Source organism: Schistocerca piceifrons, chromosome 6 (genome assembly GCF_021461385.2).
Source record: "Schistocerca piceifrons isolate TAMUIC-IGC-003096 chromosome 6, iqSchPice1.1, whole genome shotgun sequence".
NCBI classification, from domain to species: Eukaryota; Metazoa; Arthropoda; class Insecta; order Orthoptera; family Acrididae; genus Schistocerca; species Schistocerca piceifrons.
In genome coordinates this window covers 571721255-572009612 of record NC_060143.1, presented here as the reverse complement: position 1 = coordinate 572009612, position 288358 = coordinate 571721255, and the positions used below count along the sequence as shown (strand labels likewise).

The window sequence follows — 288358 nt, the reverse complement described above, 5'->3', positions numbered from 1 at the left end:
CGAGAGGGCAGTACGGTTGCGAGAGAGCGTTGCTATACATGCGCGGGCGGAGCGCACGGAGACTGCCGCCATACTCGCCGTGCAGGCGTTGGGAGTAACAGTTAGCTACACGTATCGCGAAATGGCTGCGATGGGTTTGATATATTGTGCGTCCAACTGCAATGGACGAGAAGCCGTGCGGTTGTTTTGTGCCGTGGCAGACATTATTCGCCACCCACCATGTGAAACCGCCCGTTATTTGTGCACAGGCCGGCTGCTGGCTGCAAATGAACAACACGGCAGTTGCGGCGGAAGAAAGCGTTCTCCGAAGGGTGCAGCGTACGCCACCAACGAGTACACGAGGTTTATCCTGCGCCACTGATGTCCTCCAACCCTCCGTGTGGCGCACTTACACGACCAAGGACCGCATCTCTTTCTTCTCCAACGCATCCCGGCATTGCAACCGGGGGAACAGAACAAGAACACGGGATTTTCGCGGTTGTTTCGTCAGGAGTCCTCTGCAGACCGAAGCTTTACACCTGGTGTCTTCTTCACTGATGAGGCTGCGTTGTCACATGGGAGGATGTGAACCCACATACTACACGGACGCATGCCTCACAATGCAAATTTAACCTTAAGGTGTGGGCTGGCATTGTCGGAGACTGTTTACTTGCGCCGCAGCTCTCCCGGACCGACTTAATGGTTTCACTTGTCTTGTATTCCTGCGAGTGGTTCTGCCGGACATGCTAAACGATGTTCCCGTGCCTATTCGTCACCGCATTCGATTTCAGCGCGACGGATCCCCGTGCTTTCCGGCGGACAGGTGGAGGCACATCTGTAGGCAACATTTCCCGGTCGCTGCATCGGTCGTGGTAAGAGACATGGCCACCCCGATCGCCCAATCTGTCCTCGGTCAGTTTTTTCCTGTGGGGTATCTGAAGGGACTTGTGTGTGAAACATCTGTTACATCGCCGGAGGACCCAGAGGACAGAGTTGTTGCGGCAGCAGAATGTCTTCGGGATACACCAACATCTATGAGAGGGCACACCGTTCAATGCAGTGTCTATGTCAGGCGTGTCTCGATGCACATGCACAAAATGTTGAGCATCTTCTGTAGTGGACGCCCATTTTTAGCATGTGATTAAATAAATGAAACGCCATTTAGTAGCCCCAGATGCCTTTGCGACTACCGGTTCCTACTCTGGTGAGTGAAAGGAACTGGTACACCTGCGTAATATCGTTCAGGGCCCCCGCGAGCAAGCTGAAGTGCCGAAACACGACGTGGTATGGAATCGACTAATGTCTGAAGTAGTGCTGGAGGCAACTGACACCCATGAATTCTGCACGGGTATCCATAAATCCTTAAAAGTACGAGGGGTGACGTTCTCTTGTGAACAGTACGTTGCAAGGCATCCCTGATATGCTTCATGTCTGGGGAGTTTGGTGGCCAGCGGAAGTGTTTAAACTCAGAAGAGTATTCCTGGAGCCACTGTGCAGAAATTCTTGACGTGTGGGGTGTCGCATTCTCCCGCTGGAATTGCCCCGTCGTAATGCACAATGCACATGAACGGATGCAGATGATCACACCGGATGCTTACGTACGTGTCACGTGTCAGACTCGTATCTAAACATATAAGGGGTCCCATATCCCTCCAACTGCACACACACCACACCTTTACGGAGCTTCCACCAGCTTGAACAGTCCCCTGCGGACATGCAGGCTCCATGGATTCATGAGGTTGTCTCCATACCCGTACACGTCCATCCGCTCGATACAGTTTGAAACGAAACTAGTGCGTCCGACCAGGCAACATGTTTCCAGTCATCAACATTCCAGTGTTGGTGCTGACGGGCCCAGTTGAGGCGTAAGGCTTTGTGTCGTGCAGTGTACACAAGTGGGCCTTTGGCTCCGAAAGCCCATATGGATGATGTTTCGTTGACTGGTTCGCACGCTGACACTTGTTGATGGCCCAGCATTGAAATCTGCAGCAATTTGCGCAAGGATTGCATTCTGTCACGTTGAACGATTCTATTCAGCCGTCGGTGGTCCTGCTCTTACAGGGTCCTTTTCCGGCAGCAGTGATGTCGAAGATTTGATGTTTTACCGGATTCCTGATATTCACGGTACATTCGTCAAATGGTAGTACGGGAAAATCCCCACTTCATCGCTACCCCTGAGATGCTGTGTCCCATCGCTTTTGCGCCGATTATAGCACCATGTTCAAGCTCACTTAAATCTTGATAACCTGCCATTGTAGCACCAGTAACCGATCTAACAACTGCGCCAGGCACTTGTTGTCGTATATAGGCGTTGCCGATAGCAGCGCCGTATTCTCCCTGTTTATATATCTCTGTATTTGAATATGCATGCCTATACTATTTTCTTTGGCGCTTCAGTATTTGATTACTGATCGGTCTTTTAGCGCCGATGTGCCACGTCAGTTTGTCCATGTTTTCTTGAGCCGCCCTGTGTGTACTCTGTGGTCCGTGTCCGGTGAAGCTTCTGCCCCTCGACCGCAGGCGGCGCGCTGCTCTGTGATAATCCGGCAGGCAGGACGCCAGAAGAGTGTAGCCGACCTCTGTGTTGACGTGGCCCGGCTGCTTGACAATTTCAGTCGGCTCTCGAATTTTGCGTTGTCGCGTCCACGACTCTTTCGCCAGCACGAGGGCTTCCTGGAACAAGACAGGCTGTCCACAGCCACGGTGGCGTTGCGCTGTCGCTGATTTATTATTCTGTGCTATTCGCACATAGCGATTATGTTACGCTATTCGTGTGCCAACTGGACTACCTGTTTCCCCTATGTAGCTCCGCACTCACAACGTATTCATGTACTCCTTCAGTATTTAGCTTGTTGACCCTTGCTTGTGGAACCTTTCATATTATAGATCCTGTGGCTGCTGCGGAAAATCGGTTTCAAACCTTGGAGGACGATGACTAGACGTTCGCTGACGGCCTTAACATACGGTAAGCGCACTAGTGGAACCTTCTATTCCTTGTCCTCTTGTTGCCCCTGGACGCCTACTCCACCACTCCAGACGCAACCATCTGTGTTGTGGTGTTAACAGTAGCCCAAACGTCGGACCGTAATTCCACTGTCCAGCTGCTGTTAGACTCCAACCAATAGCGCAGGATGAGGCAGATGCTGATATGACGGTGCCGCGATGTGTGTGCTGCACAGTATCTTGATCCTCCCTTGTGGTCGTCACATATGGTCAACCAGAACATTACCGACGAGTACGTGTGTCCTCGAGTCAATATGCAGTCTAACATCGGGCCACTGCTACATTCGAATGCCCCACAAATCTGGATACTGATGATCTGACCGGTCGGCCAAATGAAGATCCACAATGAGGTCGCTTTCAAACTCTACCAGGACAATGTCGAATGGTGCAAAGTGTTCGAAATTCTGAGAAAAATAGGGCTAAGCTATAGACAAAGGCGCCAACGGCATTGCCGCAGTGGTAACACCGGTTCCCGTCAGATCACCGAAGTTAATCGCTGTCGGGCTGGGCTAGCACTTGGACGGGTAACCGCTGACCGCTGTTGGCAAGCGGGGAGCACTCAGCCTTTGTGAGGCAAACTGCGGAGCTACTTGATCGAAAAGTAGCGGCTCCGGTCTCCGAAACCGACGTACGGCAGGGAGAGTGGTGTGCTGACCACATGTCCCTCCGTATCCGCATCCAGTGACGCCTATGATCTGAGGATGACACGGCGGCCGGTCAGTACCGTTGGACCTTTATGGCCTGTTCGGGAGGAGTTTAGTTTTTTAATATACAAAGAGGGGTAAAATATAATATGTACAAGAACCGAGGGGGATCAATAAGTTTGGAAGACGAAGAACAAAGAGGCCGATTAAAAAGGATATAAGATCTGGATGCAGTCTTTCGCCCATACTGTTCTGTCTACACATCGAAGAAGAAGTGACAGAAATTAAAAAAAGGTTCAAGAATGGGATTAAAATTCAGTGTTAAAGAATATCTATGATAAGATCCGCTGATTATATTGCTATCCTCAGTGAAAGTCAAGAAGAGTTCAAATTATTAACATTATAGCATGATATGTGTAGTGGAGAATCTTCTACGTTGAGAATGCATGTTTTCTGCTTGCTTATTGTTTTGGCTGTGCCTAATGGCATATTAAAGTTAAGGTATATAATACTAGACGAAAATCTAGAAATTAATTAAATTCCTTTTATAATTTTATGTGTAATAATGTGAAGTAATGATTTCCATGTTTTCCATGTTTTATAGAACTTGATAACGGCAGCCGGCCGTAGTGGCCGTGCGGTTCTAGGCGCTACAGTCTGGAGCCGAGCGACCGCTACGGTCGCAGGTTCGAATCCTGCCTCGGGCATGGATGTGTGTGATGTCCTTAGGTTAGTTAGGTTTAATTAGTTCTAAGTTCTAGGCGACTGATGACCTCAGAAGTTAAGTCGCATAGTGCTCAGAGCCATTTGAACCATATTTTGATAACGGCTGCATGTCGTCGCGAAACATCTTCTGTCAGACAACCTACATGTTTGGACAACTGGTGGGTATTACCGATCTCGTGATACTGTCTGCTGCGGCTATGTGGGATAAAGCACTACGCAGTTCTTCACAAGGTGTCCTTCGTGATTCAGTAACATTGTACCACGGTCTAATACACAAAAATAAGTGGAATTTGGGTTCCTCTCTTATTATGTATGTACCTTGAAGTGAAGATTTTATTACAGTCAGGGCTGATTTATCAGATATTCGTTTCTCGTCAGCTACCGTACGCATTCCTGTTCGGGAGTAATAGGAAAATGCTTCTATTTTATTTCATCACCTCGCCCCATAAGAGCGGGGATCGAGTTGTTGGCCGTAGAAACATCCTGTTCTTCACTCACACATTTTTAAAATATGTGAAAATGGTGTAACACAATTTAAAATCAGGAACAGATTACATGTGGTTCTAAATTTATTAAAAGTGTTTGCTTGACTGAGGTCTTTGAAATGAAGTAGAGCGCATTCACTAAAAAATAAAACGAGAAGCTGCATTCCGAACAGCGTTAGGTTAGGGGAGGAAAGGTCGTAGATTCTTTAGGACCTTAAAGTATGAAATGGGGTGTAACGTAAATAAAATGAGAGTAGATAGTGAAAGCTGGCTGTTTTATGACTTCTGGTTCCTGATGTCATTCATACAACCACACTTGGGAGCCACTCTGGTGTGTAGTTATCGAGGGATGAGTCGTCTGGGAGAAACTGAAGAACTGTCTCTGCAAACTACACAGCCCAGACTGCCCGTCCATCATTGACTTGGTCTGTATGCCAGAACTGGCCCATAAAATAAGGTAATTTCAGTATTTATCACACACAACAGACAATGCGTATGATTAAGATTAACGTCTCGACATGCATGTGAAGAGATGGAACGCTGACATACAAGTGGCACGTGACTAGTGAGTATACTAAATTGGTTTGAATCATTTACTTTCTTTCTTAATACTACCAATTTACTGGGTTTTGCATGTATTTAAGGTGTCTAAATACTCTATATGCTGGCTTGGGATTAAGGAGGTACACCTTGGGGGTACTTTAGAACACCAGTTTATTCAAAAATCAAGTATAGATCTATTACCTGACAAAGATGATTCGCTGTTATACGTATTTCCACAAGGCATTCATAGGGTTCAGAAAGTACATCATTTCATAAGCGTCTGTACTTGATAATCGATTGTGTCATGAACAGTTCTTATCATGAACCCTTGTGTAAATAAACTGAAGGTTTAGTTATAAATTTTTGGATTCGAAAGACTACGATAAGGAAGTGGCAGGAGGTAATCAAATTACTCGTATATGTCTCTTAAGCAATGCACATTGCAATCTATTCTTATTCCAGAGGTCACAGAGCAGTCGATAGTGCCCGAGACATGCAAGGGCTTGTTGGAGAAGCCCCACAATCAACACCCAATTGGGAATAAGGATCTCGGAATAAGGATCTCTAAATCGGGCACCGAGCAAATTTCCCATGCGTACAGATGACAGATTCCCGCAGTGTAGCACGCCAGTTAAACGGACTGAATGCATATCTCCGATATGCTGGCACTCAGGACACATGGAGGAGTCGCAGGCGAAAAATGCACTAACTCAAATCAATTCAAAAATATGAAAATTACTTAAAATCTGTATGCATGTAGTTAGTCATTCAGTTCAGCGCTTCACGATCTACACTTTGAACAAGTTGGTTTGGCTCCAGCATTGTATCGAGGGGAATGTGGTGGGCTGAAGACCAAATTCCCCGAAAATCCGAAAAAAACAGGGAACTAACGGCAATGTATCCCTAGCGCAGGTAATCATCTAACTTCACACGTTACAATATCTGTTTTCAATAACACAGTTTTGCTCTAATAACAGATCGAGAGATGCACGATAGGCTGAAGGCTAATTTCCTCAAGAAAAGTCCAAACAGGAAACTAATGGAAATTTCTGCACTGCGCAGGCATACGTATGAATCTACACACTATGATCTTTCTTTTGACCAACATAGCCTCGCTATAGCAAGCAGTTCCTGAATAAGTGAAGTGGCACGACGATGAACACGAAGACAAGTCATTAAAAATACCCGAAAAACACGGTTCTCAAACTAAGAGCCAGAGTTTAGGGGAGGAGGTGCATGATCAACCGATATACTGTGGGTACCACAATCCTCTACAGCAAAACTGATACATGAGTTGAAGCTGCTACCAACACAAACGATCTAAGTTCATCAATACAAAATCAAGCACAAGCAGGGGGAATTACTTAAACTCGCACTGCAGATATTGCTGAAAAGGTAAGTGCTATTGAAGTGCGGTTTTCACAGAATGGATTAGTAGTCAGGGGCTCGTATTGCTAGCCAATACACAGATAGTAACAACACTTAGAAGTGTATTTACTGTGCGAACATTAATTTTTTTAATTGCAACAGTGCCTATTGGCATTAACAAAGTAAAAGTAGGGCAAATTAGATTGTCAGTGGTGTTCATAGCAGGATTCTAGTACGAGTCGGATAGGTAAACATCGGGCGACTCATCACTTACGATGCGTCGCGTTACTTCGCGTTCAGTGAGCACCCCTTCCAAAACGCACTGACAGAAATCGAGTGAAGTTGCAGGATCTAGGCAGTCCACGGCCGTGTTATCAACTTGTGATATGATACTCTACTGCTGATAAGCATTAGAACGGCAAGAAGAGTTCCAGATGCAGTGGGAATTGCTCATAAAGACACACAGTGTCAGGCTACACACTTGCGTGCCTTATATTTAAGGTCACCCCCATTCCCTCTGCACTGGGGAAAGATCAATAATTGATCAAGGTTACCTACGGATACTCCCAGCCCCTCTTCTCCTCCTCTTTTCCCCTTCCTCTCAGCGAGGGAGATGGCGCAGTGGTTACCACACTGACTCGCATTCGGGAGGCCGACGGTTCAAATCCACGTCCGACCATCCTGATTTAGGTTTTCCGTGATTTCCCTAAATCGCTTCAGGCAAATCCTGGAATTGTTCCTTTGAAAGGGCAGGCCGATTTCCTTCCCCATCCTACCTTAATCCGATGGGATCGATGACCCTGCTGTTTGGTCCCCTCCCCCAAAGCAACAAACCAAACCACCCCTTCCCACCCTTCCCTTCTGGGCCAAATGAGGGTCATGCATCCCATCCTCCTCCTGCGCTACAAAATACTCAGAGATAGAGTAGATGAGTAACTAGGATCACCCTTCGTGAAAAGCCTGCACGACATCCAACCCCTCGAAGTTAAACATGTGGGGTGTAACTGCAAACACGCCGCTAGCAATGGCCTAGAGAAGACCCGTAATTATACGTGTTATTATATCCGTTGTGGTGGCCGACAATGCTCCTATATCAGTTCTGGCCGAGGGATCTCCTGCCTTGAGTAACAACGGCAAATAGATCCTAACATGTTGGTTGTAATGTGAAATACTACTACATGTACACACCTAGATCACGAGGAACTCACACCAGTATTCGCAGGACGAGTGAGCCAAGTGAGGTGCTGACTCAACACTAACCAGAACTTCTTCCGAGACATGGTAGAGGAATGTGCACAATTTATGCGTAGTCACCTCCAGTCTCGTGGTGGCGCGAATGAATCTCAGTTATTAAGGGAGGCGGCACCACCACCTAGGCAAGCCAGTCGTAACTCGCAGACAGGTACGCGCTCGCCAGAGGAAAACTGTGGACCCATTCACGGATAGGCGTTTCTAGCGGATTATGTGTCCAGCATTTCTCTCCTCTCCACTCTTCATCTCTAAACCAATCAGATGAAAGATCACCCTCCTCTCCCAACTATCTTGCATTCCAGAGTTGGCATGGGTGACCCCACTTTCAACCAGGCAGCACTGGCAGATGTAATGAAGACATGTAATTATAATTCCAATATCTAAACAAAATAAACCCTGCAGTATTATTAATGTCTATCAATGCTATAAGACTTGTAGGTACAATTTGCTAGAACACTGACTGTCGACAAGTGTAACTCAAGGAACAGTAATGTGCAACGTCATTATGACTCGTCAACAGGTGTGGAGCTACTCCTAAACATGTACGCCCTCGCCACACACAGACGAGGGTGAGCAGTGGTCACAGTGCAGCAAAAATAAACTCTTATCTACATACAAATGATGGGTGTCACTACACCAATCTCTCTACGCTATGAAAAATACGATCTTGGAGATTCAGCACTGTCCGTTGACAAACACATTCTCCAAAGACCAATTAACCTTCCACCAACGTGATTGAAATTCGGAACAACACACGAACAATGACTGTTGGAAAAACATACTGCACATGGCTGATAACAGTACAACAGTACAATCATCAATGACGAAATGCTGTGCGTCTTTGTCGACGCTACCGACACCGGACCGCAGGCGGTGATTCCTGGAGTGCAAACCGACAGCGACGTCCATCACCCCTCCTGCTTGTCAAAATGGCTCAAATGGCTCTAAGCACTAATGGGACTTAACATCTGAGGTCATCAGAACTACTTAAACCTAACTAACTTAAGGACATAACACACACCCATGCCCAAGGCAGAATTCGAACCTGCGACCGTAGCAGCCGCCTGGTTCCGGACTGAAGCACCTAGAACCGCTCGACCACAGCGGCCGGATCCTGCTTGTCCCAGGAGAAGAGCCTTATTAGCTCCAAGTATCCACGGGAAAATCACCCAACGGAAACTGAGGGGAATCACCGGCCAGCTAATTTCTCTTCTCACCTGTGGTCAGGGCGTCCAGAATACTGAGGCTGCAAGGTGTCCATAAAGAGGCGATATCTGAGCAGCGCCCCACTCTAGCGTCGGCGCCTGCTGTCGCCAGAGACCGTTTGGATGAGGCTACCACAGTGTCACGAGGTGAAACCTGTAAGGATAGAAGCATTCTAATATTAACCTTGTTACACGTCTTTGAATTTCTGGATTTATCCATGCAGCCTTATTAAAAAAAGGCATTACTTAGTAGCAAAAACACATGATACTTGTACTGGTTACAATATTATCACCACGTGTATAGTGCCGCAACTAGATTTTACGAGTCCACTTCTCCCCCGGTTACCATGCATTGTTACAGCTACGACATCATGCCGTCTGTATTGTCGTCGAATATAAATCGCAAAATCAGGTAATATCGGAGTTAAATTCACTGTTTCGTGCTTGTGAGAGAGGAGCAGAATATGAAATGTATTTTCCGTTCTCTTCTATGACGGTAAATGCGGCATCTCATTTGAAGAAATGCTCATAAGCCTTGCTTGTAATGTATTCCTCAGTTACGACTCTGCTGGATAATTTGTTCGTGCATCATACATTAAACATATAGTGCATGTTGTTGTTGTTGTGGTCTTCAGTCCTGAGACTGGTTTGATGCAGCTCTCCATGCTATTCTATCCTGTGCAAGCTTCTTCATCTCCCAGTACCTACTGCAACCTACATCCTTCTGAATCTGCTTAGTGTATTCATCTCTTGGTCTCCCTCTACGATTTTTACCCTGCATGACATATGATAGATTCCACACCTACCAAGCCAGCCTGGTAGGGGTCTCAGACTAACGAGCAAATCCCGTAATGTGGTCTTATAACTTGCTCATCACACTTCACAGCAACGAATCGTTTGTCTCTGTAACACACAACTTACTAACTAGAAGACTTTTTCCAAAATAAATAAATAAATAAATAAAAGCCAAAAAAACGTAACGCTGGACTTGGTACCAGTGCTTCAATCAATACACTAGCATTAAGTAACTCTTCGCGAAAAACACTGTTGGGAAGTGACTTTTGCAGCCACTGTAAATTTCGCATACGATTAGAGAAATTAGGACTCGGTGGACGTGTTCCTTTCTAGCCTTTTTTTTATTATTTTTTTTCAGTGGCATAAGATACCATACCATGAGCCTTGTGAAGAGAGAAGTCATGTTCACGTGATCCTCTGATAAGCAATAAGCGACCTAGAGTTCAGATAAGCAGTTAAAAAACATGATGAATCTGCGTCTAACATTTGTTCAGAATTATACGTTTGCAAGCACTCAACCATCAATAAAATAGGCTTGTACAGCAGTAATTCTTGCGATAATTATAGCTGCTAACTGTCCCAGACTATCGATCATATGTCGTATTCTGTCGTAACAAACCACGAAAATGCTAAACATATTACGTATATGGTAAATAATTTTTGATTCGAAGACCACTCGTAGGTATTTATTTATAATACCATATTGATAATAGCATGGCTTATTGGACCCATGACACATCTGGAAAAACAATTTTTCTGCCATAATAGTAGAGCTATTTTGCGAGTCTTGCTTCTGTAGGAAGTAACGTGCGCAGACGAGATGATTTCAGCCCTCAGGCGAAGTAACTCTGAATTCCACCATCAGATTACGTACAAAATAGCTACCAGTATCGTTGTATTTGTGTAACTGATTTCCACGTTAAAATTATAGGCGTAAGGCACATAGTTTTATAAACCATTATAGGTCCTGATTGTCTCTTTTTAAGTGTAGTATCGAGGTATTACGTCCTGTCATTACAGAATAATCCATTCAAACTACAGTCTTCCACAGCCCGTACACATCCAAGTAAAAATATAACACTTATGTTTTCCAATTTGATCTGTAAAAAGATGTCACGATCAACAACATCTAATACAGTGTTAATATCTCAGTAGACAAGATCCTGAACGGCCTTAGGATTATACACACGAAACCTTTTATAGGTAACAGTCTAAGTCTGCCAAAAGCACGCTCCATCCTTTACGTATCAGAAAGGCATAATTTATTCCATACCTCTACCAGCAAAACAGTCAGACACTATCGAGATGTATTGTTGGCCTGTCCATTCTTATATTTATGATCACTAGAATTTTCCATGTTCTTAACGCAAAAAAAAAGAACTCTGGGAAGATATTTATTTATTTTTATTTATTTGTTTATTGTTCCGTGGGACCAAATTAAGGAGAAGTCTCCATGATCATGGAACGAGTCAATACATGAAATTATAGCACGATAGTAGAAACAGATAAAATGAAATATAAGTAACATATTCAGGCGGCAATTCGTAAGATTAAATAAAGAAAATCAAGAATGTAACACTGTAATTTGCTTAATTTTTCAGCTCTTCCAGGAGCTCCTCGACAGAATAGAAGGACTGAGCCATGAGGAAACTCTTCAGTTTAGACTTAAAAGTGTTTGGGCTACTGCTAAGATTTTTGAGTTCTTGTGGTAGCTTATTGAAAATGGATGCGGCAGAATACTGCACTCCTTTCTGCACAAGAGTCAAGGAAGTGCATTCCACATGCAGATTTCATTTCTGCCTAGTATTAACTGAGTGAAAGCTACTAACTCTTGGGAATAAGCTAATATTGCTAACAGCAAACGACATTAAAGAAAATATATACTGTGAGGACAATGTCAGAATTCCCAGACTATTGAATAGGGGTCGACAAGAGGTTCTCGAACTTACACCACACATAGCTCGAACAGCCCGTTTTTGAGCCAAAAATACCCTCTTATTGAATCAGAAGAATTACCCCAAAAAATAATACCATATGACATAAGCGTATGAAAATATGCGAAGTAGACTACTTTTCGTGTTGAACTGTCACTTATTTCAAATACTGTTCTAATGGTAAATAAAGCAGCATTTAGTTTCTGAACAAGATCCTGAACATGAGCTTTCCACAACAGCTTACTATGTATCCGAACGCCTAGGAACTTGAACTGTTCCGTCTCGCTTATAATATGCCCATTCTGTCTGATCAAAATATCGGTACTTGTTGAATTGTGAGTTAGAAACTGTAAAAACTGAGTCTTACTGTGATTTAGCATCAAATTATTTTCCACAAGTCACGAACTTATTTCATAAACTACATTATTTGATACGGTTTCAATATTACACACAAGATCCTTCACTACCAAGCTGGTGTCATCAGCAAACAGAAATATTTTTAATCACCTGTAATACTAGAAGGCATATAATTTATAGAAATAAGAAACAGCAGTGGCCCCAGCACCGACCCTTGGGGAACGCCCCACTTAACAGTGCCTCATTGGGACTGAACATCACTACCACTCTCAGTATTGCGGGGAATTACCTTCTGCTTTCTGTTCTTAAAGTAAGAGACTAACCAATTGTAAGCTACTCCCCTTACTCCATAATGGTCCAACTTCTGCAGTAATATTTTGTGGTCAACACAGTTAAAAGCCTTCGTTAAATCAAAGAAAACATCTAGCGTTCGCAACCTTTTATTTAATCCGTCCAAAACCTCACAGAGAAAATAGAATATAGCATTTTCAGTTGTTAAACCATTTCTAAAACCAAACTGTACATTTGACAGCAAATTATGTGAATTTAAATGCTCCAGTAACCTTGTATATACAACCCTCTCGATAACTTTAGCAAACACCGATGGCATAGAAATAGGTCTATAATTGTCAACATTATCCTCGTCTCCTTTTTTATAAAGTGGCTTCACTACTGAGTACTTTAATCGGTCAGGAAGCCGACCACTCCTAAAGGAAAAGTTACAGATATGGCTAAGTACTGGGCTAACATACATAGAACAATACTTCAGTATTCTGCTAGACATCCCGTCATATCCATGAGAGTTCTTGGCCTTTAGTGATTTAATTATTAACTCAATCTCCCTCTTGTCAGTATCATGGAGGAGCATTTCAGGTAACAGTCTCGGAACACTTTTTTCTACGAGCGCTATATGATTCCCCGTTGGGACTAGGTTTCTATTTAGTTCACCTGTTATATTCAGAAAGTGATTATTAAATACTGTACATATCGTACGCCATATTGGTTTGCTTATGACGAATGAATCCAGCCTACATACAGACCATAGCAGAACTGTAAGCATCACTGTTTGTTGGCTCATGTAATAAGTTTCCAGGTTAAATAATTATAGAAATACAGAGCGTAGGTTTAAAATCGATTATCGGACCTCATTACATGGGATGTGTGCGCAACCACACAAGTCCACAGTATTTACTTTAATTTTCCTGGAGATGCCGGATTAGACCTCACGTCAGTTTACTTTAGCATTCGTAAAAGTGTAGTACAAACACTGGAGTGCGTCATAGCATGACAGTGTGAACACGAACGGGAAATGCTGTATGATTGTTGACTGCAGTAGCAAAAAATAATCGTGGGGTAAAGAGCATGATGGCAACACTTCCAGTCACGTGATTGAACTTTCGCTATACTGTATGTGCCGTGATGTGGATACGCCGCCAGAGCCATATGGTGGGGAGCGCGAAGTCCAGCAACGACAAGCAACATACGAGGAGCTTTCAACAAGTAATGCAACATTTTTTTTCCTCGGCCAATTTCGGTTGAAAATATGCGGGATTTGTTGTGTGACATCGAGGAACATTCCCGTTTCAGCTCCTATACTTTCTTGAAGTCCCGATAGGTGTCGGCGTAATACGTAGCCAGCCTTCAAAACGGCGTCTGTAATGGGGGTGGGTTCCAAGCAGAGTGCTGTTATTGAGTTTCTTTTGGCGGAAACCCTGAGCATCGCAGTTATTCATAGGCGCTTCCACAATGCCTACGGAGATCTGGCAGTGAACAGAAGCATGGCGAGTCGTTGGGCGAGGTGTCTGCCATCATCGCAACAATGTTGCGCAACCCTGTCCGGTCTGCCGCATGCCGGCAGGCCGCGCGAGGTTGTGACTCCTACAGCGTTGGAACTGCGGACACTCCCATTCGAGGTGATCGACGGATCACAATCAAATACCTCAGTGCCCAACTGGACATCTTTGTTGGTAGTGCTGACACACTCGTCCACCAGCTGGTGTACTCCAATGAGTGTACCCGCTGGGTTCCTCGCCGTCAAACAGAAGACCGTAAAGAGCAACGAAGGAGTTGGATGCGCGTTACGAGGCTATTAGTTTATTGCCGAACATTGTCACGGGCGATGAAATCTGCGTTCATCTCTTCGAACCGGAAACAAAACAGCCATCCATGGAGTGGCATCTCCGGCGAAAAAAAAGTTCAAACATTCAGCCTCAACTGGTAATGTCATGGCGACGGTCTTCGGGGTTGTTATGTTTGATGTCCTACCTCACGATGCAATGATCAACTCTGAAGTGTACTGTGCTACCGCTCACGAAACTGAAGAAAAGACTTAAAGTGTGTTCGTCACCACAAAAATGCAAAGCAACTTTTCATTCTCCATCACAACGTAAGGCGTCACAGAAGTCTGCGCACCCGAGTACAGCTCACAAAACTTCGTTGTAATGTTCTTCCTTATCCCCCTACAGCGAGGATATCTCACTTTCTGACTTCCACCGTGTGGTCCAACGAAGGATTCGCCTTGTGACAAGTACTACATGGATGACGGGGAGATTATAGGTGCAGCAAAACGTTGTCTCCGACGTAGACGAGTAATACCATGCGGCCTTACGGCCCCTCCCAGTGAGGTGGTGTAACATTTACCGGAGATTATGTTGAAAAATAGGGTTTTGTAGCCAAAAGCATGACGAGTAGTGTGGTTATTGGAATCATGAATAAAACCAACCTGCTTTCAGAGAAAAAATGTGTTGCCATAGTTAATGATCGCTCCTCGCACATAGTTCAAATGGTTCAAGTGGCTCTGAGCGCTATGGGACTTAACTTCTGAGGTCATCAGTCCCCTAGAACTTAGAACTACTTAAACCTAACTAACCTAAGGACATCACCCACATCCATGCCCGAGGCACGATTCGAACCTGCGACCGTAGCGGTCGCGCGGTTCCAGATTGTAGCGCCTAGAACCTCTCGGCCACCCGCGCCGGCTCGCACATACTGCTACTCTGCACACCAAAATCAAACACTTAGCGGTGTAGATTTATTAAAGTAGTGGCCCGATGTCAATAAGGAAAGACACATATTTTGATAAAGTAATGTGCATTTCTATACGAAAGTGCACCAACATCACGAATTTGCATAACTAATTACGAGCACATGCCAACAGCATGATTTTACGCAATCGCTTTCCACGGTAAACATATAAAAATTATAAACAGCTACATAATATTTTGCGTTAGATCCTCACTGGTCAAACAAAGTTAAGTCGATGATCAGCATAAAACATAAGGGTACAGGCACAACATGACAAAACTTTCGGGTCGTACCTTTCAAATGCGGCTGTATTTATACTATTTTATGCTCATGGCGAGAGATGGATTCTGTAGCGTTGCTCATGGGGGACGAAAATGAAAAGAATTGTTTTTTTTTTAATGTCGAAAAAGTGGATATTTTGGTGGGCCACTTGGCAACAGAATCAGGGATTGATTACACTATTATAATAACATACGTTGAGCATTAAATACCTGAATAAGAGAAACATTATCATTTCTGTTCATTTTTGTATTCGCGATGTAGTCATACCCGGAACAACACTAAGGGACCAGAAGATTTATGGACTTTAAAAGAAATGCAACACTACACAATTTACAAAAAAATTGGCTCAGAAATAATAGGAAAACGAAAATGTTCCTTCTGCCTCATGCTGCGTTCGGCCCATCACCGTGATCGTAATTTCTGGTGATGAACTTTTCATATTAAATTACAATAGATGACCATTGTGGTTAAATACTTTATACATAACACTCAAAATGTCCTCTTGATACTGTCTGTTCGTAATCAGTTACAAGAAACTACATGTTTTCTGATTGAAAAAAAAAAATAACATTTAGCATATTCACTCAATATTTTCACATAAAATATAAAATACAGTTGCGGAACGCAGCGAGTCCGCGTCCGCCTTTCATAGAATACAAACAATAAAAGGTGAGTCGCCAAAAGCCTCATTTGTGTTGAAACAACAGAATTCTTTTTTTTTATACCGTTAATCGATACATGTACATAGAGATATACAGGCACCTCGCAAGAACGGCAAAGATAAAGAATAATAGACTCTGTCGGTGCTATTCGATGGTTCATTTCTTTTACTTTACAATTGTTCGATAACTTTAGGCCATCAGGCGTTTACTATTGAGCGTATATTAATGTTTGTGAAGCGAAAATTACTAATATTACAATTCCCAGTAAAATCTTAACGTCCAGTACTATACACCTGATGATATTATTGTAATCAGTATGAGTAGAGCGCGTTGTTATTACCAAGTATTGCACTTTTTAATAAGACTGTATGGACAAATCCAGCAATTCAAAGACGTGTAACAAGGTTAGTACTAGAATGCTTTTATCGTTACAGGTTCGGACTCGTGACACTGTGGTAGCCTCATCCAAACGGTCTCTGGCGACAGCAGGCGCCGACGCCAGTGTCGGCCGCTGCTCAGGTATCGCTTCTTTACGGACACCTTGCAGCCTCAGTATTCTGGACGGCCTGGCCACAGGTGACAAGAGAAATTAGCTGGCTGGACCCACAGGTCGGTGATTCCCCTCATTTATCAGTTCCCTTTGAGTGATTTTCCCGTGGATACTTGAAGTCAAAAAGGCTCTTCCCCTGGGACAAGCGGGAGCCGGCCGCTGTGGTCGAGCGGTTCTAGGTGCTTCAGTCCGGAACCACGTAGCTGCTACGGTCGCAAGTTCGAATCCTGCCTCGGGCATGGATGTGTGTGATGTGCTTAGGTTAGTTAGGTTTAAGTAGTTCTGATGACCTCAGATGTTAAGTACCTTTAGTGCTTAGAGTCATTTGAGCCATTTTGACAAGCAGGAGAGGTGATGGACGTCGCTGTCGGTTTCCACTCCAGGAGTCACCGCCTGCGGTCCGGTGTCGGTAGCGTCGACAAAGACGCACAGCATTTCGTCATTGATGATTGTACTGTTGTACTGTTATCAGGCATGTGCAGTATGTTTTTCCAACAGTCATTGTTCGTGTGTTGTTCCGAATTTCAATTACGTTGGTGGAAGGTTAATTGGTCTTTGGAGAATGTGTTTATCAACGGACACTGCTGAATGTCTAAGATCGCATTTTTCATAGCGTAGCGAGATTGGTGTAGTGACACCCATCATTTGTATGTAGATAGAGTTTATTTTTGCTGCACTGTGACCACTGCTCACCCTCGTCTGTGTGTGGCGAGGGCGTACATGTTTAGGAGTAGCTCCACACCTGTTGACGAGTCTTATAGTGACGTTGTACGTTAATGTTCCTTGAGTTACACGTCTCTCTATTCTGCCTGGAAATCCTTAAGGATCTCGTCGACAGTCAGTGTTCTAGCAAATTGTACTTACAATTCTTACAGCATTGACATACACTAATAATATTGCAGGGTTTACTTTGTTTAGATATCGGAATTATAATTACATGTCTTCATTCCATCTGCAAATGTTTTTCTTTCCCATCATCTTGTACAGGATTTTGGATGTAAATCGCCCTAGTGTGATGGCGACCGTAATTATTTCCTTTTCGTTCATTAGTGTAACTTTTGGATTCATGTTCAGTGGTACCCCTTTTCCGTCCGGAGTTGTTCGTGAGTGAATGCACAAAAACTTTCATTTTTCCAAATTGTAGCCCTGTTCGGTTTAATTACTTTTTAATTTTAGTAGACTTTTCCCCCTACTTGTCGGTATTACTTCTTCGGGAAAGATAGCCTTATCTAATTAGAAAAATTCCAGTAGGTATACACGCGATCCACGGTCATATTTTATATCTCAAGCAGGATAGGCCGATTAGTAAGGGGGAGGTTACACGTGGCGACGCAGGTGACAGGACAATATCAGTTTGGTATTGTTCTGGGCACGAATTTGCATTGTGCAGTTTTGTAGCGAATAATAACTTGTTGCTACAAACAAAGTCGCTCAAACACAGTAACAGTAAGTGGCAGAAATAAGCCGCACATTTAAATTTCACAGTAATCAGCAAACTGGGCAACATGAATAAATTAGGCGAAGCGAGTAATTTGTTTGTACCAAATGCGGAACAATCGGTCGACCAATGAACGACCCAGGAAGCGGGACCCATTCAAAATTTGGTGGCTAGCATCACAGACGCTGCTGCTGAAAATCGACGGATGACAGATACGAGGAATCTATTAAGACAGAACCGGAGTTTCAACCTGTGATTTCCGGAAATGTAAAAGATTTGTTCAGTTTGTTAATCAGTAGAATGGATGACCAGAATAAAGCAATTAAAACTGTTAACGGTAATATTGGAATTGTTGACACAAAGGTAGATAAAATTGGAGCAGAAGTATTAACATTCAGTACCGAAATTGGTAATCTGAAGCATGATATGGAGGAAGCCCAAACAAAGTTAGGAGACATAAATAAGCACAAACAAAGTTAGGAGACATAAATAGTCGTTTCGAAACTGAAGTAGGGAGGATCGAACAGAACTGGTAGAGACTGTTGATCCCACAATAGAACAAAGTAGCTGAAAAAGTGAAACTAGCTCGAGAAGAGGATGTAGGGAAAATAACGAGTTCACAGACTTTAGTATCAGACATAGGTGCTAAAGTAAACAGAAAATCGGGTGTGTGTAATGAAAAGAAGCAGTATTGAATTAGTTAAAATAGGTGTACCACAGGGATCTGTACTGGGGCCTTTTATGTTTCTAATAATGATTAATGATCTGCCATCATTCATCAAGTCCATGACTCTACTATATGCAGAACATAAAACTTTCCTTCATTGTAGTAATGATTTCAGTAGCCTAAAATCTTGTGTTAAAGAGATGATGGCTCAAATATCCTATTAGTTTAAAGGAAATAGCTTCGTACTGAACGATAACAAAATGCAGCAGATGGTGTTTAGTCTAAAAGACTTGCATTCCACTGTATCGCTACCGTCGGTTTTCTTGAATGATCCCTCTAGATATCTGAAACTCTTGCATGGAAGTGTGAGTGCATCTTGGTGCTGGATGACAATCCTAATGTCATCGTTCTCGTTAAATGTGGTTGAAGCATAAGGTTTATGAGAGAAGTATTCCTGACGTATAATTCTCTCATCATACTCTACCGGACTGGTTATATTGAGTAAGGATGTCATTGCACGATTTCAAGCCAACTGATTTAAGAAACTCATAGTTCACACGTTATCTCTTTGATGTTCTGTAGTGAACTGATATGCTGTGGTTTGCGTGCACTTGTTTTATTCTGTACACCCCTCCTGCCTTAGATGTAATTGTATGTAAGTGTATTGGTATGTTGAATTTGTTTCTAACAAACTTAAGAAGATCAGTATTTGTGAGTGGTGGGTCTGGTATTACCGCTAATGGCCTTTTTTTTATTTGTGAATAGACAAAGCCCTTTCCTGTACATTTTCAAGTATAGTCCTTTTCCAATGGCTGCGGCTTCCATCATATGGCTATGTCTTCTTACCTTTTCCAACTGCGCTTGGGACTTTTGCGAGTTGACCGTTCGAACGATAACTGCAGCACCACCAGCGAGGGAACCTACCGCCGAGAGCGCGGAGAAGGTCGGGATGAGAAATGGAAGAAAACCGCCAGACGTCTTGGGTATTGGTAGAGCTCGAGGTGCTTTAACCGATCCTCCTCCTCCTCTTCCTCTTCTTCTTCTTCCCGCATCTTTCTTCTTCAGTGCGTTTTTAGCTGCATACATCACTTTCAGGATACAGTTCTTCAAACAGCTCTGCTTCCCACCCATGCCCTCCTTGCTTAGTGCACAACGTGCAGCATTCATAATTCGCTTGAAATTCATCACTCCTAAGCCCAACTTAATTTTTCCTCGCATGGTTTTATCAACTGCAAATGCTGCGATGCGTTGACTTCCAAGACACATGTATATTAACAGACATAAAGAAAACTGAGAAAACGCTCCCCAAATGCGAAGGTGACTGGATACAATTGAGCACAGTGCTATACTACGCCTCCAGATCAGTGAATTTGGACTGAACTACACTGGCTATACGTACTATTACTGCCCCTTTAAGTGTATCTTTCTATATATGCCACCTACTTGTCAGTACCTGGCGTAGTTAGTATCATGGCAGGATGAGTGAAACATCCTCGTCACAAGGACTTTGTTGTCGGTGACTGGTCGTGTGAAGATGCAAAAGAAGACCTGAAGAAGAACAAGAATGGAATTCTGATAATATACGAGCCATTATTGTAGGTCCATCCAATTGCGGAAAGACTGATGTCCTTATGACGCTGGTAACACATGTAGATGGAGTCCGATTTGAACATGTTTTGTATTCTCAAAAACACTGTTTTAACCCAAGTAACAGCTATTGAAATATTGTGCGGTGTAGATGGTGTTACATACACGACATTCGGTGAAAGCGGTAATATCCCTCCACCTAGAAAGGCAAAGCCAAACACTGTCTTCATATTTGATGATGTTGCTGTGGAAAACCAAGACCAAATTCTAAAATATTTCTGTTTCGGTTGTCATGTGGGTACTGATGTATTTTATCTAAGCCAAACATAGTCAAAAATCCCGAAACAGTTGGTTAGGGTTAATGCAAACCTGATTATAGCCTTCAAGCAAGACAATCTGAATTTAAAACACATTTACTAGGCACATGTCGGAACTGACATGTCGTTCAATGATTACATGTTCAATGATTTTGTAAAGATATGTGCTGATTGCTGGAATCATTCACAGTATGGGGTTCTGGTTATTGATAAAACTAGAAAACTGAGTGATGGTAGGTACAGGCGAAACTTTCAAGAGTTTCTGCATATATAGCACGGTAAGAGAGGATAGTACATCAGTATACACTGCACCATGAACAGATTCGAGCGTATGTCTAGCTCTCAACCCGCGAGAATGGGTGTACACAGACAGAACATTCGCCTGTACACGGATTCGAAAATTCAGGCTATTGTGCATAAAGTTGGAGGTATGCGCAGGGAACTAAAGACGTATTTCCAGACTCTTCTGAGAATGATGAATGCGTTAAAAGAGTTAGTTAATAAAGTCGGTAAGAAAGTAGCCGACTTAACTGAAAAGGTCGAGGCTGTTGTTGTTGTTGTTCTGGTCTTCAGTTCTGAGACTGGTTTGATGCAGCTCTCCATGCTACTCCTGTGCAAGCTTCTTCATCTCCCAGTACCTACTGCAACCTACATTCTGATGCTAAAATGTAGACTTTCACGGCCGGAAATATCATGTCCATTATAATTATCCGGGCTGTTATGCCGTGGTCGGCTGATGAATTCTGTGTCCATTCCCAACGTTTCGTCTCCGACTGTGGGAACATCTTCAAGGGGGTCCGTAGCTCGATGGAAGGTCCAACGCACCCACTGGCTCGCTACTGACTGTCAGTCTTCGGAAACCTTGTGAGCTGTGGATGTGCCCGCTTCCTTGGAGGGACACGCTGTTACGGTCTTGCGAAGTGATGGTCTGGTATCTTCGCAGAATCGCTCCGGCATCAAGACACCCAGTCAAGTACTCTAATTACTAAGAGAGCTTAGTTAACTGTGATTGCGACCGCTCTTAGTACAGTAAGATGTTGCCGGACACGTGATGTTATGTGTATTTGATTTCATTTGATGCCTCTTCAATATCTAAAGAAGAGGCATCAAATGAAATCAAATACACACAACATCATATTACACTCCTGGAAATTGAAATAAGAACATTGTGAATTCATTGTCCCAGGAAGGGGAAACTTTATTGACACATTCCTGGGGTCAGATACATCACATGATCACACTGACAGAACCACAGGCACATAGACACAGGCAACAGAGCATGCACAATGTCGGCACTAGTACAGTGTATATCCACCTTTCGCAGCAATGCAGGCTGCTATTCTCCCATGGAGACGATCGTAGAGATGCTGGATGTAGTCCTGTGGAACGGCTTGCCATGCCATTTCCACCTGGCGCCTCAGTTGGACCAGCGTTCGTGCTGGACGTGCAGACCGCATGAGACGACGCTTCATCCAGTCCCAAACATGCTCAATGGGGGACAGATCCGGAGATCTTGCTGGAAAGGGTAGTTGACTTACACCTTCTAGAGCACGTTGGATGGCACGGGATACATGCAGACGTGCATTGTCCTGTTGGCACAGCAAGTTCCCTTGCCGGTCTAGGAATGGTAGAACGATGGGTTCGATGACGGTTTGGATGTACCGTGCACTATTCAGTGTCCCCTCGACGATCACCAGTAGTGTACGGCCAGTGTAGGAGATCGCTCCCCACACCATGATGCCGGGTGTTGGCCCTGTGTGCGTCGGTCGTATGCAGTCCTGATTGTGGCGCTCACCTGCACGGCGCCAAACATGCATACGACCATCATTGGCACCAAGGCAGAAGCGACTCTCGTCGCTGAAGACGACACGTCTCCATTCGTCCCTCCATTCACGCCTGTCGCGACACCACTGGAGGCGCGCTGCACGATGTTGGGGCGTGAGCGGAAGACGGCCTAACGGTGTGCGGGACCGTAGCCCAGCTTCATGGAGACGGTTGCGAATGGTCCTCGCCGATACCCCAGGAGCAACAGTGTCCCTAATTTGCTGGGAAGTGGCGGTGCGGTCCCCTACGGCACTGCGTAGGATCCTACGGTCTTGGCGTGCATCCGTGCGTCGCTGCGGTCCGGTCCCAGGTCGACGGGCACGTGCACCTTCCGCCGACCACTGGCGACAACATCGATGTACTGTGGAGACCTCACGCCCCACGTGTTGAGCAATTCGGCGGTACGTCCACCCGGCCTCCCGCATGCCCACTATACGCCCTCGCTCAAAGTCCGTCAACTGCACATACGATTCACGTCCACGCTGTCGCGGCATGCTACCAGTGTTAAAGACTGCGATGGAGCTCCGTATGCCACGGCAAACTGGCTGACACTGACGGCGGCGGTGCACAAATGCTGCGCAGCTAGCGCCATTCGACGGCCAACACCGCGGTTCCTGGTGTGTCCGCTGTGCCGTGCGTGTGATCATTGCTTGTACAGCCCTCTCGCAGTGTCCGGAGCAAGTATGGTGGGTCTGACACACCGGTGTCAATGTGTTCTTTTTTCCATTTCCAGGAGTGTAGATATTGAGAAGGCGTATGACAGTATCTATAGGGACAAGCTCTGGGATGTGCTGAACGCAAAAGGGATAGATGAAGAGATAACACGAAAAGTCAGAAAAATGTATGAGGGAAGTGAGAGTTGTGTGAAAGTGGGGAGGGAACGTACTGCATGGTTCAAGCTGGAAAATGGGCTGCGACAGGGAAGTGCACTTTCGCCTTTATTGTTTATTATTGTTATGGATGAAATCCTACAGCAATTATCAGATGCAATTGGAGATCATAAAATGAAAGCAGTGATTTTTGCCGATGACCTGATGTTATGGGGAAATTGCGAGAAGGAGGTGCAAGAGCAGTTAGATGTATGGGAGGCAACGGCAGCACAATATGGAATGCATTTCTCTGCAAAGAAAAGTGAAATAATTGTCACAACAAGGAAGAAGAATAGGCCAAATGTGGATATAACTTGTGGAGGGGAAAAACTACAAGTGGTAGAGAACTTCAAGTACGTGGGAAGCATGATTGAAAGTAAGGGGGGAAACGCAATGGAAATAAATGAAAGGTGCAGAAAAGCAGGGCAGTTCTTCAAATGCATTAGGGGGCTTATTTGGAGCAAGGAGGTGCCACAGAAATCCAAGGGAATTATATACCGAACCTACTTTGTCCCCATATTGGCATACGGAAGTGAGACATGGGTAATGCACAAAAGCGACAAAAGTAGAATACAAGCTAGTGAAATGAAGTTCCAGAGGAGCAGGTTGAGTGTAACAAGACGAGACAGATTGCGAAATGTGTATGTGAGGGAAAGACTAAAGGAGGAACCAGTACAGGACAGGATAGAAAAATCAAGACTGCAGTGGTATGGACACATGAAGAGAATGGATGAGGGAAGAATTCCAAAGAGGATGTTTGATCTGCAACTGGAGGGGAAGAAGCCCAGGGGAAGACCAAGAGATAGATGGGTGAAGGGAGTGAAGGAATGTGTGACGAGAAGAGGAGAGAACTGGACGAAGGTGGAAGAGGGGGAATGGTGGAAAGACAGAACACGATGGAGAGGCTTGTGTTCCCGACAGACCCAGCCAGTGGCTGGAAACTGTCCAAGATGATGATGATTGATGCCTCTTATTCAGCGTGTGCTCTGCTTCCGCATAATATTGATGTATTTGCAGAATTTTATTCCATTGGCTATTATTAGCAAGTGTTTAATTTGCTTACGATATCAGTTAATCCATGTCAATATGTCCTCTGCGGGCAATCTGAGTTTTTATTTCTAAAGGTTACCGTGTTGAGCTTTGCAGGCCCACTTAAGGTCGCCAATATGTGTGTCATTAAGTTCTCGTGAGCCACTTCATTTCCCAATCTTAGCGTTTATCAGGTACTGTTTCAATTTAAGAAAGCATTTGCGAGTGAAGTTAGTGTTATTGAGCCTTGATTTTATAGTGTTAATTTACTGGTCAATCTTGAAAAAAGTATTTTTGGCTTCCTATTGTCGGGTGTTGTCTGTGTTTCAGTGAGCTGAGGCAGTGGGCAATCTAAGCTCAGGGCTTCCCTTTAGATTACAAGTTTGGCTTACGGGCGGTGGACTTCAACTGAGTTCGTGTGTTCCTCTTCGGTAGCGTTTGCATGGTTCACACTTCGGTGGCCTACTCGACGTGGGGTTGCAAACGGAGCCACGTCTTGGTTCGAAGTTAAGTATTACGTCCCTCAGTCGGTTCCACTGTTCTTGGTTAAACTTCGGCCTTACAAACTTGGGCCTTACTTCTGTTATTACACATTTATGATTATACAAAGTTGTAACATTATATGCCCTAAAAGCCCATCTTACAAGCCAATGGGTATTTGAATAATTTCGTGGTTCGCTCTTCAAGGTTCTCTAGTCTAGCAATTTGCAAGATTGCCCAAGTTACATTTTAATAAATATGTTCTAAGTATTCATGTTAAAACTGAAGCTGTGTGTACACTATTATTTTACATGTAATATTAAAGTATTGGAATTGAAAGGGTCTTAAATAACGTGTCTTAACTAGAGTTGTTTTGTTAAAGTTATGGTCAAATTCAGCCTTAGTGGCTTCTGTCAATATTTATATGAGATCGTTGCTAATGGTTTATTACTTTATTAATGATTTTATGCAATGGAAGTTTCTTAAATGTTTTGCCTGAGTGGCGTTTCTCAATGTTTATGGGAGATCGTTGGCTAATGATTTATTAACTCGCTTATGATTTTATGTGATGAGTGTTTCGTAAATAATCTTACCTGAGTGGCGTCTGTCAATTTTTATGTGAGATTGTTTTTGATAGTTAATAAACACATTGGAATTGAAATTTTCCCTTATTGGGTCAGCCCTTCCACTCTCTTTAGATTGGAAGGTTAAACAAAGCAGGCGTTAAGTAGAAACGTTCGATTGGGTACGCATCCTACAACTGTAACTGAGAACACAATACAGATTGGTGATAAGCGATTTGAGAGAACACCTTAATGAATCTTATTTTCCTAACCTCCAAAAACCTATAAATTATTGAGTTAATGATGGGGAACATACTGTGAAATGCTGCACATGACTGATGTACATAAGATCGCGAAAAGCCTGAGCGACAAGAAATGTAAAACCATTATAAAACCAATACTTGAAGACGAAAACGGCCACAACAGCAGCAGCAGCGGTGATGGTACTGACATTGAGCATAAAGCAGTGAACAATCGAATCCCTCGGTATATATATTATGGCGACCACAACGAACTAATAGATCGACTACGGCTGTTCATGGCATCAGCTGCTGCAGGTAATACAGCCCACTCGAATGAGGTTGTTTCAGTAAACTCGGAGGTTAGAGAGAGAGGTATCATCGAATAAGTATGGAGACAGTAGTTCGAGAACTGCACAAACTAGCACACAAAACATACCTTCGTAGGCATGTTATGTTTAAAGGTTTGGATGACTTATGGCAAGCTGATCTTGTAGATATGAGGGAATATTCACATGAGAATAACGGATTCAAATATATTTTAATGGTTTTTGATACATACTTCAAATTTACCTGTTAAAACAAAAACGGGTAGAAATGTCGCGGACGTTTTTGAACGTTTGTTACAGACAGGGACGAATCGATGCCCAGACAACCTCCAAACCGAACACAGCGGAGAGTTTAAAATAGGTATTTCAAGACAGTGATGCAGCGGTATGGAATATATCACTATTCAACATCACTCACCTGAAGGCAAGTATCGTGGAGCGTCTGAGGTCGAATGTGGATGCATTTTAACCTTCATGGCTCATACGAATGGACAGATATCCTCCCAGAAATAATTGCTCAGTATAATCGAACCAAACATACCACAATAAAAATGAGACCATTCGATGTTCGTGATAATGGACTCATGGATATGGTGCACTATCGCATTCTGGATCCACGCAGACAGAAATTTAATGTAGGCGATTTGGTACGTATCTCAAAATACAATACGGCATTTGAGAAATCATACCTAGCGAAATGGTCAACAGAAATATTTACAGTTTCAAAGGTGCAGAGAACGAATTCTAGAATTTAAATATTGAAGGATAGTAAAGGTGAAGAAATTTCAGGCTGCTTCTACACCGAGAAGTTGCAGAAAAAGTCTGAACTGGACGTTTTCCTCCTGGAGAGAGTCATAAGACGTCGTGGAAATAAAGCACTAGTCAAATGGCTTCGTTTTCCAGCTAGACAAAACAGTTGGATTGATGCCGACAATTTGCTATATAATGGGGACGCATAGTTCACAACCACCGCAGTAGCATAACATGCATACTAGGAGTCGCATTAGAGGAGGTGGTGGTATTCTAGACTAACTGCCAGTGGAATTATACATCCCTTGGTATAACTACTACGGACCTGGGACAAAGCTTCAGAAATGCTTGGCACGGGGTGATAAGGGAGTTAATCCGCTCGATGAAGAGTGTATGGAACACGACACTGCATACACTGCAAATAAAGATCTATCAAGTCGTTACATTGCGATAGAATTTTAGCTGATAAGGCTAAGACGATACAGAGAAGAAAGGATATTGCTATAGGTCAACGCAGCGAAGCATATGCAGTTGATAAAACCACGCGAGGAAAAATTAAGTTGGGTTTAGGAGTGATGAATTTCAAGCGAGTTGTGAATGGTGCACGTTGTGCACTAAATGAGAAGGACAAGGGCGGGAAGCAGAGCTGTTTGAAGAACTGTATCCTGACAGCGGTGTTGTTGTTGTTGTGGTGGTCTTCAGTCCTGAGACTGGTCTGATGCAGCTCTCTATGCTACTCTATCCTGTGGGAGCTTCTTCATCTCCCAGTACCTACTGCAACCTACATCCTTCTGAATCTGTTTAGTGTATTCATCTCTTGGTCTCCCTCTACGATTTTTACCCTCCACACTGCCGTCCAGTACTAAATTGGTGATCCTTTGATGCCTCAGAATATGTTCTACCAACCGATCCCTTCTTCTAGTCAATTTGTGCCACAAACTCCTCTTCTCCCCAATTCTGTTCAATACCTCCTCATTAGTTATGTGATCTACCCATCTAATCTTCAGTATTCTTTTGCAGCACCACATTTCGAAACCATCTATTCTCTTCTTGTCCAAACTATTTATATCTTCACTACTTCGACCATCATCAGTTATTTTGCTCCCCAAATAGCAAAACTCCTATGCTACTCTAAGTGTCTCATTTCCTAATCTAATTCCCACTGCATCACCCGACTTAATTCGACTACATTCCATTATCCTCGTTTTGCTTTTGTTGATGTTCATCTCATATCCTCCTTTCAAGACACTGTCCATTCCGTTCAACTGCTCTGAGAAGTCCTTTGCTGTCTCTGACAGAATTACAATGTCATCGTCGAACCTCAAAGTTTTTATTTCTTCTCCACGGATTTTAATACCTACTCCGAATATTTTTTTGTTTCCTTTACTGCTTGCTCAATATACAAATTGAATAACATCGGGGAGAGGCTACAACCCTGTTTCACACCCTTCCCAACCACTGCTTCGCTTTCATGTCCCTCGACTCTTATAACTGCTTTCTGGTTTCTGTACAAATTGTAAATAGCCTTTCGCTCCCTGTGTTTCACCCCTTCCACCTTTAGAATTCGAAAGACAGTATTCCAGTCAACATTGTCAAAAGCTTTCTCTAAGTCTACAAATGCTAGAAACGTAGGTTTTCCTTTCCTTAATCTACATTCTAAGAAAGTCGGAGAGTCAGTATTGCCTTATGTGTTCCAATATTTTTACGGAATCCAAACCGATTTTCCCTGAGGTCGGCTTCTACCAGTTTTTCCATTCATCTGTAAAGAATTCGCGTTAGTATTTTGCAGCCGTGACTTATTAAACTGATAGTTCGGTAATTTTCACATCTGTCAACAGCTGCTTTCTTTGGGATTGGAATTATTATATTCTTCTTTAAGTCTGAGGGTATTTCGCCTGTCTCATACATCTTGCTCACCAGATGGTAGAGTTTTGTCAGGACTGGTTCTCCCAAGGCTGTCAGTAGTTCTAATGGAATGTTGCCTACTACCGGGGCCTTGTTCAGACTCAGATCTTTCTGTGCTCTGTCAGACTCCTCACGCAGTATCATATCTCCCATTTCATCTTTTTCTACATCCTATTCCATTTCCATAATATTGTCCTCAAATACATCGCCCTTGTATAGACCCTCTATATACTCCTTCCACCTTTCTGCTTTCCCCTCTTTGCTTAGAAATGGGTTTCCATCTGAGCTCTTGATATTCATACAAGTGGTTCTCTTTTCTCAAAAGGTCTCTTTAATTTTCCTGTAGGCAGTATCTGTCTTACCCCTAGTGATGTATGCCGCTACATCATTACAGTTGTCCTTGAGCCATCCCTGCTTAGCCATTTTGCACTTCCTGTCGATCTCATTTTTGAGACGTTTGTATTCCTTTTTGGCTGCTTCATTTACTGCATTTCTGTGTTTTCTCCTTTCATCAATTAAATTCAATATTTCTTCTGTTACCCAAGGATTTCTATTAGCCCTCGTCTTTTTACCTATTTGATCATCTGGAATACAATAAAAACAAACTTTTTGGCATTAACAGTCACCCCATAAAATATTAGGATAGATGGGGAAATGCCAACACCCTGTCAATATTGCCCCATAATGGGATGTTGGCATTACCCCGGAGGGACAAGATGGCGGATATCTAACCCTACAGACTACTACACACTTTGAAATGTTGCAACTACTGTACCAACATGTTTGTTAAAATATGTAATATCTGGCTGTATATGTGAGACAAATGATCGTAGTATTACCTTAACTTGTTCAGAAGTCCTTCTTTAGACTGAAAACTAAAAAAGTTTAAGATGAAATATCACAAAACTACTGGCATGTGTAGAAGACAGAAACACACTGAGTGCTAGTTGTGGTGTCGTCCACAAGGGCGCAGCACTATGCAGCGAATCAAAATACAACTAAAACCTATCGTGTCGATATTGCCCCAGGTGTCAGCATTGCCCTGGTCTAGCCTACTAACTTCACTTGTATGTTGGATGCAGTGTTATTCTATATTACAGAATATGTAAACATTTGGGGAAATTATATGGACTGTGATATGTCATTGTACTGTATTTGGAAACAGGATGCCACCAAAGGAATAACACAAAGTGCTACAATGCAGAGCAGAAAGTTTATACGCAGGTGTATCAGAGTAACTGTTGCTAGTTTTCTGAAGTCGTAGAGGACAAGGATGTAAACATTACATATAAACCATAAAGTGTCTGGAAATGCTTCGTTTGCTATATAAAACCACTGCTTATCACTCTGAGTTTAGATGCTTTTGTTTCAGTAGTTATTCTTACCACAGAATCAATTAGCTTGTTACCACAGGGCATAGAATATCTTCTATGAAGTCTGTAGTTTTGGGTATTAAAATACATAACATTGTTTTTCTATGAAAGCGGCAAAACAGAAATATCCTAACTACAGAACTGACACAAAACATTAAATTTACTGTCGATGGTACGTAATTTTTTCTGAGCATATAATGTTTATAAACAGTGTTTGCAATTGCTTTAATTGTAGGAATCTGTTAACCAGAGGATGTAAAGCACTTCTCTCACTGCAGACAATAAGCCATATTTTGTCATTGCTGGATGAAGCTGAAAAATATGTAAGGAAATTAAGCCTGGGTGTAAATACTCCTCTGTCTTCTAAACAAACTGGAAAGACTCATTTTCTAAGTTTTAATGTGTAAATTCTGAGTCTAAGGAGATTATAAGTTTCTCTAATAAACAGCTCTACTCCAAAACTTAAGTTCTTTCTGGCACATTATTTGATACAAGACCACATTGAGATCTTTTCCAGTTTTATCAGGACGTATGATGGTGACAACAACAGACCCACTGCTAATCAGTTCAAAGCTGCCTACAAAATATTACTCTTTCATCAGCAGTTAAGAGATTCAGATTTTGCAACTCATTTGGGCACCAAAGAGTATTTTATTCTGAATGTATCTTCAGCACTAAGTGTAGAACAGACAAACCCATTTTTTTCGTGTATTAATTTTAATCTTGAAGTTACAGATGTTAAAACAGTGTCTTATGGTAACTGTTATAGTATTCTTTCTGCCCGGATTAAAACCGTGTGCCAGATGGAGACAGGAACTTGGGAATTTGAGGCTCAATATGGCACACAGTTTTAATTTGCCAGTAAGTTCCATATCAGCTTGCACTGCACTGCAGAGTGAAAATTCATTATATAAGGAATGTAGCTATGTACAAAGACACAGCCATTTCTATCATTAGGCATTACCAGGCGGTCGCCTATGGTGGCAAAATTTTAGGGGTGGCAAAGTATGGAAAGAAATAATTTCGTATAAAACAGCGAAAAAAATGAGCAAATGAGGAGAAAAAATGAAAAAGAGGAGAAATTAAAAGACCGATTTTTTTTTCAAATGCACACTGAACAATTACTTAATAAGTCATTACTTACTTTGCCAAAAGTAAACACACAGCCTCAACCTACATCAAAACTAAATCAGTACCCACTGAATATGAAATGCAAACAAACATGACCTAGATTCACCACTGTCGAGCACTTGAGTGGGGCATAATTGCTGCCTTGCAATCATGTTGTAACTTGATGTCATGCCTCCCTCAGCACCTCTCTTTGTTTTTGTCTCAGCAGATCAATTGTCAAACATCAGTTGTATTGAGTAATTCTGCTGGCATTAATAGTAGAACTATAAGCATCAACAGAACCACTCAATACGACTACTATTATTTTCTGTGGATAATTGATTGCCTATTCACAAGCTAGGTTTTATACTTCTCTTTCAACATATCTAAAAGGAGTAAAAGACAAGTGCATTTCATCATACTCATACATAAAAATGAATTGATGTCACTCTGTAAGTTATTTCTAAATTCAAGGAAAAATTCAGTCACACCAGAAAATAGTTACACACCCTTATTAGTCCATTTTCTTGAAATAAAATGAAATAAGTAATTGCTACAAAATTTGGTTGCACTGGTATATTCAGTAGAGGTCCAGTTTAAAATGTTCAGTACATTCTTCCTATTTCAGTTATCTTGGGAAATTTCAAAAACTGAGGGCAAAAAATAAGAAACCGAGGGCATTTGTTATCCTCAATCAGTTTTAAAGGAACTGAGAACAAAGCATGAGAATTGAGTAATGTTCCCATAAAGTGAGAGTGCCAGGTCATCTTAATTTAATGAATAAAATTATAATAGGAGATTTGCATTGTTGTGTCATTGGACACAGGTGGAGGAGGAAGTGGGGGCGGATATAGTGGAGACTGATGGTAGTAAAACAGAGGGGGCACCATTTTTCAATTGCAGCCTAAGGCTGCAATACAGCCTAGGGCTGCAATACACCTAGAAACAACCCTGTCCATAGTAGAGTTCATTACATGTAAGTTGCAGAAAATCATTACAAATGTGCATATTCTTTATATGTTAGAATGTGAATATCAACAGCTGACTAGGAGTATGGGAGATATAAAGGTGCCTTCCATGGATATTGTTAAACTATATGAAGTAATGGAGCAAACTTATTGCCTGCAGGAGGGAAATGGCATGCTGAAAAAAATAGAAAAGTAATGCTAGTGCTCTTTTCATGTGCTATGGCAGAAACTGATAACAATATTTTTGCGTCTATTAATGAATATATTATGAACATTGAACTTACAGAAAATCATCACTCCACTCTTAAAAAACCTATATTTTTGAGCATTTCAAGATCATAAATCACTATTTGGGAAGATTGTGACAGAAGCATTCACAAAATGATGTGTAAGAGGCTTGCTTACATAAGCAATGATTTATTAATTGCTGAAATTCTTGTAAATACTGTTTTATGTTGAAAAATAAAGTATTTAGACAACTTTAAGTGAATGTATATTATGCGCAACCCTTTGTTTTCGTAATTTGTTTACAGATTGCCTTCAGCAATTATTTCGTATGAGGAGGGAGCACCTAACTGTTTATGATTCTAATGTCCTTCTGGGCTGTACCAGTTAAATCGAGCTGAGCAACAGTTACAACTGAAATTTTACTGCAAATACTTCAGTCATAATTTATAGCTTGTGGTTCATGGTGTAGGTTCCTGTTGTCATGTCCTAGTTCATGAACCTTGGGCAATGTATGAGTGGCCAAGTAAGTGGTCTTGACAGTCAGAATACCAGTTACTTTGGAATGAGGCTGGGCACCTCGGACATATTCTGAGTCGTGGTCACCTTTGTGCTCAGACGGCGAAGACTATCAAATCCACCGGTTAGTCCTTCAACCGTTAGGGGTAAAACCCAATGGGACCCAGGGCAAGTAAGGCTAGCAACCTGCTTCCCTGGTACTTTAAATATGATGCTGGCAACAATCAGAGCAAAATGCCTCGGACCTTTGGAGGTGACGGAGCCCCACCTCCAATTGACAAACCAGGGACTCCTAAGACATGACTCGGCAAACGAATGGTAATGAGATGGGGAGCTATTAATATCAATGGCGGCTTCTCTGGAAAGAAGGTAGAGTTGGCAGAGGTTGCAAGTAAGATGGGATTGGAAGTTTTAGCTGTTAGTGACATTCAGGTAAGGGGTGAGAAAGAAGAGGAAGTGGGAGAATACAAGTTTTACCTGTCAGGAGTCAAAGCAGGAATAGCACAATGGTGTGTAGGGCTTTACATCAGAAAAGAAATGGAATCCAGCGTAGTTGCAGTAAGATACGTAAACGAACAACTGATGTGGATAGATTTGACAGTGTCTAACAAGAAAATTAGGATTGTGTCAGTATATTCACATTGTGAAGGTACAGATCAAGATAAGATGGATAGTTTTTATGACGCACTCAGTGACATAGTTGTTAGAATAAAGGACAAGGACAGTGTTCTGCTCATGGGTGATTTTAATGCCAGGATTGGAAATCGAACAGGAGGGTATGAAATGGTTATGGGTAAATTTGGAGAGGATACGGGGTTCAAGAGGAACGGGAAACAACTCTTAGATTTCTGTGCCAGTATGGGCTTAGTAATCACAAACTCATTTCTTAAACATAAGAACATTCACCGGTATACTTGGGAAGGTGGGGGAACCAGATCTGTCATTGACAATATAATAACAGATCAGGAATTCACGAAGGCTGTGAGGGACACACGTGTATTCAGGGGATTCTTTGATGACACTGATCACTATTTAATCTGCAGTGAAATTGGTATTGTGAGGCCGAAAGTGCAGCAGGTCAGGTACATATGTGGGAGGATAAGTGTGGAGAAACTTCAGGATAAGTAAATCAGGCATGAGTACATAACAGTAATCTCAGAAAGGTACCAGTTAGTTGAATGTAGGCGACTACAGTCATTGGAAAAGGAATGGACAAGGTACAGGGACACAGTACTAGAAGTGGCTAAAGAATGTCTTGGAACAGTAGTGTGTAAAAGTAGGAGGAAGCAAACAGCTTGGTGGAATGACACAGTCAAGGCAGCCTGTAAAAGGAAAAAGATGGCATATCAAAAATGGCTACATGCTAGAACTCAGGCAGACAGAGAAAGGTATGTTGAAGAAAGAAACAAAGCCAAACAGATAATTGCAGCATCCAAGAAGAAATCTTGGGAAGACTTAGGAAACAGGTTGGAGACTTTGGGTCAAGCTGCTGGAAAACCATTCTGGAGTGTAATTAGCAGTCTTCGAAAGGGAGGTAAGAAGGAAATGACAAGTTTTATGGACAGGTCAGGAAAACTGCTGGTGAATCCTGTTGATGCCTTGGGCAGATGGAGGGAATATTTTGAAGAGTTGCTCAATGTAGGTGAAAATTCGATGAGTAATGTTTCAGATTTCGATGTACAATGGGATAAGAATGATGATGGAAATAGGATCACATTTGAGTTAAGTGGAGAAAATGGTCAATATATTGCAGTGCAATAAAGTGGCTGGGGTGGATGAAATTAAGTCGGAACTCATCAAATACAGTGGAATGTCAGATCTTAAATGGCTACACAGGATAATTGAAATGGCGTGGGAGTCGGGACAGGTTCCATCAGACTGGACGAAAGCAGTAATCACGCCAATCTTTAAACATGGAAACAGAAAAGATTGTAACAACTACAGAGGTATCTCTCTAATCAGCGTTGTGGGTAAAATCTTCTCAGGTATTGTTGAAAGGAAAGTGTGAGTATTAGTTGAGGACAAATTGGATGAAAATCAGTGTGGGTTTAGGCATCTTAGAGGTTGTCAGGACCAGATCTTTAGCTTATGGCAAATAATGGAGAAGTGTTACGAGTGGAACAGAGACTTGTATCTATGCTTTATAGATCTAGAAAAGCCATATGACCGGGTTCCTAGAAGGAAGTTATTGTCTGTTCTACGAGATTATAGAATAGGAGGCAAACTTTTGCAAGCAATTAAAGGTCTTTACATAGATAGTCAGGCAGCAGTTAGAGTTGACGGTAAATTGAGTTCATGGTTCAGCGTAGTTTCAGGGGTAAGACAAGGCTGCAATCTGTCTCCACTGTTGTTCATATTATTTATGGATCATATGTTGAAAACAATAAACTGGCTGTGTGAGATTAAGATATGTGAACACAAAATAAGCAGTCTCTCATATGCAGATGACTTAGTTGTGATGGCAGATTCGATTGAAAGTTTGCAAAGTAATACTTCAGAGCTAGATCAGAAATGTAAGGACTATGGTATGAAGATTAACATCTCCAAAACGAAAGTAATGGCAGTGGGAAAGAGATATAAACGGATTGAGTGCCAAATAGGAGCAACAAAGTTAGAACAGGTGGACGGTTTCAAGTACTTAGGATGCATATTCTCACAGGATGGCAGCATAGTGAAAGAACTGGAAGCGAGCTGTAGCAAAGCTAATGCAGTGAGTGCTCAGCTATGATCTACTCTCTTCTGCAAGAAGGAAGTCAGTACCAAGACTAAGTTATCTGTGCACCGTTCAATCCTTTGACCAACTTTGTTGTATGGGAGCAATAGCTGGGTGGATTCAGGTTACCTTATCAATAAGGTTGAGGTTACGGATATGAAAGTAGCTAGGATGATTGCAGGTACTAGTAGATGGGAACAATGGCAGAAGGGTGTCCACAATGAGGGAATCAAAGAAAAACTGGGAATGAACTCTATAGATGTAGCAGTCAGGGCGAACAGGCTTAGATGGTATGGTTATGTTACACGTATGGGAGAAGCAAGGTTACCCAAGAGACTCATGGGTTCAGCAATAGAGGGTAGGAGGAGTTGGGGTAGACCAAGGAGAAGATACCTGGATTCGGTTAAGAATGATTTTGAAGTAATAGGCGTAACATCAGAAGAGGCATCAATGTTAGCACTGAATAGGGGATCATGGAGGAATTTTATAAGAGGGACTATGCTCCAGACTGAACGCCGAAAGGCATAATCAGTCTTAAATGATGATGATGATGATGTAGTACAAAGTGTTGACTTAGAAATTCTATTGCATATGATATCCTCCATACACAAACTATTTAAACTATAAAAAAACTTTCAGTTAAAAATGCTACAGATATCGTCAGAAAAGAGAGCAGCTGAATTCATGACGTGTGGTGAGACCAGGTGTGTTTACATTATTGGTTTCAGTATTTACGCCAGTTAATATGGCCATGAAATTTGAGTTCTGTATGCAGATTATAAAAGATTATTTTCTCCAACCAAGGCTCTACTCGTACATAACATAATTTTATACTGTGTACAACACTTGTCTGTAGTGGAGCTTGCATTTCATAATTGCTAATGCAAGAATACTGATGCTTTATTGTTAAGGAAACAAGAACTAGCTGAACACTGAACGTGCTTCAGCATTTTGCATAGTTCATTGAGAAGTAACTACCATAAAACTAAATCTGAACACTGTTTGAACAATAATTTTTCACTACTAGTTGTGTCTAAACAAACCACATTTAATGTAGTGATGTGGCAGGAAATCCATTGAAAAATAGCAGAAAAGAAACCAGAAGAGAAAGTCACGTGATTCTATGTTGGAGCTACACAAAGTTCCTCGCCCAGCAAGGGCAATATACACTAGTACAAAACCTTCCTGACACAGCGCTCAGAAAAAATGTTACAGATATTGAATCACATATGAATTAACTGTGAACTATTAGGTGATAGGACAACTCAGCTTGTGATATCTATACTCAAGCCACATAAAGAAGACGAGAAAGCTGTGTCATACAGACCTATTTTCCTTTCTTCCAGCATCAGCAAAATTATATAATGTTTTAGTCAAAAATCGTTTAGATCGGTAGTTGTGACCAAATAAGACCCTGCAGTTTGGGTTTAGAAAAAAAACAGGGGATCAATCAATAATTTAAATATCTTAACCTCTGAAAACTATGATGCAGCAACAATTGAAGAGAATGTTACAGCCGTCCTCCTTGATGTTTTTGGGGCCTATTATAATGTTCACACGACTGTTTTGCTTTGTTGGAGCCTATGGTAATTTTCACATACCTGTATTGCTAAGAAAGTGGGAATCTGTTGGAATACCACCATATCTGATTTACAGAAGTGATATTTTTCTCGAAAAAAGAGGCATATAGGTTCACTTCTGAAATAAATTAATTGCACTATGTATACCTACAGTAGGTCTCCCAGAAGGAGCTTTTGCCAGCCCAGTGCTTTTTGAATTCTATGAGGAGTATTTTTTAAGTAAGTACCATTTAGAAATTTAAAAAAAAAACGTGCTAAGGTATCTCAATAATTTTATTTTTGCATGAAAGCCTGTACCTTAATCTACACACTGACGCCATTACAGTCTGATTCTTCTTTGTTTACGTCGTGTACTGAGTGTTTAAGATGCCTCTGATAATCGTGAGTCCCACCGACTGTGAAGTGCGGGCTGTTATAAGAATTCTTAGCGCTAAAGGCCTAAAAGCTATCGGTGTTCATCGTGGGATCTGTGCAGTTTACGGAGAAAACATTATGAATGATGGAATGGTAAGAAAGTGGGTGAGAGCATTTAAAGATGGCCACACAAATGTGCATGATGAGCAACGGAGTGGGCGTCCTTCGGTCGCCAATGAAAGTTTGGTGCAGGATGTGGACAATAAGGTGAGAGAAAACAGACGCTTTACGATTTCCTCCTCGCGGGATGACTTTCCTAATGTTTCTCGTAGTGAAGAAACACCTGGGCGGTCAGCGTCTTCAAGATGATGACGAAGTCAAAACAGTGGTGCTTCAGTGGTTAACAAGTCAGGTGGCAGACTTCTATGACGAGGTACTCAAAAACTGGTACAATGTTATGACAAGTGCCTCAATATTGACGGAAATTATGTAGAAAAGTAGATTAAGGTACAGGCTTTCATTTAAAAATAAAATTATTGAGATATCTTAGCACGTCTTTTTTTAAATTTCAAAACGGTGCTTACTTAAAAAAAAACATGCCTCGTTCACTGCCGAGTGGCATAGAACTGTCCCTCCCCAGGTGAAATTCTTCCAGTATGCAGATGATATTTGTATTTATGTGTCAACCAATGGTCTGGATTAGGCTGTATGTGAACTGTCAAAGGCAGTGTCAAGAGGAAAGTTCAAATATTCAGCGACAGCCATGGGAAAGGTGTCTCAAACATTCTACATAACAGCACGGACTTCAAGGTTAGTGCCACTGTAAAAGGCAGTGCAAAACTCAAAAATGTTTTAGAAGATGTAGATAAGTGTAACAATAAACTCTCTAAAAACGTATATTGTTGTTATTATTGCTGGTTCAAAAGACATTTACTGCAATTAATCATATAACATGCTAACTCAGCTAGGTATAAAAATGCAACAGTTAAGAAACTCCAAAGTAACAGTTGCAAGCTTCCCAAAAAGATACGATCTCCCTGACTGGTCATGTGTAAACGTGGAGATCAGAAAAACTAACTTCAGATTGTTTAGTATTTGTAAGAAGTAAATAATGCCAGTGTACTAGATATTAGTAATTATGACAGAGACTTCTTCACAACTCACAGTTAGCATTTGAACAGAATGGGTAAACAGAAATTTACAAATGAGCTTATAAACTTGCTAAGCTCTAAATCAGACGCAAACTCTATAGGCACAATAGCACTCAGCTGGCCAGATCAGGGAAACTTGTAAAGTGCCCAAAAGGGGCCATCCAAATTATACATGGGTACCCACCTAATTTACAAAATTCAGCTTGTACCTTGAGATGTGAAGCAAAATATCCCAAACTTGACAAAGATAATTGTGAAAGTGAACATCTTGAGTACTTACCAAATAATGCAGAATCTGATTTAGGTTTACCAGAGATGAATACTAAACACCTTTGTTTCTTTCATATAAATATACAATCAATACCAAACAAATTGCCTGAATTAGAACTAATTTTAGAAGAGTTACATTGTGGTGTTGTGTGTCTTAATGATAACTGGCTCACAAAAAATGAAAGCCAGTTGTACCTTCCTGCTGGCTACAAAATAGCATCTGTTTATTTTAGATCCATTACGAGGAAGGGAGGTGTAGGTATACTTGTAAGAGATTGTGTAAAACTTAAATTCAGTGTAATAGATATTAAGCATTTAACTCAAGAAGGAGAATTTGAAGATGCTGCTGTTAAGTTCTCAGAATGCTTGGTTATTGTGATTTCCATATACTGCACTCCCAGTACTGACTCAAAAGTTACAGTGGGCCATATAGAAAAATTGTTATTGTTTCTATTCAGATATAAGACATATAAAAATTCTTATCTTTGGAGATATTAATATAGACGTGAATGTGTATAGCTCTCAAACTAGCCTCCTGTTAGATACATTGAGATCATATAATTTCTTCTGTCTCAACAGTAAACCCACAAGACAAAATGCATGCCTAGATAATGTTATCTCAAATGTCTGCAGAAATGTTATCTTGGATGTTGCAAGACCCATGCTGTCTGACCATGATGGCATATTTCTAAAATTAATTGAACTTGGCAAAGGTCAAGAGCAAACAAAGAACCTCTGACAGTGAGACAGCTAAATCATACAAACATAATAAATATGACACATAGAATTATGAGTGGAGCTGGAATTCCATTATGATTCAAACTGACTCATTTACTGGAGCATTTGATTTCGTCCTATACACAGTTGTAAATATCTTTAATGAGTGCTGCCCACCGAAACAAAATCAAATTGGTTACATACCAAGAAACAGAACAGAAGTTCCAGCAACTGGTATATGACTTATCTCCATAAATTAACGATCTTACTAAGAGTGTACTATGAAAAATCACACAGAGACAATCACTCTAAACACACTTATGATAAACTAAAAAAAGATACACAGGAAGGAGATTGTTGAAGCTAAAAAAAAGGTCAATGGTGATCACATTCTTAATTCCAGCAATAAATGCAAAGCAGTGTGGAATGTAATTAAAACAGGAACTAAGAGAATCACAGAAAAATTACCCATTCCCTTAAGTGCTGAAGAGCTTAACAATTACTTCACAAATGTTGGAAAATTTTCCATGACAGATGAAGTCAAGGCAAGTAATAATCACATAAATGCAGATAGACTGCCCATTTTATGGAAAGATGGATCTAATGCTGGTTTAGAAACTTTTCAGTGGAAAACTGTTGACTCTAAGGAAATAATAGATGCTGTCTCCAAGATGAGTAACTCTAGAACAGAGGATTTTACGGTCTGTCCAATTTTGTCCTCAAAAAATTGTAAATACAATCTGTCGCCCTATGAGTGTCCTTATAAATCGTATGTTCACAAAAGGAGTATTTCCGGACAGCTTGAAGTTAACCACCATATTGCCTGTGCATAAAAATGGAGACAGAAACACACCTAAAACTACAGGCCTATTGGTATAGTCGCAATAATATCAAAAACAATTGAAACTATAGTAAATAACCAACTGAATGAATTTTTTTAAAAGTATTAACCTCTTAAACAAGGCTCGGTATGGATTTCGAAATTAGCTGTCTACAATTAAGTCCCTTCAAAATGTTGTGTTATCTGCTCTACATGCCTTTGAAGATAGATAACATATCTATGCCACTCTGTTGGATCTTAGCAAGGTCTTTGACACTGTTTTACATAACATTTTAATAAACAATACAGAACATTATGGAATAAAAGGCAATGAACTGGCATTTTTGAGATCATATTTAGCTAACATAAAACAAATGGTGATCATAAATCCAGACAAAAACATCTGATTTTCAGAATGTTATGTATGGGGGTCCCACAAGGTTCAGTGCTGGGACCCTTCCTTTTTGTTATATATGTAAATGACTTGCCAAGTCTGGTGCCATGTAAAGTAGTGATGTACGCAGGTGACACCCATTTCATCACATCTCATACAGATGAAAAGCTTGTGATACAAATGAATGAACTAATGATGGAAGAGGCTAGTGAGTGGTTCAGAGGCAACAGATTAAAGCTAAATGATGATAAAGCAGTACACATACTTTTCTCCCCCAGGAACCGTGATACTGACCTGCAAAAACTCAAGGAAAAGTCAGTGAAATTGTTAGGCATCCATCTTGACTGTAAGTTATGTTGGAATACCCAGACAGAAAAAGTTTGTAATAAATTATCAAGAGTAGTGTACCTGATAAGAAAATTAAAAAGCTGTGTCAATCAAGACCTCCTCCTTATGGCCTATTATACATTTTTCACACACATTTGAACTATGCGATAATACTCTGGGGAATGATGCTGGGGCTAAGAATGTCTTCCTGTGGCAGAAGAAAGTAGTAAGGTGCATTTTTGGTCTACAAAACACAACTTCCTGCAAAGAATACTTCACCAAATAGAAGATACTTACTGTTCCCAGCTTGTAAATACTGAGAGTTCTTGTCTATGCCAAAGAGAATGCTGTTATATATTAAACTAGGGTAAATGTCCATACTTATGAAATCAGGAACAGAAACTTGATAAATGTCCTCTGAACTAGACTATCCAAGATCAAAAACAATTTTACACACATTGGCAAGGTGTTTCTGAACAAAATACCACTAAGTATTAATGAACTGCCACACAATAAATTTAAAATGGTGATGAAATCATGGCTAAAAAGAAAGGCTTTCTATAATGTTCAGGAATTTTTATGATTTAACTCTCATGTGAACTATACTATGTGTATTATGAACTGGGTAATACAAATGTGTAAATTAAAATTTATGTAAGTTTAATATTTAACATTGTATTCTGTCGCCCACAAAGAAATAACTTATACAAGTATAAATTAAAATTTATGTAAGTTATATATAACATTATATTCTGTTGTCCACAAAGAAATAACTTGTACTTGACAATGTCTGATGCAATGTGAATGTTGTCTTCAGACAAATAAAAGGAAATGATTAATTGATTGATATTGGATCAGACATTACACAGCTGAGGATTGAAGATTTTGCCAGAATAATGTACAATTGTTCCTCTCACCAAACAAACTCTACCAAACTGTTTGAACAATGAACAACTCTCAGCTCATACAATACAAATAAAATCCGATGCTAGGTTTCTTGGTGTTCTATTTGATTCAGGAATGAGTTGGGGACCTCATTTCAAAACTGTTATCAGTACACACAAAAAGTGAGTTGAACCTTATCAGACGACAAAATATGGTGGAGAACTCATTTGAACATTCAGCATACATTATAGCATAGAGTGATACATTCCTGTATAGATTACAGATGTACAGCCTATCACAACACTGCTAAAAAGTACCTAGCATTCCCAGATAAAGTGCAGTACAAAATCCTACACATCTTCCCTATATGACTATCACAGTTATTATCAAAATATTCCTGTAACATGTCCATTGTTCCAGCAAAGGAAAAGGATGTGGACAGTTTTCACCTGCATTTGCCTGACAGATATACTCAAATATGTATAGATGGCTTAAAAATGTGTCCAGAAAATCATACAGGATGTGTTTCCATAAACTGTGGAAGAAAGGAAGTTTCATTTACCAGGTGGTGCTTCCATATTTGTATCTGAAATATTCACTGTTATGCAGGAAGTACAATATGCAAAACCCCTCAAAATTCTCAAAGCAGTAACAATCACCATCTCACAAAGCAGGATCTAGTAGGTCAATGTCATCAAGCAAAGAAGTGTGGTCAAATCATAGAATTCATGTAGATAATGTTAGTATTAAATATAATGACAAAGCAGACTGACCAGCAAGACATGCAGTTAGTAGAGAAAGACATTTGAATGTAAAACTCACTTAAACAGGTTGCCTCCTGAACCTAAAGCCAGGTTCCCATACACAACACACGTGACACAACAATTAGGGGCACACTGCTGTTGCAATGTATTTTTCTGAGGTGCAATTTATGATACAGAACTTTTGTCATGCCATAAAAAGTTCCACTTGGTTGTACTTTGTTACACCACTTTCCCTTCACAATTATGTCACAGTTATTGTGGAGTAATTGCTGCTGCATTTCATTTGATTTCATTGTGTTTTCATATTCTTACTGAAAAAAGTCAAAATAGTGGGTGGTAGGTATGCTTTCACAGCTTATGGAACTACAAGAGCTTATGATTAATTTTCTCTCTCTCTCTCTCTGTCTGTGTGTGTGTGTGTGTGTGTGTGTGTGTGTGTGTGTGTGTGAGAGCATGCATATGCACATGCTTGCATGCATGCATATTCACACACTTGTGCAGGCATGCAATGTTTGCAAATAAACCAGTGATGGGTCCCACAATCTTGGAAGATCTCTGGATGAATAACTAAATAAACTTAATATATAACCAAAATAGGAAATCATACAAACTTCGTGATTTGTGAGGTACTGGTACCAAATAAATTGTGTATTATGTGTGGGAAATAGCCTACAAGTGTGATGTGACAGTTCTTAAACTAAATATTAGTTTTTTCAAAATGACTATATTAATAAATACAAAAGCAGAAGCTCTGAGTATTGTCAGGCAGTTTGAAGGCACTGCTGTTCAACTGCATGGGAAGCTTGGTAACATAATAATTATGGCAGTTTATAGAGCACCTAGAGGGAACTCAGACACATTCATGAATAAATTTGAGCCTCTGCTGGATATTATGTTTACTGAAAAAGCCACTATAATTGTCTGTGGTGTCTTCAATATAGATCTTATGCATAACTCTGGAACTAGGAAGCTGTTTCTTAATGTACAACACAGCTTCAGCATGTTTCCTTTTATAAATAATCCCACAAGAATAACAAATAGAATGGAAAGTCTTATAGACAACACACTTTCAAATATTGATACCACAGGTAGAAATTATTAATACTGACTTAGGGCTGTCCAGTCATAATGCTCTCATCGTTACAATTCTAGCTACATCTGTGAAAGAAAGGAAGGTACTTCATTCTTATTTAAGAAATGTTTCTGAAAAAAATTGGGCTGAATTTGTTGGTAGTCTAAGTAATGACCCCTACTCAGATTCACTTTCAGTCAAATATTACAAATACTTATGATGTTTTCTCTGCAATATTCATATCCAATTTTGAAATGTGTTCCTAAGAAGTTGGCCAAAGTCCATTCCTGTAGGGTCACTAAATCTAGTTCTTGGATTGCATCAGGTGTTAAGATTTTCTGCGGGACTTTAAAAATGCTCGGCCTCAAATGAGAAGATCCACAGATCCCCAGTTTGAAGAATACTATCTTAGCGCCAGCTGCTTCGCTCTTATAGACTGTATGGAAATGGAAGACGATGTAGATGAAGATGAAATGGGAGATATGATACTATGTGAAGAGTTTGACAAGGCCTCCGGAGTAGACAACATTCCATTAGAACTACTGACAGCCTTGGGAGAGCCAGTCCTGACAAAACTCTACCATCTGGTGAGCAAGATGTATGAGACAGGCGAAATTCCCTCAGACTTAAAGAAGAATATAATAATTCCAATCCCAAAGAAAGCAGGTGTTGACAGATGTGAAAATTACCGGACTATCAGTTTAATAAGTCACAGCTGCAAAGTACTAACACGAATTATTTACAGACGAATGGAAAAACTGGTAGAAGCCAACCTCAGGGAAGATCAGTTTGGATTCCGTAGATATGTTGGAACACGTGAGGCAATACTGACCCTACAACTTATCTTAGAAGAAAGATTAAGGAATGGCAAAGCTACGTTTCTAGCATTTGTAGACTTAGAGAAAGCTTTTGACAATGTTGGCTGGAATACTCTCTTTCAAATTCTAAAGGTGGCAGTGGTAAAATACAGGGAGCGAAAGGCAATTTACAATTTGTACAGAAACCAGAAAGCAGTTAGAAGAGTCGAGGGACATGAAAGGGAAGCAGTGGTTGGGAAGGGAGTGAGACAGGGTTGTAGCCTATCCCCGTTGCTATTCAATCTGTATATTGAGCAAGCAGTAAAGGAAACAAAAGAAATATTCGGAGTAGGTATTAAAATCCATGCAGAAGAAATAAAAACTTTGAGGTTCGCCGATGACATTGTAATTCTGTCAGAGACAGCAAAGGACTTGTCAGAGCAGTTGAACGGAATGGACAGTGTCTTGAAATGAGGGTATAAGATGAACATCAACAAAAGCAAAACGAGGATAATGGAATGTAGTCGAATTAAGTCAGGTGATGCTGAGGGAATTAGATTAGGAAATTAGACACTTAAACTAATAAAGGAGTTTTGCTATTTGGGGAGCAAAATAATTGATGATGGTCGAAGTAGAGAGGATATAAAATGTAGACTGGCAATGGCAAGGAAAGCGCTTCTGGAGAAGAGAAATTTGTTAACATCGAGTATTGGTTTAAGTGTCAGGAAGTCGTTTCTGAAAGTATTTGCATGGAGTGTAGCCATGTATGGAAGTGAAACATGGACGATAAATAGTTTAGACAAGAAGAGAATAGAAGCTTTCGAAATGTGGTGCTACAGAAGAATGCTGAAGATTAGATGGGTAAATCACATAACTAATGAGGGGGCATTGAATAGAATTGTGGAGAAGAGGAGTTTGTGGCACAACTTGACTAGAAGAAGGGATCGGTTGGTAGGACATGTTCTGAGGCATCAATGGATCACCAGTTTAGTACTGGAGGGCTGGGTGGAGGGTAAAAATCGTAGAGGGAGACCAAGAGATGAATAAACTAAGCAGATTCAGAAGGATGTAGGTTGCAACAGGTACTGGGAGATGAAGAAGCTTGCACAGGATATAGTAGTGTGGAGAGCTGCATCAGACCAGTCTCAGGACTGAAGACCACAACAACAACAAGAATGGTCTGTGCAAACTTTTTTGTTTGTATTTTCTTAATTGCATTTTTATGTTGTTCACAAACTGCAACACCTTCTACACTTTTCTTGCTAATTAAAACCAGAAAGCGGGATCTTCCCCAAATGTACATCAGGCCAAAAAGCAATTCTGGTAGCTTGAATACAAGGTTTCTGTTAATCATGCCTCTTGCATCCTTGCAGTGATATTTCCATTGCAACTTCCATTCCCTTACACACATTTCTTGATATAGCTTCAAACTTTTTTAATATAGCAACATAATTTCTTAATAATGTTCATCCACTATTTCAACCCTTAGGGATTAAATTTCCAAAACAGTGAAAAACTTTTTTTAAAAAAAATGTCTAACAGAGAAGCCAAATACAAATTTTCGTAGATTTATCTTTGAAAATACTTTCATACTAAAATAATTTCATAAAACGTTTCATTCCCTAGTGGGCTGAATTTCCAAAACCAGCGAAACACATATGTCTTAATTTCTAATGGAGAATCCAAATACCAGTTTCCAAAGACTTAGCTTTAAAAATGTTTTCACTAGAACCATTTTCATAAAATTTTTCACCCCCTATTTCAGCTCCTTAGTTGATGAATTTTAAAAAGCAGTGAAATACATTTTTTTTGTTTCTAACAGGGAAGCCAAATACAAATATTCATAGCTTTAGCTTCAAAATTGGTTATATAATGAAATGTTACCATAAAAACTTTCATCCCCTATTTCACCCCCAAAGAGGTTAAATTTTCACAAAACAGTGTACACATATTTTTTACTTCTAACTGAGAAGCCAAATTCAAATGTTCAGATTTAACTTTAAAAATGCTTTCATAATGAAACATTTTATTCCCTTTTGCATCCCTTAGGGGTTGAATTTCCAAAAATACTGAAACATGCATTTTTTTTATTTGTAACTGAGAAGTCAAATACCAGTGTTCATAGATGTAGCTTTAAAAACACTGTAGTAATTCTTTGATAATGATATATGTCCAAAAAAAGCTTTCGACCATTATTTCATCCCCATAGGGGTTAAATTCCAAAAATGCTGAAACAAGTATTTCTTTATTTTTCATCGACAAACTTAAAAATGGTTTGGGGGTCTAGTTTCAAATAGTTTCAAAATTGCCTTAATAGTGACTACTTTTCAGAAAACCTTTCATCCTTTATTTTACTCCAGGGTGAAATTTTGAAAAATCCCTTCTTAAACAACACCTGCAGTGTAAAACAAATGCCATTTGTAAATTTCAAGTTTCAATCCTTAGCAGTTTGGGCTGGACAATGATGAGTCATTGAGTGAGTCAATCAGTCAGAACATTGCCTTTTATATGTAGTGGAAATGTATGGACAGGTAATTGCAAAGACAAACCTGCTTAGAAATGATAACATAATAAGGATGCCAGGCAACAAATCGAAATCTGCGTGGGCTATTGTAAAAATTGAAACAGAGTTGACACTTGAATAGCAGGAAATTTCTCTTACAAATGTTGTTGATATCAATATTGGCAAAAAAAGACCTGCCATATTACATAAAGGATTACATTATAATGGCTTTCCAGAAACTTAGCTTAAATTTCGCCAAACAGGATAAATTTAGGTTTTACACACCAGCATACAGCATGAGGTTAGGTTCAGCTAGAGAGCATGAAGTAGTAAAAATTATTAAAAGCCTTACACAATATTCCTGTGTCATTTATAATACAATACATGCTGCTCCATAAATTGCAAAGCTCTTAACTCATATTGTAAATTTATTGTTCACTGAGGGTGTGCTCCCCAAAAGATTAAAAATATTAAAAGTGATACCTTTATATACACAGGAATAAAGCTGAAAATTACCAGCCCATTTCAGTCCTCTTGGCATCTCTAAAGTAACTGAGAGATGAATGAAACAACATGTTTCCATGTACTTAGATAACCAGAGCCTACAGAATAACAGCAAGCATAGCTTCTGAATTCGCACCAGTAGAGAAACAAAGATAAATGATTACACCAACAAAATAGTCAGAAATTTGGATAACAACAACAGTGTTGCCAGAGTTAATTTAGATCTTTATAAAGCTTTCAATACTGTTAGTCACGAAATCCTTTTAGATAAGTTGGATGCAACAGGGATAAAGGAATAGTAAACAAGTTGGTCCAATCACACATATTTGGAAAGTAAGTTACACGTGTTGCAACTCACATCAGCTCATGCTAATCATCTGATGTATGAAGAGTTGAGATGGGTGCACCCCAGGGTAATGTGTTATGCCACTACTGTTTCTTACTTATAAAAAGATATATACACCTCTGATACTGCTGCCAAGATAGGCGGACCCTAAATGTGAAGATTATATACAGTTTGGGAAAACAAGTCTAATCCTAGGCCTGGGCAGAAATGAGTTAAAAATGGTACTTTTAGGAGTGCATGTCAACTAAGACTTAAACTGGAAAGACCATGTAACTAATCTCTGCTAGGAACTCAGTTCTGCTTATTTTTGCCTGGGAATTATTTCTAAAGTTTGGTCCCCCAGTGTTGCTAGAGTGACTATTTGTCTTTACTTCCAGTCCCTTGTACCTTATGGAATAGTTTTCTAGAGTAAAATTAATAATCAATTAAATGAATTTTTTACGTTACAGAAAAGAGCTATTCAGATTTGTTACAGACTCAGCTATGGCTCACTGCAAGCCCATATTTAAAAAGTTGTGTTTGCCTACAGTCCCCTTCTTGTACATGTACAAATGTATGTTGATGACAACCAACTCTGGCACCACAGTTATAACCGTGCAACAGTTATTCCCTCCATACTGAATAAGTTAGGATAGCCTGAACCCAAAAACATGTGAGCTACTTTAGTGCTATTCTTTGTAATGTGCTGCCAACATACATAAAGATGTTGGAGAGGGAAAGGTTTTTAGAGTTCAGTTAAAACCATTTATTATTGAGAAGTGTTTTTACAACATAAATGAATAAGTTAGCTTACAGGACTACAAGATCCTCATTCATTCTTGGGTTCTTTTGATTCTGTTAACTGATGAAACATCGGTTCTACATTTGTCTTTGCAAAGAATGTTTGTGCTCTTTCAATTAAAACTTTGTAACGTTCCCTGGCAGCACACACATTATTAATCAAAGGAAATGACATTTCATTGGACTATGTACGCTATGAAGCAATTCATATGTACTGTAATTGTTTAACAAAATAAATATTATTTAATTTTGTATAAAGGACATTCGTTATTATTGTAATATTTTCTGTAATAATATTCTCGATGTATTTATGATTGTAATATTTCTATACTCATAATGTAATTACGAAATATGTCAATATCTGCGATAAGAAAAATGTAAAATACAGCCACAGAGGGGAGTAATGTTATAAGATTGCAAAGAGACATTAACGGTCGGCAGTGGTATAAATAGGAATACATAATGTGCATTCTTTGTCGTCTTCCTCGAGAGCTGAGAGAGAGAGAGGAACCTGTGACGTAGCATTTTATGAATGAGTAGACTTCTTGTGTCTGTATCTATCTTTAGCCGCCATTAGAGGAGAAATTACAAACTAATGTAAGTTGAATTATTGTTGTGGTCTAAATATGTTATAATTTATCAAAATTGTGTATTACTAATGTAAATTAGCTTGCCCATGTCATCTATAATATTTCTTTAAAGAATTTTCAGCATTTTTAGCGATTATCTTTGGTGTTGCTGAGCTGTGCCGCGACCGAACGATTTGCAGCGGCAGCACATTTAAAAAATTGTTCCGCTAAGAAAAATTAACCAAACCTGTAAATCGGGAGCAGATAAAATTAGCAGTGAACTACGAAAATATTTTTCTTTTACAGCGATCCTGAGACTGATCGAATTTATTACTGGTTTCACATTTGCGCAATCATAGGCGGATAGTTAACGTTGAAGTTTAACAATCTGTTGGTTCTTTCAATTTCTAAAGCAAATAACTTAAACGTATAGTGAAGTGTGTTTTATCAATGATAATTAAACGTTCAGGTCAGCTTGGCAATATTTAACCATTTTCTGCTAACAGAGACAGTCTTGTGTTCCATAGCTAACGTCAGGAAAGAATTCAGTAACTATTTAAAAAACCACTGCATTTAGAAAATGTGTGACAAGGCCGAGATACGTAAAAAATTTAATGTATACAATTTTCAACTAAATGTTCTTAATCAGTTAATATGAATTTATCAGCATGAGAGGGTTGACTAAGGTTCACGTAATTTTAAATGTGCTTAATTCTGTCTAAATGAATTTTTATTACCACACGTAAATAAGGGGTTCTACAACAAAGTTCGTACTGAAAGAAAAAATAACAAAAAATATATAAAGCAACATTTCCATCCCCAACATTTTCAAATCAATTCTTTCATTTTATTTTTTTTATTTCATTAAAACTTCCACGCTGAGAGACTGTGGTAGAAGTATAAAACTGCTTCCTGACATTTCATTTCCAGCTGCAGGTGATATTTCCCAAAGTAAAACAGCTACTGCCACAGAAGATGTTCTTGCAGTTGGAGACAAAACATCGGGAAGCAGTTTTATACATTCACCATGGCCTCTTAGCCCTGAAGTTTTAACTGAAAAAGACACTAGCCATGAAAGCCTACATTGAATGTTCCTTCCATTAGTCAGATGCACTGTGACACACCTCTGCTGAGGAAGGATCCAATGCTAAACCCATCATAATGGTTACAGTTTTGGCAGATTTTTGCGTGCTTGTACTTCATATGTTTCAGCAGTGCTATGTAATGTGCTCTTGTGTTTTATTTTATGATGGGTATTTTTAATTAGTTCCATGTTTCACCCACATAATTGACTGAATTATTGTCCACATTGTATTTTTATGCAGTTTCATGGACACACATCAAAAATAGTTTTGCATAACCCCGGTTCCCAGAACTCCTGAAGATAGATGTTGACTGTGGATATTGTATCACAGACACAGTTCCTTTGCTTGCTCAGAGATGTCACTAAACCCGCCCAAAGATGTAAACAACCATGCATGAGCAGTGCCTATTAGAAGAAGCAGGTACACGGCTCGTGTTGTCTATAGTTCAGCCATTCCTAGATGGTCAATACTGTGGTTCGATCGCGTCCGCATTGTTACTTTGCTCCAGGAAGGGCTCTCAGCATGGGAAGTGTCCAAGCATTTTGGAGTGAATCAAAGCGTTGTTGTTTGGACGTGGAGGAGATAGGAGAGAGAGGAACTGACAATGACATGCTTGCAGTGGATGACCACTACCAACGGATTATGGCTCGGAGGAACACTGACAGCAAAGCAACCATGTTGAATAATGCCTTTTGTGCAGCCACAGGACGTCATGTTACGACTCAAACTGTGTTTAGAGGCAACCCGGTCAGGCTGAGCGCCTTAGACCCACTGTCCAGCGAGTGCAGCAGTGTGGATGTTCCCTGCTGTTTTGGGGTGGCATTATGTGGGGCCAACATACGCCGCTGGTGCTCACGGAAGGTGCAGTAATGGCCCTACGATACCTGAATGCCATCCTCCGACCGATAGTGCAACCATATCGGCAGCATATTGGGGAGGCATTCGCCTTCATGGACGACAATTCGCGCCTCCGTCGTGCACATCTTTTGAATGGCTTTCTTCAATATACTGACATTGCTCAACTAGTTCTGCAGACATGAAACCTATAGAACAAGCCTGGGATAGATTGAAAAGGGCTGTTTATGGACGACGCGACCCAGCAACGACTCTGAGGGATCTATGCTGAATCCCGTTGAGGAGTGGGACAATCTGGAACAGCAGTGCCTTGATGAACTTGTGGACAGTATGCCACAGCGAATACAGGCATGCATCAATGCAAGAGGACATGCTGCTGGGAATTAGAGGTACCTGTGTGTACAGCAATCTGGACCATCACCTCTGAAGATCTCACTGTATGGTGGTACAACATGAAATGTGTGGTTTTCATGTGTAATAAAACTGTTGGAAATGATGTTTATGTTGATCTCTATTCCAATTACATGTACAGGTTCTGGAACTCTCGGAACCGAAGCGATCCAAGAATTTTTTGATTTGTGTAATTTAGTCATGTGTTTTCACTTTTTCAGTGGTGTTATTATTTTTCATTTATTTACTTATTGTTTATGTTGCATTCACAATGTAGATGATGTATTTTGTTATTCCCCTTATAATCATATATGAGCAAGTTGACTACTCCAGTCTTAATATAGTGGACTCGTCTTTTGAAGATTTTTGCGTAGGTAAATTCTGTGATGGTTCCTTTCTTTCGGCCATGGCCGATTTTCTGCTCTATCCTCACCTTATCATGTCCTATTTTTGAAATGTTTTTTACTTTATTTTTATTTATTGATCAGCTTATGATGTACACCTATGAAGCATGTCCAAATACATATTTGCATTGTCAGTTTTACATTACAAAACATTACTTCTACTGAATCAAACTGCTTTGCTTAGATAACTTATAAATTTTAGCCACAATACTTCTGTAATAGCCACAATACTTCTGTAAATTTACATAATTGTTGCGCAATTTTAGATGAAGTAAGAAAAATAGATTTTATGAGGCAGGCATATTTTCAGTACATAAATGAATGAACATTTAATAGCAATAATTTGATACCCTATCATTTTATAGATAATTCACAAGACAATCACATAGCCATACATATTCTAGCTCCAGTTTTGCTTACATTAATACAAAAATTTAAAAGCAATACCGGTAATACTTGTGCTGAAGTTACAATTAGATACTATAATGTTGTTAAGAGGTTATCTCTTTTTACTTTTCTTTTTTCTCTCTCCCTGCATACATTTGTTATACTTCGTCTGTTTACTTCAGTTATTTTCGTGCGAAAGAAATTCTGTGACTGAATATAAAGGAGTTTCTAACAGCAGCTGTTTGATCAAATCTTTAAGCTTAACTCTCGATTTGACATTAGTGATATGTGTTGGTAAAAAGTTGTACAACTGTACTGTCGTGTAATCAATGCTTCTCTCAGTTTGAGTTGTGTTATGTTGTGGAATTCTTAATTTCATGCATTTTCTAGTGTGGTACTGGCGTATATCCTCATTTTCGTTGAACTGGTCTTCATGATCCCAAGCAAGGAGCTGTAATTTGTACTCGTGCAAACTGTAGAAAGTTATAAACTTATATTTTAGATGTTGTCTTCTTTGTTTATCGGCCTTCTTTTTTAGCAGTTGCGGGTATACAAGCTGTGTAGGTTAATTAACTTATACTTTTCTGAATAGAGGATTGCAGCTGTCTCTGTATATATTATACCTGTATGTTTCTGTCAAGTCCGATGCTATTGTAACAAATGGTACAGGGATGAATAAATAAATAAATACGCCTAATATATAAATAAATTAATCAGTCATGGTATCGATGGTCGAATGACTGACATGATATGTAGAGAAACTTTCACATTCGCTTACATTAGTAGAGTCTTGAGTGTGGAAAGACTTTGGAATGCGCGGGAAATAGAGTTTGTTTTCTTTCTTGGATAATGACAAACTACTAATGGCTTTCCAAAACGCGTTTTTGAAGTCGTTACTTCCGAAACTCGGAATAGAAGACGATAAAGTTCTTAAGTAAGTAGCGAATTATTTATGAGTAGTTGGCATCGCAAGAAGAGTAATTCATGGCAAAAAGAAACCTGATGTCAAACTAGAGCGACGTGGTCCATCGATTTTTAGTGATTTTCCAAAATGATCCTAACCCCAGAAACTGTTTTCTTCATGTATACGGAAAAGCCATATAGAAACCCAGATAATCGTGAATGTTTTTTTATGTTAGTGTGTCAATATCAAGTGAAAGGAAACTTTACGTACCCCATTTAGCAACTCATTGTAGTAGGTCATCCAAGCAAGAACGAAATCAGGTGTAACGAATGTGTGTGCCATGATGTTTTAAATGTTGATAATTGTATGGCGGATTTAGTTCGCAGACAACGGAAACTGAAAACTGGGTTCTGTGATACCGTACTACAATGTGCTGCACGAAATGAATTTTTAGCAATATAAACTGTTATTGCCACGACACTCTTGCCGAGGAATAATTAGATAATTTTTTTTACTTGATCCTTATTTAATCAGAATTGTTTAAGTTCCTTACTGAAATAGTCCAGTCAGTGTAATTTTTTTTATAAATATTCAGTAAATAATTTTCTTGATTTTTGTGGCACCATTTTTTATGCTTCTGTGTTTATGTAGCCATCGATGTAGTGTTTTGCTCAAGAGTTAAATTTGTTCGCTGAATGAATAATGGACCGTTATAATTAGCGATATTGTCTTGGTTACTAAAAGTGTATTACCAAAATATGAGATCGTTTTCTTAGCAACCCCTTTCTTTCATATACCTTGTACATTGCGCTGTAAAGCAATAGGCTGCTGTAATCAAGAAAATCCACTCTTTTATTTCAAACTGAAGTACAATGAAAATTATAAAAAAGTATGTCATATGCTTTACAAATATTTTTGTATATTTCAGGAAGGCTTCAGAGCTGCAGCGTATATTAGACTTGAAAATATCATCTGGAGGTGCCAAAAATTTAAAACTAAGTGAAAGTGCAAAGGCAGTGATGTGTGCTGATCTAGCAGCTGTACATTTTGGCATAACTTGTGAAAGGGTATAGTATTTCTGAGACATTTCCTCAATAGGCATGTGTTAGTACTCCTTTAGAGCATACTGGTGTACTCTGAGCTGTAACCAACTGTTCTTAATGTTCATTCTTATTTTATTAGCATTATTGGAACATTGGTTTATTATTATTTTACTGCGAGTTGAACAGTCAGATGTCAGCTTTGACCTGTGATGGAATGATGATACGGTGTGTTGTAGTATACATGCACATACAGTTACAGAACAGAAAACTGACAACATAATTGGTGATTCTGTATTACTTTTGGGAATGAAGATTTCAGGGTTTTGTTGAGAGATTTGTTTGTAGTGTAGCTCATGGTCTATTTTAAGCTGGTGATGCTGTTGAAAATATGTAAGAAATATTAATTGTGGTGATACATTGATCTGTAATTTAGTGTGAGGTCTACATGTGGTAGGATATGACAGTTTAGTTGTGCATTGGTAAACCAACAAAAGTGATAGGCCTATCAGAAGAATAAATATAATTCATTTTATGGTGGGATTTTACTTAGATTTATTTAACTGCATCGGATTCAACATTCTCTTACATTTGTTTATCTATCTATGTGTTTATTCATATATGTGCCATCCATGTAACTATAAGTTTTTGGACATTGATATAAGTAAAACACACACACACACACACACACACACACACACACACACACACACACACAAACTAGTTGGTCTCCCGCTGCTTCACTCGCATACACTGTATGGCCTGCAGAAATTTTTTTTTTGTTTATTTTTAATTGATTTTTATGTTGTTCACAAATTTCAACACCTTCTAAGCTTGTAGTGCTAACTAAAACCAAATAAGCATGGTCTTTTCTGAATGTACTTCTGACCATAAAGCCGTTCTGTGGTCCAAAGTTTTTATTAATCATGTCTTTTGCGTTCTTGTGGAGATATTTCCATAGCAACTTTCATCCCCTAACAACTATTTCTTTATATCTAACTGAGAAGTGAAATACCAACTTTCATAATTTTCCTTTAAATTTTCTATAATTTAACAAAATATTTTCTTAAAAATTTTCATCCCCTATTCCATTCCCTCTTGGGTTGAATTTTCAGAAACAAAGAAACATATATTCTTTTTTATTTCTGACTGAGAAGTCAAATACCAAGGTGTAGCCTTAAAATTCCTTTAGTACTTTTTATTTTCGAAAAAACTTTAACCCTTTAGTTTTTACCACTTAGTGGTTGAATTTCCAAAAATGCTGAAACACGTATGTTTCATTTTGTGACTTAGAAACCAACTACCAGTTTGTGTAGTTCTAGCTTGAAAATGCCTTTAATAGTGACGTACTTTCAAAAAACCTTTCATTCACTATTTCACCCCGTGAGGCAATACTGACCTTACGACTTATCTTAGAAGAAAGATTAAGGAAAGGCAAACCTACGTTTCTAGCATTTGTAGACTTAGAGAAAGCTTTTGACAATGTTGACTGGAATACTCTCTTTCAAATTCTAAAGGTGGCAGGGGTAAAATACAGGGAGCGAAAGGCTATTTACAATTTGTACAGAAACCAGATGGCAGTTATAAGAGTCGAGGGACATGAAAGGGAAGCAGTGGTTGGGAAGGGAGTAAGACAGGGTTGTAGCCTCTCCCCGATGTTGTTCAATCTGTATATTGAGCAAGCAGTAAAGGAAACAAAAGAAAAATTCGGAGTAGGTATTAAAATTCATGGAGAAGAAATAAAAACTTTGAGGTTCGCCGATGACATTGTAATTCTGTCAGAGACAGCAAAGGACTTGGAAGAGCAGTTGAATGGAATGGACAGTGTCTTGAAAGGAGGATATAAGATGAACATCAACAAAAGCAAAACAAGGATAATGGAATGTAGTCTAATTAAGTCGGGTGATGCTGAGGGAATTAGATTAGGAAATGAGGCACTTAAAGTAGTAAAGAAGTTTTGCTATTTGGGGAGCAAAATAACTGATGATGGTCGAAGTAGAGAGGATATAAAATGTAGACTGGCAATGGCAAGGAAAGCGTTTCTGAAGAAGAGAAATTTGTTAACATCCAGTATTGATTTAAGTGTCGGGAAGTCATTTCTGAAAGTATTCGTATGGAGTGTAGCCATGTATGGAAGTGAAACATGGACGATAAATAGTTTGGACAAGAAGAGAATAGAAGCTTTCGAAATGTGGTGCTACAGAAGAATGCTGAAGATTAGATGGGTAGATCACATAACTAATGAGGAAGTATTGAATAGGATTGGGGAGAAGAGAAGTTTGTGGCACAACTTGACCAGAAGAAGGGATCGGTTGGTAGGACATGTTCTGAGGCATCAAGGGATCACCAATTTAGTATTGGAGGGCAGCGTGGAGGGTAAAAATCGTAGAGGGAGACCAAGAGATGAATACACTAAGCAGATTCAGAAGGATGTAGGTTGCAGTAGGTACTGGGAGATGAAAAAGCTTGCACAGGATAGAGTAGCATGGAGAGCTGCATCAAACCAGTCTCAGGACTGAAGACCACAACAACAACAACAGGAGCAGAATTTCATCCAGTCTCTTCTTCAATGATGCCTACAGTATAAGATCCACACCCTCTCCAAACTTAAAGTTTATTTCCATAGCGGTTTGGGCTGGGCGATAATAAGTCTGTGATTCTGTCAGTCTGACCCTTTAGGGGTTGAATTTCCTAAAATAGTGAAAGACATATTTTTTGTTTCTAACTGAGAAGCCATATTTAAATTTTCATAGATTTAGATTTAAAAATGTTTTCATAATAAAATATTTCCATAAAAAAAAATGACATCCCGTTTTTCACCGCATAGGGGTTCAATTTCCAAAAACACTGAAACATTGATTTTTTAAATTTGTAACTGAGAAGTCAAATACCAATTTTCATACATGTAGCTTTAAAAAACTTCAGTAGTAAACTTCATCCTCTATTTCACACTGTAGGATTAAATTTCCAAAAATGCCGCAGCACATAGCGGCCATTTCCCAATCATGTAAACATACCGCTGCCACAGCATGACCCCGCGAGCAGTCCAATATCAGGGTGTATACGACCCGGGACAACATGGAGATCCGGGAAAAGCCCAGGAATTTTTTCATCTGGGAGAAAACCAGGAAAAACTCGGGAATTTTTTAGAATTCCAGGAATTTTTCATTATTTTAGTTTTTTGTTACATTTTTGTAACTTTGACTAGTAAGAATTAATACTCTAACAAAGAATATTACTGTATCTCGCTACTGCAGCAATAAAACACGAATGAGAGAAATAAACGAAAATAAAACCTAAGTTGCAAAGGAAATGCGCCATATACAGGAACAAAACACAGTGCTCATGCAAGCGTCTGCCAACAGCAAAATGTGTCAAAGGCATTTAGGAAGACTACGCAATGTTTCATAACAACAAATTGCCTTCGATCAGCGTAACATCACAACTCCTTACATTAGATTCATTTGAGCAGTTGCGAGCGAGCTTATGTGCATGTGCAGTTACGTCGCGTAGTAGTAGTACCTTCTCCCGCTTCTGGCTACAGAAGTGTGGCAGTTAGCTGTACAAGCAACAGCAGCAAGCAGCCAGATGCTATCCGGAGAAATTTTACTGGTGCACTTAAGCTGGCAGATTCACGTATGCGCAAGAGGCCTGGAACTGGAAGGGGGGTCACCAAATTCAAATTGAGGAAATACACTTTGTTTCATAAAGCACCTAACATCCAGCGCACATTGGTCTATCGATTACTCATATGATTTTGAACGCATCCCTGTTGGTTTTTGAACATTTTTTATCAGATTCTAAGTTGATTTCTGAATGAATCGTAAGTTTATTTTTGAATGCGTGCATAGTGTACGTGATGTCTCTGACAGGGGAATCCTCGTTGCAACTAGAGATAAACTTTCCTGCAGAGAAAAGGGGATGGGTCTACACAAGCTGAGCGAATATCGCCGAAAGGGTGAATGACAATCACTGTTTATGTGGTTGACTGGGTTTGCAAATGATCAGCATTGTTATAATTGCTAGCGAATTCCATAGATTCAGACTACCAGAGTGGAAATAAACAACTTACAGGAATAGCAGGCAACTAAGATTATGTATCGTCTTCTCCGTGTATCCAAGAAAATGAAATTTTTGGTCAGACCGATACACTACTCAGGGCCAGTTATACAGTCCCCGACTAGCAGCCGCTATTCTGGGAGTAGTGCGGAAAACGCGTTGTACGAACACGTAATAACGCCTAACCGGAGAACAAATGCAGGATAACTAAACCGATGATTGTGGCAGGGTTAGTGAAGTTAATCAGGGAATAAATTTTGACACTGGCAGGAATAGTTACTGAATTAGTGATGACAAGATTGTTTGTTAGAACGAGGAAGGAGAAGAAATGGAGACTCTCACAAATTACGGAAGAATATGACGATTCCAAATTTATATAAAAATTTCGTATTACTACTTTTCGATCTCATACTTCAGAAGCTACAGTGTATGAATGAAATGTGAAACTATTTCCTAACATACAACCTTTTGCTTGTAGTAGGCCTAATAGACATTTGATATTGGTACCTCATGAATTATATTCTGTCATGTTATGAAAATGACCATTTGTGCCAAAACAGTCTTGTTTATTTGGTGTGTGTAACAATTGCTGTAATATTAGGCAGGCCTATTTCGTTTTATCTAGCAGACAGTGACAAAATACATGTAATCAGATCAAGAAACCATGCCAGTCTTGGGTACTATTTGTATTAACGGCTTTTCTGTGTTTTTTCATGTAGCGAAACGTTGACGAACTTTGGTGGCGTAATAGATTCTTTCCCAGAAAGGAAAGAACGCCATATAAACTGTGACAAGATTAGAGAGAAATAAAAGCTAGGATTTAAGGATTGAAGAAGTGTGTACTGTCTTGCTTGTCTCTTGTCTTCACTCATTTTATGTCTCCTATATTTAATTTTGCGTCACACAGAACAGCAAGTTATTAGCTAATAGGCAGTAAAGACTGAAAATTTTCTGTAGAGTTCTTGTATTCCTGATTACAAATAATCCCATACGATTTAATTGCGAGATTTTTTAAAGAGGTGCATGATGCCAGAGCGGCCGACTGGGAGCAGGAGAGGCACCACAGGACATTTTAATTTTCACTGGCCTGAATATAGTTTGATGGCACACATTACAATATATTACACGTTTGAATTCCACAGAGCGGCAGAGACGTGCGATGGAAGAATTCTGTGAAGAGGCACACTTAAGACCAAATAACACGTCTTACGTTCCCTCGATCATATATGTTTTATGTATCAGACCCTTCAGATAGATGTGCGCTACAATATGAAGATATTTTTGAAAAGTAGATTTTTAAAATTTTTGGTGTCCTACATCAAACGCTCGAGGGAGGGGGCCGCCACTATCTAATATTGGCCCAGTTTGGAAATCTCGTAGATCCGGACCTGATGCACAGAGCAGTCTGAGTTGTAGTGGGATGGTGGTAGTCTCCACGTGACCCGTGTTTACGTTAAGTGATTTTGCTGTGTCCTCTTCATTTATTGCTCTCACGTCAAATGAAAACAAAACGTGTTTCTGTGATCGGGAGCTATCAAGTGAATTAAAATACATTCAGATAATTACGGAAGGCTAAAATAAGTTATTAGTTTCAGATTTTATTTTGTTTCTACCTTTCTGACAGTCAAGTGTTAATCGTCTTGCAGAACAATGACGTTATCTTTGCACTTTATTAAAGAAATTTGACTTTATTAATCTTTTCTGCTGGGACAGTCAATTTATTTGAAACGAAGTGTTTAATTCCACACTACTGCCTAGTTTCAACTGTTCGCTACATTTGAATTTCACGTTTTCGTCATCTAGCATGTATATCATTATGCCGTAATAAAGAACCAAACATGAGATAATGCGGTACTGGTACTCCAAGAAAATTTACATCTGAATCTGGACATACGAATGTGCGCTTTAAGTCAAATTATGCATTTTAGTAGGGTTCACAAAATTACCATGCTCTTGGAGTATCCTCTAATGTCTTGTTTCTTTTATGACATAATGTAAGATCTTTTAATGTTTTACACGTACGAACTTATAGGCTTCCTGCGTCATCGTAGCTGCGCAAGCGCGGCAACGCCTGTCATCTGGTGCAACTGCTGAAAGGAATCTATTTCTAACAGACCATGGGAAAATATTCTGAATGGTTGTTTGAAAAGGGTTACTTTCAAGTAAAGTAATTTTCCTTTTACACAAGATGAACTCTGTCTGCCAATGTCCGATGACTTTCTTAAATCACAGAGCGTTTGACTCTCATTCAAAATTCAAATCTTTGGGAACGACCATTTAGAATATTTTCGAGCCCAGAAGATCAGACATTTATGTCATCGTTAAAAATTTTACTGGCACATTTGTGTGATGTATCTTAAAGTGCAACATGTGCAAAAAAGATCAACACTATGTGTGAAAGCTTAGCTTCTCTTGCAGCTTATTAATGTTAGAGACCAATTTTATACGTGAAAGCTTTTCTTTTCTTGTAGCAACACTATGTATATTAATTTAAACCATTGCCTTTCACTATTTGTGTGTTCGTGCTACTTAACAGTAATGTTGCTATTGGCTGACTACATCACGTGTCCTATGCTCTGAATATCCACTGTCATCGGCTGGCAAGATCGTTTGACACGAGCTACGACTGGCTTACAAAAGCGCATCGCAATTTCAATCTCAATCCTTCGGAAAGTAACATGCGGTGTTTGGTGGAATTCGAATTTATACTTTCATAGTACGAAATATGCAGTGTACATGTTGCTGCACATCTTTCTAAAGTGCTGGGAAATTCTACACCGGTGTATAAAACCACAACTATTGAAAGGATTGATAAGTTTTACAGTTCCAAGGAAAAGTATACTGTTACTTAATTTGGAAAAAGTGTATTTTCATCCGGGGGAAAGTGTATTTTTAATCGGGAAATCCGGGAAAAATCTGGGAATTTTCTTTCCTCGTCCACATATATACTCAGAGTATCAACAACTGCTTAACTCAGTTTGCATTCAGCACTGCGGTAACATGCCGCATAGAGGCATGCAACACTTTGATAGTCAGATAGTGGCTTTACTTTCAGCAGGTCATACACAGTAAGATTTTGCCAGTCGGTTACATTTCACTCAAAGTGGTGTGTCTAAGGTGTGGAGGCAGTACAGAGTGTCAGTATAAGTGAATGATAGACCTTGCAGTGGTTGTCCTTGTATGACAATACCAATGCAGGATCATTTCCTCCAACATCTACTGTCATTAATATTGGAAATGACTTCTCCCAGGCAACAGGGATTTGTGTTCAGGCCAAGCAGTGCATAGAAGATTGCATCAGGGTGACCTTCATTCCAGAAGGCCACTGAACCAGCCAAACCTATGCAATCAGAGGACCTGGACTCTTACACATCAACATTGGACCATTGCAGAATGGAGCAATGTCATGTTTGCTGATGAGACAAGGATTGGTTTGCAACCAGACACTAGACATGTTGGGTTTGGAGAAGCGCTAGATGACACCAGGAATGCCAATACGTTCAGGAAGTCCATCCATTTGCAGGTGGAAGTGTAATATCCTTGGCAGCAATATTGATGGGCCAGTGGACTCCTCTAATTCCCAACCATGGCAATCTGACTGGTCCCCAGTATCTGTGGGGCCCTGCAGACATGAAGTTGGCAACAATTTCATACTAGTTGATGACAATGCAAGACCGCTCAGTACTCTAGCAGTGTCTTGGTAACTTCAAAGATGCAACATCAACCAAATGCATTGGCCACCAGCATCCGAATCCATCTGACAATCTTCAGGACCTCAGTGAAGCTGCCATTGATGAGTGGGACCTCATACCGCAAGATAAACTTCATGGTCTCATCCAGAGCATGCCTCACAGTATGGAAGAACTCATCCAACTGCAGGGAAGACGTACTACTAAAGGCATGACAATGATCATCATGAGATAAAGATTTTCATTGTTTTTGTTTTCAAAATGTACGCTTACGAGAGAGCCTGCTTTGTTTCGTAATGATTTTTTGTAACTAAACAAATTAATTCTTGTTTTCAGAAGCTATTATGTTTATTTCATTAATAAGGTCTTACAAACCTCAACGTGTGTGCTATAAGAAATCATTGTAAATTCTATGATATTCCAAACTTTTGTTGAAGTGTACACACACACACACACACACACACACACACACACACACACAAACACACATTTGGCGAAATACATATCAGGTCAAAAAAAGTGGTAATAAACATTGTTCATCTCGAAGAGGGGCATTCATTAACATGATGCTCGGCCCCTGTGCAGCACCCCTGGGAGTGGGAGGGGAGGTGACTTTGAAATCTTAAATAGGATCACCTATTTTTTCTTGCAGATTTGGATTCTCTGTGAAAAAACTTTTGTAGGAAACATTTCTTTTGTTTCATGATGGGTGGCACTGTAATCCGCAGACATGGAAGTGAAGTGACAGTTCTTGCAAAATGGTACAATCTCAAATGAATACACATCCGATAAAGACATTTGAATTACTTTTTTGATATTTTTGGTGATGCTGTCATGTGACACCTCCCACAGTCAAATGAAGCACAGACCACGATCATTTACTCAGTCCACGGTCAGACTGTGAATGTTGCTTCAATCATGACTAGCTCAAGAAGTTTTGAATCGAAACTGTCCGGGCTGATGGATTGGACGAGGAGAGGAGGTGGTCCTCAAACGTGGCCCACACGAGAGTTTATGTGGATGTATGGCAACGAATTTGCAATGATGTGCAAATGTTATTGCAGAGACACTAATCCATGTCGTATTGTCATTCAGACACAGAGTTGCAATGTGCATTACAAACAACTGACAGCATTTCGAACATTTGCTGCAGTGAAACACTTTTGAGAGACAAGGGGACTCACAGTAATCAAGCACCCTAGCATAGTGAGAGGCAAGAGGACTCCCAAAATCAAGCACGCTGAAGGGAACGCGTTACTACTACGTCCACGTCATCGTTCTTTGGTAACACTAAATGTAGTCTAAGAATGCATTGCAGGAGCGTAAATATCAAATAATGTACTTCGATTTTCCTATTCGGCTGTGTATTTTTGTGAGATATTACCGTTTTACAACAATTGTCATCCCATATTAATGTGTATCAATTACAGCACCTTCTGTCATGAAACTAAAGAAGTGTTTCATATAAAAGTTACATGTTTTTTCGCGGAGGTAATCTGCAATAAAAATAGGGGTTTCTATTTAAGATTTTAAAGTCACCCGCCTCCGTGGTGGTGCAGGGGGATTGAGCATTATGTTAATGGATATCCCACTTCAAGGTGAACATCATTTGCTATCATTTTTTTTAATCCGATGTGTATTTTGCCAAATATTCCAACAAACAGTTTTAAATGCGCCACCCTATATAGGCGTTGCCAACCGCAGTGCTGCATTCTGTCTGTTTACATATATCTGTATTTGAACATGCATACCTATACCAGTTTCTTTGGCACTTCAGTGTGCAATATTGTATATTTTTATGTGCTGCACTTGTTTTTATCAGAAATTATGTATTTTACATTTTTGACTAAAAGTTGAATAAGGTATGTTTGAGAATGATGTATTGATTAGCAAATAGTGTAAATGGGTAAATAAAATCATTAGTGTGAACAGTTACATTCTTAAAAAAATGTGGATCACCTTGTATAAGAGATATGTTATTGAATGATTCAATATGTGCTTTTTGATCTGTTACATTGTCTCCATGATGTTCTGCCTTCAGGGAATCATAACTCTTTTGTGAGTATGCACATGGGGAGCATGGGCCCCCTAGCCATTGCAGTACTTCTTCCTTTCCTGTGCTGCAGTTTTTCTCCATCATATCTTTTTTGTGACTTATTCTCTAGAACAGATTCCTTGCTGACAACATAGCTCACCAATCGGATGTTGATTCTCACCCACTTCGTTCTCTTCTTTTACATCACATATTTCTGTTAACTTATTTCAGTCCCCCCATCTGGCTTGGAATTTCACTTTTGCCCAAATTTCTATAAATTTTGTAGGCCATGTGGGAAAGTTCGCCCGATACCCAATATAGTAGCCAGTCCATATTGGGGAGGGGGTGGGGGGTGCTAGTGAGATACCCATACCCATATGGTAGTAGGCCCCTCACCATGCAGGGATTGCGCTATTAATGCTTGAACTGTCATCTCCCCATGGATGCTAAGGATTCAGAGCCTCTCCATAAGGGGCATCTGGACCCTGGGCACTGGCTATCACATCAGATGGTCTTTCCTCTGGCTGTGTAGCACCCAGAGCCTTCGTTTGGAGTAGGTGGCTTCGTGGTGGATATTTAGTACCATGAAATGACCAAAGTTATTATATTGTGGCTATGAGGTCCCGAAAGGGCTCTTCAGACACACAGCAATTTGCTCCCAATCACAATGACCCATGCAGTTATTTCCCTCAGTTCCTGGTTTGCAACCAAACAGATGGCATGTCCTTTCTCTATACTAAACCAATAGTTTTTTTTTTTTTTTTTAAAGAATATTGGAAACACACGAACTCTTCCCTTTCTTCCCTGCTCATCTTAACTAAGATGGCATATTCTATCCACTCCTGGTTGTTACTCTCTTGCAAATTACTTGGTGGTGTACCTGTTACCATCACACTTCAACATCCTACAGTAATTAATTTTTCACTGTGACTTAATGCTTCAGATGAAGAACTATGCGAACTTGTGGAGGGGCAAAAGATCCACTTTGTATGTCATTTATGCTATGGACCACCAAACAAGAATGTAGACACTGGTATATTTGCTTCCAGAAAAGGAAGCTATGTGATGTGTTTCTCACACCCTAGCGATGTTTTAAATGCCAGCACTTGTGGCATATCTGTTCACAGGTTCACAGTGTACATGTGGATCGATTTGTGGAGGTGCTGGCCATCTCAAATAAAAATCTGCTTTGTGTGCTACTCGTATCTGTATCAACTGCAGGAATGACCACCCTCCCCAAAGTGTGCTAACCTACTCACGGATTACAAAATCCACGAGCTGAAAGTTGTGAATTGCCTCTCATGTTTTGAAACTCAGGAAGAAATGCGATTGTTTGTATCGTCTGAATGATATTGACCTTCGCCACTCCTGTGGGCAGGTCCTAAGTAGCACCTAATGCATAAGGGGCATTCAAATGAAACCTTGTCGCTAGTGAAAAGTAACGGTAACGATTTTATTAACTCAAAAATGTAGTTATACGCAGTACACATACTCAAAAATAGCCACCAAAATTGTTGGCACATTTATTCCATTGCGACACTAGCCGGTCGATTCCATCCTCGAAAAAGCTAGTAGGCTGCTGTCGGATCCAGGCCTAAACCAGTCACATACTTCGTCATCTCTTGCGAATCGATGTCTGTGAATAGCTTGTTTTAGAGGTCCAAACATGAGAGTCGCGTGATGAAAGGTCGGGCCTGCACGGTGGATGTTCCAGTGTTTCCCGCCGAAACTGCTGAAATGTCGTCTTCACCACATTGGCTGTGTGTGGGCAGGCATTATCATGCAGGAGGATAACGCCATTGTACAACATGCCTCAGGGTTTCAACTTGATGGCTCATCTGTAAAGTGGTTTGATAATGCTGAGCATTGATGGTGGTTCCCTGTTCCAGGAACTCAATAAGCAGTGGGCCTTTGTGGTCAAAAAAGGAAGATATTGTGACCTTAACAGAATTGATGTGCACGGCCTTTGATTTCTTTGGAGGTGGTGAAGTTGCATGTTTCCACTGCTTGCTCTGACGCTTGCTTTCCGGTTCAAAATGGTGACACCATGTTTCGTCTACTGTAACAATACGCGACAGAAAGCCATATTCTTCCTCATGATAATGTTGCAGGTGACTCAAAGACAGTGCCATTAGAGTATTGCACTGGTCGGCGGTGATCAGTTGGTGGGGAACCAACTGTGCACAGATTTTACGAAAGTTCAAGTGTTGATGCATTATGGTGTGTGGGTGCCCATGCTAGTACCCAGTAACCAACGGATCTCGTCCATGGTGATTCTGCGGCTGTCCAAGACTAAAGCATTCACTTCCACAACCATTTTCGGTGTGATGACACAATGAGCATGTCTAGGATGAACATCGTCTTCCAGTGACTCGCAACCCTCAAGGAATTGTTTGTGCCATTACACAACACTTGAACGACTCAAACAGTAATCACCATACACAGCCTTCATCCATCGATACATTTCATGGCCTCCAACTCCTTCGGCCGCCAAAGATCAAATCACTCCTCGTTGTTCCTACTTACTCGCCTGCATGTTCAGTAGTGGACAATAACTTGTGTGGCCATCTTCTCTTCGGCGTGAAATCACTCAGGCACTACGCAACATTAAACAGTGTGCACATGTCAGCCTCTCTACCAATAGATGGCGCCACCAAACCCGCAGAAGTTGTGCAAACAGACTTGTCCGTGGAGTCGATAGGTCTTCTGTTCTCGTAGTTCCTGTGGCACTATCTTTGGGAACCACTCTCTGCACCTTGTTGGAGGGACTGATGACCTCGCTGTTTGGTCCCCTCCCCAGAATTAAGCAACCAACCATCGTGAACAGAGAAACAGTGTCGTCCCATGTTGTGTATCAGTGACAAGGTTTCTTCTCAAGAACCCTCTCCCTGAAAATCCACCATCAGAGACCTGACACCAGCCAGTGGCTGGAGGAGTCATGGACTGTGAGTGCATGGGCTGCCTGTTGTTCTGTTCCTACACCAACAGCAGATAAGTCCTCATAAGAATCTTGGCCACCAAAGTTTGTGAATGGAAAGAAGAAGAAATCTCAGAAAGTGTCTACTGTGGTGACCACAGAGGTGCCAGATCTCACCTTGCCATTGGACTCTGAACTAATGTTTGTTAATGATGTTCCACCCTTCTGGTGACAGTGATCCTGAGGCATGATCTGTCCCCCTGGACCTGCGTACTGAACTGGGACATGCTCAATGTGATGATCCAGTAAAACTGCACTGGACATTACTGCCACATGCCAGGACATCAACAAATTTCCTCTTGTTCTCAAGTCTGTGTTGTTCTCCAAGAAACACACTTCACTGGTAATCATTCCCCAACCCTTTGAAGTTACTATGTTTTTTGTCAGAGCTGTATTGCTCCAAGAGAGCATCAGAAGGGATCTGTACATTGATCTGCACACATATCATCAGTGAGTGGATTCCTCTTCATACCACTTTGGAAGCAACAGCAGTGTAAGTGCAAATGGCCCCAGAGATGTTGGTAATGTTCGTTTACCTTCAGGCTGTGCACTTACTTATGTTGAGATGGCCAGCTTAATCCAATAACTCAGACCCTTCTTCCTACTTGGGGATCTGAGTGCACACCACCCACTTTGGTGACATACCATTTTGTCTGGTAGGGGCCTTCTGATTGACCAGCTTCTTTCCAATCATGCTCAGTCTCCCTCAGTGATGTTATTCTTACCCACTTCAGTGCTGCTCGTAGCATCTTTTTTGCTACAGATCTTAGTCTCTTCCTCCAATCTTGCAGCTTCAATGCAGTGGTCACTACACAATAATCTTTGTGACATGGGACACTTTTAACTTAGATTAGATTTGGTTTTCATTCCACAGACCAAAAAGTGAGATGATTCAGAAAGTGTAACATAAAAAACATAGAACATTTGAGTATAATACTCACTTCGAGATTGTCTAGATACGTGAATATATTACAGTAAACTGGAAAAGCTAATATTTACGCAATTAATACACTGCCAGAATGAAACATATTTATGTCATTTTAATAAATTTATGATACACAGAATACCTAATCTTGACTGTTGTGACCAAATGCTGCCAAAACCGAAATTTAACGTATATTTTTACTTAAGCTTGTCTAACAGTCCCTGCTAAGATATTCATTCATCTATAGAGTAGAAGGAGTTACTTACCTTAAAGTCTTTCGAACTATGTTTAAACTGTGCTTTATCTAAAACCAAGTTTTTAATGGTGATACTGTCACTTCCTTGTCACCATCTGACATGCTACTTGCCATGTTGGGCTCTTTGAGAAACCAACCGGCAGTTGGGGGATACCTCTGTTGTCAACTGCACCCTGTGTCATATTGCATCTATGAGGTTGTGGAAGTTGTCTTCAACACCATCATCCATGCCATTGAAACTCCTGCCCCCCTTTCTACAGACCCCCTTCGTCTCCTAGTGGTGCCAGGGTGGACAAAAGACATTACAACATTTATTCAGGATCATTGAAGATCTGTGCAATGTCCCAAGTGACACCCATTCACAGTCCTTCCCCCCTTCCACTTTTAGGTGGTTTGGTGCTAAGGCTCACTGTCTAATTAACACAGTAAGGAATGCTGGAGCACTATATCTCCCCTTGGGAACATGTGCCTCTTCATCTCAGATGTGGGCCAAGCTCTGTAGTCTTCTGGGCCACCAAAGATCAACCACCATTCCTGGTATGTTCCTTCATGGTGGTGTTTGTTCCCAGTCCCAGTTCTTGCTGAACACCTTGCGACCTACTTTGTGACAGTGTCGGCTTCTTCTTCTTCTTGTTGCTGTGCTACCTTTTGAACATAAAAACCAAGTTGAAGAGCTCTGCCTATTGTCCATCACCTGTTGCCAAATTACGTGATGAATCTTATGCTGACTGGGAACTGCTTCAGGCTCTTCACTTGGCACACTACACAGCTCCAGGACCTGATTCAGTTTATGATCCAATGATCCAACATGCGACTGTTAACTCAGAGGTGCCATATCCTTAAAGTCTTCAACTATTTTGGCTTTTCAATATTACCATCATCCTAATCCTTAAACCAGGCAAAAATCCTATGTCCCTCTGCAACTGCTGACAGATTAGTCTTGCCAACATGCTCTACAAACTGCTTGAAAGGATGATAACGTGATGATTATGTCGTTGAATCATGAGCCTTTTGTCCGCCCTGTCAGTTCGGTTTCTGGGATGGGCGATCCTCAACAAGCTATCTGTTGAGGCTGGAAATAGCAATCTGACAGGCTTCTTCATGACATTTTACTTACCCTCTATGACTGCGGCTTTTGAGGCTCTCAACAGATTTTTGTTTGTCAGTTTCTACCCCACCAGTTGTTTAGGGTTAGAATTGGTACATGACTCAGCTTTCCAAGAGAACAGTATCGTGCAATCCTGATTATAAGTGTTACTTCCTCATCAGCATCAATGGGCTCATGATCTCTGTTGGACTGCTGCTCACTCCTGCAGTATATGTCAATGACTTTTGGTATAGTGCCCAAACTGTGACATTGGGTGAATGCCAGCACCAAGGTGCCATCCAAAGGGCCTCCATGTGGACCCTTTTCCATGGCTTCTGATTCTCTCTCATGAAAATGCGAATTGTGCATTTCTGTCATCATATGACAGTCCATCCTGACCTAGAATTCTACTTGTGTACCCTGCACTTGGATGTTGTCGCACAGTCTCAGATTTTGGGTTCCCTTTTGAAAAAAAGCTTATTTGGCTGTCCCATCTTTGTCAACTGAAGATTAGGTGCATGCGGAAGTGTAATGCTCTCTGCTTCTTTTCCCATGTCTTGGAGTGCAGATCATTCTACTATATTCCACATGTACTGGGCTCTGGTATAATCTTGACTGGGCTGTGGTTGTCAGGTTTATGGATCAGCAGCACCAGTCCGTCATTATGAGGCTGACAACTGGAACCTTCTGGACTAGAGCTGTAGATTGTCTCCTCGTTGAAGTGTTGATATTCCCTCTTCAGTTCACTGGTATCATAGATTGATTCCATGCTCATGGGCATCTCACTTTTGGCAATGCAAACACATGCCGTAGGGGTCGCGCGGGGTCCCGGCAGATCCAGTGATGTACGCTTGCTAGGCCACACCTTCAGTTGCTACAACTATGAGCGCCCTCTGCCACTGCAGTGTAGGATGGCCGGCAGCAGCTACACACAGCCCAGTCTCAGTCGCAGTCTGTGACAGTCTTCATTCTTAGTCAACAATTGATAGTTTGCTCGTGTACGACTGGCAGTAGCCTCACACTGTATGATGCTTTAGTTTGCTTCTTGTAATAGCTGGACTTGATTGCTGTTTGTTCTGTTGTAAAGTTTCTTCTCAATGCTGGAAGAAAGCTACAAGTCAAGTAAAACTTCTCTTTACTGTATTTGTGTGTTTGCTAATCATTCTTGCTCTTGTCCAGCTTCTGTATGACGACGACTGTTGCACGCCTCTCTAGCCCACACCTCCTTATCATTGTGTATAAAGTAGTACACAACAAGTCCTTATGGCACCAACCTTTACTCGCTTGCGAAATCATTCTCTGAAAATTTCCTGATCTTCCAACTTATAAAATTCTTCTTGCATACCATGGCCATTGATCCCGACACCCACCCTCATGTGGGATTATCAGCTGAGTGCACCTTGAAGCCCTCTGCCAGGAGCTCCACTGAACCTCCGTAGTATGTGCTCCCCGTTTCCCTGCACGCTTTCCCCTCAGATAATACCAAGATCATGAGTTAGGACTTACCTATTTCGAGACCTGCAGTTTTAGTCGTACCCATGTTGTCAGTGTCTGTTCCTCTTAGCTCTTCAGGAGCACCAGGGTGCTGTCATCATTTACACTGACAGCTCTAAAACCATAGATAAGATGCACACAGAGTTGTCGTAGCAAGATTGAATATTAAAATCCCCAAATCAGTGAAAAATATACCTATTCAAAAAAAGCAGATAAAAATTCACTTGACGCCTTCCTAAGAGACAATCTCCACTCATTCCAAATTAATAATATAAGTGTAGACCAGATGTGGCTAAAATTCAAAGAAATAGTATTGGCAGCAATTGAGAGATTTATACCAATAAATTAACAAATGATGGAGCTGAACCTCCTTGGTACACAAAACGGGCTAGAACACTGTTGCAGAAACAACAAAACAAAAAATGCCAAATTTTTTAACAGACTCAAAATCCCCAAGATTGGCAATCTTTTACAGAAGCTCAAAATTTAGTGTGGACTTAAATGTGAGATGCCTATAACAGTTTTCGCAACGAAACTTTGTCTAGAAACCTGGCAGAAAATCCAAAGAGATTCTGGTCATATGTGAAATGTGTTAGCGGCAAGAAACAATCAATGCCTTCTCTGTGCAATAATAATGGAGGTACTATTGAAGACAGTGCTGCCAAAGCAGAGTGACTAAACACAGCCTTCCGAAATGCCTTCACAAAAGAAGACGAAGTAAATATTCCAGAATTTGAATCGAGAACAGCTGCCAATATGAGTAACGTAGAAGTAAATATCCTCGGAGTAGTGAAGCAACTTAAATCAATGAAAGCAAGTCTTCTGGTCCAGACTGTATACCAATTAGGTTCCTTTTGGAGTATGCTGATGCGTTAGCTCCATACTTAACAATCATATAGAACCGTTTGCTCGACGAAAGATATGTACCCAAAGACTGGAAAGTTGCACAGGTCACACCAATATTCAAGAAAGGTAGTAGGAGTAATGCACTAAATTACAGGTCCATATTGTTAACGTCGATATGCAGCAGGATTTTAGAACATATATTCTGTTCAAACATTATGAATTACCTCGAAGAAAACAGTCTATTGGCACACAGTCAGCATGGGTTTAGAAAACATCATTCCTGTGAAACACAACTAGCTCTTTATTCACATGAAGTGTTGAGTGCTGTTGACAAGGGATATCAGATCGATTGCATATTTCTGGATTTCCGGGAGGCTTTTGTTACTGTACCACATAAGCAGCCCGTAGTGAAATTACGTGCTTATGGAATATCATCTCAGTTATGTGACTGGATTTGTCATTTCCTGTCAGAGAGGTTACAGTTCACAGTAACTGACCGAAAGTAATCAAGTAAAACAGAAGTGATTTCTAGCATTCCACAAGGTAGTGTTATAGGCCCTTTGCTGTTCCTTATCTATATAAACGATTTTGGAGACAATCTGAGCAGCCGTCTTCGGTTGTTAGCAGATGACGCTGTCGTTTATCGACTAATAAAGCCATCAGAAGATCAGAACAAACTGCAAAATGATTTAGAAAAGATATCGGAATGGTGCAAAAAGTGGCAGTTGACCCTAAATAACGAGAAGTGTGATGTCATCCACATGAGTGCCAAAAAGGAACTCGTTAAACTTTGGTTACACAATAAATCAGTCTAATCTAAAAGCCATAAATTAAACTAAATACCTAGGTATTACAATTACGAACAACTTAAATTGGAAGGAACACACAGAAAATGTTTTGGGTAAGGCTAATCAAAGACTGCGTTTTATTGGCAGACTCATAGAAAATGTAACAGACTTACTAAGGACACTGCCTACACTACACTTGTCCGTCCTCTTTTAGAATGCTGCTGCACGGTGTGAGATCCTTACCAGATAGGACTGACGGAGTACATCGAAAAAGTGCAAAGAAAGGCAGCACGTTTTGTATTATCGCAAAATATGGGAGAGAGTGTCACAGAAATGATACAGGATTTGGGCTGGAAATTATTAAAAGAAAGGTGTTTTTTGTTGCGACGGAATCTTTTCACAAAATTCCTATCACCAATTTTCTCCTCCGAATGCAAAAATATTTTGTTGACACTGTCCTACATAAGGAGGAACAATCACCATGATAAAATAAGGGAAATCAGAGCTCGTACGGAAAGATATAGATGTTCATTCTTTCCGCACGCTATACAAGATTGGAATAATAGAGAATTGTGAAGGTGGTTCGATGAACCCTCTGCCAGGCACTTGAATGTGATTTTTGGAGTATCCGTGTAGACGTAGATGTAGATGGGATAAACTTTTACATCCCCTGCCTGTCAAGAACAACATTTGTTGCCAATAACATGTAGTGTGTTGCAGCAGAGATCAGAGCCACTAACAGAACCCCACATTTTATGAAACACACCTCCCTTGACTGTGTTTTAATTTGTAGTGACTCCATGAGCAGTCTCCCAGTTATTGATTGATGTGACTCTAGTCACTCTGTGATACTCGTATCTGCTATTTGTGACCTTTTCTCTGACCTGAGCTGTAGTGCATGCTCCGTCGTCTTTCTCTGGGTCCCAAGTTGCATGCATATGTTGGGAAATGAAATGGCTGACTATTTAACAAGAGATGAAGTTACATGTCCAACATTCACTTCATGATCTCAAGTGCATTTTCGTGGGCTGAAATAAGACTTCTCATCACTCGGAGAGCAACATCTGGTGGACTACTACCTCATCTAATAAAATCCGCTCTGTTGAAGAGACTTCTATTGGATGGTGCTGTTCCTTTCATTCCTCCCAGTAGGAATCCAATGCCCTATGTTACTTCTACATCAGTCATACCAGATTATTCCATAGTTCTAGTTTATTTAATGAGCAACACATCCCGGCCCCCCTCCCTCCCACACATCCTGGTGTAATGTTGGCCCCTGACTCTCCATGCTGAACATGGTCTTTCAAATTCTTTGCCTCTATTGTTGGCAGATGACTTGTAGACCCTTGGACTGGTTCTCCATCTCTTCTGTGAAAGGGAACAGTTGATTTGATTCTCTATTTTCTCCATGAAAGATATAAAGTTTTAAGCAATTTTGAGGCTGATGCTGGGGTGAGTGGTTGGGGTTGGGGCATCTCCTGCCACATGCTGGGTCTGGAGGACCCTTGTCCTTGCCTCCTTCACCAACTGCCTTGGCCATCCTTTTTTTAACCTGTTACAAAACAGTCATTTGCTAGCTGTTGACAACTGAATACAAGTAAGTTGTAGTCATCAGATTATGTATTGCAGACAAAATGACAGAAAAAGTGGAACAACATTATTGCATCAAATTTTGTTTTAAGCTTGGCATTCCCATGTTTAAACAAACAATATGCAAGATTCAACAAGTGTTCGGGGTTGGAGTAGTGGGTACCAGACAGATAAAGGATTGGTACAGCTGTTTCAAAGGTGACTATTCGTAAGTGAAGCTTAAGCATAGTCAGATAGGCTCTTAACATCTGCAAATGAGGTTGTTATTGATCTTGTAAGTACCCCGGTGATGCAGGATAGATGAATGATGATCAGAGAACTTGCAGATCAGATTAAAATGAGTATTGGGTCCATTCATTCCATTTCAACAGAACATTTAGACCGCAGGAGGATCTCAGCAAAATTTGTGCCGAAGTTGCTAACAACTGAGCAGAAGCAAATTTGTTCGGAGATCATACAGGATGTGCTGAATATTGTGAATACTAATCTCAGCATTCTTAGCACAGTGATCACTGGTGATGAGTGCTCAGCTTATGGATATTACCCAGAAACAAAGTTCCATTTATTGCAGTGGAAACGTTCATGATGCCCAACACCCAAAAAAGTAAGGCTGGACTGCAGCAGTGTTAAAGTTATATTGACTGCCCAATGGTATGGTCTGTTTCAAGGACACCACAGAAGGTACTAACATTAAAGAGGAATTCTGTCAAGAAGGTCTGTGTCGTCTTTGTGAAACAGTGACATACAAACAACCAGATGCTGAGCAGCAGGCAGCTGGCATCTCCACCACAATAATGCACCCGCCCATTACTCACAATTAATTCAGCATTTTGTGGCCAAACACAACACTGTTGTGGTTTGTCTTCCTACCTATTCCCCTCGTGTAGCACTAAGTGACTTCTGAGGTTTCCCAAGTCTCTAAAACGGACCAGATTTCAGAGCGGGGAAGACATTATGCAGAATCCAATGGAGCAGCTGTGCGCCATATCAAAAGAGGCTTTCCAGCGATGCTTCCAGCAGTAGCAGCACATTGGAAGGCTGTGGAGAAGCTGAAGGGGACTACTTTGAAAGCGATTAGTGTCAAACAATTGTATCTGAGTAAATCAAACAATGGAAAACCCAGGATGGCATGTAACGAGTAGCTACTCACCATATAGCAGAGGTACTGAGTTGCAGATAGGCACAACAAAAAGACAGTCTTTTTGTTGTGCCTATCTGCAACTCAGCATCTCTGCTATATAGTGAGCAGCAACTTTTCTTTTCACAATATTGTATATGAATAAAGATTAACTGTATAAAGAAAAGTCAGATACTCTTTGAACAACCTTCGTATTAATATTGTCTGCAAAATTATTAACATATGGCATCAACAGCAAGGGTTGAGAAATTAAGGAAATAGAATGGCTTGCCATTAAACCTTACAATGATAAGGTGAAATTCCAGCACTACTCATAGACCCTGTTAAAACTGAAAATGTTTATACATGGTTTGCCTCCCAAGAGTTGTTAGGCACTTGTTCTCTGGTGTTTGAGTAGATATTTGCAATTTTGTTTTCAGATTGTGTAGCTGTAGTAAGCCCAAACAAACAGTTCTCATCACATACTTCAAGTGATGCTCATTGTTGACAGAAAATGTTGGTTTGTTTCCAGGTACAAGCAAAATGATTTTTAAAGTGGAATTTTGCATGCCCATTCCATTAAGTGACCCCGATTAGTCTAGTAGAATATTTATTTTATTGATATGTATAAAAAGGGACAGTGGAACGCGAAGAAGAAACAGAAATTTTGCCTCATTTGCCAGAGAGGAAAGAAGGAAAGGTGGAAGGTTAGGAATGAAAGGCAGGTCACTGAGACTCCAAGATGAGAGAGACCGTTTCTTGAGAGAACAAGGAGGAACCTCAAAGGAATCATCTTTCTGATAAAATTAGTAAAATATACAAAAATGTAGGAGGAAGCAGACACATTAAGGAAGATGGTAAAGGGATGGAACATTACAAATTTCCAAAATTCAAACTAATACAAGTAGAGAACTGATTCAGGGTGTTACGACCCGGGACAACCGGGAGATCCGGGAAAAACCCAGAACCCAGGTATTTTTTCATCCGGGAGAAAACAGGGAAAAACCCGGGATATTTTTCGAATTTTGGGAATTTTTCATTGTTTTAGTTTTCAGTTAAATTTTTGTAATTTGGACTGGTAAGAACCTATACTCCAACAAAGGATATTACTGTATCCCGCTACTGCAGAATAATACTTCAACAATAAAACATAAACAAGAGAAAAAAACGAAAATAAATTGCAGAGGAAATTCGCCATATACAACAATGACGCACAGTGCTCATGCAAGCGTCTCCCAACAGCAAGATGTGTCTAAGGCTTTAGGAAGACTATGCCTTGCTTCATAACAACAAATTGCCTCCGATGAGCGTGAAGTCACAACTATTTACATTAGATTCGTTTTAGCATTTACGAACGGGCTCATGCGCATGCGCAGTTCAGTCGGGTTTGAGTAGTAGATTCCCCCGCTTCTGGCTACAGGAATGTGGCTGTTGGCTGTGCAAGCAGTCGCAGCAAGCAGCTACGTAGATGCTACCGGGAAAAGGGGACTCCAAATTCATATTCTCGAGGAAAAAAACTTGTTTCACAAAGCGCCTAGCATCCAGCACACGTTTGTCTATCGATTATTCATATGATTTTGAAACGCTTCCCTGTTGGTTTTTGAACATTTTTTAACACATTTTAAGTTGATTTCTGAATGACTCATAAGTTGACTTTCGAATGCATGCATAGTGTACGTGATGTCTCTGTCAGGAGAATCCTCGTCGCATCTAGAAATAAACTTTCCGCAGACGAAAAGGGATCGGGGCTATACGAGCTGAGGGAGTAAAGCCGAAAAGGATGGATGCCAATCGCTGTCTGATTAAGTGCTTGATTGGGTTTGAGAATGATCGGCATTGTTATAATATTTGCTAGCGAAATCCATAGATTCAGACTACCAGAATGGAAATAAATGACTGGCAGGAATAACAGCTGAGAAAGATTCTGTATTATCTTCTTGGTGTATCCCAGAAAATGAAATTTTGACAGAAAATTTTTGGCCAGATCGTGGAATAACTAAACCTGTGATTCTGGCAGGGTTAGTGAAGTTAATCGGCGAACAAATTTTGACAGTGGCAGTAATAGCTACAGAATTGGTGATGACAAGACTTTGTTAGAACGAGGAAGGAGAAGAAACGGGGACATCACACAAATTATGGAAGAATAAGACGATTCCAAATTTATATAAAAATTTCGTAATACTACTTTTCGATCTGATGCTTGAGAAACTGGTGCGCATGAATGAAGTGTGAAACTATTGCCTAACATAAAGCTTTTTGCCTGTAGTAGGCCTAATAGGCATTTGATATTGGTACTTCGTGGATTATATTCTGTCGTGTTATAAAATGGCCATTTGTCTCGTTTATTTGGTGTGTTACAAAATTGCTGCCATATTAGAAAGACCTATTTTGATTTATGTAGCAGACAGTGACATAGACGTAATGAGATCGAGAAACCACACCAGTCTTGGGTATTATTTGTATTAATAGCTTTTTCAGTATTAGATAACGACATTTCGATTTTTCATGTTGCAAAACGTTTGATGAGGTAAAAGATTCTTTCGCAGAAAGGAAAGCACGCCATGTAAAGCTGCAGCAAGATTAGAGAAAAAAATGCTAGGAGCTAAGGTTTGAAGAAATGTGTAATTTCTTGCTTGTCTCTTGTCAGTATTGGTTTTATATATCCTATATTTGATTTTATGTCACACAAAACAGCAAGTTATTAACTAATAGGCAATAAAGATTTCAGATTTTCTGAAGAGTTCTTTTTTTCTCGATTACAAATAACCCAATCCGCTATTAATTGCGAGATTTATTTTAAGAGGGGCAGGCTGTCAAACCGGCCAACTGGGAGCAGGAGAGGCACCGCAGGACATTTCAATTTCCACTCTCCTGAATATAGTTTGGACGTGCGGTAGAAAAATGCTTTATGAAGAGGCGTGGCACTGCACTTTGGCATAAGGCCAAATAATAGGTCTTACATTTCCTCAAGTACATATGTTTTATGTTTCAGACTTTTCAGAAAGATGTGCGCTACAAGATGAACATATTTGAAAATTTGATTTTTTTAGTATTGACCCGGTTCGCAAATGTAGATCCGGGGCTGATGTGCAGAGCAGTCTGAGATATAGTGGGTAGTCTCCACGTGACCCGTGTTTACATTTAGTGATTTTGCTGTTTCCGCTTCGTTTACTCTCACGTCAAATGAAAACAAAACAGATATCTGTGGTCAGGAGCTATCAAGTGAATTAAAACACATTAACATAATTACGGGAGGTAGAAATATGTCATTAGTTTCAGATTTGATTTTATTTCCACCTTTTTGGCAGTCAAGCATTAATCGCCTTGTGGAACTATGACATTATTTTTGTCTGCTAAAGAAATTTGACTTTCGTTAACCTTTTCCGCAGAGGCAGTCAATGTATTTGAAACGAAATGTTTAATTCCACAGTACTGGCTAGTTTCAACTGTTCGCTGCATTTCAAGTGCACATTTTCATTTTCTAGCACGTATAGCATTATGCCATAATAAAGAACCAGTACTGGTGCTACAAGAAAATTCACATCCCGAAAACCATACTGAAAAGCTTAGTATCAGGTCGAGGTCTACTTCATTAGGTTCCAATGGCTCTGAGCACTATGGGACTTAACTTCTGAGGTCATCAGTCCCCTAGAACTTAGAACTACTTAAACCCAACTGACCTAAGGACATCACACACATCCATGCCCGTGGCTGGGTTCGAACCTGCGACCATAGCGGTCGTGCGATTCCAGACTGTAGCGCCTAGAACCGCTCGGCCAACCAGACCGGCTACTTCATTGGGAATCTGGACATACGAATGTGCCCTTTAAGTACGCACTTTAAATGTGCACATTTTAGTGTGGTCCACGTAATTCCGATGCTCTTGGAGTATCCTCTGATGTCTTGTTTCTTTTATGACATAATGTATGATCTTTCAATTTTTTACACGTACGTACATAGGGGCTTCCTAAGTCATGATAGCTACCCAAGCGCGGTGTCGCCTGTTATCTGCACTCTCTGGTAACTGCTGAAACGAACCTATTTCTAACAGATCGCGGGAAAGTATTGCGAATAGTGGCTTGAAAAGTGTTACTTTCAAAGCAAATATCCTTTTACGTAAGTTGAACTATGTGCAAGAATGTACCATGAATTTATTAAATCACAGAGCATTTGACTCTCATTTAAAAACCAACTCTTTGATGATGAGCCATTTAGAGAAGGAACCCTGAAGATCGGAAATTTATGTCATTATTAAAAATTTCACTGGCACATTTGTGTGATATATGTGAAAGTGTAACACGCGCAAAAAAGATCAACAGTATGTGCGAAAGCTTAGTTTCTCTTGCAGTTTGAGACCAATATTATACAGGGTGAGTCACCTAACGTTACCGCTGGATATATTTCGTGAACGACATCAAATACTGACGAATCAATTCCACAGACCGAACGTGTGGAGAGGGGCTAGTGTAATTGGTTAATACAAACCATTAAAAAATGCATGGAAATATGTTTTTTAACACAAACCTACGTTTTTTTAAATGGAACCCTGTTAGTTTTGTTAGCACATCTGAACATATAAACAAATATGTAATCAGTGCCGTTTGTTGCATTGTAAAATGTTAATTACATCCGGTTGCGTGTTGTAACAAACACGGGCCACGGTCGGCGAGCAGCATCTGCAGGGACATGTTTACGATGATGACCGCGTTTACGAGTGTGGCTGTAGTACACTGTTGTGGTTTGGTCTAGCTGTCGCAGTGTCCGCATGTAGCGCTTGCTGCTATTGTTATTGTGCATTCGTCTCCGCACGCAGACCAACTGTAGTACACCGTGTTACCAGACGTCTGTGATAGTGTAGTGTTGTAGAAACTGTGACCATGGTGTATTCGAACTCTGAAAAGGCGGAGATGACACTCATCTATGGCGAGTGTCGACGAAATGCAGCTGAAGCCTGCAGGGTGTATGCAGAACGGTACCCGGACAGAGAGCATCCAACGTGCCGCACATTGCAAAACATCTACCGCCAACTGTATGCAATAGGTATGGTCGTAGCACACAAACGGGTCCGTAACAGGCCCGTCACAGGAGAAGCGGGTGCAGTTGGTGTGTTAGCTGCTGTTGCCATGAATCCACACATGAGTACACGGGACATTGCGAGAGCCGGTGGACTGAGTCAAAGTAGTGTCATGCGCATACTGCATCGTCACCGCTTTCACCCGTTTCATGTGTCGCTACATCAGCAATTACATGATGATGACTTTAATCATCGAGTGCAATTCTGTCAATGGGCATTAACAGAGAATGCGTTGCAGTTCTACCTGTTTACCGATGAAGCGGGTTTCACAAACCACGGGGCAGTGAATCTACGGAACGTGCATTACTGGTCCGTGGACAATCCTCGCTGGCTCAGACAGGTACAGCGACAGCGACCGTGGACTGTAAATGTATGGTGCGGAATCATTGGCGACCACCTCATTGGTCCTCACTTCATTGCAGGGGCCCAAACAGCTGCAACATACATCGCGTTTCTACAGAATGATCTGCCAACGTTGCTCGAAAACGTCCCACTGGAAACGCGTCGACGTATGTGGTATCAGCATGATGGTGCACCTGCACACTCCGCAATTAACACTAGGCTGACCCTTGACAGGATGTTCGACGGGCGTTTCATAGGACGTGGAGGACGCATGAATTCGCCAGCCCGTTCTCCTGATCTTACACCTCTGGACTTCTTTCTGTGGGGTACGTTAAAGCAGAATGTGTGTCGTGATGTGCCTACAACCCCAGAGGATATGAAACAATGTATTGTGGCAGCCTGCGGCGACATTACACCAGATGTACTGCGGCGTGTACGACATTCATTACACCAGAGATTGCAATTGTGTGCAGCAAATGATGGCCACCACATTGAACATCTATTGGCCTGACATGTCGAGACACACTCTATTCCACTCCGTAATTGAAAACGGAAACCACGTGTGTACGTGTACCTCAACCCTCATGGTAATGTATATGCGTGTCAGTGAAAAAGACCAATAAAAAGGTGTTAGCATGTGGACGTAATGTGCTGTTCCAGTCTCTTCTGTACCTAAGGTCCATCACCGTTCCCTTTGGATCCCTACGTAATTCGGTGCTCTCTGATACACACGATCGAACAGCGGAGGAGTGGTACTGAAGCGTCAACTTTAGGTTACAATATCTCCGGATGTAATTAACATTTTACAATGCAACAAACTGCACTGATTACGTATTTGTTTATATGTTCAGATGTGCTAACAAAACTAACAGGGTTACATTTAAAAAAACGTAGGTTTGTGTTAAAAAACATACTTCCGTGCATTTTTTTAATGGTTTGTATTAACCAATTACACTAGCCCCTCTCCTCACGTTCGGTCTGTGGAATTGATTCGTCAGTATTTGATGTGGTTTACGAAATATATCCAGCGGTAATGTTAGGTGACTCACCCTGTATGTGAAAGCTTTGCTTTTGTTGTAGCAACACTATGTATATTAATTTAAGCTATTAACTTTCCCTGTTTGTCTGTTCGTGCTACTTAACAGTGATGTTGCTGTTGGCTGACTACATCACATGTCCTATGCTCTGAATATCCGCTGTAATCGGCTGGCGAGATCTCGTGACATGAGCTACGAACGTCTTACAAAAGCACATCGAAATCTCGATTTCAGTGATTCGGAAAGTAACATGCGGTGTTTGGTGGAATTCCAATGTATACTTTCATAATACGAAAATACGCAGCGTACATGTTGCTGCACATCAAAGATATTTCCAAAACGTGTCTTTTTCCCTGAGTTTCGTTTTCTAAACTGCTGGGAAATTGTACGGCCGTGTATAAAACCATAATCATTCAAAGGATTGATAAGGGGAAATATACTGTCACCCGGGAGAAACTGTATTTTTAACTGGGAAATCTGAGAAGAATCTGGGAATTTTTTTTCCTTGTCCACATATATACACCTTGTGATTGCACACACAATTCTTAGGAGTTTAGAATTTCAGTTGCAACAGTAATATTATAATTTTTAACGTGGCCTGCTTTGGTTTACAGAGCGGATTGGCATTCTGTAGTCAGTTCCATCTCATAGCCTTTCCACAGTGTGATGCTGCTGGTTGCATTAATACTCAGGGGTGTTGAGGATCTGTGCTTTAGGAATATAAACCCAGTACTTAATTAAATCCAAAAGAAGCAGCTGAGCTATGTGAAATGAGGTGACCATGTCAGGGTCTATCTTGTCCCCTATACCGCCTTGGAAATTTTTCTTTGTGAGTATTCTGTTATGTGGATATTCTGAAACCCATATCCAGAAGTTAAACGTATTTCTTGTTCCTGTAATATGACATTTAGATTACACACTGTGTTCATTTGACATGGAAAATTTTAAGATACTGCAAGGCCTTTGTTGTGCCAAATTACAATGCTATGTTGGGCATTGCATCGTAATTCAGAATAACACAAGCACTGCAGTACCGTATTTATCCGCTGACACCGGGCAAGCAACTTTCAAGTAAAATGTCTGCCCTGTATGGGAATATACATGGTGGATGTATACATACAGGTTAAGAACACGTGGTTAACAACATATGGAAGTTAGGGTCTGGCCATGAGTCATGCTCGGATAGCCAAATGGTAAGGCGGCTACTTGCAATAAACAGTAAGTCCGGGATTGTGTCCTGGTCCGGCACAAATTTTCATTGTCATCGTTCTGTTATACAGCTGATGGCTGTCCATGTTCGGAATTGTGAATACTTTTAATGTATTTCAGAAAATTATTGCCTGGAAGTATGATTTAAAATGTTGCATGTGGAGCGGCATTGTTGAAGCTTATGTATTGGCAGTGACCTCTGTAGGATCTGAGCTTTCTATGTATACAGTCTCAGTTGCTTTTTGGGGATGTTGTGCACAATTGTTTCAGATATCTGAAGTTACTGTGCAGTCCGTGAAATTTACTTCCATTCCCTGCACAGTAACTTATGGCAAATATCCTTTACTAGTTCATTAGAAATGTGCTGTCATTCGTCACAAATTTTCCATGTGTTTCTTTTATTATGTGATGTGTGTTATTGATTTGTAGAGTACACAATGAAAAACTATATATGCAATTATGATAGAAGAAAACTTGACCTACCACAGCATGACTAGTGCATTCACACAAGCAGGCATTGTATTAGTACTTTCAGCACCTGAACTTACCCTACTCAGTAGAAATGAAGCAACTAAAGTGGAAAACACAATTAAATCTTCTTTGAGTTACATGTGCAAATTGAAAATCTTTTTAGTGTTATACAACTATTAATTAGGTCTGTTTAACATTAGGTAAGTAATTTTCATTGATGATTTAGACATTGTATTATATGTAACGTGCAGGATGCTAGAAATGTCCAGTAACAAAGAACATTTTCTTTTGATTGATGGTAATATGTAGCTCCTCTGATTTAAATTATTTGAATGTCGTCTATTTCCAGGATGACTTTGTAAGAATTTCTGGAATGAAGAATAGATTATACATAACAAATCGCAGCATAATAGAAAAGCTTGTAGGAATGGAGGAGACACTAGATGTGAATAAAATTTGTGTACAACTTGGCATTTCTGAAATAAGCAACTTTGCTCAGACAATTTTGGATCAGTAAGTGAACTTTAAAATCTCATTAATATTTGTTTAAAATTTTTCATAGTGGCAACAGTGCTATCATCCACAGCAAATTTTCCATGTGTTTGTATATCCATAAATTACCTGCTTAATGTGTAATATGAGTTATAACCATATGTGTGATGTGTTATAACCATAAACATTACATTTTGATTGTTAGTTTAGTTTTGTATTGTTTCCTTGTTCCATGGTTCTTATTAGTGACAACTTACCATGATGTGGAACATATCGGCAGGTTACATTTTATCACTGTAAGCACTGCTATGCTAGCCATTTACGCAATTCAATCTTTTCCTTAAGATCTCAGTCAGTGACAAAATTTGATGAATGTAGCCCAACCATGTTCATACTGCCTACTCAGAAAGTAATCTGTGGAGTAGTAGTTGTCAGGGAGAAATCATTTCAGTTTGTTTTTGAAACTTAAACTATCTGCCGTCACCTTTTATTCACAAGGTAGTTGTCATAGATTTTTCTGGCTGCTTACTTTATGTGACTAAGGTTAAGTCGCGAATAGTGGAGGCTATTTTTGTTTGATGTGTTATATTTATGAACCTAAAATTATTTTCAAATAGTGCCAGATTGTTAACAACAAACTTCAAAAAAGAATAAATGTATTGTGAAGCAGTTGCTAGTAGTACTGCCTGTTTTTTGTGAAACCGTTGGTGACATATAAGTTCAGGATTGTAACTAGATATTATCCTCATGGCACATTGCTGTAGAATGAATTCTTTGTGTTTCTATGTAGAATTGCTCCAGAAAATTATTCTGTATTATATCAGTGAATTGACATATACATATTAAGCTAATTTTGTATCTTTTCATCACAAAGTCAGCAATCAGACATGAGAAAATGTTACTATAGTCAAGCATTTGGCAGGATCTATAATGTGTGAATTCCATGCTCTGAAAACTGCTGTGAAGTGTAGGTAGAGAGTACTTAGCATGGTAGCAAATGTTAGGGTTTCTTCTCATTCCAGTTACATATGAAACATGCGAAGAATGACTACGTAAATGCCTCTGCATACCACAGTTAGTCTAATTTTGTCATCACAGGCTCTACAGGAACGATGTCTAGGGGTCTGGGAGTGGTGCTGAAGACGTTGTTGTGCACCCAGCCTAAGATATCATTATCGTTGTCATGTATGGGTGTGAAGTATATCTCTAGATTTTTCACTTAATACTGGTTCTTGAAAGTTTGTGAGTAGATTTTTGCAGGATAATTTATGTCTATCTTTCTGAGTCTGCCAATTCAGGTTTTTTTACATATGTTCCATGTGTCCAATCTGACATAGATTCCACACTCGAGAGCAATTTTATAAGATAGGACACACAAATAATTCATAAGCTGTCTCCTTTGTAGACTGCATTTCCCCAGTATCCTGTTGATCGAGCCAAGTCTGCCAATACTGTACTCCCAATTGATATTATGGGACTACTCCGTTTCATATCCCGAAAACAGTCACATCCAGATATCTGTGGAAGTTGACTGATTCTAACTGTGAATCATTGATACTGTAACAATAGGATATTAAGCTTTTATGTATTGCAAAGTGCATAATTTCTGTTTATTTAAAGCTAGTTATCAGTTTGTACACTACTTTCAAACCTTATCCAAGACAGATAGACTATTTACACAGCTATTTCAGACAGTACCTCATTGTAGGTAACTGCATCGTTTCAAAATGTCTGAGGTTGCTATTAATATTATATGTCTAGTCTTTACAAAGATGATGAGACTTACCAAACAAAAGTGCTGGCAGGTCGATAGACACACAAACATACACACAAAATTCAAGCTTTCGCAACAAACGGTTGCTTCATCAGGAAAGAGGGAAGGAGAGGGAAAGACGAAAGGATTTGGGTTTTAAGGGAGAGGGTAAGGAGTCATTCCAATTCCGGGAGCGGAAAGAGTTACCTTAGGGGGAAAAAAGGACAGGTATACACACACACACACACACACACACACACACACACACACACACACACACACATATATCCATCCGCACATACACAGACACAAATGTGTGTGTGTGTGTGTGTGTGTGTGTGTGCGCGCGCGCGCAAAACCCGCATCCTTTCGTCTTTCCCTCTCCTTCCCTCTTTCCTGATGAAGCAACCGTTTGTTGCGAAAGCTTGAATTTTGTGTGTATGTTCGTGTTTGTGTGTCTATCGACCTGCCAACGCTTTTGTTTGGTAAGTCTCATCATCTTTGTTTTTAGATATATTTTTCCCACGTGGAATGTTTCCTTCTATTATATTTATATGTCTAGTCTGTAATACACAACATGAACAGGAAGGGCCCGAACACACTAACCTGTTACTTCTACTTTTTTTATGGCTCTCCATATGAGTCTCTACAAAATATAGCATGCTGCATCCTCCCTAGCAAGAAACCCTCAACCTAGTCATAAATTTTGTTAGATACTGTGTATAATTGTACTTACATTAATATACATTGCTATGTTACCAAGTCATATGCCTTTTCTCAGGATGCCATAAGAAAAAAGCCCATGTTGGGTCTTGTACGATCAGTATTTTTGGAATCCGTGATGGTCAGTGTGAAGGAGGTTATTTTTTCTGGATCACTTCTGTTACCCTTTTTGAAGACTGAGGTGACCTATGGTTTTTTTTCCAAACTCTGTGCACAATTTTTTGTTCAAGGGATCTGTGAGTTGTTATGGTTTAAATAGGAACTAACTTTGCTGCAAATTCTATATCAAATCTGACAGGGTTTCCATTGGACCCTGGAGCCTACTTTAATTATACCTATTTTGGGTGTTTCTCAACGCTGCCGACACTAACATCTATGTCACTCATCTTTGCATTGGCAATGGGGCTGTACATCTGTGACTTACCTAGTAAAAGAACATTTGAAAACTGATTTCAGTATTTCTGCTTTTGTTTTACTACCCTCCATCTCAGTTTCTGTGTCATCCTTCAGTGTCTGGACACTTACAAAATTTGCATATGAGCAGAATTTCTTTGGGTTTCGACATTTTGTGAGAGATCTTTCCGTAAGATTCTGCTATCGTAGTCATTTAATGTTTCATGTTTTGTCCTCTTCACAGCTAAAAGCATTTCATTCACCATCTCTCCACAGCTCTGCACTTTGTCTTTCACATATCGTGCAGAGGTCATTGTTTCTTTAGAAGTGACTGAATACCCTGGAGGGTCCCACCCGTCATTAGCTATGTACTGTGTAAAAACTGTCCAGTGTTTGGTCAACAATTCTTTTAAACTTTAGCCACAGTTCTTCCATATGTTCTCGCCCCTGGGTAAATGTTTTGAGTGTCTATTTGAGGTGTGGCACTACTGCATGTTTATCTAACTTCCCAAACACGTAAATCTTCCTACTTGTTTCAGCTGCCTTTTTGCTTTAGTGCTAATCATTATGCACAAATGAGAATTTTGAAAAATCAGTTTTACATATTTTCTTCCTCACGTGCTGTGTCGTTGTTGATTATGGTATACCTTGCCTTGCTTAGAATTGAATGGACTGTGTACTCTTGATTATGATGATTTTATAATCAGCAAAGAGCACAATTTCTGCTTTATCAGTGTAAGGTGGAATGTTATTCATATGTAGCAAGAACAACAGTGGTCCAGTATAACGTAACACTTGGCTTTCTATCAGTGATCCACTTACTCATTATATCTCAAAAGCTATAGTGTTGTAAGTTTCTCCAAACTAACATTTGATTTGCACTGTCAGATGCCTCAGACAAAAAATTGCAGTAGGTGAAATCTTGTCATTCACGTATTTTAATGCACTATCAATGAAGTAGTAAATATCATGTTCAGTGGAGAAGCCCTTCTACAATTCAAATTGTGACTGACCCAGAATTTTCTGTTTGCAGGTATGCTCAATGATTAAATGCATTATCTCTTCCAAAACTTTTGAGAAGGAGATTAACAGTCAAACAATTAGGTACTTACTAATACTTTTCCTAATGCTTGCTGAAATAAAGTTCTAAAAATGTGTTACTTTTATCTGTCTAGAAAGATACATTATTATGTGTAAAAAGTACAGCTGAGCACAATAGCTATATCAGAATAATACAACTTTAGTATTCTGCTTGAAATGTTCTTAATCCTTGAGAATTTTTGTTCTTAAGGGACTTAATTATTTTTCTGGCTTAATTGGAAGTGATCTCAAATTGATTGAATGCTTGTGGTGCTGACTATCACGTATACTTCAATGCTTTTTTTTCCCTTTTTTTTTTTTGCTGACTGTCCCCAGTTTCTCGTTTACATTTAGAAAGTGATTGTTAAAGAGGTTTGTTATATGTTTGGCATCATGTGTTGTTTGGTCATTATCTTTAATTACTAAGATAATTTTGTCTCTTGATCTACCATTCTTGAGTTGTTGTTTATTAATACTTTCTCTTTACTTTTTTACTATTTCACCGATACTACAGTCCATTGTTATGAATATATTACTTTTAGCTGTTGAATTAGTCTGTGTAATTTTTGTAGCCAGTAAAGAGAAAGAATCTGCTACTAAATATGCGGACAGTATTTATGTTAGAAAACTAGAGTGTAATTAGTTACAGCTGTGAAATTTGTGTGAAACGTGTTTTATCTTACATCATAATTATTACATGTGTCACTTCGATGAAGTCAAATTTTTGTGCATTAAGTTATATGATGGCTATAGCAAGAGTAAGGTAGTGCACTTCACCCTACATTTACTTGTCTTATGAATCTTTGATTTTCTTGCCAGATATTTGGAACAAAATGCTGTTGCAGACAGAAATGACAAGATGTATGGTATAATTGCAGTATATGTGGCTTGCAGGTAAGCCTCATCACAAAACTGTTTTTGCTATTTCAGATTTGTTGTTAAGTTAATTCTGTTATACAATAACACGAATTTTCTTTTCATTGGAACCTCACATTTTCAAAATTATTCATATTACAAAAATCCTGTTACAGGTATACATTATTTGAAGTCATATTCCACTTTTGTCTCTTCATGTTTGTAGCTTTCACATAAAGACTTCTTCCTTGAAATCTATCACTTTCTAGAACTATATTGTAGTTTGCATTTTGATATGTCTGAAATAAGAATTATCATTAATTAAATTTAGACTTTAGCGAGCAGGATTCAGTAATGCCACACGGAGTACGTTGTTGGATCACACAGCTCTGCAGTTCAGTTTTAGCGTAGGCTTGCTGCACCATTTTCCTAATTTTGTCAGTTTTTAGCTTTCTCATTCCTATCTTATGCATTCATTGCTACCAGATACTTTATAACATCATGTAAACATTTTCATTTTGGTCTATTCCTTTTTCTGTTATAATATACCCATTTCCATAATATCTTATACCCATTTCCATAATTTCTTTTAAAAGTCACATATCATTCCTTATTTATATACTAGCCATCTTAGTCTGTGTGATGTTATAAATGTGGCAGTGTCCTCATTTTCTAAAATATTTATTTATTCATTTATATGCACAGATGCCGAATGGGCTATAGTTTTTCCATTTATTTTCCTTTAGAAAATTTGTAAGCATCATTTCGTGCATAGGTAAGAATTGATCTGATGAGTATCTTACATATACTACATTTCATCCAACTAATAATTATTTTGCTCTTTAACCATTTGCCTGATGTTGACAAGTTAAATTGTAATGAAACGCCAGTCTACAGGTGCTGTTGATGAGTTGAAGCACTCCCTCTGTGTTTTCCTTGGTCACTGTTGATGAATTAACTCGTGCCACCTTGCTGTACTCTGAGTGCTAATGACGAGTATAGTTGCACCACTCCTCGGATACCTGTGTGTTGTTGACGAGTTTATCCATACAGTGGATTTTCTTCCCCTTACCTCAGTAGCTTTTCACTCTTTTGGCTGATAAGTTGTGTTTAGCTGCATTCCCATTTTTGTGCATTCAGTTTCACACGGTGTGTTGCTGTTTACCAAGATAGGTATCACAATGTTTTGGTCATCAGCTATTTTCATAGGAACAGATAACAGAGATACAAAGAGCAACAGTGGGGATAAATTATTCAATGTCAGTGTAACTGATAACTCCTCTACAGATTTTGAAAGCACACGCTTAATCTGTCAACATAGAAGGTCCCAACAAGGAATATAATTGATAGTGAAATGCTTGTGATAAAAGCGTGGTATGGTGTCAGATTTGATTGGAAAGGATTATCCACTTAGTTGTGCATTTGGTGATTTGCCTTTGGGGCAAAACAGTCAACTAGAGAATCCAAGCAGTTTTGTTATTTTTCATTTTATCCTTGACAGAAGATACTATACTAACAAATACACAGACTTGAGGTGTGAAGTACTGTAATATCTATTTTGTATGTCAAGTGCATAAAAGTAAATATTTTGCACACAATGCTTCAGGAAGACAAGAATAATAACCAGTCATCTGTTTATATACTGAAGCACACATATATAAATAAAAATACTGATACGCTGAGATTTGTGTTGCCTTGAAAATTTTGTTGTAGATTCCGATACAAAGGTACCATTTTTGCACATTTCCATTAACTGTTTGGGTCCAAACACAACTGGTCCTTTGTGACTGTCCACAGATGAATTATTTTGCCAGAAAACACACAGGAAAAGGTGAACATTTTGGACTATGTACACTTGATTTCCAGAGTTACACTAAAGTTACAAAATATTTCTATCTATCTGACATTTCTGATCAGCAAGAAATCATTGGAAATTTCAGAAACAAATTGCCAAATCTCCTAATGGGGTGAAAGCTGTGCAGTAGATGCTCTGTTTCCGTAGTGTATGTAGTACAGAAAGGCAGTTTGTCCTCCTCCAATGATTAACCTATTGGCTTATACAGCAGGCTCACAGGTTTCAAGTCCATTATTATCTCGCTGACTGAGAGGCAGGCCAAGCCACTATAGCTTCTTCTTACTGTTTCGTCTTTGTTAATAGATTGCATGACATGTTATATACCATTGGTAAGCTGAGAAATGCAGTGAAACTGCTGTTTCACGATTTCGTGTGGTCTGGACTTAAAAAATGTAAAATTGAAGAAAATTCAGGCTCGAGGAAAACATTAAAACCTCCAAAATATGAGCAAAAATATTTGTGAATAGCATATGTGATTAAAAATCGCAATCCTCTCCAATACATGGCAATAAATCTGTAGAAGTCAAGGAAATTAAATCTACAATACAATAGTTATACAATAATTTGTGGTAATGAATTTCATCAGTTCTTAAAAAATCACAGGTATATAACAGCAAGCGAAAATTCGTCAGAAAATTGAAATTGGTATCTGGGTACAAGGTAATCAAGCTATTTTCCAACCTGCTATGACCACAAATTATATGTCAAAACACGTGTGTTTGAGAGATCTTTCCTTTGTGCTCACTCAGAAAGAAGCAAAAATTGATGAACATGGTGAATTAAACTGAAAACTGTGAAATACAGTGAAAGATGTTGGAATTAACATGTGGGTGTGTGTGTGTGTGTTCCTTCTGTAGCTAATGGCAGTGCAGCATATTCTGGTGATGCGAGCACAGTGACCTCTAGTGTATTGCTTGTAAACATCCAGAAGGCGAGCTCATTTTATGTCTGTGGATTGAGTAATTTTCACACTGCTTTTTGCATGACCTGACATAATCCTGATGTAGTGATGCTATAAAGGTGATGAGAAACGAGGCTTTTGATATGTTGATTGGTATAGTGCAAAGTTGATGTTTATGAATGTGTAAGTGACAGGAGGATCTCAGTTGTAGTGAGGACTCTTCACAGGAATGTGTTTGTAGTTGTGCAGCATGCTAAGTATTTATGACAAGGGAGAATATGAATGTTACTGCTCATCGTTTCACTTGCAGCAATTAAGGTGTCCTCCTTAGTTCCTGCCTAACCACACACTTGGAAATCATCACATATTTGGAAACAAAGAGCCAAATATTTGTGAGAAGGAAGAATATGAATTTTATCACTACTTGTTTGTCTCAGCGATTAAAGCTGTCCTCTTTGGCTCTTGCCTAACCACTCACTCTGAAATGGCCACATATTTGGGAAATAAACAGTGAGGTATTTGTGAAAAGGAAGATGTTCTCTTAGGTTCCTGCCTAGCTAAACACTCGGAAATCATCTCATATTTGGAAATGGACAGCCAAAGATTTATTTCATCCTTTGTTCTCTAGTCAGATGGAAATGTTTCAAGAATGAATTTTGCGGAACATACATGTATTACATTCATAACGAAGTCCCAGAATGTGTTAACAATGCTAATATGGACAAAATATGTTAGCATATAGCAAGATGTGAATTTGTCACATCTAAATCTCTAAACCACAATTTTATTCATTACACTACGGATAAGTCATATGAGTTTTGTCTCTTGACAGTTCGAGTTGGCACAGTGGTTAGCACTCTGGACTCGTATTTAGGTGGACAACAGTTCAAACTGTTACGGTGACGATGAACGAGTCGTCGCCATGTTGACTGGTGGCCAACGTTAAATAGAAACACATAAGTAACAGTAGGTTTGTCAGTAATGTCGATAAGGTGTTGGCTGCGTGGTCTGGATCTGCAACGACTAAAATAATTAGGAAGCCGTTGGTAAAAAATAATATATATTGTATTTAACTGGTTGTACAGGATTCTTATTGGCTGCGTACATATAATTATAAACAGATAGCTAGTGAGGCCTCACTTAGGCCATACATTACTAAGTGCCTTGTTAGAGGTTGCTTCCTATCAACAAGTTGCACAAATGCATGCTGCACATGCACATTGACTGGTAGGGCATATGTGTGCAACCCAGTGTCCTCGTAATAACTAGGCATTAGTGTGGTGCGGTGAGTGCACTGGCTGTTGGGTGACGTAACAAGATGTCAGCCAATAAGCGCTCACTAGCTGGAAATGGCCGATGTTTCCTTGATTCTGACCGGCATATTCTCCTAAACTCAGTGTTTGAATTTGAAGGTTAACAATCGATATTGCTGAATACAGTACATCGGAAATGCAGCCAAAAAGACGAGACTGAGTTATGAGAAAAGGTGGCGGCTGGGTCCCTTCATCACATTTTGCGTTGGTCCAGAATACTTCATGCCGACTGTCCTGTTTTTCCATTGCTGCCACAGTGTAGCAGTAGTTGTCACAAGTGCGCGGTGAAGCTGAACATTGCAAGTTGGTTTGGCAATGCTGATCGTGGAGTACGTCAGCATTTCCTCTCTCACATCTCCCCTCTCTGCACCGGCTTAAAATGTTCCCTTAACTCTGGAACCACCAGTGGTGTAAACTGTCTGTTTTTAGTGCCACTAAAGTCTTGTTCAGACACGTCAAGTGTCAATGGGAAGAAAACAGTATGAATTGAAGCAAAACATCGTGTAAGAATGTAGAATGGAGTTAAACCTGACTATGAAGAAAAATAAAATCAGATAATTTTTAGCATTGATGTTATGTGTTTTTCACAGGGGCTATGAATTCATGGCATAGAACTGGGGAAAATGTAAGATAGGAGAACTTAAAAAAAATCAAAGTTTGATTGTAGATCTATTTAATGACATAGAACGTACTTGATTGCTTTCGATATTTTGTGAGCTATAAGCAATCGTTTTCAGGTTTTGTTAGGTTTATCCCTCCCAATCCCATCGAGAAAGGACCCTCCAGGAATTGTGTAGCATGCAAAGCAGGGAAGAAGAAAAGTGATACACAGTATCAGAGCTTTTAAAACAGTATTGTCGTCACTCTCATCGCTTCAGTAAATAGTGAATATAGATGTATAAAGAATTCCGGTAAAAATTATATGATTTTGTGAAAAATGTGTAAGACAAAATATGCTGGTTTTCATGAATTGAAATAATAAATATAGTGTCAACTATGGGAAAAAATTTTAGGAAGTCAGTGCGATAACCATTCAAGTAGTCCATCAAAAGTCATTGATGATGCTGCCAAGTAAGTTTTGTGATACAGTTCCTCAGGATCAAGCTATCTCCGTACCAAATTTCATCGAAATCAATTTTGTGATTTAGGCATGAAAACATAACAGACAGAGTTACTTTCCCATTTATAATATTAGTATGTGAATATAAATTAAACAATTTGAGGATCGTATAAGCATTGTATCCATTATGTTAAATTGTATTATCTAGAACATATCTACTAATAAAAACGTTTTCACAAATATAAAGTTCGAAAGTCAAAGAGTGAGTAGCTCTTTCAAAGAGTAAATATTCCCCAATTCACATAATATTGTTCAAATCAATAAATATCTTGTACTACACACATTCTAAAGTAGCTTATGCTCTTTTCCAGTGTTTGAACTATCTCCATATCAGATTTCATCTACAAAATCTGTTCAGCGGTTCAGTCATGAAAATGTAAGACAGAGTTACTTTTGCTTTTATAATATGAGTATGACTTTAGTATATTGAAGATTACGTACAGTGCAGTAGGTATTACTGGCTTATAACTATGGAGGACCACTGAACTACTGGTGTGTATTGAAAGCAACACTAAATTATTGGAATTGGTAAGCAAAATTGTATCAGAAAACATTTAAGAAAAAGCCATGTTTAAAGCTTTGTGGATTTGTAATAACAGTTAATTCAGTCAGGCATCAATTCTTACATCTACAGTAATGTGCCTTTCAGCAGTAACAGATTCTAGAACAACAGAAGGAGACATTATAGAAAGCACTTCCGAAATATTCAGCACAAAGTGAGACAGGCCGCTTGGGTAGCCTCAGCCCAGGTTGAAGCCCCGATGTGGACAGTTAGACAATGACATGGTGCTTAGCTCTGTGTTAAACAACCATGTCTGCAGCAGCCAAAAGGTTAATGTTTTAGAAATTTCTATAGTATGCTCCAGTTCGAGCTTGGGTTCTTTCTTTAATTATATTTGTTGTATTATTCTGCATTGTCCCTTACTGGATCCAAATATTGAAATATATTTACATGTTCTAGTTTTTCTTTTGTCACCACTTAATACATTAGCTATCTGTGTGTGTGTGTGTGTGTGTGTGTGTGTGTGTGTGTGTGTGTGTGTGTGTGTGTGTGAGAGAGAGAGAGAGAGAGAGAGAGAGTGAGCACACGCACGGGGGCTTGGGGGGGGGGGGGGGGGGTTGGGATGAGTCTTGCTATATCCATGTCATTCAATAAGAAACCACAAGTGCCTTCTGGGTCATGCCAAAAGAACTGCACCCTGGTTTGGTTTGGTACAGGTTTGGCTAACCTGAGATTCCTAAGTTCAGGTTTTGACCAATGCGAACAGTCTTGTGGAACTGTAAGGCCCTGGTGTTCATCAGTGATTCCCATTTGTCATGATGATGCATTGTTGTATTATAGACTGATTAAGGATAGAGCCATTCACTACCTTGATTACGAAAGATGCGCAAAGTAATTTTAAAGTTATCGACATTACAAAAAGTCCTGTATCGCAGACTGTTTTTATGTCAGCGTTTTGTAGCATTTTATCTGAGCACAACAACAATGCAACAGTGTTGTCGTATGTATATGTGGATACTCCATCAGCTGTTCTGTGATATTCTCTGAATCAGTCCTCATGATTTTCCTACCAATGAATTCATAGTTCTCAGTATAGAGATACATGTGATGTAAAGGATATTACGTCAATGAGACACATTCAAAGCTATGGTAGCCTTCATCTAAATTTGTTCATGCCCAAGATCCCTTTCTTTACCTACAGACAAAAGAAAGGTTGTGTCATATTACTGGGAGTTACAAAAAGTCAGAATCCAGGAAATGGGGCTGCAGAGTTGTTTGCCGAGGATGAATAAATGGTACACACAATGAAAAAATTGCTGTCCTTGCACGTAATCACTTAGCTAATGATATTAACATACCTCCAAACAGTCAGTTGTGCCATGTGTGGGCTTCTCCTCCAGTGAGAGCACTTACCATTGTGCGGTGGTGGAGGTGAACAAATGTCTGTACACAACATTTTAGCTGAATTTGTTTTTGTTTTTCTATGTTAGCGTTCAGCGAATCACAATATCCTGAGTTATTCTTTCAGATTTTTCTGTGTTTGTTTTGGTGTTTTAGTAACATATTTTAAGTACTTTAGTGCTCCTTCATAGTAACAACTCAGTAATACCTACTGTACTGTATGTAATCTATGATATACTAAATCCATGCTCATAAATGAAAAAGTAACTCTGTCATATGTTTTCATGACAAAAACTGCTGAACCAATTTACAAGGTGTCTGACAAGTTTGTAGTTGTAGGTTGTATGCACGTGTTAATGTATACATATATGTGGGAAATGAGTGATTGATATTTTAAGGAAGATTTTATGGAATCTGTTTCTCAGTTTTAAACTCTTTAGCCACACTTTCCTTGGAATATTTTAGTTTGGGTACTGATACAGCTACATGCACATCTACAGCCTCCACAGGCCACCGTACAGAGTATCGCAGAGGGCACACTGTACCACTACTAGTCATTTCCTTTGTTGTTCCACTCACAAATAAGCAAGGAAAAAATCAGTCTATTTGGCTTCATTTGAGCCCTAATTTCTTGCGTATTATCTTTGTCGTCCTTATGTGAAATGTATGTTGGTAGGATTAGAATCATTTCAGTTGTTTCTCAATGCCAGGGATGATAATTATTATGTCGTTCATACAGGACTGTGTGTGTTGGTCAAATGACCGTATGTTTGTACTATACTCCTGCATGAACGATTACTTAAATGTGAAATTTTAAATTTCAGCTTTTGTTTTGCTATCTTCCACTGCCACACCAAATGTGTCAATGAGTGACAGAATGGACCTGCTTTGGAATTTTACTAAGAAGCAGAATTTTCTCAGGTTGTCAGCCAGGTCTTTTGCTAATGTTTCACACATGGATCATTCCAGAGATGCACGAATCTCTGCTAACCTATGCCTGTCATCATTTGTGCGTTCTCTTTTGAACTGAGAGTGCAACGGTGTTTACTTTGTCAGCATTTTCTAAATTCTGTTGTTAAACCACAGTACCGTATTTACTCGAATCTAAGCCGCACTCGAATCTAAGCTGCACCTGAAAAATGAGACTCGAAATAAAGGAAAAAAAATTCTTGAATCTAAGCCGCACCTGAAATCTGAGACTCGAAATTCAAGGGGAGAAAAAAGTTTCAGGCCGCACCTCCAAATCGAAACAAAGTTGGTCCATTGTAATATGAGAGACAATTTAGGTCGAATGAATGACAATACAGCTACAGTAGTTTGGTTCGAGTCGTAAGCTTAGCAGTTAAGCTTTACCAGGTAGCCATTGCTATGCGTCAGGCGCTCCATCCGTATTTATACGGGTACCCTTCCTTTTTCACGCGCTTCGTCTGGTTTGAATCGATTGCTTATTTTGCTTTGATCTGATAAGTGCCGTTTTCTTTGTTATAGGTGTTAACGTCACTCTAAGCTGAAAATGCATTACTGTACTGCGTCATGCATTGTTTGTCGCATTCTGATAGTTCGTGTTTACGGCCTGTCGCCGCTCGCGGCACAGCTTGCTTTTGTGCATGCTACCGCCGCTTACAATAATAAAAAAGGGAGGAATTGAGGAATTGTCTCATAACCGAAACAATGGCAAGAGACTGCTATTTGTTGTTACTTACACTGCTGCTTTCTTTGATAATGATCAACAAGAACTAAATAATAGACTGTGTATGATAGAACATAGTTCTGAACGAGAGATAGTCGAAAATTTTTCTCCGTTTGAAAATCTTTGCGGCCACTTCTTTAGTACATCAAATTCTGTACAGAAATTAAGAGTCACCTTAGATTTAAAAATCTAGTCAGTTGCCGTGCTTCATTTCTGACTGTATCACTATTAGGCATGAGAATAAAACGAATATAAACATGAAACGATACGTATATTCTTCCGCGTTTGCTGTTGTCTCACTCTAGTTTCGTAGTTTATTAGGCAGACAGGATTTAAATGAGATAGCAGCAAACACGAAAGAATAAATGGAAAAATGTTTATATTTGTATTATTCTTATAGTGAAGAGAGTACTGCATGTGATTCACATTTCATCAGGTTCCTATTAGCAACCATCTCTTCTCACAGGTAGGAAAAAATTCAGAACGTAGAGTTGGCCATATTGACAAACGTCCCAAATAGTCTTGCCAGTCGGATTTTCGTATTACATTGAAATTCTGCTACATTCGAAGATGAACAATACGGAATTTGTATTTACTTCGTTGAATAATGTACGAAAATGCAGTGGTCGAAACTCGGGGCTGAGAAAAAAGCTCGTCCTACACCTTTTCTTTTTAAAAAATTTATTTACTGACGCAGAGGTTTTGGCGCCAGTATTTATCTTCGTGCCTACAAAGCATGCCTGTGCAGCGCTACATATATTCGACGGCAGAAGTTAGCTGTGGCGGCACCTACCAACATTTTTCAGAACTTCCGCTTGCTTTGCACTCGATTCTAAGCCGCAGGCGGTTTTTTGGATTACAAAAACTGGAAAACAAGTGCGGCTTAGATTCGAGTAAATACGGTAGGTCTTCTCCAACCAGAATCCACTTAGTGGGCACATTCTTGTTCAGTGCACAATTTACCATCTGTTTAAAGTTTGTTTGCAATTCCTGTATTTCTATCATACTGGAACTAAATGATGTCAGTTCATTGTCTAAATGAGATGCTAACAACTGCTTATCTGCATTTTCTAGCAGGAACACTCTCCTAGCCTTCTTAACTGATTTATTAACTTTCATAACAATAGTAGCTATGACGACTGTCACCAACTTCCGTCTCTATGCTGACACTGTTGATAAGGTCTAGCCTGTTTGTCACTGCAAGGTCTAAGATATTTCGATTGTATATGCAATGCTGAATTAGCTGCTCAAGACAGTTTTCGGAAAACGTTTTCAAAAGTACTTCACAAAACTATCTTCCTGTATCCATGCAATGAATCCATAGACATCTCTGTCTATACACGGTAGGTTAAAGTCGCTTCTAACTAGAATTGCATGACCTGGGTATTTACTCGCTACTGGCCATAGATTTTCTTTGAATGACTATAACTGTCACAACACCAATTAATTCGCTTCACCTAAACCTGTTATATGTGACTTGATAACTTTACTGTCACATTTAATTTCGACCTCAGCAGAGACAATATTTTGGTCAACTGCAATGGACACTCCCCATGCTTGGTGTCTAACCTGTCTTTCTGTGTATGTTCCATTACTCACCAAGTATCTCAGAGCTTTCAACATCGGGTTTCAGCCAGCTGTCAGTCCTAAGAATAATTTGAGTGCAAGAACTTTCCTGGCGTGTAATAAAATTCGAGAACTTTGTCACAAATACTTTGACAATTTACTGATAAAATTTTGACAGTCTTAACTCTACAGTGTGAATTCGCTATCTGTGCATCAACTGGCAAGTGTTCACCAGAGTACCTCAAACTACTGTCGAGCCTTAAAAAAAAAAAAAAAAAAAAAAAAAAAAAAAAAAAAAAAAAATTGCACTCCACAAGTACTCTGCTACCCAAGTAGATGCTTCCATTGTGTTGTGCATCTCTACAGTGGGAATCCTACAATTCTGTATTTTATAATGCAGGTATAGAAATCTGCAGCCAAGACCATCACAGAGTCGATGAAGGCTTTTGTTGGTACCCTCGACACAGCTCCAAACTGTACAACCCTGATAAAAGCTGGGAACAATGTTGCAAATTGTGAGCTCTATTTGCACCCCATGCAGAGCCCCTATTTTAATCTCCTATACGCCCGTTTAAAGCTGTCGCCTGATATATCTTCCATTTTAGCAGATGACACGCACTCAGTCGGTCGCGTCCTCGAGTTTATCAGTGTCAGTGAGATGACATCAGTCATTTGAAGCTCATTTTTTGGGAAAAACAACCCCCCTCCCCCTTTCTATTGTAGTTTTCTAAGATTTCCTTCTGTTTTTAGTTTCCCCCCTGTTTGAGTTTCACTCCCATTGCTGCTGATTTCCCATTCAGTTTTTTACCCTTTCATAAGCTGCAGAACGTATGACCGTAGCAGTTCCGCCTACCAAACTCCTGCCCATGTGAGCCTGCTCAAACCCTGCTTTGAAGGAGTGTCCATCTGTTCACTCACAGGGTGAATGGGCAAGGCCAGATGGGCAGTCTTCACATTGGCCCTCCACCTCAAGCGACATGACTGCATTACCACCCGCCACTCGTCCGACTGTGAAGGCAGTTCCACCGCTTTGTGTGCACTTGGGAGGTGCCTCAGGAGTTGAGCCTGTGGATGAAACAAGTGACACCTGAGGTGCCCCATGCGACTTTCCAGGTTCTCTGCCACCACCAATACATCCCCAGGCAACAGCCATGAAGGGGACAGATCATAGACAAAAATGCATTGCACTGTTTGTGAACTAAGGCCAGCTCCTCCTGTGTCTGCACATGTCCTACCCATCCTAGCAAGACTGCGTGAGGAAGTAAATGTAAAAGAAGAAAGAAAGGTAGATGTGCAACTTGCTACTGTGCTGACATGTCACCAACGCCTTAACGAGCTGTGTAGCTGGCTATTCAGAAGAAATGGAAACTGCAGTACAGACTGCCTGAATTTACACTTATGGTTAAAAACGCAAGATGATACCTCTCAAATAGAAAAACACGCATGATATTGAGGAAATATACTACTAATAAAATACAGGAAAAGCTAGATATGTAACTTGCTGCTGTGGAGATGTGTGTGAGGTGACAACTGGGGCATGTCTGACTACCGTACAAAGCAAACAGATGGTTGTCTTCAAAACAAAAGAAATGAGCTGTTAATGTGCTAGAGAGTGAATGAATTTGTATGGATAGTTACAAAATGTGAGAATGAACCTCCTAAATAGAGAAACACACTCATTATATTTAAGAAATATAATACTGCGAAAACACAGGAAAAGCTAAATACTTACCTTACCACTGTGGAGATTTAAAAAGGTGACAGCTGGGACCTGACTGTCATGTTGGACATTCTAAACTAACATTCATCATGTTTTCTGTGTTTTAGGTGTTACACTCAAACATGTTTTCCTTCTGTGTTATATGGAGTCTGAGCTATTAATTTCTTCTTCTAGGCTTTTTTGTTCTTGGTGCTATGGCTATGTCGTACATATATCCTCAGATTTGTCGCAGATAACCCATCCTGTTGTTTGTTTTCTTTACTATAACATAACTCTTCCCAATCAGTTGCTCTGGGTTTATTTTATTGGCAGTTTAGTGGGATGTGGAAACTAACAATTTATTTTTTGCAGTCCAGATTATCTTAATGTTTGTGTCAGCTACTCCCAGGTAATGCTACATGATTGTTGCTTGTTATAAATAAACAGTACATCTTTGTGTTGAAGTGTTCCTCAGTTATCTGTCTCATTAAAAATAACTGATCTACAGCACTTCTCTCTCTTCAGAATCTGTGTTGTAATTCACTGATTATTTTCTCTGCATAACCTTTGATTTATTTGTTGATTGTTCTCACTAACCCTCAAGTCTCTCAGGCCAGTAGTGTTTTTTGTCTTGTGATATTCCACATAATCCTGTAAACCATAGTGGACTCATCCGTGTACCTTCCTATTAGACGGCAAGCTACACGTGCCTAACTCTTGCACTGTTACTACACTTTATTTCTTCTTTTTGGATGTTGAGAAGTCTTACAGATATACCACATTGTTTGTGTCTCCTGTTGTTCAGTGTTACTGTATCTCCATAACAGGGAAAATTGGACCTTCTATGCAACATGTTTAACGTGAGACAGAGCTGGATCTTCAAGAATGACACAGTATATTCTCAGGTGAAGACTTATGACAGTGATAATGACTCAAATTTCGAGATATTTAGTGTTCATGACATTAGTTTGGAACAGAAAAGGAAAAGTGATGAAGTTGTGACACCTGGTAATGATGAAGAAACTTACTTCTTTGGTATTAACATATGTTTTCAATGGAGAAAACATGAGCTACCAACTAACCTAAAATAAGACAGCGCAGCATTGTCTTCCAGCTGCCTAGGTTGCGACAGATGTCAAAAAGTCTCAGGGGAAAAAAAGGTTTGCTGTTTTGGAGGTATTTAATCTGTTCTTTAGTCAACATATGCTAGAAGAAATCATTCTATGGACAAAGCTGAAAATATGTTGTCTTAGAGAACAGTGCACTAATGATCTCTTATTCTTATCTACAAGATGATGAGATTATTGAATTGAAGGCAATAATTTTCAAATCTGTGAATGAAAAGGGGTGCGCATTCCCCCCTACCCCAGTCTGTGGAACAGGCAGAGATGTTTTCAGATGCACTGTTAGTAAAGTAAGATTTCTGTTTTTATTATCTGCGCCTGATTTGGCAACCCAGTTGTTGGGCAGGAAAGAAGGAATGTAGACATGTCAGATGCAATTTCACAAATTTTTCTGCATTCTACTGGTACTAGTCACCTTCGCTACTCTATAAGTACAACCGCATGTGTGTCGAAATGCTTGTACCTTTGTGTGGAAGGTGTGAGCTTAGAATGTATATGCCTCACAAACTGGCAAAATATGACTCGAAGCCTCAGTACGTGACTGAAGCACAAAAGAATTATTCGTGCAATACACAAATTTATTCTGACAAAAACAGTGATGGTCACATATCAGACCAAGAGAAGATGACAGTGCTCCCACACTGGCTCTTCTTCAGTTGGTGAAACCTCTACTGGAAACATATGCAGCAACTGGTTATCAGGAGACCTAGTCAAAGAACTTTCAAAAAGAGGTCTCAGATATGTTGCTATGCTGAAAAAAAGCAAAAAAAGAAGTTCTAGAGTAGTTTCTAACGAATAAGAATTGAGGCGTGAAAACGACTGTTTATGGTTTTACTGAAGACATGACACTGGTTTTCTTTGTGCCCAAAAAGCTGAAAGCTGCAATACTACTCTTCTATGCACCACTCAGTTAACAATGATCCTGATTCGGATAAACCCTGAATTATCATTTTTTTTAACATGACAGGAGATGGAGACTGTCTTGACTAGAGGTGGGCCAAACGGTTATTCTGGAGTAACCGTCATCACAGTTCCAGTTATTCTTTGATAACTGTTATTTTTAACGGTTATTAATAACCGTCAAGTTATTTGCTTGCGAATATTGAATACTCCGACAGGGCTACAGTTAAATAACGACATAGTTGGAATCCATCAGTTTAGTTATCAGTATAACTGCGAGTAGTGTGAAATGGCAGGAATGTCGTATGAATCGTGTCATAGCCATACCTAATTAACTCTGGGTACATTTTAGCTGATGTTAGAACGATTATTAGTGTTTCATATCATATGTATGTAGGTTATCGTTCGCTGTTAGAAATATTATCTTCGCAGCTGCAACAGAAAGTACGTGGAACTTTGCCACAGCACTGTTTAAGTAAAATGTTAACAACATGCGTTTTTAAGTATGAAGTAATATGTAAACTGAATACTGTAGGTTAAATTCGAAGCTTAATTTCCTGTGCTGCTCATTTAATAGAATAAGTGTACAGCCTTGTAATACAACAAAAAATATACATAATGTGACGAATTTGTTTACTCCTGTCCTTTACAAGATAGTCCTATTGGGGAAAATGTGAGTACGCTAATCCAAGTTTTATGTGAGAGTTGGAAATGGCTCGATTTCTCCAGCTACAGCATGTTTACAACATATGAACACATGCAGATCGAAAAGATTGACAGTGTTACATTTCTGGGACTACAACTAGATAATAAATTCAGTTGGGAAGGGCGTACCACAGAATTGATGAAGCACCTAAACAAGTCGGTATTTACAGTGAGAATGATGTTAGATGTAGGAGACATAAATATAGAAAAGCATTCCGCTACACCAACAAAATCTGCAGGAATCGGACACTTCCCTTGAACAATATAGGTCAACCATATACCAAAACACCAGTACCCATAACTAAAAGTACGAAAATGGGAATCGGTCATTTCCGGTGACCTATATAGGTCCACCACAACTACTGATAAAAAAAAAAAAAACACACCAACACCTACAACTGCGAAAAATAAAACCAAAACCACAACCCCAAAAATCCACAAATCAAACATCCCTATATAAATTAAATCACGTTCAATACTCCATAAATACACAAAACATCACAACTAGGAAAAAAAGTAATTAGCACCAGCAAATCCCGGCACTGCATACTAGATCGGGCAGCCCCCCCCCCCCCCCCCCACACACACACACAAAAAAAACAACTCATAAACACCGTGCCGTAATGTCATTCACACACCACATCTTAACATCAAAGCAGACGGGTGGAATCGGATGCTTCCATTGACCCCTCCTTCTACTCTTTAGATGAATATCTTAACAGAGACTGATCAGCTTAAGTAAAAATTCTGCTATATTTCAGTTTTGACAGCACTTGGTCGCAACAGTCATGATCGGATATTCTGTGAATGATAAATTTACTACGCAAGTGCGTAACTGTGTTTTATTTTTGAAGTGTATCAATTCTGTAAATATTAGCAGTTACTGTAATATATTCACATATTTTGACAATCTCCTGACAAATGATGAGGATAATAATTATTATATTCAAATGTATTATGTTATACTTTCTGACATCATTTGCGATGGCCAGCGGCTACTTCCGAAGAAGTATGAAAATATTTGTTCGCTCCAGTAACTATCCTTTCTGGAAACATCACTGAGGTCTAAGACTGGAGTCACTGTGTCAGGAACACAGACACACAGTTATTCCGTTACCAACTTCCAGGTTACCTGTAGTGGTAGCCCGATAACTGCCAGAGAACGAGAACTGTGAACCAATAACTATAACTGCCAGAGGAGAATATCAATCTCTGACAGTTATTTCCATAGTCGCTCGAATTCCTTATAGTAACTCTCCTTGTACTGCCTGTCCAAGCTAAATTAACACATAAGGCGGTGGCTCAAGGGATTGACTGTACTTGTTAATGCCAGTACTGCAGCTCCTATCATCCACCGCTCGGGTATTAACTTTATTTAATTGTTTGTGCTAAAAGTAACGAAGGCCCACAAAATAATACACAGTTCTTATCAACAGATGGCGCGCAGTCTCACATTTATTCCCATGGCCTATAGAACGCCCTCCAAATGCGCAGCGATCTTCGGTCAACAGATGGTGCGAGGCACTGTTGACACTAGACAGTCATTGAAATAACTGCCAGAATCAGAGGAACAGTTATCGCAGTAACCGTTACTTCTCAGTAACTGGTTATTTCTATCAGTTACGTTATTTTTTGCCACCTCTACTCTTGACCAAAAGTGTGTAAGTTATTCGTCAGGTCACAAGACAAGTTGACAACATTTCCCCATTTTCTTTACATTGGTGGGTGTTGCTTGTGGTGTAAACCTTGTTGAGTGTCATATGAAGCGCAAACTTTCTACTGGGTGCGTACCATGAGATTTGACACCATCAGAAGAATACTAAATATTCAAGATGAACATCAAATAGAAAAAGAATAGTTTGAAAATGAAGGATTTATGCCTTTTGCGCAGCATGTTTGATGTGAAAAACAAGATATCTGCATCAACAGTGTCGTATTTCGGTTTGTTTGGAGTGTTTTAGGAAGGTCTACTAGGAATTTGTGCAGCCTGAAAGTGATTAAAATATGATTCAGTGTCTCATAAGTACACACAGTTCATATTTATGGACAAGTAAACCATTATTATTATTATTATTATTGTTATTATTATTTTAAAATTAAAATATGGCAAAGTTCCTCCATTCATTGAATTATGGAGTGTAACAGTTGCTCTACATTGATACGATAAGTGGTAAACACAAAGTTGATTTCAAACATAAGTTCTCATAACTGTAATTATTTTTCCAAGTTGTAATGTTGCAATTTGATAATATTGTTTCCCTTATGTTAATCTGTGAGTGAGTAGAGAGGTTACCAGCTATTGTTATTTTAGTAATGTATAAAATAAAAGTATACTGCAAATTTTGTTGTATTTTAGTTGGCTAAGTGTTTTAAATCATGCATTGTTTAAAAACCATTCGATTTCCCTCAAGGACTATGTTGAGAAGTGTAATGAACAAGAAGTCATGAAAACTTATGTATTCACCAAATATTTTATATATAAAAAATAAAAAGGAGGCCGAGAGACCCGTCCATGGTAATTGTATTCCTATAACATGCAAAGTACTTAAGGGTTGACATTTTGTAGACTGCTTTCAGAAGCACATCCCAGTAATTTGTAAAATTTGTCTTGTGTCCTTGTTTGTGCAGTGAGTATAGTCTTCACATTCTTCATTCTGAAGGTATTTTGACTCCACTCCACATTAGTTTAATTAAGTTATATATTTTTTGTTTCAGTTTCCACATGTTTTACACATCTCCTTCTAAACCATTGGACCTATTTCAACTGAACTTGCTGCACGTATCACTTATTGACTGGGAAGTATCACTCTGGTGATGAGAACCACATACCTGCAAAGGGATGAGAATGGGGGTGGGGGCAAAAAAAACAGTGTAGCCAATGATGCGTGCATACCCATACTTAGAATGAGAGCACTTAGTGATTTGGAGCAAACGTTACACATAATTTCAAACCTTTACGGAACTTTTTCACATTGGCAGCTCTCATAAAATACTGAAAGGAAGAAAGTTTATTGATTACTGCATTTTCGCTGTTCGTGCAGGAAAACTTCCACATGAAGCATGACATTTTAATTTATTAGTTACCGTATTTACTCGAATCTAAGCCGCACTTTTTTTCCGGTTTTTGTAATCCAAAAAACCGCCTGCGGCTTAGAATCGAGTGCAAAGCAAGCAGAAGTTACCGTATTTACTCGAATCTAAGCCGCACTTTTTTTCCGGTTTTTGTAATCCAAAAAACCGCCTGCGGCTTAGAATCGAGTGCAAAGCAAGCGGAAGTTCTGAAAAATGTTGGTAGGTGCCACCACAACTAACTTCTGCCGTCGAATATATGTAGCGCTACACATGCTTTGTAGGCACAAAGGTAAATATTGGTGCCAAAACCAATGCGTCAGTAAATAAATTAAAAAAAAAAGAAAGAAGATGGAAGACGAGCTTTTTTTCTCCGCCCCGAGTTTCGACCACTACATTTTCATACATTATCCAATGAAACAATACAAATTCCGAATTGTTCATCTTCGAATGTAGCAGAATTTCAATGTACTACGAAAATCCGACTGGCAAGACTGTTTGAGATGTTTGTCAATATGGCCAACTCTAAGTTCGGAATTTTTTCCTACCTGTGAGAAGAGATGGTTGCTAATAGGAACCTGATGAAATGTGAATCACATGCAGTATTCTCTTCACCATAAGAGTAATACGAATATAAACATTTTACCATGTATTCTTTCGTGTTTCCTGCTATCTCATTTAAATCCTGTATCCCTAATAAATTACGAAACTAGAGACAACAGCAAACGCGTAAGAGTATACGTATCATGTCATGTTTATATATTATTCTTATGCCTAATAGTGATACAGTCAGAAATGAAGCACGGCAACTGACTAGATTTTTAAATCTAAGACGTGTGCAGAATTTGACGTACTAAAGAAGCGGCCGCAAAGAGTTTCAAACGGGGAAAAATTTTCGCCTAACTCTCGTTCAGAACATGTTCTATCATACGCAGTCTATTATTTGGTTCTTGTTGATCATTATCAAAGAAAGCAGCAGTGTAAGTAACAACAAATAGCAGTCTCTTGCCATTGTTTCGCTAATGAGACGATTCCTCTCTCTTGTTTTTAATTGTAAGCGGCGGTAGCGCGCACAAAAGTAAGCCATGCCGAGAGCGGCGACAGGCCGTAAACACGCACTATCAGAATAACACAGCGCAGTAATGCATTTTCAGCTTAGAGTGACGTAAACACCTATAACAAAGAAAACGGCACTTATAAGATCAAAGCAAAATAAGCAATAGATCCAAACCAGACGAAGCACGTGAAAAAGGAAGAGTACCCGTATAAATACGGACGGAGCGCCTGACACATAGCAATGGCTACGTGGTAAAGCTTAACTGCTAAGCTTACGACTCGAACCAAACTACTGTAGCTGTATCGTCATTCATTATACCTAAATTGTGTCTCATATTAGAATGGACCAACTTTGTTTCGATTTGGAGGTGCGACCTAAAACTTTTCTCTCCCCTTGAATTTCGAGTCTCATTTTTCAGGTGCGGCTTAGATTCGAGTAAATACGGTATTTACAACTAACCCTATTCACAACACTTTTCACTTACAGTAGCCACATATGTTGTTAACGTAGCTACAAAATTATGTCATTGTATGACACACAGTTCAGGAGATATGATGTCAAATACTGAGATGCTTGGGGAAAAAAAGGGGGCAGTGAAACAGCTGAGAATGTTGCACGAAAGTGATAGAGACTGCCTAGAAAGTTCCTTCTAGGATGTTCAATAATGTTCCATTATCCTGTTGTGGGAATACATTGCAGCTCAGAGGAGTATGTATAAGCAATGGTGAGACACATGTTTCAGTGTACTTTCAGAACTCGATTAGAGTAGATGAAGGAAAAATGGAAGTGATAGGAAGTTAAATAAATATAAGTGAGAGTGAATTGCTTAAGCTAGTGGACAGGGTATTAAGTGGAATTTTGTTATATTAAGTAACAAAGAAATCTTGCCAATGGTGAAATTAAAAGAAGGCAACAGAAAGAACAGCAAAGAAATGAATAGATGAGGTATGAGAAGCATGTTTAATTTCACAACAGAACAACATGAATAGGCTGAGAGAAAACTCTAACAGATGAAAAACGAGATGAGTTTGAGAAGATGACTGAATGAGACACTCAGTAAGCAGACAGAGAGAAATTGCTGAAGAAACAAGATTACAAAATAAATCAATTAGAGAACAATTAGTGAACTTAATGAAAGAATACAATCACAAGCACATGAACAAAACATTAGTATATGAGAAGTGCAAAGCTGAAGTAGTAGAAATTACAGTTTCACAGGAGAAGCATTCCGTTATGATCGCAATAAAGACTAGAACAAACACAAACATGTTGTCTCTGGCAAAATGGATCATGTGCGCCAGTTTTGTGGTGCCAAGAGATTCAGTAGAGAAACACCAGGAATGTGTTGCATGAGCGGAAAAATTTGATTGGCACTACTGGAAATTTCTCCACCAGAATTATTTAACTACATGAGTGGAAAAACTCTGGAATCAAAACTTTTCTAGAAAATATCAGACCATACAATACTTATTTTCAAATGACCAAATTTGTTGCTACTTCCATGTGCTGTGAAGAACATCAGTTCAGTCCTGTGTTTTCAATAAAAGAGCGGATATAGAATTGAATCAGTGTCACCATTTCCAAACAAGTCTTATAAATGTTTGCAGGTTTATTTTGGTGGTAATGAACAAATGACAGTTAATTAACATCATGCAAATACAAATATAGAGCTCTGGATCAAATGGTGTAAGTGTGAAACTGTGATTTGAGCCAACAAAAGACTAGTTGGAGAACATGATCAGCAATTCAGTGCAGATCAAGAAATGAAAGAGGACTACATTTCAAATTAGGGTGCTGTTGAATAGGTAGTGTTGAATACTTAAATGTATATGAGAGTATTTTTGAGCATTCAAGAGTATTTCTGAGTGTCAAACACTAACACTTTTATGAGTTATTTAAGTATTTATTTGTACAGTGTTCTTGAGTGATCTGGTATGTTGTACAGTGTTCTTGAGTGATCTGGTATGTTGTACAGTGTTCTTGAGTGATCTGGTATGTTGTACAGTGTTCTTGAGTGATCTGGTATGTTGTACAGTGTTCTTGAGTGATCTGGAATGTTCTTAGAAAACAAATGAAGACTAAGTGAAGCGGATCTTTTTCAGCTAGTTCAGTTACAATTCCTTCTTCTCATGAAGCTTTTTTCAGTCTTTAATCCTTGTATACTTTTTGCCATTTCTTCTTTAGATAGAATTTTTTCTGTATATTTGTATATATCGTCTTATATCTCTTGTTTCACATGGAATTTAAAACATTTATTAAAAAAATGTTTCCATAAATGGGTGCAGCTTAATTGGGTACTTGAGCAGTGTTTACACATTCTGGCTGGCCTGGCATACTATTTAAATGCTGCAATGTGTCCAGATAGTCACTGCTGCTTTCACTAATGCTACGTATTCCACATAGGATGTATCGCATGGATTTAAAAAGCTCTGATGAGTAACTTGTAGCAATGCTTCCGCTTAGCATAGTACTCTTGGCTTCATTACAGACATCTATTGTTTTTCTCCACATTGCTATCGAGATACCAATTTAGTAATTTCCTCGTCACTTAATTTTCAACGCTTCTATTGCCAGATTAGCATTCATGCTTGTGTATATAACTGCTGTCATGCCCCCCCCCTCCCCCTCCCCAATTCCATGTCTACCCCCAGCATTCAACTTGGTATTAGACAAAAGCAAGTCATTTACCTCTTGGGGGAACCCAAACTAGGAAAAAAACACTCTTTGCTTGAAAAAGTCAATAAAAAAACTCAACTGTATTCTCACCCCTTCAGTCTGAATTGTTGACTACCCTCCATGCTGCTTGTGGCTTCCCAGGTGTTCAAAACCTATTTGTGGCTTACATTTCATTGTTGATTTCCTTCTTGCACTATCGATAAGAAATGGTGGGTGACTTCAAACATTATCTAACAATCTCCCTATTTCGTGCATGATTTTTCAGTAAGAAGGAATCTTTGGTCTTGAAAGCTAATGTCGATGCCTTGCCTTCTGCTATTTTGTGAAGTATAGTTTTGCACCTTTACTGTAATTTAGTTTCTGAAATAATTATAGATGTACAACTTTCATGGCAGTGGCACTGTTTGATCCATTAGTATTGCACAGCAGTCCTGCTTTTCTCATGACATTCAGTCTTAATCTTTTCAGGGAAAGAAAAGTAAAGCTTCAGATGCGTAAATTCATGGAAATGTGTAATCTAAAAAAAAGTGGGTTTGTTAAGTTAGTTGCTGATTTTGACAAATCTGTTGCATCTATGAGAAGACAAAAAGAAGAACCTGCAGAACATGCACCATTATCAAAAGAAGTCAATCTGAATGGTAAGGAACTGAGTCTGATTGTTACTTTTTGTCATAAGTGGAGTTTAAATCATTGAGTCTCAATTTTTTATTATGTAATTTTGTTTATAAATTGTCATTAGTGAACATCTGAAGTGTTAAATCAGGGGCTCTGTATAACTTGCCTTCATCTTATAGTAATATCTTGAGAAATCCAGTAAGAGATTTTTGTGGAATTTAAAGGAATTGTGTTTATGGAAAAGAAATGTTGGCAGCTGCTTTATTGATTACCGTATTTACTCGAATCTAAGCCGCACTTTATTTCCTGTTTTTGTAATCCAAAAAACCGCCTGCGGCTTAGAATCGAGTGCAAAGCAAGCGGAAGTTCTGAAAAATGTTGGTAGGTGCCACCACTAACTTCTGCCGTCGAATATATGTAGCACTACACAGGCATACTTTGTAGGCACAAAGATAAATACTGGCGCCAAAACCTCTGCGTCAGTAAATAAATTTTAAAAAAGGTGGTAAACGAGCTTTTTTTCCTCTGCTCCAAGTTTCGACCACTGAATTTTCGTACATTATCCAACGAAGTAAATACAAACTCCGTATTGTTGATCTTCTGATGTAGCAGAAATTCAATGTACTACGAAAATCCGACTGGCAAGACTGTTCGGGATGTTTGTCAATATGGCCAACTCTATGTTCTGAATTTTTTCCTACCTGTGAGAAGACATGGTTGCTAATAGGAACCTGATGAAATGTGAATCACATGCAGTATTCTCTTCACCGTAATAATAATATGAATATAAACATTTTGCCATGTATTCTTTCGTGTTTGCTGCTATGTCATTTAAATCCTGTCTGCCTAATAAACTACGAAACTAGAGTGAGACAACAGCAAACGCGGAAGAATATACGTATCGTGCCATGTTTATATTTGTATAATTCTTTTGCCTAATAGTGATACAGTCAGAAATGAAGCACGGCAACTGACTAGATTTTTAAATCTAAGATTACTCTAATTTCTGTGTAGAATTTGATGTACTAAAGAAGCGGCCGCAAAGATTTTCAAACGGAGAAAAATTTTCGCCTAACTCTCGTTCAGAACATGTTGCATCATAAACAGTCTATTATTTGGTTCTTGTTGATCATTATCAAAGAAAGCAGCAGTGTAAGTAACAACAAATAGCAGTCTCTTGCCATTGTTTCGCTAATGAGACGATTCCTCTCTTTTTTTTTTCTTAATTGTAAGCGGCGGTAGCGTGCACAAAAGCAAGCCATGCCGCGAGCGGCGACAGGCCGTAAACACGCACTATCAGAATGCGACAAACAATGCATGACACAGTACAGTAATGCATTTTCAGCTTAGAATGACGTAAACTCCTATTACAAAGAAAATGGCACTTATCAGATCAAAGCAAAATAAGCAATCGATTCAAACCAGATGAAGCACGTGAAAAAGGAAGGGTACGCGTATAAATACGAATGGAGCGCCTGATGCATAGCAATGGCTACCTGGTAAAGCTTAACTGCTAAGCTTACGACTCGAACCAAACTACTGTAGGTGTATCGTCATTCATTTGACCTAAATTGTGTCTCATATTAGAATGGACCAACTTTGTTTTGATTTGGAGGTGTGGCCTAAAACTTTTCTCTCCCCTTGAATTTCGAGTCTCAAATTTCAGGTGTGGCTTAGATTCGGGAAAATTTTTTTTCCTTTATTTCAGGTCTCATTTTTCAGGTGCGGCTTATATTCGAGTAAATACGGTAGTAGTAATGTTTTGGAACATAAATCTTGATGTGATATGCCAATTAATTCCAGGTAGACATCCTGAGACAGCCTTCATCAGTAAGAGAGAGACTCATATGCACTATGCACACACGTGCATACACATACAAGCACACGCATACACACGTGCACACGCACACACGCACACACACACACACACACACACACACACACACACACACACACACACAAAATCAAGCACACTTCCTGCAAACACGACCACCAACTCCAACATCTCAGGCCAGAATGCCATTAGCCACGAAGGCTTTGGCCGAAAGCTATATGTAAGCATCTTTTAAGTGTGCCTGAATGGTTCGCCCTTGATGATACACACTCGAGTGACCACTTTCCATGTGTTCTTAGACTGCAGCCTCAGCTGCCATATATGCGCTCGCGATGCTGGAAGTTTGCCCAAGCCGATTGGACACTTTTTTCGTCTCTAGCGACATTCGATGACCGTCGCTTTCCCAGCGTCGACGATGCGGTCACACATATTACCGACGTTATTCTCACATCTGTGGAACGTTCAATACCACGCACCTCCGAATTGCCCCGGTGCCCCCCAGTTCCTTGGTGGAACGAGGCATGCCATGACGCAATACGTGAGCGGCGACGTGCTCTTCGCATTTTCCGTCACCATCCAACTTTGGCAAACTGTATCCGATATAAGCAGCTCCGTGCGCGATGCCGTCGCGTCATCCGTGATAGCAAGAAGGCAAGCTGGAAATTCTTTATTAGCTCATTTAACACCTTCACTCCCTCCTCGGAAGTTTGGAGTCGGCTTCGACGGTTCTCAGGCGCGCCTAGTTTCTCCCCGGTCTCTGGGCTCACTGTCGCGCATGATACCTTAGTGGACCCCGTCGCAATTTCTAACTCATTGGGTCAGCACTTTGCTGAGATTTCGAGCTCTTCAAATTACCCGCCAGCGTTTCTCCCGAAGAAACGTGCAGCGGAAGTGCGACATCTTGCTTTCTCCTCTCAAAATCGCGAAAGCTACAATACTGTTTTCTCCATGCGGGAACTCCAACATGCCCTCTCTTCTTCTCGCTCCTCCGCCCCAGGACCGGATGGTATCCATGTCCAAATGTTGGTGCATTTATCAACCCATAGCCTGCGTTACCTCCTTCGCCTTTACAATCGAATTTGGACCGTCAGTACCTTTCCCAGGCGATGGCGGGAAGCTATTGTCGTTCCCGTTCCGAAACCTGGAAAGGACAAACATCTCCCCTCTAGCTATCGCCCCATTTCTCTCACGAGTAGTGTCTGTAAGGTTTTGGAGCGTATGGTGAATTACCGTTTAGCTTGGTGGCTGGAATCCCGCAGTCTTTTAACACCAGCCCAATGCGGATTCCGAAAGCATCGTTCTGCCGTTGACCATCTTGTTGCTCTCTCCACTTATATCATGAACAATTTTCTCCGGAAACGCCAAACGGTAGCAATATTTTTTGATCTGGAGAGAGCATACGATACCTGTTGGAGGACAGGCATCCTCCGCACACTGTTCTCTTGGGGCTTTCGAGGCCGGCTGCCCCTTTTTCTTCGCGAATTTATGGCGGAGCGCACATTTAGGGTGCGGGTGAACACTACTCTCTCCCGTACTTTCTCCCAAGAAAACGGGGTACCCCAGGGCTCCGTGCTGAGTGTTGTACTGTTTGCCATCGCCATTAATCCAATTATGGATTGTCTCCTTCCTGATGTCTCGGGCTCCCTCTTTGTGGACGATTTTGCGATCTACTACAGCTCTCAACGGACCAGCCTGCTTGAAAGACGTCTTCAAGGATGTCTCAATCGCCTCCACTCGTGGAGCATCGAAACCGGCTTCCATTTCTCACCCAGTAAGGCCGTTTGTGTTAATTTTTGGCAACGTAAGGAGTTTCTTCCGCCCTCCTTACATCTAGGTCCTGTCAACCTTCCGTTTTCCGACGTCGCTAAATTCTTGGGTCTTATGTTTGACAGAAAACTGTGCTGGTCCTCCCACGTTTCCTATCTTTCGGCTCGCTGTCTGCGTTCCCTTAACACCCTCCGTGTCCTGAATGGTACCTCCTGGGGAGCGGACCGAGTGGTCCTTCTCCGCCTCTATCGCGCCTTAGTGCGCTCGAAATTGGATTATGGAAGCATCGTCTACTCCTCTGCTCGGCCGTCTATTCTTCGGCGTCTCGACTCTATCCACCACCGTGGATTACGTTTAGTGTCTGGAGCTTTTTACACCAGCCCTGTGGAAAGCCTTTATGCTGAGACTGCTGAACCTCCGCTGTCCAATCGGCGGGCAGTCCTTCTGAGTCGTTATGCTAGCCATCTGTCTTCCATGCCTGCTAATCCAGCCCATGACCTTTTTTTCGACACCTCCTTTGATGTCGGGTATGCAGGCCGCTCCTCCTCCCTACTACCCCCGGGAGTCCGCTTCCGTCAACTGCTCCATTCTCTCTCCTTCCGCTTTCCTAAAACCTTCTTGACAACTTGGGGTAAAGCACCACCTTGGCTCCGTCCCCGGATCGACTTGCTCAGAGACCTATGTCAATTTCCCAAGGATGGTACCCCTCCACTTGTTTACCGTCGGGCATTTGCTGCTCTATGTGCACAAATGACGGAAGCCACATTTATTTACACCGACGGCTCGAAAACATCGTTAGGTGTAGGGAGTGCCTATATTGTTGGCGACACCCCAAATCACTTTCGGCTTCCCGACCAGTGTTCGGTTTATACTGCGGAGCTTTACGCTGTTCTCCAGGCTGTCCACTACATCCGCCGCCATCAGCGGATACAGTACGTAATCTGCTCAGATTCTCTCAGCTCTCTCCTAAGTCTCCAAGCTCTTTACCCTGTGCACCCTCTGGTCCACCGGATTCAGGACTGTCTGCGCTTGCTCCACCTGGGGGGCGTCTCAGTGGCGTTCCTCTGGCTCCCGGGACACGCTGGTATCTGTGGGAATGAGGCGGCCGATATAGCGGCCAAGGCTGCAGTCTCTCTTCCTCGGCCAGCTATTCAGTCTCTTCCGTTTACCGATCTACGGAGCGGTTTATGTCGCCAAGTTGCTCATTTATGGCATGCGCATTGGTCAACACTTCCCCATAATAAATTGCGGGAAGTGAAAGCCCTTCCTTGCGCTTGGACCTCTTCCTCCCGAACGCGTCGTCGGGAGGCGGTAATTTTAGCTAGACTCCGGATAGGGCACTGTCTTTTTAGCCATCGACATCTTTCAAGCGGTGATCCTCCCCCACTCTGTCCCCACTGCTCTCAGCTGTGGACGGTCAGACACCTTTTAATTGAATGCCCCTATTTTAATCCGTTACGCTCCCGTCTACAGCTATCGCCTGATCTATCGTTGATTTTAGTAGATGACACGCGCTCAGCTGACCGCGTTCTACAGTTTATTAGTGACAGTGAAATGACGTCAGTCATTTGATTTTTTTTTTTTTTTTTTTTTTTTTTGGGACGACCAACCCCTTTCTATAGTGGATTTTTAAGCATTCCTTCTGCCTTTAGTTTCTCAAATTTTATGACCTTGTTCCCCTTGCTGCTGATTTTAAGTTTCGTTTTTTTCCTGTTTCCTACGTCACGGGCTGGGCGCTAATGACCATAGAAGTTTTGCGCCCTAAAACCACAAACAAAAAAAAAAACAAAAAAAATTTAAGTGTGCCTGACTGCAACTTGATGCATCTTCTTCATGGTAAGAAGCAGTCTGTCTTTCCGTACATTGTTGATTCATTATTTTCATAGCTTTTCCTAAGTCATTACTGGAGTATGTCGAGATTTTCGTGGGTGGGAAAGAGCAAATTCAAACATCTCCACAACATTTTAAAAGCTGCATGTGTTCTGTGTGTGATGCCAAAGGCAAACATGTCATGCAGTTTGGCCAGCCTTGACTGTGTGTTTGTTTGGCAGAACTGGGATGCTTGAACTGGGGGCTGGACAGTGGTAACAATTCTCTGTAAACATATGCTCTTTGCATACCCTGGTGAAGACCACTGAGTGCCATAATGGAATACACTTTTTCACAGGAAATTGGGATCTTAGTTCAACTCTAGACAATAACGATGTTACAAACCCTATATAAAGCCCCCCCCCCCCCCCCCCCCCCCCCCCCCCCCCGCGTTCAGTCTCAGTGTTGGGTACATGCTGAAGGGGTGGTGGCTATTGAAAGATTTGTTATCAATGCAACTTCTTTAAAACAAGCTACATTTCAGTTGTTTTAGGCTTTCTCAGATTTACGAGACAGGGACAGGATTCACTTTAAATTTCACTGCTGCTTGGGGGAGCACACTGTTTACCATTGTATCAAGTGAAAACACTCCTTACAAGTAATTGTGCCATCTGCGACCAGTAACAGCAACCGGTGAAAGAGGCCTTTTGATAATTAATAGAGCTCAGCTCAGAATGTATTTCTAACAGTTACAAAGAAACAGGTGTTGTCAATAATGTTTTTACAACCATAAAAATAGTACAGGATTTCATTTGAATAGGTTTTATTCCTTCTGTGTAGAAAAAAAGGACTTCCAGTGCATGGCCAATAGTCTGTAGTTGGTGAATTTTCTAAGAACTAGAACACTGCTTGGGAAGATAGTTCCTTCCCATTGGACTTCACAAAGCCTGAACATAAAACGCCAAGTGCGCTGCTGCAGTGGTTAGCACTCTTGACTTGCATTCTGGAGGATGGCACTTCATATATTCATCCAGCTGTTTAGATTGTCCATTGTTTTTGTAAATCACGTAAAGGTTCCAGGGTGATACCTTTGAAAAGGACACAACTCATTTTCTTCCCTACCCTTCCTCCTACTTGTGTGTGTACTTCTGTGTAGTGCTCTCATCAGTTACAGGATGCTAAACCACCACCACCACCTCCACCTCCTCCTCCTCCTCCTCCTCCTCCTCCTCCTGCCACAGCACAGAGTAATACATGAGTATCCAGCATTGATGAAGCTTCATCAAAAAGAATGGCTACATTTGTGTGGCTGGTTTCACACAATTTATGATGAAGCTGTCCATTCCAAGTCCAACACACTACTTCAAATGCTAGCACCAAGGAGAGATAGCATTATCATTTCAAGGGTAGGCCACCTGTGGGAAATACAAACTAATCGCCAACTAGTCAACTATCCCTTGCACATGACCAAACAAGAGCATAATATTTTTGGTTGGACACTCAATCTGGAGTCTAATCTGTGTAACAACATAACAACATTTGAAGAAACAAAAATACCAAAAAGACATTTATGAAGCGAATTATATATTCAGACGTAGTGACTGGTTATCATATTAAAATGTCCTCTCTGTGTTTTGCTACATATTTTGCTTCCGTGATAAACACATCTTACGGGAAAGGTTCCTCAACTCAGACCCTGTCAACACAAACTAGTATGAACACGTATACCTGAAATTTTTCATGCAAATGTGGATCTTAGCTACCGTATTTACTCGAATCTAAGCCGCACTCGAATCTAAGCCGCACCTGAAAAAAGAGACTCGAAATCGAGGAAAAAAATTTTTCCCGAATCTAAGCCGCACCTGAAATTTGAGACTCGACATTCAAGGGGAGAGAAAAGTTTTAGGTCGCACCTCCAAATCGAAACAAAGTTCGCCTAATTGTAATATGAGACACAATTTAGGTCGAATGAATGACGATACAGCTACAGTAGTTTGGTTCGAGTCGTAAGCTTAGCAGTTACGGTTTACCAGGTAGCCATTGCTACGCGTCACGCGCTCCGTCCGTATTTATACGGATATCCTTCCTTTTTCACGAGCTTCGTCTGTTTTGAACTGATTGCTTATTTTTCTTTGATCTGATAAGTGCCGTTCTCTTTGTTATAGGTGTTTACGTCACTCTAAGCTGAAAATGCATTACTGTACTGTGTCATGCGTTGTTTGTCGCATTCTGATAGTGCATGTTTACGGCCTGTCGCCGTTTGCGGCGTGGCTTGCTTTTGTGCATGCTACCGCCGCTTACAAATAAAAAATAGAGAGGAGTCGTCTCATTAGCGAAACATTTGTTGTTACTTACACTACTTCTTTCTTTGATAATGATCAACAAGAACCAAATAATAGACTGCGTATGAAGGTGATGTTCTGAACGAAATTTTAGCGAAAATTTTTCTCCATTTGAAAATCTTTGCAGGCGCCTCTTTAGTTCATTACATTCTGCACAGAAATTAGAGTCATCTTAGATTTAAAAATATAGTCAGTTGCCGTGCTTCATTTCTGACTGTATCACTATCAGGCATAAGAATAATACGAATATAAACATGACATGATTTGTATATTCTTCTGCGTTAGCTGTTGTCTCACTCTAGTTTCGTAGTTTATTAGGCAGACAGGATTTAAATGAGATAGTAGCAAACACGAAACAATACATGGCAAAATGTTTATATTCGTATTAATCTTATGGCGAAGAGAATACTACATGTGATTCACAATTCATAAAAGCTCCTATTAGCAACCATCTCTTCTCACAGGTAGGAAAAAATTCAGAATGTAGAGTTGGCCATATTGACAAACATCCCAAACAGTCTTGCCAGTCGGATTTTCGTAGTACATTGAAATGCTGCTACATTCGAAGATCAACAATACAGAATTTGTATTTACTTCGTTGGATAATGTACCAAATCGCAGTGGTCGAAACTCTGGGCGGAGGAAAAAGGCTCGTCTGCCACTTTTTTTTTTTTTTTTTAATTTATCTACTGATGCAGAGATTTTGGTGCCAGTATTTATCTTTGTGCCTACAAAGCATACCTGTGTGGCGCTACATATATTCGACGGCAGAAGTTAGTTGTGGGGGCACCCATCAACATTTTTCAGAACTCCCGCTTGCTTTGCACTCGATTCTAAGCTGCAGGCGGTTTTTTGGATTACAAAAACCGGAAAAAAAGTGCGGCTTAGATTCGAGTAAATACGGTAATCTCTGCAGTCTCCTTCACTCCATCTTCAAAAGTGATAGTCATAGCTTCAATAGGACTCATTGTCTCAGCCATATAGGCTTACTGAGAGCAAATGAGCCTACTTCAACCATCTCAAAAGACCCCTCGTTTCAATCACGGAAATATCAGATGAAAGCGACAGAACACAAATATTGCCAGGCCCAATGGCATGAGACCATAGTTTTCTTTTTTTCTTTTTGAGTAAAAAAATAGAGCACCTTACAGATAATATTGACACTGAAGTCAGCTAGAGAGAACCAGTAAGTTCCTCTGCGAGCTCTCCAACCATCACATTGTCCCCTCTTCAACAAATAGCAAGAGAGGAGAAAAATTGCTGACACCCACTAGGAAGCTCCTATCCTTCAGTTGAATATAAATTAAGGACACAAATGGAGAAATTGAAGTTACTAGAAAAGCTAACAAGAATAAAAGGGTTTGGAAATGGGACAGCCTGTCGCCCATGTTATTTGATCTTAATGTGAATGATTTAGGAGTAAGGGGGACCACTTACCAAATTATAGAAATGTTGAGTCATCGACGTTCTCACAAAAAAGAACAGAAAACTTTGCTGGATTTTGGACAAATACTAGAGTATGGAAGGGTTGATGGACTTCCCCCCCCCCCCCCCCCCCTCCACACACACACACACACACACGCGCGCGCAGCTACAGTGTGTCATCTGAACACACTATGTTGCGATGGTTGCAGTTCATTGTGTGGACTGGGATGGAATGCGGGAGGGAGAGGCAGCGAGGTGCAAGGGTTAGGAATGCGACACACTGTCACTGTAGTCAGTGAGTTCGTGTGACACAAGATGACAGTAATGATATGGTGGTATGGATTGGGATGGGGTAAAAGGACAGAGGAAGGGGGGACTGGACTGCTCTGTAGAAGATGTGGGTGCAGTGGATTAGCAGAGATTGTGACCAGGAGGTTTACAGGAGTGAAGGATGTGTTGCAATAAAAGCTGGTATTGTGCCATTCAGATGGTGCAGTTTGTAGTGCAACTGTTGAACGTGTTGCGGTGAGCAGCATGTTCCACTACCGTATGATCAGCTCTTTTCTTGGCTATATTTTGGCAATGCCTATTCATCTTGGTGGACAGCTGGCTGGTGGTCATGCTGACATACAGTGCTGTGCAGAAACTGCAGCTAAGGTGGCGTATGACATAACTGCTTTCAGAGGTGGTTCTCCCTCTTATGGGATAGGATAAGCCTTTGAAGAGATGGGCTGGGTGAACCAGGCAGATCTCTCATTTGGGCCTTCCACAAGGTAAGGTTGTGGGAGAGGCATATGGACCAGGATGTTGTATAGGTTGGATGGATGGTGGAATACCACTTTAAGGAAGGGTGGAAAGGACCTTGATGGGATGGTCCTCTTTCTTGGCCATGATGATCGGTAGTCGAAGCCCTGGCAAAGGACATGATTGAGTTACTGTAGTCCAGGATGATGATGTGTGGCGGCAACACAACTACCTAACCTTTGTGCACATCGTTGTCTACCAACCCAAGTCCAACGTAGCCTGGCTGTAACCGACACCTTTTCGCCTTTTTTCATTCCAGATCTCCAGTTACTTTCCAGTTCACATTTATCTCCCCCCATATATTTTTATTTTCATTTTCATTTAAGCCACATGTTACACTTTCCACCTTCTAATACAATGTCACCCTCACACCATCCCCACAATGACCCCATTAAGTTTTATTTACATTCCCTCCGCAAACATGCCTTCGCCCTAGCCAGATTACGCTCCCATATTCTATTTTCTCAGGCTTGTCTGACATTTGGCATTACCCCCAAAGGCCTCACACTTAAATTTCCCATCTCTGGCTGCAACCCTTCTTTCCATCAGTCCCTATACCAGTTCCAAACTGAACAATCCATTGCCCTGACCCACCTAATCCTTCACCTACACATCAACTCAGCCAATGAACACACCTGTCAACTCCTATCCTTAATAAAAGTCCTTAATCTTTCCTCTCCCACATCCACACCGGCTGTTCAGAGCATCCTCCTACAGGCCAACCGTAAATTAGAACAGCATGCCACCCTCCACCTCAAAAAACTATCCAATCTCCTGGTTTCCCACCTCCGGAAAGGCAACTCACTCACCCTTCACAACCTTTCCAGCAAACCTCAACCACCTCTCATTGCACACAAACCCAGTCTCTCCCATCTACTCAATCTCCCACTTCCAGCTCCACTCCCTCCAAAACCTCAAAATTCCAATCAACACAATCTGGTTCCACAACACCCTAATTCAGTAGTTAACCTTTCCTCCAAACCTCTCTCCCAATCCGAAACCTCTGTCCTATCCAAAGGCCTCACCTTCAGCCCCACTCCCAGATTCAACCAAACAACCCCCGTCAAAGATTTACTGTCCTACACTCGTACTCTCTGCTGGAAGTATCACTTTGCCACGAAGAAAAATGATCCTAATCCTACCCCTAATGATCCAACTCCCCAAAACACTATCCAAATTGAACCCTGCCTGGAACAGTTCCGTCCTCCGTCACAGCGGGACCCACCTCCTCTTCCTCAAAATCACCCCCTCCAAACCTTCCAGGAATTTCTGACTTCCAGCCTTGCCTCTCAGTCCTTCTTAAAAAACCTTAATCCTACTTCCAACATCACCACTGCTGAAGCCCAGGCTATACGTGATCTGAAGGCTGACCGATCCATACAAAGTTTGCCAAGATAATCCCATTCCTGATGTCCAGGCGGAGCTTCAAGGAATCCTCAGAACCTTAGGCTCCCTACAAAACCTTTCACCTGACTCCATCAACCTCCTGACCCCACCGACACCCCGCACCCCTACCTTCTTACTAAAATCCACAAACCCAATCATCCCGGCCGCCCCATTGTAGCTGGTTACCAAGCCCCCACAGAACGTATCTCTGCCTACGTAGATCAACACCTTCAACCCATTACATGCAGTCTCCCATCCTTCATCAAAGACACCAACCACTTTCTCCAACGCCTGGAATCCTTACCCAATCTGTTACCCCCGGAAACCATCCTTGTAACCATTGATGCCAATTCCTTATACACAAATATTCCGCACGTCCAGGGCCTCGCTGCGATGGAGCATTTCCTTTCACGCCGATCACCTGCCACCCTACCTGAAACCTCTTTCCTCATCACCTTAGCCAGCTTCATCCTGACCCACAACTTCTTCACTTTTGAAGGCCAGACATACCAACAATTAAAGGGAACAGCCATGGGTACCAGGATGGCCCCCTTGTACACCAACCTATTCATGGGTCACTTAGAGGAAGCCTTCTTGGTTACCCAGGCCTGCCAACCCAAAGTTTGGTACAGATTTATTCATGACATCTTCATGATCTGGACTCACAGTGAAGAAGAACTCCAGAATTTCCTCTCCAACCTCAACTCCTTTGGTTCCATCAGATTCACCTGGTCCTACTCCAAATCCCATGCCACTTTCCTTGACGTTGACCTCCACCTGTCCAATGGCCAGCTTCACACGTCCGTCCACATCAAACCCACCAACAAGCAACAGTACCTCCATTATGACAGCTGCCACCCATTCCACATCAAACGGTCCCTTCCCTACAGCCTAGGTCTTCGTGGCAAACGAATCTGCTCCAGTCCGGAATCCCTGAACCATTACACCAACAACCTGACAACAGCTTTCGCATCCCGCAACTACCCTCCCGACCTGGTACAGAAGCAAATAACCAGAGCCACTTCCTCATCCCCTCAAACCCAGAATCCCCACAGAAGAACCACGAAAGTGCCCCACTTGTGACAGGATACTTTCCGGGACTGGACCAGGCTCTGAATGTGGCTCTCCAGCAGGGATACGACTTCCTCAAATCCTGCCCTGAAATGAGATCCATCCTTCATGAAATCCTCCCCACTCCACCAAGAGTGTCTTTCCGCCGTCCACCTAACCTTCGTAACCTGTTAGTTCATCTCTATAAAATCCCCAAACCACCTTCCCTACCCTCTGGCTCCTATCCTTGTAACCGCCCCCGGTGTAAAACCTGTCCCATGCACCCTCCCACCACCACCTACTCCAGTCCTGTAACCCGGAAGGTATACACGATCAAAGGCAGAGCCATATGTGAAAGCACCCACGTGATTTACCAACTGACCTGCCTACACTGTGATGCATTCTATGTGGGAATGACCAGCAACAAACTGTCCATTCGCATGAATGGACACAGGCAGACAGTGTTTGTTGGTAATGAGGATCACCCTGTGGCTAAACATGCCTTGGTGCACGGCCAGCACATCTTGGCACAGTGTTACACCGTCTGGTTATCCCGATACTTCCCACTAACACCAGCCTATCCGAACTCCGGAGATGGGAACTTGCTCTTCAATATATCCTCTCTTCCCGTTACCCACCAGGCCTCAATCTCCGCTAATTTCAAGTTCCACCACTCATACCTCACCTGTCATTCAACATCATCTTTGCCTCTGCACTTCCGCCTCGACTGACATCTCTGCCCAAACTCTTTGTCTTTAAATATGTCTGCTTGTGTCTGTATATGTGTGAATGGATGTGTGTGTGTGTGTGTGTGTGTGTGTGTGTGTGTGTGTGTGTGTGTGTGCAAGTGTATACCTGTCCTTTTTTCCCCCTAAGGTAAGTCTTTCCGCTCCCGGGATTAGAATGACTCCTTACCCTCTCCCTTAAAACCCACTTCCTTTCTTCTTTCCCTCTCCTTCCCTCTTTCCTGACGAAGCACCCGTTTGTTGCGAAAGCTAGAATTTTGTATGTATGTTTGTTTGTGTGTGTATCGACCTGCCAGCGCTTTCGTTCGGTAAGTCACATCATCTTTGTTTTTAGATATATGTCCATAATGTAGGTTTTTTATGTCGATAAATCCCCTTCCTCCTTTCTTTCTGCTTAATGTAAATCTTTCTGTTGTTGAATGTATGTGATGTATTCTATACTTGTGGCATTGTGATCCTGTAAGTGTATTGAGCGCTTCGAGGTCTGTGTTACTCCATTTCACTACTCCAAATGAGTAGGTCAGTATTGGTATAGCATAAGTATTTATAGCTTTTGTCTTGTTTCTTGCTGTTAGTTCTGTTTTCAGTATTTTTGTTAGTCTTTGTCTATATTTTTCTTTTAGTTCTTCTTTAATATTTGTATTATCTATTCCTATTTTTTGTCTGAATCCTAGATATTTATAGGCATCTGTTTTTTCCATCACTTCTATGCAGTCCCTGTGGTTATCCAATATGTAATAATCTTGTTTAGTGTGTTTTTCCTTGACTATGCTATTTTTCTTACATTTGTCTGTTCCAAAAGCCATATCATTGCTGAATAATTCTGTTATCTTTAGTAATTGGTTGAGTTGTTGATTTGTTGCTGCCAGTAGTTTTAGATCATCCATGTATAGCAAATGTGTTATTTTGTGTGGGTATGTTCCAGTAATATTATATCCATCATTTGTATTATTTAGCATGTTGGATAGTGGGTTCAGAGCAAGGCATAACCAGAAAGGACTTAATGAGTCTCCTTGGTATATTCCACGCTTAATCTGTATTGACTGTGATGTGATATTATTTGAATTTGCTTGGATATTAAATGTGGTTTTCCAATTTTTCGTTGCTGTGTTTAGGAACTGTATCAATTCAGGATCTACTTTGTATATTTCCAATATTTGTAGTAACCATGAGGAGGGTACACTATCAAAAGCTTTTTGGTAATCAATGTATGTGTAGTGTAGCGACCTTTGTTTAGTTTTAGCTTGATATGTCACCTCTGCATCTATTATCAGTTGCTCTTTACATCCTCGTGCTCCTTTGCAACAGCCTTTCTGTTCTTCATTTATAATTTTGTTGTGTGTTGTGTGTGTCATTAATTTCTGTGTAATGACTGAAGTTACTATTTTGTATATTGTTGGTAGGCATATTATGGGGCGATATTTAGCTGGGTTTGCTGTGTCTGCTTGATCTTTAGGTTTCAGATAAGGTATTCCATGTGTAAGTGTATCAGGGAATGTGTATGGGTTTGCAATGTAACTGTTAAATAATTTATATCTAAAAACAAAGATGATGTGACTTACCAAATGAAAGCCCTGGCACGTCGATAGACACACAAACATACACACAAAATTCTAGCTTTTGCAACCAACGGTTGCTTCGTCAGGAAAGAGGGAAGGAGAGGGAAAGATGAAAGGATGTGGGTTTTAAGGGAGAGGGTAAGGAGTCATTCCAATCCCGGGAACGGAAAGACTTACCTTTGGGGGAAAAAAGGACGGGTATACACTCGCACATACACATATATCTCCATCCACATATATATGTGTAGAGAGTAATTCACTTTAGACATCTTTCACAGAATGAGTGGGAACAGGTTAATAAAGGTTATGTGCGCAGAATTCTGGTAACATCCCCTAGGCTGTGGGTCAGCCATGTCTCCACAATATCCTTTCTTTCAGGAGTGCTAGTTCTGCAAGGTTCGCAGGATAGCTTCTGTTAAGTTTGGAAGGTAGGAGACGAGGTACTGGCAGAAGTAAAGCTGTGAGGACGGGGCCTGAGACGTGCTTGGGTAGCTCAGTTGGTAGAGCACTTGCCCGCAAAAGGCAAAGGTCCCGAGTTCGAATCTCGGTCCGGCACATGGTTTTAATCTGCCAGGAATTTTCAAAGGTTATGTGCGTTTTAATCTGATAAAAGAAATAAACTATAGTCCAGAGCAAAGGAGCAAAAAAGATCTGGAAAGAAATAATATTCGTTAGTCACAAATAAAGAAAAAAAATCCTTAAAGGAGGTGGTAAACTTAGAATAAACAATAGAAACTACGGGTTGCAATATCAGACCAGAATTCTGCTCTGAGCTGCTGGAGTTGGCGATCTCGTGCATGAGGTGTGCTTGTTCGTGTGAATGAGTGGTGTGTGTTTCTCCTTCTTTTATAGACTGAGACTGTGGCCGAAAGCTTATGTGTAAGTGTCTTTTAATTGTCGCTGTATGCAGCTTAACATTTCATCTGTCTTTTCCTACAGTGTTGTTATTAAAATTAGAATAGTTTCAACATAGGAAAACCAATATAACAGGAGTTATATGGACATCAGAAAGAAAACAATGTGCAGAGATGATGAGAGAATAGTGAAAGAGCCAGAACCAACAAAGAAAGAAAGTGAATTGACAGTATTCGATTGAAAGTACTCTTTAAATGTAGAACCGAGTTTAAAAGTCTTGTCTGTAATTTTCCTTGATCATGAACGTTTAATTTTCTACCACCTACATCTATGATATTTGTGCTCCTTGTCTTTACACCCACACCCTCACGTATCCTTTTATCTTCTCACTCTGTTGTGGTATTAATGTGTGTTTTTAATAGAGGTCAGTAGGAAACTGCATATGCCTGTTCTATTTTGCAAAACTGGTACTCTTTTAGCAGTCAATTCACTTCTTTCAGATTTGCAGAAAGCAGTGAAAAGAAGAAGTCAGTCACCTCCAAAAGAGGAGGAAAGCTATTCTGACTGGAAGAGAAGAATGCTGCAGGAAATAAATGAATCATCAGAAGACTGCTGATGTGTTCATAGGAAGAACAAGGAAGATTAACATATTGTCAGTTGCTTGCTTGTGTTCAGAAAGGTATTTGTGCATGCAGTTAATAACAAGCTAATTTCCTTTGTTCTTTGTATATTTTTTATGTACAGTGATTTCATGTGCAACTAATGTATTTTATTATTGTTTTTGTCCTGAAATTATGATAAATAGAGCACTTTCCTTGTTATTTCTTTAGTTACTTTCTTCTCAACCTGATATCCAGTTTATTTTCTTGGGATGTTCTGTATGATTTCCTCTAATACAAACAGTTGTTGTACCACCTGTACTTCTCTGATTCATACCCATGCACCTCCTGTTTCTAACGTGTTGTGATATTGTTCATTACCATACGAAAGGTCCACATGCAAGACTTAAAAAAAAGCACTCATCCACCATATCTTTGTACAGTCCTTTCGCTTAGTATCAGTATTCTTGTGAATGTTTTTGCAGTGTTTTTTGTATGTGTTGTTCTGGTCATATGTAATCCGGTCAGGCTAAATAAGCAATAAACAAACATCCTACGCCATCTGTGTCAACTGTGAAAATAGCCATGGCATATGAGGTTTCACCCCTTCCCCTCCACCTCCCCCAAGAGAGGAGGGGAGGACTTCCCCCTCCCCCCCGCACCCCATCAGGCTTATGGCTGGTATGTTGTGGCCTGCGACAGCTTCCCCTTCTGTGTCTGTGTCTGCATCTCAGAGTTGCATTTACTTCCAGCGTCCTTGATTATTTGTTGGATCTACGTCTACATCTATACCTTGCAGACCACCATGAGGTGTATGGCAGAGGATACATCCAAATGTACCAGTTATTTGGGTTTCTTGGTGTTTCATTCATGTATGGAGCATGGGAAGAATGATTGTTTGAATGCCTCTGTGTGTGCTGTAATTATTCTAATCTTGTCCTCGTGATCCCTATGTGAGCGATACGTAGAGGATTGTGGTATATCCCTAGAGTCATTTAAAGCCAGTTCTTGAAACTTTGTTGGTAGACTTTCTTGGGATAGTTTATGTCTATCTTCTAGAGAGTACCAGTTCAGTTTCTTCAGTATCTGTTGACACTTTCCTATGGGTCAAAAAACCTGTGACCATTCATGCGGCCCTTCTCTGTATACATTCAATATCCCCTGTTAGTTCTATTTGATGTGTGTCCCATTCATGCGGCCCTTCTTTGTATACATTCAATATCCCCTGTTCTATTTGATGTGTGTCCCACACATTTGAGCAATATTTTAGAACTGGTTGCATAAGTAATTTGTAAGCAGTCTCCTTTGTAAACGATTGCACTTCCCCAGTATTCTATCAATAAACCAAAATCTACTACCTGCTTTACCTACAACTGAGCCTATGTGATCATTCCGTTTCATGTCCCTAAAAAGTGTTACACCCATGTATGATTGCATCAGTGACTCTGTGATATTGTAGTAATAGGATACTATGTTTTTTCATTGTGTGATGTGCACAATTTTATGTTTTTGAATATTTAAAGCAAGTTGACAATCTTTGCATCACTTTGAAATATTATCACAATCTGACTTAATACTTGAAGAACCAACGGGAAAAATGGTGGGTGTCACTTTTTTGTCGAAAATGAGTTAGGAGTGGCAATGCAGAACTGAAGACACAAAATTCACACACAGTGTTATACAGCAAGGACACTGATAGTGATTGTGTAGTAATGATCTGAAAATTATCTATGAATGGAAACAATGCTAGATCAATTGTGGCATAGGGAAAAATGATGACTGTCATTCCAGCATGTTTCAGAATCTGTTTCTTTTATTCTGTATTCCTTGCAAACTCTGCTGGCAGCCCCACTGTTATTGGTCTCAGTCTTTTGTTTTTATACCTATTACCCTATGGACGTTATTTATTTGCAGGACGATAACATGGGTAATGTAGAAGATGACATAGATGACTCTCAAAATGTACGTAACACAGAGAAGTCTTTTAAGAAGAGAAGAAGCTATGGCAGAATGTTCAAGCTAATGATGACACTGTGTTTATCGTCTCATGACTCCGACCAAGACTATAAGTGTAAGACATTAAAATGTTTTGAAAATGTGTGTGTTGAACAGATATCACAAATTCTTAAAGAATTTTATCAAATGAGGTGTTACAATGAGCAAAATTTTTGCTTATTTGGACTGATGTGTATAAACCCAATAAAACAGCGTAGCCTCGACAAGATTTGCATCACTTCTCAGATCTTGGACCTGCTTTTTATCACTTCTGTTCAAGGAGAAGTGCTCTTTTGAATTCAGTCAGTGAAGGAGCTGTTGTTACAACAAGAGATGAGAACTCTTTTTTTAATTCCAAAGGTATTACAATGGTGCATGGGAGAGTTCACCAGTAAAGCAACCTCTCCATGGCCCATGTCGCCATGAAGTTGAGGATACAGCTAATGAGCTAAATCTTGGCGAATTCTTTCCTTCTGGATTACGAGGGTGGTTTGAAAAGTTCTCGGAATAACCACGGGAGGTCAGCGCTAATGAAATCAGTGATATTCATTGGGCTGTTACCTGTAAACATATGCCACATCAGTGCTCTTGGAGGAGAGCTGTGGCAATGACATGGTTCTGTTGTTGTTCCTGCGTAGTGATTTGCAAAGATGGAAAAAAACCTAGATTCGAGCAGTGATTAAGTACTTCGTAAAGAAAGGTATGAAAGCAAAGGACATTCATGCTGATTTCCAGAATACACTGGGGGACTCTGCTCCTTCATATTCAGCTGTTGCCAAGTGGACAAGTGAATTTAAATTTGGTCGGGAGAGCTTAGATAATGATCTGCGCAGTGGTCGGCCAAGATGTGTCATTACTCCAGAAATCATTGCAAAAGTGTACAAAATGGTCATGGAGGATCGCCGATTGAAAGTGCGTGAAATTGCTCACTCTTGCCAGATGTCATCTGAAGGGTATATCACATTTTAACTGAAGAATTAGTAATGAAAAAAATTATCTGCATGATGAGTGTTGCGACTCTTGATGCGCGCTCGCAAACATGTGCGTCACCGTGCCAAAATTACACGAACTAAGGTATGAATTGTTGCCACACCTGCCATGTTCACCTGATATGGCACTGTCAGACTTCCATCTCTTCCCAAAACTGAAAATTTTTCTTGATGGATAAAGATTCAGCTTCAAACGAAGAATTGATAGCTGGAGTTGACAACTATTTTGCAGTCCTGGAGGAAAAAATATAAAAAGTTTCAGTGATGTAAGTACTCTTTTACTATTGTGTTCCGAGAACTTTTCAAATCACCCTCGTATTTGTACAACTGTAAGATGGTTACTCTCATTTCATGTTCTTAAAATAAAACAAAATATCTGGCACTGTGGTTTTAGTATTAATCTTTCATTACAAGAAATCAATTTCTGCAGTTATGAAGGAAAATAATATCCTTTACGCTCTGTTGCAGATCTCATCCCACTCTTACTTGAAAAGTTTAGGGACCTCCAACACTTGACACAGTTTTGCAGCCCAGCAGCAAGGGCTTGCTACATGAAAACAGCCATTTTATGAGACGAAAAAAATGAAAGAGCAAGTGTCAGAAAAAAGCAAAGTATTCGGTGCAGCAGTGACAACTAAAGACTTCGCCTTAAATGTATTATTTCAGTGTCACATATCTGACTGTTGTTTCTGATAATAGTGTGTAGTAAAATTTCAAAATTGGATGTAGTGACTGTAATATTAAAATAAAAATTATAAAATTTATTAACAGCATGAGACAATGAAGTACTCCCAAGTATTAGTGCACATAGCTTCACCCTACACACCCAAGCTTTGATCATAAAGTGTTTCAAACTTTAAATTGCATTTCCTGAAAAGCTGATTCCAAATGACATCCATTATTTTTCCCATTGCCTCTTCTTTCAGACAGCACTTCATTACAGATAACTGCATCATCTGCAAAAAGTCTATGGTTACTGTTAATATTCTCTGTAAAGTCATTAATATACAGCATGAACAGCAAGGGTCCCAACACCGTTCTCCGGGACACATTCGTTCTACATCTCATGGGGACTTTCCATACAAGATAACATGTTGCATTTTCTTCTTACCAAAAAGTCCTCAGTCCAGTCACAAATTTCACTTGATACCCAATTTGATCATACTTTTGACTATCTGCATAGGTGTGGTACTGAGTCAAATGCTTTTCGGAAATCAAGAAATACCACATCCACCTGCCTGCCTTCATCCAAATCTTCAGTATGTCATGTGAGAAAAGTGTGAGTTGGGTTTCACATCATTGATGTTTATGGAATCCATGCTGGTTGGCAAGGAGGTGGTCATTCTGTTCAAGCTACCTCATTATGTCTGACGTCAGAATATGTTCTACGATTCTACAGCAAATCGATGTCAAGGATACTGGATGGTAGTTTTGTGGATCACTTATGCTATCCGTCTTGTAGACAGGTATGACCTGTGCTTTTTGCCAAGAACTGTGCTTGATGTTTTGATTGAGGGATCTACAATAAATTATAGATAGAAGAGGAGCTAATTCAGCTACAAAGCCATTATATAATCTGATAGGGATTCCAGAATGAGATTTTCACCCTGCAGCGGAGTGTGCGCTGATATGAAACTTCCTGGCAGATTAACACTGTGTGCCCGACTGAGACTCGAACTCGGGACCTTTGCCTTTCGCGGGCAAGTGCTCTACCATCTGAGCTACCGAAGCACGACTCACGCCCGGTACTCACAGCTTTACTTCTGCCAGTACCTCGTCTCCTACCTTCCAAACTTTACAGAAGCTCTCCTGCTTCTGTAAAGTTTGGAAGGTAGGAGACGAGGTACTGGCAGAAGTAAAGCTGTGAGTACCGGGCGTGAGTCGTGCTTCAGTAGCTCAGATGGTAGAGCACTTGCCCGCGAAAGGCAAAGGTCCCGAGTTCGAGTCTCGGTCGGGCACACAGTTTTAATCTGCCAGGAAGTTTGATAGGGATTCGATTGTGTCCTGGAGCTCTGTTCAGTTTTAACAATTCCAGCTGTTTCTCGACATTACTGACACTAATACTTATTTCAGTCATCTTTTCAGGGGTACAAGGATTAAATTGGGGGCAATTCTCATGGATTTTCCTTTGCAAAGGAACATTTGAAAATTGAATTAGGTATTTCAGCTGTTGCTTTGCTACCCTCAGTTTCAATTCCTGTCTCATTCACTAGGGACTGGACACTTTACTGTGGTGCCACTAACAGCCTTTACATACGACCAGAATTTGTTTGGGTTTTGTGAAAGGTCATTTGACAGTATTCAGCTATGGTAGTCATTGAAGGCTTCGTTCTCTTGATGGCCAAACACGTTTCATTTAGCTTCTCCGTATCTAGAGCCTTATGGTTTGTTTTACACCTATTATGCAGTAATCTCTGTTTCTTTAGAAGTTTCCTTAAAGTGACTGTTTACCATGGAAGGTCCCTCCCACTATGAATTGTTCTACTGGGTACATATCTATCCAGTGTATGGTCAGTTATTCTTTTAAACCTGAGCCATAGTTTCTCTAAATGCTCCTGACCTGTGCTGAAAGTTTCAAGCTCCTCATCGAGATATGACACTACTGATTCTTTATCTGGTTTACTGAACATCTTTCTGCTTGTTAACATGTTTCTGTTTGTTGTAGTTTTCCTTTGTACTGTGGTAATCATTGTTGCCACAACCGCATCATGGTCACTGATACCAGTTTTGACGCAGACATCCTCAAGGAGGTAAAGTCTATTTCTTGGCATTAGATCCAATATGTTTCCATCATGAGTGGGGTTCTGAACTATCTGTTCCAGGTAGTTTTCAGAGAAGACATTTCTTAATGTTTCACAGGGTGTCTTTATGACACCTAACACTAACAAAACTGTAATTTCCTCACTTGATTGTTGGATGTTTAAAGTCTCCACTGATGATTACAGTGTGACTGGGGAACTTGCGTACAAGTGAACTGAGGTTTTCTGTAAGCATTGGGTTACATCAAGAGATAAGTTTGGCGGGTGATAGAAGAATCCAATTATCATTTTATGCCCAAGACTGATACAGTGTGTGCCCATCAATCTCCCATGCAGCTTCAGTTTCTATCTTGATGGATATGAGTTTCATGTCTGCTGCGACAGATACATCATCTCCATTTCCCATTTGCCTAGCTTTTTGTTTACCCATAAAATTTCCCCCCAAATCTCACTGCTATCAGTTTGATTTCAACCAGCTTTCTGTATCTAGTATTGTGTGAGCTTCACTGCTTTTCAGGAGCACTTCAAACTCTGGCACTTTGTTGTGAATGTTTTGGCAATTAACAACCTGTATGAGACTTTTCTTTCAATCCTACACTAATACTTCTGGGTTTCCTACAGCTATTGTTATCTGAACTGGATGGAAGGTTTCCTAATCTTAAAAAAAAAGAAAAAAAACACCCTTTTCTCTACCCCCACACACAGTCAGCTACCTGAGTAGCAGCCTCTGATGCGTAGTGCTCACCTCACTCATTTAGTGAGACCCTACAGTTCTCAATCCTATGGTGCAAAGACCAGGAAGTCACAGAACCTTCGAAGTTCTGGTTCAGTTCTTCCACTTGACTCAGAACCAAAGGACCACAGTCAGTTCCGGGCAATATGCTGCAAATTGTGAGTCCATTAAAACTCCATGCACGAGGCTGGTCTTATCATCATCTTTGCCAGTCACTGGAATGGCACAAGTACGACCTCTGAGCCCAGATGACAGGCCTCATTTGTTCCAATGTGTGCCACAGTCTGCAGTTGGATGCAGCCTTTTCCCTCAGTGGTTGCAGGTATAGCCTCTTCAACATGCTGTATGAGGCCACCAGGCTACACACTGAGTGCACCAGGTGTCCTTTCATGTCCCTTGCATCCATTTCCATAAGGCATTTGTCATACATTTGAACTGCCAACAATTAATCCATGTAGTCCTTGTCCTTTTGTGTTTGCCTCCTCTTGATATTGGACAAACAGATTTCCCGAAAACAGGTGAAGCAAGTCCCACAGGCTCAGTTTCAGTGAAAGACAGCACCTGACATTCGTTGATTAGGGGGATCAGTGCAACACTGTGAGTCCTTCTTGGTACCTGTCCACCCTGTACAGGAGGCCCAGCTCTCCCGTTGAGATGCCTCTGGTAGTCAATTGGATGAGTAATGACAGATCCCACACTTGCTGCAGAGGACACGGGATCCACAGGAGCGTATAGTACTTGAGGTACCCCTGGTACTGGTACCACAGGTACATGACTTTCGGAAGCTCCTGCAATGTGACGACTCACAGCAGCTGCCAGTCATTTGACAGTGGTAGAGAGATTTCCAGCTCCTTGCAAATGTCAGCCAACTCACTCCGTTTTTGAGAACAGCGTACACAGTGGGGCTGCATTTTATCTGGTGTGATGTATTACAGGACAGTGAATAAATAACTTTAAATTAAGCTTGCTGATTATCTTTTAATCTGTTGAGCTAAATAGTTGCTAATTCCCTGTAAGAATTGAAGCAAATACACAAAACAAGATTTCTATTTAGGCAACAGAAGAGTGTATGGTAAAAATTACTAGGTTCCCAAAACATTATGAGGTTAGTTATAGCTGTCACCAAACTTGAAAATAGAGTTAATATATGGTAAATGTATAAACACTCCTGGAAATTGAAATAAGAACACCATGAATTCATTGTCCCAGGAAGGGGAAACTTTATTGACACATTCCTGGGGTCAGATACATCACATGATCACACTGACAGAACCACAGGCACATAGACACAGGCAACAGAGCATGCACAATGTCGGCACTAGTACAGTGTATATCCACCTTTCGCAGCAATGCAGGCTGCTATTCTCCCATGGAGACGATCGTAGAGATGTTGGATCTAGTCCTGTGGAACGGCTTGCCATGCCATTTCCAACTGGCACCTCAGTTGGACCAGCGTTCGTGCTGGACGTGCAGACCGCGTGAGATGACGCTTCATCCAGTCCCAAACATGCTCAATGGGGGACAGATCCGGAGATCTTGCTGGCCAGGGTAGTTGACTTACACCTTCTAGAGCACGTTGGGTGGCACGGGATACATGCGGACGTGCATTGTCCTGTTGGAACAGCAAGTTCCCTTGCCGGTCTAGGAATGGTAGAACGATGGGTTCGATGACGGTTTGGATGTACTGTGCACTATTCAGTGTCCCCTCGACGATCACCAGTGGTGTACGGCCAGTGTAGGAGATCGCTCCCCACACCATGATGCCGGGTGTTGGCCCTGTGTGCCTCGGTCGTATGCAGTCCTGATTGTGGCGCTCACCTGCACGGCGCCAAACACGCATACGACCATCATTGGCACCAAGGCAGAAGCGACTCTCATCGCTGAAGACGACACGTCTCCATTCGTCCCTCCATTCACGCCTGTCGCGACACCACTGGAGGCGGGCTGCACGATGTTGGGGCGTGAGCGGAAGACGGCCTAACGGTGTGCGGGACCGTAGCCCAGCTTCATGGAGACGGTTGCGAATGGTCCTCGCCGATACCCCAGGAGCAACAGTGTCCCTAATTTGCTGGGAAGTGGCGGTGCAGTCCCCTACGGCACTGCATAGGATCCTACGGTCTTGGCGTGCGTCCGTGCGTCGCTGCGGTCCGGTCCCAGGTCGACGGGCACGTGCACCATCCGCCGACCACTGACGACAACATCGATGTACTGTGAAGACCTCACGCCCCACGTGTTGAGCAATTCGGCGGTACGTCCACCCGGCCTCCCGCATGCCCACTATACGCCCTCGCTCAAAGTCCGTCAACTGCACATACGGTTCACGTCCACGCTGTCGCGGCATGCTACCAGTGTTAAAGACTGCGATGGAGCTCCGTATGCCACGGCAAACTGGCTGACACTGACGGCGGCGGTGCACAAATGCTGCGCAGCTAGCGCCATTCGACGGCCAACACCGCGGTTCCTGGTGTGCCCGCTGTGCCATGCGTGTGATCATTGCTTGTACAGCCCTCTCGCAGTGTCCGGAGCAAGTATGGTGGGTCTGACACACCGGTGTCAATGTGTTCTTTTTTCCATTTCCAGGAGTGTATTATATTACTCCTCTATTTGAGGAGAACTAGATCCAACACAATATGTCAGGATATCTGCTACAGTAACAAAATCACAAGCACTGATTTACTACAAATTAGATTATGCATAGAACAATGGTAGCTTCCAAAAATTCTCAAAAATGCTCATTTGTTTGCATTTATATGCAGCGAAATTCAGGGGAGATCTAGTCTTTGGCAGCAATTGTGAATCACAAACGCTAATTTGCTGTGAAACATATTACATATACAAAACACTGATACCAGCAACTTTGAAAATATAGTTTTGTAAGTGTCCGAAAATTCTTAGATATTACCTGTTTCTCATGTAATTATACAATGAAATTAGAGAATGATTGTTTTGAATGAGGATAGGGCTACTAAATTTGAGTCTACAATTGACAATAACAGTATAAGTTTATCGTGACACTCACAAATGCTTGATATTTCAAAATATATTAATAAAAATTGATATTGATACAGTCATTGAAAGACTATGCAGAAGTGACATGAACAGTAAAATACACAAACGCAGAATTTCAAATCGGCCCATGAATCCTATACACGCGGTATCACACAAGGAAAATTCCAAAATTTGGATATATATATGTGTGCAAATTGCACAGATGTTTCACATAGCTGTTTCTATGCCGACTTGTTCAACAGTGTGTGAAGAAGAACAATGCAGTGTACGTTTATCTCTGCCAGAATCACTAAAATGTGCAGCACCAGCAAAGCACGTCTTCTGCCTGTTGCAGCTAATCTGTCTCTTTTCATATAGTTTTTGCTCTTTACAGCACTGTGTAGTGATGTGTGTCTTAACATATGTTATCTTTATGTCTCCTCTTCCAGTCAGTTTTGTTCACACATTATTTTCCTCATAAATTACGCCAGAACCTTTTCATTTCTTATCTTATTGATATGCTTAATTACCAACACCCCTGTATAAAACCATATCTCAAACACTTTGGATGTCTTCTTCAAGGGTTTTGCACTGTGCATGATACACTTAGAGCCCAAAAAGTTTTGAGACTGCATTAATATAAAGTAGGGAAACATTGAGATGCTGATTTTAATGCTTGAGGTGCCTTCTGTATAGCTTACTCTCACTTGAGTACAATGCTCAGAATGTTCGTACAATCTTATGAAACGGTGACAGACTTCCTTCTTTAGGATGTGCAACTCCATGGCCACACTGACTTAATGTATGTTATTTCACCAAAACATTGACGCCCTCATTTGACCTTCTGCACTTTGTTGTTTTGTGGTAGGTTTGTACTGATAACCCTATCGTCACCTGTCATGATTTGTCCCAGAAAAAAATTGTCTGCGTTTTGCATTTCAGTGAAGTTGAGGAAGGTATCCATGTGTCATCGTGTTCGGTCAGTAGCTGAGATGTGCAAGCATCTTTTTCTTCTTCAAAACATTCCAAAGAATGTCTTGAGCACACGATGTAGAGATGTCGCTCCATTGTAATTTGTGACACAATAGTGTTGACACACTGTGGCCGCATGCCCACTGCTGCAGCTGGTCACATCTGGCTTGTCAAATGCACGTCTGTTGTTTACAGTTGTCCAACCTGCACCATAGTTACTGTACTTTTTGGGCTGATGGTGTACATTCTCAAACAACAGAAACTCCAGATAGGAATATCAACAATGTAGAAAAAGACAGATTGCTGCATACTGTAAAGAAGACATATCAAATTGCAGACAGGCACAATGAAAATACAATTACATAAAGCTTTCAGCCCCAGCCTTCCTCAGTAAAAACACACACACACACACACACACACACACACACACACACACACACACACACACACACACGCGCGCGCGCGATCATGACCTCCAGCTCTGGGGCCAGAATGTATGGAGTGTGCAGGTACTAGATTGCCAATAGGCGCAGCGTCAGGTGGCTGCGGGGAAGGATAGTTGGGGAAAAAAGGAGAGGTGTGGGGAAAGATAGACGGATGTGTTGGCAGAGGACTGCAAATAAACAGGGTGGGACATGAGAGCGGGGAGGAAATGATAGGACAGAGGGGGTGGATGGTGTGTGGACAGTATGTTACTTTAGGTTGAGGCCGGGATAATTACAGGAGTGGAGAATGTGTTGTAAGGATAATTCCCATCTGTACAGTTCAGAAAAGCTGATGGTGGAAGGAAGGATCCAGAAGACTCGGGTAGTGAAGCAGCCACTGAAATCAGCCTTGTTATATTCAGCTGCATGTTGTGCCACAGAGTGGTCTACTTTGCTCTTGCCCACAGTTTGGCCGTGGCTGTTCATCTGGACAGCTGGTTGGTTGTCATACCAATATAAAAAGCTGCACAATGATTGCAATAGTGCTGGTAAATGACACGGCTGCTTTTGCAGGTTGCCTGGCCGCTGATGGGGTAGGATAAACCTGTGACAGGACTGGAATAGAAAGTTCTGGGTGAGTGAACTGGGCAGGATTTGCACTTGGGTCTTCCACAGGGATATGATCCTTGTGGCAAGGGGTTGGGATCGGGAGTGGCATAAGGGACGGACTAGGATGTTGCGGAGGTTAGGATGGCTAGGAAGTATCTTGAATAGGATGTCCCTCATTTCAGAGCACAATGGTAGGTAATCAAAGCTCTGGCGGAGGATATGGTTCAGTTGTTCCAGTCTGGGGTGGTCCTGGTTGATGAAAGGCACACTCCTTTATGGCTGGTTTTTGGGTGTGGTGGGAGGATTGGGGTTGTGAGGGTAAATGGCATGGGAGATCTGTTCACGGACTAGGTTTTGGAGTAGTCCCTGTCGGTGAAGGCCTTGGTGAGACCCTCAGCATACTGAGCAAGGGGGTTTTTGTTACTGCTGATATGCCATACCATGGTGGCCAGGCTTTATGGGAGGGATTTTTTGGTGTGAATGGATGGCAGCTGTCAAAATGCAGGTACTGTTTGTGGTTGGGGGGTTTAATGTGGACTGAGGTGCAGATGGAGCTATCAGAGAGGTGAAGGTCAACATCTAGGAAGGTGGCATGCTAGGTTAATGAGGACCATGTGAAGTGGATGGGGGAGAAGAGGTTGTGAAGGAACAGTTTTCTCCTACCGTCAGGTGCCAGGCCTCCTCTAAAATAGCCATCACATTTATCAGCTCTGTTGCAATTATTTCGCAGCTTCTTATGTTGGTATGACGACCAGCCAACCAGCTGTCCATCAGGATGAACGGCCACTGCTAAACTGCGACCAAGAGCAAAGTAGATCGCCCTGTGACACAATGTGCGGCTGAACATGACACACTTGATTTCAATGGCTGCTTCACTACCCGAGCCGTCTGGATCCTACCCTCCACCATCGGCTTTTCTGAACTGGACATATGGGAGTTACCCTTACAACACATTCTCCGCTACTGTAATTATATCAGCCTCAATGTACAGTGACATACTGTCTCCACACCCTCCACCCAACAGTTTCTGCCCCTTCTGTCCTATTGTCTCCTTCCCATTCTCATCTCCCACTTTGTTTATTTGCAGCCCTCTGCCAATGCAACTGCCTGTCTTTCCCCATGCCTCTCCTTTTTTGCTCCTGCTTTTCTCCACCTCCCTGCCCTAGAACATCCTGACACAGCACCTCTAGGCAGTCTAGTCCCTGCACACTTCACCAGACAGCATCGTCTCTCTCTCCACCCGTACACTACTAGCCCTTCCCCTCCCTCGCCCCATCCAGATTGCTGCTTGCATCCCACACGATGGTAGCATTCCGACCCAAGATGCTGGAGTTGACAGTCGTGTGTGCGTGAAGTGTGCTTGCTTGTGTGTGTGAATGGAGTATATCTCTCTTTTATTGATTTGGCTCTGACAGAAAGGTTTATGTAACTGTATTTTCATTGTGCCTGTCTGCAATTTGACGTGTCTTCTTTGCAGTAAGTAGCAATCTGTCTTTAACTACATTGTTGGTGTACAGTCGTGCTCAAAAGTACCCGAACGACCTGAATTGCATTTCGCCTGATTCACATGCAACCCACATAACGCAGCTGCCTAGCAGGTCATCTAATCGCTCCTCGGTATAGTCGTTGGACTATTGAAAATCGTTCCAACAAGTCACCACTAGAAAACACTGCTCTGAATCGCAATAACTCAAGATGTAAAAGATGTATTTAACACAAAATGACATTAAAAATTTAAGTTATTCACGAGCAGCTAATTGAGAATGTGTATGAACTTCAAATGACACGACGAACCATCTCGTTCTGCACATGCATTCAAACCCAGGTCATGAAGACTAAGCAAAGATTTCGTGACTGACGGAAACTAACAGTCATTCCTGACTGGGCATACAGAGGGTGATATACGTCAATTTTAGACAGTATCAGTTAGGAAATATCAACTTTAAATTACATAACGTAAACATTTTTAACGTACGTGAATTGCTACCCAGCATCTACTGTCCCTGTTACCGAATTACGAGAGATGTTAAATGTTGCTTCTTCACAAGTGACTTACTTGAAATGCCATGAGGTAAAGTTCTGTGTTGGACAGGGATTCGAATGCAGAACCTATTCGGATTGTTATCAAAGCATAATCAACTGTGACATATCGGATTTTCTCGGCAGTAGCTAGATGTTTTAACTGAAATGACGAGATCAAACATTAATATTTCCTTCCCAGGACTCCAACCCGGCACCCACCACTGTCATATTCTAGAGGAAACGAACGATTAATACGGGTTTGTTACACCAGCAGCTACATGTTTGCATGTTTGAACTACAAATAATATGACGAAGAGTTCAGTGCTGACTGGTAACCGAACCCCACACATATGGTTGTTAACTACACACAAAGAGACGTCAGCTATCGAATTTTTCTCCACCAGCAGCTTGGAATAACATCCTTGAACTTACAATGAACTCGAAAATAGATCTGTGTCTCACTGGGAGTCAAAAACGTCAGATATCGTTAGTGTTGACAACGAATGCAAATACATTAAGAATCAAAATTATTATCCACCAGCAGATAGGTGTTCTCATTTTAGAGCTTGATAATACATAATGAAAACTTTATTGCCGGTCCAGGATTCGAACCCATTCACGCGCGATATGTGGAGATGCTGAAAAATCTGCAGTTTTCAAAAAGAACAAATTGTAGTCGAGCTGTATTGTCACGAAGAGGTCAATTTCCGCATTAAAGGCGGTCAGAGATGCATTCCCAGTTCAGAGCCAATTTTATCGACGTACAGAAGCTCAAATAAAAGATGTTCAACATAACGTCTACTCGGTAGAGAATGAATGTCATGTTTAATGTGAATTTCAGACCACAATGCCATTATACCTTCTTTACTTGGCGTAGCCAGAACAGAATAGAATATGTCTCCCCCTATCAAAAATCACTGGCAGAAGTTGGAATTAAACCCAGACCATAAGTATATGAATGTATCATCAATCCAACAGACCACCAAATCCTCTTTTCAGTGACTTATTTTTCTATCATAACGCCATTGCGCCACCCTGGATTAGGATTCTGACACACAGGCTCCCTGTAGTTGTTTGCAGCATGTTCAGTACATTCATTTACTTGGTTGACTGAATCGCCATGAACTAGCTGCCTCGGCTACCCGGTGCATACATTCGACTCTATCTTGTAATCGCCGAAATAAAACCACGTAACTGTCACCTACAAAGAACTACCAACACTGGAGGATGCAGAAATTTAAATGAGAAGTGTTCTTTTCCATTTGAGCTACTCTATTACGTTATGTGTATGTTGAAAACGTTGTGCAGTGCAAAAGAAAAGGTGTAACTGTCCGTCTCTCAGAAGTCTAGATCCGTCCATATGCATTATCTCACAGCACTGGGGAATGCAGAAGTTTTGTTGTTGACTTCTGGAGCTGCTGTAGCTATGTGTCAGCTGGTAGCATCATGGTAAGTGTCGCGAGTTCGAATACATTCACTGCTGCATTTTTTAAAACGCAACTCTGCTGTCTGCTGAAGTTATCAATCTAATGGAACTTTTAACAGAATTTCCCTTCACTTATAAACCCAAAATAGCCGCATGTGGATAAAGGGATAACTTCTGTAACATTTTGTTCTTTTCAGGTTTAATAGACGAACAGGCAGCAGATAAATCTTGAAACTTTTGTATTATGTATGGGGAGAGCGCATCGTGCCAAAATACGTCAGGAAAGTATTTCCTGCATTAGCTGTCATGTGGTAGTGGCATTTTATTCTTCTTCAAACCTTGTTTACAGCTTTAACTCGGAGCAAGTTTTCTACATGCATGTAATCAATAAACTGCATGTGCATTGTCAGACTGTTATAGATAACATCAGAGAAATCGCATATATCGTTGATGATTAATTTGTCTCTCATGTTTACTATTGTTTTAACAACACTAAAGGAACCTTACGAAAACTGTTGACTGTGGCATTTCATAAACAACCCAAAATTTGCTTGTCAGTAGCGGGAAGAGACGTTACCTGTTGTGCAGCATTGTAAGTTTTTCACCATTGCACTATGAGCCAAAAGTATTTCCGTAAGATTTCCTTATCGATGTTTGATCTGACTGCTTGTAGATCTTTCACGGAAGGGGTAAAAACTTCACAGTGTGACTAGAACCGGGAACCATAACAGAAAATTTTTCGCACTTCAGTACGTTACCACAGAGCTGGCGAAGACGCATATGTCTCAACTTCCTCTTACGAGGCCAGTACTGTCTAGAACTTGTATTTAAAAGACGAGATAAGTTGCTATTTCAGAGTGCAGCGACTTTAGTGGACTGAAAACCGTAAATTTACAATCTTTTGTTACACCTCAAGCAATAATATGACAGGAAAAATCAAGTGAAATTTGAGGCTTAATTCCGTGCACACCAGGAAGTAACTCTTCGATCACAGAGTCGCCCAACATACCTTGCCGTGTTGCCAAATCTCAGTTATAGTACCAGCACGAAGAGGACGAACAGATGTGTTCCTACAGCGGGCTGGGAAGTGACCATAGCCGGCGTCTCAAAGATGTGGCTGTCGTGGGCTGGAATACGTAATGCATCTGATTCGCATTTCTGTAACTAGTTTTAGGGACTGGAGTAGAGTTACTAATAACACTCAGGACTGACTGCAAACTAAGCATCATAAATCAGTAACACTCAGAGATATTTTTATATTTCTTTCATAAGTGAACTCAAAACTAGGAGATTCATTCATTGTCGTCTTCCGGCCTGGCCGATAGTCGAGCACAACAAACAAATAAATAAAAAAAAGAATGTGTGTGTGTGTGTGTGTGTGTGTGTGTGTGTGTGTGTGTGTGTGTGTGTGTGAGAGATGAGAGAGAGAGAGAGAGAGAGAGAAATATAAAAAAGAATGAGAGAGAGAGAGTAATAAATAGTTGTAAAGAAATTGAATCATGGTATGTAAAGAAACCTTTCATTAAAATGACACGTTCCACATCATTACAAAATGTCGTATTCATGATCTGTGGAACAAGTGTTAATCTAATCAGAATTAATCTAATTTAATCATATCATACTGCTGGCTAGCCATGAAGAGTCAGGAATTACTGAAATTTTCGCCAATATCAGTAACCAAATCTAAGTTTGAAAATAAAAGACGACAGTTTTTGTAATAAAACGGGACTCGTATCAACTCTTTCGTCTCAGTTAACTAACCATGAAAGATGTCTGATGTATTTCCATTCAGAAGTAACGAAGTGTGCATGCTTTTAAGATGGAGCACATGATGAGAAGTTCTGTGATGGAGATGCGAACCCAACTCATAATCGGATTGTTAAATAAGTAAAATGAAATGTTATGTATTGGTTTTTCTTACCGGCTGCTAGGTGTTTGAATCTAAAATAAGGATACAAATTTTTGTGCCTGAGCGACAATCGAACCGCACGCCTACCGTCCTTCTTTATCATCCACGAATACAGCTTAAGTATCAATTGCTTAGTTACCAACAGTAAGATGTGTGAGTGTTTGACCAGTAATAACGACTCCTACTGCGATTATTGACGACACATGAACAGACATTAAAAAAGCACGTTAGTTTTCACTAGCAGTCTGGTTTGCATGTGAAAATGAAATTATGAATAATTTTGTACTGGCTCAGGATTCGGACCCACATACTTACCTTTGAAGGAGACGTATAGAAGACTGCAGTCTTGGGAAAAGGAACTGTTCCGAGAGATTCAGTTCCTCAAAAGAGGAGATATGAATTCGAATCACAGTCCAGCACCAAATTTTTCAACGTCTCTACTTCAATCAAGTACAAATAAAATAAGAGCCCTGGTCCTTTAAATGGCTATCGGTTCATCAAATAAAATGAAATTTTCTGATGTAAGTAAGTTTAGTGGCGACAGTATTTCTGTTTACCATTACTTCCGCCAATGTCATTTCCCAACACAAACTGGCTCTGCCCAGTTGGTAATGAAGGAACGTGATGTTTAATGCGGATTCTGGATTATAACGTCTTTCTCTTGAGGTTACCAGAGGTAAGGTAAATCTCTTTGTGTGTCTCAAAAGTAAAAGCTTGAACCCATGCATTGCACCTGTGGTAGTTCGTTCCACCAGACCATTGTGGCCACATTTCCCAGCCCCAGGAGTGTGCTATAATGGATGATGTGCTTAGCTTACAAAATTAGTCACGGGGGAAAAAATGCGAGCCTATTAAATGGTTAAGCAGAAGCAAGATTCTAACGCAGAGATTATGCTACTCTCATGTCAGCAGGTTGTAAAGACTCTTCTAGGCATCATAGCCTTGATGTGAAGCCATTTTGAAATTTTCACTAATTTAGCAAATTTCTTAGTTCGAGAAAATCCACTGTGACGTGTGAAATTACCAGGTAATTCAATTATTACCGTCTTTATTAGTATCATTTTCTTCATACTGCTGCTGAAACACATGTGGTTGAAGATCATTTAATGGATTTTGGTGATTATAGAAGCAGTTGACCAAGAACAGGTTCTTTCCATGTCTACGGAATCCTTTTCATGTTAATATCAAACATCAGCAACTACTCGTAGATTACATTAAAACTAAAGTAATTGATGAAGACGTTACTTGATAACAAAACTCGCTCCCTTTCTTCATTTACTTGTGCCTAGAAATGGCAGTCAAATACTGCCAAACCAAAAGCCAAGGGATCTTACTGCCTTCCGATATACGTTGCTGTCAGTTCTGCCATATGATTTGGTCGACGTGACCTGTTTCAAGTTGTGTATGACAGAGAATGTTTTAGAAAATCAATTGTTTTCCTTTGCAATAAACAGAAAGATTTTCATTCTAAGCTACCCGAGTTATAACTTTTAGCAATATTAGTTCAAATTTAATATTCGCTTCTATAATGTAGGAAAGTATTTCACAGTTGCAAAGCCCGCATTTGACTCATTGACCTTACACTTAGTCGCTGACCATAAATTCTAGCTCAGAGTGACACCAGTTTAAGTTACCTAATCTAGTGAATAGTGTTTACCAGTGCTCTTTCTCACTGGCAGTTCACTCATTGGGCCCCATAAGTAAGCTGTACCAGTAATTTCTATGTGTATGCAATGCATACAGATTGTAGAATTTAGTGGTGCTCTCTCTTCTACTTCTCTATACAATATGCCTGACCTAAACGGGCCGTTTCTCATTCCAGGCCCTGGGCAGCACAACATCATACTGAAAACAGTAATGTGCTCATACTGACAACCTCACTGTTCGTTTCACACGATTTTGTAATTCTAGTACCTTCCGCCGCGGAAGTCGAACACGCGGCAGAACAAATGGACGGTGTCAGCCCATAGAGAGCTCCGCCTCCGCAGCGGCTATTCCACGCAGCGGCTCTCGCACACCAAGGGTGCCACCGCTAAGCCACGTGCAGACATCGGCCAATAGCCGCTCCCTCTGGTTTCGTATATAGGGACCCGCTCTGCCCTAGTCCAGCCAGTCTGGTACTCACTCTGGATTTCGTTTCTATCGGCGGTACTGCGTTCTAGTCGTTCCTCGTTGTTGACATTTGCCTGGCTCTGGTTCCGAGTGGATTTACGTTTGGTGTTGTGGCTTCCACCAGCCTCCGTTGTTTATCTCTTCCCTGTTGTGTCGCTCATAGTCGGTCGTGGTCGGTTGTTGTCAGTTGTCGTTGGTCTGTCGTTCGACTCGTCCTGTGTTTACCCGGTGGTGTGTGCTCCACCGCCGGCGGCTTTCCCGCCTGGTGGCTCCGATCCGCAGCCCAAAGCGTTCCCGCTGTTGGTTGTGGTTACTACATTTTGGCGACGTGGTAAACAGAACATAGGAGTATGGAAGAGAAATTACTCACTCTCTTAGAGCAACAGCAGCAGCTCATGCGACAGCAGCAGCAGCAGCAGCAGTTGGAGGTCTTACATACCTCACTGCAGTTGCTCTCGGACAGGGTCAATAAACGGGATTCCCTCCCACCTCTTTCCCCAGGTGCCCCGCTTTCAGACACATTCCCACATCTGCCGTCGTTCCCACCGTTCAACAACGCAAAAGAGAATTGGGAAACGTACCTGCATAGTCTGAAGCAACATTTCATGGCCTTTCAGGTATCGAATGACTTTCTGCAGCGGTCGTTGTTCTTGTCTTGGGCCTCACTGGACACGTTTTTCTTGCTCCGCAAGTTGGCACCGTTGGCTGACCCCGTGGCTCTCTCCTTTCACGAGATCTGTGTGTTGCTAACTAACTATTATTCCCAGCGATACCACGTGGTTGCGTCTCACTTGGAATTCCATCAATACCACAAGCAGCCGGGTCAGTCCTACCGTTCCTGGGTGACAGATTTGCAAGGCCTCGGCCGCAAATGCAACTTCACATGCACCAATCAGCAGTGCAAGGCGTCATATGGTTCTGCGTATTGCCCATTCCTTCGAAATTGCTCAAGCGGTGAACGAACATCTCATGGCGTGGCCCCAGGTGGCAGCGGTCAAGTCCACTTCCCACTCCACTCCTTATCGCCGTCGACGGGGCACAGTCTCCAGAGGGCACAGCTGTCGAGACTTCTCGCTGCCTGACGTCTCTATGGCGTCCGAACCGCCGGTCGCCCCTCGACGTCGGCCGCGTGGCCCCCTCCCGTCGTGCTCCCAGTGCTTCTTGGCCCACACTCTAGATGACTGTCCCCATCGCTGGAAGACCTGTTCGCTCTGTGAGATAGAGGGCCACCTTCGATCTGTCCGTCGTAGCCGCTTGACCCGCCCCCGTCTCGCCCCTGCGGGCCAACAGGAGGCCGTCCATGCTTCACACGCAGTCGCCCCTCGGACCGACACATTGGCTCAAAAGTTATTCCTCACCCTACGCATCTTTAACGAGGACGTCAGTTTCCAGGTCGATATGGGGGCCACAGTTTCTTTGGTCAATCTGATGACGTATGCACGTCTCGGGTCTCCAGAATTGTCCCCACCCTCTCGGAAGTTGGTCACCTACGGCGACGGTTCCATCCCTTTCCGTGGACAGTTTTCTGTTATGGCCATCTACAAAAATGTTCCCCGGCCCCTTACCCTATTTGTGGTGGACCACCTGTCGGCTTCGGACATTTTTGGACTAGATGCGTTTACACGGTTTGGCTTTTCCATTCAAGATAGAGTGCAGTTCGTTTCAACTACGGTTCCATTTCAGGACCTAGACGATCTGTGCACGTCCTTTTCCTCCCTGTTTTTGGCAGACCTGGGCTGCGCTTCCGATTTCCAGGCACACATCACTTTACTGCCGAATGCACGGCCTCACTTTAGTCGGGCTCGCCCTATTCCGGTAGCTTTGCATGTGGCCATCAAGCAGGAACTCGATCGGCTCCAGGCTGCGGGGGCTATCGAGCCAATACAATCGAGTGCCTGGGCAACGCCCTTAGTGGTCATCAAGAAACCCAATGGATTGCTTCGTCTTTGTAGGGATTTTGGGGCTACAGTCAATGCTCAGTCTTTGGTCGAAACTTATCCCATTCCTTGACAGGAAGACCTTCTCGCTAAACTGGCAGGTGGCGAGTACTTTTCTATGATTGATCTGGCAGAAGCCTATCACCAATTACCGTTGGATGAGGAATCGCAGGCCATCGTCGTCATCAACACACCTTTCCATCTCTATATATACAAGCGTCTTCCGTTTGGCATTTCCTCTGCCCCTGCGATTTTCCAGCGGTATCTTGAGCAACTTACGCAACCAATACCGGCTTGTGTCAGTTACCTCGATGATATCTTAGTCACAGGGCGCACGCGCCAGGAACATCTGGGCAACCTCAGTACCTTATTTCACGCCCTGTAGGCTGTGGGTTTACGTTGTCGACTGGAGAAGTGCAGTTTTTTTCAACCGGAAGTGGAGTACTTAGGACATTGGCCCTTTGGACCGCAATGTCACAGCCATCGATGCCCTTCCCCATCCACAAAACTTATCCGAACTTCAGGTATTTTTGGGGAAAGTCAATTATTACTTAAAGTTCTTACCCCAAGCCGCCTACGTTGTGCATCCCCTAAATCGCCTGCGTCACAAAGGGGTACCTTACAAGTGGACTTATGCCTGCGATCAGGCTTTCACCCGCCTGAAGACGATGCTGAAATCTGCCCCTTGCCTGACGCCTTCCTCTCCGGATCGTCCCTTGGTGGTGGCGGCCGATGCCTCAGCGTACGGGATTGGGGCAGTCCTGGCACACAGGAATGAGGATGGGTCGGAACAACCTGTGGCATATGCATCAAAGACGTTAACCCCTGTGCAAAGGAATTACTCTCAAATCGAAAAGGAGGCTCTTGCCATTATTTTTGCAGTTCAGAAATTTCACATTTGCCTGTTTGGGGCGCAGTTCACCCTCCTCACGGATCACAAGCCCTTAGTGTTGCTTTCCGGGCCCCATTCGCACCTCCCAGAACGGATGGCTCAGCGTCTTCACCGCTGGGCGTTGCACTTGCGTAATTACACTTACACCATCCGCCATAAGCCCACCAGTCAACACACTAATGCAGATGCCTTGTCACGTCTCCCAGCAGGAAGTCCTGTGCTTCCACATCGACTCTGCCTGCTGGGAGACTCTCGATGGATTTCCTCTGACAGCAACGCAAATCGCCGCTTCCACGTGCAGGGACCCCATTCTGCGGCAAGTCCTCCGCTATGTGACCCATGGTTGGCCTTCCTACCTTACCCGACGTTTGAAAACTGACTTCAACCCGTGGCTTCACGTCTCTCACAGACTTTCAGTGATGGAGGACGTCCTCCTGTTGTCCACGGACTTGTACGCCCATCGGGTGATCATCCCTCCGGATTTACGCCACCGCGTCCTGCACTTATTACACCGCGGACACTGGGGGATGTCTCGCATGAAGGCATTGGCTCGGCGACATGTCTATTGTCCAGGGATCGATGGAGACATTGAGCAACTGGTCGGTGGTTGCACAGTGTGTGCGCGTCATCAGGCTAGTCCTCCACAATCTTTCGCGCCCTGGCCAACACCCAGCCAACCCTGGGACAGGATCCATCTCGATTTTGCAGGCCCCTTCTTAGGCTCCATGTGGCTCCTCATCATTGATGCCTATTCCAGATACCCATATGTGGTTCCCATGGCGTCCACCACCACTGACGCCACCCTCAACGCCTTGGCCCAGGGGTTGGCCATTGAAGGCCTTCCTCAGATGTTGGTCACAGATAACGGGCCGCAATTCACGGCGTCCTCGTTCCAGACCTTCTGCTCCGCTAACAGTATCAAACACATTCGCTCTCCCCCCTTCCATCCTTCATCCAATGGCGCGGCGAAACGCCTGGTCCGCACTTCCAAACAGCAGCTGATGACATCAGTGGAGCCGTCAGCCACCACCTCGGCCCTCACCTTGTTTCTAAGCACCTACTGCACTACACTGGTGGCCGGTCATAGTCCTGCCGAACTCCTTCATGGGCGACAACCTCGGACCCTCCTCCACCTGCTGGCACCATCCCTTCTGGGCCCCGCTCACGCCCCGGGCATGGCCGTGTGGGCCTGCTCCTATGGCGGCACACGTGCATGGACGCCCGCTACGGTGACAGTGGCTCATGGGCAGCGAAAGACGACCGTACAGACACACAGAGGGCTCGAGCGTCGCCACCATAACCAACCCCGCCCTCGGGCCCCTGCCTTGATTCCTCCCCCACCGCCTTCCCTGCTTCCTGGTGCAGACACGTCCCTCGAGGTGGAGACCTTCCCTTCAACCTCCATCTCCTTGCCGGCTCTGCAGACACCCCTTCCGCCTCGCCAGGGTATAGAGACGCCCACTGACCCCCTGCCCTCTGGTGACACCTTGGTGGATGCCGCAGACAGTCTGCCCTCCCCTCCCCCAGTGGTCCCTCCAGACGTCTCACAACCTGTGCCCTCGTTCCGCCTGCCTCGGCATCGTCTGGGGCATTTCTGCCCCTACGCACCAATTTCGGGGGGGATCTAGTACCTTCCGCAGTGGAAATCGAACACGCGGCAGAACAAATGGATGTGGTCAGCCCATAGAGGGCTCCGCCTCCGTGGCGGCTGTTCTGCGGAGCGGCTCTCGCGCACCGAGGGTGCCACCGCTAAGCCACGTGCAGACATCGGCCAATAGCCGCTCCCTCCGGTTTCGTATATAGGGACCCGCTCTGCCCTAGTCCAGCAAGTCTGGTACTCGCTCTGGATTTCGTTTCTATCGGTGGTACTGCGTTATGGTCGTTGCTCGTTGTTGACATTTGCCTGGCTCTGGTTCCGAGTGGATTTACATTTGGTGTTTGGTGTTGTGGCTTCCACCAGCCTCCGTTGTTTACCTCTTCCTTGTGTCGCTCATAGTCGGTTGTGGTCGGTTGTTGTCAGTTGTCATTGGTCTGTCGTTCGACTCGTCCTGTGTTTACCCGGTGGTGCGTGCTCCAACGCCGGCGGCTTCCCCGCCTGGCGGCTTCGATCCGCAGCCCAAGGCATTCCCGCTGTTGGTTGTGTTTACTACAGTAATCATTTAAATAAAACAACATGACCTTCCAGTGGGAGACTTTGTGTCCCCCTTTTCCTTATGTGAAATTTGTCACTAAGTTTTTTGCCTTCCAACCATCGAAATGCGGCAGAGTACGGCCGGTAAATGATTCACAAACCATGATTTAGTGCCGTTAAGACGATGTCTTTAAACATTGTCGTAGCTGAAGGAATTTAGTTTCTTCTTAAATCGCCTTATGCAGCAACGTTCACAGATATCTCAGATAGGAAAAGCTCTTTATCCAGGTACGAAGGTTGTAAATCAAACTTCCCACAGTTTATGTCAGGTTGATCTTTTCGTCTGATAGCACTGCATTAGTATTTTGTCTAAGAAGTATCACAAGTAGTGTTCCTGTAGCTGTGGGAATCATTGGTTGAAAACGAGTTTAACACCAATGTGTACAGTACTGCTAAATATTCAAAATGATTAGTAACCTAAGTATGAGTTCATCCACAAACTGAGGCGTATTTATAATATTGAAGCTAGACTGTGTATCCTTGTCTTCCTTGAGTGGGCATTGGGAGGCGTTTACACACACGTATACAATACTGTCAATAATTCGAACGTTATAGTTAATGTTGCCGTAGAAACTAATTTTCTTTTTTAAATTCTTCTGGGTTTTCAGCGTGCAATATGTGTTGTAGATACAGTATTAGACTAAAAAATTGACCGCCGAGTCGTTCACGTAAGGTGGACAATACAGTCGTGCTCCCGTCAGAATTCTATGTCCAGCAGTATGGTCCATCTGGCAACATTGTAACTGAGGCACTTCCTGGAGGAAATCTTGACTGCAGTCTGAGTACATCACCCTTAACTACGACCATAGTCTTGAGGTAAAACGCGGGACTAGCTAATACGACGTCTGGCAACTGAAAGCACACGTCGACAAAATTTTTTTCGGCCCTTTCCTCTCGGTGCTGAAGCTATGAGTGTAATTCAAGTGAATCTACAGTATATTTCGCTTTCTGTCACATTGGTAATAACAGTTTGGTTCAACAATATTTTAGCGAGAGATTTGTTCGCCGACCATCTGCCTCTAAACACCGCATGCGTCTCAGTTCTCTGGGACACTTTGCTGCCCACTGGCGGTGGCTGAGGCACTGCGCTGCCTCGCCTTTTGCTGCCAACGTCTGCTCCACTCCTCACTCTTGACGGTGTAAAATGCTTTATTGTTGTTGAGTGGTGACCCATAAAATCTGTCTACGATTTGTGTTTCACACTCTATAGCAACAGCGTCACAAAACCCTTTTTATTTGAAGAGTATTTTAAGAAATAAAAACTTTGAGGTTCGCCAATGACATTGTAATTCTGTCAGAGACAGCAAAGGACTTGGAAGAGCAGTTGAACGGAATGGACAGTGTCTTGAAAGGAGGATATAAGATGAACATCAACAAAATCAAAACGATAATAATGGAATGTAGTCTAATTAAGTTGGGTGATGCTGAGGGAATTAGATTAGGAAATGAGACACTTAAAGTAGTAAAGGAGTTTTTCTATTTGGGGAGCAAAATAACTGATGATGGTCGAAGTAGAGAAGATACAAAATGTAGACTGACAATGGCAAGGAAAGTGTTTCTGAAGAAGAGAAATTTGTTGACATCGGGTATAGATTTAAGTGTCAGGAAGTCTTTGTTGAAAGTATTTGTATGGAGTGTAGCCATGTATGGGCGATAAATAGTTTGGACAAGAAGAGAATAGTAGCTTTCGAAATGTGGTGCTACAGAAGAATGCTGAAGATTGGATGGGTAGATCACATAACTAATGATGAAGTATTGAATAGAATTGGGGAGAAGAGGAAATTGTGGCACAACTTGACAAAAAGAAGGGACCGGTTAGTAGGACATGTTCTGAGGCATCAAGGGATCACAAATTTAGCATTGGAGGGCAGCGTGGAGGGTAAAAATCGTAGAGGGAGACCAAGAGATGAATACACTAAGCAGATTCAGAAGGATGTAGGCTGCAGTAAGTACAGGGAGATGAAGAAGCTTGCACAGGATAGGGTAGCATGGAGAGCTGCATCAAACCAGTCTCAGAACTGAAGATCACAACAACAACAACATTTTATTATACTAGTATGCAATACATCAATGTGGCACAGAATTAATTTCTTTGTTTCTGACCCAGTGCGCTATAATTAAAGTGTCACATCCTGTTACTTTTCCTTTCACAGGAGATTCTTCAAATAATTTATTTTTGTCATGGATTCATATGTTTTAGTCAAGGCGCAGACAGTCAATGCAATGTAATGTGTTTGGTTTCTTTCTTGGATTCCATATGGTAAATGGATGCGAAACATTGTGGCAATACCTTTCAGAACCTGCTCTATAGCTACTCAGGCAAATTGCTTGTTTTTAGGTTCATAGATTAATTAATGGAGAAGTGAATGGTTTTCAAAAGTGATATTTAAAAAATTCAACTGGATTTAAGACGACAAAATTGCCCAATTTGAAGCTACCCAGAGAAACAGTAAGTTGCTAGAGCCGCTGTTAGGGAATGTCTGCTGAGAGTTCCTAATTGCTACTGTGGAAATTTGGTATAGAGGCCCTATAGTAATCAAGAGGTTCATTTCCTTCATTCTTATTACACTGGCATGTGAGTCTTAAGTGAAGAGCGATATTGAAATTCGTATTGTTGACGGTCGATTCGAATTTCTTCAGAGGTGCTTGTATTGTGAAGCAGCTTGGCAGTCAGAAAGCTGAGATCTGTCACCATTAACACAACTTTCTGAGTCAAGCTACCAAGAGGACTTGATGTGTAAAGGTTTTCTTCAGATTTCGTTAAAGAATTTTTTCTGGATATTCGCAGCTCCAGAAAAATGCATCAGAAAAAAAGCTCGCACATGCTGGCCCCTACCATGTATAGAACTGACGGCTCACTGAGTCATTGTGACATGAGGCACGGGCTGTACCATGTGGTTATGGACACACTGCTGCCAGCACACCACTCTCATCATGATTATCTCGGCGTCTTGTGTTCAGGGTAATATGAAAATTTCAGTAAGAGAAGACGACAATGGGATGCCGGTGATGCAGGCAATAATACCCAACCATTTCTGTCGACTTAACACGATGATGACAGACAAGTTGGCGTCTCGGTGTATTTTGATTATAATTCGTTAGTCTTCTTGCGTCCTCGGCCTCATTAAAGCTTCGTGAAAGATAATAAAAGTTGCCACTTAGTGAAGAATAGCATTTCTTTAACCAAAATATTTTCTGTTTCAGTGTCTTAGATTACTTGAGGATTATATAGCATGAGTCATTCAAACATAAAGGGAATATCAAGTGAATTTAGTAAGTCAATTCAGTACCGTACATGGAGTGATTGCACTGTCACAGTGTTGCCAAATGTTTGTGACGATGTTGCCAATTCTCGGCTGTGCTAGGAACAGCTCTGTAGAGGTATGCAAGGATGTCATCTATAACAGTCTGACAATGCACATGCAGTTTATTGATTACATGCACGTAGAAAACTTGTTCTGAGTTAAAGCTGTCAAACAAGGTTTGAACAAGAATAAAATGCCACTACCAAACGACAGCTAAACTAGGAAGCACTTTTCTGATGCATCTGCTGCCTGGCCGTCTATTAAATCTTAAAAGAACAAAATGTCACAGAAGTTAGTCCTTTTTCCACATGTGACTATTTGGGATGAGAAGTGAAGGGAATTATGTTCAAAGTTCCATTAGACTGATAACTTCAGCAGACAGCAGCACTGCGTTTTAAAAACTGTAGCAGTGACTGTACTCGACCTCGCGATGTCTTATCTGTGGTGCACGACACTTAAAGTTACAGTACTAGGTGACACGTAGCAATAGCAGCTCCAGAAGTCAAAACAGTTCCTCCAGAACTTCCGCATTCCACAGTGCTGTGAGATAATGCATATGGCCAGATCTAGACTTCTGAGAGACAGACAGTTCCAGCTTTTCTTTTGCACTGCACGACGTTTTCAACAAACAGATAGCGCAATATACTAGCTCAAGTGGAAAGGAACACTTCCTATTTAAATTTCTGCATCCTACACTGTGGGCAGTTCTGTGTAGGTGGCAATTACGTGATTTTATTTCGGTGATTACAAAATAGAGTCGAATGTATGCACTGGGTAGCCGAGGCAGCAATTCATGGCGATTTGGTCAAACAAGTAAATGAATGTATTGAACATGCTACAAACCACTACAGGGAGCCTGTGTCAGAATTCTCATCCAGTGTGGCGCAACGGCGTTACGATAGAGAAATGAGTCTCAGAAAAGAGGATTTGGTGGTTTGTTGGATTGATGATAGGTTCATATACTTACGGTCTGGGTTCGATTCTAACTTCTGCTGCTGACTTTTGATAGGGAGATACAGATTCTATTCTCTTCTGGCTACGCCAAGTGAAGATGGTGTAATGGCATTGTGGTCTAAAATTCATATTAAACATGATATTCCTTCTCTACCAAGTAGACATTAGGTTGAACCACAATAAAGTCAGGAGAGGCGACATGTAGAAACTCTATCACCAGTAACCTTTCTTATAATAGTTATTTATTTCTAGTGACGATACAAACGCTATGTAGAATCACAGGACACTTATTCTATCTTTTATTTGTGCTTCTGTACGTCGATAAAATTGGTTCTGAACTGGAAATGCAACTCAGACCTCCCTTAACGCGGAATTTGACCTCTTCGTGACAATACAGCTCGACTACAATATGTTGTTTGTTCAAAACTGCAGATTCTTCAGCATCTCCATATATTGCACATGAATGGGTTCGAATCCTGGACCGGCAATAAAGTTTTCATTATGTATTATCAAGCTCTAGCACGAGATCACCTATCTACTGGTGGATAATAATTTTGATTTTTAATGTATTTTCATTCGTTGTCAACACTAACGATATCTGACGTTTTTGACTACCAGTGAGACACAGAACTATTTGTGAGATCACTCTAAGTTCAAGGATATTATGCCGAGCTGCTGGTGGAGAAAAATTCAGTAGCTCACGTCTCTTTGTGTGTAGTCAACAACGATATGTGTGGTGTTCGATTCTCAGTCAGCACTGAACTCTTCGTCATATTATTTCTAGCTCAAACATGCTCACATGTCGCTGCTGGTGTAACAATCCGATATTTAACGTTCGTTTTCTCTAGAATATAACAGCGATAGGTGCCAGGTTGGAGATCTGGGAAGTAAAAAATTAATGTTTCGTCTCGTCATTTCAGTTAAAACATCTAGCTACTGCCGAGAAAATCCGATATGTCACAGTTGATTGTGCTTTGATATCAATCCGATTAGGTTCTGGGTTCGAATCCCTCTCGAACACAAAGCTTTAACTCGCAGCATTTCAAGTAAGTTACTTGTGAAGAAGCAATAGTTAACATCCCTTGTAGTTTGTTAACTGGGAGAAGAGATGTTGGGTAGGAATTCGCGTCCTTTAAAAATGTTTACGTTGTGTAATTTAAAGTTGATGTTTGCTAGTGTCTAAAATTGAGGTATATCACTCTCTGTATGCCTAGTCAGGAATGACTGTTAGTTTCCGTCAGTCACAAAATCTTTGCTTAGTCTGCATGACCTGAGTTTGAATCCATATGCAGAACGAGACGGTTCGTCGTGTCATTTGAATTTCATACGTATTCCCAACTAGCTGCTTGTGAATAACTTAAATTTTTAATGTCATTTTCTGTTAAATAATAACAGTATGTTACTCTGAAGAGGAAATCATGAGTACGATGACTTACTACGTGCATTACCTATCTGACGTAATAATGAGAGTGGTAACATTTCAGGTATGTCATTTGTTGTAATAAATGTGAGCTTACAAGCCTTAAGATGAGTCTTATCTGTGACAAGGTGTTCCCTGATATTTGTAGTATCTTAGTATTACTTTACATCTTGAGTTACTGCGATGCAGAACAGTGTTTTCTAGTGGTGGCTTGTTGGAACCATTTTCAATAGTCAAACGACTGTACCAAGGAGCGATTAGAGGACCTGCTAAACAGCTGCGTTAAGCGGGTTGCATGCGAATCAGGCGAAGTGCAATTCAGGTCGTTCGGATACTTTTGAGCATACCTGTACATTCTCACAAATTTCCATCTCGATTTGAGGTCCATGTTTGATAACACTAAATACTCATTGGCTGTACTAGTCTTGTTTTTAATATTCTCATATTTCATCCATCACGCATTATTTAGATAGCAGAACTCTAAAATCTCATAATCTCCTGTTTTGATGTTACATTTATCACTATTATCATTCCTGCTCCTCCTTATTACTTTTGTCTTTCTTTGGTCTCCTCTCAGTTCATATTCTGTTCCCAGTACACTGTTTATTCCTTTCAACAGGTCATGCAGTTTGTCCTTACATCCACTGAGGATAGAAGTTTCATCTGTGAATCTTACCACAGATATCCTTTCACCCTGACCTATATTCCCACTCCTGAATCTTCCTTTTATTTCAGTCACAGAATCTTTGATGTATAGGATGAATAATGAATAATAAGTGTGAAAGACTGTGTCGCTGTCTTATATCCCTTCTAATTCAAAGCCTTCGTTATTGGTCAGTTTTCATTAGTCCCCCTTGGTTCTTATACACATCGTTTATTATCCATCTTTCCCTACAGTTTATACCCATTTCTCACATATTGCACACATTCACTTTATTGAGTGCTTTTTCTAGCCTGAATAAAAAGTGAAGGTGTCTTGATTTTTCCAATATCAATTGTGTTGCCTGCACTGCTTCTCAATTGCTGTTACTTTTTAAGAAGCCAAACTGTTTGTTACCTCTTAGATCCTCTATTTTATTCCCTATTCCTCAGTATTTTCTTCTTGTCAACAACTTAGACGTGTGAGCTGTTAAGTTGGTTATGCTGTTGTCCGTTTATTTATCTGCCCTTGTTATCATTAGAATTAATTGTGTGATGTTTTTCTGAAAGTCTAATAGTATGTCTCCAATCTCATAAATTTTACACACTAACTTGAATAATCTTTCAGCTGCCACTTCATCAATGATTGTAGTAATTCTGAAAGAATGTTTCCTTTGCCTTCCACCTAGTTTGATTGTGAGTCTTCCGAAGCTGTGCCAGACTCTAATCTAATATTGTATCTGCTGGTCTTCCAAGTTGACATCCATATTTCTTCTATGATATCCTCATTTGGGATGCCCTCGTTGTGCTACGTGCTCTCTACTGCATTTTACTCCATTAATGTTGTCACCTTGCTTTTTGCTATATGATGAATCTGCCCTTCAGACAACCATTTCTTTTTCCATCTTTTTCCTGCAGCCATTTTGCTTTATATTCCTTACTGTCTTATTGATTTTATTCCTAAGTGGTTTATATTGCTGTGCTCCTATCTTTTCATGAAAATATTTGTGTTTCATGTATCAATTGAAATATTTCTTCTATTAACCAAAATTTCTTCACAGTTACCTTCCTTGTGACTTACATTTGTCTATGCAACTTCACCGATTACCCCATTTTTAGGTTTGTACGTTCTTTGTCAACTGAAGTGCATACTATAATATTTGTTATTGCAGCATGTACAGCCTTAGAGAACTTCAAGTGCACATAATCCTTCCTCAATACTTCAGTATCTCACTTCCTTACACGTGTATTCATTGTGACCACTCTCTTAAGTTTTGGCCATCTTTTCATCATTACTGAACTGTGGTCTGAGTCTATATCTGCCCCTGGATATGTCTTACAATTCAGTATCTCATATCGGAGTCTCCACATGACCATTATATCTCTAAGCCCTTTCAGAGAACTCCTCGTCGTCCTCATCTTACTACTTTTGAACAGTGTATTTGCTTTTGCTAGTTGAAATTTATTGCATAAGTAAAGGAATCTTTCTCCTCTCTCATTCCTACTATTGAACCTGTATTCTCCTGTAACTCTGCCTTCCATTCCTTTCCATACAATCTCTTCATCTTTGGCTTGTGACATCAGCATTTACCGGATGGTTATAATTAAAGTGCTGCTACTCATGGAGGTCCAGTGTGGGCTCTGATTACAATATAGCAGTGAAGCTTGATAGATATTCTAATGTGTTAATGTGGAATTGATTTACGCTGGAAAAAATTAGTTCCAATTTTGATCACCTGGTGCAAATCTGCCACTGTAAATGCAGGAAAGATGTACAGAAATTTTTCCGTATGTGAGGATTAGGAAAACAACATGTGCCCAAAATGTCAAACAAGTGAAATAAACATAGTGTTGATTGTACGATTAACCGCTGCTTACACAATTTGTTCAATATGGGCACAGGTAATGTTGACGAGATGCTGCATCGATAAAATGATGTGATCAGCAGTTGGTGGCAGCAGTACCGGTGGAATCTGAGCAATGTCTTCCTGTATTGTGGCCTTCAGATCAGGTGAGACAGGACATGTCCCTGGTGAATTGTTATTTTAGATATCCCCATAGCCAGATTCACATGGATTCAGATCAGGTGATCTTACAGGCCATGCATCTGCAAAACCTGTGGAGATATACGTTTATGAAATGTTGCATTAAGCAGATCTTTCACTGCTTGAGTGACATGCGATGTTGCCCACCTTGCATGAAAACAGTGATTCTACACAGTTGCACTCTTCCAAAGCAGGAATCATGTTCTGTACAAGGTGGTCCGATAATGTGCAGATGTCACGGTGCATCTGACAGGCCCTCTGGGTGTATTCTCTTCGAAGAAGAACAGACTCAGAATAAAGATGCTCGTGAATCCTTACTGCACAGTCACGTATGGCAGGTACAGTGGCTCTTCTTGCACAACACAGAATCCATTAATGCCCATCGTGTATTATATCGTACATTGCACGTGTGCTTTTATTTTGTGTTGTTACCACAAGATAGAATGGTGTAGGCTGCATACAAATATTTGTGTGTACAGTCAGTGGGTGCTGCTCCTGGTAGTTTTCAGTGACACAAAAATACCATTATTGCACAGTTAGCCATTTACTTTTGGTGCTACTCTGAACCAGCAACATAATGAGTGACAGGCGAGAACTTTATCCTAAACTCAAACTGCTTGTATTGATATAAATGTTTGGCTTATGGTTTTAGTATTAGATCAGAATAATAATTAAGGATGATGATATTTCTGGTTGTAAAATCTTTATTTAGGATTATGTAATAGAGTAATACTTTGTTGTATGATATGCCATACAATGAGAAACTATCACTACTTTTAAACGTAATTCAGAAAACTTTTTTTTTTTTTTTTTTTTTTTTTTTTTTTTTAAGAGTAAAATAAATAGATGCAGTTGTTTCCTGAGGCCAGCCGGAGTGGGGTCGACAGAAGCGTCCGATCCCACGCGTCGGCTTTGACCCGTGACGTAAGGGTGTTGTCGTGTGTGACGTCATGATGGCGCGGAGTTTGGTTTGAGGGTGGCTGTCTCCAGTTCTGTTTTATCTTATTTTATTTACTTTTCTGATCTGTTCGTTCTATCTCGTGAGATTTTTTTTTTTTTTAATTTAAAAACACTTATTACTTATTTTAATTATCTGTTTCCTCCAGTTTCTGTTTTACTTTATTATATTTATCTTTCTGATCTGTTCGTTCTATCCCGTGAGATATTTTTTTTTAAAAAGTAAAAAACACTAATCAGCTACTGAAGCATCTTTATCTTCTATGGGTTGCAGGGGTTACGACCCCTGGGGAGGTGGGTGGGTATTCATGCATGGCTGTCTTCACTTACACGTTGTAGCTACGCAAGGTGTCTAAATTTGTTTATATTTAGTTTGCCCCCCACCCAAAACACCCCATTTCCCGCACTTGTCCCGTTAGTGTCATTAGGCTTCTTGTGGAAAGTGTGTGTGTTTGTTTTTGTTTCCGCCATATTTGTGACATCATGGGTCAAAGCAGACGGGCAGGATCGGACGCTTCCGTATTTCCCCGGAGTGGCCGAGCGGTTCTAGGCGCTACAGTCTGGAACCGCGCGACAGGTTCGAATCCTGCCTCGGGCATGGATGTGTGTAATGTCCTTAGGTTAGTTAGGTTTAAGTAGTTCTAAGTTCTAGGGTACTGATGACCTCAGAAGTTAAGTCCCAAAGTGCTCAGAGCCATTTGAACCATTTGTTTCCTGAGGTCATTTTGCTAGATTCTTATGTGATATATTTCATTGTCAGGTCAAATGAATACTATTATAATCCTGACAATTCCCCTGGTGCAGAAGAGATTCTAAAACTACTTGAGAATCTCAGCAATGAATATAATATCTACATTGAAATAGAATGAGCTGATGAGCCGGATTTATTTCTCCGTCCATCACCTGATGATGGGAAATGATTCCAATTGTGACTGATGATGCTCTTAGTGACAATGAAAGACTCATTAGTTTTAGTCACATTTGTAAAAGAATTCTTTTGCAGCCAATGGAAGTACAGGTCACTTTAGAAGGAAACAGAAACTATGTTATTGTGCAGCCTGTGAGAGAAAGCCATAATGGAGGTAAGAACACACCATAACTAGCAAAGAAATACAAAACAATTCCACAGAAGTGGGTATCAAAGGAACTGAAAACATGAACGTTGGCAGTTGAGTATATTTCACTGGTAATATATCAGAGCCTGTTCTAGTGGCTAAAATGAAGCAGTCACATAAGATGATTGTAGATATATTCAAGGATGTTTTCAATGAAGAATTCATGGAGTACATTTGTAAAGAGACAGTGAAATATGCTGATAAGAAAGGATATTTTGAATTTGAACTATCAATTGATAAATTATTCAAATATTTTGGAATCCTTATTCTTTCTGGTTACAGTCCATTCCCTTTGAATGTGTTGGGAGACAGGGGCACATACTTACAATTACCTTGTAAGTAATTCACTCAGTAGAAACAAGTTTGAACAAATCCGTCACTTTCTGCATTTCAATGATAACACAACTATAAATCTAAGTAATGAAACTTACAAAATTGATGCGCTTTTGAAACACCCCAACAGCATGTTTCTGCAACTTGTTCAGTCAATAGGACATTTGTTCTCTTTAGATGAAGCCATGGAACCCTACTAAGGACATAACAAGATGAAACAATTCATAAGGGGAAAACCTATTCACTATGGTTAAAAGTTGGGTGCCTTGCAACATCTGAGGGCCATATTGTGAAGTTCATTCCTTACTCTGGTGCCGGTGACAAAGAAGAAGGAAAAACATTGGAAACTTCAGTTAAAGAAAAATGTTGTGTAGGTTTTCTCACTTCTAATTCTGCTGTCTTTATTGACAACTATTTCAACTCTCAGCCACTTGGAATTACTCATCAAGCATGAATTACACTGCATTGGCACTATCCAGAGAGAGAGAGAGAGAGAGAGAGAGAGAGAGAGAGAGAGAGAGAGAGAGAGAGAGAGAGAGGGGGGGGGGGGGGGAATTGAAAAAACTCTGTGAAAAACTTAAAAAAGGAACCTTGTGGATCTTCAAGATGAATGACTTTAACTGCTAAAGTGGTGTGATAACAGTCAAGTGATGGTAGCAACAAGTCTGCAAATCAATGAGTGTCATACCAAGGGAACCTGCTAGAGATGGAGTAAAGCAGAACGAAAACTTGTGACTGTGATTGTCTTACCGAGGGAACCTGCAAGAGATGGAGTAAAGCAGAATGAAAACATGTAACTGTGGCTCAACCAGGCTTAATACAACTCTACAACAAAGGGGCGGGAGGTGTCGATCTTTTCGACAAACTGACAGGTCTATATAGAATGACGATCTGCTCTAAGACATAGTACTTGCCTCTTGTTAGAATCTGCCTTAACGGTAGCCTCATTAATATGTGGATGCTGTATAGAAACGTGAATAACATAAGCTTATTGGGGTTCTGATGAAGTGTTGCACTATCTCTATTGATGTAACCAGAAATGGATAAACCTTCAGGCGACCATGACAAAATCCGGGGACAGTGTACCAAATGATATCTACAGAGACAATGTTGGACACTTTGTGGACAAAATTCTAACTTAGAGGAGATGTAAAAATTGCAGAAAATTCACATAATTTCATTGCATAAAATGTAATGTTCATCTTCATCCAGCTTCTGGTTTTTGGCAGTATCACAGGTAAACATTGTGCGAAATACAGAACATATCGTTGATATAATGTGGTGTTGGATTTCATCCAGTTTATTTTTATATTCCCAATACCTTTAATGATTGGATTGTAAATTTAAATAAGAGTAATGTATCTGTTTTTATGAATAAAATTAGCTGTAACGTTGCTTTCTTGCTACACAAAAAATTACGTTGTGCTACTGAACTGTAAATGTTAATGCCCACCATATGTTTTATCATACGTGAAATAAAACATTGTAAAAATTAAAAATTAATATTTCAGTCATTGAAACATGTTGCTACCCTTAAAAGAATTACTTTGACTTAATTTCATCAAAAACAGAAAATTGTTGTGGCCATTAATGTGTTAATAGTACCCCAAGTCAAGCATTTCTGTGTATTCACTGCGTCCTGTAGTGTAAAATGTGCCTTGCCACTCCATTAATATTATATGACCACTTGTCATCAACTTTAATCCATGCCAGTAACTGAAGAGCAAATTCAGAATATTGTTGTGAATCATAATGTTTCAGTTCCTGCATAGTCTGGATGTTGTACACGTGTCAATGTAAAACTGACTGCAAATCTTTCTGTACAGTTGACCATGAAGTGGACAACTGTCATCACACTGTACGAGCTCTAGCACTAGCCAGGGCATGTGCTGCATGGTCAGTTACAGCAACAGCAACACTGTCAGTAACTTCCATCAGGATACGACTCTTTCCTCCTCCAGGTGCAACACAAAGCTCACGCATGTGTTTCAATTTCTTTGTAATCCTCTTTAAACCATATAATGACATCGAGCCTCTCCTGAAACCTTTCAGTTGGTGAGACTCTCTGAACACAGCGCCGTATTACTACCATTCACATAAAACAGTGTCAGTAACAGGGCATGTTCTCTCTTCTCGGGCCACAACTGGAACTAATTTGTTTTCCAGGGTAAACTGGTTCTGTGGTAATAGATTAGCATATCTATTAAGTTTCACTCCCATACAATAATTACAGGCCCAGGAGGGACCTCCATCAGCAGCTGCACTTTAATTATAACCACCTGTTATCTGGACTGTTGTTTGCATTGGTTTTCTGGTAAGAATAATTCTATCACTGGACAGTTCACAATAATTCACTTTTTAGTCGTAATGAATCATATTCTCATTGTGCCATTTTCTGTTGATATTACTTTGTATCCAAATAACCTCAAATCTTTATGTTCTTTCCACCTCATTTCACTGACTTTTACTTTACCTCAATTGAGCTTTTGCATTTCCCTTTTTGGTTTTAATTGCTTCCCTGCCACATACAACCTTCTGACATTCAGACTCACCGAACGGTGATTTAGTTGGTTTTTTATATCTGCGTAGTCACCTTCCTTTTAGCAGTTCACTCCTGGAGATCTGAATAGGGGACTAATGAAAGGGGGGGGGGGGGCTGAAAAATCTCGTTTTTGGTTCTCTGGATGAAATTGTTTGTTTATATACGCCACACATCATCACTGGGTGCAGCTGAGTACAACTGCTGAATGTTATGCGCTTCCTCCATACTCCGTTGTTCCTACCACTTCTCCCCTCCCCATGGTGGCCTCAGCTTGCAATCAGTATTGCCGCCGCTGCTTACCACTAGCGGAGCAGCTGCCGACAAGAGCAGCAGGGAGGTGCGAGGACCAGTTTATTTGGATCTCAGAGTGTTCACACAGTTATCTTATGCACAGATTGATCAGAGCTGTCTCAGTTCATCAACATGCTGTCAGTGACACATGACTATGGGCATGAATAACTGACCACATACGAGCGAATTTCCACAACAGGCCAGTTCCGTGGGTGTCACTGATGGATCGTCCCATCCGATCTGAAGCCTTTTCGTTCCCATTAATATGCAGGCCCACTCATCACATCTAGTCTCTCCAACCTGCCTCCAGCTCGGGTCTATCTGCGTGTGATGTAAATGTGTGGTTTTTCACGATTTACAGACAGCTTGAAGACTGGTGCACCTCCACAGGTCAGAGATTCTGAGTTCCAGCCACTGTGTCACAACAGTGTGCCCTTTGTCAAAATCACTTATATCAGTGGATTTCCACTGTCTTTGCTACGATGACTGTCCATTCATCTCTCTTCGGCTTGCTTTCTTTCCTCGCTGCACTATATTGCCGCAACACGACCAGGAGGCATTCGGCCTCGTGGTTTGCAGTGGTCCTGATGTTTTGACTCATCAGTGTATAGTGACAGTAACTTTGCCAAATAATACTCAGTGTTTTATCAAACTATAAAAAGTCAAACAAACAATTAAAATCAATCAATGAAAACCAGTCAAAACTCCTTTGTGAGAGAAGTGATCTCTGTCAATTACACTTAGTTCAGTGGCCCTCCCAGCCAGTATCTGTAACGTTTTGGCCTTTAGTTCAATAAGTTGCTGGACGATGGACCTCTTCCATCTAGCTCTCTTGACTTCATCATCTTCACATTGATTCTGCTTTAAAATCCTCACCATACCGGTCTCGAGGATTGCGACAGTCCAAAATAATTCTCTTGTTAATGCCACTGTTGAAGACATTACTAGCCAATTTCAGCACATCATGTATTTGACATATGGGTCCAGTGATTAGTTTCTTGTTTGATTGTCATACACTCCTTATTAATGGGAAAACCTTGCCCTGTGAAGGCCTTTTGAAGAAAGCTATACAAATGCTGACAGGTGGAACCAACAGCCAATAAGTCTCTCCAAAAGTGATCAACTGTCATCTTACATCTCTTGTCGTGTACACAGAGATCCAAAAATTATTGCTTGCTAAGAAGTCGGCCTTCGCACTCATACAATGGCATGAAGAGAATGTCTGCAAGGAATTTGAGATGTGAGTCTTACTGGTTCTTGGGATGCTATTTATTACAACTGTATCACAAAAGCTTATTATCTACAAATGCTATGCTTTAACAGTGACTTGAAAAGGAGGTTTGAGCACATTTTGACCACAAAGTCCCTGCACTCAGTTCTGAAAGTTAAAATATCTTTGGAGGCCTTTTATCTTTCTCAACTAGGACCATACAGCATAACCTGAGTTAATTTCTTTGGTGGGAAAAGTCTAGGTTCAGTATTGAGTTTTATATCACATACTGCGTTCAAGTAGATAATACATCAGGCTTAACTACTATGGACATTGCATCAACAATAATAGAAGACAAAACATTGTACCGGAAAGATGGCATGGGGCCACACATTGGAATTCCCTCAAAAAGGGTGCGACTTGCCCCTAAACAAAGCCAAAAACAGGTAATTTAGCCATTGGCAGAGGATCTTCCAAGTTCTTCAACATAATTTGCCAGCTGTAAGTAAATAATCTTGAGCTCCTTTAATGTGTCCTTGTAAGTCTTTAGAAAGGGCATCAGTTTTATACCCAAATTGGTCAAATCCTCATTTTCCAGCCAGCACATGGAGCAAAACTTTTCACTGAAGGTCAGGTTTTTTGTATTGTTAAATCTTTTGTAATCAGCTCCTCTTGCACATAAATTCTTCAACACATGATAAATCAATCTCAGAAAAAACTCTGGTGAACTGTACGGAGACCACAAGATGCCTCAGCAATAAAAGGAGATGCACTGTCTCCATGAATACTCTTCAATTCAAGAATGTCCAGTTGATTTTTGCCCTATCCATTGATACTTGAAGCTTGTTGGTAAGATTCAGATCAGAAGTTTCTTTCTTAAGACCATCCAAAATATTGGCAGCAGTAGTAAGGCTTAAAATGCAGAGAAAAAGTAGTGTGTTTCAACCTGATTGTTTACTTTGTGCCATTATCTGAGGGCAATATCCATTCACTGTAACCCAGTCACCTTGTTAAGGCTCTCATAAAATGAGATTGCAAACAGGAGGGTGAAAGGCACTGGGGAGTGGAAAGTGGCAGTTGGTAAGAAGGCAGTTGGGAGGAGGAGATATTCAGACAATTTTACTTTGCATATAATCATTAGATTTGACCAACTGTCAGAGTTTAGTGGAGAGGAGCCTCTTGTAGCTGTAGGTGTAGGAGCATGCAGCAGTTAGGAAGCCTAAGCCAGATGCAAATCCTATCAGAAAGAGGAAGGTTCTGCTGATAGGTTGTTCGCATGGCAGAGGTGTGGATCAGCAGTGGCAGGAAGTGTTGGGGATTGAGTACCAGGTCACCACCATTGTGAAGCCTAGTGCAGGGCTGACTCAGGTGACTGTTAACATAGAGGAGTTATGTAGGAATTTTACAAAAGAGGATCAGGTAGTGATTGTGGGTGGAGCTGGGAATAGTCTTCATAGGGATGGGGAGTATGATGTAGGTGGTGACCTGGCAAAGATAGTTACTCAAACTGATGACACTGATTTCGGCATCATGATTGGCCTCCTCTTAATGCTACTGTTAGGCATGGGGCTGGAGAAGACACTGATGGTGTAGGGTGTGGTTCACATTGTAGTGGTGCCACTTGAGTCTACCAATAGATCAGAGTTATTAGGCATGGTGAGCACCTCTGAGGGTATGGGAGTGGGAGAATGCAAAGCTTATAGAGGACAGTGTAGTGGGTGGTAGTGGGCTAACTAATGGGGAAATTACTGTAGTAGTTGCTGTTAGAGCTGCAACGTTTTTAGATTGAAGTTAGCTGATAGGTATCCCCACTTAAAGGAAGTCCCTCTAACAAAGGAATGATCTTAAAAGGAGGTTGGGGATCCAGATATTAAAGGAATTAGCATTTTTCATCAAAATATAAAAGATATTAAAGTTAGTGAACTGCTTATAGATGTTGACTCTGACATTATTGGTATGTCAGAGCAACACTTAAATAATTTAACAATTCAGAGGCTTCCTTTACCAGGATACAGATTAGCTGGCTGTTTTTCAATAAGTTCTTTGCAGAGTGGGTTAGTGGCTGTGTATGAAAACACAGTACGGTATTTCATTTGAGTCCATAGATTTATCATGACACTGCACTGAACAGGTATTTGAATGGTGTACAGGGGCAGTTGAATTTAGGGGAACTAAACTTCTAATTGTTGTTATTTATAGGTCCCCAAACTCTGACTTCAGAGCATTTCTGCTCAAGCTAGAGAGGTTCTTGGTTCTCTTATAGGAAGTACCAAAAATTAGTTATATTTAGTGACTTCAATATTAATTTTGTATATAACTGTGCAAGAAAAAGGATGTTGGAGGATCTTCTAAATTCATGTGACTTGATGCAGACTGTTTCTTCAGCGGGGGCACAGGGGAACAATATCACAGCCATAGACAATATTTTTATTCATTCTTCGTTACTAGATGGGCATTCTGTTAGTAAAAGGGTGAATGGCCTTTCAGACTATGAAGCACAAATTTTAACACTAAAATGTTTTTGTATCCGAACGAAAGTTATATATAATTACAAACTTTGTAGAAAAGCTAATACAACAACGATAGAGAGTTTTTTTTAAACCTCATTAAGGGACAAGGGTGGCAGGATGTTTGTAGTGCCAATAACACAGATGACAAATATAATGCTTCCCTTAACACATTTCTCATGCTCTTTGAAAGTTGCTTTTCATTAGAATGTTCTGAACAGTGTACTAGCAGTAAAAAGCAGCCTGGGGGAGTTGAATAGTGGGTTAAGGACATCACATAGAACAAAGTGGGAATTATATCAAAATGTTAGAAGTAGTCACAATCAAGCTACAGAAGCCCACTACAAACAGTATTTTAAGGTGCTTAAAAATGTTATTAGGAATGCAAAGAGTATGTGGTACACAAATAGAATCGCAAATTCACAGGATAAAATTAAAACCATATGGTCAGTTGTGAAGGAAGTGCCTGGTCAGCAGCACAAAGTGAACAATATAAAGTGAGTTCAATGTAAAAATATTTCTTTTACTGATAAGTCAGATACATGTATAGTATTTAACAATCATTTTCTGAGTATTAAATAAAAAATTAGTTTCTACAGGGAATTATACAACACTCTTGGAAAATGCCTTTCTGAGACTGATGTCTGAAATCTGACAAGGGGGACATTGAGTCATTGATTAAATCACTGAAGACTAAGGACTCTCATGGATATGATGGAGTACCTAGCAGAACATTAAAGTACTATGGTGTACATGTTACCCCTGTACTTACAAGGGAACCTCCCCATCGCACCCCTTCAGATTTAGTTATAAGTTGGCACAGGGATAGGCCATGAAAAATTGAACACCGATCAATCGAGAAAACAGGAAGAAGTTGTGCGGAACTATGAAAAAAATAAGCAAAATATACAAACTGAGTAGTCCATACGCAAGGTAGGCAACATCAAGGAGGGTGCCGGCTTACGAGCGCCGTGGTCCCGTGGTTAGCGTGAGCAGCTGCGGATCGAGAGGTCCTTGGTTCAAATCTTCTCTCGAGTGAAAAGTTTAATTTTTTATTTTCAGACAATTATCAAAGTTCAGGCACTCACTCATAATCAACTTCACTCTCCAAAATTCCAGGACATGTTCAGATTTGCTTGGACATATGCAGGATTTGACGGTCTACACACGGAAACATTTTAAAACGTAAAAAACATATGTTTTGACAGAGCACAGGGAAAATGGTGCGACTGTGAAACTGTTGCATTCATTTGTTGCGGTTTATGTGACAAACTCTTATGTTTTCATCACTTTTTTGGGAGTGATTATCACATCCACAAGAAAACGAAAATCGGGCAAGGTAGAAGAATCTTTTTACCCATTCGCCAAGTGTGCAAGTTAGGTAGGCGACAACATATTCTTGTCATGTGACGCACATGCCGTCACCAGTGTCGTATAGAATATTTCAGACGTGTTTTCCTGTGGAGGAATCGGTTGACCTATGAATTTGCGATCAAATGTTTTCGGTTCCTATTGGAGAGGCACGTCCTTTCCTCTACTAATTGCACGGTTTTGTGGTGCGGTCGCAAAACACAGACACTCAACTTATTATAGTGAACAGAGACGTCAATGAATGAACGGTCAGATCGTAACTTTGTGAAAATAAAGTAAGTAAAATTTTCACTTGAGGGAGGACTCGAACCAAGGACCTCTCGTTCCACAGTTGCTCACTCTAACCACGGGACCACAACGCTCCTCAGGTTACATTGTCCTTGATGTTGCATATCGTACACTTGGACTACTCAGTTTGTATATTTTGCTTATTTTTTCATAGTTCCACACAACTTCTTCCTGTTTTCTCGATTGATCTTTTTTTGCGATGGGGAGGTTCCCTTGTTAGCCATATTTGTATTTTTATTTATTTATTTGGTCCTGTTGATTACATATTATACAGCTAGTGTACAGGTAATATAGGACAAGTCAATTGATGCAATTACAGTAGTACATTAACATTTATATATCACATTGCACAGACATTGGTTTATTTTACAAGAACAATTACTTGCATGCAGTATTAAAGCCTGCATTATGCCAAAAACAGTTTAAGTGATTGTTTAAAATAGTAGAATAAGTGACCGTGCATATTTTTATGCTACTGACATATATAAGGAAGTAAATTTTCTTCATGGTCATGGTTTGAATGAATACAAGTTTTAACTGCATTCCTTAAGAAGAGGCTTAAGTGAATGCTCCAGAGAGTGGGATACATGGGAGTTCACATTTTCTCACAATGAAACAGATAAATTTACATTTTATCACCACAATTTCAGTTAAACTACGAGTAACAGCATCACACTTTATCTTTAAGGGAGTGCTTTTCTTAGGCAGTTTCCCCCACTCTTATACCTTATAACTCTAAGTATTCATTCATTTTATAAAAAGTTTGTTTGATGAGAAATAATTTTACTTTCCTTTTGAAAACCTGTACATTATTTATTTCCTTTTTTATATTGATGGAGAGCTTATTGAAGACCTTTATACCTGACGTAGGTAACTCCCCTTTGTACTTTAGTGAGAGATGCAGAGCCTTGATGAAAATTTTTCACCTGTCTTGTGTCATGGTTGTGGATGTCACAATTTTTCTGAAACAGTTGCCTGTTGTTGGCTATAAATAACATCAGTGAGTATATATACTGACCTGTGATGGTAAGTATCCTGAGAGATTTGAAGAGACCTCTGCAAGATGTCCCATTAGGGACCCTACATATTAGCCTCACTGCTCGTTTTTGTATTCTGAGGACTTTTTCAACACCTGCAGCATTTCCTCAGAAGATTATGCCGTAGGAGAGAACAGAATGGAAATATGCAAAGTATGACAACAACATTATTTCTCTGTCTACTAACTGATGGAGAGCTCTTAGTGCAAAGCACGATGAGCTAAGTTTATTTTTCCTTTAAGAGTGGTCAGTTTCCTGAACAACTGAAGTACTCAGTAGTAAATCTACACTGTAGAAAGCGATAATGTAGACAATTTTAAACCTATTTCTAAGCCATCAGTTTTTGCTAAATTATTGAAAAGGTTGGGTACGTAAGGATAATTGATTATTTTATTTCAAATAATTTGCTACCAGATGTATAGTTCGGTTTTAGAAGTGGTTTAGCAGCTGAAAATGCTATATTATCTTTTCTCTGTGAGGTACTGAATGGATTAAATAAAAGGTTTCAAATGCTAGGCACCTGTTTTGATTTTACTAAGATGTTTGTGTTAATCACAAAATATTGCTCCTGAAGTTGGACCATTATGGAATATGGGGAGCAGCTCACAATTGGTTCACCTCATACTTTAACAACAGACATCAAAAGGTCATTATCCACAGTGTCGAGAATGGCTATGATGTGGGATCTGAGTGAGGTATGGTTAAATGGGTGTTGCCCCATGGATCAGTGCTGGGGCCACTCCTGTTCCTTATTTATATGAGATGCCCAGTTTCTCTCAAGTCCAACCCCTCATCGAAGTCATGGGAGATGGGCAGCAACCTGAATTAGGTGATTACCTGTAGGAGCAAGGTACAGTGGGGACTGTGTGTGCCCCGGGACCGCTACGATAGCTATGAAGGTCCTACAGGAACCCGGAAAGGTGACAGCTAATAGGGCTCTGGTGAAGCTGCTATAGGCCCAGCAAGCCAGTAGTGGATTATGATTTCTGCTTTCAAAAGTAGAACGGGCCTCAGAAAGGACAGATTTAATCGACTACAAACTGACTGTAAATAAGGACTAAGATTTGGAACATTAAATATACAAACATCGACTGGAAAGGTGGAGGAGATGGTAGACCTATTGGGATTAGCTGAAATGAGATGGAAAGGAGAAGGAAGGAGAGAACTGAGGAAAGGCTACCAACTGTACTGGAGTGGAAATGAGGAGGGAAGGAGAAATGGAGTCAGAATAGTAGTAAGAGATGGATTAAAAGAGGAAGTGAAGAGAGTAAATAATAGGATGATGAAGACAAAATATCACTCAAGGAGGGGACGATCATAGAGGTAATACAAGTGCATGCACCGCAGGTGGGTTGCAGTTCTGAGGAGAAGCAAGAGCTTGAAGAGGACATGCAGAAGCAGATGGGAAGGAAGCATATGATAGTAATGGGGGATTTAAACACACACGTTGGAGGAGAAAGATAAGGTTGTGAAAGTGTGCTTGGACCAGAGGTTTGGGGCTGCCAAAATGAGGAAGGTGAAAGACTATTGGAGTTCTATCAAAGGAATGGTTTGCTGGTTGGGAACTCTTGGTTCAGGAAAAGGAGAGCCACAAGATTACCTGGTACAGTAAAGACTAAAAGAAAAAGTCAATAGTTAACTATTTCCTGTATGATAGTGAGATGAATAGGAACATCATTGACCTTAAGGTATTACCATCAGAGGACTTGGATAGCGATCACTGATCACTGGTAATGAACCTGAGAAGGACTAAGGGTAATAAAGGGACAGAAAACCAGGAAAGATGTATAAGGGTGTGGAAGTTGAAGGAGGAAGAAAGCAGGCTACAGTACCTACGAGTAGTAAAGGAAAGCATCCCAAAGGATGAACCAAAAATTGTAGAAGATGATTGGGGTAGATTCAAGGGAACATTAGTAAGAGCGGCAGGGGCAATATGTGGGAGGACAAGCAACAAAAAAGAGATGGAAAGAAAGACCCTGGTGGAATGATAAAACAAAGGATATAGTACAAAAGAAGAATAGAGCCTTAAGGGTATGGTTCCAGAAGAGAACAGTAGAGACAAGGGAAGAGTATCAGGCAAGAAAGAAAGAAGCAAAAAGAGTGGTGGTGGAGGAAAGAAGAAAGTGGATGGAACAGTGGACCAGAATGATGGAGGAGGATAGTGAAGGTTCAAAAAAGGTGTTATATGGGATGATTAAAAGTAAGAGGAAGAACGGTACAACAGATTATGCTCGAATGGTGAACAAAAGTGGACAAGATGTAGAGAATAAGGAGGAACTCAAGAATATGTGGAAGGCGAATTTTGAAGAACTCCTGAACCCGAATGGGGACCTGGATGAGGAGGAACAAGCCAAGGAGAAAAAAGAGGAGGAACAGCTAATAGAAAAAGGCCTTACATGAGGAGAAGTGGAAGAGGCATTGGGTAAGATGAAGGGAGGGAAGTCACCAGGTCTGAATGAGCTAAGTGTAGAGATGGTGCGAGCAGCAGGAGAGGTGAGATACAACGGCTATATCGAGTAATGAAAATTGTATGGAGACAGAAGATTATCCCAGAAGACTGGTAAAAGGGAGTAATTGTCCCGATCTTTAAGAAGGGAAATGGAAAAGAGTGCAAGAACTATCGGGGGATAACACTGATAGAACGGCTTGAGGCAGGGAAGTGCACTTTCACCATTACTTTTCATTGTACTAATGCATGATGTAATGAGTACCGTAGCACAAGTAATTGGTGAAAGGAAGATGAAAGCTATGGTGTTTGCAGATGATCTGATGATTTGGGGGAATAAGGAGGAGGATATACAAGAGCAGTTGGATGTACGGGAATGAACAGTACAAGAATATGGGATGAAATTTAGTATAAGTAACAGTGATATGATTATCACAACAAGAAAGAAGGAGAGAGGAACAACTGGAATAACAATTGGTGAGGAATGATTGAGGAGAGTGGAGAGTTTCAAGTACCTAGGAAGCCTGATACAGGAAGATGGAAAAAACGACAGATTATATACCAGTCATACTATGTCCCAATCCTGACATATGCATCAGAAACCTGGATTATGAAAGGAAGAGAGAAAAGCAAAGTACAAGCTAGCGAGATGAAATTCTTGAGAAACAGTATTGGAGTAACAAAGATAGACAGGTTAAAAATGAGAGGATCAGAGAGTTAATGAAGGTAGAACCATTACAGGAGGAGATAGAGAAATCAAGGCTGAGATGGTATGGACACATTAGGAGAACGGAGGAGAAGAGGATACATGAGATGAAACTGGAGGGAAAGAGACCGAGAGATAGATGGCTGAAAGGAGTAGAGGAATGTGTCCAGAAGAAAGAAGAAGACTGGACCAAGGTGAAGACTGAGAGATGGTGGCAAGACAGAAGACGATGGAGAGGCTTATGTTCCATACAGACCCAGTCAGAGGCTGGAAACTGTCCTAGATGATGATGATGATGATGATGATGATATGCCCTCTAGTTTTACAGGTTAGTAACATATTTCTGTTTGCTGATGACACTAGCCCGGTAGTTAAAGATGTTGTATGCAGTGTTAGCACTATTTTGAATAGTGCAGTTCATGACATAAGTTCATGGCTTGTAGTAAATAATCCTACACTAAATTACAGTAACACTCAGTTTTTACAGTTCCTAACATAGAATTCAATAAAACCAGATGTTTTAAATTACAGAATGGGCATGTGAAACTGAACAGTTCAAATTTTTAGAGTTTCAAATTGATAGGAACTGTCATGGGTAGCCCACATTCAGAATAATGTTCAAAGACTTAATGCTGCCATTTTTACTGTTCGAACAGTGTATGAAGTAAGTGATAGTTTGACATGGAAAGTAGTCAACTTTGCGTATTTTCATTTGATTTTGTCATACGGTGTTATATTTTGGGGTAACTCTTCCCATTCTCAAGGGACATTTGTGGCTCAGAAATGGGTGGTTCAGGCAAGAACTGGTGTAGGTTCACGAACCTCTTGTCAACCTCTGTTCATTAGTCTGGGTATTCTGACACTGGCCTGTCAATATATATATTCTTTACTGTCATTTATTGTTAAAAATATCAGCTTATTCCCAAGAATTAGAAGTTTTCCATCAGTTAATACCAGTCAGAAATTCAATCTGCATTTGGATCACACTTCCTTGACTCTTGTGCATAAAGGTGTGCAATATAGTGCTGCATCCATTTTCAATAAGCTACCGCAAGAACTGAAAAATATTAGCAGTTATCCACTTGCTTTCAAATTGAAATTGAAGAGTTTCCTTATGAGTCCTTCCTATTCTGTCGAGGAGTTCCTTGAAAAATTAAGCTGATTCCTAAGTTATATTGTTGATTGTGTTTACTTAAGTTTATGGCTTGTCTTTTTTGGGTTCATAAACATTTTATTTTATCTTTTATTACTTTTATGTTGTAATTTCATGTACTGACATGTTCCATGATCTCGGATATTTGTCCTTCAATTTGGTCCTAAGGAGTTAGACATGTAAAATAAAATAAAACAAACAGGTGTGTGTTTGTTGGGAATTACGGGCACTCAACGTCAAGGTCACCAGTGCCCTGACACACGTTAAAAGAAACAAATGTGGAAAAACTTACTAAAATGGAAACTTTACACACAAAGAAAGTGGGAAAAGATGGAAAATGCTGTATAAGAAAATAAAATGTAAGGAAAACAAGAAAGGAGCATCAAGGATGCCACAGGAAATTGTCAGTGGCTGACCACTTACGTAAAATATGGACTGGCCAGTCACCCTGTGAACAAATTAAGGCCATCTCCATAAAATCTTGGTAAAAACCTTGGACAAGTCACAGAATTTTAAAACTTTAATCATGTTCATTTGAGTATTTCCTAAAATAGATGGCAGATCCACCGGTAAGTTGGCCACGGCCCACTGGTCAGAAAATAAAATGCACAGACCCCTGACACCACAAGCAATGCATATTGGGGGGTCCTCTCGCTGGAGCAGGAAGCCATGCGTCATAGGACTGTGGCCTATCACTACGGCCTATCCGAAGCCGAGTGAGGAGAATCTCTTGCCATCCACGGGGCTGGAAAGAAGTAGACCACACATGCGATGTGGGCTTGAATAAACAGAGCTTATTGTCAGTCATTTCCAGCCACTCATCCTCCCACTGAGGCAGTCAGACTTTGAGGACACGATCTAGAAAAACAACAGAGCAACCGACGGAATCTCCCTGTTTTGACCTATCCATAAAAACAGCTACTAGTCATGGTGCTCCGATAAAATAGCAGAAAATGTTGAATTAAAAATGGTGACAGGAGTGCAATCTCTCTTGTACCGCACAAAATCTAAAACCACTCTGGGCGTCTCCAGTAACCAGGGTGGCAGGAGGTTAAAACCCTGGATTTTGGGGCTGTATGGGCTCCACACCAAGGGACTCCAGCACACATTGCACACAGATCTCAAACAACATCATGGCTTGTGGACTGTGGTAAAAAAGATGGTCTAGAGGCAGATGAGCAACAATATGGTGAGCAGGTGAGGTTGGAGATGCAAGGAACTTACACACCTGGTGCACCAGGAGGAGCTGCCGCCAGATGGTAAGTGGCAGTTCCCCAGCCTCAGCACAGAGGCTGGGTATGGGACTGGTCCGATAAGCACCTATGGCCAGTCGAATCCCCGCATGGTGGACTGCATCAAGGATCCGCAAATAAGAGGGCCTCACTGACCCATACACTGTGCACCCATAGTCTAGCCACGAATGCACAAAAACCCGATAAAACTGCAGGAGACATGCCCTGTCCGCTCCCCAAGACCTGTGGCTGAGGCACTTGAGGAGGTTCAGTGCCTTCAGGGTTCTGGCTTTCAAGTCTCGCAGGTATGGCAACCATGACAATCTGGAGTAAAAAATGAGGCCCAGAAACCACACTGTGTCTCTAAAATGTAGGATAGTGTCCTCCATACACAAGGCAGGCAAATTATTAGGCCAATCAGAACGGTTAAAATGAACACACACACACACACACACACACACACACACACACACACACACACACACACACACTTATAGGCAGAAAACTGCCCACTCCTCTAACCACAGCACTGTAAGCTGCAACTGACAGCTCACCATAGCAACACTGGAGAAGGAACAGAAAACAGCAAAGTCGTGCACAAATAAGGAGCACTGTACTTGACTCCTTACTGTAGATGTTATGCTGTTGATGGCTATGGAAAAGAGGGTAACACTTAAAACACTGTCCTGGGGCCACCATTCTCCTGCTCAAATCAATCAGACAGTGTGCCACCAACTCAGGTTTGAAAAAACCGCTGAGACAGGAAAGACCGAATGAAAATGGGGAGGTGGCCATGAAAGCACCACTGATGCAGTTGTGCGAGAATACAGTGTCTCCAAGTAGTATCGATGCCTTACTGATGTCAAAGAATATGCCAATGCAGTGATGCTTATGGAGAAAAGCCTGCTGAATAGCCACCTCTAGGAGGGTCAGGTTGTTGACTGTGGACGGAAATTTTCAGAATCCACACTGAGAGTGGCTAAAGAGTTGCCTGGTCTCTAACAGTCAGACCAGACGACAGTTAACCATCTGTTCCAGGGTCTTTCCTACACAGCTTGTCAAGGCGATACTCCAATAACTACTCAGACATGTGTGGCCCTTTCCTGTTTTGAGGAGAGGGATGAGAATTGCCTACCTCCATGAGTGGGGGAAGATGTCTATCTGCCATATTAGATTAAAACCTTTGAGGAGGATTTCCTTTGATGCCGCTGGCAGATGTCAAAACATGCAGCACCAGATGTGGTCGTGACTGGGTGCAATGTCAGAAGTCTCAGTCAGTGCCGATTCAAGGTCCCACATGGAGAAAGGCGAGTTGTAGGCCTCAGAACTGTTCAACATTTCCCTCTCGACAGTCACACGGTAGTGACAAAACACTGGATCTTGGCTTGCATTGGCAGTAGTTTGTACAAAATGCTTGGCCAGTGTCTGAACAATGTCTCTAGGTATTGTTTGGAGGCACTGTTGGTTCAGCACTGCAGCTATCAGTAAACGGCTGTGTTTACCAGAAATCCTCTGTATGGCTTCCCATACTTTTGAGGAACAAGTGGAACGATTGATGGAGTTCAGAAACTCATGCCATGACTGCTTTTTGCTCTCTTTAATGACACGGCGAGCCTTGGCTCTCGTGACTCGAAAGTTTGTGAGATTGTCCACTGTTGAACGGCATTTAAACCATTGAAGAGCCGCACACCTGTCCTGGATAGCTAAATGGCACTCTTCTCACCACCAAGAGACAGGCCACTTCTGAAGAGGGCTGAAAGATTGTGGTATGGATAGATCATCAGCATGATGGATCACATATGTGATGTGATCTACCCATTCCTGGATGCTGTCACAATGTTGAAACACAGCCAACAGGCCAAACAGCATCCAGTTAGCCTTGCCAGTCATTCATGTTGGTGGCTTCTGTTCCAGCAACACACCATTGAGTAGCTGAAGGCAGATCGGGAAGTGGTCGCTGGAATGAAGGTTGTCAGTGAGCTCCCAGTGAACAGAGTCTGCGAGGGCTGGAGAGCAGAAAGATAGGTTGATGGCTGAGAATGACCCAGTAGCAGTGCAGAAATGAGTTGGAGCACCAGTGTTTAGGATGCACAGCTCTCGAGATGTCAAGAGGCTCTCCAAAACTCGACCCCAAGGGCAAGTAGACTTTGAGCCCCACATGACATGGTGGACATTGAAGTCACCCAGGAGGAGAAATGGTCAGGGGATTTGTGTGATAAGATCTGTGAGAGCCTCAGAGTCTACTGCATCTAATGGAGGTAAATAAAGAGAACAAACTGTAAGCCTCTGACGTGCAGAAATTTCAACTGCAACTGCTTGCAGGTCAGTATCCAGGGGAAGAACAGAGGAGTGGTGCCCATTATTCACAAACACAGCAACCGCTCCTTTGGCTCTTTCCCAAGTCAGGTCATCCTTGTGATGTAGGATATAACCCCATAGTGCGGGGGCATCATATGCTTTGAAATGTGTTTCCCACAAACCCAAGCACATAGGGCGTTGCTGCAGTAGGAGTATCAGTTCCTCCTTGTGCGTCCTGAATCCATTCATGTTCCACTGTATAATGGAAGCCATCTATCAGGGGGGTAGTACTTTCATCCTGACTCTCTAACTGGGAAGGGAACCCACAATGGGTGGAGCCTCAGTTTTGTAGTGAGATGGTTGCCCCAATCCGACGTCAAGCTCCATAGCCTCTAAAGAAGACTCAACAGAGATGTCAGAGAGGTCAAGGTCAACATCATCAGGCTGTTTTCTGCCCAATTCCACTGTTGTTTGACGTTTTGCCTTGTATTATTTCCCCCAGGGAGGACTTTGCAGCCACAACTGTGGTTGTGGATGTGGCAACACTGGACAATGCACCAGACGGAACCTTTGGAGGGACAGGGAGCCGTACAGTGTCAGCAACCACAGCTTTTTCTGAAGTTCTCAGGGGATGGACAGGCTTAGAAATGACTGCAGCAGCACAAGTGCATGGACACATGCAGGTACTAGTGCCGACACTAGCAGCCTCCATTTGTGTAAGGGCGTCAGCTTTCTGTGTGGGCTGTTTAACAACTGAAATTGAAGGAGGTAGCAAAACACGCGGGTAGCCTGGCTTTATAGAGCTTTTTTGCCTCGGTATATGGGATGTGCTTAATAGTCTTAAGCTCCTGTATCTTCCGTTCTTCCAGATACACACTGCAGTCTCGACTCCGGATGGGGTGAGGTCTAGAGCAATTTACACACTTCAATGGAGACAAACAATGGACACCTTCATGGGCGGCCTTACCATACTTGCCACAAGTAGCCTCTCCATGACACCCAAGAGTAGTATGCCCAAAGCGCTGGCATTTGAAACACCGCATTGGGTTGGGTACATAAGGCCACACACTTAAGCGAAGGAAACCTGCCTTAATATGCTCAGGGATTTTTGTGCTATTAAACGTCAGGATAAAGGAGTCTGACTTAACAAGAACCCCATCCACCCTCTTCATGATATTTTGCACATCAGCTATTCCTGCTAGAAGACACTCATCTTTCAGTTCCTCTTTGGGAATGTCCAGCAGATCCCTGCACATCACAACACCTTTGCTGTAATTCAAGGTGGTGTGCAGCTCAGTTTAGATGGCATGTTCCCCAAGGGATTGTGCATTTTGTAGATTCTTAGCTTGTTGGGAACTTCCAATTTTCACCAACAGCAGCCCATTATGCAATTGCTTAACAGATTTGAAACTGCCAGCAATGCCCTCGAGCCCTTTGTGAATACAGAAAGGGGGAATTTTCTCGAAGCTGCCCTCTTTCCTTTTAACAATTAAAAGCACATTCTGACCACCAGCATGTGTTCTGTTACTTGTCATGATACTCTCAGATTTCACTCCTGAGTCAGGAGGACTGGCTATATGTGCCCTCTTGTTGGATTGGGTGTTGGAACCTACCAGCAGTCCACCCTTTTTGCTGGGAGGAGGAAAAGATTTTGAAGGATCCATCTCAGTCCCACAAGCAGCTAGGGAACTAGAAGTCCACCTAGATAGAGCCCCACATGCCTAGGTAAGCCTTATACAACTGAGGTGCGGCAGGTTCCCCAGAGGTTGCCCTCTAATGACTGTTCCACCTCAACAGCCATGCATCTCATCAGCACGCAGCACACCTTGAGATTGAAGGGTTTTTTATAGAGGTTTATTCTATCCTTGCAATCCAGGTGGTCAAGCTGAGATCCCTATTCCCTGAGACACACAACGTTTCACTGCTGCACCGCACGATGGTCACTGAAGCATGCCCAGAGCATACGGTGACAGGAGACTGGCGGCGCTTACCAGTCCCCAGCTCAGGAATCCCAGGGTCACCAAGCCCATACCCAGCAAATGGATGCCAAGCCCCTGGGGGCATAAAATAAAGAGAATGTACCCTTCATGATCTGCAAGAACATTTTTCCCGAAGTTCAGAGCTAACCTATAAATGATACCGTATGATGTCTTGGTCCACCCAAGCTTCATGTTACCAGCTACATTACCAGAAATAAAGGATTCTGCTTACCTGTAGTAGTAAATGACAGATGGTTTTTGATAGCCTGCAAAGGCCATAATATTTCCGCCCTTGTAACATTATCCTGGATCAGGTACTTTGAAATACAACTGTCAGCTGACACAGCATAGTGGTAGTGGTTTACTTGGCACTGGGCCATGGTTGTTCGGAGGACAACAATTGGCTGTCAACTGCAATATTCACCAGTCACTGCCATGTCATCAAGCATCAAGGGAATGTCTTCTTCACCCACAGTTATCTTGCCATTTTATAGGGAGCATGATCTGGAAGTACCAGCACTCTAAAGACAATCAAATATCCCAATAAGATGATGACATCAGCTATGTGATACTGCCAAGGCAAGAACAGTGGTCGTCAACAGATGGGTATATCCAGTTTCAGTATGTGTTCACGATAAAGAAGGGGTTAATGAAACCAACCCCCTCATATAAAGAGGAAGGAAGAAGAATAAAAACCAGGAAAGCAGGGCATACCGTGCCAGTCCTCCCTCTGTACTGCAAAATCAATAGCAAGTGTCAAAAATGAGTGCCAAAACTTGACATTAGAAAGCAAAAGGGTAGCTTAAATCAAGCTGCAGTTGAGAATGCCAAAGTACGGCAGTCACTTTGAAGCACCAGCCTGTTGGTGAGGTTTTCCAGCTCACTTGCCGTTCCTGTTCTCCATGCTTGGGTTTTATAGAATCACTGGAATACCCTTTTAACAGCATAATACATCACAAAAACAGTGGGCTAAAAACAATGCAATCATCAACAATAAAACTCCATTAGTGTCAGTAAGTTTATAAAGAACACTGTATAAGAATAAAAACACGCTCTAGAGCTGGTTTAAGAAACCGTTAGACTGTGAGGCGCTACACAAATACAGAACAATGCAAGATGAGAACCTTCCTCCAAACATGTCCCCTGGGTTCAAATACCAGCTCCAGAGGGTGCTTTTCCTTTCCTTAAACTCTTTTCACACTCATTGACCCTAGATCTTCTGTTACATGGGCAACCTCAAAGTCTGTGTGTCACTTAATGATTGTAGTGCTTCACTTACTGAGTACTGATGAAAAAGACAAATGTCCTCTGTCTTCCTGACCGGAAAAACTACCTTGGAGTGCTTACCTCCTTCTACATGGCTGATGGGGTCCATCTTCCCCATGTTGCTGAGAGTGAAAGATTTGCTGCATAGTGTGAAATTCACCTGGAACTCTTGACGTCTTGTGGGCCCTGATGCCCTCAAATGTCATCATTCAGCATTGAATTTCACCTTGACTTGTGTCACCACTTTCTATAACCTGAACACCATAAGACCTGCCATGGGTCTGAGGACAGAAAATTGTTTGTTGACAATGCTCCTGCAGCAAGAAAAAGCTGTTACACTTTTGAAGATGAATTGAAACATGAGCAAGTGGACAAACAGGGATCATGTCCAAGAGGAATGCCCCCAGTGTTACAGAAAGCCTTGTGAGATGCAAGTGCTCTGGTTGAAGTTACGGCCTACCTCCACATTAGCTGGCCATGTACAAGCAGATTTTCCCAATAGGCCACAGATGTTTCCCGTGGATTCTTCGTACCTGCAGTCCCCATCTGTGCATTTGTGGAGGCCTGACCTTGAGATAACACCCACAGTTCTTGGGACTGGCAAGTGTAATTGTAATTTTATTAATCCTGTAGATCATAGATTGTGTGCAGAAAAGCACATGATGATATAGGACAAGTCAAAAATGGAGATGAGATGATATATGGTTAAAATGATTATGGCAGTGAGTTTATAATGATACAAGTGTTCACATAATACATGTGTAATGCCAAGGAACAGAAAAGTGCATAGGTGGATATTTTCTGAAAGATTCAGAAAACTATTTCTAAATAAGTTCGCATTATTAAGGGAAAGAAACATATAAGGAAATAACATGGAAATTCAAAAGTACCATATTCATTTAAAAATCCATTACTAAAGTAAAATAATAAAGGTGACACACTTCTGTATTAGAGTAGAGTAGAATTGAGTTGAGTTTTATTGGTCCTGGTAATCATATAGTACACAAATAATACATTCCAATGTAGGACAAGTCAATATATAACAAAATATAATATTAAATTTGCATTAATGTCATTATTTCTACATTAAATGATCACTGAATTACAATATACAGAGCAAATATTGTAGAGATTAGAGTATATATTTTAAAGCAGAAAGAGCATGTACTGTACTGGCAATTAATATTTATATTACAGTAACATTTACATGGTAAATCATTAAAGTTCTAGTAACATTTATATGATACATCACTAAGGCAAAGACACATATTGTTAGTGAACTTTCTGAAGGAACTCGTGGAGGCTGTAGAAGCAGTGATGAGTCAAATATGCCTTAGGAGTTGACTTGAAATTTTCCAGGTCATTTATTGATTTAATTTGTGTGGGAAGTTTATTATAAATAACTTTCCCATAATACAGCGGTCCTTTTTTATTTGGTATGGTGTTGGTGGGTTATAGATGAAAGTCTCCTTTTTGCCTGGTGTTATAGGAGTGGACATTTTCATTTTTCTGGAAGAGAGTGGGATTTTCCACTGAATATTTTTTCACAAACACAGTTATCTTACACACATACATGGAAGTGGGAGGATTTCTAGCTTTTTAAAGAGTGGTCTACAGGTTTTGTTCCGTTTTGCACCTTCCATTATTCTTATAATTCTTTTTTGTAGCCTAAAGAGCTTTTGGCTAACAGAAGAGTTACCCCAGAAAATAATTCCATATTTCAGTTGTGAGTATATATAGACATAATACACAGTTTTCAGAGAATCTTTGTTGTGGCATACCTCTAATATTCTCATTAAGTAGCATGTAGTGCTTAATTTCTTACAAACTTTTTCACTATGTGACCCCCATTTAAGATTATCTTGGAGCCATACTCCTAAGAACTTAATGTTGTCTACATTCTAAGGTCTTTGTCAGATATCTGAATCTGAACAGTTTGCTCTCCTTTTTTCACATTATAGAAATTTAGTGCCACTGTCTTACTTGCATTTATTACCAATTTGTTGTGACTGAACCAGTTTTCAACATTGTTCAGTGTCTCTGTTGTAGACTGCTGAAGCATTTCCATTTCTTTCCCACTCACTAGCACACTAGTATCGTCAGCAAACTGGATGACATTCCCGCAGAATTTGTTTAGGTCATTCACATATAACAGAAATAGAAGAGGTCCCAGAACTGAATCTTGTGGCACTCCATATTTAATGGTTTCATAGTTTGAATAGTGTTGAGTGAGTTTGATGAAATTTTGATGTTGCACTACAACCACTGTTTTTGACTGCTTGGGTATGACTTTATCAAGTTGTTAGTTGTTCCTCTAATCCCCATATTGTCAAACTTAGGCAATAGTTTTGTGTGATCTATGATATCAAAAGCCTTATTCCAATGACATTTTTGCCCTGGGAAAAGAATATTCGGCTAAACTGATATCCATGGTAATAAAAAAAACCGCAAAAATAGCTTCAAAACAATGATAATAGCTACAAAGACAATGGCAAAATCGACAAGAACTATGGAAGCAATTCTAAAAGAAAAAGAAGCTGTAAAACCGTCATCTGCACCAGCAAAACATGTGAGAATAAACGAAGAGCCAAGCATATCAACACTGATAAGTGAAGTGAATGACAAGGTAACCTTAGCTCGTCTTCAGTCACATGATTTTTTAAGCGAAAGCAAGAAAAACGTGATGTCTCCAAGGTAAGCAGTTCTCAGCATTTCTCAGTTCTCCATCAAAACATCCAGTCCATAAGAAACAAAATACAACAACTAGAAGTGGAGCTACAGACTTCTGATTGTTCACTTGTTTGCCTAACAGAACATTGGTGTAGGAAGTCTGAAATTACACTTGTAGCTTTGAACTCATATGATCTAGCTTGCCATTATAGCAGAACAACTTTGAGAGGTGGGGGATCATGCATATATGTAAAGGAAGGGATTCTGTATAATGTTAGAAATGATGTTATTCTGTTGAGTGAAGAAAAACATGCAGAGAGATCAGCTGTAGAAATAAGCAAGCTATATAAGTTCCCAAGTCTTACTATTTTGTGTATTTACCGTTCTCCAAGTGGAGACATGGATATCTTCCTTGCAAAACTAACCCAAGTGTTGGACTTGGTTTCTAAGCCCAAGGGCAAAATTCTCATTTGTGGAGATTTAAACATTAACACATTGCATCCAGATGGGTACTGCAACACAGTTTCTAAGCCCAAGGGCAAAATTCTCATTTGTGGAGATTTAAACATTAACACATTGCATCCAGATGGGTACTGCAACACATTCTTGAATCTCATGTACAGCTATAAAATATCACACTAGTTAACACTGCCACAAGGGTAACAAAGCTATCAGCTTCAATCATTGATCATGTCCTAATGGGCCTGGAGAAAAGAAACTGTGACATTATTGTAGATAACCTTGGACTTTCAGACCATTTCTGTCAGATCTTAAAATTACAAATCTCTACAGAAAACAAAACTAAAATACTCACACATAGAAGAGTTTTTTTTTTTAAATCAAAAAGATCAGAATTTGCCATGCAGATTAACAAAGAAACCTGGGATGAAGTCTACATGGAGGCCGGTATAGATAAAAAGTTTGTAAAGTTTCTATTAATATTTAAATTTAGATTTGAAGAAGTGTTCCCAAAAGTACTTAGAGTCATCAAACCTCTAAATAGAACCAACTGGGTGACCAGTGGGATAAGGAAATCCTCCCTTACCCTCAAGCACTTCAGTAACATAAAAAACCCAAATGATCACCCATCTTAAGAATACTACTGCACCTACAAAAGAATATATAGAAAAGTGCTACTAACAGCAAAGAAGTCTCGTAATGATAAAATTATAGATAAAGCAGAAAACAAGATAAAAGCAACCTGGAATGTCACCAAACAGGAGATAAATAAAAAAAAAGCTAAACAGGAAAACATCCTCTTACGTCACAACGGAGTTATAATACAAGAGCCTAAAAAAAGCAGCAAACTTTGTCAATCAATATCTCAGCAATATAGCCACCAAACTACAACAAAAATTTGACAGAAAACAGCATGTACAATCACTAAATTACAAACACAATGATGCTGCAACCCACCACCACAGAAGAAATAACCAACATTGTTCGGAACCTGAAAAATAAAACTGCAATGGGTATAGATGAAGTGCCTATGTGCCTGCTGAAGGACAGTATAGAAAGTCTCAATGAGCCTTTAACACACATCATAAATGAATCATTCATCACAGGTAACTTCCCAGAAGCACTAAAATATGCAAAGGTTTTACCCATACTTAAGAAAAGTGACCCAGAAAATATAGAAAACTACAGACCTATCTCTTTACTGTCATCCTTTTCAAAAGTAATAGAAACCATAATGAAAAAAAGACTAATGAAATATCTAACAAAGTACAATCTTTGTACAAAGAGCAGTTTGGTTTCAGGCCTAACAAAAGTACACAGACAGCTATAGCTCAATTTACAAACATAGTTCTTGAAGAACTAGATAAAGGGAACCAGGTAACAGGCATCTTCCTAGACTTCACCAAAGCTATTGATACAGTTGACCACACAATCCTGCTAAACAAACTGGATGCACTCAGCATAAGAGGAGTAGCAAACACATGGTTTCACTCATACCTGACAAACAGGGTGCAACGGGTAGAAATCTCTCAAACTAACAACAATCACGCTAGAAAATACGTCTCTGATCCAGGGTATATTATCATTGGAGCCCCTCAAGGAAGTGTGCTTGGTCCAATACCCTTTCTGATATATATCAACGATTTACTGAAGAGTGTTAAACTTGGTGAAATGGTACTGTTTGCCAACAACAGTGACATCCTGATCACTGATGCATCACAAAACGTACTAAACAATAAAGCTGAAGAAACACTTAAGAAAATGTGCAACTGGATAGATAACAACAAATTCACTTTAAATGTAAACAAAACCAATAGTATCAGCTTCCACACCAATAAAAAATCCAATGGTAACTCTATAAAAGTGAAAGATGAAAACATAGAATGTGTCTCAAAAACAGAATTTCTGGGGATGCATATTGACACTCAACTAAAATGGACTGAACATATTAATGCCCTTGGAAAGTGGATAGCATCAGCGTGCTACGCCCTTAGAATAATAAAATCGATGTGTAGTAATGCATCCGCTAGAGCAACTTACTTTGCATATATGCACTCAATCATTTGTTATGGAATAATCTTTTGGGGAACAAATACTCAGAATATGCAAACAATCTCCAAACTACAAAAAAGAGCCATCTGAATTATGACAAATAGTAACAAGAGAATGCACTGCACCAAGTTGTTTAAATCTATGGGAATCTTGACTGTTCCCTGTGAATACATTTTTCAAACAGTGATTCACATAAAGAAAAACATCAATCAGTACCCAACGAACAGTTCCCTACATGAACATGAAACCAGATCAAGTCACCACCTACATCTGAGCAGAAAAAACAAAACAGAAACACAGAATAGTGTACTATACAATGGGCTTAAACTATTCATCTAACTTGCACAGAATATAAAAGATAGAAGCGAAATACGTACTTTCAGACATAGCCTAAAAAGTTATTTGTTAGAAAAGTGTCTTTATTCTGCCAAAGATTACCTGGAAAGTAGGTAAAATTTTGTCAACAATGTGACTGATTAAGCACTGTAACTACAGGCTTTCTTTGGTATGTTCAATACCAGAGTGGTACATCAGATATAATCATGAAACACAGTAAGACAAATAATTGAAGTTTACATTTAGGTAATGCAATTGTACTTTCATATACCCTTGTGTCTGTATCATATATATGTACTTGTTGCCAACATCTATACAATCTATATTGTCTACGGATGCATAGAAAAAATAAATAAATAAATAATCTAGTCTCTGAAGTACTTCACATAATAGTTCAAAAATTGCTGTATCAGTTGATTGGCCTTTCCTGAAACCATGTTGTGCTGTGGATAGTATTTTGTGCTCTTCCAAAAAATCTACTACTCTTCTTTGAAAAATTTTTTCTATGATTTTTGAGAATACAGATAGTAGAGCAACGGGCCTGTAGTTAGCCACTTCATCCTTTTTACCATTTTTGAGTAGTGGTTTGAGTAGTGCCTCAGGAATTTGGGTGTAAGTTCTAGAGACACTTGACTTTCCACCATCTCGAACACTCGATATTTTAAATACGAGGGTGAGAGAGTGGAGGTGTGTCTGCCTCGCCGCTCATTTCTGTGTGTGCAGGATGGACGTGTATTGCGAGAATACCGCAATAGTGACGGTCGATCGGCATGGACAAGTGTTTGCCGCTCGCGCCATAGAAGCTGTATGTCCAGTGCAAGAAGCAAGCATGCTTTATTTCTTGATAGTGTAGTGACTGTATTTGTTGTGAACAAATGAATTATGTATTGAACTCAAGACACTTACATTTGATTTTCTGGCGTTGGACTTGCTAGAAGCAAGAACTGGTTTTATAGTGGTTATTGAACCAAACATACTGTAATTGTATCTGTTAGTATCTACATCTACATTTATACTCCGCAAGCCACCCAATGGTGTGTGGCGGATGGTATCTGATGGTCCAAGACAGGGTTGACTTGCGAGAGTTGAATGCTGTGTGAAACTTGTGAAGTTGTTTTATTGTGGAGATGAAAATACAACAGAGTTGAGCAAAAAGTATCGTAAGAGTACAGAACCATTTCAAGAGTAGAAAAGGAATCTATTTTGAAATTCCTTTAACCAGTTATAGTCTTTGGAGAAGAAGAGTTTGTGAAGATCGACGCAGCCATCTGACCCAAGAAGAAGATCGGCTGCACACAATACGTAAATCAACTGTGAGAGGCGTGTGAGTCTTGCACCCCAGTACCACACTGTCTTGTGTCATCAGAAACCATTAGAATGTTGACAGTTCATTTGGATCTGCTATATTAAAGGTTGTTAGTTTGTGTTTTACAACAGCTCAAGTATTCGTTCTGATGCATCAGTCTGTTCGAGTCTAGTCTGTATTTACAAAATGTAGTTTATTGTGGTTTTCTTAAAATTATCTCAACTTGGTCAGCTTAATAAGTGTGTTTCAAAACTGTATTCCAAGTCATGCTCAGTCAGTTACTCCACAGCTTTACGTCCATCTTCCTGTTACAAATTTGGTAGCAGAACGAGCTTGATCGATTGAGCACCAGGGATGGGCAGATATTAAGATTAAGTTGTGGCTGTTAATTACTTTGTATTTTCCAGAATGCGTGGCTTGTCTGAGGTGAAGTGAACTTTTTTATGAACTGGAGCAACAGGAGCTTGAACCCAAGTGTACGGTACAGGAATTGATTGAACAAATACATAAGCACTATCATCTTCCAGCGGCACACAAAGTGACAGCACCCAGTGAGCTAAAGTTGGCCTCTCCTGCTGTTTGTGAAGCGTTGGTAGAGATCGTCGAAATTATCCTGGACTCAGAGCATTGTATGACTAGTCAGGTTTGTAGGTTACAGGCCCGATTCAATCATTTTCTTGATAGAATGAATGACTTGGTTGGTGTTGATCCAGGACAGGCCAAGGATCTACAGAATTATACTGATAATATTTGGGAATGGTTGTACAAGAATGTTAATAAAATGGATGTGCAGAATGCACATCCTGTCAATAATTTAGGGGCATACAGTGTGGACATGAAGGGAATGGTCCTGAATATTATTTTTACCAAGTTGCAAAATCTGTTGCAAGGTATTTTAAAGCAGTGCTCTAGCATGCCGCTTGAGTTGGCGTATTCAATCCTGAAGCTTTTGTATTTTTCATTAGAATTTCAACATAAGGCTTTGGTCATTGAACTAATTGAAATTGGTGCCTTAAGATTAATTGCCATTAACTGTGGAAGTTAGGCAGTGCAAGGAGATTTTGCCAGCCTTACAACATAAGAATACTCAGCAAGAGTGTAGGCACTGAATAATTAGGCTCATTCCTCCCTGAGCTTTGAGTGAAATAGTTTATTGGCAGTATGAAAATGAGCAGGATTCTAATGTACCATTAGTGGAATATGTTGCCCAAATTACGAGAAGCATATTGGCACTGGTTCTGGATCACACAGACGAACAGGTCGTAACATTCTTATTAGAAGGATTAAACACTGAAAGTAGGAAAAGGGTGGTATTCTGTCATGTATCTAGGACATTTTTACAGTTAGAGGATCTGATCAGACAGATTCAAGCTAGGAGTATCTAGACTACCATAGACAGAAATGGGAGGGGAAGAATTTTGTGAGCAAGAAAGTGAGTGCTGAGGAAAATACCATCCAGGTCAGGATACAATCAGTAGGTACTGAGGAACAGAATTTGTGAGAGGGGAAAGCTCAAAATTGAAATTTTGGAATTGTAATACTCCTGATCATGTGAAGAAGGGTTGTAATGGGAAGACGTTTGCAACTTTGTGTTATGACAATTATTGTATCACTGACAGGATAAACTAATATGTGCAATTAGGGATGTGTCGAATAAACAACTGACCTTTGTGTGTATTGTTGTATGTAATGAGCTAGTTTGTGCACTCTTGGATTTAGGGAGTACCATCTCAGTGACTGATTATGTCTGGTTCACCCAACAGCAAGGTAAATGTAAGTGGGAAGAATTGTCATTGTAAAAGGGGTTGTTTATGATGGTGGATAAATCAAGTTTAATGGTTAAAGGTAGTTTGCTGATTAAGGTAGCCTTGGGAGATATTGAGTGGAAAATTAATATGAAGATTGTTAAAAATCTGGCCTTATCTTGCATACTTAGAGCTGACTTCATTGAAAAGGTGGGCATAATTCCGTATTGGGATTGGAGGAGCTTTTATTTCAAATTTAAACCAGGAACTCTGTTCAAGTTCTGCCAGCATGGTGAATGTGTTGCCATGGTAACTGGTAAGGAGAAGTCCCAGGAGAGCAGGACAGTTGAAGAGGAGTCAGATACATGTAATGATAAATTAAACCATTTGAATCATTTGTTAAGAACAAAATCGAAGCTCTTCATTCTCAATTTCCGGATGTGCTAACAAAGAAACTGGGGTCACCCGAATGCTTGAGTATGACATTGAGCTAGTGGACCATGTGCCAGTTAAGATGACACCGTATAGGTTACCTGTGCCTATGATGAATATATTACAAGAAAAAAATTAAGAAAATGGTCGATCAAGGTGTCATTCATCCCTCTATGTCACCCACCATAGTGTCAATATTTCTGGTGCCTAAATTGAGTAGATAATATTGGCCAGTAGTGGATTATTGGGAATTAAATAAAAAGGTGTAGTTAAAGTCGCTACGGTACCTCCGCCAGACCTTCATTTGTGCTTTGGGTGGTTCCGAGGGGCTCAGGTTTTTACCACATTAGATCAAAGCCAAGCTTACAGCCAGATACCTTTAGATGAACAATTCAAGCCAGTCACTATGTTTGCAACTGATTGGAATTCATGTGACTCTAACAGAGCTCCTTGTGCACTGGTGGCATTTAGATTTGAGGTCCACAATATCAAGGGCTGAATGTGTTGGCCAATGGCTTAAGTTGCATGTATGAACAGGGTGATGATAGTCTATCACATCCTCCAGAGGATGAACAGAAACAGGCAGGTCAAATTTAGTTCTATCCCAACTCAGATCCCTGGTTTGTTTAGAGATATTTGAAACTTTCAAGATTGGGCTGAATTTGTGAGGGTCATCTAGCAGAGGATTGTGGATACTGAGCATGTTGACCTTTTTAAATGAAAGATTATGTGTTGTGTTGTAAGGTGCATAATGAGGGACAACCTAAGGCTGTAGCACCTGAGGAACTGGTCCCGCTGTTGTTAAATATTTCCATGAATCCCCAGTGTCGGATGGAGGAGGGGGCAGGGCATCTGGGGACATACAAAACACAGGAAAAGATCCAAGAGTTTTCCTCATGGCCAAAAATGGACACAGTGATTCGCAAGAGGGTAGCCAACTGTCAGGTATGTGCTCTGAGTAAACCAGCTCAGAATACCAAGGTTGGGCACTTGGCTTCAAAGCCCATTGAGAAGGCATTTCAGGGCATGTGTACTGATTTCATGGGTCCCCTGCCAAGAACTGTGGACGTGAACAAATATATATTAGTTTGTATTGATGCCTGTATCAGATTCAAATAGTTGTTACCAAACAGAGGAGCAACAACTCATGCAGTCACCCAGAATTTAAGTAGGATATTTGGTACATTTGGACCACCAAAACCCATCATTACTAATAATTTGAGCTGTTTTACAGCCAATGGATTTGAACAATTTTGTTTAGGGATGAGAGTCCAACACATTACCATGATCCCATACTATCCTAAACCCTCTCACACTGAGCACCTTCACTGTGCAGTGATTCAAGAATTTCCACATAAAGTCTGGAACCACTCGACCTTCTGCCGCCTGAAACATGTGATGTTTTAAAGATAAATGTGAGAGAGAGAGAGCCTATTTACTGCGCAACATGTCTGTGTGTGCAGGATGGACGTTGGTCATGGGAGGACAGGAGTTGCGTCAGACGAGCAACGCCGACAAGTGTTTGCCGTATGCTGTATGGAGGGTGCAAGGAGTAACTACACATTATTCCTTGGTGGTCAATTAATTGTAATTGTTATAGACAATTGAAACATGATGCGTCTAGAGACTCTTACTTAATCTTAATGTTAGACTTGCTAGAAGCAAGACCTGTTTTTGAATTTCTGGTGGTTATTAAACCCATTACATTGTAATTATAGTTGATAGTATCTGATGGTTATCAATGTAGTTGATTTTCAAGGGTTTTTATGCTTATATGAAACTTGTGGAAATGAAAATATACCTGAACTGAACTGAAAGTATGAGGGTACCGAGTTATTTCTAGTGAGAGAGAGAGAGAGAGAGAGCATTTCTTAGTTCCTCTAACCAGCATTATTTATTCGGAGAAGCAGCCACATATTCAGAGAAGAGGATCAGCTAAACATTTCAAGTAAGTCAACTGTAGTAAGAGAAGTGCGAAGTTCGCAATCCAGTTTTGCACTGCCTCTCTTGTTGCCAAAACAGTTAGAACATGGTAACCGACGTGATCAGGACTCGAAGAAAGAGGAATTTTGAAACGAAATCGAGATAAAAAGATATTGTGAGTTGCCATAGCTTGGGTTCTGCATAAACAGTAAAAAAGGGGCGAAAATTAATAAATACCATACAAGAAAAGACGCAAGGAAAATCTCAACAGTTTAGACTAAGAAGAGTTACGACGAGATCTATTTGACGATCCAGTGTGGAGAGTAAACAGCCCTCACACACATCACGGGGGTGAGGACCCTGTAACCAGCAACCAACGCCAATGGCACCAGCTGCTGCTCACCAGTGCTGACTACAAATCCTTTCAATGGCGCTGTCGCTGAAACCAACCTACGATGCTACCGGTGCCCATGCTGTTCACTGGCGCTGATTCCACACTGGCTCACTGACGCAGCCTAAAACTCTATGCAGGGTGAGCGAAAGACAATAATTATTTGAGTGTGAAGTTAATGACACGGTTCAATAATAGACAGTTAGTATAGGTATTATACCCAGAGGTGACTTTATTTTAATGATCACTAGAGCTAAAAGTGAGGGGAATATGGATGATACTCAAAAGACTGGGCAAATATCAGAACCAGCCATGGCCATGACAGTGAGAAAGAAATGCCAGACTGGACTGAGGTAGCAAATTTAATTAAAGCACTAAGTCTTAAATTAGACTCAGCAAATACTCAACTAAATGCTAGATTAGATGAACAGAAGGCAGATTCAGCTGCTATCAGAAAGAAACTAAGTGCTACTTTAAGTGAAAAACTAGAAGCACAGGGTGAAGTTTTAAATGCTACATTCAATGTCTTAAATGATAAAATGGAGAGTTTGCAATTTGATTTAAAGAATGAATTAAATAATTCCCTGACTATCCATGTAAACCAAGACACAGAGTAACCAGTTTCAGGACTTAGCTAAAAAACTAGAATTTGATATTGAAGATAAATATAATAATGTAGAAACTGAACTTCGTGAAAAGTTAGGATCATTTCAAAGCATATGCAGTGTTACATTTGATGCCGTAAAGCATAGGTTGCACACCTTAAAAGAGAGTTTGGACAAACAGGATAAATTAATACCTATGGTCCAATCATAAATTGTAGGCTTGAGCATCCAAGTAGGTGATGTGGAATGAAATGTTAAAGAGAAACTAGCCATTTCAGACATAGTAAATATAAGTAATCTGGAGGAACAGGTAGAAGAGATAAGAGACAGAAAAGTTGCTGCAAGGGTAACATCTGACAACATTTCTCAAAATTTAGCTTTGGGACTTAAGGATACTAGGAGAGGCATACATAATTTATGGAAAGAATTCGAACTTGTCCATGCCAAAGTAGAAAGTAGAATAACTTTGCCTAATGTTGTGTTTCCTAGTAAAGTGATAATTATTTTGTTGTGGCGAGGCTTTCACACAAAATTTAACAAGAAGTATTGGTCTGTAAGTAATCGAGTGAGGTTAATGTCAGATCCATGGGATCTGGGCAGAGTCACATCTGCCTCCAAGGGATGTTAACATTCTGTGTTAATGGGCAGAGTGACGACCGTCGGATCCCTAGTTGTTTCCAGTGTTTCTTCTGCAATAAAATTTTTATGCACCGAATTCCCCCAACTTAATACACCATCCCCCTACTTCTTACACTATCCCCCTACTTCTTATACTATCCTATTATCCACCATTAGAGAAACATACTAGTGCGGATGTGTGATAACGGCACCCAAAACTGTTCCTGGTATGTGATTAAGTCGTCCTCGGCTGTTGGAGGAGTGTGCCCGCTACGTTTTTGGAAGAAGTTGTGAGAGGATTGTGCCTGCTAAGTATTTAAGTCATCTCTCTAGTCAGTGGTAGTCTCGATTGTAATGCCAACAGCAGCCGACGTGGTCTCCATGTATAGTCATATCCCTGGCAGAGTAATTTGTTGATAAACAAAAAAACAAAAAACATAAAAAAACAAAAAAACATCAAAAAAACAAAAAAAACATCAACAAATTACTCTGCCAGGGATATGACTTTCTCAAGTCAACCCCTGAAATGAGATCATCCCTTGACAAAATTCTCCCCACACCACTCAGAGTTGCCTTTCGTTGCCCCCCTAACCTCCGTAACATCCTTGTTAAACCCTACAATATTCCCAGACTACCTTCTCTATCCAGCAGTTCCTACCCCTGTAACCGACCCCGCTGCAAAACCTGCCCCATGCATCCCCCCACAACCACCTACTCCAGCCCCGCTACTGGTAAAACATACGCAATTCAAGGCAGGACCACGTGTGAAACTACACATGTCATTTATCAACTGACATGCCTGCACTGCACAGCCTTTTACATCGGCATGACAACAACTAAACTGGCTGAGCGCATGAACGGACACAGACGAACTGTCCGCCTAGGAGATGCCCAATACCCAGTAGCGGAGCATGCCCTCCAGCATAATTCTAGGGACCTAGGAACCTGCTACACCGTATGTGCCATTTGGCTTCTCCCACCCAACACCAGTCCCTCTGAACTGCGGAGATGGGAACTTGCACTCCAACACATCCTTTCATCCCGCCATCCCCCTGGACTGAACCTACATTAAACAACCTCACTCCCATTTACTCTTCAGTCTTATCCTCTTTCCGTTTCCTCTTTAGCCATTCACGCATCTTTTCATCCTACATAGTTGTGTTTATCTTTATACTATATACCTCTTTACTTCTGTATGCATCCTCTTTGGTTTGAAGCTGGCACAGTACTTACAGTAGAATATCTTTGGCTTCCCTCTGACAACCATGCCTCCATCCTTGCTATCCTCCCTATTTTCCTTTCCCTGTTGCTTCATAACCTGGGTTGTGAGTAACTGAATCTCCTTTCCCTTCTTCCCTTTGTTTCCCCTCTCTCCTCCCCGATGAAGGAACATTTGTTCCGAAAGTAAGGAAAGTAAATTTTCGGTTCTGTTTTATGTGCATCTATCGGCTGTACTGAGCTGAGGTAAGTACTGCCCAGCCCCTCTATCTCTTTGTTAGTATTTGTTTCACATCTTTATATGAGATTTTCCATTAATCATTTAGAGCCTATTTATTGTGCAACATATGTCTGTGCGTGCAGGATGGACATTGAACATGGGAGGACAGGAGTTGCATCAGACGAGCAATGCTGACAAGCATTTGCCGCTTGCACCATAGCACCTGTGTGGAGGGTGCAAGGAGTAACTATGTATTATTCCTTGGTGGTCGAATAATTGTTCTTGTTATAGACAATTGAAACATGATGTGTCTAGAGACTCTTACTTAATTTTAGTGTTAGACTTGCTAGAAGCAAGACCTGTTTTTGAATTTCTGTCGGTTATTAAACCCACCACATTGTAATTATAGTTAATAGTATCTGATGGTTAACAACACAGTTGACTTGTAAGAGTTTTTATGCTTATATGAAACTTGTGGAAATGAAAATATACCTGAAATGAACTGAAAGTATGATGGTACCAAGTTATTTCTAGTGTGTGAGAGAGAGAGCATTTTTTAGTTCCTCTGACCAGCATTATTTCTTCAGAGTAGAAATTGTGGAGATTGATGCAGCCGCATATTCAGAGAAGAGGATTGGCTAAATGTTTCAAGTAAGTGAACTGTAGTAAGAGAAGTGTGAAGTCGCAATTCAGTTTTGTACCGCTTCTCTTGTTGGCTAATCTGTTAGAACTACAATCTCAGATCTGCAGTGATCACCTACCATAGTAAGGATCAATGTAATTGGGACTGTTCTCTGTGCTGGTTGACCATGGCATTTCATACCACATGCCATGAGGCTCATGGATCAATTCTGGCCAAGTTACATCTAGGTTATCTGATTGCAATGCCACAGTGTAACTTGTGGGAAATCTAGAATCTATTGCCTGAAGGGAAGAATCCCCAAAAGGGTGCTGGTCACTGGAGACTGGCCAGGAGAAATATCCGGGAGGCCCACAGGAAGGAAACTATGCATTACAACCAGCAGCACCAGCCTAATGATTACCGAGTCGATGATGTCGTCTACATTAAGAATTTCCAGGGAGTCAGTAATGGGGTGGAGTGAATCTCAAATAATAGTGCCCCAGTGTAGAGGGCCATTGTGTATTAGAAGATTTCTTCCTCTGCTAACAGTGCTGTTAGAAGATCAGTGCACTGGTAAGGAGGTTACAGCTCACCTCACTCAGATTAAGCCGGGTGCTAAGAATTAATGAAGGGAGTTTTCAGCCAAGGTCAAGTTTCAGGGGGAAGAGTATGCACAGAGTGCCTGTACTGCTGGTCACTGGAATCACATACCCAAACTGTCTATTCATAGAAACTATCAGTCCATACATGGGGCCTAAACCATTTGCTAACACATTTTCATAGTCCTTGATATTGCGGACATCGAATTTAAACATCCTGGTAGTTTGGTGGAATAGCTCTGACAACTGTGTGTGACAGTTGTACTTGGAGGCATGCTTTAGCCCTGGCTGAATTGATATCATTTATTTTGTGTGGCACTCAATCACCCTTCAGGCTTGTGTCGTGGACACACTTCATAGTGGAAAAGTAAGACATGTCAGAAGTTGTGTAATGTTGGTGAGACATGACTGTTGCAGACATTTTATGATTGTGAAAGGAACTTGGTCTCTTGTCACCATGCAGAGAATAAGGGAATATATGTTTTGTCTTCTAAACCTTATTGTACTGTTTTAGTGTATGCTTGTCCTTCAAAGACGAATTCATGAATACTCCAGGTGACAATGTATTTGACGTAATCATTTTAATGTACCCATTTTATTTACCTGTCATGGATTCTTGAAGGAGTTGAATTGCAAAGTGTTGGTCACAATGTACGATTATCTGGCTAAGACTGATTTGCTGAGGGGTTGACATGATGATTTTCCTAACAGTCTTTTTAATGCATTGATGTTAATTATTAGTTTTACTCTCTAAGAAGTGGTATATTTCAAAGTTTTCGTTAAAACCATTTCTCGTGCCTATGAGATTAATCTTGATAAGAGTGAGTAATTTTATAGCCTGTTGGCTAGTTTATTGTTAATGTCAGTTAATGATTTATTTTGTGCTGCATGTTTGCTTTTTCAATTATTGCTGCATTACTGAGGAAACTTATGATTGATTGGATTACTGAGAAAACTTATGATTGACATCTTGACAGATTGTTTGGATCTCCTATAACAGTGGTTATTACTTTGTGTTTTATAAAAGCTCAGGTATTACTTCCAATGCAGCAGTCTGTTAGAATCTAATCTGTATTTACAAAATGTGGTATTTTATTTCAGTTTTCATAAGATATCTCAACTTAGTCATGTTAATAAATGTGTTTCAGAACTGTACCTCAACTCAAGCTCAATCTATCACCCCACACTTTTACATTCACCATCCAGTTATACCTCAGTTCTTGGTTAGAGAACCATTGTTTCAAGCTTCTGTCACAATTGCATATGCATTAGGATGTTAGCAAAGTGACATTGTGCAAACTCCACTTCTTTTTACCAAAAGAAGCAAATTTTTAACATGGAAACAAGAGAAATATGGATGTTACTTGGAATTCGCCACATATGAATGGATGGTTTTCAAGTAACAGTAAGTTTTGGTCACTACAATTACAATGAAGGGGCTCTACTATCCACATAGAAAACTTATACAATTGCACCATGAAATACCTTGTCTGTGAAAATTGACACATGAATATTACACAAACGAGAGTGTAAAAAATAGGGCCTACAAAGAGCTGGATGAAACCTTTCTAGACAGCATTATAAAAAGCAAACATTAAAATTTGAAATGAAGTTTCAGATAAAAATTCTTTGTTTGTGTGATCATATTTTCTGTAGCTGATTTATGATAGTTGAGGGTATTTTAAATCTCTGTCTGCAACTATGGTACATGAAACAATATTGCCAGATCAGGGAATACCTAAAAAACAAGTGAGCAAAAATTGGTCATAATGTATTATAAGTAACAAAAGTTACTTTTGTAGTGACTTGTTTTTAGATGTAAAAAAACAGGTCTGCCTGTAAATATATTCATTTCAGACCTCTGACAATATTTTATTTCAACAAAATGAAACACTTCTGGTGACAAAAATATGCGTTTTATTGTAGTTGCAAAGACTGATTTAAAATATCTGGAATAATTTTGAAAATAAGCTCAGAAAGATATAGACATCTCAAAAGAAGTGTAGGAGAGTGGATGTGTTATATAAACCCTGATGTGTTTGTATAAACCAGCACTACAGTGAGTACCCATAGAATGTTGCTTATACTATATTCATAATTGAAGGCTATTATCCACTGTGTTAAGACCATTATTTTAGGGGTATTGTGTGATTTGTCTTTCAAGAAATATGTGAGTACATAGTGTAAAAACTGCAAGTGGCTGCCAGTATTTTCTTCCTAGCATTGTCCATACTTTCTCTTGAATATATAAACTACTTTTAAAGTGTGAAAATGAACTACAGTAAATAAAATGCTGCAATATATAATATACTTGAAAATTGTAGTAGACTCATTGAATGTTCCATTTTCTTTAAATTTTCAACAAATGCTTGATGTTTTCCTTTTATTTACTGAATATCAGCTCTAGCCACAAATTCTGTGTTCTTACACTCATACAGGTTACACTCTAACTCAAATTGTAGAAGATACATGAGCTTGCTGAAGATAATATGATAGACAAAGATAAATGTTTAATACTAGAACCGCCAGGACATACTGTATACCTAGAACCGGCAATGCAGTAATTTTTACCACTATAAGAAAATTATTATTTTCGTTCTCATTATCATCGTTTGAAATGTGTATTTTAGGTTTACAAAACTGAAATAAGATGAATTATATAAGTTTTCTCGAATTTAATATTTTTTCCATTTATTACAAACAATAATGAGTTTTTAAAAACATTTTACCTAGTTAACAAACACAGTTTTTATTTCAAATTCTTTTAGTAAAGAAGCTGATCTATTTATTGCATGCTCATAATTATAAAATTAATTACTGTAATATTTTATGTAGTACACTTATGGTTATGAAATCTGTTTGCCAAATCCACATACCACAACATATTTGTAAAACACTGCCTGACTTTTTCTTCAGTTTATTTTCACTCACTGATGTGAATAACACATCTTTAGTAGCAGGAACTACATACCACATCCTTAGTTATGTCTTTTGAACAAGAACCACACACTTGCCATTTACACTTTTTGCAGATATAACTTGTCTTACTCCTACACTTCTCCATATGACATTGTGTCCTCATTTTATTTCCTTCCACATAGTTTCCAGATTAAGCATCTGTTTCCACCAAGCTACTTTTTGAGTCCATGTACCCCATACAAAGCTCCTCTGCTACCTTCAGGATATAATTTTGATGAGTGATCTTCATCCCTATTACTTTCTTGAAAATGATCCATGAATTGATAGCTGCCAAGTCAAGAATATTATAAAATACATGAACTGGCCATCTGTGAGTACCAGCTCAGTGTTTTTTCGGAAGCATATTCTTGTTTCGTTTGCCGTGATATGCAGTAAGAGTGCCACTGGAATGTTTGAAGAGATCTGAGTCGTAAAGATCAGCCTTCATTGCCATCACAACATTAGGGATTTCTCTCATCTAGTTGTTGCAACAATGCTAGTACCATTAGTTCTCAACTTCTCACCCCGTTTCACTGTTGTAAAAAAAATTATCCATAGTAACGTTTTGCCTCTTCTTTTGAAACAGCTCCATGAACTTCATTATTATACTTTCAGGAAGTGTCTGGTCACTTGATCTGTGGTCATCTTTTTCTAAATAAAGGGACCCATTGCACAGAAACTCCAAGTCGACAAGCCAAAATTTTACACCAAATTTATCTGGTTTGTTTGGCATATACTGTAAGAATGTACACCTTGTTTTGCTTGGAAACAGCTGTTCATCAGCACTCAGGTTTTCATTTGTAATATAAGTCAAATGGCAATTTTCAATGAATTTGTTCCAAACTTATGATACTACAGTGAATTTATCTGTCTTCGAATGTTCTGATCTTGTTTTTCCAACACCGAAATGCAATACTCTTAGAATTTTTTGAAAGCAGTTTCTCTCCAAAGTATTACTGAAGATAGGTGGTCCCCACTTTTTAGATCACAGTTCATCAAGTTTAGTACTATTGGCTCCAAGAACACCACAAGCATACGATAAAGGATAAAAGCCTCCAGTTTCTCCAAACTTACACTCCACGATTCATTTCCTAGAACAAGTTTTGCCTCCATTTCTGTACAATGTGTTATGTCTTTCAGTATTGATTCATCAATAAACAGATGCCACGCACTTACTACATACCACTTTGAATATGGTGTAGGCCCTTGATTTTCTCTCACAATGTTATGACTCGCCAATCTGCCAGATGTGGTCTTTCCAAACTCTGATACAGTCCACTCCATCAGTACCCAGCAACATATTACGTGGTCCTAGGATGCGTGTGTTGATCAGTTCCTTTTGATATCTTCTTTTATGGGATACATTTTCTGCTGCTGTAATAGAACAATAGAGAACTTCAAATTAGAAGTGTTTGTTCAGAGTAATTGTCATATAAATCCTGAATTTTATATAAAAGTTGAGTTTTGACATGTAGATAAGGCATTCAACTACGTTTTCAGCATAATCTGAATCACTGCTTCCAGAGTGATCATTTGGTTGACAGTAATCTTCGTCCACATCTTCTCTGAGGTCTTCTGCATCTAGGTCACATTCTGCTTCAGGCTTATCATCTGGAATATCATCTAAGAGAGTGAACAATTCTGTGTCAGTAAGTGATGGAGATCTGCGAGCCATGATTACTAAGTTGCTACAAGCTAATGAATGACAATACGACTGGAGATTCAGAGACAAATAATGGACATAAGTAAATTAAAAGAGTATTATTGCTGTTTAGAGACTGATTGTTAACAGATTTAATCTCAACCAGAGGAAGAAGGACATGTAAGAAATTTTATTACAATAAACAATACAGCAGTCAAAATGACAGCACTCGCAGTTGTAGGTATAGTTGTTAACAACATCCTGCCCATTTTTCAAAAAATAAATGTATTTAGTATGGTTGATTCTGACCATTAACCTAGAAAAGTCACTGAAGCTCATCGCAATACGACAAAAACATGTTGCAGTCATTTGGACCGCTCTGGCGGTTCTAGTGTTAGTTGTGCTGGGTCAAAGTAAAATTCAGTCAAGAAAACCAATAAATTATGAGACAGAAACAGCGGATTTTTCGGAGTGAAAGGGATGATAGTTGTCAAAAAGCAGGTACTGTTGGTGTTTGGTGGGTTTAATGTGGACAGAGGTGCAGTTGGAGCCATCAGAGGGGAGGAGCTCTGTGTCTAGGAATATGCTGGGTTGGGAAGGACCACTTGAAGTGGATGGGAGAGAAGGTGTTGAGACCGTGAAGGAAGAAAGATAGGGTGTCATGGCCCTGGGTCCGGACCATGAAGATATTGTCAATGAACCTGAACCAGACTAGGGGTTTGGTGTTTTGAGAGGCTAAAAAGATCTCCTCTAGATGTCCCATAGAAAGGTTGGCAGAGGGTGCCTGGTGAGTGCCCAAAGCTGTGCTGTGGATTTGTTTATGTACCTTCCCGTCAAATGAGGAGTAGTTGTGGGTTAGGATAAAGTTAGTAAGGCGTATGCAGAATCAGTCAGTGGTTTGGAGTCTGGAGGACATTGGGAAAGATAGTGTTCAATAGCAGTAAATCCATGGCCGTGAGGGATGCTGGTGTACAGAGAGGTGACAGTGACCTGTAGGGATCCAGGAGGTAAAGGGATGGGGATGGTGAAGAGTCGTTGAAGGAAGTGGTTGTTGCCTTTGATGTGGGAGGCTAGATTAAGGGCAATTGGTTGGAGATGTCAGTTGATGAGTGCCGAAATTCTTTTGGTGGGGGCACAATAACCAGCCACAATGGTGCATCCAGGATTGTTGGGTTTGTGGATTTTGGGGAGCATGTAGAAGGTGGGTGTCATAGGGGTGAGGAGGGAAATGGATTCAGGGGAGGTGTTCGGGGAATGGCCTAAGGCTTTAAGCAGGGATTGGAGTTTGTGTTAGACTTCTGGGATGGGATCACTCTGGCAAAGCTTATAGGTGGAAGAGTCAGACAATTGGCAAAGGCCTTCTGCCAGTTGGTGGTAATGAGTGTGTTGCATGAGTTGTGCTTGCTTTTGTGTATATACACATTGTTGAGCTGTTGGAATGTATAACTCCTTTGTTGGCGAGGAGAGAGGGATAAGATCAGGAAACTTAAAAATGAAGGGAAGGTCACTCAGACCCCAGGATGAAAGGGCCCACCTGTAGTGAGGACGATGGTAGACAAACATGAAGACGGATGCATCAGACAGAGAGAGAGAGAGAGTAGGTCAGAGGTGATACACTCGTAAGCAGTGTAGCAGCTTCAGTTCAGAGATAAAAACAGAGTGAGAAGCGAATATAAAGCATAATGAAGAAAGAGAGGAGGCATATGTTAATTGGAATTAAGTCTAAGAGGATGTTGGGTTGCAAGGATATGTCAGAGGGAAAGTTCCTAGCTCTGGATTTCAGAGAAACTAAAATTAGGTGGGATAATCAAAATAGCCTGTGTGATGTAGCAAGGAGTTGGGTCTCTTCGGTCATACTGTAGAGCCTGTTTGACAACAGGGAACTGGGGGTCCTCAGGGCAGACAGTTCTATGCCCATTGTATGCTGTTCTGCAATGGACAGAAGTTAGTTCATAAACAACATGTGTTCTTTTGTTCATTGGTCTGCTTCCGATATGGGAGGATTTGTGAATGATGGGACTGGAGTAGATCAGAAATGGTGGCTGCATAGATCAGATTTTACAGTGAGGATGATTTCGTAGGTAGGAGCCTTTAGGGTAGGGATAATGGTTTGTTAATGTCAAAAGGTTTGACTAGGAAGCTGTGAGACAGGTGGGCAGCAGATAGTGAAACTGGATGGAATTGGGAGAGAGGATCTCATTTCAGGGCTTGACTTGTGGAAGTCAGGCTTCGCAGAGTAAAGTATTGAGGCATTAAAGGCCTGGGTAATACTGGGGATGCTCATGCAGTTTTTGAAAGTAGGAACTGTTTTAGTCAAAAGATGAAAGGGAGATACTGCTTGGAAAATTTGTTTGTGAATAAGATCTGTTGGGTAGTTTTGGGAAACCTCATTTGTGTAGGTGTTTAGGGATTTGGTGAAGGGAGTCATTGTCAAGGAAGGTGGCCTCAGATTTGGAATGGGACCAGGTTAATTTTAATTGGGAATAGGAGTTAAGTTGTTGCAGGAAACTGCAGAGTTCTTCAGCTTGAGTCCAGATCACAAGGATGTGGTCAGTACATCTGTACCAAGCCAGGGAGCTCAGCTTTCGGGTCTTGAGGAATACCTCTTCCCTGCAGCCCATAAAAAGGTTAGCATAGCATGGGGCCATCCTGGATCCCATAGCAGTCCCCTAATTCACTTGTAGGTGTGGCCCACAAAAGTGAAGTAGTGATGAGTAAAGATGAAGTTGGTTACACAAATGAGGTTTTAATGAGGTTACATCAATAGCAACAAGGAAGGTCTCAGGAGGTAGGTGGGAATTGCTTTGAGAGATTCCAAGAAGTGATGGTGTCGTTTATGGTGGAGAGGATGTTCTGTATGATGGGTTGGAGGTGCTAGTCACCTAGGGATGAGATGTGTTCATGGGATTTAAAGCCAGTTACTACGGGATGGCCAGGATGGTTGTATTTGTGTATCGTGAGAAGTAGATAGAAAGTGGGGGTTTATGGATCAGGAGGTGTAAGGAGTTCTATGGGAGAACCTGTAAAGAGCCTAGGGCTTCCAGGAATTTCTGCAGCTCAGTCTGGATAGAATGAATGGGGTCACTATGAACAATTTTGTACATTGAGGTGTCTAAGAGCTGATGATGCTCTACCAACTACTCCTCACAGTCAAGTACTACAGTAATCAAGGCCTTATGTGCAGGTGGGTGATGATATAGTGATCTGCCTTGAAATTTAGATCGCAATGATCTCAGTTCAGGAAGATTTGAGATTTTGGTGATATTTTTCAGATAAGATTGAGAGGCAATTCTGAGAATGAAAAATCCCTGGGATACCCAGAAAAGATGGTTTCAAGGAAGACTAGGAGTTTGTCTTTGGAGTCTGTGATGAAACTGTTGTAGACAGGCTCAATGCTCACTCTGTTCGTTGGGTTTGGTATTGGGTCAGAAGTGCTATTTCTAGTTGGGGTCATGGTTGAATGAGAGGATATCTTTGACTAGCAAAGCATGGTTGCATTTTGTTGTGGGGAGCATGGTTAGGCCTTTGGAAAGAACAGATGTCACAGTATTGGAGAGGGATTTGGATTAGACGTTCAGGACTAAGTGATGGCTAGAGCTGTAAAATTTTGGAGTTTGATTAGGATTATGGTGGGGCTTGGGTTGGGAGATGTGTCAGGGTTTGGGAGGTTAAGTAAGGAGGTGATGCTGGACTGTTGACTAGGAAAGAGAGGTGGGAGGGGGAAAGAGTGTTGGTGACAGTGTTGTGGACATTACTTTTGGGACAGGAGGATAATCTGATTCACTACCTTAGGTGGTGTGAGTGGTTTTGGTAACATGTATGGCTGGCTTTTAGAAGTGTTGCACTGAGTATGCTAGCACATACAAGGGCTAAAAATGAAGAGGATTTTAAAAAGTAATACCAGATGTGGGGACTGGTGCTCGGTAGAGGTGATGTATCAGTCAGAGAAAAGGCAAATAAGAGCTAAGTATTGTTCAGACTGGTATAATGCACCTAGAGATGGAGATTTTTAAATTAAGATCTTTGTGACTAATATCCAAGGTTAGAGAGGATTGCAGGGAGAGCATTTGTGTTAGTTGTTTGGCTTGGTTAGACCACATTTGCAGCAGGAATGTGGGTATCGAGGTATAGGATTAGGCAAGATGACAAGATAACTAAAAAAAGTGAGAAATGACTTGGACTGAGAATTTGAAAGAAAAAAGTCTTTGAGCAAGGCAAAGGTATTTATACATGGACAAATGGATGGTGAAGGAATGTTTATAAAACAGTGACAAGAGATAGCCATTAACTACACTGTAAAGATTTGTAGAAATCATATAAAACTCTGAGGAAATGGGGGAGATAGTTAAATACAGAAAAATAGTAACTAAATAAGTAAAGTGGTTGGCAAATTGAAAAGAAAATGAATTGCCAAGCATAGAGATAAGACAGCCAAACATAGAAAAGAAATGCTGAAGAATAGATATAGATAATTAAATAATGCATAAATTGGCAAACAAAGAAGAAATATATTACAAAAAACACTACAAAGGTTGCTCAGCAAACAAAAAAAGCATAACCAAACAAAGAAAAATGTAGGCTAGCAAAGAGGGGGATTGCAAATCGTACAAAAAGAAAGCTATGTATGGAAGAAAGATCACTGAACCTGAAGATGTAAAAAGAGCAGCAGATGTGGAAAGAAGGTGAAGAGTTCATTGTTTGCTGTAAGATTGTACAGAAAATAGAGAGTAAAACAGAAACAATACATATTTATCTACTATTATTTTTATTTACTTATCTGTTTCACCTAATCCGATTATGGGCATCAGGCCCTCTTTAACATAGGATCAGGGTTTCACACATACAATATCTATTACAGCATAGTTACCTAGGAAATAACAATTTTAATGTGGAATGTAATGTTAAAATGATTAGAGTGTTTGAAGTGAAAGACTCTCCATCTAGAAATAGGCCTATTTCAATAGTACCCGCATTCTCCAAGGTAATAGAATGCATCATGTACCAACAATTATCATCTCACTTTGAGAACCTAGGAATAATTAATGTTCCACAATATGGGTTTAGGAATAATCTGTCGACCACTGATGCAATCGACACGGTAGTCAGTTACATCGTCAAAGTTTTTGAGGACAAAAGCTTTGCTCAGGTCTCATTCTGTGACCTAAGCAAGGCCTTCGACTGTGTTGAGCACACACCATTACTAGAGAAACTAGAATTCTATGGCATCAAAGGAAACACTCTCAGACTATTAAAAGCTTATCTCAATAACCGTAAACAGATAGCTTGTGTTGATAAGGAAATGTCAAACATAGAAAATGTTAAAGTAGGTGTGCCTCAGGTATCTGTACTGGGCCCCTTCCTGTTTCTGATAATTGCTCAATGACCTCCCCTCGTTTATTAGATCCACCAGTGTATTGTATGCAGATGATACGACTTTTCTACATAGCAGTAAGAATCTTAAAGATCTTAAAACCTGTGCTGAAAATGCACTCACTAACACAGCATATTGGTCCAGAGCAAATGGTTTCTTGCTAAATGAAAATAAAACTCAGCAGATAATCTTCACTCTAAGAGACAAGCCTCTATCTGATGACCCTAGTTTTGTTAAATTCCTGGGAGTTTATTTAGACAAAAAGTTATCCTGGGGCCAACATGTAAACTATATTAGTAGTAAGCTATCTAGAGTAATTTATTTATTAAGAAAACTCAGAAATTGTGTACCTGAAACATATGTCAGAACATCTTATTTTGCATTTTTCCAAAGTATAATATCCTATGGTATTATCTTGTGGGGTAATTGCAGTAATATACATGACATCCTATTATTGCAGAAGAAAGACATTAGGATAGTTACAAATTCATCACATAAGGTTCACTGCAAACCCTTAATTACTGAACAAAAAATTATGACAGTAATAAACCTCTACATATACAATGTCTTAATGTATATGAATAAGAACCTCCAAGATGTGAAACGTAGAGAAAATGTACATTGTTACAATACAAGAAGCATCAAACACATATACATTTCAACAGCTAAAAATCCTGCCACTGCCATGCCTCTATATATTGGAACTAGCTTGTTTTACAATACAGCACTTGGACGCCCTCGACAGAAATGCAGACCGCCACACACGACACCAGAAACAAAACACAGTTACAAATTATAGCCCACAACACAAAATTATATGCGAATGGGGTTAAATGTATGGGCATTAAAATATACAACCACCTCCCAACAGACATAAAAACAAGCAAAAACCCAAAAATAATGAGAATTAAATTAAAGGAATTGCCGCTAAATCGCTGTTTCTATTCTGTACGTGAATTTCTTGAAACAAAATTTTAATTACTTGCAATAAGCCTGTTCAAATAACTTACGGGTTTGCTGCTGGGTGATGTCGTCGAACACCACCGATATTTCGACAGGAGCACACCCTGCCATTCTCAAGGTGCAAATGCAAGGAAGAAAAAATGTGCAAGCAAATTTAATACCTCGGTTCACAGAGGAGAAACGAGGAAGACACCACACACAGAACCAGTGTCAACACAACCAAAGATAACCAACATAAGAAATATCGATGGTTACTATTAATCAACAGGTGAGGTAGCACTAATTCTGTACCTCTGTTTTTTGATGAGAGACAGAGCTGGATTCCAAGCAGCATTTAAACAAAATCCACCATCTCTGTTAATAAGGTTGCCTGATAGTCTGATTTCAACAGCTTCCTTAATAACACTATCCCAATAGCTGGACGTGCAAGCCAGAATCTCCGTGTTGTTGTATTCCATAAGATGACCAGTGTCAAGGCAGAACATTGCAACAACACGGAGATTCTGGCTTGCTCATCCAGCTATTGGAATAGTGTTATTAAGGAAGCTGTTGAAATCAGACTATCAAGCAACCTTATTAACAGAGATGGTGGATTTTGTTTAAATGCTGCTTGGAATCTGGCTCTGTCTCTCATCAAAAAATAGAGGGACAGAATTAGTGCTACCTCACCTGTTGATTAATAGTAACCATCGATATTTCTGATGTTGGTTATCTTTGGTTGTGTTGACACTGGTTCTGTGTGTGGTGTTTTCCTCGTTTCTCCTCTGTGAACTGAGGTATTAAATTTGCTTGCACATTTTTTCTTCCTTGCATTTGCACCTTGAGAATGGCAGGGTGTGCTCCTGTCAAAATATCGGCGGTGTTCGACGACGTCACACGGCAGGAAACCCGTAAGTCATTTGAACATTCGAATCTATATTCTGTCTGTATCTCATATATGTATTCTGCTATGTGAACTATGTACCACAATCTTTTAATTACTTGTAATAAGCTGTATATTCACTGGAAGATATTTCTGCTTAGTAAGATAATTTAATTATTGTTTGTTACTCATATTCTGTCTGTATCTCTTATATGTATACTTCTATGTGCAGTATGCACCACTGTCATCTCTCATCACACACCACCTTTTTTTATATTTTGTCTATATATTCTATATGTATTCTGCTATGTGAGTTATGTGCCACTACTGTCATCTCTCGTCATATACCATCTTAACATAATTTTTCAAATTGACTTGTCCTGTATCATGATGTGCTTTGCTGTACAAATTGTATGATCTACAGGACCAATAATAAATCAAATCAAATCAAATACACACCTTTCCACAGATTATCAAAATCAATAAATAGCTATGAAGTCAGAGGGCACAAACTATTTAATAAGCTGCCACATGCTATACAGGAACTTCCTGAACATACATTCAAAGAAAGACAGCATGAATGGTTAATTGCCCACCCATTCTATGACATCAATGAATTCTTCAACTGTAAAATCCAGTAATCCAATAGATGACCCACTGTACATTTATTGTGATATAAGCTAAAATATTTCAGTAGTCAATACTTTTATCACACTGTATAGTAAATTGTAATCTTAATTTGATGTTGTCGGCTGCTGTAATGGCCAAAAGACAATAAAATCTATATTATTATTATTATTATTATTATTGTGAGTAAATTATACTGACTATGAACTAATAAACCTATTAGTGGCAGTACTTGTACTGCTGCAGCTGCTGGCACTATTATTGATAATAGTAGTAGTAATACTTATACTACTACTACTACTAATAATAATAATTATAATAATAATAATGACATTAATAACAGTTGTGGTAGCGGAAGATATACAAAGAATTTATAAGTGTATGGAACAGATGTTTTCTGATATAGCAAGTTCTGGGAAAAGGAAATTAAGAACACTGCATCAACTAAGATTACTGGAAAATGAGGGAGGTAAGATTCGTTTTTATTGCTTCAGTAGTTGCATCATTACCTGTCATCTGGAGCTGGAGATGTTATTCAGTTATCTAATATAATGGGGAGGTTGTTCGAGAGTTGGGGTCTTGCTACTGAGAAGGACCTCAAGAAGGTGGCTGAATGATGGAGTGGGATAGAAAGGATTTTGGTCTGATGAGAATGGGTGTTTCTGCTGTGTTGTTTAGACAAGAACATTAAGGTTGAGGAGAGATATGAGGTACAGTGTTCATTGGTAAGACTGTAGAGAAGACAGAGGGCATGGAAATCTCCATGCTTGTCTGCACACATCCAGGGTAGCTGTGGTGATCTATGATCAGAGAGTTGAACATTAGAGATATAATGGACACAGACATACACAACCAGTTCCAGGTGCCATGAACTTTCCTGAGAAAGGCCTTGCACAATAGCATCACTGTAATTAATGGCTGGAAGTATAAGTGTGTGTACAAGTTTTTTTTCAGGGCAAGTGGAAAGAGCTTTTTATATTTTTTAGGACACAGAGAGGTACTGATGCCTTCTTTCACATTGCTGTTATGTGCTCAGTCCAATTTATATTTTCATCTATTATTACTCGTAGACTCTATGCTGAAGGGATGAAGTTGATACTTGTCCCATTTAGGATTAAAGATGGTAACCCAATATTTCAGGCTAATGAGCCTAGAATGACCAATCAGTACTGCTTGGGTTTTGGATCGGTTGAGCTTTAACCCTGTATCCTGTACCCACTTTGGGAGTACACACAGGTTGGCATTACGATAATTGGTAGCTGTCTTCAGGTTTATTGGTTTTGTACTTAGATACAACTTGAGCTCATCAGTGTACATGTGGTATTTTCAGTAGTTCAGAACTGCTGACACATCATTTACTTACAGATGAAAAGAATATAGGACTAATACTGAACCCTGGGGGACGCCTGATATCACCTGTCCATTGTGACTTTACGGTGCTGGACATCATGCACTGCTGGTGAGACATCAAGTATGAATGAAACTATTACACTGCACTTGATGGAGAAATTTAGACTGCCAAGTTTGGCAAATAAAGTGTCAAAGTCAACAATATCAAAGGCTTTGCTGAAGTCCAAGAAGCATGTGATAATTGCCTCTTATGCATCCATGGTGAGCTTTAGGCCATCCATTACCATTATTAAGGCAGATTTTATGCTGCAGTGTTTATGAAAGCCTGTAAGGGAGCAGATGTCGATCCAGCATTCGATGAATCAAGTCTACCCATTACACTTCTTTGCTGCAGCACAACTTGCCTCTTTGCTATGATGCAGCAGCATTGCTGAGGGGTGTACCCCATAGCTCTAGAAATAGCAAATTGGCAATTAGAGATTTGTTGGCAGGAAGTAGTGAGTCAATCACCCTCGTGCCATAGCGGGAGCCATCAAGTGAATATACAGTATATGAGAGCACGAACATGGGTATTCTGTAAAAAATATTACTTTGTCAATTATGAAACATTTAATATTTAAAAGGTGACTGCACAGAAAAAGAATGGCATTGGCAAACTCATTTTATATCATAATGAAAATAATCGATTATTGATAATATAATGAAAATGGACAGATAAAAAAATCTACTCATCAAACAGTGGCAGGGCAACACAAACACAAAAGGGTTTCACTTTTACAAACTTTCAGAGCCAGTGGCTCCTTCTTCTGGAGGACTATGAAGGGGAAGGAAGAGGCATAAAGGGAACTGGACAGGTTTAGGGAAAGGGGTACAATTTAGAAAAGTCACACAGAACACCAGATCGTGGGAGGCTTACTGGACAGGTTCAGAAGGAAAGACTGATTGTTGGGGATGCACCAGACGAGATTTAAAAACCTGAGAGCTTAAAGGTGGAAGACAGGGTAATATGCGAGACAGAGATCACTACTAAAACATTGTTCACAAGTTAATAAGAGTGGAAAGCTGAGTGCAGTGTATGTAACAGAGGTGGTAGGGGGGATGGTGAAAAATAGACAAGCCAGAAAATGAAGGCTGTAGAAAACTAAAATAGAGTGAAGAGAGGAGTAGTTACTTTGAATAAATGCTGATATGGAGGGAATTAATGTAAATTAAGGCTAGGTGGGTGGCGAGAGCCAAGGACATGTTGTAGTGCTAGTTCCCACCTGCAGAGTTCTGAGAAACTGGTGTCTGGGGGAAGAATTCAGATGATTCTGTTTGTAATTAAGAAAACTGCCTGCAATCAAGCTACATGTAGGCTTTAGCACTTTTTAGACAGTGTTGCACCATTTAAATACAATGAAAGAGGTTTTTGTAACAGCAATAAACTGTATTGTCTATGCAATATTTATTGACAGCTAGTTTCAGTCATAATACAATTCTCAAGTTGATGTATATAACAGTGATGAGCAGATACTAACAGGAGATTATATGGGTGCAATACCTCTGATGTATGCAAGAATGGGGAATTAATTATTTACAAAATGTAAAATTGTAATAGAGAGTTGGTGGCCAGTACTTATCTTCAGGATGCAAAATGTGTAGTACTGCCAATGGACACATATAAAGGTACAAGAAAACATCCAGGCATTTGGAACTATAGATCCCTTCTGTGAAGAGGAGAAGAGGGAGACGAAGAGGAGGAGGAGGAGGAGGAGGAGGAGGCGGAGGAGGAGAGAGAGAGACAGAGAGAGAGAGAATGGCAGGCCACTTGGTCCCAGGGTGAGAGGGAGGTCTTGTGAAGGTGAGTACCACCCAGCAGTTCTATATTATAATTTTCCTTTTGATATCATTGTATAATAGATCGCACGCAAGATATTCCTGTAAGTGTTTTTACATTCAGAAAATCCTCACAGTATTTCATTATTGTTACATGTCATATGGAGGCTGTGTAGCATAGTTTAAAGTAAAAACCACAAACAGGTCAAATAGCCTGTAAAAAGATTCCAGTTGCACAGTTGCGAGTTAGGTTTCACATGATCCATGTTATCAAAATCCATACTGATTAGCATGGAGGTGGCCATTCTGTCCAAGATACCTCTTTATGTTTTAGCTTAGAATACATTCTAAAATTCTACAGCAAATCAAAATCAAGGATATTATAAGGTAGTTTTGTGGATCACTTGTACTGTCCTTCTTGCAGACAGGTTTGACATATGCCTGTTTTCAAGAACTGGACACAATTTTTTGTTCAAAGGATATATGACAGATTTTAGTTAGAAGGTGGGTAACTCAGCCACAAATTCAGTATAGAATCTGATAGGGATTCCATTGGGGCCAAGAACTTTGTTGAATTTTAACAGTTTCAGCTGCTTCTGTACGCCACTGGGGACTGGGGACTGACTTTGGTGCCACTAACAGCCTTTATATGACCAGAATTTCTTTGGGTTCTGTGAAAGGTCACTTGACAATATTCTGCTACATTTAAATTTTCCCCAGAAATCTGACTGCTATCAATTTCAGGTTTCAACCATCTTTCTGCACTTAGTAATATGTGAGCATCACTGCTTTTCATGAGCAGTTCAAACTCTGGCTCTTTGTTGCGAATGCTTTGGCAGTTTATCATTAGTATTTTAATACCCTCACTTGTGGGATGCATTTATTTTGATCTTACACTGATACTGCTGGGTTTCCTACAGCTATTGTTATCTGGACTGGATGAAGAGTCTCGTAATCTAAAAAACCCTTGTGTGCACCCCACACGCAGTCAGCTACATGAGTACCAGCCTCTGATGTACAGTGGAGACCTGACTTATTTAGTGGAATCCTACAGTTCTCAAATCTATTGTGTAAGTTCAGCAAGTAGCAGCCTAGCTTGTCACAGAACCTTCGAAGTCTCTGGTTCAGTCCTTCCAATCAACTCAGAACCAAAGGATCAGGATCAGTTCTGGGGACAAAGCTGCAAATTGTGAGCTTTGTTGAAACTCCATGCACAAGACTGGTCTTCTCAACCCTCTTTGCCAGTCACTGGAATGACCCAATAATGACCTCAGAGCCCAGATGACATGTGTCATTTCTTCCAAAGTGTGTCACAGTCTGCAGTTGGTTGCACTCAGTTCACTTAAGCCTACCAGAGTAGCCTCTTCAACATTCTGAATGATGCCCCCAGGCATACACACTGAGTGCACCTGGTGCCCTTTCCTGTCCCTTCCTGCCATTTTTAAGGGATATGATCATTCACCATATGTTTGAAATGCCAAAAATTAATAGGCCCCTACCCTTCCCTGTTTGCTTCCTCCTGATACTATACAAAACAGGTTTCATCAAAACAGGTGAAGTGAGCCCCACTGGCTCAATTTCAATTTCAGTAACAGACAGCACCTCAAACTTGTTGGTTGCGGGATTAGTACAACACCCTGAGTCATTCCTGTTCCTTATCCACCCTGTGCAGGATGCCTATATATACCACTGACACGCCACATCCAGTCAAGTGACCGGGTAATGACAGATCCTCTACTTTCTGCAGAGGAGACAGGATCCACAGGATAGTACTTGAGGTAGGTCTGGTATAGGTATCACAGGTACATGACTCTCAGAAGCTCTTCCAACACACTGATTTGCAGCAGCTGGCAATTATTTAACAATAGTCAGGGCAATTTCCAGCTGCTTACGAATGTCAACTAACTACCCCATGTTTGAGAACAGCATTCACAGTGGGGCTGCATTTTTGGCTGGTGCAATGTATTACAAGGCAGTGAACAAGTAACATTAAATTAAGCCCACTGATTATCTTTTAATCTAATGAGCTAAAAAGTTGCTAATTCCATACAAGAACTGAAGCAAATACACAAAAATGAGATTTCTATTAAGGTAACACAAAATCTGTGTTAAAAACTATTAGTTTTCTAAAACATTTTGATGTTAATTACAGTTGTTAGCATACTCAAAAACAGAATTAATTTACAGTAAACGCAATATTCCGGAGGTAAAATAGTCCCCCATTCGGATCTCCGGGCGGGGACTACCCAAGAGGATGTTGTTATCAGGAGAAAGAAAACTGGCGTTCTACGGATCGGAGCATGGAATGTCAGATCCCTTAATCGGGCAGGTAGGTTAGAAAATTTAAAAAGGGAAATGGATAGGTTGAAGTTAGATATAGTGGGAATTAGTGAAGTTCGGTGGCAGGAGGAACAAGACTTCTGGTCAGGTGACTACAGGGTTATAAACACAAAATCAAATAGGGGTAATGCAGGAGTAGGTTTAATAATGAATAGGAAAATAGGAATGCGGGTAAGCTACTACAAACAGCATAGTGAACGCATTATTGTGGCCAAGATAAATACGAAGCCCACGCCTACTACAGTAGTACAAGTTTATATGCCAACTAGCTCTGCAGATGACGAAGAAATTGAAGAAATGTATGATGAAATAAAAGAAATTATTCAGATTGTGAAGGGAGACAAAAATTTAATAGTCATGGGTGACTGGAATTCGAGTGTAGGAAAAGGGAGAGAAGGAAACATAGTAGGTGAATATGGATTGGGGGACAGAAATGAAAGAGGAAGCCGCCTGGTCGAATTTTGCACAGAGCACAACATAATCATAACTAACACTTGGTTTAAGAATCATGAAAGAAGGTTGTATACATGGAAGAACCCTGGAGATACTAAAAGGTATCAGATAGATTATATAATGGTAAGACAGAGATTTAGGAACCAGGTTTTAAATTGTAAGACATTTCCAGGGGCAGATGTGGACTCTGACCACAGTCTATTAGTTATGACCTGTAGATTAAAACTGAAGAAACTGCAAAAAGGTGGGAATTTAAGGAGATGAGACCTGGATAAACTAAAAGAACCAGAGGTTGTACAGAGATTCAGGGAGAGCATAAGGGAGCAATTGACAGGAATGGGGGAAATAAATACAGTAGAAGAAGAATGGGTAGCTTTGAGGGATGAAGTAGTGAAGGCAGCAGAGGATCAAGTAGGTAAAAAGACGAGGGCTAGTAGAAATCCTTGGGTAACAGAAGAAATATTGAATTTAATTGATGAAAGGAGAAAATATAAAAATGCAGTAAGTGAAACAGGCAAAAAGGAATACAAACGTCTCAAAAATGAGATCGACAGGAAGTGCAAAATGGCTAAGCAGGGATGGCTAGAGGACAAATGTAAGGATGTAGAGGCCTATCTCACTAGGGGTAAGATAGATACCGCCTACAGGAAAATTAAAGAGACCTTTGGAGATAAGAGAATGACTTGTATGAATATCAAGAGCTCAGATGGAAACCCAGTTCTAAGCAAAGAAGGGAAAGCAGAAAGGTGGAAGGAGTATATAGAGGGTCTATACAAGGGCGATGTACTTGAGGACAATATTATGGAAATGGAAGAGGATGTAGATGAAGATGAAATGGGAGATATGATACTGCGTGAAGAGTTTGACAGAGCACTGAAAGACCTGAGTCGAAACAAGGCCCCCGGAGTAGACAATATTCCATTGGAACTACTGACGGCCGTGGGAGAGCCAGTCCTGACAAAACTCTACCATCTGGTGAGCAAGATGTATGAAACAGGCGAAATACCCTCAGACTTCAAGAAGAATATAATAATTCCAATCCCAAAGAAAGCAGGTGTTGACAGATGTGAAAATTACCGAACTATCAGCTTAATAAGTCACAGCTGCAAAATACTAACACGAATTCTTTACAGACGAATGGAAAAACTAGTAGAAGCCAACCTCGGGGAAGATCAGTTTGGATTCCGTAGAAACACTGGAACACGTGAGGCAATACTGACCTTACGACATATCTTAGAAGAAAGATTAAGGAAAGGCAAACCTACGTTTCTAGCATTTGTAGACTTAGAGAAAGCTTTTGACAATGTTGACTGGAATACTCTCTTTCAAATTCTAAAGGTGGCAGGGGTAAAATACAGGGAGCGAAAGGCTATTTACAATTTGTACAGAAACCAGATGGCAGTTATAAGAGTCGAGGGACATGAAAGGGAAGCAGTGGTTGGGAAGGGAGTAAGACAGGGTTGTAGCCTCTCCCCGATGTTGTTCAATCTGTATATTGAGCAAGCAGTAAAGGAAACAAAAGAAAAATTCGGAGTAGGTATTAAAATTCATGGACAAGAAATAAAAACTTTGAGGTTCGCCGATGACATTGTAATTCTGTCAGAGACAGCAAAGGACTTGGAAGAGCAGTTGAATGGAATGGACAGTGTCTTGAAAGTAGGATATAAGATGAACATCAACAAAAGCAAAACAAGGATAATGGAATGTAGTCTAATTAAGTCAGGTGATGCTGAGGGAATTAGATTAGGAAATGAGGCACTTAAAGTAGTAAAGGAGTTTTGCTATTTGGGGAGCAAAATAACTGATGATGGTCGAAGTAGAGGGGATATAAAATGTAGGCTGGCAATGGCAAGGAAAGCGTTTCTGAAGAAGAGAAATTTGTTAACATCCAGTATTGATTTAAGTGTCAGGAAGTCATTTCTGAAAGTATTCGTATGGAGTGTAGCCATGTATGGAAGTGAAACATGGCCGATAAATAGTTTGGACAAGAAGAGAATAGAAGCTTTCGAAATGTGGTGCTACAGAAGAATGCTGAAGATTAGATGGGTAGATCACATAACTAATGAGGAAGTATTGAATAGGATTGGGGAGAAGAGAAGTTTGTGGCACAACTTGACCAGAAGAAGGGATCGGTTGGTAGGACATGTTCTGAGGCATCAAGGGATCACCAATTTAGTATTGGAGGGCAGCGTGGAGGGTAAAAATCGTAGAGGGAGACCAAGAGATGAATACACTAAGCAGATTCAGAAGGATGTAGGTTGCAGTAGGTACTGGGAGATGAAAAAGCTTGCACAGGATAGAGTAGCATGGAGAGCTGCATCAAACCAGTCTCAGGACTGAAGACCACAACAACAACAACAACAACAACAACAAACACAGATGATGTATAGGGCTATTCCTCTTTATAGGAAAACTAGATGTAACACAATATGTTAGAAAAACTGCCACAGTAACTAAATCACAAATGCCGATTTGCTACAAATTGGTCATAGATTATGCAATGGTAGCTTCTGAAAACCCTCAAAAACACATTTATTTGCATTGATACACAATGAAATTCATGGGTAATGTTTTCTTTGGCTGAACTGTAAACAAAACTGCTGATTTGCTATGAAATAAATTACGTATCCAAAACACTTATACCACCCTCCAGGGGGCTCGCCACTCTTTGGAAGTAATCATCTTGTGGTGCAGTTCTTCTTCTTGTCTCCGTGCTTGCTAAGAAAATGGGATGAGAAGTTCCGCCTTATGCAAGACACCTTTTTTCTTTTGTTTCACCCATACATGTTTCAGCACTTTTGTGCTATCATCAGTGGGTTCTATTTTTATTTTTAACTGTAAATTTGTTGTTAACATATTAACATTTTCATCGTTTACCACATTATGTAAAAGTTGCATTTATAACTTAATTGGCGAAAAGTAACATACCTTACATTATATTATTGTCCTCTTGTTTTGGTAGCTGTTATGCTACACACTATACAACATGTCATCTGCAAACAGCAAAACATAATTTATTTTCTATTTGTTATGTTGTCAGATCATAGGAGAACCCCAAAGAGGATAATGTGCATTAATGTCACTGAGTAGCAAAAACGAGGGAGGTAGGTACCCAATAAGCTGAAAGAAGTCTGCACAGGTGACATCGAAGGAAGGAGGTACATAAATGGCACAGAGGAAGAAAGTCAGGTTGGGAAGGAAAAGGCGAACGGCAACAGCTTGAAGATGGGTAGTCAGGGAGATGGGTTGACTATGAGGGTCATCCTGTACAAGCAGCATGATGCACCCATGAGATGGGATGCCGACCTCAGGGGGATAGAGTCTCATTTCCGTTTGTAAATACATAACAAATAGAAAATAAATTACGTTTTGCTGTTTGCAGATGACATGTTGTATATTGTGTAGCATAACATCTACCAAAACAAGAGGACAATAATATAATGTAAGGTATGTTACTTTTCGCCAATTAAGTTATAAATGCAACTTTTACATAATGTTGTAAATGACGAAAATGTTAATATGTTAACAACAAATTTACAGTTAAAAATAAAAATAGAACACACTGATGATAGCACAAAAGTGCTGAAACATGTATGGGTGAAACAAAAGAAAAAAGGTGTCTTGCATAAGGCGGTTGGTCACAGTCAGTGTGCTCCCTGCCGTCGTTGGATAAGCAGCTGCAGCAGCAAGTCGTATACTCCTAGCTCACTCATTTGTTACATAGTTTAATTCTTAATTTCTTTGCGTGTTTTTGGTAGTTGCATTGTCTAATTCATAAATTTCTGGCGTATTATAGTATTTGAGAGTTGTAGCATCGCGTCTTAGTACCTGAATAGTGTAAAATCGCGTAGTCTCCTTCCGCCGCCGAGCAGTGTGTCAGCAGTGTGCAAGTAGCAGCATTACTGCATTTACTAGGCAGTCTTGTATTTTAATAACCATTTAAATTTAGTGTCAATTTGTTTGCGCTCTCTGTAGATTAGTTCAGACGTTCTTTGCACAACAGTTTTTAGCATGGATAGGGACTGCAACTGCTGTGTTCGGATGCAGGCTGAGTTGGCATCCCTTCGCTCCCAGCTTCAGGCAGTGTTGGCTTCGGTCACACAGCTTGAGGCTGTTGCCAATGGGCATCACTGTGGGGTTCCGGATGGGGGTTTGTCGGGGACGGCCAGCTCGTCCCACGCATCCCCCGATCGGACTACGACTGTGGTTGCCCGGAATACTGCCCACATTGAGGCTGATCCCTCACCTGTGGTAGAGTGGGAGGTCGTCTCAAGGTATGGCAGGGGGCGAAAGACATTCCGGAGGGCTGAATGGAAGGCCTCTCCAGTTTGTCTGACGAACCGGTTTCAGGCTCTGTCTCAAGCTGATACTGATCTTCGGCCTGACATGGCTGCTTGTCCTGTTCCAGAGGTTTCCCCTCAGTCTGCAAGATCCGGGCGGTCGCAGAGGGTGGGCTTACTGGTAGTTGGGAGCTCCAACGTCAGGCGCGTAATGGGGCCCCTTAGGGATATGGCAGCAAGAGAGGGGAAGAAAACCAATGTGCACTCCGTGTGCATACCGGGGTTAGTCATTCCAGATGTGGAAAGGGTCCTTCCGGATGCCATGAAGGGTACAGGGTGCACCCATCTGCAGGTGGTCGCTCATGTCGGCACCAATGATGTGTGTCGCTATGGATCCGAGGAAATCCTCTCTGGCTTCCGGCGGCTATCTGATTTGGTGAAGACTGCCAGTCTCGCTAGCGGGATGAAAGCAGAGCTCACCATCTGCAGCATCATCGACAGGACTGACTGCGGACCTTTGGTACAGAGCCGAGTGGAGGGTCTGAATCAGAGGCTGAGACAGTTCTGCGACCGTGTGGGCTGCAGATTCCTCGACTTGCGCCATAGGGTGGTGGGGTTTCGGGTTCCACTGGATAGGTCAGGAGTCCACTACATGCAACAAGCGGCTACACAGGTAGCAGGGGTTGTGTGGCGTGGGCTGGGCGGTTTTTTTAGGTTAGATGGCCTTGGGCAAGTACAGAAAGGGCAACAGCCTCAACGGGTGCAGGGCAAAGTCAGGACATGCGGGGACCTAGCAGCAATCGGTATTGTAATGGTAAACTGTCGAAGCTGCGTTGGTAAAGTACCGGAACTTCAAGCGCTGATAGAAAGCACCGAAGCCGAAATCGTTATAGGTACAGAAAGCTGGTTGAAGCCAGAGATAAATTCTGCCGAAATTTTTACAAGGGACAGACGGTGTTTAGAAAGGATAGATTGCATGCAACCGGTGGTGGAGTGTTCGTCGCTGTTAGTAGTAGTTTATCCTGTAGTGAAATAGAAGTGGATAGTTCCTGTGAATTATTATGGGTGGAGGTTACACTCAACAACCGAGCTAAGTTAATAATTGGCTCCTTTTACCGACCTCCTGACTCAGCAGCATTAGTGGCAGAACAACTGAGAGAAAATTTGGAATACATTTCACATAAATTTTCTCAGCATGTTATAGTCTTAGGTGGAGATTTCAATTTACCAGATATAGACTGGGACACTCAGATGTTTAGGACGGGTGGTAGGGACAGAGCATCGAGTGACATTATACTGAGTGCACTATCCGAAAATTACCTCGAGCAATTAAACAGAGAACCGACTCGTGGAGATAACATCTTGGACCTACTGATAACAAACAGACCCGAACTTTTCGACTCTGTATGTACAGAACAGGGAATCAGTGATCATAAGGCCATTGCAGCATCCCTGAATATGGAAGTTAGTAGGAATATAAAAAAAGGGAGGAAGGTTTATCTGTTTAGCAAGAGTAATAGAAGGCAGATTTCAGACTACCTAACAGATCAAAACGAAAATTTCTGTTCCGACACTGACAATGTTGAGTGTTTATGGAAAAAGTTCAAGGCAATCGTAAAATGCGTTTTAGACAGGTACGTGCCGAGTAAAACTGTGAGGGACGGGAAAAACCCACCGTGGTACAACAGCAAAGTTAGGAAATTACTGCGAAAGCAAAGAGAGCTTCACTCTAAGTTTAAACGCAGCCAAAACCTCTCAGACAAACAGAAGCTAAACGATGTCAAAGTTAGCGTAAGGAGGGCTATGCGTGAAGTGTTCAGTGAATTCAAAAGTAAAATTCTATGTACCAACTTGACGGAAAATCCTAGGAAGTTCTGGTCTTACGTTAAATCAGTAAGTGGCTCGAAACAGCATATCCAGACACTCCGGAATGATGATGGCATTGAAACAGAGGATGACAAGCGTAAAGCTGAAATGCTAAACACCTTTTTCCAAAGCTGTTTCACAGAGGAAGACCACACTGCAGTTCCTTCTCTAAATCCTCGCACAAACGAAAAAATGGCTGACATTGAAATAAGTGTCCAAGGAATAGAAAAGCAACTGGAATCACTCAACAGAGGAAAGTCCACTGGGCCTGATGGGATACCAATTCGATTCTACACAGAGTACGCGAAAGAACTTGCCCCCCTTCTAACAGCCGTGTACCGCAAGTCTCTAGAGGAACGGAAGGTTCCAAATGATTGGAAAAGAGCACAGGTAGTCCCAGTCTTCAAGAAGGGTCGTCGAGCAGATGCGCAAAACTATAGACCTATATCTCTGACGTCGATCTGTTGTAGAATTTTAGAACATGTTTTTTGCTCGAGTATCATGTCGTTTTTGGAAACCCAGAATCTACTATGTAGGAATCAACATGGATTCTGGAAACAGCGATCATGTGAGACCCAACTTGCTTTATTTGTTCATGAGACCCAGAAAATATTAGATACAGGCTCCCAGGTAGATGCTATTTTTCTTGACTTCCGGAAGGCGTTCGATACAGTTTCGCTCTGTCGCCTGATAAACAAAGTAAGAGCCTACAGAATATCAGACCGGCTGTGTGGCTGGATTGAAGAGTTTTTAGCAAACAGAACACAGCATGTTGTTATCAATGGAGAGACGTCTACAGACGTTAAAGTAACCTCTGGCGTGCCACAGGGGAGTGTTATGGGACCATTGCTTTTCACAATATATATAAATGATCTAGTAGATAGTGTCGGAAGTCCCATGCGGCTTTTTGCGGATGATGCTGTAGTATACAGAGAAGTTGCAGCATTAGAAAATTGTAGCGAAATGCAGGAAGATCTGCAGCGGATAGGCACTTGGTGCAGGGAGTGGCAACTGACCCTTAACATAGACAAATGTAATATATTGCGAATACAAAGAAAGAAGGATCCTTTATTGTATGATTATATGATAGCAGAACAAACACTGGTAGCAGTTACTTCTGTAAAATATCTGGGAGTATGCGTGCGGAACGATTTGAAGTGGAATGATCATATAAAATTAATTGTTGGTAAAGTGGGTACCAGGTTGAGATTCATTGGGAGAGTCCTTAGAAAATGTAGTCCATCAACAAAGGAGGTGGCTTACAAAACACTCGTTCGACCTATACTTGAGTATTGCTCATCAGTGTGGGATCCGTACCAGATCGGGTTGACGGAGGAGATAGAGAAGATCCAAAGAAGAGCGGCGCGTTTTGTCACAGGGTTATTTGGTAACCGTGATAGCGTTACGGAGATGTTTAGCAAACTCAAGTGGCAGACTCTGCAAGAGAGGCGCTCTGCATCGCGGTGTAGCTTGCTCGCCAGGTTTCGAGAGGGTGCGTTTTTGGATGAGGTATCGAATATATTGCTTCCCCCTACTTATACCTCCCGAGGAGATCACAAATGTAAAATTAGAGAGATTAGAGTGCGCACGGAGGCTTTCAGACAGTCGTTCTTCCCGCGAACCATACGCGACTGGAACAGGAGAGGGAGGTAATGACAGTGGCACGTAAAGTGCCCTCCGCCACACGCCTTTGGGTGGCTTGCGGAGTATAAATGTAGATGTAGATGTAGAACTTCTCATCCCACTCTTTGGAAGGTTTGTGCTTGGCTACCAAGAGGCATTTATTTGCATTGATACATTTATTTGCATTGATACACAATGAAATTCATGGGTAATGTTTTCTTTGGCTGAACTGTAAACAAAAAATGCTGATTTGCTATGAAAGAAATTACGTATCCAAAACACTCGTACCACCCTCCAGGGGGCTCGCCACTCTTTGGAGGGTTTGTGCTTTGCTACCAAGGGGCCCTAGCCTTTGCAGCACTTTTTCCCTTCCGTGCTGTCTGTCTATCCCCTTGCTATTCTTTTTCCCCTCCCTTGGGGAACATGTCTGGGGTATTATTGGGAATGTTCTGCATTCTGTCACTGACCTGTGAACAGTCTCAACTTTCTTTTTGGCTCCCTTTTTGTTTCTTTGTTTCCCTTCTGCTCTCATTCCTCCACTTCAGAATTTGAGGATCCTCTTTTTTCTTCTTCCTCCCTGTGCGCTCCTGAAGACCGGCCTACGCATCTGCCGCGTAAAAGGTGACTGGGTAATGCATAATTCACAGCCCCAGGTCGACAGGTAGGGTTCACACGTACCCCCTGGTACAGGCCAGGCCCAAGGAGGGGTGATTGCCTGAGTGTAACCTTCCCAAATTGCCAATTGGTCCTTCCGTAAGTTGTCTGGGAGGTGTGACCTGGAGTGTGAACAATCACCTAAGGTGGGTGTGCCCCCTTGTGAAGGGGGCCCCCAGTTCAAAAGAGTGCGCCATCGGAGATGCTGGCAATCATGGGGGATTTCCTCATGATGAGTCAATTGTCCTCTCCATCAACATCGACAAAACATAAACATAATGAGGCTACTAATTTGAAGACCCTTCCCACTGCGCCGAAGTTCCTTGTGGTATCATGTACTGAAGATGGTCAGTCCTTTGCCACAATTAGTCCCTTTATTATTCAGGAAGGTGTTGATGCCATTGCTGGCCCTGTGAAATCCTGCTCTCATTTATGGAATGGTACTTTGCTCTTGGAGTTGGCTTCTGATTCTCAGGCACAACTACTACTTGCTGCCTCACTTCTCCATGGCTACCCTGTTTGTGTCAAGTCACATAGAACTTTGAATTCTTCCTGTGGTGTAATTTACACTAGGCTGCTTGATGGTCTAACCGAGGCAGAAATACAATCTTACCTCTCTGATCAGGGTTTCAGTGCCATCCATCGTGTAATGAAAAAGGTCAGTTCCTCCTTGGTGCTCACCCGTACGCCTTTAATCACATTTTGTCGGGTGGCGCTGCTGTCCAAGATTAAAGCAGGCTGTGAAATCATTACAGTCAGGTCATACATTCTGAATCCAATGCGCTGCTACTAGTGTCATCATTCCAATCACACTTTAACATTTTGTCGACACCCAGCCAAATGCGTAACCTGTGGCAGGGATGTACATGAAGGCGAATATCTGCCTCCTTCTCCCTGCTGTATCCACAGCAATGGCGGTATTGCCTCCTCCTCCCGGGATTGTCCCATGTATCTAGATGAGTGGGCTGTTCAAGAGATTTCGGTAAAGGAAAAAGTGCCGTACCCAGTAGCTCGCAAGTTGCTGGCTAGTCGCAAACCCTGTGTTCTCCCATCTGGCACCTATAGTTCTGTTCTTGTTACCCCTCGCTCCATGGAGGACATGGCCATGCAGACATGTGACCTCAGATTTGGCTCTGAGGTTGTAAAGTCACCCAGTGTCAAGTTAGCATCACCATCCCCCCATCTTGCTGTGCAACAAACCATCAAACTCTCGCCTAAAGGGGCGAAGCTACCCACTACATAACCAGCAGGCAAGAAAGGAGAGAAGGAGTACTCCCAAGAAGACTTCCTCCATCCCTCCAACCAAAAAACATCCAAGTCTTCCCCTAACCAGAAGGGCTCAAAGAAGTCCACTAAAGACAAACGGTCTTCTCCTTCACCAACTCGAAGATCGTGCTCGATGGTGTCACCACGTGGTCACTTAGCCCAGCCTCTGTCTTGCTGGTGCACATCACCAACCATTTTTCAGCGTTGAACTCCACATACCAACCACACAAGCATGCAAGCATGCCGATGCTTCTGTGGACCCCATGGAGCAGGATCCTCCTGCTCCTGTGCCCTGTAGTAGCGACTCTACACAGGCTGTTCCTCGGCGCCTACCGAGTTAACACCCTTACATCTCTTCCTGCTCATGACTGTCTTCCAATGGAATGTTCATGGCCTTTGGTCCCACAAAGAGTATTTACAGCTGCTTGTAGCATCCCCTTGTACTTTGCCTCCAGGAAACGAAATTGCACTCTCAAGACCACTTTGAGCTTTCACATTACTTGCTGATTCTTTTTGAGCTTCCCCCTGAGGTCAGCATCCCATCTCATGGGTGCGTCATGCTGCTTGTACGGGATGACCCTCATAGTCAACCCATCTCCCGTGACTACCCATCTTCAAGGTGTTGCCGTTCGCCTTTTCCTTCCCCACCTGACTTTCTTCCTCTGTGCCATTTATGTACCTCCTTCCTTCGATGTCAGCTGGGCAGACTTCCTTCAGCTTATTGGGTAGCTACCTCCCTCGGTTTTGCTACTCAGTGACATTAATGCACATTATCCTCTTTGGGGTTCTCCTATGATCTGCCAGAGAGGTGCCCTCTTGGTTCACCTTCTTAACCAACTCAACCTCTTCTGCCTTAACACTGGAGCACCTACTTTCCTGTTTCACTCTTCGCACACCTATTCCCATTTGGACCTATCCTTTTGCACTGCCCAACTTGCCCATCATCTTGAGTGGTTTGTTCTTTCTGATGATTACTGGAGCGACCATTTCCCATGTGCTCTCTGTCTGCTGACTCCTACCCCATCCACATGCACGCCCAAATGGCAGCTTACTAAGGTTGACTGGCAGCTTTACTCCTCCCGGGTGAACTTCACAGAACAAGATTTCCCCAGTTGTGATGACCAGGTGGACTGTCTCACCAACGTTATCCTCACTGCTGCACAACATTCCATTCCTCGCACTCCCTCTTTACCATGTCGTGTCCCAGTCCCTTGGTGGACAGAGGCTTGCCGCAACACAATTCGTGCATGGAGACATGTTCTCTGCGTTTTTAACTGCTACCCTACGCTGGAAAACTGCATTCATTATAAACAGATGCATGAAAAGTGTCGTCTAGTTCTTCAGGATAGCAAAAAAGCTAGTTGGATTTCATTCTTTAGTTCTTTTAACAGTTCCACACCTTCCTCTGTAGTGTGGGCCAACCTCCGATGGCTCTCTGGAACCGAGATCCATTCCCCCATTTCTGGCCTGACAGTAGGTGCTGATGTCATTGTGGATCCTGTTGCTATCTCCAACACCTTGGGCCACCATTTTGCAGAAGTTTAGAGCTCTTCCCAATATCACCCTGCCTTCATCCATCAGAAACAAAGGCTTCTGGGCTGAGGACGCATTTCCTGGACACTGGTGTGAAGCCACCGTCATGCCCACACCTAAGCCCAGTAAGGACAAAAACCTTCCTTTTAGCTACCACCCCGTCTCTCAAACCAGCTGCATTTGCAAGGTGATGGAACATATGATCATGCCCAGCTGGTGTGATGGCTCAAGTCTCATCATTTACTCACAAATGCACAGTGTGGATTTTGAGCGCAGCGCTCTGCAGTTGACCATCTCGTTACTTTGTCCACCCATGCTGTGGAAATTCCAGACTGTGGCTGTGTTTTTCGATTTGGAGATGGCCTGCTACACCTGATGGAGAACTGGCATCCTCTCTACTTTTTACACATGTTGCTTCCGTGGGCACCTGCCCTGTTTTCTTTGGGCATTTTAACAAGACCAAGTTTTCAAGGTGCATGTGGTTTCTGCCTTGTTGGACACCTTTATTTAGGAAAAAGGTGTGCCTCAGGGTTCTGTCCTGAGCGCTATCCACTTTGCTATTGCCATTAACCCTACAATGGCCTGTTTCCTGCCGGGCGTCTCCGGTTCCCTTTTTGTCAATAATTTTGCCATCTATTGCAGTTTTCCATGGACCTGTTTCACTGAGCGTTGTCTTCAGCACTGTCTTGATCATCTCCACTCCTAGAGCATCACCAATGGCTTTCACTTTTCCACTGACAAAACCGTCAATATGAATTTCTGGCAGCACAGATGGCTCCTCCCACCATCTCTACTTCTTGGGCCTGTTACCCTTCTGTTCATTGACACTGAAATTCCTGGGGCTCATGCTCAATAGGAAACTCTCTTGGTCCTCCCATGTCTCTTACCTGGCAGCCCGCTGCACACAGTCCCTCAGTGTCCTATGCGTCCTCGATGGTACTTCTTGGGATGCCGATCAAACCACTCTCCTCCGTTTGTACTGGTCCCTTGTCTGTTCGAAGCTTGACTATGGGTGCTTTGTTTATGCATCTGCACGCCCATTGGTTTTACACTGTCTCAATGCTATCCATCATCATGGCATCCATTTGTCCATGGGCACCTTTTACGCCAGCCCAGTTGAGAGTCTGTATGCTGAAGCTGCTGAACTACCACTGTCCTACTGCCATGACTTTCTCCTCAGCAGGTTTGCATGCCATTTGTCTGTCATGCATGGCCAACTCTCCTATGTCTCCTTCTCTGATGATTCCTTTGATCGTCAGTATGGGGCTCGTCCCTCTTCTCTGTTACCTCCTGGAGGCTGCTTTCGCCACTTGCTATGGCGGCTTAAATTCACGTTACCTGAACCTTCCCCTGTTGGTGTGAACCATTCACCACCTTGGCTTCATGAAGCAGTCCATGTTAACCTTGGCCTTAATTCGCTTCCTGAGAACACTACTCCAGCCTCAGTCTACCACCTTCAGTTTCACGAACATCACATGGAAGCATGGAACTTAGCGATAGTACATTTGTATACACTGATGGCTCTTGGACTGACCATGGGGTTGGGTGTGCCTTCATCAGTGGCACCTGTTTCTTTCGATATAGGCTTCTGGCACACTCCTCAGTATTTACAGCCAAGCTTTTTGCCTTGTATCAGGCCACAGAGTACATCTGGTTACACAGTCTTCCCAATTGTGTCCTCAGCTGAGACTCACTCAGCATCCTCCAAAGTCTCTGTAAGCTGTACCCTACTCATCCCTTAGTGCAGCAGGTCCAGGAAAACAGTCACTTGCTCACTCTTGGTGGAGCCAATGTCATGTTTCTGTGGGTCCCTGGTCATGTCGGTCTGCCAGGAAACGAGGCTGCTGATGCTGCTGCCAAGGCTGCAGTCCTCGTACCTCAGCCCGCGAGTACCTATATTCCCTCCGACAATCTCTGCATTGCCGTCTGTGTCCCTTTGGAATCACCAATGGTCCTCCCTTCACGGGAATAAGCTTCGGCCTATTAAGCCTCTCCTGATGCTTGGACGACCTCTTGGCCCTCCCGCCGGGAGGAGATTATTTTAACTGGACTGCGTATCAAGCACTGCCTTTTTAGCCATTGTCATTTGCTCAGTGGTGCTGCCCCACCACTTTGTATGCATTGCGCCCAGATTTTAACTGTCTGCCACTTCCTGCTGAAATGCCCTTTTTTTACCGATTTACGTTCCAGCTTGGGTTTGTCATCTGATTTATCAGCCGTTTTAACGAATGACATACAGGCTGTCGACCACATTTTACTTTTTATCCACTGAAGCAATATGGCAAGGCCATTTAATTTTTAGTTTTGGACCTCCATTTTTGTATGGTGTTTTTTTAGCACTTTTTCCAAGTGCCTTTTTTAGCTGTCGCCTATTCTGCCCATTGGGACTTACATATAGTTATTTCCCTCATCTCTGTGTTTGTTTTCTATAGTTTTGACTTGGGTGCATATGACCCCAGTTGTTTTTTGTGCCCTAAAACAAAACAAACACTAGTACCAGTAACTTATGAAGATACAAGGGAAAAGTTGAAACCTAGTACTGATCCGTAATCTATTTCTCCATTCTGGATGGAGTGGCCAGACATTGTGGTTTTGAGTGTGTAATGTGTGCTTGCTTTGATGAGTGTGTATGCATTTTCCTTTCTGAAGAAGGCTTTTGTTGGAATCTCAAATGTAACAGTCTTTTCATTTTACCTGTCTGCATTCAGTGTGTCATCTTTTTAGTGAGTAGCAATCTATTCTTTTCATAATGTTGCTAATATTCCATTATGGGTTTTCCATTTGATAGTATCTTGCCATCAGTGGGGAGGCCCACATGCCTCACAGAAACAGATAGCCATACTGCAGGTGCAACCACAATGGTGGAGTATCAGTTGAGAGGTTCCTTAAGAGGGGCAGCCACCTTTTCAGTAGTTTCAGGATCAACAGTCTGGCTGATTGATTGATTTGGCTTTGTAACATCAACCAAAAAAGCCTTGCTGTGCTGGTACTGCAAACAGCTGAAAGTAAGGGGAAACTACAGCTGTAATTTTTCCCAAGGGCATGCAGCTTTGCTGTATGGTTAAATGATGATGGCATCCTCTTGGGTAAAATATTTCAGAGGTAAAATAGTCCCCAATTTGGATCTGGGGGGGGGGGGGGGGGTTACTCAGGAGGATGTCGTTATCAAGAGAAAGAAAACTGGCATTTTATGGATCGGAGTGTGGAACATCAGATCCCTTAATGGGACAGGTAGGTTAGAAAGGTTAGAAAGTAAATGGATAGGTTACAGTTAGATATAGTGGGAATTAGTGAAGTTTGGTGACAGTAGGAAAAAGACTTCTGGTCAGATAAACACAAGATTATAAATACAAAATAGGGGTAATGCAGGAGTTGGTTTAATAATGAATAAAAACAGTAGGAAAGTAGGAATGCAGATAAGTTACTACAAACAGCATAGTGAATGCATTATTGTAGCCTAGCTAGACACAAAGCCCATGCCTACCACAGTAGTAAAAGTTTATATGCCAACTAGCTCCGCAGATGAGGAAGAGATTGAGGAAATATATGACGAGATAAAAGAAATTATTCAGATAGTTAAGGGAGGTGAAAATTTAATAGTCAGGGGGACTGGAATTCAATAGTAGGAAAAGGAAGAGAAGCAAAAGTTTTAGGTAACTATGTACTGGAGGGTAAGGAATGAAAGAGGAAGCTGCCTGGTATAATTTTGCACAGAGCATAACCTAGTCACAGGTAACACTTTGTTTAAGAATCATGAAAGAAGGCTTTATGTGGGGAAGAGGCCTGGAGACACTGGAAGGTTTTAGACTGATTATATAATGGTAAGACAGAGATTTAGGAACCAGGTTTTAAATTGTAAGACATTTCCAGGGGCAAATGTGGACACTGACCACAATTTATTGGTCATGAATTGTAGATTAAAACTGAATAAACTACAAAAAGGTAGGAATTTAAAGAGGTGGGACCTTCTTAAACTGAAAGAACCAGAGGTTATAGAGAGTTTCAGAGAGAGCATTAGGAAATGACTGACAAGAAAGGGGGAAAGAAATACAGTAGAGGAAGAATGGGTAGCTTTGAGAGATGAAATAGTGAAGGCAGCAGAGGATCAAGTAGGTAAAAACATGAGGGCTAGTAGAAATGATGGGGTAACAGAAGAGATATTGAATTTAACTGATGAAAGGAGAAAATATAAAAATGCAATAAATGAAGCAGGCAAAAAGGAATACAAACATCTCAAAAATAGGACCAACAGGAAATGCAAAACGGCTAAGCAGAGCTGGTTAGAGGACAAATGTAGGGGCGTAGAGGCATATATCACTAGGGGTAAGATAGATACTGCCTACAGGAAAATTAGAGACACCTTTGGAGATAAGAGAACCACTTGCATGAACATCAAGAGCTCAGATGGAAACCCGGTTCTAAGCAAAGAAGGGAAAGCAGAAAGATGGAAAGAGTACATAAAGGGTCTATACAAGGGTGATGTACTTGAGGGGGATATGATGCTGTCTGAAGAATTTGACGGAGCACTGAAAGACCTAAGTCAAAACAAGGCTCTGGGAGTAGACAACATTCCATTAGAACTACTGCTAGCCTTGGGAGAGCCAGCCATGATAAAACTCTACCATCTGGTGAGCTAGATGTATGAGACAGGTCAAATACTGTCAGACTTTGAGAAGAATATAATAATTCCAGTCCCAAAGACAGCAGGTGTTACTGAACTATCAATTTAATAAGTCACAGCTGCAAAATACTAACATGAATTCTTTATAGATGAATGGAAAAACTGTTAGATGCTGACCTCGGGGAAGACCAGTTTGGATTCTGTAGAAATGTTGGAACACACAAAGCAATACTGATCCTATGACTTATCTTAGAAGATAGATTAAGGAAAGGCAAACCTACATTCCTAGCATTTGTAGACTTAGAGATAGATTTTGACAATGTTGACTGGAATACTCTCTTTCAAATTCTGAAGGTGGCAGGGGTAAAGGCTATTTACAGTTTGTACAGAAACCAGATGGTAGATGGCAGTTATAAGAGTTGAAGGACATGAAAGGGAAGCAGTGGTTTAGAAGGGAATGTGACAGGATTGTAGCCTGTCCCTGATGTTATTCATCTGTATATTGAGTGAGCAGTAAAGGAAACAAAAGAAAAATTTGGAGTAAGAATTAAAATCAATGGAGAAGAAATAAAAATTTTGAGGTTTGCCGATGACATTGTAATTCTGTAAGAGACAGCAAAGGACTTTGAAGAGCAGTTGAACGGAATGGACAGTGTCTTGAAAGGAGGATAGAGGATGAACATCGGCAATAGTAAAACGAGGATAATGGAATGTAGTCAAATTAAATCAGGTGACACTGAGGGAATTAGATTAGAAAATGAGACACATAAAGTAGTAGATGAGTTTCGCTACATTTGGAGCAAAATACTTGATGATGGCTGAAGTGGAAGATATAAAATGTAGACTGGCTATGGGAAGGAAAACGTTTCTGAAGAAGAGAAATTTGTTAACATCGAGTATAGATTTAAGTGTCAGGAAGTCATTTCTGAAGGTATCTGTATGTTGTGTAGCCCTCTATGGAAGTGAAACATGGATGATAAATAGTTTAGAAAAATTGAGAATAGAAGCTTTCAAAATGTGCTGCTACAGAAGATTGCTGAAGATTAGATGGGTAGATCATGTAACTAATGAGGAGGTACTGAACAGAATTGGGGAGAAGAGGAATTTGTGGTGCATCCTGACTAGGAGAAGGGATCAGTTGATTGGACACATTATGAGGCATCAAGGGATCACCAATTTAGTACTGGAGTGAAGCAGGAAGGGTAAAAATCGTAGAGGGAGACCAAGAGATGAATACACTAAGCAGATTCAGAAAGATGTAGGTTGCAGTAGTTACTCAGAGAAGAAGCTTGCACAGGATAGAGTAGAATGTGGAGCTGCATCGAACCAGTCTCTGGACTAAAGACCACAACAACAACAAGGTTGAGTAACGTTAGAAAGGAACATCAGACCACTCAAAAAAGAGTTATTGTTCAGGACACGAAAAATTGTTTTATTTTATGGCCAAATTTGGTATTACTTTTTGCTGAATTTGGTGTTACTTTGGCCAAATTTGGTGTTACTTTTTGGTGAATGCAGTGTTATTTTTTGCAAAATTCACTGTTATTTATTTTGCCAAATTTGGTGTTTTTGCAAAATTCAGTTGTAGCTTTATTCTGTGGTTGCTTTTCATACTAGAGTCTGAGTCATCTACTGCTTTTTTCCTACCTTCCCAAAACTACTCTTCTTATCTTCCTACAGAAGAAACTAATGGTTCGGTTCTGAAAGCTAGGATAAGTGTTTTCATTTCTAAATGTCTTTATTGGCAGTGCTGGAATTTTGCCTTCTGATTTTAAGTACTCACCAGCCATCCAGTCTGTCTGTTTTTGTATACTTTACTCAGAGGAATTGTCACAGCAGCTGATAAATCATTATATACCAATGTATCTGTATCAGAGTTACGAACATTGAACATTGTTGTGGTTGTTGTTATTGGTAGTTATGGTTGTGATGTGGTGATGGTGGTCATTGTTGTCATCACCTTCAGTCTGAAGACTAGTTTGATGTAGCTCTCCGTACTGGCCTATCCTGGGCAACTTTCATCATCTCTGCGTAACTACTGCAACTTGCATTCATTTGAGCCTGCTTTCTATACTCAAGCCTTGCTCTCTGTATACAGTTTTTAACTCCCCCTCCCTTGCCCCCGCCCTCCACCCCTCAAAATTAACTCCTAAACTGTACTACATTGTGATTTCTTCTTATCAACCATTTACTTATTTTAGTCAAGTTGTGCCATATTTTTTCCTGTTTTAATTCAGTATTTTCTCATTAATTGTTCAATATATATATCTAATCTTCATCATTTTTCTGTAGCCCCACATTTCAAGAGCTTCTGATCTCTTCTTGTGTGAACTTTTCATCGTCCCTGTTTCACTTCTGTAGAGACTACACTCCACACAAATCCCTTCAGAAACCCACTAACATTTAAATTTATGTTCAATGTTAACAAATTTATCATCTTCAGAAATGCTTTTCTTGTTGCTACAGTGTGCATTTTATATCATCTCTACTTCAATCATCATCAGTTATTTTGTTACCCAAGTTGCAGAACTCATCTACTAGTTTTATCATGTTATTTTCTAATCTAATTCTATCTCCATTGCCTGATGTAATATGACTACATTCTGTTTCCCATGGTTTACTTTTTTTGATGTTCATTTTATTACCTCTTTTCAGGACACAACCCATTCTGTTTACATTCAACCAGTCTTCCAAGTCCTTAGCCATCTCTGACTGAATTACGACATCATCAGCAAATGTCTAAAGTTTTAATTTCATCTCCATGAGCTTTAAATTACTTTCCACATTTCTCCTTGGTTTGTTTAATAGCTTGCTCAATGTACAGATCAAATAAGACAGGTGTTAGGCTACAACTCTGTCTTACTCCCCTCTCAACTACTGCTTCCCTTTTTGTCCTTTGACTCCTGTAACTGCATTGTGGGTGCTGTACAAGTTGTAAAAATCTTCCATTGGATATATTTTGTACAAACTACCTTCAGAAATTCAGAGAATGTAGTCCAGACATATTTTTAAAATCTTAATTTAAATCTAAAAATGCAATAGATGTAGGTTTGTCTTTCTTAAACCTGTCTTCTAAGACAAGTCGTAGGGTCAGTATTTTCTCACGTGTCCCTACGTTTTTTCTGGAACCCAAACTGATCTTCTTTGCAGTCAGCATTCTTCTCTAAATAATTCATGTCGCTTTTTATGAAACTGATAGTCTGTCAGCACTTGTAATTTTCTGGGATTGGGATTATTACAGTGTGCTTGAAGTCTGAGTATATTTAACTTGTCTCATGCATCTTCCACATGAAGTGGCATAATTTGGTTGTGGGTGTCTCTTCCGGGATTCTCAGTAATTGTTAGGGAATGTTGTCTGTTCCAGAGCCCTTGTTTTGGCTTATGTCTTTCACTGGTGTGTCAATTTTTTCTTGCAATATTGTATCTCCCATCTCACCTCCATTTACTTCCTCCTTTTTTATGTAATACTAATCATCAAGTTCATTTCTCTAATGTATACTTCTATATATCCCTTCTTTTCAGCTTCCCTTTCTTTGGTTAGTACTGGTCTGCCATATGAGCTCTTTATACTCATACAACAGATCCTCATTTCTCCGAAAGTATTTTTCCTACGGGCAGGATTTACCTTTCTCATAGTCATGAGCACTTTTCCAGCCTTTCATTTTTCCCAATCTCATTTTTTGACATCAGTATTCCCTTTTGCCTGCTTCATTTGTTGCATGTTTATGTTTTGCTCCTTTGATCAATTAATTTAAATTTCTCAAACATTATCCTATTATTTTTATTGGGTCTTGTCTTCTTGCCTGTTGCCTATCTGATCCACTGTTTACTTCACAAGTAGATCTACATGTTAAACAAAATCAGGTGCCTTCACTAATGTATCTACCAGCAAAATAAAATAAAAACATGGCCAACAATGAATGGAACTATCATTTGCCACTGTTATTACAGTTAACTAATGAAAAATCATTTATGTAAGTTTGCATATTGGATATGAAATTTGAGATATGAACATCTTGAAAACTAATGTAGTGTGGTGAAAAGCTCTAACATAGTGTAAAAATGGCTGTTGCTGTGGAAAGGACTTGTTAGTATTCTAAGGTATCTTCCTACACCTCAGATGTCTACTAGTCGGGTATAATGAGGATTGTAAAAGCCAGGAGGCTTTACTAAAGACTGATAGTCATATGCTGATATTCTGCTGTTGTTCACTCACAACATCAGAACAGCACGTACCCAGGTTATTAGGCAAGGTAGTAGTGGTCATCTTTGGAACTCTCTCTCTCTCTCTCTCTCTCTCTCTCTCTCTCTCTCTCCCTCCCTCCCTCCCTCCCTCCATATCTCTCTCCCTCCCTTCCTCTCCATTCTTGTGTGAATACCAGATGCCTGCAGCCTTCTATTGGGAATCTCCCTGACCACTGCCAGTGGTTATGATGGTCAAACTAATATCAGAAGTAGCATCAACATGCTTTTCCAAAAGTAACACAATCATTACAATTCTCAAAAACAAAAATTTGTGTGGTGTTGTTGAAATTTCAGTATTTGAAGAGTTATTATAACTTCATAACTCATGTTATTAATATTATAAGAATGCATAAAAGCACAAAAACATAGAAAGGTGAGGGTTCAGTGCACTGATATCAGTGAGGTTACTGTAGATCTAGTGAAAGCTTGAAGTGTGTAAAGGAAAGGAAGGAAATCAGCATTGTCTTTTTCATCAGTCCACCAATAGAATAGACAGATTGAAGGAAAAGGCGTCCTCAACATGAAGGTTGGTTTGAATAGTGCAGTGTTTCAGTAGGCATTGTCATTTTGAGACTGGTATGTCCTTGCCATCCTCCAACCTCTAAACTGACTTTAGTAGTCAGTTATAGCAAGACCTACAGTTTAACCCTTTATATACTGGCTGTACTTAGAAGTCCTGGGAGATTCTGTGTGGAATTACGTAAGTCAACAGCTCGTTGGACTTGTAGGGACAGAAAGGTCCCATTCCATACAGTTTTTGTTTCCTAGGTTGCATGTCAGCACAGCCTGCATGCCATTTTGAAGCCTATACATCAGCCTGGAATGTAGACCGCTGTATTGCGTATGGCTGCTTAGTGTGTGAAACAAGGCTGCGAGATTACATATGAGGTGTGTTCAAAATGAAACTGAACTTTTGTTGTTTCAGCATTATTGCTTATTGTACAACAGTTTAAACACTGTCCCCTTCAAAATAGTCCCTCTACTGGCAATGCACGATTCCCATATTTCTTCCAGTTTTGGAACACCTCCTGGAACACATTTGTGGGATGGCGTACAGATTTCTCATCACATCTGTGGTTTGGAAACGATGTCCTTTCAGTGTATTTTTCAGTTTAGGAAGCAGGAAAATGTCTGCTGGGGCTAATCTGGACAATATGGTGGATGGGGCACAAAGGGAATGTGATGTTTTGCTAGATAGCTGCAGACAAGGAGTCATGCGTGAGCTGGTGCATCGTCATGACGCAACATCCAACTCTGATTTTCCCACAATTCAGACCTCTTCCTGTGCATAGCATCCCTTATGTGCACTAGGAGTCCCTGGTGACTTCCTTTTTTACCATCTGACTATGCGTCACAAATTCATGATGGATAATGCCCCTTTGTAGTCGAAAAACACAACCATCATGACCTTGATCTTTGACTGACCCATACACGCTTTTTTTGGATGAGGTGACTCTTTGGCCACCAACTGTGATGACTGCATCTTCGTTTCAGCATTATAGCCATACACCCACATCTCATCACCTGTTATGACATTCTAAAGAAAGTTTTCGTTGTCATTAACAGCAACAAACACACTTCAGTGCAGGTCTTTTTCTGATCTTCAGTCAACAAATGTGGTACAAATTTTGCACTGACATAACACATCTCAAGTTTTTCCCTCAAAATTTGATGGTATGATCCTCCACTGGTGTCCTCCTCCTCAGCAACTTTCCGAACAGTTAAACAACGATTTCCAAAAATTACAGCATGAATGCTATCCACATGCCCATCATTTGTTGAAGTGGAAGGACATCCAGACTTGGAATTGTCACAGGCCAGTATTCTGCCGTGTTGAAAATGCTTAAACCACTTGTAGCACTGCATGCAACTCATACAGTCCTCCCCGTATGCTTGGCTAAGCATTTGAGATGTCTCTGTCATGGTTCTGCCAAGTTTGTAGCAGAATTTCACACACACACATTGTTCTTCAAGCTCCTTCATTGCGCTAATCTGATGAATGGGCTGTACACATGCTTACTTCAGCAGCTGTGGTTCACTTGCTAGTTGCCTGAGTGACACGAGGCAAATGGCAGTTTGTTGCCTAAACCTGCGACAGGTGCGTTCAGTAGCTGCAGTGCACTCTCTCTGCTGGTTGGCGTGCTATTTCAAAAGTTCAGTTTCTTTTTGAACACATCTTGTAAATAAAAGCAAGGTTTATAGGTGAACTGAGGTGAGATAAATTTTATATAGTTACATATATACATACTGATCTTAATTTGGATACAATATCAACACAGTACCCTTGTAATATTCAATCATAACATAAGGCAGTGACATGACTTTCTTTCAGATCATCATGGAAATGAAGCATGCAGTTTATCCAGAACCCACAAAGATGGAACAAAGATGGAAGTGGGGACAGTGACAGTTGTACAAGATTATAATGACCATTTGGATGGCCTAGATAAAGGTGACATGTAGAGGTATCTTTATGAAATGGACAGAAAGTCAAAAAGGTATTGGTACAGATTGGATTATGCAGTGGTGGAAATCACCCTTGTGAATTCCTTTTTGGTATTATGACAGAAAAGGGACACTTCCATTGATGGTTTTCAAACATAGAACTACACTTGGTCTACTCACAGTACAAAAGCAAATGTCCAAACAATAACTGAACACTCCAAAAGGATAAAAATTCTCCCCTTTCAAGTCCAAAGAGAAGAAAGAGTGCATTTTCAGTACCAAACAATGTACACTTTCAGAATACATGATCTCACTGCTAAACATTTATCAATTCAAGAGGTGGATGTGAACAATGCTCATTTACAAAGGTGTAATCTAGACTCAATTCAGAGTGTAATATTTTCTTGTGTGGTATTAAAAAAAGAGAACTTTTTTATAAGTATCACCAGAAGCAATAATTGTAGCTTCTTTTGGGAAACTTCTGTCCTTAATGTACTTTGCCTATATAATACTGACAGGAGTTACAAGTCCTCTGAACATTGTATGCATTTTAATGACTTTGTATCATTTGTTAAGTAAACTAAAATAATTTGCTATTAATTCAGTAACAGTCTGTGAAGTATTAAAGAAAAAAATTTGATCCTTTATTTTACATTTTTTACAGTTACAATAAAAAGGGTTAATGTGGCATCCCAACTGCTATGCAGGTGAAAGAAGTGATAAGTAACAGAAAAGACACTACGACCACTGGGGATGAACTCTAGTGTTTCAGATTTGCAGTTTTACACTTATCCACTAAGCTACAGAAAAAAATGATAAAAAAACATAGTTCTGGATATGGTCTGCAACCATATTTGTTCCAAGATTGAACCCAGCACCTTAACTACTGTGGTGTCCCACTTGGTGCATCATTAACACAAGTATTTTTTCCACATTTATTAAAATATGTTGTTAAACCTCTACATATCAAAGGCATAAGAAATATTTTGTAAGACACCAATTTTTGCCTACTTCCATAGATTACACTGTGATACCATGATGGTGTCACTAACATAAGTCTCAAGATCAATACAATGAATCTGCACTGAATATCATTACACAATGCTACCAGCATTCCCTGGAAGAAGATTATATGCAGTTAGAATAAATTATGGCTCTTGTATAATTTGTACATTATTTGAGGTGCCCAAAAGGGATAAAATAAATAACTCTTGGCACTACAGTAACCACTCACTGTATAGGTGAGCAGCAAATGGCCACATCCTCAGACATCCCTGCACACAACAAACAGAAAACACATAGAGCTATGTTCATCCAGTTGTCTACATTATACTGGCTCTGCACCCTGAGGTGCAGGGCTATTACAATGTTGTCAGCTAAACAAATACAGATACAATGATTACCTTCTCAGACACAGGCAGATATTTCATGATCAATTATATTTATGAGGAACATGGTGTATTTATGTACACTCCAAATAAAAAATATCAAATTGTGTGGGGTTTCATGCAATGCTAAGCATGACTCATTAAGCTTCCAATAATGATCCATAAATCTTGTTTTTTATGCTATCTCCCACATTCACATGAATCATATTTTCACAAGCAATGGACATGAACATATACATTTTTATTGATATGACATTTACATTTAACAACAGTAACTGACAAACCTGACTGACTCATGTGTGATGTAAATGTCTGCACAAAATGTAAATAATTACTGTGCAATTCTGCAAAACATTGAAAACATTCAGTTGTGTGTGTCACGTTATTCTCTTAGATAATCTTGTATGTTGTAGAGTTAATGGCTATACAGACACCTAGTTTGAATCATACTTCAAAGAAATGAATAATTCAAATAATGCAGCAAAGAGAAAAGAAAATTTAGTGACTAAAGAAATATCACAAGTGGTACCCCATAGGCTTCAGTAATACTGTTAATAATGTGAATGAAGTTGGGACTTCTCAAAAATGAAACAGTTGTTACATTTAAGCCTATTGGAAAGTCAGCAACAGAAGAAGTGGTTGACAATTGTCCCAAATGTTTATCAAGAGGTTCTTTGCAAATAGACTCTCTTAATTTAGGATAAACTATGGTTAATGAGTAGTGGACAGCAAATAGAATAATATAGTTGATAAATTTGTGGTAGTCAGTGAATAATGAACAGTACTTTAAATTTTTGCGTATTCATATTGATGAAGATCTGAACTTAGAGATACAAAATATAAATATTAGGATAAATTGAATTTCAACACATAGAGGAAGGACTGAACATCAGATAGGCACATTTAATAGTAGACTGTGATCTCGGTTAGGGTGGGTAACGGGTGTACAGAAGAGGCCTAGAGTGAACATTCACACTCTGCAAGCCCCCTTACAGTACATAGCAGGGAGTACCACATACCACTGCTAGAAATTTCCTTCTGTATTCCACCACGGCTGGTTATGGGCAGATGTATCGGGCAGATCTTATATTTAGGTCTATTATGGGAATATAAGTTATTGGGCAGGAGTTGGGATCATGGACATAATATGGATGGACAAGGATAATGCATGGATTGGGTAAGTGGCAGAATAACACTATGGGAAGGGTGGGGAAGATATTTCTCATGTTAGGCTATATTGAAAAGTAGTTGAGACTCTGACAAAAGATGTAGTTCAACTGCATCAGTCTTGGGCCACACTGAATCAGGAGAGGATACTACTTCATGGCTGGCCAATAGCTACCAGAGGAATAGTAGGTAACTGGGGAGTCAAGGAGCAGAAAATATATTTCTAAACTAAGTTGGGAGGGTAGTTTTGGTGTGCAAAGGTCTCAGATGCGATGACAAGTGGCTAGGTCGGATTGAAGAGACTTCTTGGTGTGGAATGGATGGCAGCTGTCAAAATGGGTGTATTGTTTGTGGTTGGTAGGTTTGATGTGGTTGGAGATACTGATGGAGGCATCTGTGAAGTGGAGGTCTACACTGAGGGAATTATCTTCTTAGGCTGAGGGTGACCAGGTGAAGCATGGGGGAGAAGGTGCTGAGGTTCTGGAGGAATGTGAGTAGGGTATCCCCACCATTTACAGGTCATAAACATGTCATCAATAAGATGAACTAGGTGAGTGGCTAGGAAGGTTTCCCCTAAAATCTGGATGGGTCATGAGTAGGTTGGCATAGTATAGCGCCATGCAGCTACCCCTGGCTGCACTGTAGATTTGTTTGTGGGTGGTGCCAAAGGAGAAGTAATTATGGGTGAGGATATAGTTGGTCATGGCGACCAGGAAAGATGTCACGGTTTTGGAATCAGTCAGACAACACTCAGTGTCCATTGATAGCTAGGCCAAGGGCATTAGGGATGTTGGTGTAGAGGAAGATGATAACAACAATGACAAGGAAGGTGCTGTGTTGCAAATGGACTGGTGTGTTAGAGAGTTGGTAGAGGAAATAGTTAGTTAATTCACATAATTATTCGTTAGCTAATTTACAGAGAATAAACAGGAAAAACAATTCAGTTGTACTTTGACTCTCTTAAATATCTGATATTTTATGCTGAGTCAATATTAACTGATTATACAATCAAATGCAAGTGAATTTGGCTACATTTTTTATTTGTTCCTACTTTTCATGCAATAAACATGGTAGTAAATTCCCACATCCTGTAGATAGCTGGCCACAGTGGCCAGAGATGGTGGCCATACATGTGTAAGTTGTGTGAATGTATGTGTGTGTTTTCTACTTTGGAAGAACGCCTTTTGCCTAAAATATTAGGTGTATAGCAATCTTTTCATTGAGCCTGTCTGCAACTCAACATCTCCTCTATATGGTGAGTTGGTAGGCTTGATGTGGTTTGAGGCATCATTTATCATTTTCATAATATTTTTGTTATTCCATCTTGAACTTGCCACTGTTTGAACTAAATTAAACAAGTTTTTCCTAATAGTAGCTGGAAAACACAAGGCCGAAAAGAACCACTGAAAGCAGATCTACTGGACATCAACAGGCATTGCATATTCCATCACCAAGCATCAGTTTTGCCAGCGCATTTGTCAGATCACATAAGTCATTAGGTCACTGAAAAGCAGTATCTCTTCTTTCTATGATGGTATTTCAGCCAAAGCACTCAAAACTTGACTTACTTTTGTAATCAAACAATAAATTGAGTGTTGTGTCCATACTTCATGTATTCACTTTATTACAAATAGTATAAGGTACATAATGGTTAAATTATATGAGTTATTTTATTGCAAACACAGATATATTTTATTCACACACTCAGATAACTCACATTCTGGTAGTTATTCTGGTTTAAAGAAACATACAGAAAACAAGTTTATTGACGTAATTCAAGAATATGGCTTTAGATTAAATTTTCACTGACTTCACCAGAGTAAATGAGTGAACAGCAGAATGCATAGACAATATTTTAACAAATTATACATTTGAGGACACTGTCTAATTCTCTTTAAACCTAGGTATCTCACATCACTATGATCTGCTTATAGAATTAAACTTACAAAAAATAAATAGCAAAAAAAAAATGGGAGTAGATGCTTCATGAAAAGACAGTTCAGTGAAGAAAACGTAAACTTGTTCTGTTATAGATTAAATGAGGTGGACTGGTCATTACAACAAGAAAACTCATTCATAAAATTCTGATGAGTTTTTAAACAGTTTTTTACATGTGTTCAAAGAAAAATTTCCACCCATAGCTTGCCCAAGAAGGGCAACAAATAAACTAAAGTGGATTACCACTGGCATAAAAAAATCTAGCAATAGAAAGAGAGAGCTATATGCTGAGCTGAAATCAAATAAGAGTCCTCAGTTCATAAACTATGTTAAAGTATATAAAAAAACTGCTTAAGAAGGTTGCAGAAGCAGAGAAAAGGGCAAACACTAAATTCATTAAAAAACACACAAATAAACCCAAGGCAGCATGGACAGTAGTCAAATCTGAACTTGGAATCAAACCTAGCTACCAGGAAACCTCTAAAATAAAGGCACAAGACAAAATAATTGTACACCCTGCTCAGATATCAGAAAATTTTAATAAATTCTTCATCAATGTAGCAAAATCTGATGTTGATGTAGACTCTTATCTAGATAATGTACATTTGTTTGGCTCAAGTCAGGGCAAGAAAGAGAACCTAATTAAATTTAACAAAGTAACAGTAAAGGTTGTAGAAAAAACTATACTAAACCTAAAAAATAAAAATTCTGTGGCATGGGATGAAATACCTGCCAAAGTCATTAAAGCAGCTACAAATATAATAGCACACCCACTACACAAAATAATTAATCAGTCACTTGAAGAATGGTACTTTCCAGAATTTCTAAAATTTGCAGAAGTCAAACCAGTATTTAAGAAAGGCTCCAAAGATGATATGGGAAATTACCATCCAATTTCCCTTCTTCCTGTATTTTCTAAGATATTTGAAATGATTGTTGCAATTCAAATTCAAAATTTCTGCTACAAATACAATGTAGTCTCAAAAAATCAATTTGGATTCCAGAAAGGCAAAAGTACAATTCATGCAGTCAATGAATTTGTGACTAAAGTTAGTTCCACTTTAGACAAGTCACAAAAAGCTGTGGGAATATTCTGTGACTTATCCAGAGCATTTGACTAATTGAATCACTCCTTACTGTTATATAAAGTGAAAAAAATATGGAATTATGGGTAGCACCTTACAGTGGTGCAAGTCATATCTAACAGAGAGAAAGCAAAGGGTTGTCATAACATCAAGCAAAGGGAAATACTCCTCGAAGTGGAGAACCATCTCACAGGTTTCAATGGCTCTGAGCACTATGGGACTTAACTTCTGGCGTCATCAGTCTCCTAGAACTTAGAGCTACTTAAACCTAACTAACCTAAGGACATCACACACATCCATGCACGAGGCAGTATTCGAACCTGCGACTGTAGTGGTCATGCAGTTCCAGACTGTAGCGCTTAGAACCGCTCGGCCACTCCGGCCGGCCATCTCACAGGGAGTACCGCAAGGCCCATAAATATAAATTACCATTCAGTTTTATTTGCTGATTTATTTGCTGATGACTCATCAGTAATGGTAGAAAATAGAAACATGGAAGAAATTCCTGAAAATGTTATAGAAACTCTAGAAAACCTAGATGTTTGGTTCCATCTAAATGGCCTAAAGCGAAATATTTCAAAAACACAGCTGATGCAATTTAAGACAAAACAGTCTCGAATAAATGATATTCACATTATGCACAGAAGCCAGGAGCTAAATGAAGCAGAGCGTGTTAAATTCTTAGGAACACAATTGGACAGAAACCTATCATGGTCCTCACATATAGATTATATAAAAAATAAACTAACCAGGCTGGCATCTGCTATGACAATCTTAGCCAATATCACTGTATAGACACAAAAAAGTAGTGTACGATAGTTACTTTGAGTCAGTAGTGAGATAGAGTATTGTCTTCTGGGGTGAATGCTAGCAACATGACAAAAATATTAACTTTGCAGAAAAAAATTACCATCAGAAACATATGCAGTGCAAAGCCAAGAGAGTCTTGTCAGCAATTATTAAGAGATCGTAAGATGCTAAGCGTTCCCTCTTTGTATCTGTATGAAATAATTCTTTTCACAGGTAATAACCCTAAACTCTTTTTGTCAAATAATTTCCAGCATAGTTATGAAACTAGAAACAAAGAAAGCTTCATGCTGCTGCAGTGTTATGTGGCTTTATGCTTAATTACAGACTTACTATTTTATCAGTTGATTTGTTTTCACCACGTAATGCCCACTGTTTACGTCCTTCTTCATTGCTGAGCGATGTATAACTTTTTGTTCTGACGCTGCAATTCTTCCTTTCCTATATCTTTACTACTTTTTATCTATATAAATTATGAACTATTGGTTTTGCCATTTAACAACTTTTTAATAATTGTGGAAGTATTACAGGCATCGGGTCCCACCTAATGTGTCACCCGCCTATACGTTCTACATGAACCTTTCAAGACTCAGTCGATCTGTTTACAAAGAGAAAGCCGAATATCCCTTCCTTTGACACTGTCCAACAACGACCTAGAAAGCTCGATGCCCTCGCGGCCCTGGCTCTTCCATGGCTTGTGGTAGTTTGCTGCATTTGTTTTATTCCTTGCCCACTTGCCGCTACGTCGAACTTTCCTGGTGATCGTTGGGCAACGTCTTCCTCGTTATCTGCAACATAAATAAACTTTCTTCCCACAGTATTTCTGAAAACCCAAAAACAAACTTAAAGAACATAATAATAATAACTGTTCTTACAATTATTGGTTTAAGTCTTGGTCGCTTTAATGAGGGGTGGGACAGGCCTAAGCCTTGTGACGCCACACTATCTACACACAGGCTTCATCTTTTTGCACAGACTCCACAATCTATGGGAATAAAAGTATACAATAAACTGAAAGACACAAATTTTAGAAAGGTCCAAACAGAGGCAGTAAAAAGAGAATTGTATAACACCCTGGTGCAGAAATGTTATTACTCTGTTGATGAATTTTTTAATGATATGACCATCTGAGCAGGATGAAAACAATAATAATAAATAATATTCAGATTTTATTGTGATTATATAAAAATATTGTTTTCCATGTATAATTTATCATAGCTATAAGCTGACAAGTCTCCTGTACATAAAATCAATGCTTTAACTTGTATGTTATGAGACAATAAAATTCTGATTCTGGTTCTGATTATATTTTACCAACTCTTATCATTTTCAACATCTCCCCTTAAAATTCGATGTTTGTTTTCAATAAATCAAAGTCACGAGTTTTACATCTTTAGTTAATCTCGCTTCAAACAGTAATCACTGAAAATTTTTCTACAAAGGAAGTTATTGTAATTCTTTTGTAATAGCATTTTTAAATGTCTTAAACTTTGATCTTTGCAGAGCTTTGCTAAATATGTCTTTCAATTATTCTTCCATACTGCAACACTTTATCTCAAACAAATCATCTCCTTATTGCTCATTAACACAGTGGAATTTCACACCTATATGTTTGCTTCATCCAAATAATCATCCTGATTTGATCATTTGGATCATGAAGAGTGGTATTCACTTCTCTTCTGGTAAGTCTAGTGGTAGGGTCTTGAGGTGTTTTATTCCTTTGGTGCATTCTGCTGCTCAAATGTATTCTGCTTCGGTTGATGAAGTCAAATGAAAAGGTCCATTTCCACATACGGACAGAGTGTGAACTATGACAATAATGGACATTGTGCTACTTGCGTACTTTGCAAGCTAAACACTGTGCAGATGCTGACTGACAATAATGGGACTATGTGGTTACAGCAAGTACTTTGTTAGGAGAGAAAACTTATATATATACGTGTGAAAAGAAGCTGACATGCCCTTACAAATTGATAACCATTCAGGATACTCCAACGGCCAAAAATAAAGGCTATGCCCATACCGGCCAGGATTATCAACCCTCAAAAAGGGAAGGTAAATTAACAAGTTGTTTTGTAGCAAGAATAATGTTTTCATACATCATTAAATATACATATGAAACAAAGTAAGAAATATGCTCTTCAATTTATTAACTCCTGTATCTTCACCCATTTATTTTGAGAAGTGCTAGTGTACGGATATATGCTTGGATCCATCATACCAGCATTGTTAAAAATATATATTTCAACCATTCATTAAATGTGTTACAAAAAGTTATTGGAAAAGCAATGTTTAATCACATGGTTAAGAGGTCAGGTCCTGTCTGCTCACCATTTCACTTGCCACCGAGATCCTGTATCAAGAGGTTCAGTGCACACAAGAATAATTTACATGGTATCTGGAGGAGCGTTTCTGCATGGACATTGTCACAATCAAGACTAAACACAACGGAATTAATGTGAAGCAGTACATAATGCAAATTACGTTTATTGACCTTTAAGGTATTGATAATAAAGGCCTGTTGATAGTGATGCCAGTTAAAGTCCACTTTCAAATTTCTTTCAACTATTCTTTCCAATAAATTTTTCCAGTTATTCAGGCAAACATTAATCAATTTCCATTTACACATACCTATTCAATCTATATATAATGATCATGGCTGTTGAGGCATTTATACCACCTTGGTTTGAGATGACGAATGACTGGAAGAAGAACTCCTTGGGTTGAGTATGGAACCACTCTGTCACAGCTTGCTGCACTTCTTCATCTGATTCATAGAGGTGCCCCCAGAGGTGTTACTTGAGTGACCCAAAAACATGAAAATCACAGGGGCTCAAGTCAGGACTATTTGCAACACTATATCTAGCACTTTCCACTCCATGATGCCAGAAAATCTTGTGTTTGTTTGGCAACTTGATACCAGGCATTGTCATGCTATAAGATGATGCCCTTTGTGATGTTACCTGGTGTTTATTCTTGATTACTAACTGCAACCAATGGAGAACATCATAGTATTTGTTGGTATTTGTGCTTCTCCTTTGGGGAGGAACTAGCAGAGGCCCCTGATCATCAAAGAACACAGTTACCATGACCTTAGCAGCTGATGGTGTGGAACAGGTTTTCTTTGGTTTAGGTGACCCTGCATGATTCCATTGCATGCTCTCACATTTGGATTCCAGTTGAAACTCTGGGCATATGGATTCATCTCCAGCAATGGTCTTGGAAAGCAAATCGTTGCCCTCATTTTGATTTTGTGTCAAATGGTTCAGTGATGTTCCCATTCTGCTGTGTTTCTGTTCCTTGAACAAACATTTAGGGACCCACTGAGCATAAACCTTCCAGTAACCAAGTCTGTTGCACACAGTGGTATGCACACTGCCATGGGATGCCTGTACTTGAGCACTAATGGCATCCAAGCTGACCTGTCTATCAGTTTGAATGCAGTTATCAATATCAGCTACTGTCTCATCAGGAATACAATTTGTCACCTGCCTGGGTCATGCATCATCCATCAGTGCCCTCCTGCCACCATAAAAATGTTGACAACACTTACGCACTGTTTTGTCCAGAACACATTTGCATACACACCATACATTCTCCTGTGTATGTCCACTGGATGGTCATTTTCCACACAAAGAAAGTGTATCACATCCCACTATTCTTCCTTGGTAACTGACACCTCCATTGAGGTGTACATGGCACTATGTCTTACCTGGGGGAGAGAAAGGAACAGTGATAAGTAACCAACCTCTGCTAACATGCCACACTTCACACATGCACAACAAATGTAACATTTGTTATGGCCTACACATAGGTGTATATAAATAGCATACAGGATTAACATCTCTCTCAACACATTGTCCAGAATCTGCAGCTGGACCTTTTCATTTGACTGAACCTTATACTGTACTTTGTCTCCTGGAACACCAACTAATGGCAGCATCATTATAAAGAATAATGTACTGTCTTGTCTTGTTTGTAATCACATGGAATTTGACATTAAGATGAATAGTATCATCCTCTTTCTTCTTATAGATTTGGAATCTTGTTGGTAATTATTCTCCTTTGGGTCTTCTACATCTACATCTACTTCTACATCTACATCCATACTCCACAAGCCACCTGACGGTGTGTGGCGGAGGGTACCCTGAATACCTCTATCGGTTCTCCCTTCTATTCCAGTCTCGTATTGTTCGTGGAAAGAAGGATTGTCTGTATGCTTCTGTGTGGGCTCTAATCTCTCTGATTTCATCCTCATGGTCTCTTCGCGAGATATACATAGGAGAGAGCAATATACTGCTTGACTCTTCGGTAAAGGTATGTTCCCGAAACTTTAACAAAAGCCCATACCGAGCTACTGAGCGTCTCTCCTACAGACTCTTCCACTGGAGTTTATCTATAATCTCCGTAACACTTTCACGATTACTAAATAATCCTGTAATGAAGCACGCTGCTCTCCGTTGGATCTTCTCTATCTCTTCTATCAACCCTATCTGGTACGGATCCCACACTGCTGAGCAGTATTCAAGTACTGGGTGAACAAGCGTACTGTAACCTACTTCCTTTGTTTTCGGATTGCATTTCCTTAGGATTCTTCCAATGAATCTTAGTCTGGCATCTGCTTTACCGACGATCAACTTTATATGATCATTCCATTTTAATCACTCCTAATGCGTACTCCCAGATAATTTATGGAATTAAGTGCTTCCAGTTGCTGACCTGCTATTTTGTAGCTAAATAATAAGGGATCTATCTTTCTATGTATTCACAGCACACTACACTTGTCTACATTGAGATTCAGTTGCCATTCCCTGCACCATGTGTCAATTCGCTGCAGATCCTCCTGCATTTCAGTACAATTTTCCATTGTTACAACCTCTCGATACACTACAGCATCATCTGCAGAAAGCCTCAGTGAACTTCCGATGTCATTCACAAGGTCATTTATGTATATTGTGAATAGCAACGGTCCTGTGACACTCCCCTGTGGCACACCTGAAATCACTCTTACTTCGGAAGACTTCTCTCCATTAAGAATGACATGCTGCGTTCTATTATCTAGGAACTCTTCAATCCAATCACACAATTGGTCTGATAGTCCTTATGCTCTTACATTGTTCATTAAACGATTGTGGGGAACTGTATCGAACACCTTGCGGAAGTCAAGAAACACGGCATCTACCTGTGAACCCGTGTCTATGGCCCTCTGAGTCTCGTGGATGAATAGCGCGAGCTGGGTTTCACACGACCGTCTTTTTCGAAACCCATGCTGATTCCTGCAGAGTAGATTTCTAGTCTCCAGAAAAGTCATTATACCCGCACATAATACGTGTTCCAAAATTATGTGAAGTGGCTCTCATAATTGACTGTGAATCCAAGATATGGCCTGGTTTCATAGGGAAAATATAAAATATGCACTATGGCTTTATGCTAAGGAAATTCACTGGATCCATCCTCTTCAATTCCTTTTGAAGATCATGGCTCTTGCATTGTTCATTGTTGTCAGATTTAGTCTCTCTGCTTTCCCATTGAGTCAAGGACTTTCAGATCACACTCATCTACACATTCCAATACACATTTTTAATGAATCTTGCAGCCTCTTAAGTCTTAACAAATGTTGTTGTTGTTGTGGTCTTCAGTCCTGAGACTGGTTTGATGCAGCTCTCCATGCTACTCTATCCTGAGCAAGCTTCTTCATCTCCCAGTACCTACTGCAACCTACATCCTTCTGAATCTGCTTAGTGTATTCATCTCTTGGTCTCCCCCTACAATTTTTACCCTCCACGCTGCCCTCCAATACTAAATTGGTGATCCCTTGATGCCTCAGAACATGTCCTATCAACCGATCCCTTCTTCTGGTCAAGTTGTGCCACAAACTTCTCTTCTCCCCAATCCTATTCAATACTTCCTCATTAGTTATGTGATCTACCCATCTAATCTTCAGCATTCCTCTGTAGCACCACATTTCGAAAGCTTCTATTCTCTTCTTGTCCAAACTATTTACCGTCCAGGTTTCACTTCCATACATGGCTACACTCCATACAAATACTTTCAGAAATGACTTCCTGACACTTAAATCTATACTCGATGTTAACAAATTTCTCTTCTTCATAAACGCTTTCCTTGCCATTGCCAGTCTACATTTTATATCCTCTCTATTTCGACCATCATCAGTTATTTTGCTCTCTTAACAAATAGGATAAACGAAAATGAGTGAAATCATCTTTTACTGTCATGTAGTACCTATATTCATTAAATGTTGGAAGATCTCTCTCTCCACAGAGATCAGTATATATTATTTCAAGTGGTCTTGTTGCTCTTTTTCTCATAGTAGAGATTAGCTTTCTTGTTAGCTTGGCTCACACAGAAGCTTCACACAATTTTTCTGCTGAGCATAAACTGTTAGGAACTCCATCACACAGTCTCTTGATCTGTGAAATACAACTTATGCCTGGATGATCTAGCTTCTTCTGTCAGTAGTGATTGCAATCCTGGTTTAATGTTCATTTCATACAATCCTTTTAAGTGTGTATTTTGCCTTAAGAGATTTGAACTGAATGATCTAAACACTCCTGTGCAAAACTTTTTCAGTGATAGCATTAACAGATATCAGATTTCTACTCAGTCTGGAAAAATAGGTAACATCTATGAGAATAAGCTTTCACCTATAAAGCTTCCTGTTGCTATTATTTTCATTGGTCCACTTTATTTGGAACCTTTCACAGACCTCCATATTTGTTAACGTGGCCACTGCATTACATGTATGTCTTGTACATGCACTATCAGCAACCATGACCATTTTTTCTTTCTCATCAGCTTCTTCTGAAATCTTTTCATACGCAATAAATGCAGTGTCTTTGTTCTTTCCCTTTATTGATGTCTTCTCTTCAGTGATGTCATCTTTCTTGTTTTCTTGAGTAATTTCTTCTTTCTTGAGCAATGTCTGTTCTCTTGTTACCTTCAATGACTCGAAAAGCTATTTTTGTGTTGTCTTTGCTGTTAAAATAATAACATTACTCTTTCTTGTCCTTTTGCAGAGAGGACAGTTCCTGAAAGGTCTTCTTTTTAGTTCTTACATTCTGTTTTTTTTTTTTTTTTTTTTTTTTTTTTTTAAAGTAACACTCTTCTCTGTGACTATTTTTCTTAGGTAAAGAACTGTATTCTTTTTTCTTAGGCTTCTTGCTTGAAAAATGTTTATGTCCATCACAGTTGTCGCAAATTACATCCTTCCTTTTACTTTTGTTAAAATTAACATTAAAGACAATACCCTCTCTTTGATTATTACTTTTCAATGTCCCTCTTCTCTTATGAGCCTAGAAATGAGATTTTCCAGTCTTCCCACCACTGGGTGATTAATCCCATGCTGGAGAAAAAAATGTTTGAATTCACCTGGGAAAATAGACAGTATTTTGGGTATGACCATAGTTTTTGATGAAATTTTTCTGACTGGAGACAATTCAGTTACAATGCTGCACTCAAAAGTCACACTACATCTACATTTTTTTTCTTGAAGAAGTGAATGTTTTGTGTATGGCTCTAAGTTTATTGCCTTGGAAGTTTCACAACACAACATTTGTGGCTTTACCTTTTTGTCATCGCCTTCACTGTATAATATTTTGCTTTGTTGTCCCATTGCTGCCATTTCTTCCTTTTTTCTACCGTTTCATATTTTTCAAGTGATTCAGTTCCACAATATCACACAGATCTTACATTGCTTGTTATTGTTGTGGTATTCAGACCAAAGACTGATTTGATGCAGCTCTTCATGCTACTCTATCCTGTGCAAGTCTCTTCATCTCCAAGTAACTACTACAACCTACATCCTTCAGAATCTGCTCAGTGTATTCATCTCTTGGCCTCCCTTGACAATTTTTAGCCCCCACACTTCCCTTCGGTACTAAAGTGGTGATCCCTTGATGACTCAGAATGTGTCCTATCAACTGATCCCTTCTTCTAGTCAGGTTGTGCCACAAATTTCTTTTATCCCCAATTCTATTCAGTACTTCCTCATTACTTATGTGATCTACCCATCTACTCTTCAGCATTCTTCTGTAGCATTGTATTTCAAAAGTTTCTATTCTCTTCTTGTCTAACCTGTTTATTGTCCATGTTTCGCTTTCATATACTCCATACAAATACTTTCAGAATAGACTTCCTGACACTTAGACCTAAACTCGATGTTAACAAATTTGTCTTCTTCAGAAACACTTCTCTTGCCATTGTCAGTCCACATTTTATATCCTCTCTACTTCAACCATCATCTGTTGTTTTGCTGCACAAATAGCAAAACTCATCTACTACTGTAAGTGTCTCATTTCCTAATCCAGTTTCCTCAGCATCACCCGATTTAACTTGATTACAGTCCGTTACCCTAGTTTTGCTTTTGTTGATGTTCATCTTATATTCTCCTTTCAAGATACTGTCCATCCCATTAAATTGCACTTCCAAGTGATTTGCTGTCCTTGACAGAATTACAATCTCATCAGAAAGCTTCAATGTTTTTATTTCTTCTCCCTGACTTTAATTCCTCCTCCAAATTTTTCTTCTGTTTCCTTTCCTGCTTGTTCAAAATACAGATTGAATAACATCAGGGATAGGCTACAATCCTGTCTCACTCCCTTCTTAACCACTGCTTCCCTTTCATGCTCCTTGACTCTTAGAACTGCCATCTGGTTTATGTACAATTTGTAAACTGCCTTTTACTTCTGGTGTTTTACTTCTACCACCCTTAGAATTTGAAAGAGGGTATTCCAGTCAACACTGTCAAAAGCTTCCTCTATATTACCAATGCCATAAAACTCCTCAAGAGTTGAGATGGTACTGAGTGTAAATTATGGTTATGTTAATTACCAGAATAAACTCAACATAAATGTCAAAAAGTGAATAACCTGTAAATAATTTGATGTATATCATGATGATATGTGTATCATGTGTTTTGTTATTAAAAACGTTTTGGAAGGAAGACATGGGGTGGCCCAAAATTGCGTAACTGAAATTGCATATGGAGCTAGTACTCATCTTACGAATTGCGAGGGCCGATACAAAGACTTTGCTACTGCAAATGACGAGCCATGAGAGGCATAATGTGCATAAGCTATAAAACTGTATACCATTCCACATGTGTAAAGGCAGATCCAAGACAAAAACTACAGTGTGGCAGAAGGTGTAATGAATATGGCCTAGACAAAGCACTACAGAAGCTTGACTGCAAAGTCGCAATTATTGCTATGCTTTTAGAAGAGGAAAACGCCTTGAAGTACAATTATACCAATAACAATCAATGTAAGTATAGAACAAACAGTGATCGTGTAATTGATAACAATACTAGAACCAGCGGTAACAAATATGATACCAACTGCCTGCGGGAAAACTGCAAAAAGTGGTACAGCATGTGCAAAATGTGAAACAAAATTTCACTTTTGATGCACAAAGGTGGACTGCTCATTGAAAGGAAATGAGAAGTTTACAAAAATGTGTAAGTGTAATATGTGTAGGCCTACCGATATAATAAGCAGGGCCACAAATAGCCAGCTAACAAACAGATTTGAAGTACTCGATGTAGACAGTAACGATGGTGCGTTTGTAGCTCCTACAGAACATTCTCAATCATTGAATGCTGCAGTAACTCTTCATGAAAGCACTACCGCTTCTGAAATTCAACAAGGAGATCTCCAAACCCCGTGTGATGCTGCTGTTCCTGTTCTGAAAACCATCCATCAACATGAATCACATTATAGTATTCCGAGGAAGCTTCTCGTATAAATGAAGTTGCTGAAACTGAGATGCAACAGGATTCATCAATCCTGGAACATCTTTCTCTCAAATATGTATGTATATACATTCAGAGGAAATTGTTAAGTTGTCGTCCAAAGATTTCATTGTACTAATCGGTGGTTCTAATGACATGTACCGTAATGAAACATGAGTAGCCTGCCAAGAACTAAAGAGGTGCTTGTGTTATCTAGGACACAAAAATGTAATTTATGTGAACATTCCACAGAGGTACAACTTACATCAGTCATCTTGTGTGAACAGAGAGATCAAACTTGCAAATGAACAGCTTTCAAACATACGTTAACAGTTTAAAAATGTAAATGTTCTAGATGACCGAAGGTTACATACCTCACATGGGCTTCATTTGAACAGTCTTTGGAAAAGGTTCCTAGCACAAAAACTAATTGAAAGAAGCACAGGCCATAGTTTTACTACAAATTCAACAGTGATGACAAAATGTGTTTCATCACCAACCACAGAAAAGAAAAACAGTGATTTTTTTTTCCACAGCTTCCGGCCCCGGTAGCTGAGTGGTCAGCGTGACGGAATGTTAGTCCTAAGGTCCCGGGTTCGATTCCCGGCTGGGTTGGAGATTTTCTCCGCCCAGGGTCTGGATGTCGTGTTGTCCTAATCATCATCATTTCATCCCCATCGACGCGCAGGTCGCCGAAGTGGCATCAACTCGAAAGACCTGCACCAGGCGAACGGTCTACCCGACAGGAGGCCCTAGCCACACGGCATTTCATTTCATTTCATTTCATTTTCCACAGCAACACATTCCAGTAATAGTAAACACTCCAATGAGACCTTTTTAGGCTAAAGAACAGAGGAGGGCACAGTGTAAATGTTGTACCTTTTGATAATTTAACTCGTGTGAAAACTAACATTAAGGAACCAGTTAAAAATACAATCAATATGCTATATTGTTTAAAAATATTTCAACAAAATATAAGAAGTCTTTTGAATAACAAAGAAGAGTTGCTGCTTTCTCTGCAAGAAACAGCTGACACAGATGGAATTACTCTTGATATGCTCTGCTTAACTGAACATCACTTGGAAGCTACAGAAATTAATCAGCTACATTTAAATAGTCCTAAAATTGGTTCTTCCTACTGTCGTAGCAACTTAAGACAAGGCAGAGTGGCAATTTACAAACACAATACTATTTGGTCACAAGTTATAGATGTATCTAAATACTGTATTGAACAGCACTTTGAATGTTGTGCAGTCAAATTAGAGCCTCAAAAACAGTTCCTGATCATAGTAACAGTTTACGGGGCACCTATGGGAAACATTCAAAAATTTCTATCCCAGCTAGAAACAGTTCTTACTAATCTTTATAGAAACAATAATAATGTCATCGTATGTGGTGACTTTAACATAAACTTACTCCAAAAAATAAGAGTCAGAAACTATTACTACTGTCAACCTTCAATCTGCTCCTCATGATCTCATTCCCAACAAGAGTATATGGGCACAGCAAGACCCTGATTGATAATCTGTTCCGCGTGACTGCTATGGTCGCAGGTTCGAATCCTGCCTCGGGCATGGATGTGTGTGATGTCCTTAGGTTAGTTAGGTTTAATTAGTTCTAAGTTCTAGGCGACTGATGACCTCAGCAGTTAAGTCGCATAGTGCTCAGAGCCATTTTGATAATCTGTTCCTAGATACCAAAAATTACAACAAAGCAATGACATGGGCAGTAACAAATGGTCTGTCTGATCACGATGGACAAATGACAACCCTAAAACTTGCCAGCAGAAAAACAGCACATGACCATTGTAGCTAAGTTAAACATGTTAGAGCAATAAATGCTGAATCTACTTGCTTGTTCAGAAATAGTTTATGCCATGAATAATGGGAGGAAGTATACTAGGCTGACACAGTGAATGAAAAGTTCAACTCTTTCCTGAACTTATTACTTAAACATTTTGAAGCTTCTTTCCCCCAAAGACATATTAAAATCAAACCAACCTATAGTAAAAGGAAAGAGTGGCTAACTACTGGCATAAAAATATCATGTAACAAAAAGAGAAATCTGTATAAACAACAGAGGACTAGAACAGACCCAACAGTAAAGTTACATTACAAGACATATTGTAAAGTTCTAACAGGTGTAATCAAGAAGGCCAAACAGTTGCACTATGCACAAAAAATTAGCAACTCAGACAATGAAATAAAAACCATATGCCACATCATAAAAAGTGAGATAAATCGGAACATAAAACCTGACAATAATAACCACAAAGTTGCAGCCTCAGTTTTCAACAATTTTTTTCTCACTATAGCTGAAAAAACAGTGAACCATAATAAACAGTCTCACACAGAAGTTATTGAACTACTTAACCAAATGCAAACAACATCTAAAGCAGCAATTCATTTCAGAAGTACAACTCCTAAAGAAATTGAAAAAAAAAACCATAAAATTACTCAAAAACTCAGATTGCTGTGGATACGATGGCATATCAGGTAGGATTTTAAAATCATGTGCAGACTTAATCAGTTATATATTGTGCTATCTGTGCAACAAATCTGTGGAAACTGATGTGTTCCCAGATAGAATAAAACATGCAGTAGTGATGCCAATCCACAAAAGTGGAGCAAGGGATGAAATATCCAACTATCGGCCCATCTCTCTGCTGTCAGTGTTCTCAAAGGTATTTGAGAGAATAGTGTGTGATAGGATTTATAGTTACACTACACAAAATGGCTTACTGGCGTCTACACAGTTCGGCTTTCATAAGGGCTCCACAGAGCTATATTTAACCTAACAGATGAAATTTTAGGTGAACTAAATTACAAAAGGTATCCAATGGGGATATTTTTGTGACCTTGCCAAGGCATTTGATTGTGTAGATCACAACGCACTTTTAAGAAAGCTTCCACATTATGGCATTAAATACATATCTTTGACTTGGATAGAATCATACTTACAGAACAGGAAGCAAAGGTTTGTTTTAAGGGGGACAGGTACAGCATTAAAATCAGACTGGGGCAATATAAAGTATGGAGTCCCGCAGGGCTCGATTCTTGGGCCACTAATTTTCCTGATCTACTTTAATGGTCTACCAATCACAATTAATAACAGAGTAAAAGTAGTAATGTTTGCCAACAATACAAGTATCCTTGTAAAAAGACCCAACTCCACAATGCAGGTTACAGCCTTGACAGTCTCTACTCCAGTACACAAATGGTTCACTGTGAGTGGCCTAACCTTAAATCTTTCAAAAGCAATATGATATAGTTTTGGACAAAAAATTAAAAAAAATAAAGTTCCTGAAATACATGTTAACAATCACAAAATTAATGAAACCACACATACAAAATTCCTAGGTATCCAGATAGACAGTCACCTAAGTTGAAAAGAACAAATTGATCAGCTGGTCAAGAAACTCAGCTCATTGTGCTTTGCACTAAGAGTTCTCCATCAGTTAATGGACACAGAAATAATGTTGTTGTCATATTTTGCATATTTCCATTCTGTTATCTCCTATGGCATAATCTTCTGGGGAAATGCTGCAGGTGTTGAAAAAGTCTTCATAATACAAAAATGAGCAGTGAGACTAATATGTGGGGTCCCTAATGGGGCACCTTGCAGGGGTCTCTTCAAATTTCTCAGGATACTTACCATCACAGGTCAGTATATATACTCACTGATGTTATTTGTAGTCAACAACAGGGAAATTTTTCATAAAAATTGTGACATCCACAACCATGACACAAGACAGGTGAAAAATTTTCACCAAGGCTCTGCAACTCTCACTAAAGTATGCAGGGGAGTTACTGAGTCAGGTATAAAGGTCTTCAATAAGCTCCCTATCAATATAAAAAAAGAAAATAAATAATGTACAGTTTTTTAAAGGAAACTAAAATTATTCCTCATCAAACAAACTTTCTATAAAATGAATGAATACTTAGAGTTATAAGGTATAAGAGTGGGGGAAACTGCCTAAGAAAAGCACTCCCTTAAAGATAAAGTGTTATGCTATTACTTGTACTTCAACTGAAATTGTGGTGATAAAATATAAATTCATCTATGTCATTACAAGAAAATGTGAACTCCCATGTATCCCACACTCTTGAGCATTCACTTAAACCTCTTCTTAAGGAATGCAGTTAAAATTCATATTTAATCCAAACCATGGCCATGAAGCAAATTTACCTATTTATATGTGTCAGTAGCACAAAAATATGCACTATCACTTATTCTACTATTTTAAACAGTCACTTAAACTGTTTTTGGCATAATGCAGGCATTAATACTGCATGCAAGTAATTGTTCTTGGTAAAGAAACAAATGTCTGTGCAATTTGATGTATAAATGTTAATGTACTACTGTATTGTATCAATTGACTTGTCCCATATTACTTGTACACTGGTTGTACAATATGTAATCAACAGGACCAAATAAATAAATAAAATAAAATAAAAAATGAGTTGCCTTTCCTTAAACTATCTTCTAAGATAAGTCATAGAGTCAGTATTGCCTTGCATGTTCCTACATTTCTATGAAATCCAAACTGACCTTCCACAAGATCAGCTTCTACCAGATTTTCCATTCTTCTGTAAAGAATTCATATTAGTATTTTGCAACCGCAACTTATTAAACCAATAGTTCAGTAATTTTCACACCAGTCAGCACCTGCTTTCTTTGGAATTGGAATTATTATATATTTCTTGAAGTCTGTGGGTATTTCACCTGTCTCATACATCTTGCTCACCAGTTGGAAGAGTTTTGTCATGGCTGGCTCTCCAAGGGCTATCAGTAGTTATAATGGAATGTTGCTTACTCCTGAGGCCTTGTTTCGACTTAAGTCTTACAGTGCTCTGTCAAATTATTCATGCAGTATCATATCTCTCATCTCATCTTCACCTATGTCTTCTTCCATTTCCATAATCCTCTATATACTTCTTCCACCTTTCTGCTTTTTCTTCTTTTCTTAGGACTAGTTTTCCATCTGAGCTCTTGACTTTCATACAGGTGATTCTTTTTTTTTTTTTTCAAAGGTCTCTTTAATTTTCCTGTAGGCAGCATCTATCTTTCCCCTAGTGAAATATTATTCTAAATCCGTACATTTGTCCTCTATCCATTTGTGCTTAGCCATTTTGCACTTCCCATCAATCTCATTTTTTAGACATATCTAAAAGCAAAGATGATGTAACTTACCAAACGAAAGCGTTGGCATGCTGATAGACACACAAACAAACACAAACACACACACAAAATTCAAGTTTTCGCAACCAACGGTTGCTTCATCAGGAAAGAGGGAAGGAGAGGGAAAGACGAAAGGATGTGGGTTTTAAGGGAGAGGGTAAGGAGTCATTCCAATCCCGGGAGCGGAAAGACATACCTTATGGGGAAAAAAGGACAGGTATACACTCACACACACACACACACATACCCATCCGCACATATACAGACACGAGCAGACATTTGTAAAGGCAAAGAGTTTGGGCAGAGATGTCAGTCGAGGCGGAAGTACAGAGGCAAAGATGTTGTTGAATGACAGGTGAGGTATGAGCGGCGGCAACTTGAAATTAGCGGAGGTTGAGGCCTGGTGGGTAACGAGAAGAGAGGATATACTGAAGGGCAAGTTCCCATCTCCGGAGTTCTGACAGGTTGGTGTTAGTGGGAAGTATCCAGATAACCCAGATGGTGTAACACTGTGCCAAGATGTGCTGGCCATGCACCAAGGCATGTTTAGCCACAGGGTGATCCTCATTAACAACAAACACTGTCTGCCTGTGTCCATTCATGCGAATGGACAGTTTGTTGCTGGTCATTCCCACATAGAAAGCTTCACAGTGTAGGCAGGTCAGTTGGTAAATCACGTGGGTGCTTTCACACGTGGCTCTGCCTTTGATCGTGTACACCTTCCAGGTTACAGGACTGGAGTAGGTGGTGGTGGGAGGGTGCATTGGACAGGTTTTACACCAGGGGTGGTTACAAGGGTATGAGCCAGAGGGTAGGGAAGGTGGTTTGGGGATTTCATAGGGATGAACCAAGAGGTTACGAAGGTTAGGTGGACAGCAGAAAGACACTCTTGGTGGAGTGGGGAGGATTTCATGAAGGATGGATCTCATTTCGGGGCAGGGTATGAGGAAGTCGTATCCCTGCTGGAGAGCCACATTCAGAGTCTGATCCAGTCCTGGAAAGTATCTGTCACAAGTGGGGCACTTTCGTGGTTCTTCTGTGGGGATTCTGGGTTTGAGGGGATGAGGAAGTGGCTCTGGTAATTTGCTTCTGTACCAGGTCAGGAGGGTAGTTGCGGGATGCGAAAGCTGTTTTCAGGTTGTTGGTGTAATGGTTCAGGGATTCCGGACTGGAGCAGATTCATTTGCCATGAAGACCTAGGCTGTAGGAAAGGGACTGTTTGATATGGAATGGGTGGCAGCTGTCATAATGTAGGTACTGTTGCTTGTTGGTGGGTTTGAAGTGGACGGATGTGTGAAGCTGGCCATTGGACAGATGGAGGTCAACGTCAAGGAAAGTGGCATGGGATTTGGAGTAGGACCAGGTGAATCTGATGGAAGCAAAGGAGTTGAGGTTGGAGAGGAAATTCTGGAATTCTTCTTCACTGTGAGTCCAGATCATGAAGATGTCATCAATAAATGTGTACCAAACTTTGGGTTGGCAGGCCTGGGTAACCAAGAAGGCTTCCTCTAAGCGACCCATAAATAGGTTGGCGTATGAGGGGGCCATCCTGGTACCCATGGCTGTTCCCTTTAATTGTTGGTATGTCTGGCCTTCAAAAGTGAAGAAGTTGTGAATCAGGATGAAGCTGGCTAAGGTAATGAGGAAAAAGGTTTTAGGTAGGGTGGCAGGTGATCGGCGTGAAAGGAAGTGCTCCATCGCAGCAAGGCCCTGGACATGCGGAATATTTGTGTATAAGGAAGTGGCATCAATGCTTACAAGGATGATTTCTGGGGGTAACAGATTGGGTAAGGATTCCAGGCATTCAAGAAAGTGGTTGGTATCTTTGATGAAGGATGGGAGACTGCATGTGATGGGTTGAAGGTGTTGATCTACATAGGCAGAGATATGTTCTGTGGGGGCTTGGTAACCAGCTACAATAGGGCGGCCGGGATGATTAGGTTTGTGAATTTTAGGAAGTAAGTAGAAGGTAGGGGTGCGGGGTGTCGGTGGAGTCAGGAGGTTGATGGAGTCAGGTGAAAGGTTTTGTAGGGGACCTAAAGTTCTGAGGATTCTTTGAAGCTCTGCCTGGACATCAGGAATGGGATTACCTTGGCAAACTTTGTATGTAGTGTTGTCTGAAAGCTGACGCAGTCCCTCAGCCACATACTCCTGACGATAAAGTACCACAGTCGTGGAACTCTTGTCCACCGAAAGAATGACGATGGATTGGTCAGCCTTCAGATCACGGATAACCTGGGCTTCAGCAGTGATGATGTTGGGAGTAGGATTAAGGTTTTTTAAGAAGGATTGAGAGGCAAGGCTGGAAGTGAGAAATTCCTGGAAGGTTTGGAGAGGGTGATTTTGAGGAAGAGGAGGTGGGTCCCGCTGTGACGGAGGACGGAACTGTTCGAGGCAGGGTTCAATTTGGATAGTGTCTTAGGGAGTTGGATCATTAGGAGAAGAATTAGGATTATTTTTCTTCATGGCATAGTGATATTTCCAACAGAGAGTATGAGAGTAGGACAGTAAATCTTTGACAAGGGCTGTTTGGTTGAATCTGGGAGTAGGGCTGAAGGTGAGGTCTTTGGATAGGACAGAGGTTTCGGATTGGAAGAGAGGTTTGTAGGAAAGGTTAACTACTGAATTCAATACCTTTTGTAAGTGTTCAATATTGAGATGCATGGCCTATGTCAGTGCAGTATTCAAATTGTTCCCACACTGCAGCGAGCATGTTTTGAGTTATAGCTTCCATAGCTGCTGTTATGTGATGTCTCAGTTCATTCATTGATGGTAATGGAGGCACATAAACAGTGTCTTTTATAAACCCTCACAAGAAATAATCACATGCAGTCAGATCCAGTGATCTTGGAGGCCAGTAATATATAGCTGAACCAATGGGTCCACTGTGGCTGATCCATCATTCAGTGATGCTTCGATTTAAAAATTCCCACACTTCCAAATGCCAGTGTGGCACTGCCCCAACCTGTTAGTGAATGAAGTCATTCAAATCAATCTCCAACTGCAGTAAAAGAAAGTTCTCAAGCACACTGAGATCTGTGCTTCCTGTAACATTGTTCTGAGCAAAGAAAAATGGATCATACACATTTTCCTGTGAAATTGCACAAAATACATTAAATTTTGTAGAGTCTCTTTCATGTTGTACAACTTCATTCTGTTGTTTAGTGCCCCATATTCTCACATTATAATGGTTCACCTTTCCATTTAAACGCAATGTTGCCTCATCACTAAAGAAGAAAACTGTCATCCTCCATCTTGCTGAGAACAAAATCAGAGAACTCCACATGTTGCTTTTGTCATCTTCACAAAGAGCTTTCAGTAACTGAATTTTGTATGGTTTCATGTATAAACATCAATGCAACACATGCCAGATGGACATGGGAGGCATGTCGAGCTGCACAGATTTCTGCGAACTCCTTGTGAAACTATTGCAGGTGCATTAAACATCTGTGTCGGACATTCAAGGATGGCCCAGCAATTTACCTTTATACAAACAACCCATTTCTTGGAATTGTTCATGCTATTGTGTAATGATCTGTGCTGTAGGAGGATCCACACCATATCTAGTATGAAAGTCATGCTGAACAGTTATTACTGACTCTCACTGCATAAAACATAGAACATAAAATGCTTTCTGTTGTCCCAATAGCATTTTTACTAGAGCTGAAGTGGATGCACACTGCTGCTTCCTAGAGGGAACCATGTAAAACTCGAGAGTTTGCTCTTTCCAACAGTACATTGTTCATGCACATATCTGAACTAAGATAATAGTTATGATTTTTGTAAATCAGATTATTCTTTTTGATACACCCTCTATTTTATTCTTTCATCAATTAAATTCAATACTTCTTGTATTACCCAAAGATTTCTACTATCTCTCATCTTTTTACCTACTTGATCCTCTGCTGCCTCCACTATTTCATCTCTCAAAGCTATCCTTCCCTCCCCTACCATATTCCTTTCCCCTGTTCTTGTCAATCATTTACTAATGCCCCCTCTGAAACACTCCACAACCTCTAGTTCTTTCAGTTTATACAGGTCCGATCTCCTAAAATTTCTACCTTTTTGCAGTTTTGCCGTTTTTCTTTAATCTGCAATTCATAACCAATAATTTGTGATCAGAGTTAACATCTGCCCCTGGAAATGACTTACAAATTAAAATCTGGTTGCAAAATCTATATTTTTACCATTACATAATCAATCTGAAACCTTCCGACGTCTCCAAGTCTCTTCCATGTACATAACGTTATTCCATGAGTCTTAAACCAAGTGTTATCTGTGATTAAATTATGGTCCCTGCAAAACTCTACCAGGCAGCTTCCTCTTTGGTTCCTTTTCCCCATGCCAGCCCACATTCACCTATTATTTTTCCTTTTCCTACTGTTGAATTCCAGTCTCCCATTACTGTTAAATTTTTGTCTGCCTTAACTGTCTGAATAATTTCTTTTATCTCATCATACATTTCTTCAATCTCTGCATCATTGTGGAGCTAGTTGCCATACAAACTTGTATTACTGCAGTGGGCATGGGCTTTGTGTCTTTCTTGGCTACAAAAATGCATTGACTATGCTGTTCATAGTGGCTTATTCACATTCCTATATTTTATTGATTATTTAACCTACACCTGCATTAGCCCTATTTGATATTGTATTTATAGCCCTATATTCACCTGACCAGAAGTCCTGTTCCTCTTGTCACCTAACTTCACTATCTCCCACTGTGTATAACCTTATCCTATCCATTTCACTTTTTAAATTATCTAACCTACCTGCCCAATTAAGGGATCAGACATTCCACACTCCAATCCATAGAACCCTAGTTTTGCTTCTCCTGATAACAACATACTCCTGAGTAATTTCTGCTCAGAGATCTGAATAGAGGGTTATTTTACCTCCGGAATATTTTACCCAAGAGGATTCCATCATCATTTCACTATACAGTAGAGCTGCATGCCATCAGGAGAAATTACAGCTGTAGTTTCTCCTTGCTTTCAGCTGTTCGCAATACCAACACAGCGAGGCTGTTTTGGTTGATGTTACAAGGGCAGATCACTCAATCAATCAGACTTTTGCCCTGCAAGTACTGAAGAAGCTACTGTCCCTCTTTGGAAACTACATGTTTGTCTGGCCTCTCAGCAGATACCAATTTGTTGTCGTTGCACCTACATCGCAGCTATCTGAATCACTGAGGCATGTAAGCCCCCACACCAATGGCAAAGTATGTGGTTTGTGAGGGGGAAGATCTTACATATTAAACAGTATTTTAATTTCAGCGTCGCACATGCTGAAAGTACTGCCATGTTTGAGCACTTACATATCATGAAATTTTTAATTTTCTTGGGACATTTTTAATTATTGTTTTTCCTTTTGTTTTTCTTGATTGTTCTTACAGCACTTTCTACGCATTAGTCACATCCTCTATTTTTAGGTTTTTCATTATTAGAGCCCTTCACCCATAACCTTCTGTGTTTTTACTTTTGTGGCTTCACTTTATTACAAATACTATAGGATACACACTGATTAACCTGTTCTTTTGTTGTGTTCAAACGTTATAAAGAGAATAGCCTATTGATACATAGTCAAGACGGATTTAGAAAACATCATTCTTATAAAATACAACTAGCTCTTTACTTACACAAAATGTTGAGTGCTATTGTCAATGGATTTCATATTGATTCCGTATTTCTAGATTTCCAGAAGGCTTTTGACACCTTACTATATACAAGCAGCTTGTAGTCAAATTCCTTGCTTTTGGAATATTGTCTCAAGTACATGACTGGATTCATGAGTTGCTGTCGTATAGGTCACAGTTTGTAGTAATGGAAGGGAAGTCGTCGAGTATAAAAGAAGTGATGTCCAGTGTTCCCAAATCAGTGTTATAGACCTTCTGCTGTTCCGTATCTATATAAATGATTTGGGAGACAATCTGAGAAGCTGTGTTACATTGTTTCCAGATGTATTATTGAAAAACGGGAGAGCAAACTTCTCACGAAATTTCATTCACCAACTTTCTTCTCTGAATGCAAAAATATTTTTTTGACAAAATCAGAGCTCACACAGATAGATATAGGTGTTAATTTTTTCCATGCACTGTTCAGTTTTGAAATAAATGAGAATTATTATGAAGGTGGTTTGATGAACCATCTGCCAGGCACTTAAGTATGGGGAATCCATGTACATGTAGATTTGTTGTTGTTGTTTTCTTCAGTCAAAAGGCTGGTTTGATGCAGCTCTCCATGCCACTCTACCCTGTGTGAGCCTCTTCATCTCTGAATAAATATTGCAACCTACATCCTTCTGAATTTCCTACTGTATTCCTCTCCTGGTCTCTTTCTATGGTTTGTACCCTCCACACTTCCCTTAAATACTAAAGTGGTGAACTCTTGATCTCTAAGAACATTTCCTATCAACAAACTGCTTCATTTGGTCAAGTTGTGCCACACACTTCTTTTCTCCTAAACATTGTTCAATACTTTCTCATTACTTATGTGATATGCCTGTCTAGTCTTTAACATTCTTCTATAGTACCACATTTCAAATACTTCTATTCTCTTTTTGCCTAAACTGTTTATTGTCTATGTTTCACTTGCATACATGGCTACACACCAAACAAATACTTTCAGAAAAGACTTCCCAAGACTTAAAACTATATTCAATGTTAACAAATTTCTCTTTTTCAGGAATGCTTTTCTTGCTATTGCCAGCACACATGTTATAGCCTCTCTACTTCAGCCATCATTAGTTATTTTGCTGCCCAAAAAGCAAAACTCATCTACTGCTTTAAGTGTCTCATTTCCTAATCTCATTCCCATAGCATTGCCTGATTTAATTTGAATATATTCCATTACCCCTGTTTTTTTGGTTGATTTTCATCTTGTATCCTCCTTTCAAGACAATGTCCATTCCATTCAACTGCTCTTCCATGTCCTTTTCTGCCCTTACATAATTACAATGTCATCAAGAAACCTTTAAGCTTTTGTTTCTTTCTACCAATTTTAATTCATACTAGAAATTTTTCTTTGGTTTCCTTTCTGCCCATTCAGTGTACAGGTTGAATAACATTGGGAATAGGCTACAACTGTGTCTCACTCCCTTCTCAATGACTGCTTCCCTTTCATGCCCCTTGACTCTTATTACTATAGTCTGGTTTCTGTACAAGTTGTAAATAGCCTTCTGTTCCTGTATTTCACCCCTGACATCTTCAGATTTTCAAAGAGAGTATTCCAGTCAACTATGTCAAAAGCTTTCTCTGAGCCTACATATGCTATAGAAACAGATTTGTCTTTCCTTTACCTGTCTTCTAAGATAAGTTGTAGAGTCAGTATTGCCTCACATGTTCCTACATTTCTTCAGAATCAAAATTGATCTTCCCCGAGGTCGGCTTCTACAAGTTTTTCCATTCTTCTGTAAATAATTTGTGTTACTATTTTGTAACCATGACTTATTAAATTGATAGTACATTCACACCTCTCAGCAATTATTTTCTTTGGAACTGTAATTATTACATTGTTCTTGAAATCTGAGGATGTTGTGCCTGTCTCATTCATCTAGCACACAAGATGGAAGAGTTTTGTCATGGCTGGCTCTTCCAAGGCTATCAGTAGTTGTGAAGGAATATCATCTTCTATTGGGGTCTTATTTGACTTAGAACTTTCAGAGTTCTGTCAAATCCTTCTCACTGTATCATATCTCCCATCTCATCTTCATCTACATCTAGTTCCCTCACAATAATACTGCCTTCAAGTTTACCTCCCTTGTATAGACACTCTATCTACTCCTTCCACCTTTCTGCTTTCCCTTCTTTGCTTAGCTCTGGTTTCCCATTTGAGCTCCTGACACCCAAACAACTGCTTCTCTTTTCCCCAAAGGACTCTTTAATTTTCTTGTGCATGGTATCTGTCTTTCCACAAATGACTTATGCTTCTAAATTCTTACATTTGTCCTCTAGCCATTCCTGCTTAGCTATTTTGCACTTCCTGTCAATCTGAGTATTTAACTGTTTGTATTCCCTTCCACCTGCATTTTTTATATTTTCCCTTTTCCTAAAGTAAATTCAATAGTTCTTGTGTTATCCCAGGATTTCTACTTGACCTTGTCTTTTTACCTATTTGATTCTCTGCTGCCTTCACTATTTCATTTCTTAGACCTACTCGTCTATCTTGTACTGTTTTCCTTTCCTCTGTTCTAGTCAACTATTCCCTAATGCTCCCTCTGAAACTCTCAGCAACCTCTGATTCTTTCAACTTATCCAGAGCCCGTCTCCTTAATTTCCTATGTTTTTCCAGTTTCTTCAGTTTTAATGTACAGTTCATAACCAATAAAAGTGATCAGAGTACACATCTGCCCCTGGAAATGTTTTACAATTTAAAACCTGGTTCGTGAATGTTTATGTTACCATTATATAATCTTTCTAAAACCTTCTGGTGTACCCAAGGCTCTTCCACATGTATGATCTTCTTTTATGATTCTTTAGCCAAGTGTTAACAATCATTAAATTATGCTCTGTGCAAAACTCTACCAGGTGGCTTCCCCTTTTATTCCTTTCCCCCAGTCCATATTCACCTACTATTTTTCCTTCTCTTCCTTTTCCTACTATCAAATTTCAGCTCTCGTGACTATGAAATTTTTGTCTCCCTTAACCATTTTCCTTTTAAAATTTACTAACCTATCTATCCCATTAAGGGATTTAATAATCCACACTCTGATCTGCTGATGATGACATCCTCCAGCATAGTCTGCACCCGGAGATACAAATGGGGGACTATTTTACCTCCAGAATACTTTACTCAAGAGGACACTGCCATCATAGTTCTGATTGTTATTTCGGTTGCCAACCAAAAACATACAAACATTGTGTTTTACAAACTGTCTAACATTCTGTATTTCTTGAAAGACAGAATATGGAACAGTTACACACATCTGTAACACTGAGCTACCTCTCTGAGAATAACATTTTAACAGCAGCTCAGTTGGCTTCTACGAGTATTTCTCTACTCGGAAAGCAATGCATGATTTTGTGATCCCAGTTTTGGTAGAAATAATTTCTGTTGACATCTTTTGTGATCTCCCCAAGCCTTTGTTTGTTAGAAAATGAAACTCTACAAGAAAAACTGAAACTGCATGGAGTTAAAGGCATTCCCCTATCACAGATGAAGTTGTATGTTAACAGCACAAAATAGAGTATTACACCACAAAATGATGTGACAGGAGTAAGGAGTAAGTATAAAGGCCGAATTAGGAATTTTCCTTTGTGTGAGACTGCGTGTACGAGATCATATGCCATATAAAAGTTCTAGATTCACATGTTTTACTGTTTGCATTGTTTCTGTGTGATCTTTCATTGATTGCACCAATACCCATTTGTATTGTGAAATATTGTAAAATTTCAAACATTTGCTAATGCTGTGATAAACTCGAACTGTTATCATCAATTGCAGGTTTAAAGTTAATTGTGCTCTTTTAAAATTTTTGAGAATGGTAGGCCTGTCCTCATTCAGAACAATCATTCTCTCATTTCATTGTACAATTACGTTAGAAATAGATTATTTTGAGAATTTTTGGATGCTTACAAAACTTCAGTTTTGTGAGTTATCAGTACAAGTGTTTTGGGTACATAATTTATCTCTTAGCAAATCAGAGTTCTCCACAGAATACATGACCTCTGGAATTTATTATGTATGAATGCAATAAACATGCATTTTTGAGACTTTTTGGAAGCTACCATTGTCCTTTGCGTAATCTATGATCAATTTGTAGCAAATTGGCTTTTATAATTTAGTTATTGTAGCAGATTTTCTAACATATTGTGTTGGATCTAGTTTACCCATAAAAAGGAGGTAACCCTATATATTATCTGCAATTGTCATAAATTAACTGTGTTTTTTAGTTTGCTAAGAACTATCATTAACCTCAAAACATTTTAGAAAACTAGTAATTTTTACCATAGGTCTTTGTGTTGCATTAATAGAAATTTCATTTTGTGTATTTGCTTCAAGTCCTATAGAGAATTAGCACCTTTCTAGCTCAACAGATTAAAAGATAATCAGAGAGCTTAATCTAAAGTTATTTTTAACTGTCTTATAATACATTGCACCAGCCAAAATGCAGTCCCACTCTGAATGCTATTCTCAAACATGGGATGAGGTGGCTGATATACGTGGGCAGCTAGAAATCACACTTTCTTTTTGAGAAACACTGTTGAGAAACTTTAGAGAACCAGCATTTGAAGCTGACTGCTGAATGATTCTATTGCTGCAACATACATTGCACGTAAGGATGATGAAGATAAGATACGAGAAGTTGGAGCTCATATGGAGGCTATGGAGGCATACAGACAGTCATTTTTCTCTGTTTGTGAGTGAAACAGGAAAGGAAACGACAAGTAGTGGTACACAGTACCATCCACCACACACTGTATGGTGGCTTGAAGAGTTTCTTTGTAGATGTAGATGTATTATTGGCACTACTGCAAACTGGTATGTTGGAAGAGCTCCTGAGATTCAAGTAGCTGTGATACCAGTACCAGAGGTACCTCAAGTACTATCTTGTCCCATGAATCCTGTCTCCTCTGCAGAAAGTACAGGATCAGAGAAGGAAAGTTGCTACTCACCATATAGTGGAGATGCACTGGTGCTGCTGCTTGCAGTGTAGTTTCAGCTCTCTGAGACTGCAGACGTGTGTGCAAGTTACGTTTGCGTGAGTGTGTGTGTGTGCGTGTGTGTTTGTGTCTACTGCTGACAAAGGCCTTAATGGCCAAAAGCTATGAGAGTGAATCTTTTTATTGTGCCTATCGCGACTCAGCATCTCCGCTATATGGTGAGTAGCAACTTTCCTTCTCTTGTATTGTTACATTCCATTCTGGCTTTTCAATTGTTTGAAAGTACAGGATCTGTCATTACTCATCCACTCAACTGTGATTGGCATGTTAATGATAGATCTAGGCATCTTGTACAGGGTAGACGGGCAACAGGGAGGACACAGGGTGTTTACCAATCCCCCTAACCAACAAGTCTGAGGTGCTGTCTTTCACTGAAACTGAAACTGAGTCATTAGTATTTACTTCATCTGTTTTGGGGAAACCTGTTAGGTCTGGTGTCATCAGGAGGCAAACACAAGAGGGTAGGGCTCCATTAATTGTCAGCAGTTCAATCGTATGGTGAATGATCCTACCCCTTAGGGAAATGGCAGCAAGGGACAGGAAAGGACACCAGGTGCACTCAGCGTGTATGCTTGGGGGCCTCATTCAGCATGTTGAAGAGGCTATTCCGGCAACCATTGAGGGAACAGGGTGCAATCAACTGCAGATTGTGGTGCACCTTGGATCAAATGATGCCTGTTGTCTGGGCTCAGCTCAGAGGTTATGCTTGTGTCATTCCAGCAACTGGCAGAGGAGGTTAAGAAGACCAGTCTTGTGCATGGAATTTCAACAAAGCACACATTTGCAACTTTGTCCCCAGAACTGATCGTGGCCCTTAGGTTCTGAGTTGAGTGGAAGGACTAAACCAAAGACTTTGAAAGTTCTGTGACAAGCTAGGCTATGATTCCCAAACTTGCGCCATAGGAATGAGTACTCTAGGGTCCCCCTAAATGCGTATGGTGTGCACTAGACATCAGAAGCTGCTACTCAGGTAACTGACAAGGGGTTTTAGATTTGGCAACTTTCCATCTAATTCAGGTAAGTAGCAGTAGTAAACCCATAAGCTTCAATGTAAGAAAAAAAATGCCTCCCACAGTGTTATATTTCCTAATGGTGAACTGCTGAAGCATTCACAACAAAGTGCCAGAGATTGAAACACTCGTGAAAAGCAGTAAAGCTCACGTAATACTAGATATAGAAAACTGGTTGAAACTGGAAATTGATAGTAGCGAGGTTGTTATGGAAAATTTAAATGTATATTGAAAGGATGGGCAGATATGAAATAGAAGGGGTGTATTTGTTGCAGTAGACAAGAAACTAAAATCCCCCAAGGTAGAAATTGAAGCTGCATGTGAGATTGTTAGAGCTGACTCAGTATCATGGTGTGCATAAAATGGTAATTGGGTCCTTCTATCACCCACAAGACTCATCACCTTATGTAACTGAAAACCTTAGAGAAAACCTCAGTTAACTTGTATATAAGTTCCCCAATCAAACTCTAACCATTGGTGGAGACCTTGACCATCCAACAATTAATTGGGAAAATTACAGTTTTGTTAGTGGTGACCCTGACAAGACATCCTGTGAATCTTTATTAAATGCATTCTCTAAAAACTCCATAGAACAGATAGTTAGGAACCCCCCTCATAATGGAAATGTATTGGATCTAGTGGCAAAAAATAAACATGACCCATTTGAGGACATCCATATGGACACTGGTACCAGTGACCATGACACAGTTGGGGCAACAATGATTACCAAAGTACGAAGAACAACTAAAACAAGTAAAAAGATATATAAACTGAAGCGCCAAAGAAACTGGTATAGGAATGCATATTCAAATACAGAGATATGTAAACAGGCAGAGTATGGCACTGCAGTCGGCAATGCTTATGTAAGACAACAAGTGTCTGGCGCAGTTGTTAGACCATTACTGCTGCTACAATGACAGGTTATCTAGATTTAAGTGAGTTTGAATGTGGTGTTATAGTTGGCACACGAGCAGTGGGACACAGTATCTCTGAAGTAGCAATGAAGTGGCGATTTTCCCATATGACCATCTCACAAGTGTACTGTGAACATCAGGAATCTGGTAAAACATCAAATCCCTGAAATTATTGTGGCTGGAAAATGATCCTGCAAGAACGGGACCAACAGTGACTGAAGAGAATTGTTCAACATGACAGAAGTGCAACCATTCTGCAAATTGCTGCAGACTTCAGTGCTGGGCCATCAACAAGTGTCAGCATGCGAACCATTCAAAGAAACATCATTAATATGGGATTTTGGGGCCAATGGCCCACTCATGTGTGCTTAATGACTGCACAACAAAAAAGGTTTACACCTTGCCTGGGCCCATCACCACTGACATTGCACTGTTAATGACTGGAAACATGTTGCTTGGTCAGACAAGCCTTGTTTCAAATTGTATCGGGCAGATGGACATGCACGGGTATGGAGATTACGTCACGAATGCCTGGACCCTGCATATCAGCAGGTGACTGTTCAAGCTGGTGGAGGCTCTGTAATGGTGTGGGGTGTGTGCAGTTGGAGTGATATGGGACTCCTGATACGTCTAGATATGACTCAGACAGGTGACACCTATGTAAACATCTTGTCTTATCACCTGTATCCATTCATGTCCATTGTGCGTTCTGACAGACTTGGGCAATTCCAGCAGGACAATGCGACACCCCACACATCCAGAATTGCTAAAGAGTGGCTCCAGGAACGCTCCTCCTAGTTTAAACCCTTCTGCAGGCCACCAAACTCCTCAGACGTGAACATTATTGAGCTTATCTGGGATGCCTTGAAATGTGCTGCTTGGAAGAGATCTTGTACTCATATGGATTTATGGACAGCCCTGCAGTACTCATGGTGCCAATTTCCTCCAGTGGTAGTTCATACATTATTCAAGACCATGCCATGTCATGTTGCAGCACTTCTGTGTGCTTGCTGGGGCCCTACACAATATTAGGCAGGTGCACCAGTTGCTTCGACTCTTCTGTGTGTGTTTAGCAAACTAGATAAAAAATCGGTAGTGTCATAGCTCAGTGAAGAACTTAAAACTTTCAGCCCAGAGAAGGAGCATGTAGAGGAACTCTGGCTCAAGTTTAAAAGAATGGTTGACCATGCACTTAACAGATATGTACCCAGCAGAACAGTTCGTAATGGGAGCAAACCTCCATAGTATGTATTCATTGTAAAGAAACTTTTAAAGAAACAGAGATTAATGCATAATAGGTGTAAGAAAAGTGTAGAGCTATAGATAGAGAGAAATGTTGAATGAAACATTTGGCTCTCAGGAGAGCAATGCTTGATCCCTTCATTGACTATCATAGCAGAATGTTGTCAAGTGATCTTTCATAGAACCCTAAGACATTCTGGTCTTATGTAAAGGCAGTTAGTAGCAATGAAGTTAGTGTCCAGTCCCTAGTGAATGAGACAGGAACTGAAATTGAGGGTAGCAAAACTAAAGTTCAAATGCTTAATTTCACTTTCAAATGTTGCTTCACAAAGGAAAACCCAGGAGAACTGTCTCAACTAAACCTTCATACCACTGAAAAGATTACTGAAATGAGTATTAGTGTCAGTGGTGCAGAGAAACAGCTGAAATTGTTAAAATTTAACAAAGCTCCAGAGCCCGATGGAATGCCTGTTAGATTCTATACTGAATTTGCAGTTTGGGTTAGCCGCTCTCCTAATTATAATCTACTGTAGATCCCTCGACCCATGCTTATTGTCAAAAGTACCATCATATGGAGTATCAAGTGAAATTTGTGACCAGATTGAGGACTTTTTGGGAGGTAGGACACAGTATGTTATCTTGACGAGTCATCATCAGATGTAGAAGTAACTTCATGTGAGCCCCAGAGAAGTGCGTTGGGACCCTTGTTGTTCATGTTATATATTAATGACCTTGCAGACGATATTAATAGTAACCCCAGACTTCTTGCAGATGACGCAGTTATCTATAATGAAGTACTATCTGAAAGAAGCTGCATAAGCTGGTGCAAGGATTAGCAACTTGCTTTAAATGTTTATAAATGTAAAATATTGCACTTTACAAAACAAAAAGTGCAGTATCCTATATGGCTGTAATACCAATGAGTCACTGTTGGAATTTTGCACTTTACAAAACAAAAAGTGCAGTATCCTACGGCTGTAATACCAATGAGTCACTGTTGGGATCGGCCTTTACATCCAAATACCTGGCTGTAACACTTTGTAGAGATATGAAATGGAATGATGTTATACATTCAGCCATGGCTAAAGTAGGTGGTAGACTTTGGTTTATTGGTGGAATACTTCTGAAGTGCAATTGATCAGCAAGGGAGATTGCTTCCAAATCACTCATGCAATTCGTTCTAGAATATTGCCCAAGTGTGTCGAACCCATACCAGATAGGCCTAACAGGGGATGTTGATCATACACAGAGAAGGGAAGCACGAATGGTCACAAGCTTGTTTAATCTCTGGGAGGGTGTCACAGAGATACTGAAGGAAATGAACTGGGAGACTCTTGAGGATAGGTGTAAACTGTCCTGAGAAAGTCAATTAACAAAGGTTTAAGAACCAGCTTTCATTTATTATTCTAGGAATATACTACAACCTCCTATGTATTGCTCACATAGGTATCATGAGGATAAGATTAGAATAATTACTGCATGCTCAGAGGCATTCAGATAATCATTCTTCCTGTGCTCCATACATGAATGGAACAGGAAGGAACCCTAACAACTGGTACAATGGGATGTTCCCTCTCCATGCATCTCATGGTGGTTTACAGAGTATAAACACAGATGTAGATGTGAGCAAGACTTCATTCAGAATTAGGCAACACTAAACATGGTATTAAAAAGGTTCAGTGCTTGAGCTACTCCTGTTCTTGATCTGCACAAGTAAGTTACTTGAGACATTGGAAATCTCTTGAAAAACTGTGATTTTTGTTGGTGACTCAAGTATATAGAAATAGGACCCAAACATATTCATTTAAGACACAGCCAGAAAAATAATGTAACAGGATTACAACTGATTCACAGCCAATACCTTCACCCTTAATCTTACAATACCTATGTTATTTAATATCCAGCAAATCATGATGTAGATGTACAGGAAGTAGAGGTAATGGACACATTGGATGAGGCTCCATTCAGATGGATAATGAAATGAGGCAACGTCAGCAAGTAGACAAGTTAACAATAACCTCAGTTCTGTATCCTTTGCACTTAGAGATCATTCCCATTGGCCTGACGTGGAGACAGAAGTGCTAGTACACTTTACATCCTTTCACTCAACACTGTGCTCCACATCGTTTTGGTCTATGCAGTTAAAGTAAAAATATTATTTATCATTAAGAAGCATGCAGTAAGAATATTGTGTAAAGTTCATTACCAAATGTCTTACAGAATTCTCTTCATGGACTTAAGGATCATTACACTTACATGTTGATACATACACTTCCTGATGGTATTTGCGGTTAGTAAGACATATGAATTTAGAACAAACTCTGCAACGCACAGCCACAATATTAGAATTGCAAACAGTTTCCACACTGACTATTTGTGTCTGTCTAGAGTTCAAATGGAATTTATTTTTTTGTGCAAAAGACTGTAGTGGGTTATCAACAGTTAGGCAGGAAATTGAAAATACCAGGTATTAAAAATCGAAGTGAAAGAATGTCTCAGACATTACAATTACTATTTATTATCAGCATGGTGACAGCCGTGTAAGAGTACAAGAGAACGTAAACATCCTACCTTTTGACACTTTGCAGATTTTTTGGTTATCTTACTTTGAATGCTTTTAAACATAACATAGATGCTGCAAACTGAGAGATATGGCACTTAAATCTACCATGCTGCTGCTGCTCTTCTAGACTGCGTGAAACTTGGCATCAGGGTCACAATCACGCTTCAGTTGTGCACATTTTAAGGAGATTTTGCGCATGTGCAACTCACATGACATAATTACCTTACAGACCAAATACATACGGATTTGATAAACATGCATGGCTCACAATGTGCACATTTAGCCCTTGCCAGTCAACTACAAGTTTACATCAGTGCCATCAGGTGTCAGTACACTGTGGCAGACTTTTATCCCCGTTCACTCATTCACTGGGCATAAATCCTGCTAGATGATTGCACCCTCCTCTGATGTTCTAATTCAGTCACTGTAAGTAAAATCAGATTATACACCAGTATATGTTACTGTTGTACTGACAGTAAAACTATTTGGTGGGTTTCTGAATTAGTTATAATATATTAAGTTATGAATTTTATCACACAGTAATTTGTTTAAGGTGCTGAGAATCATTAGGGCCCAAAGCACATCACCATTGATTCTGAGACTGTAGCATTTATTCATGCTTCTGAAAGCTGTTGATCTGGTGAGTTAGGTTTATCTGTGCTGTGAGCTCACATTGGATATATGAAAATTCACTAAAAGCTGTATCATTGGTTTCTCTCATATTGACTTAAATGTGGAATTGACGGTGGTGTGCTTTAGGCTCTTATGGATCTCAGCACCTCATTTGTATGCTAGTCAAGTGACCATGTTGGTAGGCATTGCTACTTGACTTTAATCATTTCCACAAACAGCAGTTTGTGTTCGGAGTTGGTTGCTTACTGTGTGGGAATTGGCTTTCGTATGCAGTGTAAACATGACCTATGTTGAATATATTTTAAACACTAACAGAAAAGTAAAGCTGTGAGAATGGGTCATGAGTTGTGCTTGGGTTGGGTTGGCAGAGCCTTGCCCATGAAAGGCAAAGGTTCTGACAGAGTCACAGTCGGACATGCAGCTTTAATCTGCCAGGACATTTCATATCAGCGCACACTCCAGTGCAGAGCAAAAATCTCATTCTTGGAACAGGAAAGTAAATTATCAGGAAAAGTTAGCTACAAAGGATCTAGGGCCTCATAGAACAGATCCTTTGATTGAGAGAGTGAGAAATCAAATAAGTGTGACTACAAGCAAACATTTGACATGAAAGTGTTTATTTAGCACAAATTGTTGTGTGGGTGCAGTATAAGAATATCTGATTTTCAGCCCAGAAGTAAATTCATGTTGTAATACATCTGTTAGGGATCTTGTAAATTTGTCCCAAAAAATGGAAAAGCACCGAAAGCCCCCACTTACACAAAAATGCAAAATTGAGAGTTGCAAAAGTGTACACATTAATTTGTTATTGCCCTAACCGTATTTAATTATGTAAAAAAGAACAAAATTGCACAAAAACTATTCTTTCTTTTGACTGAAAAGTTATGCATATTATTATTTTTGTTGTGAGATGTTGATGGTCGAACGCAGACTCCAGATGGCCGAGCTGAAGTGGGAACCCACTGCACCACTTCTCATCAGGAGGCCAAGCAAGTTCAATAGTGTCAAGGGGCAGTGCAGAGAGATACAGCGGTATTCAGAAGCATTTCTTTATTCACATCATTTACAGTACTACGATGGCTGCAGTTTAGTATCGGCATGCCATCCTCAGCATTGTCCCGTGAGTCGAGCCTGCTCAGCATTTCTTGGTATGCCAACACTGCTGCTGCTGTCTGCAAAGCCGCTCAGCTAGAACTCAGCCACACTCGCCTGGTCGCCGCTTGCCGAGGCGTCGTGTCTTGCACCGTGTAGTTGCCTGTGATTCTGCAGACTGTTACAGTCCCTGGTCCCCACTGCCCTCTGCCCCATTAGGCCTGCTCTGTCTGACCACGGGACAAAGGTGGTTGTACTGGTCACCCGTGGCCCTCGGGCCGCCGCTGCTCCCAGGACAGGCCTGGACTCAAACCCATGCCCTCCTGGATATGGTGCTGCAACTTGCCACTAGTGGTACTTGCCAGATGGCAAGACCCACCGCCACCTCTGGTGCTGCTTCAGCGCTGCCACACCTCCTGCAACGCATGCCTCGCCCAGACCCTGGTACACCAGGTGGGAAGTGAATGTGGCCCATCCTGGACCCGCTGAAGGCCACTGTCACTGCCCTCCTTCAGGCAGACCGTGCAATCTCCAAGTACCTGGCTTCCGTTCCGTCCCACCCCGGTGTTGTATCCCCAGAGGCAGAATACAGCCTGAACAAGTACATAGAAATAAAGAACAGGTTACACACAATATTTACAACATCACTGCCAGACTGGCCCCTATAAGCGTAGACCAGCCCAGGTCCGTCCCGACTCTCGACTGACCTGGCACACCCTATTTATACTGCCTTTCCCCTCGCTTCTGATGTAATGTCAGAGAGAGACAGAAACTATGGCAGGGGTAAATTCCCGCACGTCAGCCAATTACACATCGCTCTCCTGGCTCTGGCCTACTGCCTCACCTCATACATTGCAATAACTTCAAGCAACACTGCAGTTCCCTGCCTCAATGTTGCTTCACACCAAACACATCATTCATGCAATAACGCTGTCACAGCTCTGTGCCCTATTTTCTCTGCCTGGCCTACTTGCTGCCGACTATTACAACACACTGCCAGCGGCCTCAGACTTCATCGCCCAACTGCTCCTTTACTGAATTTTAACAAAATTCCCCTTTTCTACGACTAAGACTAATACTAGTGTAGCATTATTATTATTATTATTATTTCTTTCCTTTCTCAGACGTTATGTCTGGTTAAAAATAGAAAGTGACGCGGACCTTGATCAAGTGTGACTTCCTTTTAACTGTACGGTATATGTTACATTGCATTTAGGAACTTTCAGGTAATTGAACATGTATCAATAATTACAGATTTCTGTAGTTGTATATATACGTTTGGATATAGCTGTATTGCGTTGATGTACTGGTGGATATTGTGTGGTATGACTCCTGTAGTTGATAATATAATTGGTATGATGTCAACTTTATCCTGATGCCACAAGTCTTTGACTTCCTCAGTCAGTTGGATGTACTTTTCAATTTTTTCTCCTGTTTTCTTCTGTATATTTATTGTATTGGGTATGGATATTTCAATTAGTTGTGTTAATTTCTTCTTTTTATTGGTGAGTATGATGTCAGGTTTGTTATGTGGTGTTGTTTTATCTGTTATAGTGGTTCTGATCCAGTATAATTTGTATTCATCATTCTCCAGTACATTTTGTGGTGCATACTTGTAGTTGATGTATTATTTTTGCTACATTGTCATGTCTTCTGGGGTATTCTGTATTTGCTAGTATTGTACATCTGCTTGTGATGTGATCTACTGTTTCTATATGTTGTATGCAAAGTTTGCATTTATCTGTTGTGGTATTGGGATCTATAATAATATGCTTGCTGTAATATCTGGTGTTCATTGTTTGATCCTGTATTGCAATCATGAATCCTTCCATCTCACTGTATATATTGCCCTTTCTTAGTCATTTGTTGGATGTGTCTTGATCAATGTGTGGCTGTGTTAGATGATACGGGTGCTTGCCATGTAGTGTTTTCTTTTTCCAATTTACTTTCTTCGTATCTGTTGATGTTATGTGATCTAAAGGGTTGTAGAAGTGGTTATGAAGTTGCAGTGGTGTAGCCGATGTATTTATATGAGTGATTGCTTTGTGTATTTTGCTAGTTTCTGCTCGTTCTATAAAGAATTTTCTTAAATTGTCTACCTGTCCATAATGTCGGTTTTTTATGTCGATAAATCCCCTTCCTCCTTCCTTTCTGCTTAATGTGAATCTTTCTGTTGCTGGATGTATGTGATGCATTCTATACTTGTGGCATTGTGATCGTGTAAGTGTATTGAGTGCTTCTAGGTCTGTGTTACTCCATTTCACTACTCCAAATGAGTAGGTCAATATTGGTATAGCATAGGTATTTATAGCTTTTGTCTTGTTTCTTGCTGTCAATTCTGTTTTCAGTATTTTTGTTAGTCTTGGTCTATATTTTTCTTTTAGTTCTTTAATATTTGTATTATCTATTCCTATTTTTTGTCTGTATCCTAGATATTTATAGGCATCTGTTTTTTCCATCGCTTCTATGCAGTCACTGTGGTTATCCAACATGTAATCTTCTTGTTTAGTGTGTTTTCCCTTGACTATGCTATTTTTCTTACATTTGTCTATTCAAAAAGCCATATTTATATCATTGCTGAATACTTCAGTTATCTTTAGTAATTGGTTGAGTTGGTGATTTGTTGCTGCCAGTAGTTTTAGATCATCCATGTATAGCAAATGTGTGATTTTGTGTGGATATGTTCCAGTAATATTATATCCATAATTTGTATTATTTGGCATGTTGGATAGTGGGTTCAGAGCAAGGCAGAACCAGAAAGGACTTAATGAGTCTCCTTGGTATATTCCACACTTAATCTGTATTGGCTGTGATGTGATATTAAGTGTGGTTTTTCAATTTTTCATTACTATGTTTAGGAACTGTATCAATTTAGGATCTACCTTGTATATTTCCAATATCTGTAGTAACCATGAATGGGGTACACTATAAAAAGGTTTTTGGTAATCAATGTATGTGTAGTGTAGCGGCCTTTGTTTAGTTTTAGCTTGATACGTCACCTCTGCATCTATTATCAGTTGCTCTTTACATCCTCGTGCTCCTTTGCAGCAGCCTTTTTGTTCTTCATTTATAATTTTGTTCTGTGTTGTATGCGTCATTAATTTCTGTGTAATGACTGAAGTTAATATTTTGTATATTGTTGGTAGGCATGTTATGGGGCGATATTTTGCTGGGTTTGCTGTGTCTGCTTGATCTTTAGGTTTCAGATAAGTTATTCCTTGTGTAAGTATATCAGAGACTGTGTATGGGTCTGCAATGTAATTGTTAAATAATTTAGTTACATGTGAATGTGAGGTGAACTTCTTTAGCCAGAAATTTGCTATTTTATCTTTTCCAGGGGCTTTCCAATTGTGCATAGAATTAATTGCTCAGGTGACTTCATGTTGCAAAATTATCACTTCAAGCATTTGTGGTATCATCTTGTATGTGTCTGTTTCTGCTTGTATCCACCATGCATGTCTGTTATGTTGTACCGGGTTTGACCATATGTTGCTCCAGAAGTGTTCTATGTCTGTTGTGTTTGGTGGATTGTCTATTTTAATGTGTTTGTTATCTATTGTCTGGTAAAATTTCTTTTGGTTTGTGTTGAATGTTTGGTTTTGTTTCCTTCTATTTTCACTTTTTTTGTATCTTCTAAGTCGTTTGGCCAATGCTTGTAATTTCTGCTTCTTTTCATCTAATTGTTCTATTGCTTCTTGTTGTGAGGTTTTACCTAACCTTTTTCGTTTTTTGTCTGATATTTGATTTCTTATAAATTGTGTTAGCTGTCTGATGTCTTTTCTCAGTTTTTCTATTCTGATCTGTAGCCTGATTTGCCATGCTGGTTTTGTGGGTTTCTTCTGTGTGTTGGTTGGTTCTGATCTGTGCATAGTGTGTATATTTAGTGTAGTGAGTGCTCCTACATAAACCAGTAGTTGTAACTCTTCCATAGTTGTATTTTCATTTATTTTGTTGTGTATGATTGTGTTGATAGTGTTATTGTTGTTTCAACTTGTGGGTTATTTGGTGGTCTATGCAAGAATGGTCTAATGTCTGTATTTGTGTCTTTGTATTCTATATATGTCAACTGAAATTTTTCTTCTATATCTAACATGTGTGTCACTTCATGTTCTATTTGCGCTTGTTCTGGTGGCTGTCTTAAGATTTTGTTTTCCTCTGATCGTTTAATTGATGTGTGTTGTTCTTTGTTTGTTTGCTCTGGGATGTTTGAGCCCATTACTGTATTTTCTTCTTCTTCTGATTGCACATTATTTTGTTCCAGTATTTGTTGTACTTGTTGTTTGATGTTTTCTAATTCTGACTGGGGTATCCTGTTATTTTTGATTATTACACGAATCTGATTAGCTAGTCGTTGTTCTGTTAGAAATTTTAATTCTGGGTATCTGGTAATAAATGTTGTGTATACTTGTGATCTGTATCCAGTTGTGTTGGTTCCTAAGTTTGTTGCTTGGTAATAACAGAACATGAGGTGTCGGTTAACTTCATCTGACCATCTCATCCTCTGTCTTTGTTTTCCTTCTAGAGTGGTTGCAGGAAGCATATCCTGCAAAACACCTCTATTTGGATTTAAATCATTTTCCGTGTGGCTAGCAGTGTCGTTACCATTGTGGACGGGCATAGGGTTCAAGCGTCATCCCCGACCATGACAGCGCTTGTCTGAGGGTTCATTAGTTCTGTCCTGAACCAACTAATCACACTAAAAGGGGGGTTAGCCCTATTAGTGGTTTGTTCTTTTCATCACCTTTTACGACTGGCAGAACGTACCTGAGGCCTATTCTTTTCCAGGCCTCCACAGGGTTTATTACTATTATTATTATTATTATTATTATTATTATTATTGCTTTTGTTGTTATTATTGGCAGTGTCTGTAATTGTATAAACATCTTGATAAGCATAACTGTTGTACAACACATGCTATTAATTTCATGCTCTCAGATTTATCTGAATCTAAAAATTTGTGAACACTCAGAGTGTATACTCATGAGCCAGCACTGATTATTTCAAGATGTAAGTTCTACATAACTCTGTGGATTGTATCAAATAAATTATGACTTTGTAGTACATAGAAATATAGAAAAAGTAATTTGGAAGTAATTCCCATGATCATCCATCTGATTAGATCAGCAGTAGAAGTAATCTGTAGTTAGTATACTTTCCAGTGGTAGCCTATGGTGCCTTCTTCTTCCTGTTAATAAATAAAATTACTTGTTCCATTTCCGTGGATGCTCTGTTTCATTACAGAATTTTTAGATCATGGTGTGTGAGTGAATAAATTATTTTCTTACAAATCTATTTCCATCTCTGTGATGGATTCATGGAACTCTGTGCATATTATCCTGACCAACCACCAACGTAACCTCACTTTCACAGCTTTCACATGGACAGTTTTACCACTGATCAACAGTGGATCCACAAGGCCAAACAATCTCCCTCCCAGTATGCTGATAATTTTTCTGTAGCTTTCACAGGCAGGCACTTTTCATATCTAGTCCATAAACAGGCCCTTCTCAGTCACACTCTTATACACTTTTATTAATTTAATTACACTTACCTATCAGCTATAAGGTCTCTTCTCTCATTACACGATACCAATGGGGCTGGAACAATTGTGGCACTTTTTGCCAGGAATTTGACTACAGTTTGTGTCTCACCAGAAGATAACCCATATTTGAACTGTTTTGTGCACACACCTCTACCAACTCTGTGGCAGCCAATAAGACTCAAGTCTCATTTCCAGCACCTTGTGTGAGCAATCATGGATGTCAATAAATTCCATTCTAAAGTAGTCATTCCTTAGAGAAGGTGCAGTTTCTTACATTCTTGTCTGCAGCAATAATCTGTAAAGACTAGCAAAGTGTAAAATATATTTCCTGTCTTCACAATAAAGGATGGCAGCCAAAAACAGTTGCAGGATAGAATTTTTTTATTAAAATTCTTGACCAAGGTTTCGGTACATATAAATATACCTTCATCAGAAGTAAAACTTCCTGAATAGAAAGACACATTCATTAGAAAAGCCATATCAACGAAAGTGAGAAACAGAAGCTTAAATAACGGTGAAATTGCTAAAGTAATACAGGCATACAATCTTTAGTACTTACTAAAATTACATCATGTACTGGAGAATAATAAAACAATTATGCCAAAAGGTGTCGTCAGTAATTAAAATATCATCTCCATTTGTACAACATGTGTAATGGGCACAGGATCAAAGCGATCAGTTTAACAATGTTACTTCGCCTATGAACTGTTGAGACACGAGTGTGAAGGCACTAAGGTAGATTGTTTCGCCGAGTGCCTTCACACTCGTGTCTCAACAGTTCATAGGCGAAGTAACATTGTTAAACTGTTCGCTTTGATCCTGTGCCCATTACACATGTTGTACAAATGGAGATGATATTTTAATTACTGACGACGCCTTTTGGCATAATTGTTTTATTATTCTCCAGTACATGATGTAATTTTAGTAAGTACTAAAGATTGTATGCCTGTATTACTTTAGCAATTTCACCGTTATTTAAGCTTCTGTTTCTCACTTTCGTTGATATGGCTTTTCTAATGAATGTGTCTTTCTATTCAGGAAGTTTTACTTCTAATGAAGGTATATTTATATGTACCGAAACCTTGGTCAAGAATTTTAATAAAAAAATTCTATCCTGCAACTGTTTTTGGCTGCCATCCTTTATTGTGAAGAATTTTAACAGTTGCTGCTGCAGCCATGTTTAAAATCTTGAAATATTTCCTGTCTGCTATAATATGTTAACCGTGCACTATGACCTCCATGCTTCCTTACTGATCTTTCTTTCATACCATGCCTCAAAATGAGAAATATATGGCCTGAAATTCCTTCCTAGCAGTCCACTGTGGTATTCTACCCCAATTTCTCCTAATAACCTGATCTCTTCCTGCTCCAAATTCCTTGCCATATTGCACATACTTATGAGAAAGATTCAGGTGCATGACATGTCCATGCATCCACACAGCACATAGGGCCTACATTTTTGTCTCTATCACTGGAATGTAATTACTGCCTTTGAACTGGACATGCAGGGTCTGCCCCTCCAATATGCAATTTTGTGTCATGATGAGATGGCTATGCTGCACCGATGACACATCAAGAGCCAGCTCAATTTGCATGGCAGTAGCCACACTAGAGCAGCTCAGAGGACCAGCCTCACAGCAAAGCTAACAGAGTGTGGCAGCTCTGGGCCGTCCAGGACATTCGTTAGCACACCGTGTCCTAGAAGATGTGCACATGCAGAACTATCTTCTTCCTCCAAAGCAGCAAGGGTAGCCAATAAAAAACTTCTATCTCTATGCCACAGCCTATTTAGTTTGTCTCAGTGGCCCTCAAAGGGAGCATCAACACAATGTATGACATCAGAACTTTGCAGCTCCGGTAATGATCTCACCACATCTGTCCACAATGACATGTATGACATCAGAACTTTGCAGCTCCGGTAATGATCTCACCACATCTGTCCACAATGACATTTTGATCAGCTCCATGATCATCCAGACTGCGGGAATACTGTTACAGACTTAAGAATATTTTGCTACTTTAACTTTGTGTCAGGCTTCCAAATATTTTGCTGCTTGCTCAGCTGGACTTAATTCCATATTCCAAAGGGACCAATACTGCTGAGTTCTGAAACAAACTTTAAAAGTTACTTGTCCGAAGATTGTTCTTTCAGTTAATTTTAAGTGAAGATGAAAGCTTATGTTGTTTAATTCATTTCTGCATTTCTCAGTTGAACATAAGCCTCATTCCATTGTTATAAAGTCACTTTTTGTACGTGAGACTCTGTCAATTGTCAGACAATGAATGAATGTTTTAAGGTTTACCTGGCTTTCCATGTTGGTTATCTTTGGTATACCGGATATAGCATTATGGTCTCACAAATCTGACCTCAAAATCTATTAATCATAGCTCTCTTCCTATTCTCACCTCATGTCCTGCTTCCTCATCTCCTTACTGGGATTAGTGGCCGTAGCAGATGGAGTGGCTAGAGAGAGAAGGAGATTGGAAGCAAAAGAGGGTTTGGGGAGGGGTACCTGGCAGCTCAGAGGAAGGCGACTGATAGGAATATGAGACATGGTCACTGTAACTAGCAAATTGTGTGGCAGTGCATAATGGTGGTTATGTGACGTGGATTGGGAGGGGGTGACAGGCCAGAGGAGGTGGAGTTTATTGGGTACAGTGAGTGGGTGCAGTGGTTTAGCAGAGACTAAGGTCCATAAGAGTTATGAGAAGGTGAAAGATGTATTGCAAGGTTAACATCCACCTGCATAGTCCACAAAAGCTGGTGCTGGAGGGAGGATCTATATGGCATGGGTTGAGAACCAGCTGTTGAACTTGAACATGTTTTGCTCAGTAGTTCTGCCACTGGATAGTCAACTCTGTTCTTGATCACAGTTTGGTGGTGACCATTCATTCTGGTGGATAACTGCCTAGTGGCTACATCCAGATAAAATTCTGCACACAAACTGCAGCAGAGTTGGTATATTATGGCTGCTTTCACAGGTCATTCTGCCTGTGATGGGGCAGGATAAACCTGAGTGCTGCGTGGGATGTATTGGACAGGTCTTCCATAGGGACATAATCTCTTTGGAAAGGGGTTGGGGGTGGGAGTGGCATTGGAATGGACCAGGATGTAGTATAACCTGGGTATGTGACAGAATACCATTTTGGGTGGGGAGGGATGGCCCTCGTTTTGAGGCATGATAATAGATAACACAGGCCAACAAAAATTTTTTTTTGAAAAACTTTTTTTTACTTTGATAGCTGATCTTTATAGATTTTTATGAGCTGAATCCAAATCTAGCCCTAGTTTTTTGTGTCACCCACAGTTTTCAAGCAATATGCTTTTTATAATATAGTATAAAAATCCTATGCTATACGGTAAATGGGGAAATTAATCAAACATTTTGTTACAACTTAAGCATGATTTGTATTTACAGTAAGTTACTTAAAGCAATGATATGTGTTAATAGAGGTTACACTTGTAAACTGGAATTGGTTTGTATTTTCTTCCTCTTTTTTCTTTGAAGCTTCTTGTGTAGCGTTTTCTACAATGAGCTGCTTGCTGAGTTTCTCGGTGAAGTGACCAACAGTAGTCCCCCATCATGTTGGTATTCCAGCGGCCTTGGTAGCGTTTTTCCATCACTTTAATGTGCTGGTGGAAACACTCTTCTTACTCCTCACTAACATCTACCATATTGTAAGGGAAGTAATCAAGGTGACTGTTCAAGAAGTGAAGGCTCATTAAACATCCTAAAGTTTTAAACTTCTTTAACATTGTGTCTATAATAGAAACATATTCTAGGTCTTTTTCATGTCCCATGAACTTTCTAACAACTAGCTTGAATGATACCAATGCTTCTTTCTCCTTTAAGGTCATTATGGATTCAAAGTTAACATCAAACATCAATTTTCTAGTCAGGTCCGACAAAGATGCCTTCTTTTAGTTTAGCTTCTGAAAGGTGTGGAAACGTTTGGCAGAGATACTTAAAACATGGTCCATCTTTAGACAAAGCCTTTACAAACTGTTTCATTAGGCTTAACTTTATATCAGGAGTACGTTTTTTGGATCTACAAGGTTTTTGTGTAGAATGTTCTTCTCACCAGGTTTTAAAGACGCCCTAACAGGCCAGTTCTTTCTGCGCCAGTGTTGGTCCCTAGCCCTACTGTCCCACCCACACAAGAAACATGGAAATTTGGTAAAGCCACCCTGCTGACCGAGAAGTATGTATGTTACTTTTAGATTGCCACATATCATCCAGCCATGAGCAGAATAGCCTATTTTATTTAGCACCACACACACACACACACACACACACACACACACACACACACACACACACACACACACATATCACAAATTCACCACAAATATAACAAAAACTGTCAGTAGAGTTTTTACAACCATGATTAGACATTGTACTGAGCACATGTACAGAAAACGCGTAAGTGAGGTTAGGCTGACAGGAAACAAAACACCATCTGGTAATACAAAAATAGAATTGACTTTTTTCTGCCAGCAAATGTTTTTCAGCAGTGCTACCAATGTCATCCCCCCATGAACCATGGACATTGCCGTTGGTGGGGAGGCTTGCGTGCCTCAATGACACAGATAGCCGTACCGTAGGTGCAATCACAACGGACGGGTATCTGTTGAGAGGCCAGACAAACGGGTGGTTCTTGAAGAGGGGCAGCAGCCTTTTAAGTAGTTGCAGGGGCAACAGTCTGGATGATTAACTGATCTGGCCTTGTAACACTAACCAAAATGGTCTTGCTGTTCTGGTACTGCGAACGGCTGAAAGCAAGGGGAAACTACAGCTGTAATTTTTCCTGAGGGCATGCAGCTTTACTGTATGATTAGATGATGATGGCATCATCTTGGGTAAAATATTATGGAGGTAAAATAGTCCCCCATTCGGATCTCCAGGCAGGGACTACTCAGGAGGACGTCGTTATCAGGAGAAAGAACACTGGCGTT

The 288358-nt window shown here is 40.4% G+C and overlaps 1 protein-coding gene and 1 non-coding gene across 4 annotated transcripts; both read left to right on the top strand.

The window, feature by feature from the left end:
• Positions 1-53471: 53471 nt before the first annotated feature.
• On the top strand, positions 53472-192934 carry LOC124802772 (origin recognition complex subunit 6). Of its 3 annotated transcripts, none has more exons than XR_007017155.1 (7): positions 53472-53601; positions 54500-54638; positions 83957-84120; positions 88868-88942; positions 110950-111119; positions 127174-127352; positions 192789-192934. XR_007017155.1 is itself a non-coding variant. In XM_047263766.1 (6 exons), exons 1-6 carry the CDS (start codon positions 53531-53533, stop codon positions 127287-127289), a joined length of 735 nt encoding a protein of 244 aa, XP_047119722.1. In that variant the 5' UTR covers positions 53472-53530; the 3' UTR covers positions 127290-127497. The 3 variants fall into 3 exon arrangements, 1 of the variants encoding a protein (XP_047119722.1); XR_007017154.1 differs by lacking the exon at positions 192789-192934 and adding an exon at positions 130725-130980; XM_047263766.1 differs by lacking the exon at positions 192789-192934 and having other exon boundaries at positions 127174-127497.
• On the top strand, positions 126300-126374 carry Trnal-caa. Its single transcript has one exon. It is a non-coding gene; the product is annotated as a tRNA-Leu (tRNA).
• Positions 192935-288358: the final 95424 nt, after the last annotated feature.

What these genes read in the sequence shown, in the direction of transcription:
- LOC124802772 (XM_047263766.1), top strand. Translation starts at nt 53,531, where the DNA reads ATGGCTTTCCAAAACGCGTTTTTGAAGTCGTTACTTCCGAAACTCGGA. An exon ending in GAAGACGATAAAGTTCTTAA is followed by an intron (nt 53,602 to 54,499) that starts GTAAGTAGCGAA and finishes TGTATATTTCAG; the next exon opens with GAAGGCTTCAGAGCTGCAGC. An exon ending in AAAAGAAGTCAATCTGAATG is followed by an intron (nt 111,120 to 127,173) that starts GTAAGGAACTGA and finishes CACTTCTTTCAG; the next exon opens with ATTTGCAGAAAGCAGTGAAA.